The sequence below is a fragment of the Tenrec ecaudatus genome, chromosome 2 (assembly GCF_050624435.1).
Source record: "Tenrec ecaudatus isolate mTenEca1 chromosome 2, mTenEca1.hap1, whole genome shotgun sequence".
NCBI classification, from domain to species: Eukaryota; Metazoa; Chordata; class Mammalia; order Afrosoricida; family Tenrecidae; genus Tenrec; species Tenrec ecaudatus.
Genome location: NC_134531.1, coordinates 48,261,055 through 48,517,080, shown reverse-complemented (window position 1 = coordinate 48,517,080; position 256,026 = coordinate 48,261,055). Strand labels below are relative to the sequence as shown.

The 256,026-nt window shown below is 41.9% G+C and overlaps 2 protein-coding genes across 3 annotated transcripts; both read right to left on the bottom strand.

Moving 5' to 3' along the window:
- Positions 1 to 27,396: 27,396 nt before the first annotated feature.
- On the bottom strand, positions 27,397 to 230,498 carry ITGA1 (integrin subunit alpha 1). 2 transcript variants are annotated; one of them, XM_075541021.1, is made up of 29 exons: positions 230,364 to 230,498; positions 156,854 to 156,974; positions 137,523 to 137,635; positions 134,750 to 134,838; positions 134,516 to 134,627; positions 133,353 to 133,480; positions 114,445 to 114,593; positions 110,387 to 110,537; positions 99,169 to 99,334; positions 95,204 to 95,277; positions 94,220 to 94,364; positions 86,874 to 87,016; positions 79,718 to 79,867; positions 78,853 to 79,110; positions 75,920 to 76,050; positions 74,262 to 74,428; positions 70,696 to 70,832; positions 67,158 to 67,268; positions 64,656 to 64,865; positions 62,766 to 62,846; positions 57,927 to 58,003; positions 52,630 to 52,719; positions 51,369 to 51,471; positions 47,552 to 47,665; positions 42,860 to 42,964; positions 42,611 to 42,715; positions 41,412 to 41,504; positions 38,077 to 38,193; positions 27,397 to 32,799 (listed from the first exon to the last, which is right to left on the bottom strand). In XM_075541021.1, exons 1-29 carry the CDS (start codon positions 230,422 to 230,424, stop codon positions 32,755 to 32,757), a joined length of 3,546 nt encoding a protein of 1,181 aa, XP_075397136.1. In that variant the 5' UTR covers positions 230,425 to 230,498; the 3' UTR covers positions 27,397 to 32,754. The 2 variants fall into 2 exon arrangements, with proteins under 2 accessions (XP_075397136.1, XP_075397137.1); XM_075541022.1 differs by lacking the exon at positions 230,364 to 230,498 and adding an exon at positions 214,926 to 215,026.
- PELO (pelota mRNA surveillance and ribosome rescue factor) lies at positions 211,701 to 215,027 on the bottom strand. The gene is made up of 3 exons (XM_075541023.1): positions 214,926 to 215,027; positions 212,675 to 214,020; positions 211,701 to 212,345 (listed from the first exon to the last, which is right to left on the bottom strand). The coding sequence occupies exons 2-3, from the start codon at positions 213,398 to 213,400 to the stop codon at positions 211,914 to 211,916; spliced, it is 1,158 nt and encodes a 385-aa protein (XP_075397138.1). The 5' UTR covers positions 213,401 to 214,020; positions 214,926 to 215,027; the 3' UTR covers positions 211,701 to 211,913.
- Positions 230,499 to 256,026: the final 25,528 nt, after the last annotated feature.

Sequence of the window (256,026 nt, the reverse complement as noted above, 5' to 3'; positions counted from 1 at the left end):
AAACTAGGACCCTGCCTTTGACCACAACGAGAACTAGAGCCTTGTATTTTTTATTATTATTATTATTTTAAATTGCTATTTGTCAGACGCGACACTACAACTAGGAATGTAGAGCCTCGGGGTCTTTCCGGTTTCCTTATCAATTATTTACGCTACTTATTAATCATGGCAAACACTTGGCATAATGAGAGCTAGCTCACTAATGTTGATTTACAACCTGACTCTCCTCACAAACATCTTGCAGGAAGCCAAGCAGGTTTCAGGGAGATGAGTTAACTGTCTGCTCGCTTCTGATTCACTGAAATGTGAGTAACCGTGTGAAACCGACCTTGAGGCAGGCTACTTCCCTAACAGGAGGCAGGAATGTGTGCTTTGTCTTTACCCCTTTTTTCTTTTGTGCTCAGAACTGGACACATTAATAGGATGTTGGGCTAGGGTGTAGAATACAGAAGGAGCTATAGCTTCCAAAGCAGGCAGACATTCCTAGGAACAGAGCACAAACCCCTGCCTCCTGTTTATTTTAAGAGGGCAAAGGGTTCCTGGCAAAATGTTTGAGAACCCTAGCTGTCATTTCACAATCCTGCTTACATGTGGTTGTACTAGACACAACAATCTGTGCAGGGAATGAGGAAGACTATGGCAGTGACTCTCAAATGCATCATTCTCTTAAAAACATTTTCTTAAATCACTTTGTTGGCTCGTACAACTCTTATCGCAGCAATCCATCCATCCATCCATCCATTGTGTCAAGCACATTGGTACATTTGTTGCCCTCATCATTTTCACATTTTCTTTCCACTTGAGCCCTTGGAATCAGCTTCTCGTTTTCTCCTCCCTCCCTCATGAACCCTTGACAATTTATCAATTATTATTATTTTTCCATGCCTTATACTGACCAATGTCTCCCTTGACCCACTTTTCTGTCGAGGATCCCAAATAACCCTTGTTTATGTACCTACTTATGGTCACCACACAAGAAGACATTTTTCAAATATTTGTGTATGAATTCATTCTCATATAACAACGATAAACATGCTCACCTAAGTTTATTTTAGAAAAACAACTATATTTCCTAAAGAAAGGAGTTAATGAGAAGAAAGTTGTTTTCTTACATATTTGAAAATCTCTTGAATATTTGATTTAATGGTATTCTGTGATCTACCTTCAATCAGCTTTGATGAGCAGTTTCAGAAACAATATATAAAGGAATCGGGAAAATCGGGAAATAACTGCAGGCACTCCTCCTTGATGCTCTTTCAAAGGGCCGCTGGCCGTAGTATCTTCAACACGAACTTATTAGGTGGAACCCGAAACCATAACAAGGAACTTTTCCTCTCTGCTGCATTAAAATGTGGCGCTCTATTGTGCACTTCGGAGAGTTCTTATGCTCATGGATCATCATGTTCCATCATTCTGAAAACACGGTTCACTGAGCCATGCAGCTCTCCTGAAGGTTGACACTTTTTAATGCACAGTCTTGAAGATTTAGATTTGCTGAAATCACCACATAGCCCATCAGAAAGGTCTTTCAGCATTGGGAAGTAGTCAAGCTTACACTGGAGGATATACATTTTAATTTCACCAGAAAATATGACCGGTTTGCTTGAAATGGCAAATACACAGTGTCCATTTTCGGGGAATGTCAACCCAAGTCTGAATAACCATTGTCTCCCAGTCCATCTGTCAAGAAAATTGGTGTTTCATGAAGAAAAGTGGCTAGTTCTGCTTAGTGTTCTCTAGATGGGGATGGGTGTGTGGGGGGGCACAACTGCAGGTAGCCAGCCGTATGTGGCTCTTGGGATATGCACCTGTGGCTCTGAAGTAAAATCGAAAAAAATGGAAGGATAGGAAAAATGTAAAGGATCATGGTGAATTCATTGGTTTGTAACTATTTATGGCTCTGGAATCATTTTTACATTATTGCCAGAGATAGATAGGATTGACTTTTCCATCTCGAAAGGTTGCTGACCCCTACTCTGGACAACCAAGTTACTTTAGAGTCAAAGGTTTTTCTGTGTACTTCCTAGATTTGCCATGAGTATACTCCACAGATTCAAGGATCAAAATTCACCCAAACCAATCCTTTTCAATGATTCATCAAGGGCATTCTTAAGTGGAACTGGCTGGCTTCCTTTTTTTTTCTTCCTTCCTTCCTTTCTATCTTAGAGACTGAAAGCGGGTTACAAGAAGGAATAGGCTATCCACATCTGAGCGACTAGCCACTAGAAACTTTATGAATAGCCGCAGGACATTGTCTGATGCAGTGCCACAGGCGAGGCTCTCAGGATGGAAGGCACCCAAAATACAACTGGGAAGAAGTTGCCTTTTCAAAGAAGAGTCAACCTGAATGAACAGGATCAAGCAAAGCTTCCTGGACTTTCATTTACTTATGATGCATGAATCAAAATGAGAATAAATACCTACAAATGTCCAGTAATAATCACAGTATGAAAAGTACACAATATAAATTTAGGAAACTTAGAAGCTACTAAAAAATTGAAGTGAAACACACAAAGGTAAACAGTCTAAGCATTAGCGAGTTGAAATGGACTGGTATTGAATCTGACAATCCTATGGTTTCTTATACCGACAAAGATAGTTTCAAGAGGAATAGCATCACATTTGTTGTTACAAAGAACCTTTCGAGGTGTATCTCAAAGTACCATACTATCTAGGATAGGATAACAGCTATATGCCAAGAGGGAAAACCAATCAATATAACTATTATTCTTCAAGCACCCGTCACTAAAAGCATTTCAACCAAACCTACTTCCATCCAGTCAATTCCACTTCGTGAAGGCCCTACAGGACAAAGAACTGTCCCTGTGCGTTTCCAAGTCTGTTCATCTTTATGGGAGGTAGAAAGCCTCATCTTTCTCCCTCGGAGTGAACAGTGATTTCAAACTGCTAACCTTGCTAACTGTCAACAGTCTGTGCCTACCCTATCATACCACCAGTGTTTCTCATCAAACACTGAAGGCAGTGGTAAAAAGACTGAAGAATTCTGTCAACTTCTTCCATCAGAAATTGATGAGACGTGGCATCAAGATCCCTTTATCATTACGGGGGATTGCAATTCAAAAGTTGGAAACAAAGAGGAAGGACCAGTAGTTGGAAAATGTGGCCTTGAGGATAGAAATAAGGTGATCACATGTCAACTTTACAAACAATGGCTTCTTCATTGCACATACCTTTTTTTTGAGCAACCTAAATGACAACTATACACATGTACCTCACCAGCTGGGATACATAGAAATCAAATGAACTGTATCTGTGAGGTAAAACAATGGAAAAACTCCATAGCACCAGTCAAAATGAAGCTCGTGGTCAACTCTGGAAAAAGACCATCCATTATTCAGATCCAAGTTTTGGTTGAAATTGAATAAAATTCAAATATGTGCACAAGAACCAAGATACAACTTGGGTATATCCCACCTGAATCTTGAGACCATCTCAAGAACAAACTTGACACATTGAAGACTAATGACAGATGACCTGATGACATGAAGACCCAAATATATAAAGAAAATAAAATTTTATTAAAAAGAAAGAAAAGGGCCAGGTCAATGTCAATGACTGAAATTTTCTTGTGACCATGGAGCTACAGTAAATGGAAGAAAAGATGAAGTAAAGGAAATCAACAGAAAATGTGTAAGGGCAGCTTAAGAAGAGAAAATCGAGTGTTGAAAGGCAGTCACAAACCTCTGGAATAAGGAATCAAAAGTGAGGACATGCTCAGCATATCTCAAGCTAAAAGACAAGAAGTACAATCCAACCCGTGGGTTGAAATATTGAGGGATTTGCTGGGGAAAATATTGAACGATATGTTGTTGCTAGCTGACTTTGAGTCAGTTTTACTCCTAGCGACCATATGAACGACAGAATGAAACTCTGCCCGGTGCTGGGCCACCCTCACAATTGTTCGTGTGCTTGAGCCCCGTGTTGCAGCCACTGTGTTAATTCATTTCATCAGGGGATTCTCTTGTTCGATGCCTCTCCACTGATGTCTTTCTTCAGGGACTGATCGCTCCTGGTAACATGTCCAAAGTGCTTGACACGCAGTGTCAGCATCCTTACCCCGAAATAGCATTCCGGCCGTAGTTCTTCCCAGACAGATCTGTCTGTTCTTCTGGCAGTCCGTAGTGCTTTCGATATCCCTCACCAGTCCCGTAATTCAAATGCATCTGGTTTTCTTTTGTCTTTTCATGATCTTTGCTTCTCAGAACTAGTCTGGCTGGGCGTCCAAGGCAGATTTATTTGCTCAGTTGGCAGTTCATGGAACTTTTCCCACATTCTTCCCCCACATCACAGTTCAAATGCATAGACTTTTCTTCTGTCTTTCTTATTCAGTGTCCAACTCTCACAGGCATATGTGGAAATGGAAAATAGCATGGTTTGGATCGGGCACACCTTAGTCCTCAAAGCAACACACCCTGGTTTTGCAGCATTTTAAAGTCATCTTGTGCGGTTGATATATCTAATGCAATGCATTATTTGATTTCTTAATTGCTGCTTCCATGAGCATTGATTGTGGATCCGGTGAAATGAAATCCTTAACATTTCCCCCGTTCATCATGCTGTTATCTATTGGTCCAGTTGCGAGGTTTTCCGTTTTCCTTACATGGAGTCGTCATCCACACTGAAGGCTGCAGTCGTTGGTCTTCATCAGCAAGTGCTTCAAATGCTCCTCACTCTCAGCGAGCAAAGTTATTTCATCTGCTTATCAAAGCTTGTTAATAAGCCTTCCTCCGATCCTGATGCCACATTCTCGTCATATTATCCAGCTTCTCTAATTATTTGCTCAGCATGCAAATTGAATAAGTCAGATGAGAGGATACAGCCCCTCTTGCACACCTTTGCAATTTCCAAGCATGCAGTATTTTCGGTTTCTGTTTGCACAACTCCTTCTTGCTCCGTGTACAGCCTTTTTCTCCTGCATAGTCTGTTCTTAGTCCGGAAGCTCTGCGAAAACCTGTTCACTGTGGGTGACCCTGCCAGAGTTTGAAATACTGCTGATGTTACCTTCAACATCACAGCAACAAACACGCCATCACAGTCTGACAACCTGACAGGCAAGTGGTGGTTGAATGATGTAGGAAGCATCAAATAAGATGGAATGAATACTCAGTCACTGTACCAACAGGAATTGGTCAATATTCAACCATTTCTAAGGTCTCATTTGATCAAGAACTGATAGTATTTAAGCAAGAGGTCCAACCTACACTGAAGACATTAGGGAAACACAAGACCCTGGGAATTGATGGAAAACCAATTGAAATGTTTCAACAAACTGATGCGGTACTGGAGTTGCTCACTCATCTAACACACACACACACACAAACACACACAGCTACCTAGCCAGCAACTGAGAGGCATCCTTACCTGTGCTCCTTCCACAGAAAGGTAAGCCTACAGAATGTGGAAATTATCCGGCAATATTGTTAATAGCACATGTTTGTGAATTTGTGCTGAAGACAATTTAAAACTGGTTTCATCAACAGGGAAAAAGAGCAAAACCAACCCATTGCCATCGGATGGTAGTTTTTCAGGTTAAGAAGGCAGATTGCCAGGCTTGTCTGGCAGGCTCTGGCGAATAGGCTCAAATCTTGACCTTTGGAGCTAGCAGTCCAGTACTTCACGTTTTGCCACCCAACGTTTCATTAGGACATTTAAGGTGTAGGCAGAGTTGACAGGTTGAAGGCAATTAAATCTCAAAAGAATCCATTAGCTAAGGTATTTTTAAGTATACGACTCAAAAACAAATTTACTGCCATCAAGCCGATGCAGGTTCATCGGTACGCAATAGAACAGGGCAGAAATGCCTCTGTAAGTTTTCAAGGTTGGAATTCTTTATGGGATTTGAAAGCCTAGGGTGCTGCCATAAATTCCAGCTGGATTAAAAAGAGGACAGGGAACAAGGAACATCATTACTAATCTCCGATGGATCTGGGATGGGAAAAGAAGATATGAGAAAGCTATTTACTTGTTTTATTGATAATGCATAAGCATGTGACTACATAGATGATAGCAAGTAGTGGATAATATTATGAAGCATGGGAAACCATGCACCATTGATTATGCTCATATTGAACCTGTGCATAGACCTAGAGGCAATTGTTTAAATAGAACAAGTGGATACTGCATGGTTTAAATTAAAATCAAGAAAAAAAGTAGTATTTTTCATAGATTTCACTGGAGTGCCAGAAGAACAATCTAATCTGTCGTGGAAGAAGTCCAGCCAGAATGTACCTTGGAACAAGGATGGTGGTACTTTGTCTCAGGCATGCTATCAAGAGACTACTCTCTGGAAAAGGATAACATGCTTAGTTGGGGTTTTCAAAAGAGAGGAAGATTCTTAAGGAGATGCCCTGACACTGGCTGATACAGTGGGCTCAAACGTAACAATTGTGAAGAGGGAACAGGACAGGACAGTGTTTTCTTTTGTTGTACATAGGGTCACAGTGAGGCAGAAACCACTGGATCACACTCAACAGTAACACTGTTTGCTCTGAGTGCTTCATGGTGAAAATAGAATGATCAATAGTACCCAACATTGCTTTTGAACCATGATAGAAAATATTACCAAGTTGATCAAACAGATAATGTTTCTTTGCTATTATGAAAATGGTTTTGTTTTTTCTTTTTTTGTTGGTGGTGGTTTTGTTGTTGTTGTTTTATTTTCTTTTGTTGCTTTGTTTTGCTCTGTCTTGTTTTTGTGCATATTATTGTCTCTCTAGATAAGATAGGTGGGCAAATAATCTGGAAGAGAAAACAGCAGGACGGACTGTTCCGGGGGGGACATGAGAGATGGGGAGATGGGGGAAAGGAAGTGAGTGTTAACAAACCCAGGGACAAAGGAACAACAAGTGATCTAAAATCAATGGTGAGGACGGTGTAGGAGGCCTGGTAGGGCTTGATCAAGGGCAATGTAACTGAGAGGAATTACTGAAACCCAAATGAAGGCTGAGCATGATAGTGGTACAAAAGGAAAGTACAAGGAAATAAAGAAAAGGACTAGGAGGCAAAGGGCATTTATAGAGGTCTAAATACAGGCATGTATGTACATATGTAAATATATTTATATATGATTATGGGGAAATAGAACTATGTACATATATTTATAGGTTGAGTATTAAGATAGTAGATGGACAGTGGGCCTCCTTGCAAATACTCCCTCAATGCAAGAACATTTTGTTCTATTAGCCTGGCATTCCATGATGCTCACCTTCTGGGCACACTCACTGAAAACAACAGTGCAGAATCAAATGTAGTGAAGAAAGCTGATGGTGCCTGACTATCAAAAGATATCGCATCTGGGGTATTAAAAGCTTGAAGATAAACAAGTGGTCATCTAGCTGAGAAGCAACAAAGTCCAAATGGAAGAAGCACACCAGCTTGTGAGATCATGAGCATTCGATAAGATAGGTAACAAATATCAAAGACCCAGAACCAAAAATGTTATCATTGTGAATGAGGGGGAGCGCGGATTGGAAACCCAAAGCCCATCTGTAGGCAACTGGACATCACCTAACAGAAGGGTCATGGGGAGGAGATGAGCCAGCAGGGGCAGTATAGCACAGATGAAACATACAACTTTCCTCTAGTCCTTTAATGCTTCCTCCCCGGCCCCCCCACTGTCATGACCCCATTTCTACCTTATAAATATGGCTAGACCAGGGCATGTACACAGGTCCAAATAAGAGCTGAAACACAGGGAATCCAGGACAGATAAATCCCTCAGGACCATTATTGAGAGTAGCCATACCAGGAGGGGAAGGTGAAGGTGGGGGGAGATAGGGGGAACTGATCACAATGATCTACCTATAACTCCCTACCAGGGGGGTGGACAACAGGAATGTGGGTAAAGGGAGATAGTGTAAGGCATGACAAAATAATAATGCTTTATAAATGATCAATTCTCCCATGATATTATAAATTATTGAGGAGGGGGGTGGGGAAGGGTGAGAAAAATGAGGAGCTGATACCAAGGGCTCAAGTAGAAAGAAAATGTTTTGAGAATGATGGTGGCAACAAATGTACAAATGTGCTTGACACAATGGATGGATGGATGGATTATGATAAGCGTTGTATGAACCCCCTCCCCCCACATACAAAAAATGATTAAACAAACACAAAAAAGATCCCTGTGAGTTGAAATCAACTCTACTTCAATGGATTCATTTGTCTTTTATTTCTTTGTACTCTACTTTCTCTTGTACATGTCAGACCACTGAAATACTGTGTCTATTTAATATTTACATCACAATAGTTTAGTCTTGTGCCTAGCAAATAATTAATGCCCAATAAATAGTTACTAAATTGAACTGAATTTCTTAAATTTTCTACTTTCTTCTCGCTATATTTACAAGCAGCAGCAAATGTAAAATTCTGTATACGTTATAGAAAAATTGAAGTACTACCTAATGAATCCATGACAAGACCTAGTGAGGCTCAGACCCCATTGGGTCTGATTCAGCCAGTGGTCTCCATGAATTACCTGGTGTACAAAATAAGAATCAGTTGCAATCAGAGAACAGACAACACAAAGACAAAACTGGAAAAGTATTCTGTATCCCCAATACACAGAATTGGTCTTTTTCTCATTGATAGATCTGCAACGTTTTTCCTCTATTCTATTACCCCTGTTTTCATGACTATAGAAGATATGTAAAGTAATCTATCTTCTTTGCATAAGGGTATTCTCCATAAGATGCCACGACTCCCCTCTAGAAATCATTGAGTCCCATTTTATTGCCCGGCCATAGAATGGATAAGTTCTTGACCCAAGATGAACCGATCAATGCTTTCTCTACTTCTCTTTTCCAGGATTTTGAATTTAAGATGTAGAGACTCTAAGAAGTCTGGGTTAACTCTATGGACTGGGAATTCATATTGATTTTATGCAGTCACTTTTTTTTCTGTGAGCATAAAAATTTTCTTCTGAAGCTATTTATAGAAAATAGACACAAGAAATCAGGAAATGTGGCAGAGGTGGGAGGAGGGAGGGAAGAAACAGAACAAGAGAGAGATCGAGATTATTTCAATTCTTTATCCCTTTCTCTGTTCAACTCCCAGTCACTTGTGAAACCTGACTGCTCTTACTACCGTCAATTGCCAAAAGTGCCCCACAGCATTCTATTAATTCCTAGTTTTCCCTGAGGCTCTGTTGAATGGGTTGCAACCTCTTGAACTTTTAAGATCTATAAAGGGGCTTCAAAAAGTTTGTGGGAAAATTCTACTATCTTTCAATCCATTTTCTTCCCATGAACTATTTGAAGCCCCTTCTCTTATGGACTATCCTAAATGACACTATTGTTAGATGCCATCAAGTCAGTTCAGACCCCTAGCAATCCTAGATACAACAGAATGAGACACTGTCCAGTCCAGCAGCATCCTCACAACTGTTGTGTTATAATATATCCAAAGTGCATGAATGAATGTCTTGCCATCCTTCATTTGAAGGCTGCACTTCTAGGGTTGATTTGTTTGTTTGTTTTTTGTCAGTCCATGATACTTTCAATAGTCTTCCCCAGTACCAGAGTTCAAATGCATCCATTCTTCTGCTGTCTTCTCAGGATCCTTGCTTCTAAGGAATTTTCTGGCGGAACTTCTAAAGCAGATTGGTTTGCTTTTTTTGTCAGCCTGTGGTACTTTCCACATTTTCCACCACCATAGTTCAAATGCATAGATCTCTTATTCAATGTTCAACTTTCAGCAGATGAGGCTTTCTTATTCAATGTCCAACTTTCTTCAGGCTTTCTGACTCAATATCCAACCTTCAGCAGAAGAGGCTATTGAAAACACTCTGGCTTAAGTCAGGCACACTTTAGCCCTCAACTTCCCGTCCTGATGAACCCAGTGCATTGTGTTATTTGATATCTTGATTGTTGCTTCATGAGCAGTGAATGTGGATCCAATCAAAACAAAGCCCTTGACATCTTCAATCTTTTCTCCATTTGTCATGATATCACCTACTGGTCTAGTTGTGAGGATTTGGGTTTTCTTTATATGGAGTTGTAATCCATACTTCAGGCTGAAATCCCTCATCTTCATTAGCAAGTGTTTCAAGTCCTCTTTGTTTTCAGCAAGCAAGGTTGCGTCAGCTGCATCTCACAGGTTGTTAATAGTTACATTCAACATATCTAAATAACTTGTTTAACAGAGAGTAATGCTCCACTGATTAATCAAATGTTCCACTAATTAGTACACAAATTTGACAGAGAAGTTAAGAAATTTATCTCTTAATTTACAGCGTGGAAAAGATAATGAAAATGAAATGTTGTTCAAATGTACTTGAGATTTATTTTTCTTTTTAAAGAAATGTAGCCCATGATGAATCAAGGCAACTGTACTGCTACTTTTCTCTCTATGAACAATCTTAATGTTTCAGATCGATATCAGTTATCTGCAAGAGAGGGCATAAAACAAAACAAAACAAAACAAAAAAGCCCTCACCTTCATTTAAAACACTCTCAGTTAAAATGAGTGAAAAATAAAGATATTTCAGAGTCCCAAAACATGAAGTACAGTTTGGTCTTCACAACCCGAAAGTGGGGACTGGAAATACAAAACCATTCACATCTACAGCAATTGCATGGCTTTCTGCGTCTGCCTTTCTGTGAGCTCGTGCTTGGAAAGTATCTGTTCCTCTATTTAACTACTCAGCATTTCCATCGCCTAGGGACTTGAACTTGAAAATGCCTTTGTTTTCCATGGCCGTGCTCCACCCCTGATTCCAGAAGACTTAATTGTAACTCATTAATGGGTCTTCAGTTTGATAATACACTCCTAAGACCATTCAATAACGTATCGTTTTCTTTAAATCCACAGTCAGGAATACACACTTTTTGATAATTGATGTAACTTGTGATCTTTCTCTCAGCCGGGAATCCTTATTTCATAGACATTTGCCATTTAATGTTTAGTACATCTCAGGGGTCACACTAACTCCTATTTTCTGTGAAGTAATGTTGATTGTACCATTTAGATATGAGTCTGTCTTTTTACATGTTAAAACATTTCAAATGTTTAACATCAAAAGCTCAAACAGAGCCAATTCAGCCATTAGCCTTTATTTGACTGGCAGGCCTTGTAAGCTTTGCTTACACATCAAGAGAATGAAATCGGTGAGCATGAGAGAGACTCAAAAGGTTTTTAACTTTAGTTTTGCCAGGAATCTCAATCACTGCCAATCTTTGGGCTCTGTATCCTTTTATTAAGCTGCGTGATGGAAGCAGCGGCTACTCTTCTTGGCTTCCAAACTGTGTTGTCTTTATGATCTCTCGATTTCTGGCACAATTCTCTTACAAACTTACGACTCCTCTGCCCAAGTTATTCTTATGCATGCTTATATATTCCTCTATAGTACTTCAGTCAAGTTGTGGTTCTTTCAGTAACTCCACGTTTTATCCATCCTTTTAGCAGAATGTTTATTTGGCAGCTACAAGGCTCAAAGCAACGGAATGCAGACTTTTGCTGTAGCTGAAGACAATAAGGAGCGCGTGATCAGAGAACATGGAGTTTAGCTTGGTTTGAGTCTCTACTTGGAGCCAATTAGCAAGGAGATGTTTGTAGTTGAAGCATTGGTTGCTCAAGCAAATGTCACCTCAGAAAACCGGTCTGATGATGTGTTTCTGAAAAACGATCAACTTGAAAAACCATCGAAACATCGATCTTCTCAGACGCACCTGGGCTTCCATGAGTCACATTGTGGCCTCTAGGGACAAGTGTGATGCATGGTATTCATTCAGTGGAATTAATGGCAATTACTATTTTTTAAGAACTCAGAACGAACGTTTCTAAGAGTACAATTACATTGATTGTATCACCCTCTCCAAAACCTATATTTATAAATAAGTGGGGCTATATTAAAGCTTAAATTTTGAGGAAACGAACTAAGGTCTGTCAAGTGAATCCTGTTTCACGGTAGATAAGCTTTTATTTGCTCATCGGAAGTCAGCAGTTCAAACCCACCCAGCTACTCTGCTGGAAAAAGCTCTGGAATCCTGCTTGAACGCCCTGTGGGAAGGTTCTATTCTCTTTAATGAGTCAGCTGCAACTTGGTGACCACGAGTTAACATCTGTCTGCTTGCTATCGTATGAGGGCTTTCATGTTGCTATGGAAATGAAAACTGTATCACTGGAGTCTCAAACACTAGCAAGGCTAGCTCTGGTGGACAGGTCTCTACAGGCCTTCCAGACTAAAAGAGATTTGGAAGAAAGGCCTGATGATTTACTTCCAAAACTCAGTCAGTGAGAATCCTATTAATCACACCAGAACATTGCCCAATGTAGTGCTCAAAGAGGAACCATCTGGGTTAGAAAGAGTTGAAAGGAAACAAGGGCTGCAATAATGGATTGAAACATCCAAATGATGATGGATAGGATGCAAGACTGGGCAATGTTACATTCTGTTGAACATGAATGCCCATGAGTCAGAGCCAATTTGACGACAACTAGTTGGAACAATGTCAATATTATATAAATCATAAATTTGCATGTGGTTTACTAGTGTAAGGATGCCTGAGGACTTAGTGATTATTCATTGGGCCGCTAGCCACAGGTCAACAGTTCAACTCCACAAGCTGCTCCATGGGAGAAAGATGAGACTGTCTGCTCCCATAAAGATTTATAGCTTCATAAACCTAAAGGGGCAGCTCTACTCTTTCCTGTCGGGTCGCTATGAGCTGAATCAACTAAATGACAGTTGGGTTTTGGTTTGTCCTGTGGTAATAGTGTTCATTTTCTTATATGCCTTCTATACTATTACATGAAATCAGGCTTTTCACATATACATAAACTGGAACTTAACAACGTTGATAGACTCTGATTACAAAGGACTTTCCTTTCATACAATTTACCAAATGTCCTTCTTCCACTCGTTCCATTTGTATATGTGAGATCCTGAACCCTGGAGAGATTACTTGAGTCCCTGGACTATGACTTACAGACATGTCCAGGCTGTTCTTCCCCTTGGTTTCAGGAGGTAAAAATATAAAGACCCCTCCAAGCTTATTGACATAGAGTCAATGTGCATTCATAGTGACCCTATAGGACAGGGTAGAACTTCCTTGGTGGGTTTCTGAGACTGCAATGCTTATAGGAATAGAAAGTCCCATATTTCTTCCTTGGAGTGGGTGGTGGTTTTGACTGTTCTTCCAAGACAGATTTGCATGCTCTTTTAGAAGTCCATGGAATTTTCAATATTCTTTGCCAGGACTATCACTCATCCAAATGCACTGATTCTTCTTTGATCTTCCTTATTCAATACCCAACTTTCACATGCCTATGTTGTGAATGAAAATATTGTTGTTTGGTTCCGGTGCACCTTATTCCTCAAAGTTATATCCTTGCTTTTCAATACTTTAAAGAGAACACGTGCCACTGATTTGCCCAATGAAATGCATCCTTTGGGGTGGGGAGGGAGGGGAAAAAGAGGGGCCAATACCAAGGGCTTAAGCAGAAATAAAATGTTTTGAAAACAATGATGGAAACATATGTACAAATCTATTTGATGCAATTGATGTGTGCATTGTTACAAGAGCTATAAGAGTCCCCAATAAAATGATTTATAAATTTAAAAAATGAAAGAAACGGATGTTTCCATGTGTGTTGTCAGTGGATCCAAAAACGACAAAATCCTTAACAACTTCAATCTTTTCTCCATGTGTCATGATGTTACCAATTGGTCCAATTGTGATTCACATTGATTCATAATCCATACTAAAGTCTGCGATCTTTTATCTTCATTGACAAGTGCTCCAAATCCTCTTCTCTTTTGGCAGGTAAGGTCGTGTCATCTGCATATGCAGGTTGTTAATAAGGCTTCCTCCAAACCTCCAACTTCTTCTTCATATAACCTATATTCATGGGTGATTTGCTGAGCATACACTTGAGTAAATATATGGAGAGGATGCAACCCTGTCACACACCTTTGCTGATCCTAAACCACGCGGTATTCCTTGTTTTTGTCCAGCTGCTTCTTGATTTACGTACAAGTTCTGCACAGACTCATTCATTGCCACTGACTGCGTCAATTCTGACTCATAATGACTATGAGGCAGAGTAGACACTTGTAGATTTCTGAAACTGTGAATTTTTACTGGAGTAGAAAGTTTCTCCTTTCTTTTTAAGAGCGGCTGGTGGTTTTGAACTGCTGATCTTGTGTTTTGCAACTCTGTGCATAACCCATTGCTCCACCAGGCTCCTGATGATTGTATATGTGTGTAGGTACTGGTTTCCCTTATCTAGAGAACCCAGACTAAGAACAGCGAAGGAGGAAGAGGGACGCAGAGTAGGAAAGCTAGTGGAGCGTCCAGAAAGTGCCCATCATGTCCAAAGGTCTAACTTGAAAGGTCTATAATTGTATTTGCATAGTGAGGCATAGAGAGATAGAACTGTCCAAGAGAGTATCCTCAAAGTAAGAAATATTGATCCAAGGGACATGGGATTTTCAGGGACAAAATTATTTTAAGTAAAGCAAGGTATCAACTTGTTTTTTCCAGGACAAAAGACCAGAGTAAAAGAAAGGTTAGCCCCAAATAGCAATATTACCCAAGGATAATGTGAAAAATCATGTGACATTTGGGGTGAATGGTAATGCAAATTGGCTACTGATAGTTTTCTTAGTTAAGCAGATATTATATCTGATTCTGAACCAGAAGAGGTATTGACCACAAGTTGGATGTGACCAAGCACATGTATATGATCGATATCAAGTAAAGGAAAAGATGACAATAACCTGAGCAACAAGTCATTCAAAATCGGGACCTCCATGACAGCCAGAGAAGCGGAAGAAAAGCATGCCTGGAGCCCAGCGCCTGAGCTCATTTCTGTATGTACCAGGGCACTCTAAGAATGGAGGAAACTCTGGTAAAATTGTTGATAGGAATATTTTGCATCTTTATTGAAGTGATAGCTACATGATTGTATACAGCTCTCAAAATCCATACAACTTTGTCTTAAAGAGGGAAGCCTTTACTGTATATACATTATACCTTAAAATGATAACGTGAATTTTTCAAAAGGCAATGTAAGTCTGCAGAATAGTACGCAGACTACAATCTGGGCTACAGCAGCACCAGCTGTGCAGAGAGACTTAGTGGAAGTGGGCCCTCGGATGGAATTTAAGGAGCCAAATGCCAATATTTATGCCACTAAGCCGAGGAAAGGAAAGAGCGCCTAATTCTTCATCTTTTGTCATTGTTTAAAAGGCATTTTCAATATATCTGAGCACATTTGGCTGTCTTGATGAGAAATTGATTAAAGAGAAAGGATGTTTCCTTTTTTAATCAGTAGAAAAAATATACTTAAATATAAAACGAATGCTCACTGGAGAGCTAATTTCCCCCCAGGGTGTCTGAGCAGCTTCCTCTTCCTCTATTATTTCTATCAGTCCAAGGATGTCTACCTACCTGACATCACACACAAATGAATCAACATTTGCTGGAAAAATCTGGTGTCTACTTTCATTTTTGCCTTCAGTTAACTTCTACAGGCCTGAACTTGGAGTATTGGTCCTCTTTCCAAGCTAAAATAAAATCTGTTGCATTCAATCCTGCATACCTGGGTGATCTAGGCAGTTAATGATCTCTGCTGCTCATGGAAACGTTTGAGGTGCAAGGCCACCCAACCGTGCTACAGAAGGAAGGTGTGGCAGTAGGCTCCTGAAAAATCAGCCCTTGTAAACTTAGTGCAACCCAGTTCTCCTTACACACACACACACACACGAGGTCTCCATGACTCAGATTCTTATAAGTGTCCTCGATTACATTCTGTCCAACATGTGTTTGTTGAGAACCTATTGTGCTCATAGTACAGAAAGTTCTTCAGAAACTTAGAGTCAACAGTGGAATTAGACACAACAATTCAGTAAGGTCTCTGCTTGAATTTTGTCTGTACGTGTCTGGAGGACTGCGGGGAGAATGTACAGGGAGTGAAGTCCTATTAAGGATCGAGAGGTCTCCAAAAGGAACTTACCTTAAATGAAACAAGGTGATAGCACCTGAAAGGAGGGATTGTTCTGAGGACAGAATAGTGTCGATTTCTCTCCCATTAGTAGAGTAAAACAGAAAAAAAAATATTTCAGGAGTGAGAGCACCAGAGTAATTGAGGGTAATATGGAGGCAGAAGAAAGATATTCTCATACCCTTTTTGGAAAAGAAGACATCACATTTTAATATTGAGTATACTAGCAGTAAAAACTAGATATAAAAAATGAAAACTACCACTTGAAAACAAATAATCAGCATGCATAAGCAGAAGACAGCCTTATGGGGATTTACAAAAATAATTGATGGTGGTGATATATATATATATATATATATATATATATATATATATATACTTGAAGTTGTTTCTTTTTTATCATTTGATTAGGGGCCCATACAACTCTTACTACAATCCATACATACATCAATGTGTAAAGCACATCTGTACATTCATTGCCCTCATCATTCTCCAAATATTTGTTCTCCACTTAAGCCCCTGGCATCAGCTCCTCATTTTCCCCTCCCTCCCCCTCCCTCATGAACCTTTGATAATTTACAAATTATTATTTTGTCATATCTTGACCTGTCCAAAGTCTCCCTTCACCCCTTTTCTGTTGTCCATCCCCCAGGGAGGAGGTCACATGTAGATCCTTGTAATCAGTTCCCTCTTTCCAACACACTCGCCCTCTACCCTTCCAGTATCACCACTCACACCACTGGTCCTGAAGGGCTCATCCACCCTGGATTCCCTGTGTTTCCAGTTCCTATCTGTACCTTCCTCTGGTTTAGCCAGACTTGCAAGGTAGAATTCAGATCATGATAGTAGGGGGGTGAGGGTGGGAAGAATTTAGGAACTAGAGGAAAGTTGTATTTTTCATCGTTGCTATATCGCACCTTGACTGCCTCGTCTCCTCCCCTAGACCCCTCTGCGAGGGTATCTCCAGTGTCCCACAAATGGGCTTTGGGTCTCCACTCTGCACTCCCCACCTCACTCACTATGATAAGATTTTTTATCCTGATGATGCCTGATACCTGATCCCTTTGACACTTCGTGATCTCACAGGCTGGTATGCTTCTTCCATGTAGGCTTTGTTGCTTCTGAGCTAGATGGTCACTTGTTTACCTTCAAGCCTTTAAGATCCCAGACGCTATACCTTTTGATGGCTGGGCACCATCCACTTTCTTCACCACACTTGCTTATGCAACCATTTGTCTTCAGTGATCGTATCATGGAGGTGTGCACCCAATGATGTGATTTTCTGTTCTTTGATGCCTGATAACTGATCTCTTCGGCACCTCGTGATCACACAGGCTGGTGTGCTTCTTCCATGTGGGCTTTGTTGGTACTGAACTAGATGGCCGCTTGTTTACCCTCAAGCTTTTAAGACCCCAGACGCTATATCTTTTGATAGCTGGGCAACATCAGCTTTCTTCACCACATTTTCTTTTTCACGCGCTTTGTCTTCAGCGTTGTGTCGGGAAGGTGAGTAACATAGAATGCCAATTTAACAGAAGAAAGTATTCTTGCATTGAGGGAGTGCTTGAGTGGAGCCCTAATGTCCTTCTGCTACCTTAATAGTAAACCTTTAAATATAGGCACATAGATCTATTTCCCCATCCTCATATATAAATATCTTTGCATATGTACATGTCTTTATCTAGACCTCTATAAATACCCTTTGCCTCCAGCTCTTTCCTCGATTACCCTTGACTTTCCTCCTGTCCCACTATCATCTCAGTCCCCTCCTGGGTTTCAGCAATATTTAAGGACTAGTTGTAGATAGACTGATGATCCAAAAATGAATAGTGCCAAACCCTACAGATTATGTCAAGTAGACACTTCTCGGTAAGGGTAAGAAATCTGCCTATTTAACTCAGTTTTTGAAATAATGTTTTGTAGAATTCTTTGAAAAGAATCTTCCTTTGGTAAAGGGTGGATTGGGTAACTTTTCAAAAACAATGGTGATGATTGCGTCTGAGTTTTCAGAAGTAAGTGAGTACGTACAGTGGATACTTACTATCTCTTTTTTGAGGGGGTGTCAATATCTTAATGAGTGAATATCTGTGTTAAGGTAACAAACATCCTATTTTAAGCTATCCTTTTATTAAGCAAACTACCAACTTCCTGCTGAATTAAGAAAAGCAAGTGACTGAGCGAACCCAGAGCCGGCCCACCTAACGTGCAGTAATTGCCAACATGCTCGCACCAAGACTCTGCATGTTATGAAACTAAGAGGATGCCTCAGTCAACCCTCTGGGCGCGGACTAAATGCCATCTTTGTGATGCCCCCACGTCCTGACTGAAGCTGTGCATACTTATGCTACTTACTGCCCAAGACCGTGCTCATGAAAGACTCCTGGCCTAGGACTTCTAGGGTGATCTTGGTGACATGAGTCCCAGTGCATTCTTTTGCCTGACCAACCAAATAAGACTGTTCTTTCACTTTCACCATTTTGCATCTCTGTGGCTGTGCCAGGTGAGATTGGGAGACCATGTAACACGTTATCAAAGCTTGTTCCATTGCTTTGGGTCCTGTTTCTGGTTTGCTTCCATTTGGTTATTGCGACTTGAGCCAGACACCTCTCAGCTGATCTGATGTGCCATCTTCCGCCACCACACAAACTGTGCCCTTGATGCTTTGTGATTTGTGAGACAGTTCAACAAATTATAGGCCTCTACTACATATGAGAGGGTACCGATGATCATTTGTTTTTTGATGTGAAGGGCATAGTGCATTTGGAGTTCATTCCATCGGGTCAGACTATTAACCAAGCTTTCTATTTAGAGGTTCTGAAAAGATAGTTCAACAGAGTGTGACAAAAAAGGCCTGATTTTTTAAAAAGGTATAGCATCTGGGGTCTTAAAGCCTTGAAGATAAACAAGCAGCCATCTAGCTGAGAAGCAACCAACCCTACATGGAAGAAGCACACAAGCCTTTCTGATCATGAGGTGTGGATAGAATCAGGTATTAGGCATCATAGACCCAGGACAAAAAATCATATCATTGTAAATGAGGGGTGTGAGGAGTTGAGATGCATAGCCCATCTGTAGGCAATTGGACATCCCCTTACAGAAGGGTCATGAGGAGGAGATGAGCCAGTCAGGGTGCCGTGTAGCACCAATGAAACTTACAACTTTCCTCTAGTTCTTTAATGCTTCCTCCCTGCCCACGCCCCCAATATCATGACCCCAGTTCTACCTTACAAGTCTAGTTATACCAGAGCATGTACACATGTACAGATAAGAGCTAGAAACAGGGAATCCAGGGCAAATAAACCCCTCAGGACCAATATTGAGAGTAGCCATACTAGGAGGGGAAGGGAAAGGTGAGGGGAGAAAGAAGGAACCAATCACAATTATCTACATATAAACCCCTCCCAAGGGGATGGACAAGAGGAAAGTGGGTGAAGGGAGACATTGGTCAGTGTAAGACATGAAAAAAAAAGATTATAAATTATCAAGGGTTCATGAGGGAGGGTGGAACAGGGAGGGGTAAAATGAGATGCTGATACCAAGGGCTCAAATAGAAAGAAAATATTTTGAAAATGATGATAGCAACAAATGTACAAATGTGCTTGACACAATGTATGTATGTATGGACTGTGATAAAAGTTGTACAAACCCCCAATAAAATGATTTTTAAAAAGAAGGTCTGATTTGTGGCAGACAGGGACTGCTTGTGACACCACAACAGTGAAGCTACTCATGTAGCCATCTCAGTGCACCAGTTTTTTGCCAAAAATTACAGCATGCCTCTCTTGCCTCATGTGCCTTACTCACCTGACCTTGCTCTGGGGAACTTCTTTTTGTTTCCACTAATGAAGAAGAACATGAAAGGACAGCGATTTAATAACTACAAGAGGCGAAGAAAAAAACGAGGGACGTGCTGTCAGCCCTCCAAACAGATGACTTTGTTCCCAAGAATGGAATCTCATATTTGACAAATGTATTAAGTATAACAGAGAATACTTTGAAGGTGATAAGGTTGCTTTGTAATAAAATGTATATACATAATTTGGGGAGAAATTCAGGGTTTTTTTGGCCGCATCGTAAGTGGTTACACATTGTGCTGCTATTCTCAAGGTTAGCAGTTCGAAATCACCAGCCCACTCCACAATAGTAAGATGGAGCTTTCTACTCCCATAAAGTGCTAGTCTCAGTGACCCACAGGGACGGTTCTACCCTGTCCATTGAGTAGACATTGACGTGCTGGCAGTGCCTTGGGTTTCTGGTTTGGGACATTAGGTAGACTACTGAAAGAGAAATAGTAATTGAAACCAGAGATGATGGAGTGATATTGTATTGCCCAAGTTTAACATTTGGGACATCTTTAACCTCTACCTTATAGAAACTAGCCCTCTACTGAACCTTCTAAAAGAACTTATTTGGGCAATTTTCATCAACTTATTTTTGCAAGTAAGGATGATCATGACACCCTGGTGTAGTCAGCTAGGTAACCCCACAGAAAGAAAGGAACTCGGGGGGGGGGGTAATTAAGGAAAAAGAAAAATTTAGACAAAATGATCTGCTAACTATTTTTGCTCAGCTTGCAACACAGGTGTGATTCCTGGAGGGACAACAAACTGGATATGACCACAATCAATTAAAATTAGAAGGGATTAAATTATTTCTTAGAAATTGCTACATCATCGAGCCTCAAAAACAGCACCTCCTGTGGACTTCCATTTCAAGAGCACCTTCCATATCACCCATCAGTAGCCCATTGCTTTATTGCCACTCCCTTCCCCTCCTCTGCGTAGCAGTTGTCGGTCTGCTTCCTTTGGTATGAAGATCTTTATCTTTCCCCCCATGCCTCATATCAGTGGTATCATATAATATTTGTCCTGTTGTGCTTGGATAATTTCACTAAGCATAATGTTCTTAAGATCTATACATGAGATGAGATGTTTGTGGTTTCATCACTGTTCCTTAACAATAAATAGTATACCATTTCTTTCTCCATTCTTCTACTGATGGACATTTAGATTGTTCCCATGTTTTTATTATATGAACAGTGCTGTGATGATCTTGGATGAGCACATGTCTGCTTGTTATGACTCTTATTACTTTACGATATATACTTAGCAGCAAGATTGCTAGATTATGGCATTTCTATTCCCAGTTGTTTGAAGCAGTACCATATCATGTCCACAGTGGCTGTGCATGTATATTGTCCCACCAGTAGTCTATGTGGGTCCCAGTCTCTCTGCAGTCTCTCCAGTATCTGTCGTTTCTGTTTTATTGAACTTTGTTTTCAATATCAGTATAAGGTGGTATTTCATTGTTGTTTTGCATCTCCTGGGTGACTAGTGACGATGAGTATTTCTTCACAGATGTGTTGGGCAAATCTATCCATTCAAGTCATTTGCCCACTTTTTAATTAGGTTATCTATTTTTGTCTTATTAAGTGCTTAAAGTTTTCTATAGCTTTTAGCTTCTTGTCCACTGGGTTAGTGTCAATTTCAAGATCCCTCAACCCCAATCCCTACCTCACTGTGTGGGTTCTCTTTTCATTCTTTTGATGAAGTTTTTGATGCACACAAGTGTCTTATTTTTAGTAGGTCCCAGTTATCTATTTCATCATCTACTGTGTGTATTTCCTTATCTATGCTTAATAGTGTGTCTGTGTGCTACAATCGAGTCCTTACGCTTGTCCCTAATCTGAGTCTGTAAATATTTATGGGAGCAGACAGCCTCATCTTTCTCCTGTAGTCATGTGCACAGACAGGGATATATTCTTAAAGTTGTCCTTAGAGACAACTTTAGCACACAAGCGTCAACCTTAACTTCTGAATAATTTTCTGCAGATGCTGGTAATACAAGGCTACTTTCTTTATAGCATTCATTTAGTGGTTCATCTTAGAAGGTGGAAAACTAGCCTACAGTCAAACAAAACTAATCTGCAGTCAACTAACATGGAGTCTTTGGAGGCTGAACTGCCTTGCAATGGTGAAGTATGCAAAACAGTCAAGAAGAAAAGAATGGTCTGGATAGTGTCTGTAAAGGAGCAACCAATGGCATTTGAGTGCAAATAGAGTAGAAATCTCTGAGGATAAAGGCAAGAAGAAAGGGAGAGGCACAGTATGCAAAACTAAAGAGTCTGGGCATTTCATCAAGGATAGCTAGAGCCCCAGCTCCACTATTTAACGTCTTTTGGCAACATTAGGAGCTACTCTTTATTTGCCAGATGAAGGCACTTCCATTGTTGCCTTTGCAATGCCATTTGAGGTTATGATATCTAAGTGACATCATGCCAGACATCCTTGGTTGAGAGATACTACACAAACAATAATGGGTTTAAGCTGAGACAAGTGGAAGATAAAGACCAAACCTGCAGTTCTTTATTGCTGCTTTTATTAACTCAAGACATTTCTTGCTTTTAAACTATAAAGGAGAGCGTTAGCATTTGGCTTATCTGTATATGTCTATTGAGCGATTGGCAGCCTGGACAACCACCCTTTATACTCTTATTCCTGACACTGAGCTTGAAATTGAATCAGCCTCACTACAACTTGAATAGATGCTTTGTTGAGTTTTCATAAGAGGAACTTTTAGGCAGGCAACCTGATGCCTAGAGGATCTAGATTTCATCCATCTTTCAACCTGATAAGACTCCCAACTCGTTAATCTTGCAATTTTTCACTATTTCTCATCTGCATGACTTCCCTTCTCCTTACGAAGCACAAATTCTCAAAATGATGTTTGTCACATTACTCTTAATATTGGAGCAGAACTGTATCTATCCATCCAGAACATGTGTCTATTAATACTTTCTGGCTTTCTATGAATTTCAGAGTTGAATTATTCATGCCTCTATCTCAACCTGCTTAGAATGAGACACTCTCAAGGTTATCACATCTTTCCTGACACATCAATATTCTAATGTCTACTAGCTCATTGTTCCACTGCTATTCATAAGGTTTTCAGTAGCTATTAGCTCAGAAGTGAATCTCGAACCCTGTCTTATCAGTTCTTAGTTCGGAAGCTCCATTGAAATTGGTCCACCATATGTGATCCTGCTATTATTTGAAATGCCAATGCAAAACAAAATTCCTTACGGCGAAGCAATAGACAATGATAATGGAGGACAATTTGAAGTTGTAAAGGATTTCATTTTCTTGGCTCCATACACACATTGATGGAATTAGCAGCCATCTAATGAGGCATCCATTAAGTCCACATTGAAGTCACCAGTCTGTGTGATCCAAGGATTGTAAATCACAAAATCCAAATCTGAAGGAAGGAAAGGTACCAGAACTTAAATTCTGAGCATCTGATGTGCAGAAGGTTCGAGATCACAGTGGAAGCCCTAAATCCATTTACAGTGAATCACCTCCAACCATAATCCAAGCATGTGGCAAGCCTTACCATCGAACAGAGAACATTGCAAAGTTTATTCCAGGTGTCCTCGAACTTTTTAAACAGGGGGCAAGTTCACTGTCCCGCAGATCCGTTGGAGGGCTCGACTAGTTTTTTTTAAAAAAACTATGAACAAATTCCTGTGAACACTGTACATATCTTATTTTGAAGTAAAAAAACAAGCGGGGCAAAAACACCCGGCAGGCCGGATAAATGTCTTCGAAGGGCCGCATGTGGCTCGCGGGCCATAGTTTGAGGACGCCTGGCTTATTGTGACAGATATAAAGTTAAAACATAACACCATATCATTTGATCTCCCTTTGACTTCTTTTAAAGTAATTTCGGTTTTTAATGTTTTTCTTTTTTATTAAGGTTTTTTGACGTTTTGTTTTTCTCATTGTTTCTGGTTTATTTTTGTCTGCTTCTTGTTTATATATTGTATGATATTTTTGCATATAAAATCGAGGACAAGTAAATCTATAGAGAACGAAACACTGCCTGGTCCTGCGTCATCCTCATAATTGTTCCTATGCTTGATCCCAATATTGCTGCCTTTGTGTCAATCCTTCCCCTTGAAGGTATTCCCTCAATTATAGTGTGCGGAAAAATATTCAAAGCAGTATGGATTACATAAAGAATGAACTCATGTTTTTGGAAAGATTAATTTCCTTGTTACGTTAGTCAAATCAAATGTGACCTAAGGAGTTCTAGGGGCACAATGGTAAGTACTTTGACCGCTAGCCTAAAGGTTGGAAGCTGACAAAGTCTTGCCATCCTTGCTTATCAGGAGCATTCAGAAAATCAGTTCATCCTTGCACTGTTCTGTGCGCACTGGAAAAGAATGTATGCTGGGCTACTGTTGGGTGGAGTTCTCTGGCTTTGTCTTGGTGGTCGAGTTAGTTGATTGTGTTGTTTAGTTCTTGGTCTTTATTGAGTTTATTTCCTGATGATTTGTCTTTCTAGAGTGATGGATTGACGTCTCCAATTATATTGCTGCATTGCCTATGTCTCCCGTTATTCCTGTAGGAATTTGATTTACCTATTTCTTTGGTTTTGATTAGATGTACAAAAGTTTATTATGGTTAGGTCTTGTTCTATTGTTCCCTTAGTGATTATGAAGCATCTGTTTTAGTTTCTCGTGATTTTTTTTTGCTAGCATTAGAAAGCGTTCTTTTTTTCCGGTTTCTGAAAGACTTGGAAAAAAATAATATCATTTTCTCCTTAAGTATTGATATTATTTACCAAATTTTCTGGGTCTGGTTTTCTATTTAAGTGCAGATAGTAAGTGACTAATGTATTCTCTTTTCTTATTATAAATCTATTTAGATTTTGTTTCCTTTTGAGTCAGTTATCAAATATATATTTTTATTTAATCATTTTATTGGGGGCTTGTACAACAATCCATCCATCCATCCATTGTGTCAAGCACATTTGTACATTTGTTTCCATCATCTTTCTCAAAACATTTGCTTTCTAATTGAGCCCTTGGTATCAGCTCCTCATGTTCCCCCTTTCTCCTTGTTCCCCACTCTTTCATGAACCCTTGATAATTTATAAATTATTATTATTTTGTCATATCTTACACTGTCTGATGACTCCCTTCACCCACTTTTCTGTTATTCACCCACGGAGGAGGTTATAAGTAGATCATTCAAATTGGCTTCCAACTTCCACTCCACCCTCCCTCAACCCTCCAAGTATTGGTAATTTGTTTTTTGTTTTGGTAGAAATGTGTTCATTTGATCAAGTTGTCCAATTTGTTGACAAAAATTTATTTATAATGTTTTCTTATAACCCTATTTTTCATAGTTTTAGTAATTTACACCTTCTTTCTTTACTCAGTAGCTAAATATTTGTCAGTTTATTTTGTTTTTATATTTTTAATAAATCATCTTTTGGAATTATTAATTTTATTTATATTTGAATTTATACTGTAATGCCTTCTGCTTTTCTCTTTATTCTCTCTGCTGTTCAGGTTTAACCAGCTCTTTATTACCTAGTTTTTACAAGTTAGGGTTGTTGAATTTAAACTTTTATTCTTTTCTTATCTTGGTATTTAAAGCAATGGATTTTTTGGTAATTCTTGCTCTAGCTATATTTCATAAATTTTAATTCATTGTACTTTTATTTTTACTGAGATCTAAATATTTTTCTAATTTTCTTTTTGCTCTGTGGATTATTTTAAAAATCCAAATATTTGAAGAATTCCTAGATATATTTCTATGGTTGATTCATAATTTAATTATTTTGCCCAAGAACAAATTATAAATGATTGAAATCATTTAAAATGTATTTAAATATGTTTTATTGCCTAGCATACCATTAATAGAGTATGAAAATGCTAAGTGTGTGCTTAGAAAATGGGTTTGAGTGGGATGAAAATTTTTTAGGAAAATTTTTTTATCTTTAAGTTCTATTTTTCCCAAACATTTTGAAGTCCCCTTAGATTTTTGTGATTGTGAGTAAAGTATTTTATATATATGTCAGTTATATAAATTGACATATTATAATTACAAATTGTCAGTTGGTTGAAAATAATATTCCATCTTCTTTATTTTCTATCTAATTTTATCAACTACTATGTCTTGAAATTTTTCTATTCTTATTGCTATAACATACTGCCATTTTCTTCCTCATTGTCAACTCAAGTTATGTTCTATATTTGAAGGAAAATATCATCCATTTAATAGTAGAGAAAAATTAAGAAAAATTTGTGAGAAGTGCAGAGTACAAACCATATTCTTTCTGTGTGATTTTAAGGGCACTTATGATTAGTGCCTATCTCTCAACAGGGGCTTCAAAAATTTTGAGGAAAAGTGGAATTGGAAGAAAAATGGATTTTGCCACAGACTTTTTGAAGCACCTTTATTATTTATCACACATAAGCCTAGAAAAAACCTCAGAGAAAACGCATTTCAATTTATTATTGGTGATTTACAACAGTAACTGTTTCTCAATTATTTTTTTACATTTTTCATTTTCTCACATGTATTTCATGTATATTGCCCATTCTTCCTCAGATGAAACTTTTTCTGACTCAAAATTGAATACTTATTTTTAAAGAAGCAAATAATATAGATATTATCAAGAAGTAAATGGAAATCATCACCAACAACTTCAATTTGATGAGGTTTTTCTTTATTTCTGCTTGTCATTACCATAGTTTCATAATTAGAGAAAACAAAGATGTCATAAGGAGTAAGCAAAATATGTGTTGTGTGCATGCTCTTGACTAACAAAAATAAATCCCAAAGTATGCCATCAAGTGTTTAGTAAATCTATGTTGAGTATTAGCATCTCTACCACATACTTGTCCTGGTGCAGGAGAGAGAGCACCAGGTTGGCTTACATGACATACTTGAGAACTTACTTCTTTGAAAAGTAGTTTTGACCTAGGCATTAATAAATCACAAGGGGTAATATAACTACTTAATCTCATGGGAAAAGTTAGGGCATAAAAGACATGGTCTATTACAAATTAGCTATACAAAATGTCACAAATTGCTTCTCCTTAGCTTAATACCCTGTACTATAAAAATTGTCTCACTCTCTGTACTGCGTATTTTTGTGCGCCCAACCCCCACTACAGCATAGTTGAAGGTGAACATTTTTATAAGACTATTGACTATGTATCATAACTATTAAGGCTTATTTCTGCATTTTCTTTTGGTCCTTATGATATTAAATAAGTTTCTTTTTTTAAAGTATGGCTTGAATAAAAAATAAACCCTAACCAATTTTGTTTGTCTCCCACAATGTGACCCCATCTATTATTTTACAGCAGGTAATTTATTATTAAAATATCTCATTAAGAAAAAGAATATGGTATTATAGATTCTGTGGTTTTCATCTCAACTTTTCAAAACACTAATCACATCGCTATAGTTTGTACAGGAAGCACCACAGACAGATTCATGTTTTGTTTTTTCCTTTTAGATTATTAAAAGTGAAACACTTGCATGGAAGCTAAAAAAAGAGTTGAAGATTCGAAAGAAGTCATATAAATGTTGGGTAAAAGTTCATGTTCTTAAAACCACAGCAGTAATATTCTTCTTTGAAAGAGCCAGGTTTTATTTAATACATAAGTCAGAATTTTCATTTATTTTGACAGAAACATAAAATACTGATGCACATGATAAGACAGAATTATACCAAAATAAAATAATAACGTGTTACCTCCAACCAGTGTGCAGGATGAGCCCACATATGCAACACTCAGAACATTCTTATCACCTCAGCTGTTTCCAATTACAGTCGCTTCCTTGACTTATACTTGATAACTTCTTTGAAAAATAGTTTTGATTTAGGCACGAATAAATTACACAAAACCATGGTATGTTGCCCTTGAATGTAATAAAAATGTTTTCTTCTAAGGAGCTTATCTAAAACAAGTCTCACAGACAAGCAGGTAACCATTATTTTACTGAGTCTAATAAGCCTTTTCCCAAAACAAATAAAAAAGAATGCAACAAGCTTTCTTTTCGGTTAGACCGAGCAGAAAGGCTTATTGTGGTGAATGTGACCGATGTTCTTTCAGCACCAAAGCCTTTATTTACAATATTTCCCTCTTTGATAAACTGGATACAGTTCTTTATACTGTCCATTCATAATTTTACAATCTCACAGTAGTAATACATAGCACATAACATTCTCCTGATAGGCTAACGTTTCCTAATAAGGAATGTCAAGTTGCCGCTGCATCCTGAGTAAGGACAGGGGTATCTCTGAATGAAATGCTGGAATCTCCCGCGTGATCTTTGAAATTGTTCTAGTGTGAAGAGGCACTGGGCTGGTGCTACTGCTGGTGACCGTGTTTACTTGGGTCCATGTGATGTCCAACTCCAGGAGGTTTGCCTTGTCAATGGACAGGTAAATATTTGCTTTGTTCTAATTTAATCAACAATTCCCTTGGGCAAAGAACATGTGGATGGAGTCTATTTGGGGGATGAGGATCCATGTATGTAAAGAGAAGCAGCTTTGTCACCCCTCTTTTTCATTTTTCAATTTCTCTCTCCAGGTGCAAGATGCTACGGGGTAGAAGATGGAGGACGTCTCCTGGCACCGGAGAGATGATGCTACAGTGTGCTAGAAAGACGGCTTCTATGTGGCTGCAGTCTGCTGTTTGACAGCTAAGGGGAAAAGAGAAGCAATTCTTTCCCATGCAAGCTTTTTCTCTCTCTTCAAATATAAGGAGGAGGATAAGAGAGTATCAACAACAGGTTGTTCAAGAGGACACCGGGTTTTCATTTTGTGTTCTTTGGACAATTTCTTCTGTTTAAATGGTCATTATTATTTATATGGAAATAAAACTAGGTCTAAATAAAACACTATACATTCTCATTCTGTTGTAGAACATCCAAAACTCCAGGTTTAGTTCTTTCTCTGACCAGTTGGACTTAAAAGATGCTAGCATTAAATAATCTTAAAAAGTGAAAAAAAAAAGTTTTTAGTTTCTAGTTGGTTGGGGTGATTTCCATGCTTTACCAGATAATTTAGGGATTGCAGAGGTTCAGCTCCCCAACAGTGGTTACCTATCACCACCCAAGGCCTAGCAGGAGGCACAGGCCACAGCAGGGCCTTGCTTAGGAAGCTCCAAATCAAAAGAAAATATTTCTCACTGTGCATCTCCCCGCAAAAAAGCAAACAAAGCGATCCTGGAAACCTCCGCTGAGGCTTGCGATCAAAGCTTCTGATTGGACCTAATTCACCGAGGTGCATCCATCCCTGTCTGCTAAGAAGTGAATATTTCGGAGCCAGTGGGAAAGGGCAACAGGAAGGATGTAAGAGCCCAGGCTGATACCCTGTATATGTCCTCAAGGTTGATAGTGAAAGGTTGTGACTGAAACTTGGAAATTTGAGGTTACATTTTAATAAGATGAGAAAAGACACTAAATTGCTCTTCAAATGAAAACATAAAGTTTGAACTTCAGGTATGTGATCTACCTAACAATGCTGCACAACATGGCTTTCATTTGGGGAACGGCACCGCTTAGCCCTGTTTATGGGAGCCCCGGTGACGCTGTCAGGTAAGCAGTGAGTTGCTAACTGCAAAGCAGGCAGCTTCTAGCCACCAAGTGCTCTTCGGAAGAAACATGAGGCTGTCTGCTCCCTTACGGAGCCCCAGAGAGGAGTTGGTGTGTGTCACCATCAAGTCAAGGGTTTTTGCGGCTTATTGTATTTCAGAATCTCTAGGTCGTACAGTTACTCTCAGTTTCTAACTGGAAGGTAGGAGATTAGAGATTTAAGTCCAATCAGAGGAACCTTGGAAGAAATTTCTGGTGATATTTCTAAAAGAATCAGCCATTAATATTTAGAAATTTTGTTGCCCAAAGATGATTCTGGTGCTCACAGAAAGCTGGCTTAATAAATTGCATTGTTAAAGCTGAAGTTCAAGTTGGACCTTTCTCAATGTTGAGAAAGTGAAGTCACTCCTCTGAGTCTGTGCAAATCGGAAATTTTTCCTATGTCAACCTTCATATATGTTTTTTGCTTCCTCGTCCTACAAGCTCATAGCATTTTCTTCACATTAAAGGAAGGTTAAAATTCGAGACATTTAAGTTGAAGAATGAGAAACTATGTTGCATGATACCTACTAGGTTTGATACAATCAGCATGATCTGGAAATGATTATATCATGTGTGCGTGTGTATGTATATTCCATGTGCATCAATAAATTAGTCTGTTCATTTCTATATTTATTCTCCTACCCACCCCTTGCTCAGTGGTGTGATAAAGCTAACTCATCCTGCTTCTATAGAACTGACTGATGGGTTTTCAGAAATTTTGTGAGCTAGTCACATTAGTAGCCGATCAAAGATGACGAGAGTATTTAGACACTGAAATGAGCAAATAATACGAATAAAGACTCTTTTTCTTGCTAGTGAGCTGATTGTTAGCCACTTACCAATATAGTGTACTAAATTTGGTCAATTAAGAGACTATATACATACTTCATTTAGAATTAAAACAATAATTATTTTAAAACTAGCAATGGCAAAGCAAAACAAAATTCTTAGGCAATTTAGTTGGTAAGTTTATAAATAGTCTTAAGGCCCCCATTTTTCTTAATCCATATTTGAAAGTAAAATGATAGAGTTGGATGTATGTCTTAGTCATCAAATGCGCTTTAGCATATTGGTCCAAAGGTGATTTCGGACATTTGTTGACTTATTTCCTGATCTGAGTGTCTGCATATATGATTCACAGATAATTACAGAGCTGTGGGATGCACCCATACAAATTTATGAAAATAATAACTATATGAAAAGTGGCTAAATCAAACTTGTCCTGTCCTGTTGGTATAGCTTTTGTGTGTTTTTCTTTTCTAACCAACTTTGACATTTGATGTTGTTTTGTATCTCATCTGTGTGTATGGGTGTGCACATACACATGCCAAACCCACACATGTATGTATGAATCTCAGCAAATTATTAGAGGCATAGAATCTCTAGTCCCTTAAATAGTCTAGTCTCCTTAATAATTAGGAGAGACTTATATTAAAAATTGTGCCGGGCTTAAAAGTAACTATTGGTATGGGCTGAACAATTCTTTCTCTCCTTGCTAAAATATGTGAAAAGTTCATAGTTTCTATTTTCCTCTTTGGATTAGCAATGTCTTCAGTTCATTTGGTCTAAGTGAACACATCCTGGTTCAGTGAGTGCTTTGGCCAGCTACCATCGATGCCTAGTGGGCACTTAATTTTATGCAATGTGCACAACTGATTGTGAGAGACCCTGAGTTGTGTTGGACAAAGAAGACCGGATGGAAAGAATAATTTCTGAATTTGGAACTAGCTGGAATAAAGGAAATCCCCCCAAGTGGACATTTCTGAGCAACTGGCAGACCAGCAGGAAGACACCAAGTCTCAGAAAGCATTGAGCCTTTCTTTGAATTACAGGTGAACTGATGCCGCGCAGAGACATCACTTTGACCCTCTGGAGGTTAGGTATGGAGACAGAAAACCAGGAGGTGGGCTGGCTCTGAGTCCTCAGAGAATTCCGTAGAAATTAGTGCTTAAAAAATCCAACCACGATACCCATTTTCTCCCTGGAGTTGCTGTTTTGGTGTTTGCTTGTTTGTTTTGAGAGAGCAAGTTTTTCCTGGATAATTGCAGCTTCTGCTTTGGGGGTGGTCATTCAGGTGGAGAGACGGCATTGTTGCAGAAGCATCAGCAAACGTTACAGCAGTAGTTCACACATACAGCTTTTACATTCATTCTTCGCTATTTTCTTATGAAAAATGGAGGAACCCAGAGCTTGGGCTACAGTAGAATCCAAGGCAACATATTGATGACTTCAAGAACAAAGAGGCACCTACTTCTGGGGTTCTATTTACATAGGGATACTCAAAAATACTGACTTCTTGGTAAAATTCCATCTTGAAATAGAATACTTCTTCTTTATAAAAATAGGAACTGTGTTTGGAAAATTAAATAGCTTCTTAAAAAAGGCAAAAGAAACACACCATCACACTGAGGGATCCCAGTGAACCATGTACCAAGGAGCTGTGAAGACTCCTACTCTGGGTTACATCCTGGGACCCGCTGCCTTTCAAAATGTGCTCAGCAGAAAACGACCTCAGGGTCTCAGCGTCACCTTTCTTCTATCCACGCAGCCGCTGCCCTTCCCGAGACCATTTCAGCAAACCCCCATGCAATGCGGCCTTTCACGGCAGGTTATTGTGAAGTCACGCAAAATAAAAACGGCGTTGATTGTGTTTTCAATATAAAAGCGTTTACAGTTCTAGAGCTCAGTATCCAAAGGAAGCGTGTTCTGTAACAGCTTAAATTAATCCATTCAGTGCACATGTTTTTAAACAACGAGTCTTTCTCTATGTTTCATCCTCGCTAGGATTTCAGCTCAATGTCATTGTTTTCTAAATACCTTGGGGGAATCCCAGGTATAGAACCCAGCACAAAGATGCTGAATGTATTCCCTGTGTTTTCATTCTAATCTCAGTCCATATTGCATAGGGATTTGACCACGGAAAAGTTTCTCATTTGAGCTGAGCAAGGGTTGTTTGTCAGGTAATTCCTCTCATGATATTTACAAATACTGTCATGTAAATTACAAAAATCCGTTAATGCAGTCTTGAAATATTTCAATTGGCTATTTGATATATGAACATTTGTACAAGGTAGTAACTCTCTGAAAACATTGTAATTTTGCTTAAATGCTAAAAAACTGAATAAATCTATAAAACTAACTCATCATTTTATAAAATATATCTCTATGTTATTGTTTTTTGGATCATGCCTGATCTGTTATTTTCCAAGTGATTAATCCATGATGGATTACAGAAAGTAATGTGACTGTGTTTTCACTTATATACTTCTTGTCACATATTTGAGGCAAACCTGAGGAGAGATCATTGAAAAATTGTTGGTTTTGTCTCTTGTAAATTACTTCATTTTTCCATTTTCTTTTTCAGAGGTCTCTTGAAGAATCCAATCTGTTAAGAAAATATAAAGCATAACAGAGTTAATTATATAAATTTAGGTAGTAAATTCTAATCTACTTGGGTAACATTTAATTCAATAGTATTTTGGCAATTCTGGGTATTTTTTTATAGGCCTAAGTAATAGGGAAGGTCAAGAAAATGACATTTAATAAACGACTATTTTACTTTAACTTCTTTGTAAGCTATACCAAGTCTCCAAGTAAAAGATTAAGTAATTTTGAAATTTTAAAGTAATTTTAAGTGTTCTTGTACAATATTTTGGGAACTATCAAAACTGCAGTTAGCTGGTATTGATTCTATTTTGTCTTAAATTTTTTTAAGGAAGGGGCAGAAAAACTCCCACCAAATAATAAATGGCCATAATTTGAGAAAATTAGAGCCGATAGGGAATCTGGCCTATACACCAGTGTCCAGGTGATAGAGAGATTTCTGGGGGGCCCAGTTTAACATTGCATGCACCAGGACAGATGTCTACATTGACTTTACATAAAGAATCCCATTCAAAGACTCTATCATTGAATATATTACAAATCTGTACATAGTAGCGAATGTGAGTCATAATTTATTATGATTTGTGACTTTGGGCATGTATTCATTTCGTTCCTACGAAAGGAGCCTGGTGGCATAGTGGTTACCTATTAGGCTGCTAACGGCAAGGTCAGCAGTTTGAGATTACCAGCTCCGCTGTGGGAGAAAGGCAGGGCTTTCTAGAGTTACAGTGAACACTCCCAAGGGCAGTCCTGCCCTGCTCTACAGGGTCGCTATGAGTTGGCATCAACTCAATGGCAGTGTTTGGTTTGGTTTATACACAAAATGAAATAATAAAACCATGAGGGGGTGTGTTTAGAAGGGGTTTTGAAATTAGTTTAGCAAATATTTTCTCTCAATGAAAAAAGAAATATTAGAAAATAAAAGAGAAGTGGGGTTTCTCTCTTTTAATTCTGTGTATTTTTTTCCCACCTGGAGTCTAGGTTGACATAATTCTAGCAAAGACCATAATCAAATCCTTTAAGAGTATGGTAACTCCCTATCATTCAGTCATTACACTATGGTGAATTATGTAAGGAATTTACATGGAAAATAACAGTGATTTAACAATTGAAGGCTCAGAAGGAGTAGACAAAAGTACAGAGATTTAGATTCGAGAAGGTTGACTTTCCTCAGGCCAGCTCTAGTTGGCAGGGGATGAGGAAAAAGTATGGGCGTCCTCCTGGTGACAAGAGGACAAATGAACATGAGAATCATCAACAGCTTGTCTTACCCAGAATGTCAGTTCTCCTACATGTCTCCAGGGCTTCTCTGAGCTAACTGGAAAAGTCCCAGATTCACAACGAGACCTCTTCGACTTGTGCCTACCTGTCCAGAATCTAAAATAAATCGGCCACAACTTTCGCACAGCCATCTGGTGATGCAGATGGATCATTCGTTCCTGCCCCACCCAGGATCCGACCTCACCGAAATAGGCGGCTTCTTTTCCACTTTCCTTGCCTTCACAAAGTAAATGCTCTATTTAAAAACTGGACTTCTGCTAACTAAATTGGTCAACCCACTCCACTCTATCAACATTGAGATCTTAAGGGAAGTTGGGTGATTGGAGTGTATGTTGAAACATGTTGAAAGAATGAATTCCTATGAATAAAGGGTCCTAAAAAGTTAAGTGCTATTCCCCACCTCATGGTGCCATTGTGGCATAGTGGTTCTGTGTTGCACTGCTAACTACAAGGTCAGAAGTTTGAAACAACCAGACCCTCTTCGGGGGAAAAAGAAGGCCTTCAACTCCCATAAAGAACTACAGTCTCAGAAACCCACAGGAGAAGCTCTGCCCCATCCTATAGGGCTGCTTTGAGTCAGCATAGACATGGTGACTGGGAGATTCTCTTCCTGCCCCTCCCCATTTCCTATGGACAGATAGATTTGATGAGAAATAAAGTTTCCTGATTACATACTGGAGAGAGGAACTTTCTGCCGTCCCAGGATTCCTTAAATGGGTGAAGCCACACTGGTAACACTGGCAGAGGGGCTTCGTGCTCAATGTTGCAATAAAGTGGTACTAAGTTTCAGGACATGCTTCACTACCTATTTGAACATGTGTTTCCTACAGGGTTTCCATCCTCAATCACTGAGGATGTTCAATCCTCAGCGACTAAGGCGTCATCAAGCTTTAAGTTCTATCATGTGTTTTATGAAGAGGGGGCCTGGTGGAACCATGGTTAGCTTGGCTGCTAACTGAAAGGTCTATGGTTTGAACCCACCAGTTGTTTTCAGCCTCGGCAACCTTCAAAGGTAAGTCCTACTCTGTCCACTAGCATTCACTGATTGAATGGGAAAGGGGCTGGTGTTTGGGGGTCTTCTGAAGAGGAAACTACAAAGGCTGTGCTTTGTGAATGCAGATCTGTGCTCCAAAGCAAGTCTTTGGCCTGTCCTTCAGTGGAGCTGAGCTTCTGAGTAGGGAAGGGAGATGAACTCTGGAGGGCCAGAGTTTGAAAAAATGGGAAAAGAAGGGAGATCCTGGGGAGTCTGCTCCAAACCTAGTTGGTATATGAAGATGCTTAAAGATGAGCACAGCTCACCTGTCTACTGCAGGCTGAGTGCCCATTTCAGAGAAAGCCCAGCATAGAGCAGGTGTGTGGGTAAGTTTTTCAGTACAACTGACCTGCCGAAAGTCTAGTCCAATCGGGGACTTTCATTATAAAATCAAATATTTTGTCTAGTTCAGAGAGTCCTTGGCCCTCTTGAACAAAGCCCAATTCTTATAAGTCCCTGGTAAAGAGCTCATTCACATAACCTGCAGTTGAGGGCTATATGGGAAAGGTACAGGTGGATCATTCACAGGTAGCTCATTGCTTCCAGTCATTTATTAGCTGTCAGTCTTGGAAGAGATATTTAATTTCTCCTTGTTTCTATATCTGTAAGTATAAAATGTAGTTGAAAGACTCAGTTGAGAAGACAGTTGTTAGGATCAGAGTGAATGAAGATGAGAGGGACTATAGATTTCATGTTCCCATGAACTCATAAAGGTGTGAATGCCGGAGTAAAATGACACAGGTCCAGATCCTTGTTTGGAACTTTACTGGCCATAAGAAACCCCAATACACTGCCATCAAGTCCATTCTAACTCAGTGGCCCCAGGCTAGACTGGAATTGCTCAATGAGGTTCCTGAGGCTGCAGATCTTTACGGACAGGATGACGAAGCGCTTAATACGGTTTTGGAACCCGGGAAGCACTCAGGGTGGGCGCTCCCTTGCTTCCTTCTACAGTGGAATCTGAGTTCAGCTTGCTGTCTCTCCAGGGGACGTAACCGAACTAAACACTGATTGGTCAGGTCAGTCCAAACAATGATTTCATAACCTTGTTTGGAGCCTGGGAAGGAGAGGTCAGACTCCATAACGATATACCAATATACTTACTGGATGGAAGATGAAGATTTTTTCTTTATCGGACTGACTCTAAGGATCATTGAGTCATTTCTGACACATGTTGACCTTCTAGGACGTGTTAGGACCGCCCCAGGGGCTTCCTGAGGCTGTAACTCCTTATGGAAGTAGAAAGCCTCCTCTTTCTCTCTGGTATTTTCAAATCGCTAACTTTGTGATGAGCAGCCCAATGCCTACTATGCCATGAGAGCACCCCCCTTTTTTTCCCAGACTAGTGCCCCCTCCAATTAAAAAAATGACTAACGTGTTGTATTTGTTTGTTTCTAAGAAAGGTATGAAGTCAGGCTTTGTTTCTGTTTGTTTGTTAGGAGCCACCATGGAGTCCGTTCCAACCCATAGAAACACTGTGCTCAGCAGAGCCAAACAGTGCCTAGTCCTTGTGACACCCTGTGCTCTGGCCCAACCACTGTCAATCCATCTCATTGTGGGCCTTTCTCTCTTTTCGCTGACCCTCTACTTTACCGGCCAGAGCTATCCAAAACTCAACTCTGCAACCTCCTATTGTCGGGAATGTGCTGAAGCAAAAGAGGTAAGTTTGGTGCTAGAATGAAAGGGACACAGATCTTGAAAATGGCTTGTAGCACAACTTGAGCCGACAAAATGAGCCTTGGGTACCACAGTGTGGCAAAGGCAGGTACTACAGAGAAAACGGTGGCGGCCGATGAATGAGGAGAATCCAGGAGACTTCACTGTGTGGAGACTTCACTGCAGAAAAATGATGGATTCTAGCTACTGAACTGAATACCACTAATCGGAACCTTTAATAAAGGTTTTCCCATTTTTTCCTGAGAAAATGCCACCCAAACAAGAGGTTAAATACTATCATAGCGTTAGAAAGGAGAGACACAGATAGGCTACTGTAGGAGGGACATTGCTAGCTAAATGATTTGATTTAGAGGCAAGTCTGTTGCTCAGGTGAGTCCCAAATAGGTAGCCACAATCTCCATCTGAAACATAGGTCAGCTATTTAATAAAATAAGAGCCAAAATAATCCAGCAAATGTAGATAGTATGCCAGAATAAATACCAACTTGATGTTTAATTGGGAAGACATTCATTTTTTTTAAAAAAAGACTTTTATTCCCTATTACATTTATCCAAAAAGTGATCATCTCTGTTCTGCGGACATTGAAAACGACTCAGTCAGGAGTTATAAAAACTCACATACCTCTAGCAAAATATCCACATAAAAACCCTGGTTCACCCCAGAGAATAGATAGTTATTTAATTTGACAAATTGATTTGATATAGGACTTGCAAATTATAAATTCTTCTTTATATCAACTAACTAGTAACCTCTTTGCACCCTACTTCCAAAGGGCAGTTATTGCAGTAAAAGTGACATTTGTATAATTGTTAGCATTTCATTGTTAAGCTACACAAACTCAGTTTTTTAAAGGTATGTTGTTTGGGCACAACTCATTTTAACCATGACTCGACTGATCACATGCCCGTCCGTTTACATAGGCATCCACTGTTTTCTTTTTCTCCAAGATATATTGTTCATACTTTCTACTTATATAAGTAACACACAATTATAGTAAAATTTCACACATTACAGACACACAGGAGTCCTCTCTACTAACCTTTGGTCATGCATGTAGTCCCATGTTAACATGCATTGTTTTCTTTTTACAAAAAAGGGATGCTTGAAATATATTTTTTTTCTTTCCTTTGCAGTCTTGTCATTATTTCAGTTCGTGTCATTCTGGCCATCATTTCCATTTCAATTAGTGTGGCAATACAATGTTGTATCCCACAGCATGGATGCATCATAATTTATTTCAATTTGCTATTGATTGCAATAGATAGTCAAAGGAACATTGGCGCTTACCTTCCACAGGGCTAATATGAGCAGCATTAACAGTAATAATCCAGCAAATGCACTCAACAGGATAACCCATAATGGCACTCTGCCTGGTAGAGCATCTTTGGATATCTGTATAGCAAGCTGGAAATTAGGAAGCAAAATTGTTAATGCTAATAAGCATCTATTAGCTCTCCTAGGACACTGAGTTCTAGTAGGCTATAATTTTCTACCCAAAAGTGCACTTAATCTCATTACTCCATAGAGGGAAAACATTGTGTTTACATTTTAAAATGTGCTCCATCCATTCCCAACCTCTCACCATGTCAAATCTACTATGAGTGGAAATGTTTATCATCGTGTCCTTCAGAGATTTAGACATGCAGGGAAAAAAGTTAATCAATCACCATGCTCCAGGGTAGGGAAATTTCTGCTTAAAACACCAAGAGAACCCAAAATCGTATGTGGTTTAAAGATATCATTAATATATTTTACCACATGATACAAAAAAGGGTTAGCTTAGGGTTGGAAGGCCATAGGTTAAGACGAGGGTGGAAGGCACAGGTCATATTGACATGAAAACTTGAGCGGATCTCCTTCTAATTCTAATGTGCTTTTTAAAAGGAGGTATAGTTTCATACAGCAAAATGTACAGATTTCAAGTGCACAGATAAATGATTTTTGCTTTTAAGGCTCTCTGGTAGCATTGTGGGGAAGGTATTGAGCTGCTAATTGCAAGAGCATCAGTTGGAACCCACGAGCGGCTCCGTGGCAGAAAGATGAAGCTGTCTGCTCCTGTAAACATAGACAGACACACTGTCTCAGACCCCTATGGACCATCAATATGCACGGCAATCAACTGGAGGACAGTGGGTTGGAGGGGAGTTTTGGTCGCTGACACTCTGGTTAAGAAGTCGGACTGTTAATTACAAGCTAGCAGTTCAAGCCATCGGATTTCTGTGGGAGAAAGAGGCGCCTGTCTGCTCCCCTGAGGGTTGACCACCTCAGAAACTGACGTAGGGTCTCTGTGAGTTAAGATGGGCTCGATGGCAGTAAGTAATATTCTTTATCGTACATCGCCTTGTGTAGGTTGACTGCTTTTAGTCAGCATCTAAAGTCAGATCGGCTGAAATGAAATGGTGCCGTGCATAGTTCATTGTGCTTCCGCCCCTTAGAGACTTTTATTGTGGAACTCAACCCTCAATAAAACTTTATGCTCTGGATTGTGATAAGAGTTGTACGAGCCCCCAATAAAATGATTTCATAAAAGATAACAACTGTAATAGATTAAAACCACAATGAATACACTTAAAAAACCAAAACTTTATGCTCTGTGTCCCTTCTTTCAGTTTCTTGAGAAAACAATTGGGTGGGAGCTCAATGCCTAACAATGGCTCCAGCTTCTGTATTTGGATTAACAGGGACCATCTCAACCTCCAATCTCGGGGGAAGATCAAGGGTAAAAAAAGAAACTAACAGGGCAGATAGGTGAACATAATAGATACCAATCAATCACCCCAGATAAGTCACTACTGGGGCCCCAAGCAGCACAAATGTTAAAGTGCCTGGCTACTAATCAATAGGTTGGAGGTTTGATCCCACCCAGAGCACCTGGAAAGGAAATGGTTGCCATCTACCTCAAAACCATGAGTCACTGAACGCCCTGTAGAGTACAGGTCTACTTCTACACACATAGGACCGCCAGGAATCAGAGTTGACTCAACAGAGACTCGCTATTAGGTCACTGCTGATGCACACATCACTAACACAGGGATGATGACCACAGGCATAGAGGTTAGGGTTTAGAAGATCTACCTTTGGGGGGAGATGGGGAGACAGGGCATAAGTGGATCCCTACCAAGATCTACAACCTTCCTTTGAACTTTCAGACACAGAAACTAAAATGTGATCAGCAGCCCAAGATCATAGGGTTACAAAGCGATCACTTCTAGGAACTATTCATTGAGGTATGCTTTTCTTTTAGGATGAAAACTAGAGTAGGTATCTCCATAGGGGGATTTAAAAATAAGATTTAGGGAGAATAAAGCTAATTATCAAGTTAGTTATTTAAGAATAATATTTAAGAATCAAATGATATTTAAAAATCAAGTATACTCTTTACAAGATGAAACATACTCTATCAGAACAAAGAATAATTTGGATTTTCTTGTGGGGAACAATTCTACATTTTTCAGGCTAAGTACTCACCATATGTAAACATTATATACATATGTGTGTTATTTTACAATATATACTCTGGGAAGTCATTGGCATGGAAATAATCTGAAATATGCAATTGAAAAGGACATCTGATAGGGTGCTTCCAGGTAGAACTTTTTGACTTATTCAGTGCTGTGTAACTACATAGGATATGTGAGGCCTGGTCGTGTAGTGGGTTATGCATTGGACTGCTAACTGCAAGACCAGCAGTTCAAACCCACCAGCTGGTCCATAGGAGAAAGACGAGGCTTTCTGCTCCTGTAAAGCGTTATGGTCTCAGAACCCCATGTGGGCAGTGTTTTACTCTGCCCTATAGGATTGCTATGAGTCTGAATCCACTTGATGGCCGTGTGTTTGTTTTGGGAGATAAGGAGAATATTCCTGAAGCCTTAATTTACCACATTGATTTTATTATAGTTTATAAATGAGCAAGAATAAAAAACACATAGCACTTTATTTTGACCAAGGACTCAAGCTTAAATTTGTGTTCCCTTTCACTGTCCTTGAGTCAATGCTGACTCGAAACCCCTGTGGGTTTCCAAGACGATAGCGGTGTACAGAAGTAGACAGCCCCGTCTTTCTCCCAAGGAGCTGCTGGTGGTTTCAAACCGCTGGCCATGGGGATCACACCCCAACACATATCTGTGACACCACCAGGACTCCTAAATCTGTATTAGGAAAGAGCATTTCATTTCTCTTTCATATTTCCTAATGGCTAAATGAAGAATGCAGCTGGCTTCTGCATAGCATGAGATCACTTCCTCTAAAGGAAATGGAGTTCAAGTCTGCTCTTTGGGTGACAACTGCATTCCATAGTGCCACTTTTTAAGGAGGAAAATGACAAGTGCATCATTTGTTATCAAGGTGAAGTACACGCACCAGTTGACTGTGGTAGTTAAAAGCGAGAGAGCCAAGTATGGGATGCCGATTGTAAATATCCTGGCTTTTCCTATTTCTTACAAGAAAGAATTGGAGTGAAATCCTGCTTCAAGACAATGAAGTTTAATTTGAATTAAGAAGTCTCTATCATGTATTGAGAGTCGATCTAGTCACTTTAGGATCTATAAGCAATTATAAAACCATATGTCAGAAAAATCCAGAATGAAATGTCTAATGTTTTCAAAAGTTAGCATTGCACTTACCTCTCTCATTTTATTGCTATTACTTAAAACCAGCAGTGAGCTTTCACTCTGAAGTTCCGCCTTAACAGTAAGGTTTAAGCTGGAAAAGCGTGCCTGAAAAGTAAACAAGTTTTGTTTTGTTTTGTCTTTAATGTCATAGTACTCACAAACCCCTCAAGGCCTGACACGGGGCTCACAATGATTGGGAGGGTGACCCGAGGGTTCACAGGGCTGCTGTGAGTCAGAAACGACTTGTCAGCACCTAACCCACCTAACCGTAGGAAGCACCACCACCACCACCAATGTACTTGCCATGCTTGAATAGGACCATTTGAAGCTAGGATTTTTCTGAGGTTAAATCCATCAGTTTTCCCAAACAAAACTAGTGGTATCAAATGATGAATGTGTGCCCGCCCCCAACTCTCAGTCCATTAGGAAAACCCACATATTCAGATTTACCCTTTGGGGAAAAGCAAGCATCAAAACCTCTCTGCCTGCTTCCTGGGGTAGTTACATTCTGGTAATGAGATGTATGCAGGTACTTATTTGGAACTTATCACATTATTAATAGTCAACAATTCCTGGCTTACAGAATAGCAACTTAGTAAAATCAAGGCTAAAAATGGAAATATCATATGCTCAACTACATACTCCCCCAAGAGGGAAACAAACAATACAAAATACAATGGACTAAGTTTGAAAAGAGCTCATTGCCATACAGATTTGAATATACTGTGGGTTACATGTCTGTCTGTATATACATATATATAAATGCAATAAAATCCTGCTATTATAAAAGAAATTCATATATATGGAAGAAGAGCCTGGTAGAATACAATAAATCCATAGGACATGCAGGCTCTATCCTTTGTTCCTGGAGTCAAAGATTTTCACTCTATAAAATCCACTACCTTTAACCTGACCTGAGTTCTGAACCTTTAAGGTAAGTATATGCTTTGGTACTGCCAAAGTATTTATTTCTGAGAGTGTAAGTACAAAGTAACACAGTATTACTGACCAGGAATCCTGGAGATAACTTACTAAAGATAAGAAAGAATGTGTCCACATAGCTGCTGGAGTAGAGCGGGGCCTTGGACCCTACCATCCTGCTTTCCCGTCTTGTGTTCTTTCTGAACACATGCTGCTTTGCACACACCAAAGAGAGTACTGATATTTTCTGATTTGATGCAGTATTTGCATAAAACAATGCAATCACTTACTTTGATAAAGGTTGGTTTCCATAAGGTAAGTGACACATTCACCTGGCTCGTGTCGGAAGGAATCAAGTTGCATGTGATTGTAGCAATTTTACAGGTACTGCAGTCCTGTTTAAATGTTCAGAAATACATATTGGTATTGTTGCTATTTGATCAAAGAGACTATATTAAAATATTCAACATAACTATTTCTAAGTCTATATTGAAGGTATTAACAAGAAAGACAGAAAAATCAGCGTTTTCTGAATTTACCAGAATCGTGCCTCGTTTGAGATCTTCAGATTTGGAGATACTGGTTTTCTTTCCAGAGTTGACCCCAAGAGGATCCTGAAGGCTACTGGGACTGCAGAGTGCATTCTAAGAAGTGAAAATATTTCATTCATCAGATAATGTCAGAAGAAAAAATTGGGTTCATACAACATGTAAAATCTGCAAATGACAGTCATCACCACATATTAAATATTAAAATCTTGAGTGTGTACTATGGAGGGGGGTTTTATGCCCCAGAAGATATTAAAATATGTTTATTAGATGGTTGATTCTTGGACTGTTTCTCTAAATTTAATCTAACACAACTTCTTCCGGGATTCTCCACATCCTCAATTTAAGGTACTCATACTACTGGCACATCAAGTGTAGGAAAAGTACAGTTTTGTCGTCATATTGGGCGCTCATAAACCTAATGTCTTTGGATTAGAGAGAAATGCTACGAAGTGTAGTTTTTCATCATCTTTAGGAAAATACAGAAAATATTTATATAATTATAAGCTAACTAACACTGATCTTATTTCTTGATTTCAGAGGATAGCACTCTTTGGAAAGATGATCAAATGATGTAACCATCCTTGCTTTACTTTAGTACTTAATGTGCTTTTTAATGTTTCAGAAAACTAGACAAAGACTAACTACCATACAGACTCATTGATGCTTTGGGTGAATAAATAATAGTGTACCCTCTTATTTTGGGCAGGGGAGGTCCTTGACATGCTTTGAGCTCAGAAGTACAGAGGAATGATCTCTGTGGTTTTGTTAAAGCATTTTTTTTTTCCTGTGAGAGGAGATGGTTGGAACAGGAAGAGCACAGAATGAAGAAAGTATTGAAAGATAGGATACCATTCTTATGAACTTCTGGGTATCTACTGCAAAACAGTACTTATTTAGGAACTATGCACAAGCTATGGTGCAATAAGTGAATGAACAAACATTGTTTCTCTAAGACAGATTTAGAACCAGTGGATAAAGTAATAGGTCTTCTCAGTTAATATCTATAGGAAGTCTTCACTTTGATCATCGTTCTAACATCTACACCAGAGGGCACATACAGTCATTAAAATGGTTTAAACTATTTCTTGAGGGTTGGCCAAGATGGTGACCAGATAGGTACCTCACACCTGGAGCTCCGTGCAGATCAGTGAGTGGGGAGATCTGGGGGTCAAGTGGAGGTATCAAGTCTGTGTGTCCATTCCCAAGACAGCTCAGAGCACTTCTCTGAACCAGATATGCTGACTTCGACTCCACCTCCTGAACTTCCTGCAGGCACCTGTGGTCTCAGGCCCAACAACTGCCTCTTTTGCAGGGCTCAGGGTGCCCGCTCTGCCTCAACTCTGCCAACATACAATAACGAAGAAAGCCAACTTCTACTGAGGAGGTGGGCAAAGGACCTGAGCAGGAGTTTCTCAAGGACAGAAATCCAAATGGCCAATAAACTTATGAGAAAATGTTCCAGATCCCTACACATAAGTTTAATGCAAATTAAAGCAACTATTAGCTACCACCTAACACCCTCAACAGTAGCCCACTTTAAAAAACCAGAAAGTAACAAGTGTTGGAGTGGCTGTGGTGAGATAGGAACTGTTGTCCATTGCTGGCAGACCTGTAGGTGTGTACAGCCATTATGGAAATTGATTTAATGATATCTAAAACAGATAGAAATTGAACTACCATATGATCCAGTAACTCACCCCCCCCCTTCTGGACATATACCCAGAAGAGACAAGAAACAAACCATGGCCAGACATCTGTGCTCCAATGTTCATTGAGGCACAGTTCACAATTGTAAGGAGTTGGAAACAACCGAAATTTCCATCAACAGATGAATGGAGCAAAAACTGTGGTACATACATACAATGGAGTATTACGCATCCCTAAAAGCAGTGAACACAAGAAGCACATCGCCGCAAGGGAAGAACTGGAGGAAATTATGCTAAGTGAAGTAAGCCAAGCACAAAAGGACAAGTACAACATGATTCTGCTGAGGTAAGCTCAAAAAGTCCAAAAGGGGAATAGGTTAAGAAGCTACTGTATACATACGTCCCTGGGGTGAGGTCCAGGTAATATGGCAGGGGCCAGACTAAACCCAGGGATACATATGGTAGCCAACTAAAAATGAGGGGGTAAAAAAAAAGGACATGGGTAGCCAGGTGAACAGGGCAGTAATCCACCCAAGGGGAGGGTATTGTTTATATCTCCACAGGGAAAGAGAGACCAGGCTTAAACTCGGAGCTCCAAGACAAGAACACAGATATCGCATGAAGCAGGGAACCAATAGAGAGGCCTGAGGGGCCGGCCCATCACCAACTAAGTAGACAACCCCACTCCCCCCAGAAGAATTCATTTCAGAGGACAGCACTGAAGCTACAGTTCAAGGAGAGGATGTGTCTGATCAGAGCGCACAAGAGCAAACAAGGGGGGAGGTAAAAAGAGTGAAGCACATCCTGGCCCACCAAACCCTGAGGACAGTATTTCTGCCCAGAGCAGCCAATGTAGAGGGAGGACCATAGGGCCAGCCCCACCATGAGACACAATGGTCCTCACTGACCCTTAGCACCACGAGGGACAGCACTGGAGACACATGGCGGGAACTGTGCCCACCCTGACCCCACCACATCGAGGTGAGGCACTGGGGATGTGCAAGAGAGCAGCAAGGGGAACAGAGCAATGAAGTCCCCAGGGAACACCAAAAATAGACTGTGAGGCCAGGCGTGGCACCCCACCAGACTCCACTGGAAAATACTTGTAAAGGACAGCAAATAGACCTTGAACGATCTGTAGGCTTTTCTCTTTTCTTGTGCTTGGGTTTTTTGTTGTTGTTGATGTTGTTGTAGCAATTGCTTTATTTTCTATTGTTGCTTTGTTTTGCTCGGTCTTGTGTTTGTGCATATTGTTGTCTCTAAATGTCTATCTGGGTAGGTTAGGTGGGATAAACAATCCGGAAGAGAGAACAATAGGACAACAGTTCTGCGGGGACATGGGGAAGCAGGGGAAAGGAAGTGGGTGTTAACAAACCCCGGGACAAGAGACCAACAAGTAACCGAAAATCGATGACAAGGAGGGTGTAGGAAGTCTGGTAGGGCTTGATCAAGGGCAACGTAACTGAGAGGAATTACTGAAACCCAAATGAAGGCTGAACATGATAGTGGGACAAGAGGAAAGTAAAAGGACATAGAAGAAAGAACTAGGAGGCAAAGGGCATTTATAGAGATCTAAATACAGTCATGTACATATATAAATATATTTATATATAATGATGGAGAAATAGATCTATGTACATAAGGTAGCAGATTGACATTGGGTCTCAACACAAAAACACTTTATTCTAATAATTTGGCACTCGGAGATACTCACCTTCCAAACACGTTTGCTGAAGACAAATGGGTGCATAAGCAAATGTGGTAAAGAAAGCTGATGGTGCCCGGCTATCAAAAGATATAGTGTCTGGTATCTTAAAGGCTTGAAGATAAACAAGCTGCCATCTAGCTGAGAAGCAACCAAGCCCACATGGAAGAAGCACACCAGCCTGTGTGGTCATGAGGTATCAATGGGATCAGGTATCAAAGACCCAGTGCTAAAAAATCATAATGTGAATGAGGGGGGCAGTGTGGAATGGAGGCTCAAAGCCAATCTGTAAGCAATTAGACATCCCTTACAGAAGGGTCATGGGGAGAAGACAGGCCATTCAGCATGCAGTGTAGCACAGAAGAGACATACAGCTTTCTCTGGCTCTTAAATGCTTCGTCCCCACTCCCCCTACTATCATTACCCTAATTCTACCTTACAAATCTGGCTAGCACAGAGCATGTACATGGGTACAGATAAGAGCTGGAAACACAGAGATTACAGGACAAATAAACTCCTTGGGACTGATATTGAGAGTAGCCATACCAGGAAGGGAAGGGGAAGGTAGGGGGAGAAAGGAGGAGCTGATCAGGATGACCTACCTATAACTCCCTCCCAGGGGGATGGACGACAGACAAGAGGGTAAAGGGAGACATCAGAGAGTGTAAGATATGACAAACTAATAATAATTTATAAATTATCAAGGGTTCATGAGGGAGGGAGGGAGGGGGGAAAATGAGGAGCTGATACCAAGGGCTTACGTAGAAAGAAAGTGCTTTGAAACGATGATGGCAACATATGTACCAATGTGTTTGACACAACAGATGTATACATGGATTGTGAGAAGAGTTGTATGAGGTCCCAATAAAATGATTTTAGAACACCACCAACTCTTTCTCTAGTGTTCCCTCAAAGATCTACATGTTTCAAAATTCTGTGAGGAAGGAGAACATATGCTGTTTCTCTACGCTATTTGTCTGCAGGAAAACTTCTTAATCTTTGTGGTTGTAAACCAGGCACCAGTCTTCCCAATTAGCAACTAATTTATGCTCAGCTTTGTGATTAGGATCAATTAAGAAATTCCTTTACAGCTGTTTCAACAAGCCAACCAAATTAAAATTGTAACAACCAGGTGCACAAAAAAGTCTAGAGCCTAAAACCTACTAATTTACCACTGGAAATTAATATTATGACTCTTCTGCTAAATGTCTCCCCATGTTATTTGGGGAAAGCTCTTGAGTGCAGTTTGGAGTCAGAAGAGCTAAGCTTTAAGCACAATGGGAAAGGAGACAACTTTTATGATATATCTTTAAGGCAGAGGTAACTTACATCTGAAGAGGACCATCCGGTTGGGTACAGCACAGGATAACCATCTGATGTCAAGTTGGGGAAGGAAATGGACAGCTTCAGTTCTGGCATTGGGAAAAGTCCAATTTTTCTAATCTACCGAGAAAAAAATAGAAACAAAATTGATTAGTCATGCAATAATATTATTTTGGTCCTTTGTAGCGCTTTGCTTCTTATTTGAAACACTAAGTTGTATAACTTGAGCCCTGGTGGCACAGCAGTTCAGCTCTCCACTGCTGACTGGAAGGTCAGTTGCTGGGCCTCACCAGCATTTCCACAGCAGAGAGATGTGACGGTCTGCTTCCTTAAAGATCACAGGTTTAGAAATGCTATGGAGTAGTTCTACTCTTTCCTATAGGACCACTATTAGTTGGAATCAACTCGGCAGACATAAATCTTTGCTTTTAAACTGATTAGTAATCTGAATAAAAAATGCATGCAGACAAGTTATGGCACAGTTCAGAGCTTTGGAAAGGCCTCTGGTAAAGCAGGAGTCCAGCACTCAGGTGCTGACTGGAGGGTAAGCAGTTCGAAGCCACCAGCTACTCTATAGGAGAAAACTGTGGCATTCTGCTTCCTTAAAGATGATGGCCTTAGAAATATTTGCATTGTTGGAAAACATTCATAATCTTGTACCATTTGCACAATATACATCATGCCATTAGATCAGTCTGACTTACAATTATTCCACAGAGCTGAGAAGAACTACCCCGTAAGTTTTCCAAAGCTGTCAATCTTCACCTGTTCAGAAAGCCTCATCTTTCTCCTTTGGAGCAACTGATGGGCTTGAACTCCAACCATGCAGTTAGACACTCAAGGTTTACCCACTATACCATCAACTATATGCATTTATTGTTGTTAGGTACCATCAAGTCAGTTCTGATTCATAGTAATCATTTGTATAACAGAAGGTAAGAGGGTACAACCCTGTATCACCCTTCCAATCATCTGTGTGAGCCCAATGTTGTAACCAGTGTGTATCTGGAGAACAATTGGAAACCACCGGCTGCTCCATGGGAGAAAGATGGCGCTATCTACACCTGTGAACAGCTAGTCATGGAAACTCTCAGGGCTGCTGCTACCCTGTTCTACAGGGTTGCCATGAGTCTGCATCAACTCAATGCCAGTGAGTTTTTCTGAGTCTTTTTTCTCTGCCCTCCCACTTGACCAAGCATGGTGTCCTTTTGTAAGGATCAATCTCTCCTAATAATATGTCCAAAATACATGATAGGATGTTCTCCCACTGAGGAGTGTTCTGACCATACTTCTTGCAAGACAGATTTGTTTATTCTTTTGACAGTCCAAGGTAATTTTAGTATTTTCCACAAGTGCTGCTTGTCTGTCAATTTGCCATACCATGTGATGACTTACATGTGGTTTTGAATTGGAAGCTATGTCACTAGTATTTCAAATACTAGCAGGATCACAAGGTGAACAAGATTCAGCTGAGCTTTCAGATGAAGAGCAGACTATGAAGAAGGAATAGGCTGTCTACTTCTGAGGAAGTACCCACTGAAAACCCTATGATTAGAAGTACATGTATATCTTCCCATCACACTTATTCAAGATGAATAAGGATCAGAGGAAGGCTTAATAACTACTCACACTAAAATCAATGGCAAGAAGGGCATAGAATGCCTGGTGGGGTTCAATCAAATGCAATGTAACCCAGAGGAAGTATAGAGAGCCAAATGAAGGTTGAACATTACAGTGGGACAGGAGGCGAGTAAAAGGAAAGAGAGGAAAGAACTAGGAGGCAAAAGACATTGTAAAGTTATAACCATGGTACATACATATGTAAATATATTACTATATAATAATAGGCCAATATACATATATTTATAGGTTTAGTATTAAGGTAGCTGATGGACATTGGGCCTGTACTCAAGATCTCCCTCAATCAAAGAACGCTTTGTTCTAATATCCTGGCATCCTGTGATGTTCACCTTCCTGATATGATCGCTGAAGACAAATGTGGTGAAGAAAGCTGATGGTTCCTGGCTATCAAAAGATATAGCATCTAATGTTTTAAAGCCTTGAATATAAACAAGTGTTCATCTAGCTGAGAAGCAACAAAGCCCACATGGAAGAAGAACACCAGTCTGTGTGATCATGAGGTGTTGATAAGATCAGGTATTGGCATCATAGACCCAGAATAAAAAATTATATCGTTGTGAATTGGGGGGAGCGTGGAGTGGAGACCCAAAGCCCATCTGTAGACAATTGAACAAGCCCTCACAGAAGGGTCACAAGGAAGGAACAAGCCTTCCAGAGTACAGTATAGCAAGGATAAACACACAACATTTCTCTAGTTTGTTAATTCTTCCTCCCCCCATGCTTCCCACCCCCACCCCACTATCATGACCCCAGTTCTACTTCAAAAACCTGGCTAGACCAGAGCATGTACACTACTACAGATAAGAGCTCTCAACACACAGAATCCAGTACAGATAAACCCCTCAGAACCAATATTGAGAGCAGTGTACCAATATTGAGAGCAATCATGAGAGTAAGAGGAAAGGTGGGGAGAGAAGGGGGAGAAAGCAGGGACCTATCACAATGATCGACCTATAACTTCCAACTCCCCCTCCCCATGGGGGACAAATAACAGAAACATGGGTGAAGGGAGAGAGTGGGTGGTGTAAAATATGAAAATAAAAATTTCTAATTTATCAAGGGTTCATTAGGGTGGGATGGTGGAGGAGGGAGAAAAAGAGGAGCTGATACCAAGGACTGAAGTAGAAAGAAAATGTTTTGGAAACGATGATGACAAACTATGCACAAATGTGCTTGATACAATTGATATATGGATTGTCATAAGAGCTGTAAGAGCCCCAATAAAATTATTTATTTAAAAAAAAGAGAAAGAAGCTTGCAGTGCGAAGATGACCCAACCAACCTTGCCTTCTGAAGTGAGGCGGACATGCCGCACTTGTCGATGAACATCAAAGATCACAGCTTTCAACTGGATCAAACCCCCTGCTCCCCACAAAAAACCCAATATACTCTCACCTAGACCAAGATATAAAACCATGATTAGCGGAGAAAGATATGTTCATGTAGCGGCAGTCAAGAGAGCAGAGGATGCATTGCACTGAGTAAATCTGCTGCCCAAGACCTCCGTGAGGTGTTGAAGAGCAAGGGGTTCCTTTTGAAGACTAAGGTGAGCCTGACCCAAACCTCGTGAGCACGTGAAAGTAGGAAAACGAATAAACAAGATCGGAGGAGAACTGATTCCTGCGAATTACGATGCGGGGAAAGAATACATAAGAATATTGAAAATATTTAATGTGCTGCCGAAAGAACAGACACATCTATCTTGGAGGACGTGCAAGGAGATGGCTCCTTAGGAGGTAGAATGGTGAAACATCTCATCTACTTTGACCCTTCAGGAAGAAGACCATCCCCTAGAGAAGAATGGGATGGTTGATAAATCAGAGGGTCAGTGAAGAGAGGCAAGATCCTCACGGAGTTGATCCAGCTCAGTGGCTACAACACTGGGCTCGAAACTACCAACAATCGTGAGGCTGATGCAGGACTGGGCAGTGCTTTGTTCTGTTGTACTGAGTCATAGCTGACTGCATGGCACCACCAAGTTCTTTGGAGGGAATTTGAAGTATAATTATCAACATATATACATAATTATTTGAAAATAGTGAAATTATAAACAAATGTGTTAGTGATAATAGATTAAATGTTAAAATGTGACTTTTAATACTTTATCACATTGAAATTTTTATCAAATTAATAAATGTACAAATAACCCTTTTACAATATTAAAACAGAGGGAATTCCTTACCAAGTAGTAGATGTTAATTTCATTTCCAATATCTTCAGTAGAATTAATAAATTCGGGAACTGTTTCATTGGTCCCAATGGAAATGTGGTACTCACTTGCGGAGCTTAAAAAGAATTAATTGGAGGAAGAACAATAAAATGTAACAAAACCTAATTTTTATTTCATTCTGTTTGCTTTTCTTTTCTTCATAGCATGTGATTCCCCTGTCCCCGACTTCCCCACCTATCAAATTACTCATAAAGATTCCAAATCAAGAGGAGGTTCATTTACCTTGAAACCTAAAACAAAATCTTTGAAGAGGGTGAAAAAAGTTATCCTAGATGTGGATGCTTACTTGTTCCTAATGTGTTTAGATATGTGCATTTAAACAATTTTCTGTTATGAAAACCAAAGGTATCTATGAATTGACTCATAATATATAGCAAGTGAAGCATCATGCAAACAGTATCTGACGTAGTGAATTTTAGGTACATTTAAAAAATACTGTACCCCGTTACAATTTAACAGAAGAGCCCTGATGCTGTAGTGATTATATTTTGGGCTGCTAACCTCAAGGTCAGCAGTTCAAAATCACCAGCCACTCTAAGGAAGATAGATGGGGCTTTCTATGCCTGTAAAGAGTTTCAGTCTCAGAAACTCACAGGGGAAGTTCGACATTATTCCGTAAGGCAGCTATGAGTCAGCATCGACTTGATGCTCATGGATTTGTTTGTTTGGATTTTGTTTACAACTTAAAAATCTATATTTGCTGCTAAACTTAAAATATTCAACTTTCCCCAGGAAATTGATTGGATTTAATAGGATATAAACATCTTAAACAGCACTTCAGGCAAGAGAATCTAAATATATATATATATTTAGAAGTTATTTGCCAACATTTGATTTTAAGTCAATGGAAAATGCATGGGGAAACACAATGCACAACAGAGGTGCTCGGCAAATGAGAAAACAGAGGACTGAACTTAACACCTGAGAAAGAGAAGTACAGTCTATGAATGTATCTTATCCTCTCATTTCTGTTCTGTTAGCAGCAACATATCACAAGCTCCTCACGTGTTGAATTACTTCGTGTGCTACTTTTCACACGATAGGGCATGGAAGAATTGCCAGGAAGAACTGTTAACATGGACTGGTGGGCCCCACTCCCAACGTTTCTGAGAAGGTGCACCTGTAACAATGGAATGCTGGCGACACTTTGAGGACCCGTGAATTCGTAGCAAAGATAAAATCACATCACAATAAAATTGCTCTCTCCTCTTACCTGTGAAACTGTAGTGGAGCTTCATATTTCACTGGGATCGAGATGTTGACCTCATTGTCAGAAAGGGCTTCCGGAGGCTCTTCACTGTCACTAGAAAAGAATCAGTGCATTCGTGACAGATGGTCACACCACTGGCTACCTAGAGACACACCTGTAAGCACTGGGACAAGAAGCCAGTCTATGTCACTGAAAAATAGAGTTTCTGCTTTGTCGAGCACAGTGGTGGAGCTGGGGAGGGCAGAGATGGTCCTTGTTAAGGATTCCCAAAGGCCCAGGGATGTGCTGCGAAAGCTGTGAAAGTTGACAGCCACACTGAGTTAGTTCTGCATTTCTCACCCATCTGCAACCACATGGTAAGAATCGCTGGAGCACTTGTTACAATATACAGATTGTGGGCTGTATCGCCTAGAAGGGAGGACGTAGGAGACCTGTACTCAGTTCTGGGGATTTCTCTTAACAGTCACCATCCCGAGGTGGTCAACCAAAGTTAGTGTGCTTTAGGTGAAAGCGCACTTAGTAAATGAGATTCCCTTCCCCAACTCCTCCTCACACAGATCTGTGACATATACACTCCAGAACGCTCAGACGTCCCCACTGACCCCTCTGGGTTCCCTGCATTCCACTTTCTTACCACCACCACCAACCCTCCCCCCGTCACCCCCCCACCCGGCCTTTTCATCCTTGCATTTGGGTAAATGTTGACCATTGGTCTCATATTGTCGATTATTTAAAGGAGAACATTCCCCACTTGTGTTTTTTTTATATAGTCTAATGCATTCGTTTGCTGGAAAGTGCCCCCTGGGAGAGGCTTCGGCCCTGTGTTTAAAGAATATCTTGAAATATCTCAGGGGCCCCCCTCGTCTCCACCATTTCAGTACGTCTGGTCCTTTTGATGACCGAGCTCTGTGTGACATGCTTCTTGCTGTTACCTGGGTCCTGTTCTGTGTCCGGATCAAATTGGCAAGTGGGGGCAGCTGAGAACCATCTAGCTCTTCTGGTCTCAGGGTCAAAGAGCCTAGGCTTATCTTGAATCTGAATTCTATGGACTAATTTCTCCTTTGAGTTTGGTTTCCTTCACTCTCTTTGACATTCATCAAATAAGATATGCCACTTAAACTAGTTGCCCCTTTATGGAGGTCTAGACAAAGACATGTACATGCAAATATATATGTGAGGATGGGGAAATAGATCTATGTGCCTATATTTATAGGTTTAGTATTAAGGTGGCGGAAGGACCTTGGGCCTCTACTCAAGCACTCCCTCAATGCACGAATACTTTCTTTTATTAAATTGGCATTCTATGATGCTCACTCTCCCGACACAACTGCTGAAGCCAAAGCAGGTGAACAAGCAAATGTGGTGAAGAAAGCTGATGGTGCCCGGCTATCAAAAGAGATAGTGTCTGGGGTCTTAAAGGCTTGAAGATAAACAAGCGGCCATCTAGCTCAAAAGCAACAAAGCCCACATAGAAGAAAACACCAACCTGTGTGATCGTGTGGTCCCGAAGGGATCAGTTATCAGGCATCAAAGAACAAAAAATCATATAATTGGCTGCACACCTCCATGATACGATCGTCGAAGACAAACGGGTGCATAAGCAAATGTGGCGAAGAAAGCTGATAGTGCTCAGCTATTGAAAGAGATAGTGTCTGAGGTCTTAAAGGCTTGAAGGTGAACAAGCGGCCATCTAGCTCAGAAGCAATAATGCCCACATGCAAGAAGCACACCAGCCGGTGCGATCACGAGGTGCCAAAGGGACCAGGTATAAGGCATCATGCAAAAAAAAAAAAAAGAATATATATACCATAGTGAATGAAGGGGGAAGTGCAGAGTGGAGACCCAAGGCCCATTTGTCGGCCACTGGAGATCCCCTCATAGAGGGGTTTAGGAGAGGAGATGGGTCAGTCAGGGTGCGATGTAGTACCGATGAAGAACACAGCTTTCCACCAGATCCTGGATGCTTCCTCCCCCCAACTACCATGATCCGAATTCTACCTTGCAGGACTGGATAGGGCAGAGGTTGTATACTGGTACATATAGGAGCTGGAGGTACAGAGAATCCAGGGTGGATGATACCTTCAGGACCAGGGGTGCGAGGGGCGATGCTGGGAGAGTGGAGGGTGGGAGACTCCGGAAATAGGGCAAGATATGCCAAAATAACAATCTATAAATTATCAAGGGCTCATGAGGGAGTGAGGAGCGGGGAGGGAAGGGGAAAAAAAGAGGACCTGATGCAAAGGGCTTAAGTGGAGAGCAAATGCTTTGAAAATGATTAGGGCAAAGAATGTACGGATGTGCTTTATACAATTGATGTATGTATATGTGTGGATTGTGATAAGAGTTGTATGAGCCCCTAATAAAGTGTAAAACAAAAGCAAAAACAAAAAACAAACAAACAAACAAAAAATAAACTAGTTGCCCCATTAGGCTATGCTCCTGAGTCTTCAAGCCCATTCCATGCCACAATCTTTTTGGGTATAACATGTAAATACCTTCAAATGCATTAAATATTTTTTGTTGTTTTCTTTGTTAGGTACCATTGAGTTGGTGCTAACTTATATGTGCATCATATATGTTTTGTTGTTGCTGTGTTGGGTACTATTGAGTTGGTTCTGACCGATAGTGACCTCAGGCACAACAGAATGTGTTTTATTGTATATATGTATAAATATGCAGCACATATAAGGATGCATACATGTATTTGCATAAATATAGATATATATATATGTGCATATACTCCCATATGCCTTTGCACATGATGGCTTACAAATATCCCTATGTAGCAATCATATATTAGTATTCTAATACACAACCATACATAATTACTATTGTTGCAAACTTGTATCTTACACACACACACACACACACACACACACACACACACACATACACACCTGTTGAATCCGTTCTGACACAGTAACTCAATACAGCATTTCTGAGGTTGTACTATTTAAGGGAGAGGAAATCTTCATTTTTCTCCTGCATGGCTACTCAAGGGTTAAAATGGGCGACTTTACAGTTAGTAGCCCAGCAAGTTCTGCTGTGTGCTGGGTCGCTCTGGGTCGGAACCGACCGGACATCACCTAACGGCAACAACAACCTAACAAGAATCCCGTTCTGCCACCAAGTCTCCTGATCGAATCTACCGTTCTTGTGGTTGTCAGGTGCCTGCCAGTCAGTCTGACTCATAGCAGCCCGTGCACAGGAGAACGAAACACTGAGCAGGCATCAGCCATCTTCATGATGTTTGCTAGCTTACTGGTGCAACCACTGTGCCACTTCCATCTTATTGGCGCAGGGGCGTCGTGGTGGTGGTTCCTCCTGTTTGCATTCTGCTATTGACTGAACATGGCGTCCTTCCACGGGAACTGGACTTCCCAATAGTATGTCTCAAGTACATGACACAAAGTTTCACCATCCTCACTCCTAAGGAACTCGGGCTGAACTTCATGGCACATTTCATTCTCATGGTAGTCTAGGGTACGGTCAATATTTCTCAACACCGCAGGCTCATCTGAGTCCTTATCAACACTTAGTTGCTTTTTAATATGTCACAGGGATGATGATTTGTACAATGCCACACACCATTTGATTTCTTGACTGTTGCTTACATGGATATTAAATGTGACGTAAAATGAAATCTTTGACGTCAATCTTTTCTCTGTTTACTACGGTGTTTCTTTTTGATCCAATTGTGAAGATTCATTTCTTTATGTGGAGGTATAATTCACACTGGGCGTTGTACACTTTGATCTGCATACTTTCACATGTTAAACAGAGTACAAAATTTAAAGCCACACTTGTTTTCCCTTTAAATGTTAACAGTGCTCTTGACATATAATACAGCTCAATAGTTTATACTAGTTAAAATAAACTGTTATATCATTTAAACATTTTCTTCTTTCTTGTATTCATTATTAGCTTCCCATTGTACCTCAACCTCCTCCATCGTAACTCCAAGAAACTATCAATCCAGTTACTATCTCCATAGATTAACCTATGCTAGATTTCACCTGAGGAAAAAGAGATAAAATCACAAAGCAAACTAATAATAATAATGCAGCTGGACCAATAGGTTCCATTATGATAAACAGAAAAAAAGATTGAAGTTGTCAAGGATTTTGTCTTGCTCAGATACTCAATCAATGTTCATGGAAGCAGCAATCAAGAGATCAGATGATGCCTTGCATTGGGCAAATCTGCTGTATAAGACCTCTTTAAAGTGTTGAAAATCAAGGATGTTACTTTGAGGAGTAAGGTGTGCCTGACGCAAGCCAGGTTATCTTCAATGCCTCATAGGTATATGAAAGTTGGACACTAAATAAAGAATTGATGCATTTGAATTATGGTGAATTATGGTGAATTATGGTGCTGATGGAGGATATTGAAAGTTATATGGAATGCCAAAAGAACAAACAAATCTGTGTCAGGAGAATGTTCTTTAGAAGCAAGGTCGGTGAGACTTCTCTTGTGCATTTGGACATGCCGTCAGGAAAGAGCAGCCCAATGTGTACCTGCTCTGCCATCAGCACTCCAATGAAGGTTTAGTTAGGTTAAAATTTAACATTATCATTTATTTTCCCTTTTAACTCAATTTACATTTGTTCTAATTCTTATTATTTTCTCTTGGATTGATGTTTTCATGCTTTGCTGTTGTTTGTTTAATTTTTTTTGCATTATTTGCTTTCTATAAAATCCAGAACAGGTAAATCTATAGAGAAAGTCACTACATTAATAATTTCTTAGGCTTGTGAGAGGATGGAGTAGGATGCTAATAGTAATGGGTACAAGAATGAATAAAATGTTCTAAAATTGGTTGTGGTGTTGATTGTACAACTCTTTTAAGTATATCTAAACCAATGAATTATACAACATATAAATTATTCATCAACCAAAGGGTTCCAGATTCATAGAAAGGGCATCATAAAACTTATAGGCCATCTCATGACTCAGTTGACCACGTGGTGAGCCAGTAGAAGTTTTTAATGAATAGAGCCCATGAAGCTGGAAATGAAATGTGACAAATGTTAAGTTATATGTGATCTGTAGCACATAGAATCTATAATTGAATCTATTTAGATGTATTATTTCTGTGAAGTGTAAATTATTTTGCTAATTTCTCAGAGGTGTTCTTGTGAGACAGTGGTCCACTGCCTTCCATTTCTGTTGACTCCATATAATCTGTATGGAGTTTCCAATAAGTCTAGAAAATAGCACATCTAGATAAATGAAAGGAATTATCTGTGAATAAAATAAAATATGTGCAGACATAAATTAATACACTTATATCTACCAACCTTGTTGCACTTAAATTGATGATCACATTTTCCATGAGGTTAGATGTGTTAAACTGAAATACTATTTTGAAAGTCACCTTTGAAATAAAAACACATATCTTTAGGTTAGTAATAGGATAAAGGAAACATTAATTTATATTACAATACTTAATTTATATACATGATATTTCCTATCCTCAAATTGTAAAGTTGTTTAATAACTTACTACACCTCAAAGTAGACAAAACAGAAAAAAGATGCACACAAGTGTTTTCTAAGTGCAAATATGTTATAAGCATATTAATATTTCCATTTCATTTTAATGTTGAATTTAAGTGCTTTATCTAATAATTAAAACAATTATTTATACTAATCATACACTAGTATCAAATTACTAGGATTATCATCACAACATATATGGTGGCATATTGTTAACATTACTGCAACCACGATCAAAAGCAATGTGACTGATTATGAGTTGCTGTAGTTGGTTGCTGTCAAGTTGATTCTGACTCCTGGTGACATCAAGTTTGCAGAGTTCTGACTTTCTGGAGGCAGAACACCAGGCCCGCTTCTGGCCAACCATTCTGCTGGCTGAGAGCTTAACTCTTTGCACCACCAGAGAGAAGTCATAAGTATCGTCTCTCTAATTTAGGGTTGTCAAGTATACTTTCTCCACATCTATTTTGAGTTACAGTAAAATAAACACATAAAAAGTAAAAAGATTTCTTGTAAGAGTCTTCAGTCTTTGCAGCTCTCTTCTTGCTTTGGAACAGTAACTGTGACTTCAGTGGGAATTTTACTGGATGGGATTTAGCCGCATAAAAGGGCAGTTCCTTGGGGTGGTCTTTCACTACCTCCTGATGCCCCCGATCAACCCAGCTCAGCTCAACTCATGGCCATGGTGTCAGTTCTGATTACAGCTACCCTGTAAGTCTTTGCGTGTCTGTTGAGCCAAGGGCAGACACTAGCAGGAATGTGGGGCTGAATAAACGGCCTTTTCCACATGACACTGACCCTGGCACTGAAATTTGAAGCTGAAAATCTAACTATTGAAAACAAAGAATTCTCTAAATGTAAAGCTTCTGTTAAAATTATTTGCAAATTTTCTTCCCATTTCCATACCAGAACACATTGTCTAATGTAGATTCTGACTCGTCTCAACACTGTAGGACAGAATAGAATTGCCCTATAGGATTTCCAAGACTGTAAATCTTTACAGACAAGTCAGCTGGGGGCTGGGCTCAACCCAATGACCTTTTGGTTAGCAGCTGAACACTTTAACCACTACACCAAAGGCTCTTTCCCCATTTTCACTATCTCTTCTGGTTCAAATATAGCTTGGAGTATGTCACTATTAATTAAGAAATGGGCATACTTCTTTAATAAATTCAAGAGATTAATGGAATGTGCAGATGTGAATACAGATGACTTATTTATAAAAGAGAGTGTGTGCTTCAAAGATCTGGGAAAGAAACCGGCTCAAACTTAGTCACAATTGTTGGGGGTGGGGTGTGGCTTCGGGACCAGGAAGAGATCGTTTCTGCTGAATCAAAACTGACTCAAGGTCACTCAATCGAACTCCAGGAAGAAATTCAATTCCACAGGGAATCTGACTTCAAAAGCAAACAATAGAGTGACCCGTGAAAAGTAAACTTGCACCTAGGGTTATTTCCACACTGCTAATATATACACGAGGAAGACTTCCGGAGCTGACTCAGAACGGCTGGGAAGGGTGTGCACAGTAACAGGCCTTTTAGCAAGTTCCCATTTGCTGAAAGGTTGCATTGCACATACATCTATCTGCCTTGCCTGGATTGCACAAACTTGTTTTTTATCCCACTATTTTCATCTGTAGTAAAGATGTCAGAAATCTGTTCTGAAATCTTATGAAACATCATGTGATCAGGTGAAAATGAATATGTGGAATAGTGTTTTGCTCTGTGACATCTACATCAATAGATAAAATGTCTTCTTAATTGTTGTGACTAGTTATGTCTTTCCCTCGACTTGATAGCAAATAGAGATGCAAATAGTCACACTGAAAAGCAAACTTCTGTGATATGCATGCAGATATGTTGTCATCGTGAAGTGAGATCACTATTCCCTATTCCTTCTGGAACCATATGTTATCATTAAAAAGGCCTGGGGAGGGAAGTCTGGTACAGCCAGGCGGAGGGTGTTTGTGCGTGCGCTGAAGGATGGTGTGCAAAATGCGAAAGGAAACTAGTTGCTGTCTTCACCCCAGATACATGGAAAGACAGCGCAAGGGCCACCACAGCAAGTGGCGGAGAAAGCCGAAGGAAAAGAAAGCGTTGCCTTAAAAAAAAAAAAAAAAGCAAGGTTGAATCCTGTGGAATGAATAAGTTCTCCACCTGCGGGATTTGCAAAAATTCTGTGCACCAGCCGGTTTCTCATTACTGCCAGAGCTGTGACTGCAGAAAGGGCATCGGTGTGAAGTGTGGGGAATGGTTTTGGAGCCAAAAACCACCAGCAAATCCCCATCTGTCCAGCTTCCTGATGCAGTTTCTGGATTTCTATGATTTTACTTTCTGCTTTGATCTGTGGAGTCAGAAAAGGGGTCCTCAAACTTTTTAAACAGGGGACCGGTTCACTGCCCCTTAGACCTGTTGGAGAGCCGGACTATAGTTTTAAAAAAACTATGAACAAATTCCTATGCACACTGCACATATCTTATTCTGAAGTAAAAAGCAAACTGGGCAAAAACACCTGGCGGATTGGATAAATGTCCTCGGCGGGCCGCATGTGGCCCGCGGGTCATAGTCTGAGGACCCCTCAGTCAGAGCATAGAAATACAAGTTACAAAATAACTTGTTTTGAAAACAAACAATTAAGTTTGAGGGAAACTGATTGATATTCATTCCTTTGCTCTCAAGAAGGAATAGTGAAATTAGGAGTAGTTTTCTGTCTTAAGTTGTTATTTTGCTAGCAAACATTGTATTCAATCAGAGTAAGTAGCTAATCTAATGGAAAAGAAAAAAAAACTCCCAGTTCTATATGCATTTTTTTCTCCTACATTATTTGTGTCGTTCCTATCGCTTTTCCTTACTCCATTTGTAAGTGGATTATGGATGTTTTGCTCTGGGCCTGGAACCTAAGCTTTTAATTCTTCCCTTCTTTTCGGTTGCCTGTCCATTCCCTTCCTGGCTGTCCGGTTCCCTTACTGCCCTTTCTCAGGGTATTTAAGTGTCTGGAAGCGGTGTTGCTGAATGCCCCCTTTGTAAGGACCCAGCGTCAAATCAACGACCAGTTAGATTTTGGAGCTGGGTTGTTGTTCTTGATGCTAGATGTCCAGTTCCTTTGATAAAAGAACAAGGAGCGCTCAACATGTCCAAGTTCATATACCAGGCTTGAGAAATACATCCTTGAATTCAACGGTCATGAAAAAGTCTGTGTCCGTTCATGAAACATTTTGGTTTTTTTTTTAAAGTGTGTGTGAGAGAGAGATATGAAAGAACTCTCCTAACTTGGACTGGGCATCTTGGAAGTTCTTGCCAGCGCAATTAGTCAAGCGTTAAGAAATAAAAAGTGCTTGCATCGGAAAGGATGACAGGCCTTTGTGTAGTAAGAGCCTAAACCAGTCAAGCAAGGTAGCAGATTACAAGATCAATATACATTCACAATAAAAAAAGTTGAAAATGGATGTTAGAAAAGTATTCTATGTGCCAGTACAGTCCAAATAGATCTACAGTTTCAAGCCAATCTCTTTCAGGAGACCAGTTAGCAGAGGTGGATTACAAGTTTTAAAGTTTATACAGCAATGAAAAAACCTAAACCAAAGCAAAACAAAATAGAAAACCAAATGCATTGCTATCGAGCTGACTCATAGTGACCTTCAGGGTCTCTGTGACTGTGTGTCTAAATGAGAGCAAACAGTCTCGTCTTTTTTCCACAGAAAGGCTGGTTAGTTTTGAATCTCTGTCCTTGGGCCACTGCCACTGAGTCAATTCTGGCTCATAGCAACCCTGTAAAGCCTGATAGAACTGCTCTATTGGGTTTCTGAGACTGTAAATCTCTCTGCCTCATTTTTCTCCTGTTCAGTGGCTAGTGGATTTTGAACCACTAACTTTGTGGTAAGCAGCCCAACGTTCCGCCCACCACATCACCTTTTGCATATAGCACAAGGAAACGATTGAACGACATTCTTTGCATGTGACTATCCAGTTGTCCCAGCACCATATTGTGAAAACGCTATTCTTAGCACACTTATTGAAAATCAATTAACTGTAAATGTGAGGTTTTATTCCAGGACGTTTGCTTCTATTCCTTTGATGTACATATCAGTTCTCATGTCAGTCCCACAGTGTCTTGATTATTACCGTGTTAGCAATCGCTCTGGAAAGGTGAGGTCTATAACTTTGCTCTTTTCAAAATTGTCTTGCCTATTTTGGTTCCTCTGCATTGGTATGACCCAGCACTTCTATGATTAGATGAACACCCGCTGAACTGGAAATGTTTAATGGGTGAATTTTATGGTATGTGAATTATACCCTAATGAAGCTGCAGAAAAAAAAACAACAAAAGAAAATATACTCTAAACCAAGCAATTTTATTTCTAGTACAGTCCAGATAATTCTGCTACACAAGAGAATCTCTACTATTAGTAATTTCAGTTCTCTTTATTCATATTTATCCAGTATAAGTTTTTATTTTTGCCTTGGTGATTGAATTTGCCTCATAAGACAATGGTCATTTGATTCCAAGATGGCAAAACTTTGAATTCACCTTTCCTCTTCATCACCCTAAATGTCTATGAGGAATAGTTATATATTTTCCTGGGAGAATATTATATTTCGTATCCCCATTTCCACAAGCATTTCACGTAGGCAATCTGCTTACCTCTTCTCCTCTTCTCAGGAAAGGGTAACCAACTTTACATGTGATATTGCGATTAGATTCACAACTGTCTTTTTGAATACCCTGGAAAGAACAGTAGAGAGAATCAGAGGAAGCAAGAGGCTGCCTGTTTTTCTGGGTTCCGGAGAAGTTTGTCAGCTGCGTTTTGGTGACTGCCAAAATTAGTGCTTATTAAATTGGGAGAATCACAGTATCCTGGAGTCACATTGCCTAGACCCCAGGGAAAACCAAATCCATCCTTTAGGTTAAGGATGGCTCAAGGACAAAGTACATGGCACTCTCCTGCCTACTCCTTTGTGCTAGGGAAGTGGTCGCTTTGCAGGGACATAGCTGGAGCTGGAGGGGAGAATCTCATTTTACTGGATGCCACATAGACGCGCGCCCTGCATGCCAGTCAGGAGAGGAGCTGTGCTCAGTGGGTAAGAGGCTGGGCTCTGGACTGGAATCCCCCTTGGTGTTGGAACTGGCTGAGACTCCTAATGACCTGAGAGGGCAGAGTCGAATAGCCCCATCGGGTGTCCAAGACTGTAAACTTTACAGAACAGCTGGTTTGAACTGTCAACCTTATACTTAACCCACTGTATCACCAAGGCTCTTGGACCTTGACCTACAAGACTTTAAATCCTGGTGTAGTAATATACAAGGTCATGTTCTCTTCCCTCTTCAGGCCCTTTTTTGTTTTGTCAAGTGGGGTGAGTTATACTCTATTTCATCAACTTTAAGATGAAACACGTTGTTTTGTGTATTAACAAGAAAGAGAAACATCATAGTACTGCTAGGTAAATAAAGTATACCGATGGTTTTAAAAAGCAATGACAGACATGTGGGCAAAAAATGGTTTCCATAGAACTCTGCATTCAAGTAGTGCTTACTTACAAAAGGATTCTTGAGAATAAGGGAGCCTTAGAGTCCTGGCCGGCATGCACTGCCACTTCAGAGACCTCCTTATCAGCATCACAATTATTATTAATCATGACACCAGAGGAGACGCCCTCTCAGCTTCATGGCTCTGTCTCTGCAAAGGCTATCTAGTCTCCTGAAGAGAAATGCAGGCATGCTTTCCAAGATAGATGTTTTCCAGGGAAAATTCAGTAGCGGTACTCTCTCAACAATACTGTGTACATTTTCATTTTATAACTAGTAGTCTTGGTTAAATAAAAAAGTCAGGTGGTAGTAATATAGAGCTTTTTTTTTCAAATCTACTTCTGCTAGCTTATCTCTGAGTAGTATCCTACTAAATGGAAAAAAGATTAGTGAAAACTCAGAATTTACAGTAACCGAGGAATAGATTTCTAACCTTATGTTCAACAGGTTTCTTGATGCTTACTATTAACCGTGCATATAATTAATGCAGATAAACACATTTGGAATTTTACCTGGAGGGGTGCCACCTGAATAGCAGAATAAAGGCAGAGTTCAAATGTAGAAATGTTTTTTCCCTTACATCATAGTTCATATAAATATATGCTATTGCCCTTATGACAGAAAGCTTCTTTTATGAATAAGTGAAACACAATCATTTGAGACAAATAGGGTGAATGTGTTTTGTAAAGAAAGGGGTAAATTTGTATTTTGATTTGTACATGTAAATTTTGTTCAACACTTGCCTTGCTTTCTCTGTACCTACACATGTGATAAATCATCGATCTCCTTTCTCAGAGTCTGAGAAAAGAAGAAGAAAAATGAAATGAAAAAGATGTGATACTGAGGCAAAAGCATAAAGGAAAAGCTTGGTGCTTTCACCGTTAACCTTGCACACAATACTTTCTTTTCTAGAATCAAGATAATAAAAAACATTCAGTGAAGCAGCATGAAAAATGACTTTAAAATGATTACAAGGAAAAATAAATGTCTGAACAATGAAGAGCTCACCTCTATCCCCGAGAAGATTAAGTTTGGAGAGTAGTGTGAGATGGTCCTGGTGTTGTAGGCACTGTCCTTTTTGTTTCTGACCGTGAGGCTCACATTGAACTTATCGCTGTGGGACTTAACAATCAACAGGTCCTTCGCGGTTATGGAGACACCCAAGCTAAGGTCTGAGATGCATTTTTCCTTGTTTCCACAATCTTTGGCAAAAGGAATCTGAAATTGTCGCAGAAAATTATTTTTAGCAATTTATTGTAGCATCCTTGAAAAATAATTCATTATTTTTAGAAGCACAAGTGCCATATTGCCAAAGCAAGGCAAGCAGCTTGTGGGAACACTAGATCTCACTATAGAAATCTTCTATATTTCTGTGTTAGTTTCTGTAACATCAAAAAACAAAATCACAACTCACTGCCATTGAGTCAATGCCAACTCATAGCAGCCCTGTGCAATAGAGTAGAACTGCCATGTGGGTTTCCAAGACTCTCCTGATAAGAGTAGAAAGCCCTGTTTTTCTCCCACTGAGCAGCTGGTGGGTTTGAACTGCTGACCTTGCAGTTACCAGCCCAATATGTAACCACTATTCTACTGGTGGTGGTGGTGGTGGTGGGTGTTTCTTTAATATTGAGAGGAGAAAAAGAAAAGTTTTACTTATGTACATATATTCTCCTAGACTTTTAATGATTGCATAATTTTTATAAACGTTTCCCCACTGGCCTTAATTTACCACCATAGAACAACTTCTAACAATAGAAAATCAAGTGCTCTATGTTCTACTAGATCAGATAACACTTAACTCTCATTATAAACTTTTCTATTAAAAACAATCAAAATCTAAATAGCTACGAATGCAATGAAATTCAGTTGAAAGGTTCAACTTCAGCCAACCCGGTGAGCTTATTTGGGTTTCGTTTCTATAATAGAATGCCTTAGGAAGTTCACAGACATTGCTCCCTTATCTGTGTACTTCCACCTGCACATTGTGGCATTTTGGTTTCAAGCAGACGATTTTCCCACCTTGGCCTCATGGCTGACTCGGCAGGTATTTGAAATCCCAGTGACATAGCTTCCAGCATCTTTGCAATACACAAGGCACCACAGTAAGACAAGAGGATAGATGGGCTAGAAAGCTATGTCTGGCTCGTACTCTTTGGACTTGCCAGCTGGAATGATCCATTTCTGGAGAAGGACATCGTGTTTGCTGAAATGGGAGCTAAACTAGGGAGTGTGAGATCTTTGGTGAGATGGACTCAGATATGTTGGTCCTTGTGAGAATGACACTGAACTCAGCAGCATTTTGTCTGCTATTCATTCATGAAGTTGCTGTGAATTAGTCAATTAAACGGCAGCTAACAATGATATTCCAGCCTCTGTTGGTGTTCACGCAATTCTCAATAAATATTTTTGGAGGGTAAGAGGGAAGGCAGAGAAGGAGAGAAGGTGCATGGGATATTGATTTTCACTCTGATTCCCTCGTTGGTGCCAAACTTGTGCTCTACCCCGTTTTCTACTTTCTCATTCACTCCTTCTATGAGATGGCGCAGGGGATTCGAGGAGCACAGCTCAGCTCTGGGCATCTCTCTTTTCCTAGAGTGAGCAGATTCTACACAGGCTTTCCCTGACCCCTATCTCAGTGCGTGGAATTGTGACCACTTCCTGCATGACTCAGAGGCAAACCCCAAGGAAAGCTAACATCCTGCTACCCTGTGAGTCAAGAAAGACATCCTGGGAGTGGCCTAAGGCTTACAGAAACTTAGCCTTCTGTCTGTCTGCTCAGGGTCACAAATGATCCCACAGCTACCCTGAAACCCGTTAATGTAGAACATCTGTATGGGACTCCCCAAGGGTGTGAATACCAAAGCCAAAAATTAGATTCTGTCTCCATCAGGATAGGCTCTGATGCGGTTGGATTTCCTGGTGGTGACCTCTTTGAATACACTTTTCTTTTCCCCTCTCACTGAGAGTGAGTGAACTGGCTCTGCTCCTCCCTGGCACACCCTCATGGGTGGTAACTCCAGTCTCCTGCTGTTGGGGTAGCAGGGTGCCCACGGGAGGAACACATTCTCCTCTGTTCTTCACTCTGAGAGCCTGACAAGTTGGGTTCCTGTGAAAAAGGGCTGAGACTGATGCGCACTACTGGTGGTCACCCTGGTCATCAGTGGCCGCTTACTATGAGGCTGCTCAGCATGGACAGCCGCTTGCGCCGTGTGCGACAACCTAATCTATTAGTAATAACACAGGGATTTTAAGTCTCTGGCTAGTGGCCTTTTATGCCTTTCTTTCCCCTCATCCTGAATTTAAGCAAAGTGAAAATAGATGTCATTGATTAAACTTCTCTTGAACTTCAACATCAGGAAGTCAAAAGGATTAGGAAAAGTGTAACATAATCGAATTATTTTCCTGGAGGAGTTGTTTAAATGTAATTGGTTGAGGGCTCTATTTTTCTTTTTCTGATTTGAATAAACACAAATAGGTAATCCAAAGTTGAAAGCTAAAGACCTGACTTACGGATTCATGGACTGAGTTTGGTAGGGAATCATCCAGTACGGGTCCATTTTCGGGATCAGTAAGATTAAAATCCAAAGTTATCCTCACAGAGTCCCGGAAGTCATGCTTGTCCTAAATATGGAAACACAAAGTGTATTATGCAGATCGTTCTTACGGCATGCTCTGGCCTAATCCCGGTTTCCTTCATTTGCCTGTAGGGCAGTCTCGCGTATCTAAGCTGGCACGTGACCTCATCAGGTTTGCACCACGGGGGAGGGGCCGGCAATTGGCTCTGACAAGAGCAGCTCAGTGACACCAGCAGTACTGCGGGGTCCTCCGGTTCTGACCAGGTGACTCACTGGCAGCTCCTCAGGAGGGATGCATCGCACTAGTCCTTGCCCGCTCAGGGCCGGACACTCAGAGATACAACCATAATATCATGTCTCTTGAGAACAGATGCTACAATTCCTTCGGTAGTTTTGACCAGAAGAAAGAAAAATCTGTGCTGGGAGGGGCATAGCCAGAATGCTTCCTAGAAGAGGGGCTGAGGAGGCTTTGGCTCTCAGACATCAGGAGGTGCCCGTCTCTGGAGCAGGATAGCAGGCTTGCTAAAAGAGGCTCAGAGAAAAAGAGGCGCACCCTCCAAAGAGAGGGCTGCCAGAGTTGACTGCAACAATGCGCTCAACCATAAAAATTGTGAAGATGGCATGGGACTTAACAGTATTTCATTCCGTTTTACATAAAGTCGTTATGAGGAGGAATCAATATCATGACATTAACAACAACAACACCATTAAAAAGTCCCTCCCAACTCCAGGTGGGTAAGCTTTCTTTATCCGGAGCTCCATTGCAGTCATGTAACACCCAGGTAGGGCTATAAGAAGTGTGCTTGTGAAAGCTGGACATTGATAAGGAAGAGCGAAGAAGAATCAATGCATTGCAATTATGGGGCTGGGGAAGAAGATCGAAAGAACCGTGGACAAAAAACTCTGTCTTGGAAGGGACAGCGAGATGCTCCTGAGAGCAAAGGCGCTAAGACTCTGCCTCACACGCTTTGCACACGTTGTCAGGAGAGAGCAGTCCCTGGAGAAGGACAGCGTACTTGGTGAAGGGCAGGGGCAGCAAAGAAGAGGAAGCTCAACGAGACGGATTGGCACATTGGCTGAATAATGGGCTCAAGCACAGGACCAATTATGAGGGGGGCAGGGCAGGGCAGTGTTCCTTATATCACACTCAGGGTTGCGGTGCGTCGGAACTGACTCAATGGTACCTAACAACAAAGTAACAAGTGTATAATGTGAAATCATATATGTAAATTATGTCAATATAATTAATCCTGTTCACACAATCATCAATAGCAGCTCTCGTTTATGGAGTGTCCAGTATTTTGAGCTTTATCTCCTACAAGGCGAATAACCATTATGGCTTTTAATTTGCAGATGAAAAATAAGAGCTTTGATGTCACTCGGACTATAAAACAGCAAGGATATAAATCAGAGCTTGACCCACTCCAGAAAAATGATGAAAGATCCCGCCATTATCATTCAAAATAACTGTGAAAGTCTCAGAGTGACTCCTTGCTGTGAGATCTGGCATAGGTCCTGAGGGTGGCTGTAATTACAAAGCACACTGAGCGCAGGCCGGTTGTCGACTGAGCTGCGTCTACTTCACGGTGCTTCAAATTGTCTCCCAGTGCTAACTCCTTAATGGACAATTATTATTTACAGAAGTGGCAGGGAAACCCCAACTTTATATTTTCCGATCTTGGACTGATCACGGGGTTGAGAGAATGAATGATGTGGGTGTACCCGCTGGAAGGCTGAGATAAAAAAGCATCATAGGGGAATAAATAGATGCACCCACCAGGATGCACATTTTTGACCACTTCCTGTTCCTGACCACATGTTTCCAAATACAGAACATGAATACATTTGGAATTTAGAAAGAAACCAGAGATGGGAAACCAGAATGTTTCCCCGAAAGCTCACGATCGTGTTCACGTCTCTAAGTCTCGATCACATTCATTATACCTTGTTACTTCATTACGGTCAGGCTGCTTTCCCTTTCATTAGTATCAGATACATTTTAAGAAAGTTTTACAATGGAAGAAACACTTGGCCTTGATAGAGGACCTTCTTTATATAAGAAATGTCCTAACACAATACACTCAAAATTGTTCAATCTAATTTACCATTCACCTCTAAACTAAACAAACAGAAACTCTCACTGCCAGAGAACAGATGTGCACTCACAGTGACCCTCTGGGACACAGTAGAAGTGTCCCGGGGAGGAGACGCACCAGTCAGGGTGCAGGGTAGCAACGATGAAACACACAACTTTCCTCTAGTTCCTAAAAGCTTCCTCCCCCTCTCTGCCCCCATGACTATCATGACCCCAATTCTCCCTTACAAATCTGCCTAGACCAGAGGATGTACACTGGTACAGATAGCAACTGGAAACATAGGGAATCCAAGACAGATGATCCCGTCAGGACCAGTGATGAGAGTGGTGATACCGGGAGGGTGGAGGGAAGGTAGGGTAGAAAGGGGAACTGATTACAAGGATCTACATATAACCTCCTCTGTGGGGGACAGTCAACAGAAAGGCGGATGAAGGGAGACATCAGACAGTATAAGATATGACAAAATAATAGTAATTTGTAAATTATCAAGGGCTCATGAGGGAGGGGGTGACAGAGAGGGAGGGGAAAAATGAGTTGATACCAAGGGCTCAAGTAGAAAGCAAATGGTTTGAGAGTGATGATGGCACAAATATACAAATGTGCTTGACACAATGGATGGATGTATGGATTGTGATGAGTTGTACGAGCCCCCAATAAAATGATTTTTTTTAAAGCGCCCCTGTGAGTTTATGAGACAGCAACTCTTTACAGAAGTAGAAAGCACTGTCTCTCTCCTGTAGATCTGCTGGTGGTTTTGAACTGTGAACCTCGAAGTTAAGCAGCCCAATTCATAACCACTACGCCACCAGGCCTCCTCTGTAATGAATAATTAGCTTTCCAAGGCTCACTTAACCACTGAAATTGAGCGAAATGAAAGAAGCACGAAGCCAAGAGAGAATGGAAAACAACAGATATGCTTTTGTTTTGCTTATATAAACAAGCAAACACAATGTCAAACAGAAAGATTTAGGAAACAAGACATCCCACAAAGCATATAGCCCGATAGTCTGTCTTTAGGGCAAAGAACTATTTATCCACCGAGTTTTGCAAAGGAGGCTCACAAAAGTTAAGTGATGTTTTCCAACTGGAAGGATGAATGAATGAACCCAAGCCTCATGTTAACTGTGCCTTTTACTATTTAATCATAGCTGGATGTTGGAAGCACAAGAGGAGAAACTAGAAATAATTTTATGAAATGTGTTTGGAAATGAAAACCTCAAACCTGTGATTTTTTGAAAGAAGTGAACCGACACAATGAAGTTTACTCTGCGGTATGTTTTTTGGAGTGCAACTGCCAGCGTTGGGTCGACTTGAAATCAGAGCGCTATGTTGACAGTTGGCGTGGAATAAAGTGGCAATGACATATGCTTTACTTGCCAGCATGTAGAAGGAGTGCTTAGTGCATTCAGAGTCTCGAACTCTGATGTTTCTTTGAATCCTTCGCTCTTGAGTTCCAGAGAAGAAACTTCTAGAAATCTGCCTCAGTGAATCCAGTGTGACTCGGAACTGCAAGTCTGAAAGCAGTGAAAAAAATCGATAGATGTATCTATTTGGAATGACTTTTATAAGGCACATATCATTAAATTAGCACCAATTGATCGCTATGTTGTACACCATGGTAGTACAAGGATCCGGAGCAATTTGACAGCTATGTTGAGGGACTCTACAGCATTGCCTTCTGCGTTCAATACGGTTTTGATATGAACTTATACTTATTTTATACATGAACACACATAGATATTGCCTCATTTCTTGACCGTGTTAGATTCTGGTTACAGAGGTTATTTTGCTGGGTTTTCACTTGATGCCTTTATATATACGTATATATATAAATATAAAATGGTTCCATACTGTTTGAGATTTTGATTCTATTTCAGTAGAAACAGAAAATACTTTGATGATATTTTAATTTACGTCTGTGAGAATACATAATTTTTTAAAATTAAAAGATCATTTTATTGAGGGCTCTTACAACTTTTTTTCTCTCTCTTACAACTCTTATAACAATCCATACATCAATTGTGTCAAGCATATTTGTACATATGTTGCCATCATTCTTTTCTAGACATTTACTTTCTTTTGAGACCTTGGTATCAGCTCCTCTCCCCCACTCCTCATGACCCCTTGATAAAATATAAATTTTTATTATTCTCATATCTTATACCGACCACTGTCTCCCTTCCCCCCATGGTTTCTGTTGTTCATCCTCCTAGAGGGGTTGTGTGTGGTTATGTGTTCGATCATTGTGATCGGTTCCCCCTTCCTCCCCTCTCTACCTGCCCCCTACCTTTCTGGTATTGCTATTCCCATTCCTGTTCCTGGATTTCGAATGTCATGAGTTCTTATCTCTTATCTGTACCTGTGTACATGCTCTGGTCTAATCCGAAGTGAAAGGCAATACTGGGGTCATGATAATGGGGTGGGGTGGGATGAGGAAGTCTCAAGGGACCAGAGAAATATTGTGTGTTTTATTGGTGCTTTACTGCCCCCTGGTGGATTCATCCCTTCGCTGTGACAATGTCCCATTGTTTATAGAAGGGCTTTCTTTGGGTTTCTGCTCCAACGCCCCTCCTTCTCAACAATATATTTTTTGTTTGTTATGGGTCTTCTGATGCCTGTTACCCAGTCCCGATGACACTTCATGATGTGCAATTCTTCCATGTGGGCTTGTTGCTTCACTGTTGGATGCCCGCTTATTTAACTTCAAGCCTTTAAGACCCCAGATGCTCAAAGCCCACATGGAAGAAGCACACTAGCCTATGTGACCACGAGGTGTAGACGGGACCAGGTTTCAGACATAAAAGAAAAAAAATCATATCATTGTAAATGAGGGTGAGTGCAGAGCGGAGACCCAAAGCCCATCTGTAGGCAGCTGGACATCCCCTTACTGAAGGGTTGTGGGGAGGAGTTGAACCAGTCAGGGTGCAGGGTAGCAATGATGAAACATACAACTTTCCTCTAGTTCTTAAATGCTTCCTCCCCCGACTATCATGATCCCAATTCTACCCTACAAATCTGGCTACACCAAAGGATGTACATTGGTATAGATAGCAACTGGAAACACAGGGAATACAGGACAGATAACCCCTTCAGGATCAGTGGTGAGAGTGGTGATACCTGGAGGGTGGAGGGAAGGTGGAGTAGAAAGGGGGAACCAATTACAAGGATCTACATATAACTTCCTCCCTGGGGTATGGACAACAGAAGGGAAATGTCGGACAGTGTAAGATATGACAAAATAATAATTTATGAATTATGAGGGAGGGGGCGATGGGGAGGGCTGGGGGAAATGAGTTGATATTAAGGGCTCATGTAGAAAGCAAATGTGTTGAGAATGATGATGGTAACAAATGTACAAATGTGCTTGACATAATGGATGTATGTATGGATTGTGATAAGAGTGTACGAGCCTGCAATAAAATGATTTTAAAAAAAAAGACCCCAGATGCTATATCTTTTGATAGCCAGGCACTATCTGCCTTCTTTACCACATTTGCATATGCACCCATTTTGTCTTCAGTGATTGTGCCGGGAGGGTGAGCCTCGCACAATGCCAGTTTGTTAGCACAAAGTGTTCTTGCATTGAGGGAGGGTATGAGTAGAGGCCCAAAGTCTGTCCAGTACCTCAGTGTATTGCCATATAAATATATGTACATAGGCCAATACCTCTGTTTTTATGAATTAATGAGAATATATAATTTTAGGATATGTTTAGAGTGCTAAGAAGTTAAATGATATAAACATACCACAACAAGGAAAATAAATTATAAACTATATCTACTTTCTATGAAGGCAATCATGTTCATTAGTTCATGCTTAATAACTATAAAAATTAAGGTAATGAAACAATGCTGCATATAAAACATTAATAATTATTTTCATCATATGACTCATGCATCTATTTATCTGGGCAGAAGGAGGCTTCTAAATACTCATGGAAAAATTTCCTATTATTTCAATTTTTTCATGAACTTTTTGAAGCCAGCTTGTGCATTTATACATATGCACATAAATATATACATACAGAGGAAATGAAGGAAAAAGATCGCAAAGAATTATGATCTTTCTCTTTCCATTCATATGCATCTCTTCTGTATCGATGAGCTTCATACCCTCCTTCCATCATGTTTCCACATTATTAGACAATTTTCTCAGAAAGTATAGTGTGTAGCAAGGAGAGATGGCACCCAGGCTGGTGTTCCTCAGAGCACACATGGACTATGTCTGACTCTCAAAGCACAGACTCTCACTCTGGGAACAGAGTAAAGAGAATCAGAATGGGGCAAGTGAGGTCGTTGGAGGGGGGGGGGGCATGTAAAATATTCAATTCTGGTGCAATACCAGTGTACCCCAGCAGGGGACAGGGCAGAAAAAATTCTTCATGAAAATAATAATTTATAAATTATCCAGAGTTCATGAGGGAGGGAGGGAAAAAAGGAGGTGCTGATCCCAAGGGCTCAAGTAGAAAGAAAATGTTTTGAAAATGACGATGGCAACAAATGTACAAATGTGTTGGACACAATGGATGGATGGATTGTGATAAGAGTTGTATCAGCCCCCAATAAAATGATTTGGAAAATGAACAAAGAAAAGAATAAGGGAAAGAAATGGGATCATTTGGAGTGCAGTGTCTAAATTGCACTGCGGAATTGGTATCTTCTCCCTCCCGGCCTCTGGCCCCCGGCCCCCCAGCACCCAGGGGTTGGTGGCAAATGGGAAAGCCTGAAAGGAACGACAGCGCATTGAGTCCATCATGTATGAACCTTTTGCTTCCACTCCAGAATTGACTGACTGGCACGACGAATCCCTTGAGCACCAGAACCGTTTCCGGGCTCACCAAGTTTGCAGAGTCGGTGTGCTGCCCCCCACGATGGTGGAGGAGCGAGCTTGAGGGAACAAACGATTGTCCTCTCGCGAATATCCTCCCTCAACGCGTTACTTACCAGCTTCATACATCATGTCTTCCTTGGACTTCAATTTCACATGGAAACACAGGGTAGCCTCGATACACACCGTTTCCTTTCCTTCCATCTGGCAGTTTTTCTTCTGAATGTTTACTTTATTGGGTTCAAAGTTCATGGTCACTTTCACTACAGCCACATCTCGGGACCTACAAACACAGGCACACCGTGACATGCATTTTTGCATGAAGTGACGATCACTTATGTGGGAGGCTAATGTGCTTCCTGCAGGGGTCTGCTTTGGGTGGTCACTCTCTGATACAGAAGAGATCACAGCTGACATTCTGCGGTATCACGCTGTTTAGAAGTCAGCTTGGACTTGTGGTTAATAGCCTGCCCATCAAGTCAGATGCAATATATCTGTTTGTTTGCTTTTTTCTTTTTGCTAAGTCATTCCTTTATATATCTTTTTTTGTTGTAATTTTATAAACTTTGTAACTTTCTTTAAAATGGTCACACACATTTACCTTTAAAATTATTCCTGAGTATTCTTTTTTTTTAGCTAACATTTTCTTTTCAAATAGAACCTTTGTTTTAGAATTGTATTTTCTAAATCTTAAAGCTCAGTCACCACCACTGGGCAGATTCTGACTCAGAGCAATCCCTATAGGACAGGGTAGAATTTCCCCTGTGGGTCTCTGAAGCTGTAACTCTTTACAGGAGTAGAAGGCCTCATCTTTCTCCTGAAAGTGGCTGCTGGTTTCAAACTGCTGATCTTGTAAGGATAGCAGCCCACTGACTAACTGAATGAGCTAAATAAATATGGAGGATACATGCATTTTAAAGACTGAGCTAAAATATTTCTGAAGATGGCTCTGTGCTTGAGCAGTAACAAGAATATAGTCAGTCATTCAATGCTGTACAAGGATTTAATTCTTTAACTAATTCTATTCAGTAAAATAAATGAATGATAAATTACCTGTGAAAAGTTATAAGTAATTTCAGGTCAGTGACAGCTTAAAGCCAGCTGCATCTTCTGTTAGACCTCTCCATAATGCACACACACAATAATAAATAATAATAATAAAACAATAATGACAATATCATTGCCACTGAGTTGATTCTGACTCATAGTGACAGAGTGCAACAGCAGCTGTGGATTTCAGAGACGGTAACTCTTTTACAGTAACATCTTTCTCCCGCACAGCGATTGGTGATTTCAACTTGCTGACCTTGCAGTTAGTAGCACAATATATAACCCACTATGCCATCAGGGCACCTATAATTTGGGCCCCGGAAGACCCTAGGAAAAGGCCCCTGGCGAGGACACAGAGAACTCTTTTAGCAAAGCGAGTCCTGGTGAGCTCCTTGGCTTCGAGCTGCTTCTTTTACTTTTAGCAAATTTGCAACTCTGTATTTTTGTGGAGTGAGATCTTAAGACTTGAGAGATAATCTATACCAGAGAGGATAGACTTTTGAAAAGTTGGAGATTCGGGACATCTTTAACTGCTACCTGAGAGAGTTCAGACTTATGCTGATCCTGCTCAAAGTAATCATTCTTTCACGGTATAGCTGTGCCTTCAGAATAAAGCACAGAAGGAAATAGGTATTTGGTAAGGCACGTGAGCTCACCCTACTCTGAATCCTGGAACTAGGTGCAATAAATTATCAGATAAACTGGATGCTTCAAAAATACACACCAGAAGAGGGCAGCACCACCAAGGCCGCCAATAGTCACATCAGTCAGACCGTCACCATTCAAGTCCATTTCTCCATGTATAGACTGCCCGAAAAACTTCAGGGTCTTGCCATCGCCACCAGATGGAATGCGCTGCGAAAATGACAGCAGAGGCTGAAAGAGTCTGTTCACAATATATTAAATAACTCTGGAAAATTGAACTGGCTAACAAAAATTAAAATGCAAGATCTTTTGGAAACTTGCCCAAGAAATCCCTCATGTGGAAACAAGACAAAATATGCAGATATTCCTAAAGGATAACCTTTTTAAAGGATAGACAAAGTCATTTTAGGTTTTCTGAAACCAGAGAAAAAGGTGTATGCGGGGAACAAGAACAATTCTATAATATCATCTTATCTAATCATTCATCCAGGAGGATCTGAGTAATTGGCTTTGCTTTCCACAGCCTGCTTAGTTCCTTTGACATGTCATTGTTAGGTGTCATTGAATTGGTTCCAGCCCATAGCAACCCTGTGCACAACAGGATGAAATGAAACACTTTCGCCATCCTCACAATTGTTCCTATGCTTGAGCCTGCTGTGTCAGTCACTGTGTGAATTCACCTCCTGGCGGGCCTTCCTCCTTTTCACCGCCCCTCCACTTTACCAGTCATGATGCCCTTCTCCAGGGACTGGTCTTGCCTGATAATATGTCCAAAGTGTGTGAGAGGGGAGAAAGTCTTTCCATCCTGGCCTGTCTTATTCTAGTCTTATTCTTCCAAGAGAGATTCATTTGTCCTTTGGCAGTCCATGGTACTTTCAATATTCTTTGACACCACCACAATTCAAATGCATCGAATCTTCTTTGGTCTTTCTTGTTCCATGCCCAACATTCAGAGCATCCGAGGGATGGAAACTACCATGGCTCGGGTCAGGCACGCCTTAGTAACATCCTTGACTTTCCTGACTCTAAGGGGTTTTGTGCACCATTAGCAGGGAGATATTTAAAGATAATTGGAAATTTGAAGACCTACACAAACAACAGGGAAAGTAGGAGATAGTCTTAAGTGGTCAATTCACTGTTCCTTGACCTTTGGACCTGGGTTTGAACAACACATATCTTTCCGTTATGCATATGGTTGCTATGATTAGGAACGGTATCAATTGTTCCTAACACCAACAACGTACACAACATGCACAATCAAACATATTTTTCAATACTTTATGTTCTTTTGTAAAAAGTTGTCTTGAAAGTCAAGAACACAATAGATTTAATTCCACTGATCTGTAACTGCCACGTTAGAATGGCACAAATGAGCATGGGATTCTTGAGTACTGGTCAGTGCACAGACAGAACACCGAACAGACATGGTATTTGATCGGTTTCCTTCCTGGACACGTTTTGTTCAAGCTGATAAGAATAGAACCAGATGGCAGCCAGGAAAGAGGACTGACAGACCCACACTTGGGTTCTCTTCATCCTCCTACCAATTAGATGATAAAATAAGAAACGAAATATGGCAAACTGAGTGGAAATGTTATCGATGTCGAATTTTCTGGTGTGCAAAATGGAGCAAACAAATCATGAGATGCTTGCTCTCTTGGATTTGAAGAAGTTGATTCAGTTTGATTCTGGATCAAACCTTTCCGTAGTAGCATCTCTGAATCACCATGGAGGCAAATAGCAGCATCTCTGATCAACAAAGAAGGTACATCTTTACTAAGAGTCGAGAGAGCATTTTGCTTATAATTAACATAGTCCTATATTTCTTAAAGTTGTATCTTAACATACTACAATTTTACAAATAAATTGCTTACAATAGTCTATCACATTTACCAATAATTAAAATCACTCGCTCTTCTCTCCTTAAATCCTATAAACTTGCAGGATCAATAGTGAAGCAATCAAGTAGCAGAACACAAGAAAGAAACCCTATCCTGTCTTGATTCTATCATGGCCCAATGGTTAACTCTGTTGATTTCAGAGTCAAAGAGAAGAAGCGAAATGTAAAAGGTAGTAATTGATGTTTTGATCTTTTTAGATTATATAAACTGGAGAATAGTGAGCTCTACTTTATAAGTGATTGTTCAATACCTAAACAATTATGCTCTTACAAAAGCAGATAACGATATTCGAAGGATCCTTTTAAGCTCTCCTATTTTATGGTGGCTTAAATATTTCTATACATTGGTATTTTTCTTATATAGGAAAATAACTTTTATGGATTAGCTCATTGATATTTATACATATGTGTCCCTGAAAGCAGGGATATTTCTTGGAAATATTCACTCTCAAAATAACAATGAATGAGGCATAACTGACACTGGATTTGGGGGAATTTCTATATTAATAGTTATATGATATAGTTATAATTAATACTTATATAAAATATAAATAAGTTTGTATAAAATATAGATGTAATAAACTGAATTTATATACAAACATAACTGATATAAAACCACAAAGTTATATTTATATTACATGTAATACAATATATTATATAAATTATGAAATTATATGTAAATATAAATTTGATCTATTATTACTTTAACAACTTTAATCTAAAAACAATCATCTCATCTCCTGTGTTGTTTAAATCTTATCTTTGTTGTTTGTTTGTTTGTTTTTTGTCTTAATCTTCTCCATAAAGTAGCATCTGCTACTTAGGATCAGACGCTGCAGATGCTGAGTGCTATTGCTAATAAAAAGAAAAGAATTCTCCTCAAAAGACCAGAGCCTGTGGAGACGGCAAAGAGTAGCAGAAAAGAAATAAATACAAGGGAAGGTGTAAAACAAAACAATCCCTCCATAAAGAAACTTTAGGAGAATATTAAATCTAGTTTCCCAAAGAAGAGGCAGGAGAAAGGAATTAGCTGTCACATTGAAGGCCAGAGAGGCTTGGCCCTGAATGGACGGGTCGCTTAAGGGCAAGAATCCATGGACGGCACTTCTTACTTGCGCATACTGTGTCCTGATAGAGCGCCCGCTCCCGTGATAAATGTACACGGCCCCGCCGTGATCGTCTTCCAGAGGGGCCCCGATCACGACGTCATTAAGCCCATCCAGGTTGAGGTCGTTCACGGCCGCAATGGCCGTCCCAAAGCGAGCCCCGCACGGCTCGTTTCTGTTCTCCTTTGTGCATGACTCGTGCTTCAGCGACGAACAACAAGTCTGCTTTAGAGGTTCCAGGCTCATTTGATATTCAAACCTTGTCTGTAAGAAAAATAAACCAGATGCTTACGGATTTCTATCATTCCTACAGCAGAGTAGATTGTTTTTAAGTGCATTCTAAATCAGAGCTATTAAAAAAACACTTGCTACCTGACTCAATGGGAAAAGTTGCACGAAGGCTTCAAAGAATGCCTGAGAGGGAAGTTCGGGTTTCGAGGACCAGAGAGTAGAGGGGAGGGACAGAAGACAGTCGGTGGAATTCGAGAGCATCGTGATTAATGCGATTGAGGTGCTTATAGAATTCACAGCATCTTGTTAAAACCGAAGAACTGAACATGCTGATCCTTAACCCATGAAGCTGTCTTTTCTTCATTCAGTTTTGTGCTGTGTTGAAACATCTCTGCTACCGACAGATATTCTCCAAGATAGGCTTTGGGGAATCCACTCTGCTATGAAAAGCAGACTCTCTGAAGCTATCTGCAGTGTAGTTGAAGTGGAAAGTCAAAGAGATAAAGTACAGGGGGATTTCAAACGGTTCATCAAAAAGAGAATTAAAATAATTCCCCACACACTTTTGAAGTTCCCTTGTACTTGTGAACATATTTTCATGAAAAAAGAAAGAAAGAAAATAGCTACCAAGTTGACCCACCTTTACCCGATTCAGGGCGTACACATACACCTTTCCTTGTTCCTCTTTCTCGGTTCCCATGTACATGGGTGCGCCCACCAGGAGGATGTCAGTATTGGAATCTTTATCAACATCAACAGTGGTCAAAACACTTCCAAAGTAAGAACCAATCTAGGACAAAACAAAACAGCCAATCAACATTGCCAAGGGAGCAAAAATCTGCATCTCTCTTCTTTATGCCAATCTAGAAGAATCGTTGAGGTACAATTAGTAAAGAAAAGAATTTCTAGAAATGGATATGACCCCCGAGTTCTTTATTGGCTTTTGCAGGAGGTGGATTCGCATTAGTTAGTGTCTTCTTGCAGAAGAATCGCTGCGCTGTCTCATTCTAGCCTGGCCTTCTTTTCCACAAAGGCAACCTCCCCCTCAAAAAAAACAACAACCACAAAACAATGTTTCATTGTAACAATAAAAAAATAAAATTAACAATAGGAATGACATTTTGTATGTTTAAATACAATCATAAAAATGTGGAAAAAATGTATCAGGAGATGAATTGTCCTGGATTACTGGTGTGAAAGTTTTCACTTTATAACCTTAGAAGGTTGTCTGCTCAAGAAGATGGTAAGCCCCGTCCCAGCATTTATGGGTGATCGATATACATAAAAAGATAGCACTATGTATAGAAGGTTGGGGTAGGAAGTGGGAGGGCCATCTCCTTGAAGCCATGTTTGGTCTTTTAACACAGGAATATGCTTTAGGGAAATGTAGAGATATATTTCATTATGTAAATGTGACAATTTTTTCAATTGTTGACCTCTAATTGATATTTGATACTCTTAACGGAACCTCCTGTGTGTGGCTCCGTGATTCTATTTCTGTTTCCCTGATTCTGCCCTGTAGTAGTAGTGAGATGATTTTATGTCAACTTGAAGACGGATGAAAGTGGAGGGGTGAAATCCAACCTGTGAAGCAGGTCACAGTCTGAGGATGCCTCCTTGGGGGGGGGGGGTAGCTTCTTATGACTGGGAAAAACTGGGAACTTCTTTCTCTCTCACTTCCTGCTTTTTGGAACTCTGCCAATGACTCTGTCCCTGACCTTGGATCCACAAGACTTTGCACTCACCAGCCTGTGATCTTCCTGCATTCTGTGTTATTGCATAGACTACGTGAGTATGAAGAGGGACTTATGGGCTATTATCAGAATTTTGGACTTGAGTTGGACCGGGCTTAGATGCCTTCTTGAAATAGAATTATTTCTTGATGTAAAGCTCTTTCTTATATATAGATGAATATCACTGGATTTGTTTCTCTTGGCCACTCTGACTCTCCATCTTGGCTGGCCTCTTTTCCTTTGCCTGCTTCCCCAGTATCGGCCTCGGCCAAGGCTCAGACCCACACTGTGCTTCCATTCTTTCACTCTAGGTGGCCGATTCTTGCTAAGCATTTCTTCTCACTGAAATTGCATATTTCATTCTATGTTCATTCTCAGCATGTCAGCTCTACACTTCGAACCAATTATTTTATGTTGATATTTAAAAGTAGATTTTATTGTTTAGAGAGGTTTTAGGTTTATAGAAATATACAAGTATACAGAGTGTTCCATAGTTCCCTGCCCTATTGTACATTGCCTCTATGCTTTTTATGGCACATTTATTAAGATTGACAAACTAATATTGATGCATAATTATTCACTAACCACCACATGTCTGTCAGTTTGTCACACCGCGATGACGTGTGTGTTGCGGTGATGCTGAAAACCATGTCACTGGTATTTCGAATTACCAGTGGAATCACACAACATGGACAGGTTTCACCAGAGCTTCCAGACTAAGAACGGAATACAAAGACGGAAGAGTCTGTTTACAGCAAAGGCAGTTTATCAACAACAGAAAAAGTGTCCATGTACATGGACTTCTCCAGATGGAATACACAAACATAAATTGACTTCATTTGTGGGAAGAGATGATGGAGAAGCTGAATATCAGCAGTTAACACAAGACAGGGGGCTGACTTTGGAACATACAATCAACATTGCTTATCCGTAAGCTCAGGTTAAAGTTGAAGAAATTTGAAACAAGTCCTTGAGAGTCAAACATGACCTAGACTTTATCGCATCTGAATTTTGAAACTATCTCAAAAACAGGGTTGCTGCACGGAACACTAGTGACAGAGATCTGATAAGCTGTGGGATGAAATTTAAAAAAATCATAGAGAAAAAATTCATCAAAAAGGTCGTTAAAAAGACAGGAAGGAGAGAAAAGGTCAAAGTGGATGTCAGAAGAGACCCTGAACTTGCTATTAATCATACAGTAACGAAGGCAAATGGACAAAGTATTGAAGTCAAAGAGCTGAACAAAAAGTTTCAAAAGGCAGTCCAAGGAGACAAAGTTACATATTATAAAAAATGTGCAAAGATCCAGGGTAAGAAAAACAAAAAAGAACACACTCAGTTTATTTAAAATGGAAAGAACTGAAGAAAAATGCAAACCTTCAGTTGCAATATTGAAAGATTCTATGGGTAAAATATTGAACAATGTAGGAAGCATGCAAAAAAGATGGAAAAAGTATATAGTCAGTGTGCCAAAAAGAACTAGTTGAGATATCAAGAGGCAGTATATGAGCAAGAATAAATGGTACTTAACTGAAAGAAGTTCAAGCTGCACTGAAAGAATTAGCCACAAAAAAATTTCTATTGAAACATACAACTTACTTCTAGTTATTTAATGCTTCCCCCCTCCCTCCACTATCATGACCCCAATTCTACCTTACAAATCTGGCTAGACCATAGCATGTACATGGGTACAGATGAGAGCTGGAAACACAGAGAATCCAGGACAGATAAACCCTTCAGGACCAATAATGAAAGTAGTGATACTAGGAGGATAAGGGGGAAATGTGGGAAGTAAAGGGGAACTGATCACAATGATCTAAATATAATTCCCTCCCTGGGGGACGGACAACAGAAAAGTGGGTGAAGGAAGACACTGGTCACTGTAAAATATGAAATAATAATAATTTATAATTATCAAGGATTTATGAGGGAGAGAGAACAGGGGAGGGAGGGAAAAATGAGGAGCTGATCCCAAGGGCTCAAGCAGAAAGAAAATGTTTTGAAAATGATGGTGACAACAAATGTACAGATGTGCTTGATACAATGGATGTATATAAGAACTGTGATATGAGTTGTATGAGCCCCCAATAAAGTGATTTTTAAAAGTTCTAGGAATTGAGGGAATACCAATTGAAATGTTTCAAGGGATAATGTAGAACAAGTAATGTCAATGCTAATATAAGATAGATCTTAACTGAAATAAGAGAACACCAGAAAGCTGTTTACTTGTGTTTTATTGACAATGCATGAGTCCTAATGAACTCTGGACAACCTTTAGAAGAAGAGGCATGCCAGAACACTTCACTGTGTCACTGAGAACCTGTCTACGGATCAAGATGCTGTGTGAACAGAACAAGGGGCTATGGCATGGATAAAATCAGGAAAGGTGTGTGTCAGGGTTGTATTCTTTCACCATACTTATCCACTCTGTACGTTGAGCAAATCATCAGAGAAGCTGCATTATATGACGAAGAATGTGGCATCAGGATCGGAACAAAGCTTATTAATAGCCTGCAGTATGCAGATGACGCAACTTTTCTTGCTTACAGTGTGGAGGACTTGAAGCATTTGCTGATAAAAGGGTTTAAGTTTTCAAGGATTTTGTCTTGCTTGAATCCACAATCAATGCTCATGGTAGCAGCAGTCAAGCGATCAAAAGATGTATTGCATTAGGCAAATCTGCTGCAAAAGACCTCATTAGAGGATTGAAGAGCAAGGATGTTACTTTGAGAACTAAGGCGTGCCTGACCAATTCCGTGGTGTTCTCCATTGCTTCATATGCATGTGAGAGTTGGATATTGGATAAGGAAGACCATAGAAGAATTGAATCATTTGGATTGTGGTGCTGGAGAAGAGTATTGACACTATCATGGGCAAATAAATTTGTCTTGGAAGAAGTAAGACCAGACTCCTTCTTTGGAGGCAATGGTGGCAAGACTTTGTCTTACATCCTTTGGACATGTTTGCAGGAGAGAGCAGTCCCTGGAGAAGGACATCACGTTTGGTAAAGTGGAGGGGCGGAGACAAAGAGGAAGCCCTCAAGGATAAGGCCTGACCCAGTGGCTACAGCAAAGGGCGCAGGCAGAGGAACCATTGTGAGGTCAGCGCAGGACCGGGCAGTGTGCGTCCCATTGCACATCAAGTCACTGTAGGTTGGAGTACACTCGATGGCACCTAACAACGACAACAACAACACGGTGCTCGTGTGGATGTATCCAGGGATCAAGAGGCAGTTGCGCGAACAGAACATGAGACTATTGGATGGTTTAAAATCAGGAAAGGATTGATGAACCTATAGAGATAGCAAGTAGAATAAGGGTTTTGGGGGTGGGGGCTCAGGGGTGGAGAGGAGTGAAGGTGGGGGCTCAGGGGTGGAGAGGAGTGAAGGGGAGATGATGCCAAAGGGTCCATATAGAAAAAGAATGTTTGGAACTAACTGTAGTAGCAAATGCACAATTCTGCTTGACGTGATTGAACTGTGGAATGATATCATATGTGTATATGTATGTATATATATATTTAAAAATAAAATGAAAGCAGGAAAGGTATGTGTTGGGGTTGAATACTCACATCATATTGACTCAACTTGTATGCCAAGTGAATAACCCGAGAAGCTGAAGAGGAAGGCATCATCAGAATTGGAGGGGGGCTTATTAACAACCTGCCATGTGCAGACAGTGCAGCCTTGCTTGCTGAAATTGAGGACTTGACTCACATGCTCTTGCAAGGATTGCAAACCGCAGTGTAGATTACAGCTCAATGTAAATATCAAAAGTCTAAACTTAGTTTCAAATTCTGAATTAATCACAAGCACTGACAAAATGTCCAAAGCTCTGCCAACAGTGGCCCCTCATTCCCACATGACAGTAATCGCCTGCAGATGAGAGCAAGCGGCGCTTTTAGAAAGCTCATGAATTTCCCATGTCCTTGGTCCCTACTTCTTAATGACTTATTCTCATAAACATTATTACCTAACATCTGCAGTTATCGGAATTTATGCTTGCTGTTACAGGAACCACGACTAAAACCCCAAATCATTGTTTTTAGCTTAAATCACTTGAATTGCTGACATTCCAATCAGGGTGTCACAATTCTCCCAGATTCCCGGGCAGAAATTTATATCATTTATGCCTCTTTTTCTTCTCAAGAATTCATCATGGCCTTTCACAACATTCAAAATGCTTCGCTTTGCACACCTCAATTCCCGCTTATTCATGTTATACTCTTCAGGTTGCATTTTTATTGCTGAGCTATCTCATTTTAGGCTCTTCTAAGGACATCACTTGGCTGAAATAAGAGCTTGTTGTTCTTGCTGAAACCATGTTTGAGTACATATAGGGCTCAAGGACTGATAAAGTCCTTTCCCTGATGACATGATGAATTGGCTTTTGGCTTACTCTCTGTCCCAGGGGAACTAGGGGGTGGAGAGGATTTCAACAACCGTATTGCTAAGCCTTGGTCATTGTGTTCAAAATAATCGGTGACTGGCTCATTGCACTTAGGCTCTTAGAACTCTGAAACACCTCTAGGCAGCAGATGCTGGTTTCATAGTGAGCGCTTCTCAGATGCACGCCCTCGGCAGAGAGCCTGGGGGCTGTGTGCGTGGCACTGCTTTACAGGACACTGCTCGGGTCGAGCTGGTCTTTCAGAACAGGGTAGCTTCTGCACCTGCCTGCTCTGAGTCACCTTCCCTTCTCTCCCTGCACCGGAGCTGGACCGTTGTGTCGAGCTATCAGATGTCTGAGACTGGGGATGCCTGATGTTGCCCGGTCTTTCTGAGGAGTCGAGGTACCAGGAGGAAGAGAAGGCAGCCCCAGGGTGCCCTGTGGTTGTCCAGTGAGTTGGAATCTAATGTGGTGAAGTCTGAGGAAACAGTGCCTGGCGAGAGTAGCAGAATCAAGTTACTAAATTCTCATTGCAGAACACCCTCAGTAGTGTGCTCAAAGAGATTCAAAGATACAAATGATCACTATTCAATAATAAACCCAAGGCTAGCATAATTTAGTATATTTCTTTCTATTTCATAAGCCTATATATATTTATTTCCATTCTTACACATAAATATGCAGGACACCTGGGATTGACTTCTGACCAATGCACTTTATGTGCAGTTACCAACCGTGTGTCAGTGGAAGCTGTGTGTTGCTAAAATGCATTGCAGATTTCCTAAAGACACCATGACAGACAAGGAAGAAAGGCCTGGAAATCTGCTTCTCACCCAATGGAAGTCCTACAAAGCACAAAATCCAGGAAATAAGCAAGGATGGTGCAGGACTGGGCAGCATTTCGTTCCATCCTGGGTGGGGCCACCGTGAGTCACTGGCTTACTCCACCTGCTGACTATTGAAGTAGACTCGTGGTTGCATATTGCATTTATATTCTGTATAGTTTCTTAAATGTCTCTTACTTTTTAATACTCCTCAATGAAGATGTTCCCATCTTAAGTGCTGAAAACAATCTCTCATTGCTGTTGTTCATGGCCCTGAGTTGTTTTCAATCCACAGTGGCCTGACACAGAGGAGAACGAAACACGGCCCAGTCCTGAAACGTCCTCACAATTGCTCCCCTGGCTGCAGCCACTGTGCCCATCAATGTCCTTGAGGAACTTTCCATCAGCTTCCAGAAAAATCCAAACTCTTCAGTTTGCTATTCAAGAGCTCCCTCAACGAAGGTCTAATGATCTTTTTCACTGCCTTCGCTACCTTCTGCCTTCTGTCTCCTAGACTCGGTCCCAATTTTATCTCTAACTGGAACTTCCTACATTTGCCCTGGGTTAAAACCACATTTCCATCTTCTGAATGAACTATTTATTCACACCAACATGTTTCCGAGTCATGAGATTTTAGATCTCTTTCCTATATTTGTATTTCTACATTGAAATGTTTCTATGTTTGTATGTAGAAATGTTTGAAATGTTTCTACATTTGTTTCTGCATGTGTATACAGTGTCATTACAAACATCTTACCACCCTCCCCAGCAAGCTCCGGTGTCCTGTGGCCCTCCCCAGGGTAGAAATGGCGTGGAGGAAGGAAAGGTGTGAAAAGCATGATTTCTTGGCTTACCTGTTCTCCATTGAGTGTCTGGAGAATCTGGACTTTCCCACCTTCCATCCGGTAGACAATGACCTGGCCGGTGTGATTGTACCTCGGCTGTCCAGCGACATAGAGGACATCTCCGGACACAGTAGCAGAGTTCACGGTATAACCTACCAAAGAGAGAGTCCAGATGAACTGCCTGGTCCCATGCACTTGGTACATAGTAAATGAAGATGAATTTTAAATGGTGTGAAGAATCATTGCTATACTGAATTTCCCCCTAAATAAGACATGCCTTTTCAATGCACAGGGGAGTCGGTCCTGGTAGAAGATTTTACCTTGTTCTTGGATTTTCTACCATAACTGCTTTTACTTGAATAGATGTCTTTCTCCCAACCTCAGTTTTTCATTAATTACAGGCGCATTTTTACAGAAAGGATGACACAAATAGACACGTGCACACACACCCTACCACCACTGTGTACTGCATACAGTGTAGTGTATTTTAGATGCCTGTGTTGTCACTGACAGAGTGGTTATGCGTCAGCAGCTTGAAGCCACTAGCAGTTGCCTGGAGAGAGATGGGCTTTCAACGTCGGCCGCAGTTCCAGCCTCAGAAACCCACAGGCCTGTTCGACCTGTCTGTCCTTTGGGGTGCCTGGGCTCCGAATCTCCTCCGCGGCAGCGTTCAGTCTGGGCGTGGTGTCGTCACTACAGAACGGCTCCGTCTGACTTCGTTGGAGGCAGCAAATGCAAAGCCTTTTCCTGGATTGCTTGCGAGCGAGCCTTGTGGATTTCCATTTTCATGGCTGAAGCGACTTCTGGGGTAAGGCCGTGCTTTCCTCCATGCACGACCATTGCCGGATAAGTGCATACTGGTGACTTTAACCTTGTGTTAATACATTTAAACATTCAGAGACATCTTTAGGCATTCAAATTTTTTCCCCTTTGGGGGCTTTTTTGGAAGATAAATATCAGGAAGTGATTAGTGGATCGAATTTTTAATGGTTCTGTGGTGTCTGAGGAATTGCTTCCAGAACATTTATACTGATTTATTAAATCCACACAAGGGTGGACTGTTCTCATGGAAGTCTCCCTAGCAGTGCATGTCTTGACTACTTTCAAATCTGTGGACATTTGAGGTGCTAAACATAGTCCAACAATTGTGATTCAAAGTGATTTTAATTGGTGTTTGTTTGATTACTAGTCAGCTCTGCTATATTGTTATATGTTTGACCACATCTCTGTAATTGGCCTTCCATGGAAGTTTAAGTTGCATCTTTAATTCAGATTTTATGAGCAAAGACTTAGATTTATTCTTTGGGTTTCTGTTCTAGAGAATATAAACAACTCAACAGATGAAAATTGCTGCATATAGATTTTAATTCAGCAGCAAAAAAAGGTATTCTAGTATTCAGACTTGTCTAAACAGAATGCAGGCTGTTTTTAAAGGTCATGAAATAGCACACAAGAAGAACATACTGATTTTACTATAATGTAGTCAGTATTCTTCTAATGTTTTTGAATAAAAGGAACAGAGTTTATTTTTTAACTGAAACATGTTTCCTTTTGCTAGTGTTAAAGGAAGAAAAGTAGGCTTACTTTATTTTTGTGAATATTTTCTCTCGCATTCTTATTTCTCCAAATTTATTTAATCAACATTTCTAAAAGATTATACAGACTGGAATGTAACATGGTCACTTTCAAATGTGTTCTATTTTTATTTTTTCTAACTACACTATTGCTTACAAATAAATCCTTCGGGTGCAGTTTATATATAAATACAACAGAAAGGAAGAGTGTGCAAAATGAACGCTGATTTCCATTTCATGTTGCTCTCTTAAGAAATACAGAGACGGAGTAGCATGAAAATGTTAACAACAACAACGATAAAAACCCAAACTCACTGCCTTTAAGTCGATACCAACACAGAGCAACCCTAAAGGACAGGATAGACCTGCCCCTGGCATTTCTGAGGTGGGGACTCTTTAGAGACATGGAAAGCCCCATCTTTCTCCTGCTGGTGGTTTCAAACAGCTGATCTTCCCGTTAGCAGCCCAAGGAGTAGCCAGGACGTGACCAGGGATTCATGAGAGTGTTGTTAGGTTGCATTGAGTTGGTTATGGACCTGTAGCAATATCATGCACAAAGTCTTTACTGGGCTCCCATTAAATTCTCCAAACCAAACCCCTGAGTTAGTTTCTGACTCATATCAACCCTGTAGGCCAGAGTAGAACCTCCTCTTTGGGTTTCTAAGGCTGTAACTCTGTATGCTAGGAGACAGCCTGATCTTTTCCCACAGAGCAAATAGTGGCTTGAGCTGCTGACACATAGCCCAACACATAGCCACGATACCATGAAGACTCTTTCAATTCATCTAATTGACGGTCTTCCTTTTTTTGCTGCCCCTCTACTTTACCAAGCAGGGTGCTCTTTTCCAGGGACGAGTTGCTCCTGACACCATGCCCCCAGTCCACGGGACAAAGTCTCCCTATCCTGGCTTCTAAGGCGCATTCCGGTTGTGCTGCTCCCAAGACAGGCTAGTTTGTTCTTTTGGGAGCCCATGCTATTTTCAATATTCTTCTCCAGCATCTTAATTCAAATGCATCGATTCTTCTTCAGCCTTCCTTTCAGTGTCCAACGTTCACATGCATATGAGACCATTTAAAATGCCATGACTTGCGTCAGGAACACCTTATTGCTCAAAGTAATGTCCTTGCTTTGCAATTCTCTAAGGAGGTACTCTCCAGCAGGTTTACCTAAGGAAACCCGTCTTTGGATTTCCTGACTGCTACTTTGCTGTGCATTGACTATGGATCTAAGAAAGAAGAATTCCCAACTTCAATCTTTTCTTCATTTTTCTTGATGTTACCCAGTTGTGAGCATTTTGGTCTTTTTTACCTTCGCTTGCAATCTGTAACAAAGGCTGCAATCCCTGATCTTCATCACCAAGTTCTTCAAGTCCTCCTCCCTTTCAGCATGCAAGATTGTGTCTTCTGCATATTACAGGTTGTTGATACACCTTTTTCTAATCCCGATGATGCATTCTTCATCATATAATTCAGTTTCTCTGATTATCCGATCAGCACACGGGTTGTTGAGTGAGTATGGTGAGAATATTCAATCCTGACACACACTTTCCTGATTTTAAACCATGCAGTATTCCCTTGTTTTGTTGGTCCAACTGCCTCTTGACCCCATGTGTACAGGTCCTCCCACATGAGCACAATGAAGCGCTCGGCAGTTCCCATTCCTCTCCAGGCTACATATAGTTTGTTATGAGGTCAAATGCCTTGGCATCATCAACATAACACGAATAAACATTTTTTCTGGGGTTCTCTGATTTTAGCCAAGATTTATCTGACATCAGCAATGATATCCATTGTTCCACATTCTCTTCTGAATCTCACCTGTACTTCTGGGAGCTCCCTGTCAATGCACTGCTGCACCAGTTGTTGGGTCATCTTCGAAAATTATCATGCGGCTGTGATAACAATGATATTGTCCTATAATTTGTACATTTTGTTGGATAAGTACCTTTCTTTAGAATGTATACAAATATGGATCTCTTTCTGTTAGTTGGCCAAGTAGTTCTCTTCCTAATCTCTTGGTGCAGATGAGTGGCTGCTTTCCATACTTCATCAGCTATTTGAAGCAATCCAGTTGGTATCCTATCAATTCCTGAAACTTTATTTATGGCTAATGCTTTCAGTGAAACTTAAACTTCCTTCAACACCATTGGTTTTTGATCATTTGCTGCCTCTAGAAGGGTTGATTTTATTTTTACCCTATTTTAGAAATTAGCAAATTGAAGCTATAAATGTGGAATATATTTGACCAGCAGGAGAGCAGAATCAGAAAAGAAATTCAAGTCTTGGTTGCCTCAGAGCCCACTCTGAGTGTGCACCAATTTCATACCTAATCACTGTGCCGTTAGTATCGGAAGCTCTAAGATTATTATATGTACGGCCCAAGAGCTCTTCAAAGTGCTGAAGAGCATTGATGTCACTTTGAGCATTGATCCAAGCAATGCCATTTTCAACTGCAGCATAAATGTTAAAGTTGGACAAAAAATAAGGAAGACTGAAGAAGAAATGATGCACTTGACTCATGGCGTTGGCAAAGAATACTGTAAGCATCATGGACTGCCAGGAGAACAAACACACCTGTGTTGGACAAACTGTAGTCAGAATGCCTCTTAGACATACGGTAGCAGGACTTTGTCTCCCTCAAGTTGGAGAGATGAGACATGAGGACAGGACTTCATGCTTGGCAGAATGTCAGTGAAAGCGGAGCCCCTCAATGAGATGGGTTGACAACAGTGTCTCAATCATGGGCTCAGACATAACAATGGTGAGTGTGGTGCAGGATCAGGCAGTGCCTTGTTTGGCTGTGCATAGTGTCACTGTGAGTCGAAACTGACTTGACAGCACCTAACAATGCTACACTAAGTAGATTTACCATTTATTCAATTTTCTCATACCGCTAGGCATTTGCAATCATGTGAATGTCCCATCAGAAATAAAAGTTTGCTTCCTTGGCATTCTTCTGTATCTGAATTTTTCATTGGCCATATCTTCCAGAAGTAGAATGTCTAAGGCAGCAGTTCTCAACCTGTGGTTCGTGACCCTTTGGAGGGCAAACAATCCTTTCACAGGGGTCGCCCAATTCATAACAGTAGCAAAATTACGGTTATGGAGTAGCAACCAAAATAATTTTATGGTTGGGGTGGTCACTACAACATGAGAAACTGTATTAAAGGGTCGCAGCATGAGGAAGGTTGAGAACCACTGTTCCAAGGCAATGTGCACTGGGCACTTTCGTTGTTTTACATGTAAATTGTCAAATGAATTCCCTAAAAAGTTCTAATTTACTTATATACCACCAGTTACATATGAGGGCAAACACTATAAAACTGGGTTAGAAACCCGCGGGACACATTGGTTCTTGATTTCAAGATATATCACATAGGCAGGCTCAAGGAATGTTTAGAAGTTATCTAATTTAACCTCTTTTTTTCAGTTTTAGGTATTCTTTAGTGAATGTTTGTTCAATTATCTGTCTCATTAAAAATCGCACACTCCATCAAAGCAAAGTTGATCTGCTTTATAGATGCCATCCTCAAGTTACAATTCAATGTCAGCTATATCATAGGTACTCAGAGTTTGAGAGGTACATTCCAAATCAACCCAGAATCAGCCGCTTAGGGGTGGTGACATGAACACTGGACTGAGTCAAGAGCCCAAGATTAAAATGTCAGACTTGCCCTAAGTAGTGGTGACATCATTGTTCAATTGCTCAGATACTTAATTTGAAAAATTGGATGTTTGGCTCTATGCTCTCTAAGGTCTAATGATAAAACTCTCCATGAATTTCAAGCCCCACCCTTGCATTTCACATTACCACCACAGTCTTCCAAGTAAGACATGGGACATACACTTTATCTTGAAGGTCAGATTGTTAAAGCTCTGGCTCCTCCCCCAAACATTATGTGGTGTGTCGAAGGGAACCGGTCCAGATCCAGCTCCTCTGTGTTATCATTTATTGGAAAATCTTGTCACTTTCTCTTTGTAATGTGTGGTGTTTATAACAATGCTTATGATAAGCCTAGCTATTGTCTGCCTGAGGCAGAACAGATAGGTGTTTTGTGGGAAAGAGATCAAACTTTGATTTATGCAGTTCCGTGACATTATGTTTTCCTCTCACTGCCATGTTCACTCATAGCGACCCCCTGTGGGTTTCCAAGACTAACTGTTCACGGGAGTAGAAAGCTCAATCTCTCTCCCACGGAGCTGCTGGCGGTTTCGGACTGGCAATCATGTGGCTCGCAGGCCAGTGCCTATTTTACTCATCTGAAACACACAGGACTTTTATTCTAAAGCCGTGTGGCCTCTGCAGCATTCATATGGAGGTGGATGATATAGAGGTAGTAGCATAGGGCCTGCCAGACAGCATCTTATCACCTTCCTCTCAAGATAGACAGGAACTGGGATGGGGTGGGGGGGAGACTTGCCTCCAGGACAGGAAGCAGGAGGCCAAAGTGTTACAGTGTGGACGTCACATAGTCACAGCATTTGTCTGCATGTTCATGGCCTCATCTGCTAAGCCAAGAACAATGGCCAGGGAGAGGAGGCGGCATCTCAACAACACTCATTGAGTGAATAAAGAGCTGGGAAAAGACCAGAGGGTCTTTTCCATCCTAACTCTCTTTCCCTCTTACACTCCTCACCTATTTGTTGTTGTTGTTAGGTGCCGTCGACTACATGGATTCTAGCAAACCATGGCTCACTCTTTACTGAGATCTTACTGAAGCCACGGGAGCCCTGGTCCTGCGGCGGTTACACAGGGTGCTGCAAAATGGAAGGCCCGCAGTTCTGTGGGAGATAGAAGAGACTTTCGACTCCCCTAAAGAGTTATAGTCTTAGAAACTCACAGGGCCAGTTCTACTCTATTCCATAGGGTTTCTAGGAGTCGGATTTGACTCAATGGCAGTGAGGTATTTTTTTTTTTCATATGATGGAGAGACCCCAGAATGCCTTATGTAGCTCCCAGGCTGATATAGATCCATGCTCCCCAGACCAAAGCAGTTCTTAGAAGATAAGATGACCGTATAGCCCTGGGTTTCAGTTCAGTATTTCTCTGATTGTGAACAAAGCTACTCAAGGTGAACCAGCAGATCAGAAAGAACTCAAACATTGGCTTTCCAAGATTAGGACTCAGACAAGCAATCCATTTTGGTGATTGATTTTTAGAGGCATTGAGGCACCTAGTCAGCAGGATATAAGCAGAGTCAAGCTTTCTTTTTCTTCTCTTATTTCCTAACTACCTGGTCCAGTGCTTTTCTCAAGATCAAAGGGAATATGAGGCTCAGAGAGAGATCCGAAAGTGCATGGATCAGCCTCCATCATCTCCTGAGCGACATAACCCCTCTTAGCGGAAATAACCTCCACACCCTAAAACCTTGACCAGCTAAGGCTGCTCAAATTCCCGAAAACAGTCCTATCAAATCCTGAGCACTGAGAAGTTTCCTCTCTATCAGGGACCTTCCACGTGGTTGGGTCCCTGTGTCAGTAATGCAAGTATTTCTAAAGATCAGCACAGCAGCAATAATAAACAAAACACACAACCACTTCCTACGGAGCTTTGTGGGTCTAGTGGGTCACATGTTGGGCTGCAAACTGCAAGGTCAGCTGTTCAAAACCACCAGACTCTTCATGGGCCACAGATGAAGCTTTTACCCTCATGGAGATTGAGAGTCTCAGAAACCCACAGGAACAGTTCGAACCTGCCCAACAGGATGGCTCTGAGTCGGCATCCACTCGATGGCAGTGAGCTTGGTGGTCTGGGAGTTTGTCATCATACTCAAGCCTTACCTAAGTAAGAAGCAAGTGGCTCATTCTTTTTGGTCGCCTTAACATTGAAGGTCATGTTCTGGGGAATGATGAATTGATTATCCTTCTGCATGACGACTGTCCCATTCCAATCATAGGCTCCTACTGCTCCAAGCATGACCCAATCCTGACAATCAAATAGAGAAAGCATATCTCCTAAGCAACAGTCAGAGCAGGCATTTCTATACCATGAAGTATGGAGTAAGTACTGTTCAAAGTGGTTTTCATATAATACATCAGACAGTCATTATGATAATCCTATAGGCTTCCAAAGACCATTACAGTCACCTCCTCCCCCCACTTCTTTTTTAACAAAAAGCAATGCTCTTGCTACTCAGGCAATGGCAGAGGGAAATATTCCTAGTCCCCTGCAAGAACCGACCTCTCCTCTCTCCCATCTTCACGTTCATATTAATTGCCTGGAGTTGTGTGCAGAATAGAGATCCTCCTCCATAGGGTTTCCACGCTTGGACCTTTTAGAAGCAGGTCCCCAGTTCTGGGTGGGCTCGAACGGCTCCCCTTTTGTCCCCTAGTGGAGCACTTCACCATGTATGTCACCCATGTGCCCCATCAATGACACAGGATAAATTTCTTAAATTTGTATTTCAGCTTTACTCTGGGTACCAAGGACCGCAGGTCCTATGCATCCAGATCATGGATTTTAGCATGACCCTCGAATAGCTGGTAACTAAGAAAACCAAATATTTCACACCTTTATGCAGAACTTTGGGAGGACATAATGCCCATAAATCCATAAATCCTCACACTTATTAGTGCAATAGGTGCGATGGCATGTTTCCCTCACAAAGAGCTCTCGAAATGCCATTTTCCTATTTATATTAGAAAACATCATTCACTGCTCAAGCCATGTGTTGCCCAGCTGCGTTTGTAATACTGACACCTGGTGGTAGGAGAGAACACCTAGCCCAAAGCCATTTCACTTCCACCAAGTCCTGGTGAACGTACCTGTGAATAATGAGCACTGAAGCCAGTCTGAGACATTTCCATTTCGAATGAGGCTGCTGATTGATCAGCGGTAGCTACAAAACAGGAAAATCATCATGAGCCACAAGCCAGGTTCTTGAGCACATTGCTGACGTCTAGTAGACAGGGACTTGGCCTGGTGTACAGTCTTAATCCACCCAAACTTCTAATGTCCCTAAGGGCTCACATGTTTCCCTACAAAGTCCCTATGAGGGGCTGGGGCGAGGTCAGAGAGGGGAATGGAAGGCCACGGCCACGTGCATATCAGAGTTCTGCTTGCTCTTGTCTTCACATTTGCTGGAAGGACTCCGAGGTCTCCATGCAGGTTGTTTTTCTTATATTGTGGCAGGCTTGTGGATCCTATGGTGCTTTGCATGCAAGAGGTTAGAGGTTCAGTGCTGTATAAAACCACTGGACCACCCTGGAGACCCAGCTGAGACTTTGGACTAAACTTATCTAATAGGTTATGAGGCTGAAAACATTCCACCCACAGATTGATGAGCTTATTTGGCCTCTCCCAACCCCATTCCATTTCAGGCTTGGTTGGGATCCTCGAGGAATTCCATTAGGTGGTAAAAAGGTTAGAGAGTTGGGTTGTAGTTGCCCTGGTAGCTCTCTGTGGGACTGTGTTTTATATCAGAGGAAGCTTTTAGACCGGGGCTATATGTACATGTATGTACACATGGATGCTCAATTTAAATATTTGCCACCCATTTTAAAACTACTGACATGTAGAGATGACCTGAAGTTTTCAATGGAAGTCTTCTCTCTAGAATGACTTTCAAAATATGCACAACTACAAAGCCACAAACTCATCGGGGAATTGAAAAGAATGTTAATTTATTTGAATCCGGTAAGGCATTGCTGATTTCTTTGGCCTTGCAGATAAGTTAAAAATAGTGCATGATTTTAAGAATGCAAGTCTGACTTCTCACTGAGGTCTGAGAATCATCTGTCCCTGTGGGGTGAGGCAAGTGAAGACAGTTTGTCCTGAGCTACTAATCAAGGGGTTTAGAGTTTGGACCCAACCAGAGGTGCCACAGGAGAAAGGCCTGGTGATCTGCTTCTATAAAGATTAAATTCAAGAAGACTACACAGGACTGCCATGAGTCATGGTCAACTCAATGGCAATGGGTTGAGTTTTGTGTGTGTGTGTGTGTGTGTGTTTACTAGCATGCTTTTATTGAAAAATACTTTGGAAATGCCATTTTATAGAATGAGATTAAACAGGTTAAATGCTCTTTAAGTTAAATGACCAAGCTATGCTTTAATTTAGACATATGTAAATCTAAAATGCTTGTGGGCGATTTTTCAGGCATCTTTCAAGGCTAGCAATAAAGATGCTAACAGCTGTCACCAAGAAGCTACAGGAAGCACCTCATCCACTCAGACTCAGGTGCTGCTACATTCTGCTGAGAGCAGAGAGGAGGCAGTCTGTCTGCTGAGTCAGTATGACGGTAAGGTAAGAGCCCCTCCTCAACACCTCCCCCAACTGTTCCTGGTTTCTGGGACAATGGCAGACCCTTGTTTAGGATTCTGAGCACCACTCCCAATGCATGGTAAGCCAGGGAGACCATTTCTGGAGTAGAACTGAGCCCCCGGGGGTTCTTAGCAGTCACCCCAGTTTCTTAGCATCCAGGGCCACTCGACAGGGTACGGTGCCACCCTGCTGCACATGGGGTTGCCATGAATCAGAATCAACTCCACAGAAGTCAGTACAAACATGCCATATGTTTCCATTCCATTTTTCCATGAATCCTTGAAGCTCCCTCATATATACTAATTGGAGGTAGAGGTGTGTCCAGTAGTAAGGAAGTGAACCCTTTTCTGAGCTGAAAAAACATCAGATGGAATCTCCTCCAAAAGTGTTCTCAGTTAACCCTGGAAAGGTGGCAACAAAATCACGAAGACATTTTTCCACTGTGGCATTTCTAATGAAAAAAAAACCAACAAAACATTTATTTTAAAACATAGACGCACCTGAGAGTGTCTGGGCACTACAGTGGGCTAACTGTAAGGCATGTTATAGCGAGGCTGGGAAAAGTGTGAAAATGTTATTTAAGGCAAGTTGATCTCCTCTCCCCCCACGGCGGGGAGGGGATTTCCTTCCGTCACTCACCTGAGGTTTTGAAAGGAGGCTGTACAATATGGAGCTATCCAATATTATTAGGTAATCTTTGTTCTTTTGAAGGGTCTTTACAGGCTGTTTCTATCATCTGTTGGCTCATGCTATTAAAAATTTAAAATGCACTGTGTTTTGGAAGATCTCATATGTATTTTCCTTAAACCCAGCCAAGTTCATTATCTAGTAAACTATCGAGAGACGAAAGCCACTTAAAAGTGACTTGTCCACAGATCACAGGACAGCTGGGTTCTTCAGGAGCAGCTGCAACTTCACATGGCTCAACAATTTGAGTGCTGTGTTTCCAAAGGCAGAGGGAAAAGGCACCAGAGCCAAGGGAGCCAGCCAATTCAGTGTGGTCCTCAGCATCTCTAAATCAAACTTTATATTCTCCAGGTGCAACTTAGCCATGAAATCCACAGGCTAAGCCAAAGCCAGCTCTTTGGAACTGGAAGAGAAAAATGAGGACTGGAAGCGACGATAAACGATGAGAATGTACTGCATGTACCAGTCCCAAACCTAACCTACTGCATGCAAGTGGATCCCCGCTCCTGCAGACCCCGCAGCTGCAGCGAAGAACTGCTCCCCGGGATTTCCTCGGCTAGCGTCTCCACAGAAGGAAATCTCCAGGCTTTTCTTCAACAGAACTACTGGGTGCAGTAGCTCTACCGCCCTCTCGGTTAGTCATCTACTGTGAATGGTTTCTGCCCCATGAAAAGGGTATCTCACAAAACGTAGATTTCATTTTTAGATTGTGTGTGTGTTTGTGTGTGAAAAAGAAAAAATTATTCTCATGGATCACTGTCAAAAAAACGCTGAAAGCCATTCTTCTGTGTCGCTTTCTTTCATTTCTATACTTCACATTTTAGTAGTCTGTGCCTGGGAACCACTTTTTTCCCCTGGCAACTCCAGGACAATGAGCCATCTTTTCCGCCAGCTTTGCCTCCTTCTGTTTTACATCTTTGCTTCTTACTATTGGGTCCGATCAGAGAGACTGTGAGAAGCTGGTTTGCATTTCTATCTTTAAGTTGCGAAACCCAGCATTGGTCAGTGCATCTCCACCAGGTCAAAGCGTGAACTGGATTCAAAAGGAGCACAAAGTCGATGCATCTCTCTGGCCAGTTCTCCCGACAGGATGGGAAAGGGGGCGTGGCCCATGAGATTCCAGCACTCAAAAACTACAAGGAGACTGTGCCAGCTTGTCTGGAATACCAGCTCCAAAGAATCGTTGTCAGGAAAAGTCCAGTCCCAAAGCCATTTGTTCCTAGAAATCCCTCCCTAAGGAAATGGGAGGCTGCCAGGTTTCATCACCCTGAATAGCTAGTTGTCATTTAAAAATCAAAGGGAAAAGTCTGTAAAGCAGTAGAATGGTTAAAAAAAACACACACAGAATGAACTGCAAAATGTGGAGAAAATAAAATGACTCAGATGCTCTTTCCTAAAGACACTGCCACAGAAGCCAAGAAAGAAACAAAGCAACAAACACCATCAGGGACCTAGCACTAGGGTCTTCGATTTCGAAGCCTGGTTCATGGAAAAGGAACACAACACAGGAGGGCATTTTTTGTCCTTGCACTTCAACATGGACCATTGTCAGCTCGCACATCAGCGCTGCTGTGGCCTTACAGAGAGAGCTTCCAGGGAGCACAGTGTTATATGAAATAGCCATCTCCATGACAGATTTGTATAAAGGGCCATTGTTCCGTGCTGGCTGTGGTTCAGGGTGAAAATGCATTAGCGATGTGATCAGAATAAATACTGAGAACCCGTTACATCGAGTTTGAATTATAGAGCGGACATACAGGACGAAGAGAAATAGTCATACCTTCCAGGGCAAATATTCTTTCTCCCAGAGCTTCAACAATAGTGACTAGGGCCAATTCATCAGACACGTTGAAGAAATGCTTTTCTGTGGGATCGCTTGCAATTGATTTTATTTCCTCCACAAGTTTCTCGGTGCTTCGATTTCCTCGGTTATAGCTGCCAAGAATCTAAGACACAGCAAAAATGGCAAGGATATATTTTAAATTCTCAGTGCTAAATAAGGACCTTAGTCCAATAAGAGAGTGTATAGTACTCTAGTATAATGCAATTTTTATGTACTCCCACGATCTTGGAAAAGCACCAGTAGACTCCCTGGTATTAACTGCTGCATAAACACTGCAATTGGTTTAGGAAAATAAGAAGAGTAATTTTGTACATGTGCAAAAGTTCTCCTCTTGCATTCCTGAACTCCTGTTTATTAACAGCTGTTCCTGTAAAATCTGACAGTTCAGAAATAACATTGAATGTCTTTGATATTATTCCAGGAGGTGACATCACCCTTTGTTGGCATAAGCAGTTAGGAAGGGAGACACTTACTCTTTCAGAGGGCAGTTCTTCCAGCAAACCTCAGCAATGGGGAGTTCCAGGCAAACATTTGAAAAACCGATATTGGGCTCAGTAGTAACTAATCTAGAAAATGCATAATTGGGACATTCCTCTTGGAAAGAAAAAGCTAAAGACACTCTTTGGAAAGCTTTTCAATATTTAGAATTGATTTTCCAGTAGGATGTCCTGACTTTAGGTAAAAGGGGCTACAGAAGGACTTTAAAAGTCCCAGCAGACTACAATAATTCAATTTCTGGCTAATTTGCTGAAAACCAAATGCTGATAGCTGCTAGGGATCATACTGGATCAGAGACCACTGGCACTTCTCCCACTGAGCTGAGTGAGGTGGGAAGGAATGAGTGCAAAAGACAGAGGAGGAGTGTGCAGAGAGGCAGTGAAAACCCAAGGGCCACTTGCTGTTATTATATTTCACAAATACTTTGTCATATTTTTAAAATATTTTTTAAAAGTTCTTCTTAAACTGGAACATCTCATCGCATCTGGAATGTCCACAACCAGAGTAAACATGGAAAAAGCTGGAGCGATTCCAAGCACTTGTGGCTTCGTCAACCTTTTGCTCTCGACGTGGGGTTCCTCTCAGAACACACTGCACTGCTGGGCTCTCTGTCTACCGCAGCTTTGATATATATGATTTCCTTGTAGATTGTCACCTATTCTGCTTTTGAGTGCAGCCTTCAGCTCCTCAATGAATTTTCAAATTTATCCTATAGTTCACAGAACACCCTGAACTGAAAAATCACCATCTTCCTTTCCGTTTCCTCCTTACCATATTCTAGATTCATTATCAGGTTGACAGAGTACCTTCCACTTCGTTAAAATTCAGATAAGAAAGAGCTGTAAAGTCTTTGGACCATGCATAATGCTTATTTAGGATGTGACTATTTTCAGACACAGTGCAATGTATAAGAGGACATAGACAGATGGATATCGTTCAATGGAGAAAATGCCCGTGGCATTTTTCATTTTATTTTTTTAAGTTTTATCGGCATATAATTCACATAACATACAATTCAATTACATTAAAAAGAGTTGTAGAATCATCATTACAATCAATTTTAGAACATCTTTCTCCTTCCTCAACTTACAGTTATTAGCTCCCCATTTCTCCCCAACCTACCTTGCCTTAACCCCAAGAAACCATTAATCCAGTCACTATGTCTATAGATGTACAATCCTCGGTTTCATATACCGAAAAAGAAAAGAAAGATAAACAGACAATGGGAGTTTTGTTGGGTTGGAGGTCATGAAGTTGATTCTGACTTATAGTAAGTCTGTGTCACAGAGTAGAAGTGTTTCATGGGATTTTCTTAACTGTAATGTTTACAGAAACAAATCATCAGGTCTTTTCTTCTGTGGGACCTTTGAGTGGGTTGAATTGTCAGTCTTTAGATAGCAACTGAGCACTTCAAGTCCCCAGAAGCCCCCCAGGGAGAAAGGGAAGGCTAACTGCTCCCACGAAGATTTAAAGCCTCAGAAAGGCTCTACAAGGTCACCAGAGTTCTATTCTATAATTACCCACCAAACCACTCATTCACTCACTCGCTGCCATCAGGGCAATGCCAACTCAAAGTGCTCCTTTAGGACAAGGTAGAACTGCTCCTGTGAGTTTCTGAAACTGCAGCTCGCTAAAGACTGTTTACAAAAGTAGAAACGCCCCTCCTTTCCCCAAGAGTGGTTGGTGACATGCGATAACAGCCCTATGCGTCATGGTTAAGCTTCCAGGGCTCACAGTAAGCCAGACCAGATGTCCTCAAATCAATCATTACTCTTCTTTACCCTTTGAGTTTCAGGGTAGAACTGCACCCAATAGCATTTTCAATGACAGTGGGCTTTGAGATGTAGATTGCTAGGCTTTTTTTTTTTGCTAAGGTGTCCCTGGGTCTGTAAGAAAATATGAAACAAAAGACATCCCAGGAGTTGCTGAGACCCACATAGTTTTCAACTATGTTGTGTTATCAATGAAAATACCTATAGGAAATAATGCATTTTGTGGCTTCATTCAAGAGTTTGATAGCTTGTAGAAACATTAATTTCTAGAAGATAGAAAAGACACAAAATAAGACTTCTAAATTGTTCCCAATCCCATTCAATATAAAGAAGTTTCATTAAATACAAATACACCAGGCCTGGACATTTGGTATTTTAAAATAGTTACCAGAAGTGTACATTTATAATTGATGATCCCATTGAGACAATGGTCAAAAGTAAAGTCTATAATTTACTTACAGATAGGACAGTATCTTTTGTGTCTAAATAAATGAAATTTTTACTCCTCTTATTTTTATTTGAGCAGTACACCTGTCACATACTTCCCAGCCATTACACGCGAATATTAGATTCTGCATTCATCATGTCAGACCAGACTCTAGCATCATGTCTAATACCCTAAGTGATGGAAGCAGAGGCCCCGTGAAAGCCTCAGAACAGCTCAGCACCTTCATCCGATCTGAAGCTGGTGCAGGGCTACTCTTAAATACCGTGCCTGCCCCCCACCAAATGCATCTTCTTCTGTTCAAGACCAAATGTTGGGCAAACAGGATGGAATAGAAGGACTACTTTGTGAGAAACGAACACTAAGGGAAACAGAACTGGGACTTCTTCCCTGACTGGTACGGAGGGAATCTGGAGACTAGTATTCCATGGCAGGAAGACCACCACTCTGGTAGCTGGAGATATAATCCAAGTACATGTTCCTGCGGTAGTCTCTCATTTCCCAGCTTCTCCCCTTAAAGTGGTGCTGCGGGAGCACATGGTCGATTCTGTCTCTGTATAGAAGCAGTTGTTCCTATTTGCTCTATTTCCACCCGCAGCAGCATCCAATCCCTCTCCTACCTTCCTCCAATAGCAGATGGGCTTAGAGGGACTTTATTCCCCATGCCTGGATTTGTTAGGTAGCTCACATAGGGACTGGGGCATCCATTGCACATGCTCAGAGGTTCAAGCTTCTGGCCAGAAAGGGATGATACACCTAGGTGGGCGTGACACCTGGATTGGCCCATCTAAGCCAGGTGAATTTCATTCAGTATTGTCAACCACACCTCCCAACAGGGTCCATGAAAAGGCCAGAGGTTTTGCTCTGGCGCTCTCTTTCCTAGTGGCTGCTACAAAATGCACCACAGCCAGTCTGTGGTCAGGAGCGGCCAGGCTGCAGTCCCACAACTGTGCTGCGGACTCTGTCTGGCTCATGTTCCATTTACTGTAGAACCTGAAACTGGGATCACAAACCAGGCTTTGGTATGAATTCTTTCTTGCACACAGCCAAGGACCAAGGTATATCTCTCGCCCAAGAGATCTAACAGGTTCAATATGTTTACCATAAGCCTGAATTTTTTGGCTATATTAATTTGGTCATTAAATTTGCCTTGACAGCTTTCAATGTATAGAAAATGACCACTTTGCCCCTGTGGCTCTTTTTGAATTTTATCTATAAAACAAAAGGAGAAATTGTGGGATAAAAAAGACTTTCCCCCAGCTTTGTCTCCCCCCAAAGATATGCCAAACATTAGCGACTGCTTAGAGATATTCTCCCTGAAGGCATTCAGACTGCTGTCTGGTTCATTGTCGGTAGAGTTCACACCCTACTGATAATGGTTTCCGTGGAGAGCCAGAAAACAGGTCAAATCTGCTAGGTGACATCCAAAGTTAGTCTGCCATCCTATATCTAGGATCTGCCCAACTTGTCACACATCTACCTTAATCCTCCCTCTGCCTATGGCATGTGTACCCTTAGGTTGTCCCCCTCCCATTACCGATAGTGCCGCCCCTTCCTGCCACATATGTCTTTACCTGTAATTAGGGGGCTTACATGCCCCAAGATATATAAGCCTTGGTTACTAATGAAAAGCACTCTCCCTCGCCCTGGCTTTCCCCGTTCTTGCTCCCCTGTGCCCTTTCCCCTTTCCCTTCCTCCCTCTCTCCTGCCCTCCAGTCTCTCTCTCCACGTGGACCACTAAGTGAGGCTGAGGTGAGCATGCTACCATGAAATGTGTCTGACTCCATTATTTCAATCTCTCCTCTATCTCCCATGCTCTCCATGACTTTACCATAATCTTCACTTATTATCACTGTACAATTGTGCCTATTGAACCCATGATTAGCTGTAGGGGGGTGGCCTTCCCCGACAGATACTGGATCATGTCCAGCATGAAGGGACCTCCAGAAATACCTAAAATTAGTCTTCATTTGCGGAAGAACAAAGAGGGAATGATTTTCAACAAAAAAAACCGTATTTCCTAGTGCCACAAAGTAAAAATAATTGCTTCACTGGTAAAACGGAATCTGAATTGGAAAAAAGAAAACAAAACAAGATTTCCTAAGTAAAACATCTCTACACATGTTTATTTACTCCACATCAAAGAAGAACTTGATAATAAGTCACTGTTACGACCAAGAAAGAAATTTAGGATTTTATAAAGATTGATGCAGCAATAGACTTGGACTTCTTTTGGAGCAGAGAGTAGGAAAAGGGTGGGGTATCACCTAAGAGCCCAACGGAAGCAAGCATAATGATAGAAAGGCAGTGCTTCTTGAATAGGTAGCCACCTATAATGCACAACACAGAAGTCACCCAAAAGGAAGAAGTCACGAGTAGATACATCCTTTCCAATGGGGTTGCCTAACCTTGTTAAAGTTGATGATGACTCATCTGATTCACAGTCTTTGTCTACAGTGCCCTGCTGTCCGTCTGTACACTGGCTGGGAAAGGGGACAATTACAGAATATCTGACCTCTACTTGTCTGAGACAAACTGGGAATGCATGGTTTTGTATATGGAAGAGGCTAGCCATACATTCAAATGTTGTGACTATCATTTGGACAGTATCTCTGATTTAAAGTGGGACCATCCCATATCCTTCTCAACAACATGGGGGATCAAATTAGATGGTAGAGAGGTAATACAATAAATGTAATGACAAATACTTGACAAAAATAGAAGAAACAGCAAGAGGAAGGCGAGAACTCCCTCACCCCAAAACAAAAAAGAAAATACCGCAGCCAGAAGCCATCCTGTTAGGGCCAAGTTACCTTGGTTAGGACACGCGGTGGGCGGTCAGACATTGTTCCAGGACACTCCTAGCGGAATCTCTTTTTCTTTCCTTTCCTTGATATAAAGCGCCCTTTACTGTGCACGCGTTTAACAAGGAAGCCACACTGGCGGACTGCTGGAAAACCACTCTATGTAATAGCTGCTCATTACTTAATACGAACAATACTACTGGTCGAGCAACGGGTTCCGTGCCGGCTGCTAACTGCAAGGTTGGCAGTTCAATCCGATCAGTCATCTGGGAGACAAAATTCAAGCTACCTGTTCCTGTAAAAATTTAGTCTCAGGAACTCAAAGGAGCAGTTTTTCCTTGTTCCATAGGGTCGTTGTGTGTCAGAATCTATTAGGTGGCCATGGGTAGGGGTTTTGTAAAATAAAAAGATTGCATTGAAACATTTTTGGCTGAAGTCTTGAAGTTCTGAATGTTTTGCTCCGTCACTTAATGAAAAAAATTAATAGGACAGAGAAGGCTCCTCTTGCCCCACATTGAAGATACAAACTATGGGATTCATAGAATTGAGGGATTTGCAAGAGAAGGCTGGATACAGATGGGGTTGAGAAACGGAGGTTCGAATTTACACTAAGGAGGGAATCACTGAGCATTTCTGAGTGAAAGGACAGCCCAATTTGTCTCTAGCACCCGTTTTAGGTCTGAAATACTATAATTTTATGATCGGAAGAGTGCAAACTCCTTGCGTTAAGGATACTTGAAGAATACTTACTGAATGCCTAGTCTGCATGGTCCTAGGCGTTTTCACCGCCAGTATCTCATTGATCCTTCATCACTCACTCTCACACATGGATACACAACAAAGGCTACCGCCTTTTCCAGATGAAGATGCTCGAGTTCACGGAATTAAAAACTGTTCCGTGGACACAGTTAGCCAAACACCAAACCAAATTCACAACCACTGAGACAATGCGGACTCATAGCGGCCCCCTCTGGGTTCGGAGACTGTTAACAGCAGTAGAAATCCCACACTTGCTGCCGAGGAGCGGCCAGTAGATTTGAAGTACTGACCAAGTGGATTGCAGCCCAAGGCGTAACCACTGCACCGCCAGCGCTCCTTACGGTCAGAGTTAGTACCTGGCAAAAGCAGAATTGAGCACCAATCCTTCTGGCTCTAAAAGACAGCCGCCTTCTCTACCTTACCCTCCTCTTACTACTTCTCTCTTCTGGGTGCTGTGCAGACTATTACACATACAGAAACCTTGGTTGTGTCTTGGTGCTGGTGTCTCTTGACTGCAACTGAGAAGGGCGGGGCGGGAGGATTGCGGAACTCTCGAAGGAACATGTGGAGACCCGTGGTGACAGCCAGTCAGCACCGTCGAACTAACTGTCGCCGAAGGGAGGAGTGGGAGCCCAGGAAGGAGCAGCCCAGGGGAGCTGTCGCATGTTGAGCTAAGGTGTGGAGTCTGAAGACCTGGCCACCAGAAATGAACAGAACCAGTTTAGACCAACCCAGGTGTTACCATCTATAGCTACACTTAGTAATATGTTGTGAATGAAGGGACATGTGGCCCCATCACAACTTGTCCCCATTTAAATGGCAACTAGTTAGATATGAATCCTTTTACCCCTAACTTTTTTATCACCTCTTCTAAATGGAGGTTTTAATCTTTCTCAAACCAGCTTTTGCATTTCCTCTTGGGTATCAGGCTTCCATGCTGCCGCAATCTGGTTACTCCCAGGTAATTTTCCTTAGCGTGTGTCTAACTCAGTTGCAGACTCGCAATGAGCCGAGCCATGTAGCTTTGCTGTGCCTCGGCGATCCCCCTCTTAAGACAGAGAACTACGAGCTTCCCTACTCTCTCTAAATGCCAGAAGGAACCAAAAAAAGTACGCAGACATGTTGTTGTTGCTAGATGCTATCGGGTTGGTTCTGACCGATAGAGACAACAGAAGGAACCGCTGCCTGGTGCTGTGTCGTCCACACAATTGTCCCCGTGTTGAGTCCCTGATTGCAGCCGCTGGGCCAGTCCACCTCCTGGAGGTCCCTCCTTGTTGATGCTGCTAACACTGTCCTTCTCTTAGGACTGGCAGTTCCTGACGATATGTCCAAACAATGTAAGGCAAAACCTTGCCTGTCAGGAGCACTCTGCTCATAATTCTTCCAAGAGAGATTTGTTTGTCTGTTTAGAAGTCCCTGGTACTTTCAATATTCTTCGGCTGCACCACAATTCAAACACATCAATGCTTCCTTGGTCTTCTTTATTCAGTATTCAATGCCCAACGTTCACATGCATAGGAAGCAATGGAGAATACCATGGCTTGGGTCAGGAGCACCTTAGTCCTCAAAGTAACACCCTTGATCATCAATACTCTAAAAATGTGGTTGCAATTATAAAACTCTACTTCATATGATTGAAATATGGAATGATATGGTTTTTTATTTTGTTTTTAATCATTTTATTGGGGGCTCTTACAACTCTTATCACAATCCATGCATACATCCATTGTGTCAAGCATTTTGTACATTTGTTGCCCTCATCATTCTCAAAACATGATAGGATATGTTATATGTATTAAATTCCAGATAATAAAAAGAAAAGAAAAAGAGAAGCAGAGGAAAAAAGGGGAAACAATACTCTAGAGAGGTCTTATGCATCAGATTTGCCCATTGCAATGTGTCTTTTGATCTCTTGACTGCTGCTTCCATGAGCATTAATTGTGGAGCCAAGTAAGATGAGATATTGACAATTTCTACCTTTTCTCCATTCATTATGATGTTACCTACTGGCCCCGTTGTGAGGGTTTTGGTCTTCTTTATATTGAGTTTTAATCCATACTGAAGGCTGCTCTCCTTGATCTTCATCAGCAAGTGCCTCAAGCCCTCCTCACTTGCAGCAAGCAAGGTTGTGTCATCTGTCTATCACAGGTTGATAATAAACCTTTTCCCAATCCTGATGTTTCCTTTGTCTACATCTAATCCAGATTCTCGGGTGATCTTCTCAGCATACATATTGAGTAAGTAGAGTGAGAGGATATGACCCTAAAGCATACTTTTCCTTATTGTAAACTATGCAGTATACCCTTGTTCTGTTTGAACCGCCACTATATTTGGCCAAGGATTTCATTAACTCCCCCCTTAACTCACCCCCCCATGTGATGCTCCTCCTCTCAGGTGAGCGTGTGATGTTAGCTGGTCTTGATGATTTTGTGGTTCCTAGGAAGTCTGTAAGCTGGGTAGCCCACCCCTCTTCAGGGCAACAACTCCACCCTCCAGACTCTGGGTATTTGTCGTGCACTCTGGATTCTGCCCCTTTCGGAACACTGGCATGGTGATTCTCCTCCTTTGGCTTTGAGAGCTCCATTTTCATAGTCTAGCAGAATGGTAGACTTAAATATTGTTCTTGTCCTTTAAAACCCGTTCAACACTTTGCCTCTGGAATACTGCCCCCTCACCTTTGGGCAGTGGGTCTCCCCAGCTCCTTTAGTACTTGTAAATGGCAAAACTGAGTAGGTGAAGACCTGATTTTTTGAAACATAGAGGGCTGTGGTGCTAATCTTTGAATGCCCAGAGGATACAGCTCCCACACCTTGAGACCTCGGAGTCTGTGGCCTATCTTTTCTGACTAAGGCAACTCTGTTTTCTGCAGAGGTTTTAGCTTCTGCTTCCTGTTTTTATCTTCTGCTTCCTCATTCCTTGCTGTGCTAGGCTGAGTTGACTAGAGAAACACATTCAGAGACACTCATCTATGTGTAAGAAAGAACTTTTTATTAAGAAGCAATTGTATATTAGCAAAACATCCCAGCCCAGTACCTATCAAGTCCATAAGTCCAATACTAGTCCCTACGTCTAATATTAGTCCATAAACCCCTCTTCGGACTCATGCAACCACAAGCAATGATGCAAAATGGGGGAAGATCACTGGTCAGCAGGTGATAATTCTTGTGGATCTAGTGATGGCAGAGGCATTTCCAGGTCTCCAAGTGATTCGATGACAGGAAGAGAGAGGAAGTTCCCAGGATCCTCTTTATGAGGAGACCATGCCCACAAGGAGGCAACATCCGGCTGTGACCTGATAGGCTGGACTCTCACGGGTGTCGTGCTGGCACACAAGAAGCTATCACATGTGTCATGTCAGGCCCTCGGGCCTCGGCCCTCTTAGGCCAGCCTAGTCTCTTGCCTACTATGGCAAGTGCTATCAAGCTCTTTAGCCTTCTGATGAGTTCTCCAAGGGCCACCTGACTCCACCAGTAAGCAGCAGTTAAAAGGGCTCAACGTTCTTGCTTTGTGGATTGGCCACTGCACTACTTTGCACTGGTCTCCTGGTTCTATTGTCACTGCTCCTCGCTGTCTGTGTCATTTCTACTATTACAGCTCTCTGTCCTTCTAGGTTCTCACTCAAAGTGGCTCTGACATCCATAGTTTCATCAACAATTTATTCCAGGCAATTAGCGTTCGCTATTGAAAACAACAACAAACTTATCCCCTGCCATTGATCAATTCTGACTCAGTGACCCTCCCGAGAGTTTCAGAAGCTGTAAATCTTTACTGATGCAAATAGCTTCATTTTTCTCCCACAAAGTGGTTTCTGGGTTTGAACCACTAACCTTGTGACTAGCAGCCCAACACCTAACTCACAGTATCACCTCTGCCCATTACCCATTTCCAAAAGTGCTTCCCCATTTTAGGTTATCTATTAGAGCATCATCCCATCCCAGTACTAAATTCTCTCTTAGCTATCTGGTGCTACTATTATAGAAATACCAAAGTGCATGACTTTTGACGAACATCATTATCTCACACAATTTAGAAAGCTAGAAATCTAAATGCAGGACATTAGGTTAGGGAAAGAGGATTTATTTTCTCTGTTGGCTCTGGAATAAGGTCCTGGTCTCCTTTCAACATCTCTGGACCCAGCATTTCTTGTAGATGGCCATGTGTCTGGGTATCAATCTTCCCCTGGGTATAGGGGGCTCTCAGCATAGGGACCCTGGGCCCAAAGGAAACACTCTACTTGTAACTCTTCTTCCTTGGTGGTGGTCAGACTCCTCCTTTTCTTAGTTCTCTCCATTTTTATCTCTTGTAAAAGAAAAGGTGGCAGAAACCACATACCAAGGAAATTCCCCTCACATCAGATCAGTGCAGGAAACTGAGGTAAAGGTACTGCATCTCAACCTAATCCCCAAGATTGGTTGATCATATCAGATCGCATAAAGGAAGATGATTACATCCTTACATGACTGCCAGTTTACCTTATTACATAACAGCCAAACAATGGAGAATATGGCCCAGGCAAGTTGACAAAAAATTTTTTGGAGGGTGGGATATGATTCGATCCATGACATCTTCCAAATTCCAGGCAATGTAGTTATTGTCCAAGAGACCTCGATGGTGGTGAGTTTTGCATCTTGGGCATTTACAATCTAGAATGTCTTTTATTTTCCTCCCTTCCATTCCATCTTCTTCTCTCTCTCTTTCTCTATCTTCTCTTTCTTCTTTCCTTCCATCCTTTCCCCCCCCAATCCTGCCTTCCTTACACGGAAGTGGAGCATCTCTCCCTTACACCCATGTGTGTGTCTAACTTTCATAAAATTATCAGGATACATATACAGTTCTTTCCTTTACTTTTGAGATCGAAAACCACCACAATTACTTACAGCTATGGAGAATCTCTGAATATTTTCATCTTCACAGTCTTGGATGACCTTACTCAGGTTGTGGTTGTCATGGGACTCTCCATCCGTCACGATAACCATGACCTTTTTAACCCCTCTTCGTGCACCCCGGGCTTCAGTGAATGCCTCTTGCCTGGAACAATCACAGACAGAAGAAGGACAAATGAAATATCACCTAAGATGAGGCAAAGCAATAAACAAACACAAAACACTGATAACTGTAGGTAGCCCAGTGTTCTCGCTCCAAGACCAGCACCCACACCCATTGTTGAAGCTGGAAGGCCTAAGGATCACTATTTGTACTACTTGCAGATTTATTCCAGATGAAGGGGAGGTCACCACTCTGCTAATGGCCACACACATTCATCAGACAAAGGGCTGACGAAAGGATTTGTTTTTGTGGACCGCTCAAAGGACGGGCGTGACGGGTGGACATATCAGAGCAGAGACCATGAGTTCTGTAACGAGGCTCCCAGTCCGTTCTTTCCGTATAAATAGTAACTTGCTTGTTTGACAGGCCTCTTTTCTTTTTTTTTTTCTTTCAGAAGCTTTCTCCTAGTCTTCCCTTGCTTCCACACCTACTCTGACATTCATGGAAGACATTAGGAATTCTTTGAGCTGAGGAGAGAGGAGAGTGAACAGAATTTGTATGTGGTTTGAATGTTTGAGCTAGGGGGAAAATATCAGTTATTGAAATAAAAGGCAATGGTTGAAGTCAGTGGCCTGGCAGCTGAGCAGAGTTAAATGCATCAAGGATGGCGTGGGCATCTCTAAGGGATTTAGGTAGAATTCGGTTGTAGAACACAGAATAATAAGCGTGCGAAGGTGGAGAAATGGAGCAGAAGGAACATGACTAGAACCTGACTGCAAACAAAGTAATTGAAATTTTATCCAGTAGGAATGGATACAGGGAGAGATGGAGAAAAGGGAGCAGTGGACAATTTTTCTTTGCTTCATGTGTTGTATATACATATAGATGTTCACTCTCCTCTAATATGTCCTTGGATCGACTCACCCTGCTTTCTCTCTCGAGTCTTGGATGAGAAGAGTACACCTAACTTCGCACTGAAATAACGAAAGGCTTTCCCAACAATAATTTAGAGTTTATGTAAAGTGAAGCGGCCGTGTGTTAAATAATCCCTTTACTACTTTACTTTGGCCGTGAGGACAAAGATTTGCAGGTTTGAACAGGCCAGCAAAACACTTAAGCTAACATTCCACCATCGGGGCCGAGCATGCTAGCTAGGCCGTAGCTGCACAGTGAATCCACAGCAGCAGGCACCGTGGGAGCAGTGGCATGGACTCTGGCGGCCCCGTGGACAGAGGGCATCGTTACTGTGAGGCAAGTTGGGGCTTGTGTATCAGATCATCAAGTTTGCATTCACCGCTTTAAACCACCTGTCACACCTCTCAATGGTTTGCTGTTTCTCTCCCCACACCCCCTTTGGTCCTATCTCCTTAGAGTACGCTATCTTTCCCTTCACCAAAGTGAACACCTATTTGAGGACAAAGGGTATTTTATCTGTGATTATTTTTTTTCCTTTAAAAGGACTTGAAGTAAGCCTGACGAGATGTTAAAAAATCTCCATCCTGTTCCGTAGATGTGCAGGATTTTACATGTACCTGCCTGAAGGGCCACAATGTGTACAATTTTACTGTAGTACTCTTTATATGTTTCTATTTTTCTTAAAATTTTCAAAATTAAAAAGCATTTTTTTCTTTAAAAAAATACAACATGGATCATGGAGGGAGGGACAGGGCATGTGTGTGCTCTTAACACCACACAGAGCGATGTTCTCGTAGAGTAGTCTTTCAAACAATGGAAATTGGTATCATATGAGAGTCAACCCTAATTCCTTACTTCTAATTCCTTAGACGATCATCAAAATGCCTCATTCTCTGAAAGATCAAGGCCATAATTGAATGAACATCAGCAGACGGAGATGATTAAAAGCACTTTCTTGTACAAAAGCTGAAAGCTGGAACCAGGGCTGGCTTTAGATGATGTCAGAGCAGCTACTGGCTGAACTCTGTAGCACATTCTTGTTTTTAAAATATATTCCTCATCACATTGCTCATGTCTCCAAAACACTAGCATCCAATGCCCTTTCTTAGAACTAAGCAGTGACCTCTCTGCCAGTAATTTAAACTTCAAATGTTCCAGAAAGTTCCCTTTTCTAGGGGCAAGAAAAATTCAGTCTTAGAATTAAATACTATAAGCCTATTTATCAAAAGGGAAGAAAATGTGGTGTATGGAGAAGAACACCAAATGTTTCATGAATTGAAATACACTGCAATGAGGTAAACAATCCTAAAACATTTAAAATAGTGTTTGCAACCAGGCCTGCTTGCAAGAGACTCTGCATCAACTGAAAACATGCTTAAAGTGTTAAAAAAAAAAAAAAAAACCCCGACCGGGTTTGGGTCCGGCAGAGTCGCCAAAAACAACAAAATAAAACAAAACAAAAAAACCCCAAATGTACAAGAAGAAAACTTATTAACAGCATAAGTTTTTCATTTATATTCAAAATTCCCTAATCTCTGTACCCCACAGCTAGACACTTTGTGAAACGCTTAGGCGCAAACCATACAGGGACGTGGTGTTTAGCGCAGTATTTATGCATGAGCAAAAGCAGCCAGAATAGTTCTCCAGTTCGTTTTCAAAGATGAATATTCATTCCTAAGTGGCTGCTTTTGGAAAATGCACAGCTCCCTACAGACTCAGACCTTTCAAAGAAGGCTTCGATTTACTTTGAATGTGCAGTCACCTTTAGTCAATTATTTCAGAGGGTGCTTGCAGTGCACCTAGATTTGTGCAGCTTGTGCATGCAAACTGTGACCCTGCAGGCAGGTATGTGTAACCGGACCCCAGCTGCTTGCGGTGATTTTCTCCTGGGGACCATGTAACTAGAACCGCATGCTTTTCTAACATGCAAGAGTCTAAAGCTGCACATGAAATGTTTAAATGTTGGACTATCTGACCTTGTCTTCAGTGTATCCATACTGATGATTTTAACACCCTTAAAGCACTGACCTTTGAAGGTGGGAAAAGTGAGAGCATGGATATTAAGCTCTTCAGAAACTACAGAGAAAGAGAGATAGAGAGAGAGAGAGAGAGAGAGAGAGAGAGAGAGAGAGAGAGAGAGAGAGAGAAAAGAGAGAGAGAGCAGAAACTGAAGACATGCAGCAGATTTCTTAATATCAGCTAAGCTATTTTTTTGATTCCCATGATTTGGGGTATTGTTTTTTGTTTGTTTGTTTTTTCATGCAAGAGGCTAGAAGCTTTCATTGTGACGCAGGGAGAGACAGGTGGCGAGAAGAGCTGAAGATGGGCTACGAGAAGGGAGGGATAGTACCACGCTCCATATTGGGAGAGAAGAACAGATCTGGTGAGATGTGTGAAATGTCATCCAACCACAGTGTACGTTATGTGCTTTCCGTGAGAACTGTTTGAGAGGAAGAAGAAAGGATGTCAAGGGGAAGGAATTTAGAGAAAATATGGGAAAGGAAAGAGATCATTCTGGATGTCCAGATCCTTGCAACTTCTTTCAATCTGGGAACCAAACAAAAACCAGCCGGAATAAGGCAATATTTTATTTGGCTTCTCCAACGACATTTTTTGACATCTTCAACAATGTCAAGTAGACTCTGAAAAAATATATCGACTTCATGTTAATCTTTTTTTTCTATAACTGAGACTCTTAGAGTCTAAAAACAAAGAATAAAGGGAAAATATAGTCACTAATACAAAGACTTGGTACTCAAGAATCAGATCCAGTAGACTGAAGTAAGTGTACACCTGAATCTCCACCAATTAAAACTCTTGGGCTAATAGGCAAAGAAGAGAAGACTGATGAGATAGTACCCTAAGTAAACTTGATCGGGTTTCTACTTACTAGTTAATTGATGAGCTAGATCTGATTTTTTAAATGGCTTGAATGTATTACCAAGGTAAATTTTCAGTCAACACATCAAGGGGCTAAACGATGAACAGTTACTTTTGCAGTCTTGTACTTGGGTTTATTTTTTCATACATATACCTTGCTGTGTCTATTCCCAGGGCTGTCATAGTCTGGAGGCCACCTCTCTGGATTATTTTCTTTGCTGCAACAAGTACTTCTTCCGTTGATGAATATTTGTTGAGGCTGAACTCATGGGTTACGTGTTCTCCATATTGTAAAATTCCAACCTGAAATACCAAGTCACTGAGAGTCATCCATCTGGTACAGCTGCCTGTTTTAATTTTCTTTAGTTTTAGCACATAGATCAGATGTAATGCATCTTAGTCTTTCAGAGGACCTGAAAAACCTGTCGGTTCACAAAGGCTTCTACTTTGACAGTAATAATCATTGCCATCCTGTGCATATTCATAACCAAAGAGCAAAAAACAAAGTATAGTTATAAAACTTTGGAAATGACTGGCTTATGCCTTCAACAGTTTTTACTGACTGACTCTGGTAGGTCCTGGGCAGACACGATGAACTAGATCAATCATGCTTTCCTGGAGTTTCTACGCAGGATAAAAGAGATTAAAGCTATGACCATTCAAATAATTTTATAATTGCAAACTGTGCAAAAATCTGTAAAAGAAAAGCTGTAGTCTGTTGACTAATTTAAAAAGAGAGGCTCAGAGAAGACTCTCAGAAATAATATTTAAGTTGAGATTGCAGGGTTGTTAATGTGCAGAGGACAGTGGGCTGTTCTGGCTGAAACCTGAGCTTAGGGACAGTACGCTACACAAAGGTGGGAAGAGGTGGAGAAGGGAAAGAGATAGGTTTATCCTAGGGATGGAAAGAGAGGCAGAGATCCTGTCCCAAGGCTAATGACAGTGGAGCAGAAGGGAGATGAGGCTATAGAAGTAAGCAAGGTGAGTGATGTGCAGAGGAATTTGGGGGGCATAAGTGGGTTGACCTCAATTGCTAACAGTTCTCCATTTGAATTCACCATGGAAGGGAGACCTGCAGAGTTGCCATCACAAAGAGGTCAGCCAAGGAAACCCTCTGGGGACTTTTACTCTGCCACACAGGGAGGAGCCACGAGTTGGAATCAACTCCATAGCAGTGGATTTTTATTTAGTTTTGGTGTCTCGGGGGAATACTTAAGGATTCCTGGTTATGATCCTGTGCTAGTCTGGGTAGACTAGAGAAACAAATTCATAGACTCTATACACAAGTGCAATTGAATATTGAGAAAACATCCCACCCAGCCCAGTCCAGATCAAGTCCATAAGTCCAATATTAGCCTATATGCCCGATACCAATCTATAAATTCCTCTCCAGACTCACACAACACATGCATTGACTCCAAACGCAGGCAGATCACAGACGAGTGGGTGGGAAGTCTTGTGGATCCAGTGGCAGTGGGAGCATCTCAGTGCTGACATGTGTCTCCAGGTGCCCCCATCCTCCCCGCCCCTCCCCAGCTCCAGAGCTCTGACTGCACCCGCGTCGCTTTATCAGGCTCCAGTGAGCCGTTTATCTCCTCAGCGACTCCAAATGAGGTCATCGAGCTGCAACCTGGTTGCTAGGCTAAACTCCACCCCTTCATTCTCAAGTCTCAAATTGACAACAGATTATGCAACTACCACAAATTGTCAGTTTGAAACCACCAGCTACTCTGTGGAGAACGAAGGGTCTTACTGCTGCTGTAAAGAGTTGCAGTCTCGGAAACGCACAGGGGAAGTTCTACCCTGATCCATGGGGCCACCCTGATTCAGAATCGACTCCATGACAGTGAGCTTTCTTTTCTTTCTTTGGAGGAACACTTAATTCTTTCAGGCTTTGTCACATTAGCCTTGTCTTCCTTTTTTCAAATCAGCGCTTCTCCCACCCAATCCCCCTTCTTTATTTGCTCTTTCCTTCCCCTCCTTTCTCCATTCCTTCTCTCTCCACAGATGAATTCTGCAAGCAGCATGCTGCAGAGACAGGCGGAAGCCAAGGAACTCGTGTCCTCCAGACTTGATAGCCCTTCTCCATACTTCTCCTCCCGTTTCTTTTACAGATATGCTCTCTTCCTTTCCCTTTAAAAATCCCTCCTTTAAAGGTTAAGTCCAAGCAAATAATGATAACAATCGGCATCAAGATAGTGAACCTGCCTCCAGATGACTGGGGATAGTGCTCAGCTTAACCATTTGATGCCATTTGATTCCAAACTAAGGACTTGCAGAATTCTTTACCTAAAGGAAGGTCTTTGTTATAAGAATTCCGGCCCTTCATTCTTTGAGTAGGGGAAATACACATGATAGCTAATTGCATCCCTGCCAGTTGGCAAAGTTGGCTCTGACTCCTGCCTGATCACCAACCTTGTTTCCAGTCTAAGTCTTCTTTCCTAGCATCTAGAAAGGGCCAGCATCTATCATCTTTCTGTCTTCCACTGCCAATGTTAGTCTGTTCACAACTCTTTAGGGTTAATTATATGCCTGTTTATCCATGCATTTTCACAGCTCAGTTTTCTTAAAATCCAGAAGCATTTTCTTCTATGTGCAGTAACAAATAAGAGCACTCTATAGTTGAAATAATCTTTGAAATATACAACATCTTGGAGCAATTCTTCTGTTGTTAAATAAAAATAGTATGCTTTGTTTTTAGTTTATAGTACATTTTAATTTTTAAAATGATTATGGCAAAATATTACTATCACATTTCACAAATGAAGAAACAGTGGATTAAAAATCCACTCTACAGTTGGTTGAAGGGATGTCTGTTTAATCCACAGCCTGTATCCTTTATCCCAGGGATCTTTGCGCCACTATACTCCCTCTCTACCAGACAGCTCCCTATGATCCTCTGATGGCCTCTCTCACTTAATACTAGTGTTATTTCAATGAATTTGTTTAGCTGTTTGTAGAGTGGAATGCATTTGAAGTGCACCATTGAGTCAAGCCTGACTCCTGGTAACCGTGTAGGACAGAGTAGAGTGGCCCTGCGGGGTGTCCTCCGCTATGCTCTTCATGTAGCCTGGTGAACAAGAGGTCGCCAGGTCTTTTGTTTCTCAAAGTGGAGCGTGGGGTCCAACTACCAGCCTTTGCTTAGCAGCTGAGCACCAAGTAGGGCTCCTTGAATACACCAAAGACTATGTTTCAATAAATACGTAAACAACAAACAAATAAATTGAGCATATTTCAAAATAAGAAAATGAACTTGTGAACCCTTCCCTAGTTCCCTTAGTTGAGTGTAAGACAACTCAGATATAGCAAAAGAAGCGACGCAAGTATAAAGTAAGGTATCTATGATACGGATTATACACAGAATGAGCATATGATTTGTCCCGTTCTTGTACATGTATCCCTGCTGATGAGAGCAAAGCCATCACTGCCCTGCAGGCTATTTCCTTGGATTTCAGTTAAACGTGATGACTGGTTGTCTCTTTATTACCCCTGCATATACTTAAAATTCTTTCTCCCAATGGTCCTATAGCTTTTGATCAGTGATCCAGAGAGACGTTGGATAATTATTAAGGGAAATCACACAGACTTGACATTGACTTTGCATACGTAAGCACTCAGTGTAAATGAAAGTGAAGAGATTTTATGTTACTTGGATAATCATTATCCTAACTCTAGGTGCCAAGATGAATAAATAACAGTGTGGAAGTTAATTGCTCATCCATTCGGGACACCGTAAAGAGTTTCCGTTTTGCTTTCTGTTGGTTTTGTTTGCTTAGGTAGGAGCTAATTAATTGGGAAATTTTTACTCCGATTTCTGTCATAACTCTTGAAAATTGTAGCACCTACTGGGACACTGTACCGAATGTTCTCGTCTCTCATTTCTCAATTCCTCAGTTTGGGTGATCTATCCCTCTACCTCACCTGTATCATCCATCCCAAAGGTTGTATCCTTAACTTTGGCCCCTGGAGAGACGGCAGCACTCATCTCAAGCTGAAGCATTCTCTCTGACCATGACATGTGGCTTTGGGTCCCAAAGTGCTACTGAATTGAGCCAGTCACTGACCACCTAAGACCTCTAATAAATCCACTGACCATCCCCTTGATTCCCTCTTCTTTCTGTAGGCCCCATGGTCCATCAGCATAATCATTAACTTGCAGACATTTAACTCTCCTCACCTTCCCCCTTCCATTAGACTGCCTTGGCTAACTCCCAGCTCTGCTTCGGTGAGGCTAAAAATTGCAAACAAAAAGCCACATAACTTTTAGGCCGGTCTCACTTCAAAGTTATGACCCCGAATCTGAAAGGTGGTGTGCGCAGCACTGCCCAACCATCCTGCTCCCATTTCCCTAGTGAGTGCGCTCCACGTCTCTTTATTGAGTTACATCACGTTCTAGACAGAAATCCTCAAGCGCATTGAACGTGTCTCACTTTTGCATGAAGCTGAGTTCGTCCCCAGGATACAAAGCTGCTGTGTGCCAGCAGGGTGCACCACTTGATATTCACAACACACAGTACATATCCTGGAGGACCTACTGGGGAGCTTTTGGATTATTTGCATAGCATGTATAGGAAGTGATTTAACATCTGGATGAGTCAGAGAGACATTTAATAATATGTTATCTCTTTCCTCTCGCTCTGCCTTCCTCAGTGTGTAATCTATCTCACATCTACAAGCTCATTCTTTGAAATTTTTAAGGTTTTATGAGAACATTTTCACTGCTGAGTTTCTCATCCCTTTGTATACTTTTTTTCGAATCACTTCCCATGAGATTCCCTTCAGATGCCTGCCCTTGGGATATTAGAACTGCTCTGTCTCAAAGGTTTAAAAAACAAAATAAAAGTACTTGGGGGGTTACAACTCCCCCCGCCCCCCACCTCCTTATGCTCCTCAACCATCTTCAAGTGCAGATGGAAAGACCAGACTTTGGATTCAAGTTGACACCATCAGAGTCCCTTCCATGAGATCAGGCTGAAGGTGGAAGTTGGGTGGAAATCACATCCTTATTTGTCCTCTGTTGCTCTTCTGCTGCATTCTCCGAGATCCCTTATTGTTTTCTGATGGAAAACATAAAATAAATACAAATCCAAGGTGCCACTTGAAATGCTGGGTCTCTAGATTAAAACTCAGTTCTTCCTCAACTCTCAGATCTTGGTCCGACCTTCTCCATTCACCAATCGACCCAGTATCCTTTCATATGAACTCTGGCCCATCTAATACCCTCTCTGCTCCTTCCAATGCTGTTAAATTCTACATTTTCTCTAAGAGTCAATTCAAGTCCACTTTCTCTGTACAACGTCTCCTACTGAGCTGCCAATGTAGCGGGCACGAATCTTTCCCTTCTATGGACTGAAGCAAACTTGTCTGTACTGCTCTTGGGAGGACTGCATTCTTCCCCACTGTTGTGTATGCGTGCTTTATCTCCCGACGACAGCTGTGAAGTTCGAGCAGGGCTGACAGGGTAAAGAGCACGGGCTATGTCACAGCTTTGGGTCTTCTCTTATCCCGTGTTACCACTGCTTTGCTTTGCTCAGAGTTGACCCCCATGCATTCTTATTAGATGACGAGTACATTTCACATAACCAAGTGGAAAAACTGAGATAGCAGACAAATAATGATAAGCAGGAAAAGAGTGATACATGTGGGAAATGAGAAGAGTGGGCAGTGGAAATTCAAGTCTCAGGGAAATGACATTCTGTGTAAGTCCTGGACTGGAAACTGGAGATCTTGTTTTCTTAGGAACCACACAGAATAAGATATGCTGTGAGTCTCCTCCCAGAAAAGGGTGCTATTTGTTAAATTTTAATTCAGAGAAGGGCAATATGAAAACACAAAAGTCACATAATAACACATTTCACTACCTCCATATATAGGGCTTTGCTGAGCATTTGGGAGACCTAGTTCAATAGAAATTATGTGCAAGCATAGCATAATGTGCAGGAATTGGGTGCAGGATTTTCCAGAATCTCTTTCTATATCTTAAGGAAGGTGGGAAGAACCCTAAGTTGCCCAAGCACCATAAGAGCATCAAATGGTGCAAAAGGGCAAGCGGTCCAGCTTCCTCCACTGCAATTGTCAGAAACACGCTCCTTTGAAGCTGTCCTCGAGATTCACCGGAGGACCAGGATTCGAGCACCCAGCCTGGGGTGCTTCTCCTTCCTGGGCTTAGCTGATGCCTCATTTACATGACTGCTTGTTAGAAGAAAAGCCTTTAAGACCCCCAGAAGGGATCCTTTCTGTTGGCTGGGCACCATCTAGTTTCTTCGCCACACATAGCTCCCACAGCGTCAGTGTGTGGGCGTCAAGGAGGGCTGTGCCATAAGAAGGAATTGTTCACATCAATTATTACTGCCCACAAGACTCCAACAATCACACATGCCACCAATATCCGCTAAATTAAAGTCAATGAATTACCCAAATGGCTGCGTTTGAAGTGAGCAAAGAATGAATGAAGAACATGAAACGTGACTCTTTAGAATTACTGAACGAAGCCCTTTCTGACTTAAACAATGCAATTCAGGGGGAAAAACTACTAGGAAGAAGAAAAAGAAGAGACTAACAATGCCAATTAATGGCTCCTTGGGGCTTGGCATGGAGGGTGGGCGACATGGACGCTAATAATGATGAATACAAGAATGAAGGAAATGTTCTAAAAATTGATTGTGAGGATGATTGTGCAGCCCTTCTTGGTGTGATTGAACTATTGAATTGCATGGTACGCGACTCGTATGCCAACAAAACTGTTAGAAAGAGTAAAAATGAAAGTGATGTGTCTCAAATACCCACTACATGTACTGGATCAAAGAGTTATGAATGAATGGAATGACTTCTTCCATTGTTGTGGTTGTTAGGTGCTGCAGAGTTGCTTCTGACCCACAGTGACCCTATGTTCAACAGAACGACACTCTGCCCCATCCGGCATCATGCACCCATTGTTCTTATGTTTGAATCCATTGCTGAAGCCACTTTGTGTCAACCCATCCTGTGAAGAGTCTTCCTCTTTGTTAAGTTATAGTAATTCCATCAGCACTTAAATATTAATTCACAACACAATTTATGTTTCTGGGATTTCATGAAATAATTAATATAATCAAGCCATGGCTTTTTTAGTAAAGTAATATCCTGACTTTTATGAGCCTTGGTGGTGTAGTGGTTACAAGTTAGGCTGTGATCCACATGGTCGGCAGTTCAAAACCACCACAGAAGAAAGACTGAGCTTCCTACTCTGTAAACAGTTAGTATCAGACACCCACGAGGGGTCGCTATGTGTCAGCATTGACTCGATGGCAGTGAGTTTATGATGACAACTTACTTACTTCTCTTTATAAATTTTACTTTATATAGTTTATTCTCGCCTACAATTAAACTTTATAGAAATGAAAAACAAAAGTGAATGAGATTTTTCTTTATTTCTGTGAGATGCACTATTGGTTGACGGGACAACAGCTCAGGATTTGTGTCTATCCAATGCATATTTCTGTTTATCAAACTGGGGTACAGAAGGAGCTCTGGTGGCAGTGTCGTGTATTGGACTGCCCACTGCACTTGCAAACTACCAGCTAGCTCCTTGGGAGAAAGATGAGGCTTTCTACTCCTGTAAAGCATTACAGTCTAGGACACTCACAAAGGCAGTTCTACCCTGTCCTGTAGGGTCACTAGGAGTCAGAATTGACTAAATGGCATTGTGTTTGGTTTGAGTTAGCTAAAGACGGGCTTAATATTTTATTACTATGCAGTTATATGTGATACATGGATTCACAAGAAGATTATCATGGCATAAAGAAATGAACACTCAAAGTCATAAATAATAGACATCCGTGCCAGGAAAAGGGTACCTGCTGCTTGATAGGATACACTGCAGTGAAAATGATCCAGGTTCAAAATGTCAAGCCTATGAGATGCTAAGTAATATTCCATTCATTTTACTTGTGGAGAATGTGGGTGATGGGAAAAACCAGGATTGGGGGGAACGTGACTCAGTGTGTGAACATCTGCGAATAGACTGTAATACACACATAAGCAAGTGCTTCGATCTGGCTTTATGCAACAGAGTAAGAGAAAGCGGTCACTACAATGTGATTTTTTATTACAAAGGAAGTGAAAACTCCCAGGAATTTTAGCTTTCCATTTCCAATAAGTTGCTTCCTTCTGTGCTCAGAAACACGTGGAACTCTGGACTGCATCCCATCCATAAGAAAAAGCCTCATAATCCTGCCACAGTGGAGTTCAGAGGCTACCAGGACAGAGAGATGAAGGGAACAAAGAAGGCAGCTGAGTAAGCTGAGCAGTAGGTGAAGGACATGTAGCCCACTTCAAGGCCATGGGAGGGGATGGAAGCTCCCTTGGTCATGGTGGGCAGGATAAACATAGAAAACTGCAGAGAAATAACACTTTGACTGAATCTAAGCTGTTCAAGGAGCACATCGGCCCGGGATGGAGAAGGGTATTCCAGGCAGAGGAAATGGTAGGCGCCAAATCCAATGTGTGCAGGGAAGACCCAGGGCAAGGAGCCACTGAAAGGCAGGAAGTGTCGGCATGAAGCGAGGCAGGATGTGGTGGAATGACTGGGGACGGGTTGTCAGATGCCTGTAGTCCCACTGACCAATACTGCAGGTCATAGGTTTGCCGTTTAGTATATGCAAGCAATACAAGGCTATTTCAAAGCTAGGAAACATTCCTAGAAGTAAGGGTTTACTCAGAAAGGCAGGGGTGGGCGGGGAGTGGGGCAGATGAGATAAGTTAAAAACAGCCATGTGTGAATGAATGTTCTGTATGACAATTAACACACATTCTCGCTCACTGCCATCAAGTCAATTCTGAATCATGACACATTAGGGGTAGGCAAGACAGATGATTGAAAATATTAGAAATGGAAAAGCATGTATATTATTCACCAGGCAACAATAGAATATTTTCAGTTTCAGGCTGAAGTCTTAATATACATTTTATTTTCAAAGAAATTTGGATAAGTAATTGATGGGAGGCGGGGGTGGAGATAATGGGCAGCAAAGATGTGAATAGCAAGAAGCTGCATCTCATACCCAGCACAACACTCAAACTACAGCCCGATGGACAAGGGTATGACTGCCTGGCCCAGTCAGGCTTCTTTTCCAACCTAGGAACAATGAAGCAGACTCATATTTAAGACTTCCAGGGAGGTGGCTCTAAAATGTGCAGTAAAAGGAAGATAAATAATATTCCTAAAATGTAATTAATTTCTCTCTTTCGTTTTGTCAGTTTAATGTTATGGTACACTTGTGATGTGAACAATCTAGACATTGTTCCATTAGTATATTTCATTTTTATATCAAGCCTCACAATTTACTAGTTTTATTTAGGGTAATGCACTTGTATTTGGCATATTTATATCATGCTCATTTATTATTAAAAGCAATGTTATGTTTAGGTATTGCAGATCAATAAGACCTCCATAATGTTTATACCGTCATATCTTTTATGGGAAGCTCAGAGTGTTTCAGGTTTGTTTTTATAGGTGGAGTTTTAAAAGGCAATTTTATAGCTTTTACTCTGTCTTGGGGAAAAGAAATTGGTTTGCAAAAACTCCTTAACTGTTTGCAAAAGTCTAAATGGAGCCACACAGAAACAGGGGTTCTCCTGTTTTATATAACAGGATAAATAAATAAAACTTATTTAATTAGATTTAAAATATTTAAAATTCAGACTTGGTGATGTTTTCATCACTTGTGTTGCATCTATTACCCTAATATGCTTACCAATTGTCATATGGAATACTTCTGTTTGTCCATCCAGTTCCCATATTATTTTTAGGTGGCAATTACTTTCTGGAATGTTCTAAACCTTTTTGAGACCATCCTTCAATCATAGCAATTACAAACTGACAAACGTGTGGTCTACAGAGAAGAGGTCACCATATGGGATCTTTACCACAGCACCCAGGGTTTCACAAGCACTCAGAGTCCAATCAGAATGCAGCCCTGTGGGTGCACATAACACCCACTATCTCTCCCCATTTTATTTACAGTGTAGCTCGTCATCTGCTGACAAATGGGAGAACAGATGTTTTATGGCATTTCTGATCATCCTTACTTTTAGAATGTTCCACACACAAAATGTCTTCAAACATCCAGTCAGCTGAAAGTCTGTCATTTAGCCTGAACCACACACGAATGCTCTGCTCGTACGCTAAAAAAACCAAACTATCTATGAGCAACAACTGCGAATAATCCTATCTAAAGTGAAGCAAAGCCAATAAAAGAAACATCAAAGCTTACTTACAGTTAAATCCTTTCCCCTGCTAAGGGTTCACACAGTCTGGGAGAAGGCTATTGCTGAGGAGGGGCATGCCTGGTCTTTTCTGCTCCGATTTTCCTAGTTATGCCCTTCAATTGCTAACTGTACTTTCTGACCTTTCAGGAATACGAAGAGGTAAGAGAAATAGGAGGAGACTTCAAAAAGTTCGTAGAAAAGTAGTATGAAAAGATGATGGAGTTTTTCCACGAACGTTTTGAAGCTTCCTCATGTGGGTACATACATTTTTATTTCACTGGGACTATCTCAAGGTGGATTTTCTTGTTATTAGGTCCTACCAGGTATCTTTTTGGTGGGTTCTTTGGACAGCTCCCTTTGCTGCGACATCTCATCTACAGCCTTGACCGGAGTGTGCCCTCATTGCTGTCTTCTTTAGGAACCAGGGAACTCTGCTTTTCTCGGCTGGGGCTCTCGCTCATTGCTGGAGATTCATCGGACTGGATGTAATTGGACCCCCTGCTGCCTCTTGGGTTTGAGTAGCCCGAGCTGATCCATGGCAAACACACAGTGTGCGTGCTGACAAACTGATCGGACAGGGTCAGTGTCTCTCCCTGACTCATCTACCAGCAACTAGAAAGCTGGCCTCAACTATGTGTACTAACTGTTCTAGAATCCTCTCAAGTCCTTTGTGTGACTCCACTGAAGTCTTTCTCACTAATTTTTTTCTAGAAAGAAATCTTCATCACAAATCTTATCAATTCCACTCTTAATACTCTATCCTGCAGGGGTGAGGAAAGGAGGCTAATTTATTGAGCTGCTAACCTCCAGGTTAGTGGTTCAAACCTACCAGCTGCCCCAGGGGACACGATTGAAGCTGTCTGCTGTGATAAAGATTTTCATTTCAGAAAAGTGAAGGGGAGGGTCTACTCTGCCCTCTGGAGCTGCTTGCTCTGCATTAGAATGGGTCCTATGGAAGTGAGGTTGGTTTGGGTTTGGTAGGGCTTGGGCGGGGGAGGAGGGGAGTGTAAGGGTTCTCTCTCCAGCCCTCAGCATTTAGTCTTGATGCCTCTTTGGAGGAATCTCTCTTGGGTTTCGTTTTCCATCTTGCTCCTTCAAAGACAGGCATAGGGGGGAATAACATAGCAGGAAGAAACATTTTCACAGTCCTGCCATTAGGGCAAAATTGGTTAGTTTTATTTAAAAATACACAAAAACAAATTTACTTGAATTATGTGAGCAACCAGTAAGAAACAGAAAATGTTTGTCAAAATAAACAAGTTGTCTTTACAAATAAAAAATTATATATACATATATAGTACTATAATAAGGTCACATGAAACCTATGTTTCTCAGTACACATTTCTTTGAAGAACAAATATCTTTTTCTTTCTTTTTTTCCCAAATATCTTTTCCTATGATTGAATTTTATTTGTAAAATAGCTGAAGAAGGGATCATCTTTAAAGGTAGTGTAAAGTGCTATCCTCAGTCCTATTAAACACAGCTTAATAACTATGTCTTGGTCAATTCCTTTTTTTCTAGAGAATTGCTTATGAAGCTAGTCATTGATATAACTTAAACCAGAATAGAAAATTTAAGTAGACTAAAATGCCAGTTATGGAAAGTCTCATTAAATATCCACTCATCAGAGAAAAACAGAAAAAGGTATTCATTTTGCATGTATTCATTTTAGGAATACATTATGTGTGCGTTTTAAACAAGTGTTCCTTCAAGTTCTGCTGTGAACTTGAACTGCAAAGAATGGTGCTGGCCCCAGAGGAAGACAGAAAAAGACAACATCAAAACCTTTTTGCTCTGGAGGATGCAAGACAGACGCACACACAGATGCCCCTCTACTCAAATCCAATCCAATACTTCACAAAATTTAACCTAAGGAATCCTGTGGGATATTTGCCTAAAATGCAGGCTCTATAGCCTCTTCCGCAACAATTGAAATCCTAAAGTCTGTAGACTCCAAGCACATCAGATATACAGAAGCAGAAAATCCTGGGCTGCAGTTGGACAACTACCGCATCCGTAAAAAGGGCAGAATGTAGGTTTCTTATGATTCGCTGCTGATCTAAGTCCAGCACAGTGACTGGGACCCAGTCAGCACTCAGCAAGTGCATTTGGGCAAATGCATAAAGGGTTATGTGCCATAATGAATGCCACAGGCAAAAGGTGGCATAAAGTTAATAAATAACATCAGCCCCCTCTCTGTAGGACGCAGGTTCCCGCGTGGAGGCAGATCCAGATGACTGATCCTGTGCCGCGTGGCATTCAGAACTCTTCCTCTCTGTGGAGTGGGTTCTTATACTGAGCTAATCTTGCCTAAGGAGAAGTTCACTTCCTCCCCCCACCCTCCCTTTACTGGTAGCATCTGGCCCCTGAGGGCTAACCCCATTCTTGTGAATATAAGCACTGTTCCCTCCAAGAGGGATATACTTCTCCATGAAGCCCAGCAGGCTGGGAGTCCTCTGGTGGACCAACAGAATAAGACCTCTTTTAGGATTTTCCTCACAGAAATACAAAATTAATTACAGTTCTAACAGCAAAAGACATCAAAACTGCAGGGTTGAGCATATAAGTGAATCATTGTTCACTATTTACTTATAAGATTGAGGCCTGGCACAGATCCTATGGGACAAACATGCAATCCTTCTTCAAAGACACCTTTCTGCAGCTACAGCCTAAACTGTGGATCAACATCAGGCATGCCACAGCTGCTCTGATATCTCAAAACATCCATAAAAATCAATGACTTATTTACAGTAAGCTTGAGAAATGTGTGGATTTTAAAGTGCCACCAAATATTATGAAATGCTAGAAATATAAAAATAGTCCACGAGTATTTCTAGTTCAGGAAAGGAAGAACTGTAACAGAAAGTTACTTGGGAAGGATAAAATAATTAGGCGGGAGGAGAACACATCAATGGAGCCAAGTGGTAAGGACAAGCATGATGGATTGAATTTTGGTGCTCCAAAATAGATGTTGGAATCTTGACCCTTATACCTATGAATGAAATCCTGTTTGGGAGTAGTATTTTCTTTGTTATGTTGATAAGGCTATGATAAACATAGGGTATATCCAAACCCAATTACTTTTGAGTTGTAAAAGAAGCGGATTAAACAGAAAAGGAAGCACAAAGAGAAGTTGCATGCCTGGTGAAGATCGCTGTGGCAGTTACATCATCTCCTGCCAACTTGCAAAGGGGTGGAGTCTAGCCTGTCAATCAGGTCACAGCTTGATGACCTCATTTCGAGGTACAACAGAGCTAAATAGCTCACTGGAGGCCAGATACACTCACTCCCTGCAAGACATTTCTGTTGAGAAGCCACATGGAGCTATGCTGATAGAGCCAGAGCCCTGGAGCAGGAGGAGCCATGTGGAGACCCACGCCAGTGCTGAGACGCTTCCACCACCACTGGATCCACAAGACTTTCCACCCACTGGCCTGTGATCTTCCTGTACTCAGTATCATTCCTACACTCTTGTTTTGGATGAGTCTGAAGAATGTACACACTGGTATCAGACGTACGGGCTACTATCGGACTTATGGACTTGATCTAGACTGGGCTGGGATGTTTTCTTAATGTACAATTACTCTTTTATATAAAGCTCTTTCTTATACACATACGCATGCCTATGAATTTGTCTTTCTAGTCCACCCGGACTAACACAATCACCGAGGAACGGAGGAGCATCAGGAGACAGCGACTTTATCCCAGAGCCCACAGAGATGCCTCCCGTATCGGAAGTGCTCTGAATTTGAACCTGTAGACAGACTCCTGCAGTGTGAAAAATCAATATTTGTTCGTTTAAGTCACCCACTTCTGGTATGTTTTCTACAGATGGAGATTCACTGTTATCGAGGCAGTTCTGACACCCAGTGACCCTGTAACACCTGGAAGAACTCGGTCTCTGTGGGTTTCGAAGACTGCAAGTGTTGAGGGAAGTAGAAAGCCTCGCCTTTCTCCCTCAGAGGGGACTGGTGGTTTCAACTGCAGACCTTGAGTTAGCAGCACAGTGTGAAAGTGCTATGAGGCACGGCTCCCTCAGGCAGAGGGGGAAGAGCTCTCATCAGCGATTTCATTGCAGGGACACCCAGGCCGATTAGGGATGCCAGCAAGAGTGCCGGGGCGCTGGGTGAGGGGCTTCCAAGGAAGAAAGAGGACAGCCTTGGAACAAAGGACACGGTCACAGATCTGCTACTACTCAGGCACATTGATGAAATCAGCTCTGCGACCTCTTGTTTTACTAACCCACCCAAGGGGAGGGTATTGTTTATATCTCCCCAGGGAAAGTGAGACCAGACTTCAACCCAGTGCTGCAGGGTGTGAATGCAACATCTCGGTGTGGAGTAGGGAACCAGTGGAGAGGTCTGGGAGGCTGGCCCCAGCACCAAAAATTAAGTGGATTCCTGCCCCTCCCCTGAGAAGAATTTGTTTCAAAGGACAACATTGATTCTGCAGCTCCGGAGAGGGATATATCTGATCAGAGCACACGGGAGCAGACGAAGGGGGAGGAGGAGAGAGTGTAACACAGCCTGGTCCACCAGGCCGTGAGGATGATGTTCCTCATTAGAGCAGCCAGTCCACAGAGAGAATAACATGGCTGGCCCCACTATGAGATATGATGCCCCTCAGTGACCAAAGGTGATACAGGGGACAGCACCGGAGACACAGTGTGGGAATTGCACCTGAACTGATCCCACCACACCGAGGCAAAGCACTGGGGGAGTGCAGCGGAACAACAAGGGAATGGAGTGGCAAGGTCCCCAGGATATGCTGAAAGTGGACTTTGGGACCAGGGCGTGGTGCCCCAACAGACTGCACTGGAAAACACTCCTAAGGGCCAACAAATGATCCTTGAACTAACTACAAACTTTTCTTTCTTGATGTGTTTTGTTCTTTGTCAGTGGTTTGTTGTTGTTTTGTTGTCTGGTTGTATACTGTTACTTTGTCGTCCTCTGTCTTGTTTTCGTGCATGTTATTGTCTCCACAGGTCTGTCTAAATAAGACAGGCTGGATGAACTATCTGGAGGAAAAACAACGGGATCGACAGTTCCGGGGGGACTTGGGATAAGGGGAAGGGGGGGGGTTAGGAAGTGGTGTTAACAAACACAGGGACAAGGGAACAACATGGGACCCAAAATGGTAGTGAGGGGGGAGTGGCAGACCTGGTAGGGAGTGATCAAGGGTAAGGTTAGGTAAAGAAGAGGTATAGCTGTAACCCAGGTGGGGACGGAGCATGGTAGTAGGGCAGGAGGAAAGTCAAGGGAGATGGAGGAAAGAGCTAGGAGTCAAAGGGCATTTATGGAGGTCTAGACAAAGACACATACATGCAAATATATATATGAGGATGGGGAAATAGATCTATGTGTCTATATTTATAGGTTAAGTATTAAGGTGGCGGAAGGACCTTGGGCCTCTACTCAAGCACTCCCACAATGCATAAATACTTTCTTTTATTAAATTGGCACTCTATGATGCTCACCCTCCCGATACAACTGCTGAAGCCAAAGCGGGTGAACAAGTAAATGTGGTGAAGAAAGCTGATGATGCCCAGCTATCAAAATAGATAGTGTCTGGGGTCTTAAAGGCTTGAAGATAAACAAGCGGCCATCTAGCTCAGAAGAAACAAAGCCCACATGGAAGAACACACCAGCCTGTGTGATCACGTGGTCCCGAAGGGATCAGTTATCAGGCATCAAAGAACAAAAAATCGTATCAGTGGCTGCACACCTCCATGATACAATCGTGGAAAACAAACGGGTGCATAAGCAAATGTGGTAAAGAAAGCTGATGGTGCCCAGCTATCAAAAGAGATAGTGCCTGGGGTCTTAAAGGCTTGAAGGTGAACAAGCAGCCATCTAGCTCAGAAGCAATAAAGTCCACATGGAAGAAGCGCACCAGCCTGTGCAATCATGAGGTGCCAAAGGGACCAGGTATAAGGCATCATATGGTATAAGGCATCACTATGGTATATATATATATATATATATATATATATACCATAGTGAGATATATATATATATATATACCATACTGAATGAAGTGGGAAGTGCAGAGTGGAGACCCAAAGGACATTTGTCAGCCACTGGAGATCCCCTCACAGAGGGGTTTAGGAGAGGAGATGGGTCAGTCAGGGTGAGATGTAGTACCGATGAAGAATACAGCTTTCCCCCAGATCCTGGATGCTTCCTCCCCCCAACTAACATGATCCAAATTCTACCTTGCAGGACTGGATAGGGCACAGGTTGTACACTGGTGCATATGGGAGCTGGAGTCACAGGGAATCCAGGGTAGATGATACCTTCAGGACCAGGAGTGTGAGGAGCGATGCTGGGAGAGTGGAGGGTGAGTGGGTTGGAAAGGGGGAACTGATTACAAGGATCCACATGTGACCTCCTCCCTGGGAGATGGACAGCAGAGAAGGTGGGAAAGGGAGACTCCGGATAGGGCAAGATATGACAAAATAACAATGTATAAATTACCAAGGGCACATGAGGGAGAGGGGAGCAGGGAGGGAGGGGCAAAAAGAGAGGACCTGATGCACAAGGCTTAAGTAGAGAGCAAATGCTTTGAGAATGATTAGGGCAGGGGATGTGCAGATGTGCTTTATACAATTGATGTATGTATATGCATGGATTGTGATAAGAGTTGTATGAGCCCCTAATATAATTTTAAAAAAGAAGACCATCCCACAAGCTGTGCAGAGACTCTGAAGTGTCTTGTGCTATCTGAGCTTTCCTCGCTGCGATCAATAGTGTGCGTGCGTAAAAGGGACAGAGGTTAAACCATCAATCCACCATTCCCTTTCCACACAGCGTCTTAGTGGAGATGCCTCACACAAGAGGGACTCCGCTGAACTCCCAAAGGCAGGAGTCACACTCCCCAGTCTCATAAGCAAATACGAAGCGAAAAACTCAGTGTTACTAGTGTGGAGTAGAAGCTGTATGAGCACCCGGAGGGGAAGGTGGACATCTTTCCAGAAAGGTCATTGACTCTGAGGGTGGTGGTCAGCGGCACGTCTTTCAGTGCGGGAAGGCTGCTAGTACACCTTGTGGTCTGGTAACTCCATGGCCAACAAGTGCAGAGAAAAACAAGTCCTGACCACCTCACCTCAAGGAGCCAGGGAAGTGCAGCAGTCTTCTTCTGCGGGGTATAAATCCGTTGTAGTAGCAAGTCACTTCCAACACACGTGTCTGTATGTTGTGAGCGTTTCCCCTTACACCTGGTGTCTGTTACACCTGGGTTGTGATTTATCTGTTCTTTTCAGGCTCATAGGCTGTGGCTGATACTGTTTGTAGATGCCATCGAGTTGGCACCAACCCACAGTCGACCCTCTGCACAACACAACGAAACACTGCACGGACCTGTGTCATTGTCACGATTACGCCCATGCGTGAGCCCAATGGCAGCAGCAGTGCCCCCCGTCTTGTTGGGGTCCTTCCTCTTTTTCGCCAGGGACTGGTCTCTCCTGACAGCATGTCCAGACTATGTACGGCGATGCATGGCCACCCTTGCCTCTAAGGAGCACTCTGTCCTTCTTCCAAGACAGATGGGTTTGTCCTTTGAGTAGTCCATTGCAGTTTCAATGTTCTTCTCCAGCAGCACAATTCAAGTGCAACTCACAGTCAAGTCTTCTATTTTTAATTTCCAAAGAACCTCTCAAAAAATAGACCTCTCAAGGGCAAAAGAACATTGGATTTGAGCAGAAAGCCACGTGCCCCAACTTGCCATCAACAAGCAAGGCAGCCTTGAAGAAGTCACTTAATTCTAGTGTCCCCTCCACAAATAAAAGTTTGGAGCTAAATTAACTCCAAGGCTTCCTTACTGCTTTGATTTTATGGATCGATGAAAGTTTATTTTAAAGGGGAAGGGGAAGAAGCCATCTACAGAGGACTATCCACTGTGGGAGCACAGCACCACGACATTTTTCTGTGAGGTTAAAAAATCCACTGCCATCAAGCTGGCTCTGACCCACAGCAGCCTTACTGGGCAGAAGAGAACTTCTCCGTAGAGTTTCTGAGACTATAAATCTCTAGAGACGCAGACTGACCTAACTTATGGGTTTACTGCTGCCATTTGAATAAGCAGCCTAAGACTGACCCCCGGTGCCACTAGGGCTGGTCACTCCCATCTCATCTGCAGTAGCAGTCTGCACTGACCACACTCTCTAGTCTGTACACCAACAAATGGCACAGAGCCAACTTCTCAGGAAAGAGGAGGGCCCGTCCTCTAAAGCACTACAGTCTCAGGAACGGGGAGGGGTCCTTCTGTCCTGCTCCATGGGGTCACTGCAGGGAAGAGTCAACTCAGTGGAGATGAGCACAATCTAGCCCGTGACTTTCCCTTCCTCTGGGAAACCCTCCCACCTCTGGCAACCATCGACGTCTGTGTCTTTTAGCGTGAAATCCTTTGCGTGTTTGCGTGGGGTGTTTTGCTTGCTTGCTTGTTTGTTTGTTTTAATAACAGTGTTCTCACGCAACATTTGTCCTTATGTGTTTGATGAATTTCACTCAGCACAATAATATCCTGCAGGTCCATGCATGTCATGAGATGCTTCACGGACTCATCATGACTGCTTAACGTTGGACAGTAGTCCGTTGTGTGGCTAGACTTCTTCTTCTCTTCAGAATTAAGCTATGTGTCTGTAAAAATGGATACTTTCTGTTCAGAGAACTACAGAAATAAACAGAGAAGTGAAATATAAACTGTATCCTGAGTGTCAGCATTAGCGATCCATTTACTTTCATAGAATTTTTTTTTACAAATCTGATCATTTTTAATCTTCATAACAGCAGGGATTCAAAGGCACAGTCCCTTACCTGTGTCTGTTTAGGCCCAATATCCATTCTTTTAAGGAGGTCGTTTAAAAACGCCGTAACACTGTCCCAAGGGTAAATGCTGTTGGAGCCGTCTAGCACGATGACAATGTCCAGCAGAGTGCTGCATGCTGTAACGAAAGGAGCCCGTTGAGCCAGTTGGAGTCTATGATTTTAGAGGTGTGTGCAGTATTTGCATGGCTGGCAGAGACTAATTTTCAGAGATGAACTGCTATGATGCAAAGGAGGGGGCTTATCTTTCATGAATAGTTGGAGAAAACCTGAAGTAGCGCTTAGAAGGCTCAAACACACACATCAATTAAAAACCATCTCTATTTCATTTTCACTAATGTATGTCAAGTGGAGCTCTGGTGACACGGTGGGTTAGGAGTTGCACTGCAAACCCTCAGGTCAGCAGTTTAAAACCACCAGCTACTTCAGGGGAGAAAGATGAGGCTCCCTGCCCTCATAAAAAGTTACATTATCAAGGGTTCATGAGGGAGGGAGGGTGGGGGAGGGAGGGGAAAAATGAGCTCACACCAGTGGCTCAAGTAGAAAGAAAATATTTTGGAAATGATGATGACAACAAATGTACAAATATGCTTGACACAATGGATGGATGAATGGATTGTGATAAGAGTTGTATGAGCCCCCAATAAAATGATTTATTTTTTTAAAAAGTTACAGTCCTGGAAAACCCCAGGGGCAGTCTAGTTTGTCCTGTAGTGTCCCTGTGAGTGAGTTTGGGCTCTAGGGCAGTAAGTGTGGGTTTGGGGGAAGTATATGAATAACTCTATTATATAAAAGCTGTCTTTGGAAACCTCAACCTGGGCCTCATGTCCCAGTGTTAATTCTGTGTTTATTTCAACCGTGACGACTTTCCACCAAGGGCCACAACCTCTAAACAAAGGTGCTGTGACAGTTCTAGCTCTGATTTTTTAAATATGATTTTGTAAAGGCTATTTACACTAAGATCAATTCCCCAGATAGCACCGAGGTTGGCTTATATATTGAATTGGCAAAGCACAAGTTACCTAATTTGGTAATGCTGGTAGCTGAGGAATTACTTTAAGCTTTCTGGTATGCTTCTGTGCAAACTACCAGTATGTCTCATTCATTGCTGAACGCTTTTGCAAACATACAAAGACATGACATGAAATCGGTACCTTGAACGGGGGCAATTGAATTCAAGACTTGAAATGAGGGGCTGACGTCAGAACAGATCCCAGTAGTGTAATGTTGATGTCCACATTTATATGCATATAAGGGCCCACATGCCTGTGAAAAAGTGACAAGAACAACAACAATATCGGATTAGCAATCTGATAACAGATTCTCCAAAGACGTATAATGATAGAATTCCCGGCATCGTTGAATATTATTACTCATTCCTTCCTTACCAGAAACCCTCCATTTGGGTTGGTGACTAAAGTTGATCCAAATGTCATGTTCTCCTTTACTTCTGTGACATTGGGAATTGATGTTTGAACTAAAAATAGAACACATTTATGAGGATGGAAAACAAAGTGTCTTCTCATTAACACATTCTATTTGCTTTGCTCAGACTTTGCACATTTTTCTTTTGGTTCCACCAAATAGCCTTCAAAGTATTATTAAGGAATATAATGATCAAGTTAAGGCCAAAAGGCTGGCTTATGTCCCAGACTCTGTGTTGGGATCAGAGTCTCAAATAGTTTTGTTGAACTGTAAAAGAATGCAGAACTAGCAGAGCAATGAGACTGTGAGATTGTTTTTTCACACATTTTTGCTAATTAAAATAAATAGAACACTTGGTCTCACAAGTTTGTCACGATAATATCATCTTCCAGACTTCATTAGAAATGGCCAACAATTTCTATGCAGGAGGCGCAGGGAGGGGAGGAGGACACCAGAAAGAAAAACTCAAGTGAAAGTGGTTTGACCTTTCCTTTTAACATCGTGGGGACATCGAATGATGTCCTAATAATGGGTTACAAAGAAAACTAAAGCTAGGTCAGAACAGTGGGTAGTAAGTTTAGATAAAAGAAATACATGAAGGCAGCATATTTGACATCTCAAATAGGAATGTGAGGTTCCGAAATATGCTAACTGACGAAAATTAGCAAGAGGTTTTTCATCTACTCCCATTAATAATGTTAAAAAAATAAATTAGACCACAATAGCAAAGGCTCCCAAACCCTATATATCAACTGAAGGAATAGAAAGTGGTACAATTCTGGTTCAAGACAGATTTATCTATTTTTTATGTCAAGGATTTATTCTTACGATAATAATATATAGAGATTAGAAGGAGAGATTCCTGAAGGGTCAGCTTGACTTCGTAATCTGAATGTTGGTCTTTGCCCAAGAATTTAGTCTGGCTTGATTAGAATGCATGTAGACTGGGGCTACTATCTAGGCAACTCTCAAATCATCGGGGTGCATCTTTTATGTCCAGACTGACCCAGAGTCAGCACCACTGAGACTACTAGAAACTGCATTCAAATTGTTCTCGATATAGCTAAACCTTGAGATCGGTTTCATTCTCCATTCAAGCTTCCAGGCAGGGAGACGGAGCTGCCATCAGAACAACCCTCTTGCAAATCACACCCAAAAACCAGGGAAAAAGAGCAGCAGCAGACGGAAAAACTCCCTGAGGACATTGGAAAGGAGTCAAAACCAAGCAGAAACATGATGGCAGTCTAGACGTGGAATAAGAGATTGGCACTCCAAATTAAAATATAGTCTCACTACCATTGCGTTGATTCTGACTCACAGCAATGCTACAGGACAGGGTAAAACTGCCTCTGAGGGTCTCTCACACTGGAACTGTTTAGGAAACAGAAAGTCTCATCTTTCTCCCAAGGAGCAGGTGATGGTTTGGAACTGCTGACCTTGCGATTAGCAGCTCATCTTATAGCCACTGTGCAGCCAGGATCCCTACAGACATTGGAACAAGGCGAGTTTATTGTCTTTGTAGGTTTTTGATACATTTTTCTCCCCTGAGATAAGAGTACACACAGTCTTACAAATAGAGGACAAAGATAGGCAGCAAGGGTAAACGGAGAGGGGGTACACTCCAGAAGGGAGGGCCATGGAAGGAGAGTTCTAATGTATGCATCTCTAGTCTGTCTAAATATCTGGAGAAGCTGAAGTGGTGAGTGCTCAGGAAAGTATTCAAACAATCTGGCTAAAATTCAAAGAACCAAATATAGATTTCAACTGCCCTCTGTTATAGGAAAGTCAATTTGAAAACTGGGTTTGGTCAAGTAAACTACATGTTAAATCAAAACAAAATAAACAAATAAATAAGACAATTGAAGGACAAAAAACGAAGTCTGAAGTCTTTTTGCTTACAGTTCAAAAACTTAATCTAAGATTCAAAGCCAAACTAGTAGATTTATGGAAAAATGAGACCCAAACTGAAAGGAAAGGTAATAAACGAAAAGTGACAGATAGTCTTGATATTAGTTACAAGACAAGAATGCTACCGTGGTCATGATAACTACGCTCGTGGATTTAAAAGGAAAAAATTCAGAATGAATATATCAGAAATTTCAGCTGAAAAAGAGGAGGTATGAAAATTATAGGACCAAAAAAATGAAAAAGAGAAAATAAGCTTGTTAGGCCTAAATGTCATTTCCAGGGTACATAACATTTTGTTTGTTTGTTTGTTTGTTTGTTTGTTTGGGTACATAATATTTTATAGAACATTGTTAGGATTTTAATTTCTAGGTTGTTCTAATAGTATTTGTAGTTTTCTAATTATAGTGTTGTTTGCATTAAACCTATTCTAAGGTTTTGTCTTCTGTTTTCTGTTATCCTCCTTTCAAAGGTATATTTGCCTATTACAAGGCTTCTTGTACTGTTTCCTTTTAGAATTTAAATACTCATATACATTTTGTGGAGGGCCTGTGAAGAAAAAGCCAGCGTGGTTCACAAAAAGCGCCTGAGAAGTAAGGGAGTTAAAAGTGATAAAACCAGTAAGAGCTGGTACAAGTGTGAGTCCTCGACGGTGAGTTTCTAAATCCAGGGGAGAGGGGTGCAAAGACTGATTCCATGTGAATCGAATGACAAGATGTGAAGAAGGGTTACAAGAGTGCTTCTAAAGTTATCTGTGTTGCTTGATTTTTTTTTCCACTTAGAAAACTGGGCAGGATTTGACCCCATATTTCCCTGTTTGACTTTACCTACCTGGTAGATCCAATTTTATACAAGGTAGTGATTCACCTCTCCCCACTGGACACTTATACACATCTCCAGTTCTGTTCTTGGGTTGGCCCACTAGAGGAGAACCAATCAGCACCCTGGAAAATAAATCACTCCATTAACATCTTGAACTATTAGAAATGTTTTATTTTACCAGCAGTTATCCCAGTAATGCCCAGAGGCATAATCAGACATTCATCCTCCCTTGAGAATTCAGATCAGATGGAGACTTTGACTGCTCCCCACCATAGGAAAGTCCACGTGGAAATCGAGCGTCGTCAAGTAAGCTACATGTTAGAACAGAAAGTTGGGATTAGGCAAGGATACAAAACAGAATCTGAAGTCTGTATAATTATGACTCAAAAACATAGCCTAAGATATTATCACAAACTATGAAAAAAAGGAACAAAAACGTGACCCAATCTCAAAGGAAAGGGAACATGGAGGCAGTCTTGATATTAGAATGACAAGACACGGGTGTTGAAGTGGCTATGATAGCTACGCTTGTGATTTTTAAAAGTGGGGGGAAAAGGCAGTCTGCTTTTTCCTAAAGCAGAATGGTTGGGATTTTAAAGCCGAAAAAGAAAATAAATATGAGGGAAATCTCAGAGTAGCAGTCATATTTCTGCTTTGTTAGTTTATATCACTGATATTGGGGGGGGGAGCTAAAATGATCATTTGCTGTTGTTTCGGTGCGCCCCTATGGTAGTTGACATCGTACATGTGGCTGTGTACAGGACATTTCCCACGGGGAGATGCTAAGTTCATAAAGAAGTCAACAAGTACAAACATTTGCCTGACATCATTTGCCAACTTAGAGAAGGCGGAGCATTCACAGGCTACTCAGTCATTTGCCTGCGGGCTGCCTTTGCGGGGGCCTCAGTAGCAGCCATTGCTGCCTTTTGAGGGGCTGGCTTTTTGTATCTGCTTCCTCGGCAGCCCTGAGAGCCTGTTCTCATGGGCTCTTTCTGACTCCAGGCTTCTGATTCCGCTTGGCCATTCTATCAGCAAGAGATGCACCAGTGATGGCCCTCTGGAATTTGACTGCAAGGGGGGTTCATTTCTTTTTTCATTTCTTCTGATTGTCCCTTCTGTAGAGAACAGTCCAGTTTATCTGCGGAGGGTTCCTCTTGAAAAAGGAATGCCGATTTGCATCTTGCTTTAAGAAATCAGAAAACCTTTTCATTGGTCCTGGCATAGCACCTCCTGGGTCTGGGGGAAATCTTGTACCTGCTAAAATTGCACAACTTGACCTTTATGGCTGCGGCAGCAGAGCAACAGGAATGATGGAAAAGAGTCTGATGCATAATTTCATATTAGCATGTGACAGTTGAAGCAAAGATGTCACCTTGAGGACTACGGCGTGCCCGAGCAAACAGGGAATTTTTAATCACCTCCTATGAATGCAAACAACGGACGATGAGTAAGAAATAACCAAAAAGAGAAGATGGATTGGCATGATGGCATTGGCAAAGATTATGAATATACCATGGACTGCCAGAAGATGGAACAAATCTGACATAGAAGTTGTGAAAAAAGAAATGTTCTGAAAAGCAAGGATGGCAAGACTTTGTCTTACATATTTTGGACATACACGTTACCAGGAAGTAACAGTCCCTGGAGGAGACATCATGCTTGGTGAGGTAGAGGGTCAATGATAAAGGGATGGATGGATACAAGAGCTGCAGCAATGAGCTCAAACATGGCAATGACTGTGAGGACGGCACAGGACTCAGTAGTGTTGTAAATGGGATCGCTATGAGCCACCATTGACTTCTTGACAGCACCTAACAACTACAGTTAGTTAACATTTAAGAAATAGGGCAGCTATGCAGTGCAGTTTGAATTCACCGTTTGTTTGCACAACTCCTTTCAATATATTTAAACCATTGCAACAATGGGCTCCAACGTGAAATAATTGGGAGGATGGTGGGAGACCAGATGGTGTTGCATTCTGTTGTGAATAGATAGGGCTGCCATGGATTTGAACCTACCTCTAACAATAACATGTCTGTGTCACCATTCTAATGCTAATGAATTGAGATGGTTCATTTAGCTCCAACGAGCCATTAAACAAGGTTTCCTGTAATAGCTTCAGAAACAGAATGTAGTTAAGTGTTAAGGTTTTTGGGTAGACACACACTGTTGATTCACTGATGGTGAAACGGTGCCATTCAATGGTTCTCATTGGTAGCAACCAAAGACTGACTCTAAGGATGTGTCATCGACATTGTACTTGAAATTGTCTACAATTGTATGAATTATTTCACTGAAGATATAGACAGCATAAAGGTATTTCTTAAGTCATCAGATGTACCAATTGAGAATTCAGAGGTATTGCAACATTCTGGAACAATATGCTTAACCCAACTAAAGTTTAATAATAAGCTATGTAAATGACTTCATTTAACTGTAAGATTATATACTTAAGTACAGAATGTAGGAAATCTCAATAAAAATCCATGTGAAAAAAGACATGGGGGATTCGGGTAACAGCAAATTAACACAACTCAACAGGATACTTGAGTGTCAAAAATGCTAATGTGACCTCAATCTGCATTGCTGGAAATAGATGCCTTGAAAATGCCCCTCTGTGCTCTGCACTGGTCAGACTATGCCGAGAATGTCCAAAAACTATGAGATACCTAGGCACATGAAATGTATTTAGGAGACCATGTCTTAGATAGTTAAGAGCCTGGTAATTTTGCCAGATGAAATGCTTAAGGAAAAGTGGAGATGCTCAACATAAAGAATAAATATCTGAGGAAGAGTTGAGAAGTTGAAAGTACAGAGGTGCAGATGACATTGCATAACTTCCTTTTAAATTCAAATATTTGAAAGTCGGTCATGTTGAAAGGAGATGGGATTTACTTTCTCTGTGTGATAGTTATATAATCTAGTGTCAATCTGAAGATTCAGAATGAAGGGGTGGAGTCTAGCCTTCCAATCAGATAGTAGCTTGATTACCTCATTTGGAGGTGCTAAGGAGATAAACAGCTTTTTGGAGGCAGGACACATGTTCACTCCATGTGAGACATCCCTGTGGAGAAGATACATGGAGAGAAGCTGACGGAGCCAGACCTCTGGAATCAGAGAAGCCACGTGGAAGCCCCTGCCAGCACTGAGATGCTTATAATGCCACTGGATCCACAAGACTTCCCACCCACTGTCCTGTGATTTTCCTGCATTTGGTGTCATTGCATGTGTTTCATGAGTCAGAAGAGGATTTTATACATTGGCATCAGAGATCTGGTTTAATATCAGGCTTATGGACTTGATCTGGACTGGGCTGGGATGTTTCCTCAATATTCAGTTGTTCTTGTATACCTGGATTTGTTTTTCTAGTCTACCTGGACTAACACACTGTGGGTCCTTTGAGCAATGTTTATATTAACAGAAATAAATTTTATAACAGTTGTATGAGCCTCCAATAAAATGATTCAAAAGAATGAGAGAGTATAGGGGTGGAGTCTAGCCTGTCAATCAGGAGATAGCCAATGAAGCCTCTGTGTGGGCATGGCCTTCCCCTGAGGATTCTGGGAACGCCTATATTTCCTTCGTGGAGGCAGAGAGGCTCTCTCTCTCTTTCTCTCCCTGAGCTCACTCCCTGGGAGACATTGTAGTTGACAAGATACATGGAACTACACTAGTGCCCTGAGCTGGAGAAGCCACATGGAGACCTCTGCCAGCGCTGTTGTTTACAACACCACTGGCTCCACATAACTTCCCACTTACTGGTCTGTGATCGTCCTGCATTCAGCATCAGTGCATGTGTTGCGTGAGTCTGAAGAGGATATTATAGATTGGTATCGGATGTATGGGTTAATATTGGACTTATGGACTTGATCTAGACTGAGCTGGGATATTTTCTCAACTGCTCTTGTATATAAAGCTCTTTCTTATACACACACACACATACACACACAACAATTGTAAATACTTGTTGAACTGACTTTCAGAACCAAGTTTTGATATAATTTCTTTGAAAAGTAATATATAAAAGTGATATAATAAAGGAACCATAATAAGGTTCATTCCCATAGCTCATAATTCATATGTAAGAAACTCTTTCCTAAACATCCTTCTTTTAAAAATAACCTAACATAAGAGGGGAAACATCTTGTATAATAATTCTCATTTGGTTGTTATTAGGTCCCATTCCTTTGGTTCTGACTCATAGCGACCCTATGTCCAATAGAAAGAGATGCTGCCCGGTGTCCCGTGCCATCCTCACACTAGTTCTGTTTGAACCCATTCTTGAGCCACTGTGTCAACCCATCTCATTGAGGGGCTCGCTCGTGTGTTCGGACCTTCTGCTCTACCATTCATGATGTCCTCTCTCAGGGACTCATTATACTCAGTGTTAAATATAATAAGGAAAGATTAAAAGTCATATGTTCAACAGCATGATATTTCTACTGATGCTTTTCAGTTAAAGAAAATTTGGTAGTTAAGACTGTGTGATATAATGGAAAATGGTTGTTACCTAATCTAAGGTGAAAATCAAAATACCGAATTACATTCAATATACTCATTATACTAGATGACAAATACTGGTTTACTGCCATGTATTACGTCACTAATCCTCTATATGAGTGTTGCAAACAAACATGCTGAAGTAACATCCTGGCCTTACCACTTTCTTACCTGTATGGTTTATGACAAGTCAATTACTCTCTGTGTATCTTGGTTTCCTCATCTGTAAAATGGCACATAGAGATGGATAAGAGCACCTTTTAGATTTTGCTTAAAGCTTAGTGCGAGGAATGAACAAATAAATGTGCCATTAGATGCAGAACAGATCTGAACTTGGTGCAGCAAAAGCCAAATTCCAGAAGCAAGAAAGCATCCCATGCCTTTGATGAGTACAAATAGTTCAGGAAAGCTGGAGAAAAATTTGAGGTTGGCCAAGTAAACAGGGTCCAGATAAGGAATGCTCATTAGCCTTCTCCAATAACTGGATTTATCATCCAGAGGAAGAAGTAGAGGACCATTGCCATTTTTACCATTGGATGTAGCATGATCAACTCTGACTTATAAAGTGTATTTTCTTTCCATTCCCTGAATAAAGGTTAAAAACCTGCCATCATATGGCTACGGACTCATGGAGATCCTATGGGACAGAGTAGAACTGCTTCCTGTGAGTTTCTGAGACTGTAACTTTTTACAGGAGAAGAAGTTCCGTCTTCTTCTGTGGAGCAGCTGGTGGTTTCAAACTGCTGACTTTTGGGATCGCACCCAATGCATAACCACTCCACAGGCAGGTCTCCTTATGAAGAAACTACAGAGAAGCAAAATTACATCAGAGACAAGGCTTCCCAAAGTAATGGAAATGAGATAAGAAGATGTGAAATAAGATTGTGGAGTGGAAGGATAACTCATTCTGGAAATGCATAGGACACGGGGCAATCTTAGTTCGAGTTCTCCCACAAGCAGATTCTGAGACATTGATTTGGTACAGAAAATCCCTTTGGAGGTCATCCCAAGAAGACATATGAGAAATTGGGGAAATTTTAGACGTAAGGAAGATCAATTTAAGATATATTCATAAATAGTTCACTTACATAGGCCATTGGGCTTAATCTTGCTCAGGAAGCTCTCAGAAATGATGCCGACATGTGAGCATGTCATGATCATGGAATAATGGTCGCGAGCCTAAATTAACATTAAGCATTTCGAGGAATACGGAGTAGGAAGCAAGCTGAGGGATGACCTTTGGGGAAAACAGCACTTAAAGGAGGAGTGAGGTGATAGTGATTAGTGAGGAAGAAGGAGAGCCAAAGACAAAGGTGTCATAGGAACCAGAGGAAGGAAAATTAAGAGTGGGGGTGGGGAGGGTACCGTGATTGTAAACATGTACAGCAGACTTCAAGTAGTATGGCTAAAACCCAGGGGAATCTCTCTCTCTCTCAGTCACAGAGGCTTTGGAAAATGTTTATACCATGGATAGATGATATGCCTTCCAACAGAAGAAAAATGCCAACAAATCAAACCCATGCCATCTAGGCAAGTCCAACTCCTCGTGACCCCAAAGAACATAGTGAGCCGCGCTATAGTGTTTCTCAGGCTGAACATCTTTATTGTCTCATCTTTTTCCTTCAGAGTGACTGGCAAGTTTGAATCATCAACCATTCCATTTATAACCCAATGATGAACACACAGTACCACCAGGGATTTAATTTCTAAGAATCTATCATCTGAGTCAAGTAAATATATATGCATAGGGAGAACGGGCAAGTTGGAAACATGTCACATTAACTGGAAAAATCTAGTACAATTGGTGAAAAGACACAGGTAGCCTTAGTTTGAGTTCTCCCACAAGCAGATTCTGAGCCCCAGGGAGCATGTTAATAGCTCAGTTATTGGGGATCGTAGGGAAGGAGCAAAGGGAGAGCTTGCATAATTCAGGCAAAAGAGTGACAAACAGAAAGGACTGCAGGAGGAGGACAGGAAGCTCAAGCGGCTGAAACACTGGCTCAAACTTCCCTTCACAGTGGAGCAGGGCCAGTGGGATGGGTCAACAGTTGACTCCATAGGAATGATCAGGAGCTTAGATTTGACCTCTAGGGCAACAGAAAGCCCCCGAAGCATGGTGATATTCTGGAGCTTCCTCTTACAAAAAACAAAACAAGCCTGAATTGGGGTCTGTGGTGTCCTTTGACTTAAGTAAAGGCTGACGTGTGAGACTTCAGAGCGTGATAAGTAGTCCAGGATGCAGACAGGGGTGTGGTGGTGGGGACAAACTTTAAAGAATGGATGACTATGGCGTATGACATGAAACATTTCTGTATACTTCTCCAGGAGCTGACTGACAGCTCTGGCAGCAAGCATGGAGAGATCTTGAAAGTACATGTATTTCACCACCGTCATCTTGAGAAGGGTTTACTTTTCCCAGGCTGCGTAAATGTGACAAGATCCTAAAACAGTATCAACCAAGGGTTTATGGAATTTCAGGAACCTTCAGTATTCTAAATCTCCATGAATTTTCTCTCTCATTTTTCCCCCATAACAGTTTTGACACGTGTTAAAATCTAACAGTTTATTACACTTGTTTCTTTATTTTCTAGTTCCTGCCCATAGATTATAAACTCCACAATGTTTGTCTCTGTTCACTCATATATCTACAAAGGGGCTTCAAAAAGCTTACGGTAATATTTCATAATCTCTTAATTCCATTCGTTCCACCTACTTTCTGAAGAGCCCCGTGTCATTCCTAGGACCGCAAGCTTGCTGCCATCGCGTTCATTCAAACTCATGGCCACGCTGACGGGTAGAGAAACACTGCCCTGTAGGTTTCCAGGAGTGGAACTCTTTCTGGGACAAGAAAGCTGCTTCTTCCTCCATGGTGTGACTAGTAGTTTTGAACTACTGACCCTGTGGTCAGCAGCCCAATTTGTGACCCACTATTCCCTCAGGGTTCCTTCTTAGGAGAATACCAGAAACATTCTAGGCATTCAATAAGCATTTATTGAAATGAATGAATGAATGAGTCAAATACTCTAAGAATGTGTTGACAGGCCTGGGAATTTGAGGCTCATATATCACATGCTGAAATCTTTTTTCTCCCCCTCCTGTAGAAGCCGGCTGTTTTGCATATGCAAATGCTATCCATGCCTTTGCATGATATGAGTAATTTTCCACAGATCAAGTTTTGGGGGGTGAAAGAGAGAGAACTAGGTGTGAAGTCAGAAGGCTGATATTTTATGACCTGGTCCTGGCACGTACTTGCTACATAAAAACTTTGTTGATTCATTCTGCATGTCTCAATTTTCTGTCCAGACTGAAGACAATAACAATAGCTGCCCAAACTCAAAAGATCAATGTCAGATGCAAGGCACATTGCTTTAGGAATTAATGATATTGGTACTTTAAAGTTTAGTGCAAGTTGTTTATAACTCATTGTGTTTTATTTCCAGGAGAACTTGCTGAGTGTGCGTGGTATCTTATGGTGCTTTGTCTGCTGATAGAGAGGACTGAAGGATTTACTCAATCACTTTACAGATGTCCAGAGAAACACCTAATGAATGCAAGCTCATCAAAGTCAGAGACCTGCTCATTCTCACACGCAAAAAAAGTGCCAATTATCATAATATTTTGTCAGCTGGGAGATTGCTGATATCCATAACAGTTATCCTCTCTTTATGGACATTATTAGATTTATTGGAAGAGTAGCTGTTCTTAGACTTCTCGGTTAAGTATTTATATTTTATTTCCTCCATCCTATCTACCCACATCCCTCTTTGAAAAAAGAACAAAGACAGGGGTATCTTCTCTTTGCCGTATTTGATTCATCGTCTTTTCCCTTCTCTCTAAATGTGTAGTACATGTTGTTTTCATGTGCCACTGGGTCCGTTTCAACTCACAGTGACCCCGTGTACAACAGAAGGAAACACTGCCTGGCCCTGGGCTGTCCTCACAACTGCTCTTCTGTCTGAGCCTATCCATGCAGGCTCTGTGTCCGTCCGTCTTGTCAAAGATCTGCCTCTTTCCACTGTCTGGCTGCTTTGTCAAGCATGATGTCCTTCTCCAGGAATTTGTCTCTCCTGACAGCAGATATTGAATACAGAGATCAAATCATATCAACATGCTAAGCACTTCTGCCAGTCACTTAAAAAATTACATAGATGGAGTGTTTGGCTGTGGGAGGTTTATACAGTTATCTCATCGGCATCCGTGCATTTGGTCATGTGGGGTAGATGCGGGGAGAATGAGGTGAGCCAAAGAAATGACAAGTTTAGCAAAGAGAAAATGTCAATTCCTAAAATCATTCTAAACAATGTTAAACACTGTGTAACAATTTACCGGAAACAAAAAAGGATATTCCTTTTAAAAAATCATGTTTCCCTTCAAGCTCAATTAGATTTTATTTCAAATACATTCATGGGGTTCTGATAATGGTGGCTGCCCCAAGGGAAAATCCCCCTTTCTTCAAGAGATTTCATCTCCACATCTTCTCCTTTGGGACCTTAAAATGCTATAGAACAACATGGATGGAAAATTCAGCTCTGGTGCAAAAACAAAGGATAAAATATATTACTATTTAATGAAATTTGGGTGTATTAGAAAGGAGCTGGGTGGGCCTAGTGAGTTTTGTGTTGGGCTACTAACCTCAATGTAGGCAGTCCCGACTCTGCAGCCACTGTGCAGAAGAAAGATGGGGCTCTGTACTCCTGCAAAGATCAACAGCCTCAGGCACCCACAGGGGTAGTTCTACCTTGTATTCTACAGGGCTGCTACGAGCCAGAATCAATTCAGTGGCAGTGAACTTGGAGTAATGGGAATATAGATAATCTAAACTACTTGCCTCTTTTCTAATTTTTTCTATTATCAGAAATATCTGACCACTTCTTGTTTTACAAATAAACTATGAGGATCTCAGATGATGTGAGTCAGTGGGCAAGACTATTTTGATACATAGGCAGTGCCCATGGCTGGGAGTGCCTTTGCTGGGGTCTCAGAAGTCGCTTCCATTGACCATTCTATCTCCTCAAGCTGTCTTCTCTAGTGCTAGCCACTGTAATCCCTGTGGACTTTTACTAGGCACCGTGGAGTTCCGGGATGACACAAATGTATATGTATAGCGGGTAACCTAAAGGTGGGCAATGCGAGTCCTCCCAAAAGGGCCTCAAAAGAAAAGCCTGGTGCTCGGCCGTGGAAGGAATCAGCCACTGAAAATCCTAGGGAGCATAGTTCGACTCGGACATGCATGGAGTGGTCGTGAGGTGAAGATGATGGAAGGGCCAATTAATTTTAATGGCTACACAGAAAAATGCTGGTGACACAGTGGCTAAGTACGTGGCCACTGACCCCAAGGTCAGAGGTTTGAATTCACCAGCTGCTCCTTGGGAATCAGGTGTGAGAAGTCTGCTTCTGTACATATGTCTGCCTGGGGGAAGTTCTACTCAGTGTTCTGCGGATGGTCCACTCTGGATCCAATAGGGCAGTTCTACTTCGCATTATTAGGCCATTCTGAGTCCCAGTGGACTCAACAGCCACGGGCTTGGTCTATAACAATCTGTCCTTGGGTGCAAAATTGAATAAGATACGTTCTCTGCCCTCAAAACGATGGCATGAAAGTAGAAGGGTGCACCTAGGCAGAACGAGATTCAGTCATTGGTGGAAACAACCTGAACATAAGATACACAAAAGGAGAAACTATGTCTGTGTCATTCATTGCTGTGGCCTCGAAGCTTAGATTAGTGTCTGGCACACAAGAGACACTCAATAAATGTGTAAGTAAAGAGTAAGCACATAACTCAATAGATGGCAGACAAATGTAAATTCTAAGGGAAATATATTGAAGAATGCTGGGATGCATCTGATGCTGTAATCTATTCCAAAGAGATCTAGGAAGGATTCATCAAGGAATGGTGTAAGAATGATGTGGCAGTCACATCTGACCACCTCTGACTTCACAAGGGGGAAAAAGAATCAAACGCATCAGCCCAAGGTCAATTCCTTTGAGGTTGAGGTCAGATATGCCTCCATCCTTCAATCTTCTTTACCAAGTCTTTTTTTTTCCCTTTACCAAGTCTTACATGACACCAGACATCCCTCCCCTAGCACTCTGCTTCCCTGGTGGACTCAAAAATTCATTTCAATGGTCACAACAAACAATACTCACAATTACAGGGCCTATTAGGGAAGTTGATAAGTTATAATTCATGATCAGAAATGCCTGGAATACAGTTGTGCCCTCACAAGCACCTCACAAGCCGTGCAGAAGGGCTGGCCTTGTGCTTCTTTGTCTCCTAAGCACACAATCCCTTAGCCTTTGCTCTGCTTGGACGAGTGTTAGGAAGCTCTTTTAAAGCTGTCTATAACTGCCCAAGGGCATGACACTCTTCTACCGCCCCATCTCATCTAGAAAGAATTGGACTCTCGCTCCTGGGATCAGCAAAGTTAGCTTCCCTACTTAAGTGCCTGGAAGCCCCCTCACTCCACAAGCAAGCCTTCTGTCTGAAAACACTCAGAATTCCTGCTGCGTGGCCTGGGAAGCCCACTGGCATCACACATGCTGTGGCGTTTGATGCTGCTGCTTCTGCTGCCGCCGCTCTTCTACCATATCTCCGGTGACACAGCCTTTGGTCTCCAGACTAGAGGCGTTCAGTTTGCAGTGCAAGCGTGCATACTCCGCACCTGGCTCCTGATGGCAGTGGGAGCCTGTGTTTCGGCTTTCGGGTTGACTCATTTAAAACCCTGCAGGATGGCACATTGACTTATCAGCTCATTAGAGTGTAACATGGCGAAGTACTTTGGGCTGCAATCCACAAGGCCAGCAGGACTTTCCACTCCCATAAAGAGCTACAGTGCTCAGGCAAAGTTCTACCCTGTCCTATAGGGTCACTATGAGTTGGCACCAACTCAATGGCAATGAGTTGTGAGTTTCTGATACCGTATTTGCATGTACCCACCAGCTCATTTAGTAGGATTTAAGATAGAAGATCTGTATTAAATAATTCAGTAGACCATCTAATCAAAACCAAACTTGTTGCTACAGAGTTGATTATGATGCATAAAGACCCTATAAGTCAGAGTAGAACTTCCCCTTTGGGTTGCTGAGGCTGTAAATCTTTATGGGAGCAGAAAGCCTCATCTTTCTCCCATAAAGCCACTGGGGGAGTTGAAATGATGACCTGTGGTTAGCAGCCAAACAGGTAACCCATTATAGCACCAGGGCTCCCTCTTACTTTAATACAGAGTAATCAAGTGAGTGTATTAGGGCAGAATGTCTAGAGAAACAAATAACACTCATCTATATACAAGAAATAACTTTATATGAAGAAGCAACTTTTCATCAAGAAGGTACCCTACCCCATTCTAATTCATGTGCATTCATGCAATGCTAGCCAGACCCATGGTACAGAAAGGTACAGCAGGAGGCAGGGGTGTCACAGGCTGATGTGTGCAGTCCCGTGGATCCAAGGTGTTGGAAGCATGGCAGGGCCCCGTCAGCTCTCAGGGTTGGGTGTCTCAGATGGGTCCACCTCTGGGGGCCGACACAGAGTCCCAGTGAAATCCCAGTAAGGAGGAAGTCAAAATGTCAGAGAGAGAGGAAGTTCTCAGAGTCCCTCACTCTCCTATAAAAAGCCACACCACAAAGATGGTATCATTAACTTACCACTTGATTGATAGGTCTGACTCGACACCCAGCCAGAAGTGTCAAGTTGACATAAAATCATCCAGCGACTGTAGCGAGTATAAGTTTTCCCAAGGGAGATCAGGAAGGAAAAGAAGACAAGGGACAGGACACCTTGTGGTGAGCTGGAGTGTGCATGTTGGGAAGGGAAGCAGTGAGCATCACAGCACAAAAGTTAGGCTTTTCTATGGTATCTTGGGCGTTAGGACAGTGAACTTGAGGCTAGTTTCATTGTAAACATGGCATCAATAAAACCTATGGATAACATGAGCCAACTATTCCCAATACTTGGCATAAATCAAATCCTAGATAAAAACGGTCAGTATAATTTGATATATATGACACTGTACATTGTCTAGAAAAGTATACGCATCATGGAAATCTTAGAGATAGTCATCAGATCCACTGAAGTTTTCAAGAAATATTGTTTGAACTTCAATTAATGAACTTTTCAAAACAGAATTATTCCCTGCTTTAAATATTTCGATTAAAATCGTGTATTTTCAGCTATGGGAGCTAGTTTGAAGGTAATGGGGCAAAATATTTTTGATACAATTAATCCCAATGGCTCTCTCATACCGGATTTATGAGAAGAGATGCTCCCTTCCCCAGATTAACACAGTTCTATAGAGCATCACCAGGTGACAGAACTCACTAAAAGTGGGATAGCTGCTTCCCACTAAATGTCCAAATATGTAAGTGAGCACTTGTGTTAGTCTGGTTGACTAAAGAAACAAATTCAGAGACAGTCATATGTGTACAAGAATGAGCTTTATATAAAAAAGTAATTGTATATTAAGAAAACATCCCAGCCCAGTCTAGATCCATAAATCTGATAGTAGCCCATATGTCTGATAGTAGCCCATATGTCCGATACTAGTCCGAAAATTCCTCTTCAGACTCCTGCAACACATGCAATGATGTAAAATGCAGGAGGATCGCAGGCCAGTGGGTGGAAAGTCTCGTGGATCCAGTGGCGGTGGAAGCATCTCAGTGCTAGTGTGGGTCTCCATGTGGCTCCTCCAGCTCCAAGGTTCTGGCTTCATCAGCCTAATTCCATGTAGCTTGTCAGCAGGAATGTCAAGCAGAGAGTCTGTGTCCCACTTCCTGGGAGGAAGACCAGAGTTCCCAGAATCCTTTGGAGAAGGCCATGCCCACACAGAGGCCCCATTGGCTATGACCGGAGTGACAAAGTAGACTCCACCCCTTCAAAAGTTCACAGATTATGTAATCACCACAGCACTGTAAGTCCCTCAGGTCATGGCAAGGTAAAAATGTAGACAGATACACTGGGAGAAATGAAGCAAAGTAACCACTGAATATGAAAAGTTTTAAACAACATCTTGTATTTCCCTCGCTAACTAAGACCTTGCCAAGCTAATGATTAGCAGGAAATCCAGAAGGCTTGTGAAATGCTGACCATGTTTAAGTTTCTTCTCTTCAAAGCAAAATTATTGAACCAATTATGCTCTCTCAGTACTTCTGGACCACTGCAATTACTTGGATGCTCCAGCTCATGTGCTTCCTAATGAACCACAGCTGGCCTTAATCATAGATATAATGTGTTCTGCTACTGAGAAGCTATGTGGCTTCTTAGCCAGAGTTATAATTTAAAATGTACTTCACAGGGAACTCTTCAGAAGACACGAAGCTACTTCTTCTATTAACTTTTCATTCTTTCAATAAGTATTAAAGAAGTTCCTCAAATATACAGACTGTACTTGTCATGGATCAATGGGCACTCCTTTGGGGTTGTAGAATAGCCAAAATAGTAAATGGGTCAGGATGATATATTTTAATTTGATGTTGATGAGCTTCCCAAATATAAGCAGTAAATATGATTCCACCTGTGGAAAAGTTAAAGAATGAAGCTCAAATCCCATCAAACGTGTCAGTTATTCCACGTCCATTTCTTTGAGTATGTCAGCATTCTATCAGCTTCTGTAGACACTTACAGAACACCCACATGTTTCTACACTTTCCTTTGTATTCCCAGTGCCTGTGTTTCGTTCGTGCCATATGCTGCTACCATGCAATCCTTAAAACAAAATTTGAAAATTTTGTTTTTCATTTTATTAAAAAATATTCTGCATGCTATTATTTAAGAGACGGTTTATATAGAGAATTGGGCTCCAATTCAGCAATTTTATACTGATTGTTCAGTGACCTTGTTTATAATTTTCACATTGTGTCAGTATCCTGTTTCCTTGTACACTCCCCCGCCTTCTTTTCTTTTTTTGAGCAAACGTTGACTCACCTAGTTAATTGCTATATTATACTCACATTACTTACACATTATTTGTAAATGATATTGCTTATTTTATAATGTAATCTATTGTTTGACTGAAAGTTTAACTCCAGGATGGCTTTAAGATTAGGCTAAAAGGCACCTTAGGGTGTTAGTCTTGGGGTCCTCCAGTTAGTATCAGTCCAGTAGGTCTTGTCTTTCTAAAAATTTTCATCTACATTTTTTTCCCGCTCTAATTGGGACCTTCTGTTGTGTCCCTTGTCAAAATATTTACGTGCTTCTGAGCTTCTGGTCTCAGGTGAGAAGAGTATGATAATTGAGGTGTTGTGTCAACTTGGCTAGGCCATGGCCAAGTCGTCAGTCTGTTGGCCTTTAAGGCATAGTAGTCACCCGTGATGGGATTTCTTTCAGGGTGTGGCCTACTGCTATATAACCTCCAGTTCTTTGGACTGGAGCCAGAGGCTCACTGTGTTGCCTATTGATTCGGTGAATGTTCCGCAGCCTGGCATCTTACCTGCACTTCCGCAGCCCGGCATCCGTTATCTGACCTGCAGATCTTAGATTAATCGGCCCAAGCAGCTGTGTAAGTCAGGAGAAGCCTCAAGTCTATCTTACCCACAGACTTGGAACTTGCCTCCTCTACCAATGTGTGAGTTATTTCCTTGAAATACACATGCCTCTGTATACAAGCTTCACTAGCTTTGTTTCTCTAGAGAGCCTGGCTAACGCAGAGACTGTGGTTCAGAGGGCTGTGAATCTTGTAATCAGGAGTCATTTACTTTGGGGAAGTCGTATGAACTTCATTTTTATTTCGTATTATCTTTCTCATCACCAAAAATAACTAGTGTCTACTATCTGGAGAGAGTGATTTTCCTTCCCTCCCTGATGACCAACAAAGACTGTTCTTTCTATTTCTAGCTTGTTATAATAGTGGCACCATAAAATCCCTGTCCTTTTGTCAAGGCATTATTTCACTAAGCGTGATGTCCTCCAGATTCATTGCTGTTACTAGAGGTTTCTCACATTCCTACTTACTATGTATAGTTACCTGATGTATTGCTCAGGAGCCCAGTTGGAGCAGTGGTCACAAGTTAGACTGCGATCCAAAAGTTCTGCAATGCGAAACCACCAGACACTCCTCCAGAGAAAGATAGGGCTTTCTTTCTCCATGAAAAGTTACATTCTTAGAAATCCACAGGGGACAGACAGTTCTACCCTGTCCTAGAGGGTTGCTATGAGTCAGAATTGACTCAATGGCTTCAGTGTGGTTTTTCATAAGTTTGCTTATTTTTAAATTTAGTTGGCCACAATGTTTTGATTTCCCTTTTAATACCTTTTGCATAAGAAAAAAAATGTTAGACTGGTAGTAAAAAAAAAAAAAAGAAAGAAAACTGTTCTGTTTTCAGTCCTGACTCCAAGTAGCTTTATTTCCCTGGGAGAGTTGCTTTTGGCTTTGTGTTTTGTGTACCCGTAGCCTTGTCAGTAGGAGTAGTAAGTTAAACTAGACCAGTGTTCATCCAAAAAAGTAATCAAAGCTGGACAGGGCACTGGGTTGAGACTAGGCATTAAAAATAGTTTTGCTCTTCGGGTACTTCTGATATGCTAAATTCTACCTCTTTTCTGTCAAAATCGTCATTTAAAAAGGACCACTAGGTAGCATCCTGATGCATGGAGAAAAGATTGTAATTGTCAAGGATTTTGTTTTGCTTGGATCCACATGGAAGCAGCCGCAAGCTATCAAAAGATATATTGCATTAGGTCAGTCTGCTGCACAAGACCTCGTTAGGGTATAGAGTGTATGCATGTGGAAGTTGGACACTGAATAAGCAAGACTGAAGTAGCATCTGTGCATTTGAATTGCGGTGCTGGCAAAGAATATTGAGAGTACCACAGGCTGCTAAAAGGACCAACAAATCTATCTAGGAGGAAGGAAAGTTAGAGTTCTCCTTAGAGCCAAAGGCGAGATTTTATCTTACATAGTTTGGACATGTTATCAGGAGACAACCAATCCTTGGAGAAGGACACCATGTTTGGTAAAGTAGAAGGGTATCCCAAAACAGGAAGGCCCTTCCTTCGAGAGCTGGATTGGCACTCTGGCTGCAACAATGGACGCAAACACAGGAACTATTATGAGGATGTGCAGTATTTCATTCATTCTGTTGTGCAGAAGTTCCCTATGGGTGGAACCAACTCAACGGCACCTAACAACAAACAAGCAGTTCCTTTCTGTATTCCAGTTTGAAATTTCTAACTACTACACATCACCTTAAAGTCCAGCTGTTTAAAACCAGATCTATTAAGATAAAATGAAAATCAAGTTCTTAATAAAATTTATCTAGTTCTTGATACAATTTCAGATCCCAATATATGTCAACCCATTTCCCAATAATCCAGTCCAGAAAATTTGGAATTTACTAGTTTGAAACTCTCATCAAAACTGAATGATTCATATAAATATATTCATTTTTTAGTTCAATTGCCCCAATCCAGCCTAGGACCTCTTTCCTTTAGTATAGCAGTCTTCTTGCTTGCTTGTAGACTTCCCAACCTTTAGACACTTCTATGTATATTTTTGTAAAATATAAGCTTAAGAATGTTAATGATGTTATCTATTGGTCTAGTAGTGAGGATTTTGGTCTTCCTTACATTGAGTTGTCATCCATACTGAAGGTTGCAATCCTTGGTCTTTATCTGTAAATGCTTCATATCCTCTTCACTTTAAGCAAGCAAGGTTATGTCATACGCATATTGCAGTTTGTTAATAAGCCTTTCTCCAATCTCCAATCTTGATGCCACATTCTTCTTCATTTAAGCCAGGTTGTCTGATTATTTGCTCAGCACACAGATTGAACGAGTGAGAGGCTATACAACACTGATTTATACTTTTCCTGATTTTAAACCATGCAGTAGCCCCGATTAGCACAACTGCCTCATGAATACAGTGAAATGTTTTGGCATACCCATTCTTTTCAAGTGTATCCATATTTTATCATAGCCCACCCAGTCCAGTGCCTTTGCAAAGTCTATAAAACACAAGGAAACATCTTTCTGGTGTTCTCTGCTTTGAGCCAAGATGCATCTGACATCAGCAATGATAAGTCTTGTCCCATGTCCTCTTCTGAATCTGGTGTGAACTGCTGGCAGTTCCCTGTCAATGTACTGCTGCAATCTTTGTTAGATGATCTTCGGCAAAATTTTACTTACAAGCAATAGGGATGATATTGTTCTATAATTTGAGCAGTCTTGTGAGTTACCTTTCTTTGGAATGGGCACAAGTATTAATTTCTTCCACTCAGTTGGCCAAGTAGCTGTATTCCAAATTTCTTGGCATAAGCAAGTGAGTTCTAGCTTCTTCAGCTTGTTGAAATGGGATCACTCATAGTCAGAATAGACTCAATAGCAGTAGTTAGTATATATAGTTTAGTTTAAGATGACAGCATATAAAAAGATTACATTATTTTTATTTGTGAAATAATAAAATGGTAGCTCACTGTTATCCAGGTTAATATAAATCTGCCTCTGTTTATTGTCATTATTAGAAAATTTTTCATATTTCATTTAAGTTTTTAAAATGACCTAAAGCTAAACTGTGTTAGGCTGGGGTGACTAGAGAAACAAATCCAGGGACACTCATATATGTATAAGAAAGAGCTTTATGTCAAGGAGTAAATTATAAGTCAAACAAACATCCCAGCCCAGTCCAGATCAAGTCCATATGTCTTATATTACTCCATAAGTCTAACACTAGTGCATAAATTCCTCTTCAGACTCATGAAGCCACAGGCAATGATGCAAAATGCAGGAACATCATTGGTGGGTTCAGAGTCCCATGGATTCAATGGTGGTGGCTCTCCAAGTGATTCCACAGCAGGAACGCGAAGGCTGAGAGAAGGGGAAGTTCCCAGGACCCTTCTTATGAGAAGGTCACACCCACCAGGAAGTACCTACCATCCAGCTGTAACCTGATTGACAGGCTAGACTCCACCCCTACAGTTTTATATCTTCAAGTTGACATGAAATTATGTAACTACCACAAAAACCCACTGCCATCGAGTAGATTCCAACCACAAAGATCCAAAGGACAGAGTAGAGCCGCTTCCTAAGGTTTCTAGAATTCAGTCCTTACGGGAGCAGTCAACCTCATGTTGGGTCCGTGGAGCCACTAAAGACAAGTTTAACTAAGTCTTGGTTTTTTTGTTTGTTCATTTGTTTTTTCCTGTTTTCTTTACTCTAAGGTACAATTACAAAAAAATCAAAACCACACATGAAAAATATTGCTAAATATAAACCAAGTGTTCTAATATTCTAATATTCATTTTGTATGATAAAAACTTAGATAAACATAAACATCCATCCCTAAAATAGGTGAAGCTAGTATCAGCATTTAAAAATGTATAACAATAAACCTAATGAAGGTCATAATAAACTGTAGTCCAAATCCAATAGATCAATAAAAGAGCAAAACGTAATCCCAATGTAATATTATTAAAATGTATACAGTATTTTATAATAGTATAATATCTTAAGTCTATATTATCTCTTTAAGGCAGCCTCCTCTCATCTGCCTCTTCACCCCTCCTGCTGAATTTAGATCCAGGACATTCGAGCTGCCCTACTACGGGAGCAATGGTAGAGCTCTTGTCGGAGTTCTGCAATTCAGAAAGAATAGCTCTTTTGGATAAAGAGCTTCCTTTAGGCCAGTCAAGGCTTCAGGAGAAATTACTAACCAATTTCTTTAAGCAATAATGCCAATAAAAGTTTCTGATTTTACTTTAAGTCAGCTTCCACTACCAAATGTTTAGCCTGTCTTTTACACCATACCTGATTCATTCTGCCGAAGAGGTTTCACTCATAAACCAAACAGGATCCTAATGACCTTTTCCATTATTGTATAACTGAAGAACAACAACAGAAAACTCCCTGACTTACCATTTCCCTTCTTCATTCTCATACTGTTGAACGGTATATCCAAACATATCCTCCACAGGACCACTGAAAGTCATTGAGTTCTTCACATCGACGTTGAATGATACACAGAAGCCTAAAAGAGCTTTAAAAGAGGCGAGAGAGAAAAAAAATCCAGTTACACAGAGTAAAGCAAGGTTCCATCACATATTGAATTAGAGAAGGTTATCCTTAAAAGTTGCAAGCTTATTTAAAGGAGCAACGATGCTCCAAACAAAACAACCGTAAGAAAGGCCTATGATATTAAGCTTATTCCAGAAAGAATTATCAACACAAAAGCTTCAAAGCATGCAAATATTCATGTTCAAACAAAATGCCATGGTAATTTAGTGTCTGTGTCATCCTCAGAACTAAAGACTTCAGAATGTTCAAGAAAGAATTGGCAGAGGCTGTGCTCACAGATGACTCCTACAGTTGCAGATAGCGTTGTAGTGACCCCACAAAAAAACACGGTCACTGGCTCAATAGAAACGGGCTCATTGTCCATTTGGGCTATACAAAACATCACCTTTAACGTCTCCAGAGGGGATACTTTTCCCTCTGCTTCAGACAGATGGGCAAACCAATTGTCTCCACCCAGACAGAGATTTGGATGGCAGCCTGAGATCTGCTCTGCTACCCTCACTCAAGTCAGCAGTGGGTGGATGCTCACCCTAAATCTCCTTACAGTGTTGCTAACCGCATAGCTTGCTTTTGAGACTAAACCAGAAGACCTATCTACAGGGCGCATTCAACACCTGCCACATACTCGAGATTCAATGAGGGTTAAGGGTCCTTTGTTCAAGTAACAGAAGGCCATTATAAGTAGACTTTCTCCTAACTGAGTTCTGGAATCATTTACTATAAATGCATGGTTCCAAATTTCATCTTTGCTACTGCTTTTTGAAGTCTACTTGTGAAGTTCCAAAATAGCTCCTCCTAAAAAATCTTTCCAAGACCACTTCTTCAGAAAAATCACGGAACACTATAAGGTCCACTCACCAATAATTGAGTTATATTTCCTTTGTTATAGCCACATGGATGTAGAAAAACTCTCTTTGGTTACCATCAAGAAATTAATTAACTCTTACCTCTTAACATCACCTACTGCAACGGAATCAAACCAAATCACGCTGGTTGCCATTGGCTTGATTCTGACTTTTGGTAGCCCTATCTGTTTCAGATTAGACCTCTTCCACAACTCTGTTCAGACAGTTATAACTAATAATCTTTAAAATTAGATAACATTAAGTGCTATTTTGTGCACAGGGTTGTACCTAATTGGGAGAACGTATATTCTTTTTTCACATATTCAGTTTCATTTGGCATATAATTCACATATCATACAATTCATTAGTACAATCACATCAAAAAGAATTGTGCAATTATCACTACCTTTATCTTTGTGCTCATCATTATTAGCCCCACTTCACCCCCCTACCTCCTGCCATACCACCAGGGAACTGTCCAGTTCCTGTCTCTGAAGATTTATCCTAGATTTCATATACAGAAAAATCACTGAAAAACAAAATTTAACAAGAATAACAGAGCAAACAGATAAAAACCTCAATGGAAAAGAAAGCAGAAACTATTAAAAACTAGAGTGAATTGAAATGAACCATAAGGGAGATCAAATGATAGGGTGGTAAATTTTAACTTCACTGCCTCTGCAATAATTCACTTTCCAATGCGTTCTGCATGTTAAGCGAGGCTGCTTGCATCCCTGGTCTATGATCAAGGGGATAAACCAGGGGCTTAATCCATGTGTATTTCGCCTTCACTTAAAAAAAAAAACCCAAAAAACTCAAACAGCTTTACAATGGACAAAAGGGAGATCAAATGTTAAGATGTTACATTTTGACCTAACTACATCTGCCATAATCAAGTTGACAATGCTCTCTCTGATAAGAAGGCTATGTACATCACTCAACTATGATCAGAGGGGATTTACCAGAAGCTTATTCCATTTGTGGACCCTGCAAATGGATGTTAGGCTTTTGCTGTCACCTATAGCTTTTTGCAAACCAGGTATTCACAATTTAAGCTCTGACGCTGCTCCCTCTTTTAGATTTGGAGTATATTGTTTACAGTCCTTCCATGTGGAATTAGTTACACCTCACTTAGATGACTGCTTGTTGGAAAACAAGCCTTGAAGACCCCAGATGCTATTCTTTCTGATAGCCAGACACCATCTAGTTTTTTCCCCATACTTTGCTATAGCATTCATAGCTTTGGTGATCTCTTCATGAGGCTGAACATCAAGCAGGGTCAATCCATAAGAACGAATTGGTCTTAGATTGGGGCTAAAATTAAGTGCAAGCCCCAAATCCATTCAATCATCCATCTATGGCTTATATGTGTCTCTGGTTCACCTTAGATACATCATTGTCATTTAATGTGAGAGAACATTATAAATCATCCCCCTGGGGCATCACTTCCACTGCCCTCAAACCAATGTTGACTCAGGGTGACCCTACAGGGCAAAGAAGAACTGTCCCTGGGAGTATCTGAGCCTGTGTAGATCTTTTTTTCCCCCAGTTTTATTGGAACATATATCGCATATAATACAATTCAATAGTTAGTTCAATCATATTATGAAGAATTATACAATCATGACCCCAATCAATTTTAGAATGTTTTTTCTCTTTTTTATGGTTAAATTGATTTTAATATGAGTGTGTGATAAAAATCAGTTCTTTCCCTTCAGCATGGTTTGCTCCCCCAACAAGTAGGTTTGAGGTGAAGCTCAATTCACTGAGTAGGGTTTCCACATTGAGTCTTTCTGGTGTGGCCACTGAAGGATGTCATATGCCTTAAAAGAACAGTCTAATGTCCCAGTAGTCTATAACACACGGACAGGGTCACCAGAGGCTTTATAAAAACTAAATATAAAATGTCTAATTGGGAATCGAGTACCAAGTGTATTCTCCCCCTGGGTTCCACGTAAGTATTGTGAAGCATCTTTCTTCCGTTGGGAGGCTGCTCGTCCCCGATTTCCTGCCAACAGAGATTGCCCTTGCCTTCTCGGAGGCCTACATGCCCCCTCCCTCATCTTGACTTGAATTTCCAGTAAGGTTTCCTTGTCACTCTGGTGGGAATGTCTGTGGAAGTGAGGTGACCGTAGCACAATTGTGTAAGGCAGCTACTGAACAATCTTCTCCCTCGCCTCCCATCTTGAGAAAGCGACCCAAGCTGAGCTGCGGTCTCCTCTGTTTAGTGGGGTCGATATATGTGTTATGGACGCTAGGCAGGCTCTCTGCCTTGTTGGGTAGAGGACTGGATTCGAAGAATACGTGTCCTGGGAACAGAGTCTTCATCTTGGCATTTACCTTACAGCCGTGGGCTCATACAATATCTGTCCTTTGCTGAACACCTATTCTCAAGGAAACAAACCAAAAAGGGGTATTTTTATTCATTTATAAAGCCTTTCTTGATCTCCCCTATTTTCAAATAATGTTCTCACTGAATTTTAAAACTTACCCCTTTTCATTTTAGACCACTCACAAAGATAATTATCATATCTTGTCGGCCTTTTAGTTATCTGTGCCAGATTTTCCCCTAGATTGGGAATTTCTGAAAGTCAGGGGCACAGTGATTCATCTTTCTTATCTCTTGTCAAAATTTCATCCAGTTCCCTGACTACACATGGGCAATGATCCACTTATAGAAGGAAAGATAAGACATTAAAGGAAGAAGTATCTTAATAGTAAATAGAGATGAAACTGGAAAATACTCCATTGAAGTTAAAGAGTACTTTTGGGGGGATGTATGTGAAGATTTTAAAGTTAGTTTAGCTTGGGGGGAGTTGTTTGTTCTTATTTTAAGGGGAAAGGAGAAATTCAGCTTGGCAGGGGGAAGAAAATGTGTCCAAAAGACGTGGGAAGGTCCCGGCACACAGCAAGCCACAAGATGGGAGAGACACCATTGTGAGGGCACAGGGATCCACCTGACTGTGGAGGACACAGGAGAAGAGCTGGGTGGCTCAGGGACACTGATTACATTCCACGTTCCTTCTGCAAGCGTGCAGGCGAGCAGCTGGCCACCGTCTTGTGCGTTATTATTCTCATGTACTCGAAGGCAGGGCTGCTATCTACTCATCACTAAATTGTGCCCGGGCCAACTCTTTCATCATAGGTTTGCTTCTCTTTTGAGTCACTTGAAGAGACTACTTCTGATCGTGAGAAATGCAGAAACTGGAACGTCTACAGTAGGCTGCCCAACATTTGGGATGAGGAAACTTGTTGTCACTCAGGATGGTCTTGTGGATGACGGCTACTTAACCAGATGCCCCTGACCACATTGATGTCGCAGCTACTACTTCAGTTGTGACCATTACAATGTCTCCAGATATCACTGGATCTCTCCTAGGGTCAGAAATACTCAGTGAAAACAATTATTATTCCTACAGATAAGGACCAGAACAAAAACACTAATTATCTTCCTTATTGATGAAGGTGACTGGAAATCAACTATGGCCCCAAGTCCGGAAGGATCCACGTCACTTGGGAGCTTATGATAATTACAGATTCTCCAGCATCACCTATCTACTGAATATCTACTGAATACAGCCTAAAAAGATGCCCAGAGTGTGTGGGGGCATTCTCAGAAACCTGGTTGTCAAGAAGTCAGTTCTAACTCATGGCAACCCCCTGTGTTACAGACCAGAACCGAGGCCGATACGGCTTTCCTTCTCGGTAACAGACAACAAAAACTGATCACTAAGCCTTTCTTCGACGGCACCACCCAGAGACTAGAGCAACAGGCTACACAAAACCAAGCCCACTGCCACGGGATGGATTCTGACTGGCAACCTACCCAGCAGAGCGGTGTTCCTGCTGACGTTTGAGACGTGCAGGCCTGTAGCAAGAGTCCCTCATTTTCAGTGTGGGTGCCGAACCCCAATCAAACTCATTGCCCTCCAGTTACTTCTGACTCACAGTGACACTATCGGTCAAAATAGAAATGCCCCTTTGGGTTTCTAAGATTGCAACTCTTTACAGGAGTAGAAAGCCTTGCCTCTCTCCCAAGATTGTTCCCAACTATTGGCCTTTTGGTGAGTGGTATGGTGTGTAAACACCGTGTCCCCAGCCCCCCTCTAGCGTGAGCACGTCTCATAGAGAGTACTCAGGTTGAAAGCAGTCTCATTCAAATGAAGGCTTCTTTTCACTAAGGACTGATTGCACCCCCTTTGAAGGGTTTTTTCCAGCACTTGTACACCTCAGCTGTGTGTGGCCCCTTTCAACAGAGGACCAAGAGCTTTTGGTTTCCATTTGGGGCCTGTTTGTTTATTTGACATGTTGGGTGGAGTGTCCGGGGGTAAGGGATTTGCTACACTTTTCCCCCCAAGTTCCCGTCCTTAGAATTCAACAGGAAATTTGCCCAAAGAGATTGTAACTCCGCTGTTTTCATGTTCTCTGTGGCACCAAGGAGCCTGAAGCACAGGAGATGCCATATAAAAATAGCTATATCTCACTCTTTTCACTTAAAGGGGTGCATAAACAGTCAAGCAGCTTCTCATAACTCTTAGTTCAATGTTCATTTTGTATTAAATTGTCCCGGAACTGTATATACCAGGAGTGTAACACAATCGTATTTATTCCCAACCAGAAGCCAAAAGTTAAAAGAGATGAATGGGGATGAAGGGGCAAGATTGTTAGAAATATTGAAGAGGACTTAATAAAATACAAAAGATATCAAATGTTCATTCTAATTCCTCATGCACCATAAAAGGGGTCGCTAACTGGTGCGGGTGATTAAGAGCTGGTCTATTAACAAGCGATTGGTGGCTCTGGAGTCGAAGGCATGTGGTACTGTGTGCTATTTCTTACATCTCTTACCTCATGGAATCGGTCCATAGCCCTAAAATCAATACCATTATCATTCCCATTGTGCAGCTGAGGCTCAAGATCTCCTTACGGCCATTGGCTCACGTTTTCAAAGGATCCTCAACTCCCAAGTATTAAACACCATTCACACCATTTCTGGTTTTTACATATCACCCCTAAAACTGGGAAGGGTCAGAGAATATTCCTGAGAGATAGCCACTGTGGGGGACTCTTGTACCATGGAGATAGTCATGATGGGGAGCGGGACTGAACACAGAGCTCCACATTACTCTGCATCAAGAGCTTCCGCTGAAACAGGGGAGTCTACGCAGAAATGATAAGAAATGCTCCCCTTCAGATCTGGTTATATATGCTCCGTGTCTAAAATCTTATCACAGAAGAAGAAAATCCCTTGAAAAACAGACCATCTTGTGCAATCATCTTTTTCTTGGAAAGGAATCTGCTACATAAGATATAGAGAGCAGAAATAGGGAACTGACCGATAGCTCTGTAGCACTTTGTTGTCCAACACATTTCCTTGAAATATGTGATCCCACGGAGCTCTCTGATCCATTCCAGGAGGCTTGGCAGGCCCACAGTCCTTGTCTCCTTTTAAGTGCTCAGGGAAGCTGAAGCTCAGATGGTTTCAGTGACTTGTCCAAGGTTAGAGTGTGTTAGTGGCAGAGGCACTGAGGTCTCCTGAGGTCAAACCGTGACCTTGCTGAGACTTTCAGTGCTTTTGAGCTGGGCAGATGAATTAAAACTCCGTTGAACACACCCTCAATTGTCCATGAGAACCCTTGGTCATCACATGGCCTTGGAGCGGTTAACGGGTGGAATCATGCAGGAATGATGACAGAAACGTCTGGCCATCTCCCAAGGACATGGCTATGCTGGCTGAAGGAAAGCCTCCTTTCTCCACACTCCTGAGTTCTAACAAAGGCCATTGTAGCCTGCTGATTGCTTAGCTCCTTAATGAAGAGAGTTTGTCTATGGCAGGGTGAGGCCAAACGTCTGATCTAGTAACATCTGGGTCAAGCATCTATGTTTAATTACCAAACAAATGCTCAATAGGCTTTAAGTTCAAGCTCAAGGCAAAAAGGTTTGAATAGATGTTAACAAGGAGAGATGTGTTAAAATGCTACTGACTTTCCTTTCAATACATTCCTACATAGGTTTACTGACTCTATGGAATTTGAGGAAGAAAGGAAAATTACTTTTATTATTTTTAATATAAAAATGAAATGACACACAACTAAGGATATAATACATGTGTTTTTATAGTAAAAATCAAACCAAACCACACTCGCCATCATTGAGTCAATGCTGAGTCACACATAACAACCTCCCTGTGAGGTTCAGAGACTGTAACTGTTTATAGGAGTAGAAAGCCCAGTCTTTATCCCCCAAGAGCTGCTGAGAGTTTTGAACTGTTAACCAGGAAGTTTTCAGCCCAACTTGTAACCACGACACCACTGGGCTCCTTTTACCATAAAATATGGGTCCTTTCAAACAAATGCCTTGGTGATACGGAAATATAGTGGACTGGGGAGCGAGACCTCGCCCTTTACGTGCACTATTTCTCCAGTCATTCACAGCTGTCTGTTCCTTTAGTATCAACCAAGTCTTTGTGTCTGAAGTATGCTAGGCACTATTGATAGATTTGATTTTTTTTTTAAATAGTGCTCTGGTGAAAGTTCCATACATGATGGAAGACTTAAATCATGGACCTGTCTGTGTGAAGAATGGGGAGAATCCTGGTGACACAGCACACCGCATACCGAGGGGCAAGGCCATCAGTCAGAACCCACCACCACTCTGCAAGAGAAAGAGAAAGCTGTCTGCTCCCAGGAGTATTTAAAGTCTTGGCAACCCAAATGGGGCAGTACTACTCTCTCTGGAATAGATTCAATGACTGTGGGGTTATTTAAAAAAAGAAGAAGAAGAAGAAAGAAAGAAAAATAATGCTCTGTGCTTACAGAGCTTACAGCCTCTATAGATCTCAGTCTATCATATTTGACCTGCACTTAAAATGATCTTCTAGATGTTGTTTGTATGTACCGTGTGGTGGTGGAATTCTAGTCAGTTCGCCATCTGGCAGTTGAGTTTTCTTTCAAAAGAGGATTTTAGCTTGAACAGTAAAGCAGATGTGTTACATCAGCAAGGGAGGCAGGTGCATTTTCTCACTTCCATAAAAAATTTCCTGTTTCTAAATCTGGCTGCAATGGCCTGTAGAGACAATATGAGGCAAGAGCATTCGTTCTTCCCAGTGGAAGAGCTGGCCAAAGGGAAGGAATACAGGTAACACCTGTCCTTGCAAAATATAACCGTAACAATGTCAATATGGCCTTTGCATTCTCATCTCAGTTCCTCTAGAGACGGTATGGCCTTCCCCTTAGGATTCTGGGAATAACTGTATTTCCTCCTTGGAGGAGGGAGACACTCTTTCTCTGCTGCTCACACCTTGGGAGACATAGCAGCTGACAAGACACATGCAATTATGCTAGTACCCTGAGCTGGAGAAGCCACATGGAGACCCCTGCCAGCACTGAGATGCTTACAACACCACTGGATCCACAAGACTGGCCTGTGCTCTTCCTGCATTTGGCGTCATTGCATGTGTTTTGTGAGTCTGAAGAGGACTTTATAGATTGGTATCGAACATATGGACTAACATTGGATGTATGGGCTTGATCAGGCTGGGATGTTTTCTCAATATTCAACTGTTTTTGTATAAAAAGCTCTTTCCTATACACATTTGCGTCTCCCTGGATTTGTTTCTCTAGGCACCCAGACTAACAGAAGGGGAACCTTCATTCACTCTCATGACCATCTAGGGTCCTCTAACCTACTTCAAGGATTACAAGCCTATTTATTCCAAGGACAGACTACATATCGGCAGTGGTTCTTTCTAGTATATTCTGGCCATATCCATGGAGTCATGGATTCACTGAGACTCATAGAGCCACCACAGGCAGGGTTGACTTCTATGGTACAGGCTACGCAGCCCCAGATACTGTATAAAGCGGAATGCTGACACATCCTGACGGCTCTGATCTCTTTATGTGTCAAATGACCCAATGCAAAGAGCTCATCCCCCACAGCTGGAATGAACGTAAACTCCTAAAGTAATATATACTCACTATAACGTAATAATGACACCTCTTTAAATTCAGATTATACATGTTCAACTTGGAAGCATTCTAAGGAGCCAGGAGAAAACCATTTTAACGCAAAATATTAGTGAAAGTAGAAGCCTTTTTCCCACCTTGTAATATATGTAATCAGGCATTTAAAAAAATAATCCCACTGCTTTGAATCTGAAATCTTAATTAGGTTCATTACTCTTAATGGGCGAAACAAATTGGATCTCAACTGTCATGTACATGGTTGCCTTAAAGGATACATTTTGACTGATAGTATAATGGAATCTGTCTAAAGCATGTTCTATAGTACTGCATCAGTAGAGTTGACTTGAAACCGGATAGAACTAATTTTACAGTGTAATAAGCAGGATGAGCCAAAGAATTTCGGTGGTAGAGAGAAGCATGGCAAATAAAGGTAGAAGGCAAACAAGAAAAAATGACCAAAGAACTATGATCAAATTGCACAGACTCGCTTCACACTTAGGAACTGACATACTAATCGCAAGTAGAGGAAATATGAATTTGCTGGAAAAGTTATTATATCCAACTCAGTGACTCCTTCAATCAGTGGCACTATCCTATATAGCCATGTAAGAAGAAAATCCGGCCCAGTAAATCTCACCACTCTTATCAGGAAATGATGTAATATGTCAGCAAGATAGCCACTTCCATCAACAAGTTCAAAAAGCCAATCCAAATAAATACCTCGATAGCCAAGAATTTTCCAAGTTTCATCCTGGGAAGCTGCTTAGTGAGTAAACGATCTGGGCTCTCAGTGCTGAGGTCTATGAGCCTCTAGTTATGACAGATGACATTTGAATTTCAAAGGAAGTGCATGTACGCATGCGTGTGTGTGTGTGTAGATGGCAGGTGGGCAGGAGGCAAGGAGGCAGAATTCTTGGCTCACAGTAGGTGTTTAATACATGCTTGTTAAGTAGCACACAATAGGGTAAACTGAGAAATGCGGTTGGGTAGTATGCAGGTGATTCTGCTGAGATAATGGGTTTCCTTTCATAAATGCTACCCAGAGTACTATGCTCCCGTAGAGAGTTTCCCAAACATCCTTAGTTTAAAAAAATCTCCCTTTAACTTTTTTCTACATAAGTTTGCTCTTCTACAGTGATTGTTTTTCTTTGTAGTATCTACAGACAACTGTGCGTTCCCATATCCTCCCACCACACACAATTGCCTTCTTTGCCAGCTCCTCTCAGATGGCGCCTGACTCTGAGATTCTAAAACAGTCTCAGAGCCCAACTCCCTCCGCCTTATCAGCGTCATCTTCTGGCTCTGTATTTCACAGGATAAAAAAGCTGCCCAGCATCAGGGGGTCCCAGCATCCCACTGTGGGAAACACAACTCTTGTTTGTGCAGGCAACTTGAGCTCAGGACTCTGTTCTCCAGCTGCGTGGGGTCCCGAGGGCTGAGCTCATCTGCAAGAGCAAGGAGGCGCTGTGTGTGGAAGGCCACATTAAACTACAAGACATAACAGAGCTGACATTCTAATACAAGTATTCACCTGAAAGTCCGAGACATAAAGTGTTCAAGCAGAAAGAGTTTTGAAAATTATGATGACAGCATATGTACAAACCTGTTCGATACAATTAATGTATGGGTTGTTCTAAGAGCCCCCCAATAAAATGATTTATTAATGAAAAAAAGAACCTGAATAAAAGATGTGGCTTTTTAAATGGATCCTTTTCAGTGAATTTTATCAACTTACATACAATTTCTTCTCAGTGTGGTATATGAGCCAATATTTGTATATTCTCAGGTTATTTTTGTGAGTATGTGTAACTAGCAATTTTGAGGGATGGGAAAACAGAGGTAGTATACATTGTGAAATAATTAATTTTCAATTTAGCTTGTCGCTTGAACTAGTAATTTCATAATTATCGGTATTAAGAGACTCCACTGCTGATTTCCCTATACTATTTAATGGGCTGTTTTAATGGGGGATGAGTTATTACTTCAGCTATTTTGTTGCCTACTGGTGATAGTGAGTTATCCCACTTGTTTTCTTTTTTTCTTTATGTTTAATAACTCCACTACAAATTAGGAAATTTTGAATCCTGAAGTTCACCATGTATATGATCTCTTTTTTTCTCCTGACTCTCAAAAGTACTAATGAAAACTAATCTTAACAATTGCAAGATCTACCTCGCTCATAATTGTCACTGTGAAGGTCATAAGTATCACACGTTTTTACATATAAGTTTTGAAAACGAGCTGTTGTTAACAATGGTACAAGTCTTTATTCAGGATCTTTCTTTTAAGACATCAATGGGTAGGTAGGGTGCTTATGGTAGTTGGATAAGGTTTGACATGAACATAGACTCAATGAAATCTCAAATCTGTGGGAAAATATTATTCAATTTTCTAATGTCCAAATACTTCCAAAGGACCTTCAAGCTATTTTCTCATTCACAAATTGAACAGTTTTCTGTTTAGAGTTCAAGTTGTAGGGAAATCGCATGCAAGGGCATTGAAAGTAAAATCAAAATGACTGAAAGAGGACTAACTTTAGCTTTTCAAATGTACTTATTACCTCAAGGCTTAACTCAGATTATTCAACTTTGAGGAAAGAGTTTAAAGCTCTGGGAGCAAGGTGATCTGTCATGCTGCCATCTGATAGGTGATAAAATGCTATAGGTGTTCCTCACCTGCTTGCATTTCACTAAATGCAGTTTCATTAAAATGTCACTTGGAGGAGTTGATAATAACAGAAACGTCACAGTATTTGCTGGCCCCTTTTTAGTGGGCCAAAACTTTCTTTTAAGGAAGGAATACAATTAGGATTTTGTTTTCTTGTTAATATACTAATTTTTAAGCAGCTTTTAAGAAAATAATCAGCAACCAGCATATAGAATAAGGCCTACATTCATTTTACTTTTCTATGAACCCCAAAGGGAAATTAGATTTAGCTTGCATTGAATTATCATTTTTCCTTGCCAGATTGTTCAAAAGTAGGAGTCAAAGTATATAGACTTAGAAAATTCTTGATGGGCTATAGTTATTAAAATACCTTCTGGTTTAACACATTAATTAACTAACTATTAACACTAAAAAATTAATGACTTCATGAAACAGACAAACTAAATGAGATGTGGGCAAACTGCATTAATAGATTGCAACCAAAATAAAATGTGTAAAATAATGCTTGCTCACCCTAGATCTACTAGTAGCTTTAATGAACAGTTTCAATGCCAGGCATCAACCCACTGTCGCCATTGCTGACCCTCCTATACCTAAACTGGGCACCCAGCCATGGTGTCATAGTGGGTTATGCTTAGGGCTGCTTCTCAGAAAGTCAGCATGTGAACTCACAAGTTATTCTGCAGAAGATAGGGCGTTCTCCTCTCATAGTATTTACAACCTAGAAAACTCACAGGGACAGTTTGATTCTGGCCTCTAGGTTCTCTAAAAGTCAAAATTGACTCATATGGATTGTGATAAGAACTGTAAGAGCCCCCAATAAAACTCCAATTTTAAAAAAGTGACTTGATAGCAATGAGTTGGGTTTTGCTTATGTACCTAAGCTAATTTTTTGAATGTATAAGTACTACCCCAATCGTACATCACCACTTCAATGGAAAGGCTGTTATGCGACTTCCTATTTCCATTATATCATTATATCATTCACTACCAAGGCTTCAAAAGACTTTCTGGTTCCTATGCTCAATGTGAAAACCATCTTTTTGTTGTTGTTGTTGTTGAGAGGAAACAATGTAAGGCAAAAGAGTAGAATTTGTTATTTACTGAAATAAATCAGAAAGGATTTTTGAGGACATTGGAAATTATTTCTGGACAAAAATCTCAGTAGCCTGGAATGTACAACGACCTCAGAAGGCAAGGGTCAATAGCAAGCTTGTTTTCTTTTTCAGGGAAAGAGATAACCTTATGATGCTTTTCTGTTTTGAGAAAGTGCTAAATATTTATTTTCTTAACTATACTGGTTTTTGCTGAACCATGATGATCTGTTAGCACTTAGAGCACAAACTGAGCAGGAACATACAGGAAAATAAACTCTATTCCCCTCAGTTAGCATCACCTTTAGAGTCCTCTGATTAGCTTACTATTGTCTTGAAAATGAAGTAAATATAAATTGAAATTGATATCCCCAATGACCGGCAGGAAGTATTTCCTTAAAAAAGATATCTTCTGATACTTGAAAATCATAACCCTATTGACTAAGTGCTTGTCATTATAAAAAGTCAAGCCGGTTTCCTTGGAGTGGATTGTGATTCATGGTAGGCTGTGCTCATTGGCTTTTCAATGGCTGTACTCGTTGGAAAGTGTTCGCCAGACCTTTCTTTTGAAGAGCTTTTGTGTGAGATACAGAAGGATTTCTCCCAAGCTGTCTCCCCCAAATATATGCCAGACAGCTGCTTGGGAATGACTACACTTGGAGGTCATCAGAAGTAGGTCAGGGGTTATTTTTCCCGAGAGCTATCAACCATCTAGAGCAAGTAGTCACCACTATTTATCCCACAAGTAGGGCCCACTCCCTTCTGATAAGGATAGTAGCAGTCTGTTTCCTTGAAGGAGACCCCAGAGAGGTCAAATCCGCCCAAGGATGACCAAGGTTAGGCTGCCATCTTGAATCTAGGGTCTGCCCATCTTGTCACATGTATACCCCCAATCCCTCTTCCTATTGCATGTATGTCCCTAGACCACCCCTTCTGATTACTGTATTACCTATAGTACAGTCCCTTCCTGTGACGTATGTCCTCACCTGTAATTAGGGGGCTTGCATGTCCCCAGAGATGATAAAAAGCCTGGGCTAACATTAAAGATCTCTCTCTCTCCCTCCACGTGGACCATCGAGTGGAGCTAAGGTGAGCAGGCTACTATGAATCGTGTCTGACTCCATTTATTTCAATACTTCACTTCTATCTCTCATGCTCTCTGTAACTTTACTATGATCTTTACTTATTATCGCTGTACAATTGTGTCTATTGGACCCATAATGATGTGCTGAGGGCTGGCTTCCCCTGACACTTCTGGGCATATTTGAATTGACAACCTTCTGGGTAGTGGTTGAGTGCTTCACCATTTGCACCACCGAACCCAAATCCAAACTCATTACTGTTGAGTTAATTCTGATTTATAGCATGACCCTATAGGAAAGGAGCCCTGTCTAGTGTAGTGGTTATGTGTTGGATGCTAGCCGCAAGGAAAGCAGTTTGAAACCAACATTGGTTCTATGGCAGAAACATGAGACTTTCTACTCCTGTGAAGAGTTAAGTCTCAGAAACCCACAGGGGCAGTGCTACCCTGTCCTATCGTGTCACTGTGAGTTGGCATCGACTTGATGGTAGTGAGACAGGAAAGGAACAAATAAATAATCTGTCTCATACAACCAGAAAGCTCCGTAGAAGCAAGGATGGAAAATTTTTGTCTCACATACTTAAGGCATATTGACAGGAGAGACTGGTCCCTAGAGAAGGGCATCATGTTTGGTAAACTTGTAGGGCAGCAAAAAAGAGGAAGGTCCTTGATGAGCTGGATTGACCCAGTGGATGCAGCAATGGGTTAAACGCAAGAAGGCTTGTGAGGATGGTGAGGACCGGGCAGCATGTCAGTGTATTGCACAAAGGGTCGCTGAAAGGTGGAAGTGACTTGATGCCCCCTAACATGGGAAAGACTAGAACTGTTGCATAGGGTTTCTAAAGGTGTAAACTTTATGGAAGCAGACTGCCTCATCTTTCTCTGGTAGATTCTAATGCCAGTTTGCAGCCTACCACTTAAACCACTGCTCTATTAAGGTGCTTTCATTATGTACAATGATCTTAAACTTTGGACTCGTGGTTACTTCTGGAGTGGAGATAAGGGGGACAAAAAGAATCATAAAGGAGATAAAAATGGGTATACAGGGCTTCAATTTTATATGTTTTTACAGAACATGTTTGCTCCCTACTTTTGTGCCATGAAGTTCCCTAGTTATAATATCCCAGCCTGTTTCAGCCTCCTCTTACACCAATCTGATTGGTGAGTCTGGAAAGGGAAGCTACACACGGATAGTCTTGCCTCCTCTTCAGTCTCTTAAAGGAGACTTCCTGCAGAATGAAGAGCTGTGTTTTAAGGGCGATTGGACTTTTCAAAGGGATCTGAATGAGAATAACTGAATCAACAGTAAGAACAATTATCATCTGCTGTTACATCAGTGGAATCCGATATTCCATTTCCTCAGGGAGGTTTCTTGTATTAAAACACACACACTCAGGATTGTCTGTCAATAATCACACTGTTTTACAAAAAGTGTTGATTTTAAATATATGCCGGGTGGTCATACTGTCCTATTATTGAATATCTCTCCAGAGTCTAGTGAATGCTACCTCATTCCCTAAAATCAAATTTTAGATCTCTTAAAAGGAGACAACATGGCATCTTTTCAAGTTCAACACCACTTCAAGTGAAAGCACTCAATTACAGTGGCCCTTCAATGTTTGCAGTTCCTTGGAACATCTTGTTTTCTCATCTAGACCTCAGTTCAAAGTATTGTCTCTTTCTGAAATTCCTTCCTTTCCCTCTTTGTCTGAGGAATTCTTACTCATCTTCCAAAAGCTACCTACCACGGCCTACTTAACTCCTCCCTTTGATAAGAATTCTTCCTCTGTGATCTGATAAAGCCTGGATATTTTTACCCTGTTGGCTGAATGATGGCATATTACAGGCAACTAGCTAATATGTTCTATTCCCCTATTGCTACTTGATAATATTGCAGAAAGGTCAGAAAACTCTTAACTCTAGCCAAGAGCAGGGTAGTAAAATCAGATGGAATAATTTAAATGGATGGTAAAATATCTGGAATATGAATGTTCACGAAGAAACCCTTCTGCAGAAAATATATCCTCATGCACTTTATGGAACGACTAATGCATCACATAAGGTTATGATGGGGGCTGAAACAAGGTAGAATTCTGGGGAGAGTGCATCTTCTAATAACGTGCAGCTAATTAAGTGGCATTAGACAAAATGCACATTTTTATGAGGCGACAGTGAAGATCCTGCGGATCCTATATAGCTACTTACTTCCTCTAGTAAAATGATGTACTTTCACTTTTCAAAGATGGACTTATCCTTCCATCGATGCTACAGAAACAGCAGTTCCATTTCAAAGCTATCGACAGTTTATCGAAAAGAAACCAGAGTCAAAACAAAACACAAACTTTCTTATAAAACCATACTAGCTTTTTAAAGAAATGTCATCAGAAAAAAAACCCACAAAAATATTTATATATTTCTGTCTCAACTATTGTTGGGTGCTGATGAGTCAGCTCAAACTCATACCATACCAATTCTGTGAACGACAGATGAAACGCTACCAGGTCCTATGACAGCCTCTCATTGTTACACCTGAGCCCATTGTTGAAGCCACTGTGTCAATCCATATTCTTGAGGGTTTTCCTCTGTTTTGCTAACCCTCTATGCCACCTTCTTCCAGGGACTGGTTGCTCACAATAACATGCCAAAGTATAAGACAAAGCATCTCCATCTAACTTTTCAACATGGACAAACATAATGAGGTTGTGAGTCCCTGGGCCTGGAGGACGAGGACTGCAGTTTGGGGAAACACCAAGGAGGGTAACTGGCAGAATACAGTTCACAAAGTCCTATTTTAGTAAGTAGTGACTGGAGGCCTTAAAGCTCAGGAGCAGCCATCTAAGGTGCAACCATTGGTCTCTCCCCATTCAGAGGACAGAGGCGTGATGAAAATAGGAAAACACCGAAACAATTAGTCCATTGGAGTCACAAGCCGCACAAATATCAGTCTCCACAGCCCTGAGTCCCGAAGAACGGATAGTGCCTGCCTACCACTCCCAACTGCTCTGAAAAAGAGCACAGTAGAAGATTCTGCAGCGAGTGGGAGAAAATATGGTACAAACCTTAAAAATTATTCAGGAGGCCAGTGTCACTGGCTAGATAGAGACCTCCCCCTCCTCCCCAAGACCATCGTCTAGTCGCTCTGCAGGTTGAGAACTGAACTTACCCCGTGTTAGAATAATCAACAATTTGAGTTCAAAAGGGCAGCCTTGATGGAGGGACAAAGTTCAGAGATTAAAGAAAGGAGGAAGCATGCAAACAGGAAGCACGGGGAGGAAGTGGAATACATGATGGCACGTTGAGGGGGATACAACGGATGAGTTTAAAACCATCTGAATTGTTGACAGTAAGACTGATGATCTCCTCCGTAAGCTTTTATGTAATTCACAAAAACAATAAATAAAATATCCATGTGGAAACGTTCAAGTGAGATTTTGAGATGTATGAACACCCTGTGTTCTTATACGGGAGTAAGTTAATATGATAAAGAATCCAAGAATTAATTAATCTAACAGCAATGAAGGAAATGTTTTGCTGTCACTGCCTCTGCGGAGCATTCTGGCTGTAACTCCTCGAGGACAGATGTGTTTTTTTCTTCTGGCAGTCCATGGCACTTTCAATATTCTTCACCAATAATATCATTAAAATGCATCAATTCTTAGCTTGCTTATTCATTGTCCAGCTTTCACATATATATGACATGATTGAAAATGCTAGGGCTTGGGTCAGGTATACCTTAGTCTTCAGAGTCTCTCTCTCTCTCTCTCTCATCACTCCCTGAGAGACACTCTACTGACAAGACACATGACGCTACAGCCTGGAACCTGGAGAAGCCACAGGGACCTACCCTGATGCAACCAGATCTCTGAAGCCAGAGAATCCACGTGGATAAGCTTACAACTCCACTGAATCCACAAGACTTCCAACCACTGACCTGTGATTTTTCCCACATTCGACACCATTGCATGTATTTTGTGAGTCTGAAGAGGATGTTATAGATTGGTATGTCAGTCTAGGTTAACTAGGGAAACAAATCCACAGAACCTCCCAAGCCCATAAGTCCAACATTAGCCCATATGTCCGACAGCAATCTACAAAGCTCTCCTCCATCTCATAAAACACATACAATGAAGCCAACTGCAGGAGGAAAGCCGAATCAGTGAACGTGTAACCATCTCAGCACTGGCAGGGGTCTCCACACGGCTTCTCCAGCACCCAGGGCTGCATCGGGGTAGGTCCATGTGGCTTCTCCTCAGAGATATCTCGAAGGAAGTGAGCCTTACCAGCTGAAGCAGGACACTGGCTAAGGCAGCTGCACCCTTGTAGGACCATCAGAAAGCAAGAGACGTGAGACCTAGAAAGGTGAGGCTCACTGAGCCATTTATTTCGCCACCCTTCAATTATTCCCAAATGTGTTAATTGGCCAGGTCGGCACAATAAATCTTAACTATCTCAGTTGGTATTAGACATATGGGCTAATATCGGACTTATGGACTTGATCTGGACTGAGTTGAAACGTTTTCTCAATATTCAATTGCTCTTGTATACAAAGCTCTTTCTTATATACAGATGAGTGTCTATGGATTTGTTTCTCTAGTCACCCAGGCTAACCCAGCTGTCATCCACACTGAAGGCTGCAATCCTTGATCTTCCTCAGCAAGTGCTTTGCGTCCTTCTCACTTTCAGCGAGCGAGGTTGTGTCACCTGTGCAGGTGTACATAGATGGTTGAAACCCTTCCTCCGATCCCCCTGTTGCATTCTTAGTCATAGAATACAGCTTCTCTGATTATTTGCTCATCAGACAGAATTAACAGTATGACGAAAGGCTACAGCCCTGACACATACTTTTCCTCATTTTAAACCGTGCAGTATTTCCTTGCTCTGTCTGTCCGTCTCTTGGTCCACGTACAGGTTTTGCAGGAGCACAATGAAGTGTTCTAGAATTCCCATTCTTGTGGCAGTCTGCAGTACTTCCAAGATTTCACCAATAATATCATTAAAATGCATCAGTCTCTGTTGGACTTCTTTCCACACCGCCCGGCTTTCCCACACACGGCTTGCATCGGGCACACCCCAGTCCATAAAGTGGCATCTTTACTTTCTGACACTTTAAAGAGGGCGTGAGTGGCCAATTTGTCTCCTCCAATACATCCTTCCAGGCCTTGTCGTCTGCTTCCATAGTAGAGAATTGGGGCGGCCTGCCCGACTTGAAGGAGCCCTCGTCATGCAGTCAGTTAAGCACTGAGCCACTAATTAAAGGGTCAGTGGCTCAAATCCACTAGCTGCTTCGAAGGAGAAAAGATGAGCCTGGTTGTTCCCCTAGAGATTTTCTCCAAAACCAAAGGGAACGGGTTTTCTGGCTCCTGTAGGGTCAACATGAGTAGGAATCTACTTGATGGTGGTGAGTTTGGTTTATTTAAGTTATAACCGCAAATGAACACTATCACCATAACCTGTAACCAGATTGAAATAACCCACTACCACTGGGTAGATCCCTGCTCATATCTACTCTATAAGACAGAACGTATGTCTCTCTATGGGTTTCCAAGACTGCAGATCTTTACAGGTGCAGAAAGCCTCATCTGTCTCTCATGAAGTAGCTGGTGGGTTTGCACTGCCCACCTTGCAGGTAAGCAGCCCAATGTAAAATTCATGCCACTCGTGATCTAATATTCGATTATTTATTATAATTACTTCAAAAGAAATCCATTTGTCTTTGACCTAATAACTTCTGAAATATAGGGAAACCTTGATAGAATAAATATTTCAAATATGTGATTGCATTGGTGGTAAATCACAGAATCTGTGTTGAAAGGTTTAGGAGACACCTTTCTATGGTTGGACTTGGTGAATTTTAAGGGATGAAATACCCAAGCCATGGACTGGTGAGCCAAGGAAAGAGCATCAGCTATAAACCGAGCCACCTAGCGCCTCACTGTCCTAAGCCCAGGGGATTAATTTTGTAGGCAGTAATCAGAGCACCCAACTCCGTAGTCCCGTGCTGATGTCTTGGTATAGACTTCTCTCCTCGCAGAGAAGGCCATGGAGCAGGAGGTTTAGAAACTGACAGGGTTTTGTTTTCTCACAGGGTGTGGGTTTACAACATGAGAAGCGAAACCTCAGGAAGAAGAAAGTCCCCACATAGATCCAGGAACTGTGAGATGATTTAGTCCAATAAGGGCTTCCTTGAAGAAAAAATAAAGCAAAATAGCTAAGGAAAAGGGAGGATACGATGGCTTGACTCGGTGTTTCCTTCTTATGCCTCTCCAAACCAAACTCACTGCCCTAAAGTCAGTTCCAACTCAGAGCAACATTACAGGATAGGGCAGAACTGCCCCTGCATGTTTCTGAGATGGTCACTCTTTACAGGAGTAGAAAGCCTCAGCTTTCTCCCTTCGTGCAAGTGGTGGCTTTCAACTGTTGCCGTTTATGATCCCTATACATGACCACTATTCTAAAGAGGCTCCTCTTATATCTCTACTCCTCTGCTACTCCCCGCCCCCACCAAAACAAAACCAAAATTTCAAATGGAAGACATTAAGAAAGGAGATTGTACATAGATAACAAATACCAACCAATCAACCCCTTGCCATTGAGTCAATGCTGACCCACAATGACAAAATAGAACTGCCCCTAGGGTTTCCAAGGCTGTAATATTTATGGAAGTAGACTGCCATATCTTTCTCCCATCAAATAATGGACAGTTTCAAACTCCGGACATTTTTATTAGCAGCTGAATGCTTCACCACCATATCCGCAGAGCTACTTGGATAGCGGAAAGCCAAACCAAACTCTGCTATCAAGTTGATACCAACTTATAGGGACACTAGAGGGCAGGGTAGAATTGCCCCTGTGGGTTTCTGAGAGTAACTTTTAAGGGACTAGAAAGCTCTCTTTCTCTCAAGGAGCAGCTGGTGGTTTTGAACAACTGACCTTGGAGTTCCCAGCCCAACACGCAACCACTATGCACCAGGGTATGTAAATAAGGACACGCATATGATCACGTTTGTTACTGATGCTGTGGGGAGGCGCCATCAAGTCCCCTGAGACTCATGGGGACGCAATATCGCAGAGTAGCACTGCCTTGTGGGGTGTTCTAGGCTGTAATCTCCATGAAAGCGAATCAGCAGATCTTTCTCCAGCAGTGATTGGTTGGGGGCAAACCACCCATGTCTTGATAACAGCCAAGTGCTTAATCGATGTGCCATTGGCGCTCTTCATGAAAACTTCATTAGGATATACTATATTCATTAGGATATGCTATATTCATTAAGTGAATGTTAATACACGTCTACTACGTGGAAGGAAGTATATTTACCTGTGCTGCGTATGTTATGTTAACATCTCAGATGTAACAACACTGTGAGAGAATGAAATGCTGGGCCCAGGAACTCAGGATCAGAGTCTTGAGGGACACCAACACCCACTGGCATGATAATCCACAAAGAAAATGCTCTACATCCTACTTAAGTGAATCACGGTTGGGCTTTGAAAAGCTTGTGAGCTTCCACCTAAGATTCCGCTATGATGTTCACTACAGCCAGAGCAACCAAAAGTGAAGAAAATCAAAGATACTTTGAAACCATCCGAACATCAGACTCCATGATCTTGAGACCAAAAGTAGATCGTGCCTGGCTACCCCTGGAAAAGGGCTCTGAATAGGATCACATTGGAAAGTCCTGGGCAGAGTGGGAGAATTGACCAAGGGGTCAATTTCGGCTGAGAACAGCCCTATAGAAGGTTTCCGATGCTCTATATCATTGTGAGAGCAGACATCCTCAGACTTTGTTTGGGGAGGGGTGTGGGCTACAGCTAGTAAGTTTGAGCAGCTGGTCTTTCGGTTAGCAGTCCAATGCTAACCTGATAGTGCCTACAGGGCTTTTTTGAGTTGATGAGGCAGGTGATCAAATATGCAAAGCACTGGCGGAGAGAGAGGGCATTCCTTTGAAAGTTGTATATTTCTTTTATAATTGTTTATCTCTCCCTAGGTCGTGCCAGGAAGTGAAAATAAAGGATGAAATGTGACCCAGAATTCACACTGACATTCACTGCTAGGTCAAACTGAACATTAAAGTCCTGCCTTATACAACATAATAATTCACTGCAATACAAATGAAAGGGCAGGACAGAGTTGATGTCATCCCAGAACAATCACAGCTTTGTTCAGGCTGGTCTTATTTGGTAGACAGAGAAGAAATGAATGCAAGCTTAGTTAGTCCTCCACAAACTGACACCCCTGACAGCTGCTTAAGGTGAATAGCTTGCTCCTCAAACGAAACTCAAACTCACCGCCACCGAGTCAGCCCTAACTCGTAGCAGCCCTAAAGGGTAGGGGAGGTGTGCCCCCTTTGAGTTTCTGAGACTGTAACTCTTTACAGGAGCAGAAAGCCTCCTCTTTCCCCATGGAGCAGCTAGTGGTTTCGAACTGCTGATCTTGTGCTTAGCAGGGTAATACATAACCCATTGTGCCACTGGGGCTACAGAATAACTTCTAGGGTGAGTGATTTTGCTGTATTTCAGTTACTTCTCAACCAAAACCTTTGTCATTTTCTTCCTTTTCATCTTGAGTGTAAGCACTTTCCCATAGTCTGATCAAAGATCAGTAACATCATTTGTGCCAACAGTTTATAAAATACTTGGCCTGTGACCACCCTAAAAGTCTAAAAAGAGCTCTGTATTTTTTTAAAAAGTTACTTCAAAAATTGTCCCCCTAATTTTCTAAACTTTTACCAACAAGTAACAACTTTGTTCAGGATGAACTCCAGTCCGCTTAAAATGGCTGAATTCTTTCTTTTTTTAAAATATACCTGTGAAGTAAAATAAGGAAAACATTGTTTTTTATTTTTCAAGTAGACTCTGGTGAAATAATCAGGATTTTTCCAAACCTTCATAGAGTCCTGCATAGGAAAGCTTTCTAAATTTATCTTTGAGAACATGTTCTATAGTGGGGAGCAACTGGAAAGTGTAGTGAATTGCAGCCTTTGTCACACATGTCCTAACAGGGCTGTCCAAAAAAAGGAGAAGGGGAAAAAAATCCCAAATGGCACGAGAGTCCAAATCTGGGACCTAACGCTGTTCATTTTCTGAATCAGGGCATTGTTAGACTCCTTAAATCTCTGTGTTTCCATATTGGAATGGCTTTTCACAGAGCTACTCTATTCTAACTGCGTTTTTGTGTTTAGGAACTCAAACAACATGTTAATAAATGTAATCAAATCTTATTCTTGGGAAGTAAGGATAAATTGATTTACCTGCTTCTTTAATTGATTCAACCAGGCTGGGCGTTTCCTGGGGGGCTAAGACACAAAGGGGCTGGGTGTCATGTTCTCAAATTGGGCTACCTGAGTCACCACAGTCACAGCACCTTCCTCCCAATATTCTCCCTGATTTAAAGATGAACTCAGAGTTGATGCAGAAACCCTAATGGCCACATTTTACAAACGCAGACCACGTTGCTTTTCATTTCTCTTCTGCAAATCTTCTTTTGGGTTGAAGCACATGTGGGGCATGCTAGGAAGGGGCGCACAGGATCACAGCTGAGAAATCGCTCCAGTGCCATGAAGTTCGTTCCCGGAGACCCCAGGTGCCAGCGTGGCGCCGTGGGTGGCTCAATCCCACACGTGGCTTTTCAGGGGAAAGACCCAGCGATCTGCTGTCAGCAATGACCACCACCAAGAAAACCCTGTGATTAATTATTTTCTGTAACATTCCGGGTCGCCGTGACTCGGAATCTGCGTGATGATCATAGACCAAATCCTGTTGTATGAGGATCTTTGTGGAAGCTGACTTCCACGGCTTCCTGGTGTGAAGACTCAACTCGGAGGTTATTAGTGGAGCACAAACCTTGTGTACCGGGACCTTGAGGGATATACCGAATGTCACGGACGTCACGGAGGGAGCACATCCATGGAGCCACCTCCAAGGCCTAGGCAACGACTCAGACTGTCACACCCGAAGCCCCTACGGTCTATTTATTTTTAATATAAAAAATAGCCCAATTGGTTACTCTAAGCTTACATCAATTTGCATTTTTAAAACTTAAACTTTTTGAGGTGTTTGTAGCGTCACATGTCATTGTCATAAATCACAACCCAGAGAGCTCCCGTGTTCCTTTAAAAACAAAATAAAACGTCTGTCCTGATTCCTGTCATATAAAAAAATTGTTTAAAGTAGTTCAACAACTACCCTTCTGCTCAGTGTCTAATTCGGGATTGTGTAACTGGGCATTCTGCAGCCTGGGCCTCCTGCCACAAACACTGGTAAAAGTACAGTATGCTTTACTTGGTTACTTATCAGCCCAGTTAGAACAGCTTCCTAGATGTTTTATCTTTTAATGGGAGACAAAAAGAAACACAAAAGAGAAAAAATATTGGTATTGTTATGAATCATGGACATATCCAGATATAGTTTCCATATTTAATTCCTTCCAGGACTTCTATAATCACTCTTCAAAAAGTGTACACCTTTTTTTTTCTTGTTTTTTGTTTTTTTTTAACCAGGGAACAAAGCATGGCTTGGGGCAGAAATAAATTAGGTCACAGACCATTAAGAATGAGACTGTAAGAGAAATACAGCACTCTCAAAGCACAGCACTTTCCATCAAACTATCGTCCTTCAAACACCTGACTTGCAATGTATGGCAGACATGCAGAAATTGCACATGGTATTTTGTCTGCTTGTGACACAATGGGGAAGAGCTAATCGCAGCTGTAACCTATGTGTAAGGTTAACACTAAAGCACAGACACCTATTGCACTCATGTCAGGGGGAGGCTATCAAGGAATTGAAAATGGGCTCTTTTCACTCTTTCCCCTTAGTTTTCATTTATTTTTTTCCCAGTTTCCAATCGTCTCTCCTCCTTTCCTTGCACTTCACTACTGCCTGCATGCCTCTCTCAGTCTTCACTGGGATTTCTCCATGCCCAACCACAGGCTAAACGTTGGCCAAGTCAATCAACACTGAGCTCGTTGGCAGCTCGGCCTTCAGCAGAATCGTGGGATCCAAAGTATAACTAGAAGAGGTTTCTGGAGTTAGATGACGTTTTATTTCCCTAAGGCAGAAAAGAACCTTCAATTCCACTGACCCTAAATATACATTTCAATGTTTACTTGAGATTTAAATATTTGTAATCAAGTAACTACATGAGTAGTAATATGAAAGTCATATATACTTCCAAATTAATATTCAAATCCTAGTCTTTTCAAATAGTTTATCCATCAATCATTTGAATCAGCCCCAAACATCTCTCTCTCTCTCCTCTTCTTAAATTTCCTTACAAATTGTTTCTAAAATAGCACCATCTTTGTTCTAAATCATTTTACTGGGGGCTCATACAACTCTTATCACAATCCACACATACATCCATTGTGTCAAGCACATTTGCACATTCATTGCCATCGTCATTCTCAAAACATTTGCTTTCTACTTGAGCCCTTGGTATCAGCTCCTCATTTTTCCCCTCTCTATGCTCCTCCTCCCTCAGGAACCCTTGATAATTTATAAATTATTATTATTTTGTCATATGTTACACTGTCCAATGTCTCCCTTCACCCACTTTTGTGTTGTCCGTCCCCCAGGGAGGTAGATCCTTGCAATTGGTTTTCCTTTTGTCCCCGACTTTCCCTCTGCCTTCCAGATATTGCTACTCTCACCACTGGTCCTGAAGGGATCATCTGTCCTGGATTCCCTGTGTCTCCAGTTCCTATCTGTACCAGTGTACATCCTCTGGTCTAGCCAGATTTTCAAGGTAGAATTGGGATCATGATAGTGGGGGGCCGGGGGGAGGAGGAAGCATTTAGGAACTAGAGGAAAGTTGTATGTTTCTTTGTTGCTACTGCACCCTGACTGGCTCATCTCTTCCCCGCGACCCTTCTGTAAAGGGTGTCCCATCAGCAGCATCTTCTAAAATGCTTAAACGCTTCAGTACAGTTCAGGTGCCGCCATTTTGATCATTCGGGTGTCTGCTTCTTCTGAGGCTGAATGATGCTCAGGAGAATCTTGGGGAATTCAGGACCCCATTAAGAAGAGACCCACTTGCCATAAAGCACTCTGGATTGGCTCATTGGAGACCCAAACTTGAGCAATCCCAAGCATGCCATTAATGTACCTCAGAAGGCTATAGCTGAAAAGACCTTGCTTAGACCATCTACTAAGACTGTATCCTTACATGAAGAGGACCCTGAAGTAATAGCTTTCCAATATCCAAGTTTACTGACAGGGCCAGACCAGGAAATGGCTTCCTTGCTGTTACCTCACTCTCACCAAGCACTATCATATGAATCAGTTATGAGTCATCATTGCTATGTACCCTTCAGATAGCATACAGCTCATACATGGCAGATGGAGTAGCCACTCTTAATTGAGCTAATATTCATGGTAGAAGCTAAACTAGGGACTGATGCAGGAACAGAATCAAGCAACAGGCTCCAGTCTACAGCAGGCTGTGGTCACGTGGAGTCACAGTCAGGAGTCGCCCAAATGATCTACTGCCCCATGCAAAGCAGTACAGGTACTCAACAGCCAGTCATTTTAGAAATCACCAATGCTGGTACTTCTCTGGGTTTGAGGACATTGCTAAGTCCTACTCCATCCTGGCTGAAAAGGGTCTCCAGCACCACGATAGGGAAAAGGTGGGTGATTCTTATTTATCTCTGTATGTTAGTGCCGTGTAGAGAACAGATGCTCCAAATATGGTAATGTGATTAGAAATGACCAATTATAAACAGGAATGCACCGCTAATGACTTTTCTCCTCTCTGAGCCTCAGTGCTCAAGCCAGGGAAGTAGACATGCAGAATGATATCCTCCGTGGTGGTGTTCTGAGGCTGAAAAGAGATTCTACATGTGAACACCATCTGAAAGGATGAACTCTGAAAGGATGCTACAAACATAAAGATAAAGGTCAGAAAACTGCCTCCCCATGGAAACTTCTCATATAAGCCCGGGGCCAATTTCAAAGCGAGCCTTCTTATTTCCAAATCTTTCATTAAAATTCATTGAACTGAGCTCCAAAATAGTCCAGATAACTTCCTCATCTTTTCAATGGTCCATTGTTGGTGTCCAAGCACAAGTGCATGCATTTTGTCAACGTGTTCGTACATTTGGGAAGTTGACAGATATCTAGAACAAGGTTTGTCATCAATTGACATTTCACATTTTTTGAAATGAGAAAAACCACCCGTACACTTGAGTTTTCCCATAGTGCTGTCCTCGTAAGCTGTGTTCCACATCACAACAGTTTCTGCATCATTTTTCTGGAACAGGAGACAAAATTTCACAGCCACACACTTTTCTCTGAAATTGGCCATCACAAAAAAATGAGGTTCGAGCAAATCTTTTTTTTAAGAAAAAATTCACTGTGACAGCGAGAACCTTCCCAGGTGACACCACTAAGTGCACTGAGTCTGAGCTTGTTGCTGGGTGATCATCTAGTTGGAAACATGTGTACTAGGAAAGCTTCCCTGGGTGGAGTTTTTTTCTGGTTCTTTTTGGGTACCCCCTCGTAAGATTTCAATGAAAATGAGTAGGAAAGTGTTGAAGTCGCAGGGGTTATGGAGACAATGACAAGATGAACACCATTTGGGACCAGCCACATAAGTCAACTTTTCCAAGAAATCTCACCTGGCAAATGAAGCCAAGAGAAAGAATTTGAGGAGGATGAGCATGATGTACAATCCTGTATTGGTCCACACTTGCTACGTTCACTTTTAAGAGTACTTGGAATCACGTGCTGTCACGTGGTGGCATCCAAGGTGAGATGTTAGACAAAGCCACATTACAGTGATTTGTGTATTATAGTGACATCATTTCATTATTTACCAGTTATGCCTGAACGAATTCCACCCCCTATCCGTCCATTTATTGTATAACGGACGCCGGTGTGCTGCTATGATACTGGAAGCTATGCCACCTCTATGTCAAACAGCAGCAGGATCACGTTAGTAAACAGGTTTCAGTAGTTATAAGACTAAGACTAGTAAGAAAGGCCTGGTGATCCTTTCCCAGCAATGGTTGTTGTTAGGTGTCACTGAGCCAGTTCTAATCCATAGTAAGCCTATGTGCCACAGAAGGACGCACTGCCCAGCCCCGCATCCTCCTTCACCTGCTGCTCAGTTTGAGCACATTGTTGCTGTCGGGCTCCATGTCCTTGAGAGTATTCCTCTTTTTCCTGACCTTTACCTTTTGTCTCTACTTCACCAAGCGTAATGTTCTTTTCCAGGGACTAGTCTCTCCGACATGGCCAAAGTACATGAGACCAAGCCTTGCCGTTCCGGCTTCTGAGAAGCTTTCTGTTGTAATTCTGAGATAGACGTGTTTGCTCTTCTGAAAGTCAATGTTACCTTCGACATTCCAACTCATAGCAACCCTATGTACAACAGGATGAAACCCTGCTTTCAGTTCCTTCCCACCTGCAGGGTTCATCTCCTGGCTCCTGTGTCTGCCAGTGCTCTATGGTTATTCATAAGCTAGGCTCTGGCTAATCCTTCAGAAGCTTAGTCTTGGATAGCTTCATCCTTCTTCACATCTGTTCCTAGTTTGGAAGCTCTGCCGAAACCTATCCACCACAGGTGATGCTGCTGGCATTGTGAAATCCCACAAGCACAGTTTCTTACATTCCAACAACATGCCAGCCACCACCATAAGACAAACTGACAGATGAGACAAACATATTACTGAGGGAACTTGTCTTCAGTTCTCTCATGGATCACAGAGACATGTTTAAACAGGTTTTTTTGGGTGGGGGCGGTTAGTAGGGAGGAGGGGAATAAGCCAGTATATGCATGGACTAGATCCAAGTCATAATACCCTTAGACTGACCGTCACATTGCTGTCTATAATTGCTGCGACCTCAGTGACTGTGCTCCCAAGGGCAGAGTACAGGCAGAGCACGTGTTACCAACCCACATTGGGTTGAGGCACAAGGGAAAAATACACCCCTGTGGTACTAACAACAACAACCAAAAACAGCCCCAAACATCAACAGCAAATTCACTGCCATTGAGTTAATGAGTTAATTCGGACGCATAGTGACCCCATAGGACAGGGCAGAAGTGTCCTCTGCATTTCCTACGGTATAAATCTTGATAGGAGCACAAAGCCTCATCTTTCTTCCAAGGAGTGGCTGGTGGCTTCAAACTACTGACCTTGCAGTTAGCAGCCCAACATGTTACCCCTAAGCCGCTTGGCATTAAGAGCCTGGAATTTGGGAGATTTTGTCTTTTGAAGTAGGTAAAAATGTTTGCTTTGATTAATATATTTACTAGTATGTTGCATGAAGTTTCTGGTTACTAGATAATCTCAAATACATTATAGTTAGATTTCCTAAAATTAGAAGTAGAATCTCAAACACTAGAGATTCTGTCCCAAGGAAATGCCTTCTAAAGTCAAGACTGGATGCTGGCACTGAAGAGAGAGCTCGCTGCCAGAAGGATTATGTAAAAAAGGATGGTTCCCAACATTTCTTTCTCTCTTCTTTTTAAAAAAAGAAGTCATCCTGCAGAAAGGAATCCCATGACAACATTCTTTTAAGAGGGATTGTTTAAGGTGGATGTGGAAATAGTAAAATACTGAGGTCAAAGCCTAAGGGGCTTCGTCTCTGCAGGAAATTCCTACCAGTACAATGGTGCTGTCAGGTAAGCCAGTCTTGAATGGGCTTCCCAGGAAATTCAGAAAACATGCTGTGCTCCAAAAGGAAATCCTGCCCTGGACATTCGTGGACTGGGGCAGAGTCAGAGTTCGAAATCTGTCCGCCACAGAAAACAGTAGAAGCCTTTGTGCAAATGAGCATGGCTCTATGTTAGGGCAGAGGGGGGGAAATCCCGGGTGAAAAGCCATATTTACAATCTGTGCTGCACACACTGGCATCTCCGCTGACCGCACTTTGAGACCCACACATTTTCCTTTTTTAACTTGGCAGGCCAGGGTACTGAAGAAGTAGATGTATAGACTACGGTTCTTTTATACAATTTCTGAGCTATTCATTTAAGAATTATGTGCATATGTGTGGACTTCCTCAGCTGAATTAACTTAAGTAAGTATGAAGTACCTTGAGCAGTTGTCAGTGTAATTGTTCTCATGTTTTAGGCGAAGGGCCAAGAAATTGCAACCTGTGTCCTGTGTCCATATGTTTGGGTAAATAAACTTTCACTGGAATACATCCAGACCCCTTTATGTATGCTTAGCCAGGGCTGCTTTAAGGAGTTCTGGTGGCATGGTGGGTTCAGTACTAGGGTGCTAAGCAAGGAGGGCAGCCCAAACTCACCAGCCACTCTAAGGAGGACAGAGGAGGCTCTCTGTCCCCATGAAGTCCTAAAAACCCCACTGAGCCATTCTGCTCTGTTCTTCGAGCCACAGCTTTTTCCTGAAGTCGCCTATTCAATACTTATTGAATACCTATTGTATATGCAATAGGGGCCCTGGTGGCTTAGTAGTTACACATTGGCTTGATAACTGCAAGGTCAACAGTTCAAAACCACCACATTCCAAGGATGAAAACTGAGACGATCTTTTCCAAAAAATAATTAGTTTTAGAAACTTACAGGGGCAATTCTGTCCTGTTCTACAGGGTCGCTGTGAGTGGGCATCAACTCAGTGGCAGTGAGCTTGTTGTTTTGTGTTGTTTTATAGGGTCGCGATGGGGCGGCATGGACTCAATGGCAGTGTCATTATGTGTATGCGAAAAGCCCTGGCAGTGTAGCGAGTTCGGAGTTGGGCTGCTGGCAGCAAAGCGGGCAGTTAAAACCCATCGGCCATGCTGCAGGGGACAAATGAGGCGTTCTTCTCTAGTGAAGATGTGCAGCCTCGGAAATCGAGAAGTGCAGTTCTACGCTGTCCTGTGGGGTTATCCTGGATCAAAATGGACTCAATAGCAGTGCTTATAAAATAATTTCAAAATGTTTTTCAAGAAATAATGCTGGCACAAATGGATTTCCATATGTAGAAGGAAGTCGTTGAACCTGGATCTCACACCACAGAGAGAGAGAGAGAGAGAGAGAGAGAGAGAGAGAGAGAGAGAGAGAGCTCAACATGAAGCAACAACCTAAATATAAGAGCTAAGTATAGCACGCCGAGAAGAAAGCATAGAGATGCATCTTCAGGACTTCAGCTCTAACAGTAGATTCTTAGCTACAACATTAAAGCATGAAGAATAGGAAAAAAACAAAACCTGAATTTCATCAAAATCTAATTTCTGTGTATCAAAGAAAAATACCAAGAAAGTGAACGGAGAACTACAGCATGCTACAGAATGAGAGGAAATATTTGGATCATATTTCTAATTAAGGTTCATCCTCCAGGGTGTTAAGGACATATAGAGTTTCTATAGCTCAAAAGGAGGAGCCCTGGTTAGTTTAGTGGTTACGAGCTGGGCTGGGATTCAAATGATCAGCAGTTCAAACCAACCACCAGCAGCTCTTCGGGAGAAAGACTGGGCTTTCTACTCCCACAGTTTACAATCTTGGAAACCCACAGGGGTCACCATGAGTCAGCATTGACTTGATGGCAGTGAGTTTGGCTTTTACAGCTCAAAAACTAAAGGGCAAATTACCCACTAACACTGGGATAAAAGAACATTTCTCCAAAGAGACAATACCTAGTAACCCTAGAAAAATTACTTCACATCATTAGTCACTAGTGATGCTTGCCAAAGGTAATTCTGAAGACAGTGAATGCCACCTAATCTTACACCTGAGTAATCTGAAAAATCTTTTGCCAGGATAAACATTTTTAAAATAAAAATCCATAATTTAATCATTTCTAGGTGGTTTTAGTCCCACCTTCTAGATGAGGTTCCCAGTGGCTGAGGGATGCCCAAGGCTATGGACCTACTTAATTATGGACTCTGGGTTGGAGCTAAGTTTCCTGAAAGCAAGGCCAGGGCATTTTCTTCTCCATGCCTTGGTGCAGCGATTCTGCTATATTAAACTCTGGCTCACTGGTACAGAGACAGAACTCCAAATATGGGAGAATAGGGTTTGAAAAGATTAGCATCTTATTAGGCTTAAACCAGCCTAAGTGTTTAATGGGAAAACATTCCTCCGATGTGATTTCATAGTGGATAGCGCCTAACACTTGACTCTTTCTACGTTGAGCGGTTTAAAATGGTTCTATATAGGTACTATGCGGATGCAAATTTATCACTCCAATTGCTTTCATGTTCTTCTTATTGTACCCTATATCATGTATCTCCTTTGCTTTGGGGTGCTAATTCTGTCTAAAAGAAGGAATCCGGCTGCTAGGTAATGCTACTTAAAAGCAGTTTTACAAAGAAAATCCTTGTATCCCGTGTTCAGTCATAATACAGGCAGGCTTTTACTGCCGTTATTTTTCTTATGATTCTGAATAAAAGTGCAAAGATCTGGGAGGGAATGAAGACGCCAAAAATGCAGTGTTTTGTTAATGAGCTTTGCTGTAGTTGAACCACTTCCCAGCAGGCTATACTTTAGGAGTTCTGGGAGGCGAATGAGCTCCCTCTACGCAGGGCCGTGTGGTTTTCCCTTGGCCATCAAGAAGCTGGCCTCCAAGAAAACAAATGAAAACCAATGTTGAGTCTACTCAACACTCTTTCAGTCTAATTCAAAAATAGTTCATTCCAATGCCACTCACCCTAACAACCCTGCCCAAGCACTGAAGTTCTCCATGTCTTTAAGAACAATTGTTTATAAAGATGAAAAGAAATAAACACTAGCTTCTTGAAGCCTCCAAATCTGAGTGACTGATATATCCAATAGTTCATAGTACACCACTCATCTTCATCCTTGCCTATCCCAAGTTAAACACACATAGATGTCTCTTTCTAGCCAACCACGGCCAGTGGCGTTAAAGAGCAATGGGTGATTGTATGGTTGCCAGCCAGTCAGTTAAACCTGGCTTCCAGATTTTAAATAAATAAATAAATATATTTTAAAAATAGGTATGCCCCACTTACTGTTTTTCTTCTTTTTCAAAAGTATGACAATCCTATGAGAGGGGTAGAGAAACATTTGCTCTAGGTTTCTGTTTCACCTTTTATTTCATTTTGATCTAATTTATATTTTTAAACTTGGCCTACCTCCAAATCCTGCCTTAATTTTAGAAGAGAAGAAGCGTTGGTGGAACCTGTTCTTTTGGGTTGAACACACGTGGCTCACCTTTTAGCTTCCGTTTGAGCCCAACAGGAAATCTGAGTCTGCGTGCTAGCTGATTCTTCTCTCCTATGCCGACAGTGAGACAGCTGAATTAGAAAACAATGTCAAGGCTAAGGTCAAGTGTGTGTTGGAAGGTGGGGAGGTGCATCATCTTCCTTTTTCCTAGCTTCCATTTCCTTCCAGCCACAAATGTCAGCTGCGCAAAGACAGAGATAAGAAACCTATGTGTCCTGACGTGACCCTCCAAAGAGAGCCGAGAGGGTAGAAGCCAAGAATTCTCAGAGCACCTGCGTTTTCCTGGTGCTGATGCTTTGCGACTGGTGAGGAATCTCCTCGCCTTGAGGGTTTCGCAGGCTAAGAAGGAAGAGGTCAACTGACTTTTAGCCTTTAACGTAACCTCTATTTTCAAGAAAACAATAGGACTGCTTCCTAAATTCTTGCACGTGAGCGGGGTCTCGTTCCAAAATCAAGAGTAGGTTTATCCCACCTGAGCCTAGGGGAGGGCCCTGAGCCCTTGATGCCAGGTGCAAATTGGAATCACAAATTAAAGGAACTATCGAGGGGGTGTTGGGTCAAGTCAGAGGAAAACATCGCTATCAGTAATTAAAATAATTCATATGATGAGAGTTTGGGGTACCACCCCCCAAGCACAGGTGCTTGCATTTTGGTGTGGTGGAGAATATTAAAAGTACCATGGATTGCTAAAAGGAACAACTGATCTGTTTTGAAAGAAGTACAGCCAGAGTGCTCCTTAGAGGCAAAAGCAAGACTTCATCTTACATACTCCGGACATATTGTCAAAAATGACTAGTGCCTGGAGAAGGACATCCTTCTGGGAAAAGTGGAGGGGCAGTGTGGCATAATCTTCTGTCAACTTGAGGGAAGGGGTGGAGTCTAGCCTGTCAATCAGGCCATAGCCAATGAGGCCTCTGCATGGGTATGGCCTTCTCCTAAGGAGTCTGGGAACCCCTGCCTTCCTCCATGGAGGCGAAATACACACTCTCCCTGTGAAACATTCCTGTTGACAAGCTACATGGAGCTATGCTGATGGAGCCAGAGCCCTGGAACTGAAAGGAGCCACGTGGAGACCCACCACCATCGCTGAGATGCTTCTGTCACCACTGGATCCACAAGACTTTCCACCCCCTGGCCTGTGAGCTTCCTGCATTTGGTGTCATCGCATATGTTGGGTGAGTCTGAAGAGGAATTTATAGTCTGTTATCAGACATATGGCCTAATATCAAACTTATGGACTTGATCTGGACTGGTGTGGTAGTCACCTAATCTGTTGTCAATTTAAGGAACAAGAGTATAGGAATGGAGTCTAAGCTGTCAATCTGGAGATAGCCAATGAGACTTCTGTGTGGGCATGGCCTTCTCCTGAGAATTCTGGGAAATCTGGTCCTTCCTCCTTGGAGGTGGAAGACACCTCTCTCTCTCTCTAGTACTTCCTGGGAGACATTGCAGAAGACAAGTCACATGGGTGCAAAACAGACTTCGGAAGCCAGAGAATCCATAGAGAGACCCCTGCTAGCACTGAGATGCTGACCACACCACTGGACCCAAAGACTTCCTACCCACTAGCTTGTGATCATCCTGCAGTTGGCTTCATTGAATGTGTTTCATGAGTCTGAAGAGGACTATATAGATTGGTATTGGACATATGGGCTAATATCAGACTTACGGACTTGGTCTGGACTGGGCTGGGATGTTTTCTTTTAAACATTTTATTAGGGGCTCATACAACTCTTATCACAATGCATACATATACATACATCAATTGTATAAAGCACATCTGTACATTCTTTGCCCTAATCATTTTCTTTTCATTTTTTACATTTTATTAGGGGCTCATACAACTCTTATCACAATCCACACATATACATACATCAATTGTATAAAGCACATCCATACATTCTTTGCCCTAATCACTCTCAAAGCATTTGCTCTCCACTTAAGCCCTCTGCATCAGGTCCTCTTTTTTTCCACCTCCCTCCCCGCTCCTCCCATCCCTCATGAGCCCTTGATAATCCACAGATTGTTATTTTGTCATATCTTGCCCTATCTGGAGTCTCCCTTCCCCCCCTTCTCTGCCGTCCATCTCCCAGGGAGGAGGTCACATGTGGATCCTTGTAATCAGTTCCCCCTTTCCAACTCACTCACCCTCCACTCTCCCAGCATCTCCCCTCACACCCTTGGTCCTGAAGGTATCGTCCACCCTGGATTCCCTGTGCCTCCAGCTCCCATATGCCCCAGTGTACAACCTCTGCCCTATCCAGTCCTACAAGGTAGAATTCGGATCATGGTAGTTGGGGGGAGGTAGCACCCAGGATCTGGGGGAAAGCTGTGTTCTTCATTGGTACTACATCGCACCCTGACTGACCCATCTCCTCTCCTAAACCCCTCTATGAGGGGATCTCCAGTTAATATACAATTACATCTTTGCTTTCAAGAAACATTCTGGCTGTCCTTTCAGGACAGGAAAAGAGTACAGAGAGCACTGAATCCTATCTCCAGGTACCAGTGTAGTTACACATTTTTAAATGCAGAGAAAGACTGCATTTATGAGTTAGAATAAGGAAGCATTATTTTCAAAAAACTGAAGATTAAATGATGAATTGTGTCTGATATGGAAGCAACCTGAGCACACTGGAGCCACACCCATTTGCATAGTTCCCACACTCAAAGTCACAACCTTCTGGGAGGGCGGTTAGGATGGTCTGTGTGCACACAGTAATGTCCGTGAATATGAGCTTCACAATTGGTACATACTTCTCTGCACCAGGCTTTTGGGCTCACATATGGAGTAAAGCTGGGTGCCTTTGGACAGGAGCCTGGCTCCTCGAGTAGGATGCCCTCTGGAAATTTATCGGCGCTGTGTAGGGAAGGAACCAAAGGGTCATGGTGCTGATGGGTCAGAGACTGGAGACAGCCATGCCTGTTGGCATCACTGAGAAGTGTTGCAGACCAGAGGACTGTATCCTTGTCTTGTTTTATGATCCTGACTTATACTAATCTGTTTACTTCTCTTATAAGCTCCCATTGGTAATCTATTGTCTGTGAATGGTGTGTGGCCAATGTAACGGATTATCAAAATCCAGCAGAGAAACAGAGCTGTGAGAGGGACAGTGTCAGAATAAGAGAGAGGATGGATGGTGGAGGTCCATCTGACCTTGACACATCCTTCTTGGGAAGATATAGAGTTCAAGATTCTCCCTCTTGCGTAGCCAGAGGAGGTGCAATGTGGCCCCCATTTCTTCAACATCCCATTGGAATGTGGCAAATTACTAAAAATCATCATCAACATCAAGATTTTTCATTAACTATGGACAAAGCCATTTAAACAGCTGTTTTCTCCCAAATGCCCAATGTTAGAGGCCCTAAGAAGGTAGAAAGATATAATTCTCCGATGAAGCCCTGCAAATAAATGGCCATCAGCTACAACATTTGTAGTTTTTGGAACATGGTGCAAAATAAGACTCTTAAAAATTGAGAATAATTCCTAAAGACTAATTTTTCTGCAAAGATCTGAGTTTTTAGGATACCAAGAAATTATTGCTACTGTAGAAGTAGGATCAGGGATATGCCCGAGATTAATAAATTAAAGGCTATGTTTCTTCCTTCACACGCAGATGAAGAAACCTGAGCTCAAAAAGATTTCCTCTACTCACACAATTGTAATTGTAAGGCTTCGGCATATTTTGATCCCCAGGCCAAGGATAATGTTTGCCCTACCACATCCCACAATGTCCTCTGACAATGATACAGACATTGATTCATGGCGATATTCCACTGTCGCCAAGCTGTTCCCCACCAATAGTGACCCTCGTAAGATGGAGAAGACCTGCTCCAAAGAGTTTCCAAGGCTGACATCTTTATGGAAGCAGCGTGTCATCTATGTCTCCACAAGCAGCTATTGAGTTCGAACTTCCAATCTTTTGGTTCGCAGGCAAGGGATAAGCACAGCATTTACTCAGGAAGGGCTTGTTTTGATGAATTCTCAAATCCCAATTCCCCAATTCCTGCCACCAGTAGTTATCAATGCATCTTGATCACATACTTGACCAGTGCCAGATGGCAGGTGGTAAAAATCATCCACATCTTCATATTTAATATGATTGCCTGGTTCAAAGTCGGAGCAATGGTTGCATTAGCTAGTTTTGCTCATAGGCAGCTGGGTATTACGTTACCACGGACCACATTGCACTGCAGGCTTTGAGGGTAACGGAGAGCTTGGTGTTAAGAGCTCTGTACTTTGAAGACGAAGGAGTGCCTGACCCATGCCAAGGTAGGTTCAATACCCGCCTATGCATGCAAAAGTAGAACAATGAATAAAGAAGCCCGGAGAGGAACTGCTGCATCTGCATTATGGTATTGGAAAAGCATATTTAATGCCATAGACAGCCAGGAAGAAAGAAAAAATCTGTCTTAGAAAAAGTCCAGTCAGAATTCTCTTTGCAAGTGAGGACGGTGAGCTTTTGTCTCGTGTACCTTGGAGAGAATAGCAGGAGGGACCATCCCTGGGGAAGGATAGCACAGAAGATTAATTTTTAAAAAAAGAAAGATTGTAAAAGAGAGGATTGAGACAGCGGCTGCAACAATGGGATCAAGCATAGTGATAATTGTCAGGTTGGCGCATGATGAGACATCTTCATCTGGTGCGCACAGGATCATCATGAGTGAAACCAGCTCCACTGCACTTAACAACAACAACAGAATCTTGTCAAGAAGTGAAGTTCAGAGCGAGAAGTTAACTGTGGTGATGACAGGGTTATTTTCTTTTTTAAAGAAAAGTGACTACACTTACTGAGACAGATGGTTGATTTTGTCGCGATTCTCCGTACCTCTCTGCATTCCACTTTTAATTCTGTTTTCTTTGTTTACTCTAAGGCACCATTGAGGTACAAAGGGTCAGACAACTAGTCCCATAGTTCATTCCTTCTCATAAAACATTATGTTTTTCTCTCCCTTCTGCAGAAAATGTCCTTTCCGCACCCCCCCCCACCCACCCAGTCTGTGTTTGCCTTCACGACATGTACTATTCAAGGCAAAAGTTGTAATTTTGGGTTGAGGGAGTTTTGTCAGAATTTCACAACCCTGGGTAGAATTGTGGATTCTAGATAAGGAAGATTCCCTGTGGGGATTTCTCCTGTCCACGCTCAGGTCTCTCCAGAGCTGCCTGCTGCCCTTTCCCTCAGAGCAGCCCTACGAAGCGGAGAAGAATGATCCTTTGGGTTTCTGAGGTTGTAAGTCTGCTTTACTCGTATACTCACTGCTTTTGAGTCAATTCCAACTTATAGCAATCTTATAGGACATAGTAAAACTGCCCCTGTGAGTTTCCAAGACTAACTTTAAAAAAAATCATTTTATTAGGGGCTCATACATCTCTTATCACAATCCAAACATCCATTCGTTGTGTCAAGCACATTTTCACATGTGTTGCCATCATCATCTTCAAAACATTTTCTTTCTACTTGAGCCCTTGATCAGCTCATTTTCCCTCCTTCTCTACTCTCACTACCTCCTGAACCCTTCATAATTTATAAATTATTATTTTTTTTCATGCTTACACCAACTACTCCCTTCACCCACTTTTCTGTTGTTCATCCCCCTGGGGGAGATTATATGTCAATCATTGTGATCAGTTCCCCCTATCCCCTCTACCCTTCTGGTATTGCTACTCTCATTATTGGTCATGAAGGGTTTATCTGTCTTGGATTCCCTGTGTTGCAAGTTCTTATATACTCTGATCAAGCTGGATTTTTAAGGTAGAACTGGGGTCATGATAGTGGGGAGGAAAGAAGCATTAAAGAACTAGAGGAAAGTTGTATGTTTCATCAGTGCTATACTGCACCCTGACTGGCTGGTCTCTTCCATAAGATCTTTCTGTAAGGGGATGTCCAACTGTCTACAGATGGGCTTTGGGTCAACACTCCACCATCCCCCTCATTCACATCCATATGATTTTTTTGTTCTGGGTCTTTGTTGCCAGGGACCTGATCCCATCAACACCTGATTGCTTCTCAGCTAGATGGCCGCTGGTTTATCTTCAAGCCAGCATCATCAGCTTCCCAAGAGACTGATTCTTTATGGGAGTAGAAAGCCTCATTTTTCTCCCAGGGAATGACTGATGGTTTCAAAATGCTGGTTTTGTGGTTAGCAGCCAAAGCTGTATCCACTACGCCCCCAGCCTCACCTCTTGCCTTTGGAGTGACTGGTCACACTTCTGACTTTTTAATGGGTTTCCCGTGCATAACCAACCATGCCATCAGGGCTCCTACACATCTGAATTGACTCAGTGACGGTGGTTGGTTTTCCGTCTCCCTGAGTCGGCCTTCACCCACCACCCCAAGCTGGACATTCACTCTGCCAAGAATGGCTATGAAGTTAGGCAAGACTTCCCAATGCCCCCACTGCCTATCTTTCCTGAAAACAAGCCCCCTTTTCTGGTTTGACTGTTAGTCATCACAGAGAAACGGGAAGTAACAAAAAGCAGGGAATTCTAGGCCCTTTCAAAGTCCTTTCAGTCATGGCCCCAAAGCCATGTCTGATTCCACTAATACCTTTATCCCTTGTTCCTGACAGTAGTGGGTCATGTAATCTTTTTTCCATGATGTCTCTTCTTCTCAAATATGTTGACTCTTTACTGTAAATATTTACTATCTTCTAGAGAGCTGAGGGATTACAGGGGCTACGTAGAAGCAAAACCGTTAGCAGAGTCAAGCTCTGAGGGCTCTCTGGAGAGTAATGGGAGGTCAGTGTGGCTTCTGGAATGATCTGAAGGCATCTCTTCATTGGAGTCAGGCTCAGAGTGTCCTCCTGAGCTCTCCATTCCTGCCTCTGTCACATTACTGAGATCACTGGTTCCTCATCTGCTTCTCCTATGAAATGGGTTTAATTAGCATTCAGGAAATGTGATCTCTTATTTTCTTCCTACCTTCAGGACTAGCAGAGTGGCTGTTACATAGTGGGAACTTGGTACAAGTTGGTCAGAAGAATGGAATGTGTCTCAGAAGAATAAAAGCAGGCTTAGCCTATCTCCAGAGATATTCCAGAGAATGTCCATACTCCCCCCCCCCCACCGCCCCTCCTTTCCTTTGGGAGCTCTGTGACACTCCTTTGAATACTGCCGTGTCCTGGGCAGAGGAGTCATAACATGCATGGTTTCGAGAAATTGTTGGGGGGCCCTGGGTGTCATAAAATGGGTGAGCACCTAGTCAAAAGACTTGGCTACATGGAAGCATCCCAGAAAACAGTCTGGCAATCTGCTTCCAAATGGCCACATCCTTGACCCTCCTAAGGAGCAGCTCTGCTCTGGCCCAGAGGGATTCCAGGAGTGAGACCCCACGGGAAGACGGCCTATAACAACCGCAACAAGGCACTAGAAGTCTACCTGCTGCCAATATGCATGGTGATAAGAAAATAGGTAAAAAGTTGGTACAGGTTGTATTTTAAAGTAATAAGAACCCCATGAAAAAGCTTGTTTGTGTGACTTATAAAGCAAGTTACCCCCATGAAAAAGCTTGTTTGTGTGACTCAAAGCAAGTTGCCAGCTTTCCCTAAGTCTTAGTTCACATCTGTAACCTGAAGGAAGCAGGTAAAATGGTACAGAAGTTTCCATCCAGCTTTAACCAGTGTGATTCTACATGAGTGAGAGCCATATGCTGGAATGCAGTTTCTATGTTCTCCTCCTCCACCTCATCGCGAGAGCAACTTCAACCATTACCGCGAGACAGAATGAACTATGAATTACGGCTGCAGGATCAGATACGCTAGGGAACAAGATTAAAACTCTTGTTTTATAGCCACAGAACAATTTTTCACGGCGCTGTCAAACAAAAAGTTCTGGTCAATGTTTACTCTAAGAGTTGATGAAAATTTCCAGACATAAAACTTCTGGAACTTGGGCTTGAACTCAAAGGACCTCTCACCTCTGAATACATTTTACAAAACTAGAATCTTGTGGTTTATCCCCCAGCCCCCACCCCTATAACAAGAACTCCCCCTTTTACAACGATCTGAGATTTCTTCGCGGGATGATTGACATCTATTAAAGTTCTTGTTGCCCAGAGCTGTCGTTCTATGGATGGCAGGTAGCTAAAGATGGATTTTGTTACGGCCCATTCTCTTCAGACATTTTGGGTGAGCATCATTTGACAGACATTACATTCCCTGGATTCTGTAACAGAATACACTGAGGAGAGTTTAATCTGCTTCACACCATCAACACCAGCTCCTCTGACACAGTAGTACCTTTGGGGCCAAGTGAGATAGTCAAAGCCTCAGACGCTCTTCTGATAATGCTTTAGAATACTCATTGCCCTGTCGGTCATCTCTGGCTGTCAACTTGACTGTCCCCTCTCTGTCAGCTTGATACCTGTGGCAATTTCCCCCTAAGGTCTAGTTTTCTTAAAAGGACAGGGAAGTGCTTCTGAATTCATATTTCAACCAAAGGTTCATATAGTTTCTGCAACTTAGGATGCTCAGTACATATATATGCTTATCAAAACACGAAAAAAAAATCACTATGTTGCCGTTACGTCATTGTCGGGATAGTCTAATTCATAGCAATTCTATGGACAACAGAACACTGCCTAATCCTGTTCCGGTCACCGTGTTGCTTGCGACGATTTTGGGGACTATTGTATTAATCCGTCTCTTGGAGGGTTCTCCTCTTTTCTGCTCAACATCTACTTTACTTAGCATGCTAGCCTGTTCCAGGATTTGGTCTCTCCTGATAACATGGCCAAACAAACGAGACAAAGTCTTATTACTCTTGATGTTAAGGAATCATCGGGCAGTACTTCTTCCACGACACTTATTCATTCTTCTGGTAGTCCACCCTGCTTTCAATGTCCTTAATTTGCCAACTCCATAATTCAAATGCACCGCTGCGTCCCTAGCCTTCCTTACTCACTCCACAGCTCTCACAGCCACTGGCGGTGATGGAAAAGACCGTGGCTTGGGTCACGTACACCTCAGTCCTTAAAGTGACATCTTTGCTTTTTAACACAAAAGGGCCAGGGGAGCAAATTTGCCCAATGCAATGCTGAAGAAACAACGTGGAGGCCACACCTGACCTCCTCTTGCTACAGAAGGCAAAAGGAGAATTGCTCTCCATACCAGCCAGGGGCTAGTTGCCCGAAGACAGAGAGGTCAGACCTGCCTCCACTACCCATTTTTTACCCCATTCTGGCATTAACTAGAACTCCCAATGACACTGCTTTTCAGCTGCATTGAATAATTCTCTGTAGTAGTCACACAGAACTCACATGCCACACTCACTCACGATGATGAAGATTTATTAGGAAAGTTAACAGGTTCACACGAGCCAGGAGCAGAAAACATTAAAGATGCTCAAGCAGCAGCCTAGATTCTCTCTTTGGTCCTTAACCTCTCAGCCCACATGGCCCCTTGGCCTTGAAACTCACCCACTGCTCTGCCTCTTCATCTCACAGTCCTGGTACTGTTCCTCTGCTCAGTCTCATGGTCTCCTTGCTTCAGCCTCTGATCTCCATAAGACATGGCTTTGGTGGCCTCTGCCACTTCAAACAGGGATCTTCAATGTGTTCTTCCAGAAGCTTTTCTTGACGATTTCAGGAATTGTCTGATTCTGCCTCTGAGATGGCTCTTTCATATACAGGGAATAGCAATTGGAGCTGATCAAGCCCCAGTATTAGTGTGTCACACATCCGATTTGCACATTCCAAGCCAATCATTTGGTGGGAGTTGCAGAGGCACGGATAGAAGAGCCATATTAAAATGCTTCACATTACCACAAATATGTTGTCTGACAACGGTTGTGGATCCAATTAAAATAGCAGCCTTGACCACTTCCATCTTGCCTCTATTTATCATGATTTTGCTTATTGGTCCAGTTTGAGGATTTCTGTTTTCTTTATATTGAAGTGTAATCCATAACTTTTATAACTGATTTTGTAAAAAGTGAAGCTTGCAAAAGCTAGGTATGAATGTATAAAAGGACTTTGAGAAAAGACATGAGAGAATTTCTTCAATACATAAATTTGTAGCATTTTCTATAAAGTCTCTAATTCCCAACTATATTTCAGATAGACTAGTGTGTCATGAGACTGAGTTTCTGGTTTTTCATGAGTTATACATAAATGAAAAACTTATTTTAAAACATAGAAAGCCATTGCATAAACTCTGGTTAATTCTGTAAAATGTATTGACATCGGCTGCTGGAGAGTGGCAAGATAGAGACCAGGTAGATTTTTCACACTCGGAGCTCCATTGAGGTCGGTGAGTGAGTAGATTTGAGGGCCAGCTAGGGGTGTCAAGGCTGTCGGTTGATCCCTGAGACAACAGAGCATTTCTCTGAACCAGAAGCTGACTTCAATCCCATTGCCTGCACTCCCTGTGGATTCTCCAGGAACCAGGCCTACCAGAAGCCTCTTTTGCGGTCCTCCAGGTGCCGCCCTACCTTGACCAGCACCACAGGCCAGCCAGCATAGGCAGAGGCTTCCACCCACCCTCGGTGCTCTGTGAAAAAACCCCAGCCAGTTACCCTCCAGCCCCTGCTCCTGCCCCACCTTGCCACTCCTCACAGACCCACCAGCCAGCAACCCCTCACCCCCACGCCCCCAAGGTTCCTGTTCCACCTCAATGCTCCAGGCCTTCCAGGCATCCAGCACTAGTCTGGCAGAAGCTTGTGCAGCTGTGGGTTAGTGACACAAGAGGCTCTCCAACTGCATTCTCCCTTCTCCCTTCTCCCTCTGCAACGTCCTTGTCCTCTGTGCGCCCAGCAGTGGAACTGTGTGCTAACAGAAGTAGCTTGCCCCTGCTTCCTACCCTGCTTCCTGACCCAAGTGCTCCTAGCCAGGAATAGACCACCAAATCCTCACCCCATCCCCACCCCCGAACCACACACCCCCACACTTGGACCAACACGTTCCTTCAGACCACAGTGTGCACAGCTGCAAACAGCCTCTACAGAGGCCCAAGGGTGGCTGGAACAAGCATAGGCTAAGGGGAGAAGGAAGCCCCAGTGGGACAAAGGTGAAACACAACCCCTCAAGGCAGGTGGCCATAGGCAGCCTGTAGAAACACCAAGACCAACTTCCCAAAGAGAGAATCCAGGGAAAACAGCACCGAGATCCAATAAATTGACAAAAAAGCAGCAAGCTGCTTCCACGGTTTCAACAAGAAAAGAGAAACGACATCCAGTGTCAGAAGATGCCCTGGACTTAATAGCAGTCATAGAAAAGGTAGACATTGACCTCCCACAGAAAGAAATGTTCAGAATGCTGCTTAGAGTCATATAGGACATGAGGGAAGCAATACAGAGAAAGGATGAAATGATAGAGGAAATAAAGGCCATGCACCAAAGGGAAATACAAAGGGGCGAGATAACAAAAATAACAAACTCAGACTTCACCCACTGAATGGAGGTGGCAAATAACTGCATCAGTGACCTAACAGACTGCCAAGCAGAAATTAATAAATGTGAAAAAAAAAAAAAAGTCAAACAAGTCCATCAGAGAAGCTGAAGAAAATCGCAGAGTTATGTATGATGCTATGAGGAGGAACAACTTCAGAATAATTGGGTTACCGGAGGAAACCACATCAAAGAAATCAATGTCAAAAATAGTGATGGAATTCTTGGAGGAAAACGTCCACAGCTTAATAAATGAAAACCAGGCAACCATCCAGGAGGCCTAAAGAACACCAGCTAGATTGAATCCCAGGAAGTGACCAATACATATAATTGTTAAACTATGATGATAGGTAAATATATATGTTAAGTATTAAGGCAGCAGATGGACACTGAGCCTCCACTCAAGTGCTCCCTCAATGCAAGAACACTGTTCTAAAAACCTGGCATCCTATGATGTTCACCTGTCCAACATGATCACTTATAGGCAAAATAGGTGCATAAGCAAATGTGGTGAAGAAAGCTGATGGTGCCAGCTATCAAAAGATATAGCGTCTGGGGTCTTAAAGAATTGAAGATAAATAAGCACCTATCTGGGAAGCAACAAAGCCCACATGGAAGAAGCACACCAGCCTATGTGATCATGAGGTGTTGATGGGATCAGGTATCAGGCATCAAAGACCCAAAACAAAACAAATAAAAAGCACATCAATGGGATTGAGGGGGAGGGCAGAGTGCAGATCCAAAGCCCATCAGTAATCAATTGGACACCCCCTGTCAGAATGGCCACAAGGAAGAGAAGAGCCAGTCAGGGTGTAGTATAGCACCAATAAAACATACCACCTTCCTCTGGTTCTTTAATGTTTCCTTGTCTCCCCCGTCCCCTCACTACCATGACCCCAATACTAACTTACAAATCTGGCTAGGCCAGAACATATATACTAGTACAGATAAGAGCTTGCAACACGGAGAATCTAGAAGAGATAAACCCCTCAGGACCAATAAGGGGAGCAGCCATACTAGAAGGGTAATGGTTGGGGTAGGAGGACAAGGGGGAAACCAATAAGTACAATCAACATATGGCTCCATCTCAGGGGGACGAACAGCAGTAAAGTGGGTGAAATGAGATAGCAGTTGGTGTGAAAAATGAGGGGGGAAAAAGAATAATTTTATAAATTATCCAGGGGGCATGGGAAGGGAGGGTGGGGTAGGGAGAGGTTAAAATGAGAAGCTGAGGCCAGGGGCTCAAGTAAAAAGAAAAGGTTTTGAAAAAGATGATGACAACATATGTACAGATGTGTGTGACAAAATGGGTATGTGTATGGGTTGTGCTAAGAGGTGTAAGAGCCCCCAATAAAATGATTTTACAAAAACTATTGACATCAAATGTATTTTTCAATTCCTAGATTCACATACACCAAAAGGCGAACTGGGTGGACACAATTTAAGTTCTGATACTATTCCCTCCTTCAGATTTGGTTTTATTATTTACGTTCCTTGGCTCCCATTGTTGCAGCCATGGTGCCATTCGATCTCGATGAAGACCTTCCTCTTTCTCTGTTTCATTGTCCCTCCACTTTACCAAGTATGATGCCTTCTGCAGGCGCTGGTCTCTCCTGGCAACATGTTCAAAGTACATGAGGTGTGAACACCCAGTTTGCAGAAGGCTGTATGGATAACACCGGAAGCCAAAAATCCAACTGCAGGGTCTCCACCTGGATTAAGTTTCTGGTGAATCGCCTCTGACCATGGTTGAGAGATATGAATAATCAGAGAACATAGGGAATATAATAAAGTGGATTATGACAGATGTAGTTACATTAAAATGTGATACCCAACCATTTGATCTCCTTTTTAACCCATTTTGACCCATTTTAAAGTTGTTTGAGTTTTGAATATATTGTTTTCTTTCAGGTTTATCATTGCTTTGTTTCTATTCATCGTTATTGGGGTTTTGAGGGGTGGTGTTTACTTGTTTGCTTTGTATGATTTTTTTATATTTGCATTTTGTTTTGTATGATTTTCTGTATATGAAATTCAAGATAGGTTGATCTCTGCACATAGTAACTGGATTGGGGCATAGCAGGCAGGGATGAGAACAAATGGGGAGCTAACAATGAGTATGAAAAGAAAATGCTCTGACATTAATTGTGGTGAGGATTGCACAAATCTTAATATGATTGAACAATCAAATATTATAATATGTGAAGTATATGCCAATGAAAGTATTTTACAAAAAAAACAAACAAAACCCAAACAAATAAGAAGACCTTTGGGAATCATCTCATAATAAAGCATAGTTTCCGGTAATGAAAAAAAAGAGTCACTTTGGAGTCCTTCAATTATATGAAACACGATCTCAGAATTGCTTCTTCCTACTAACGAGATGCCAAGCTAACGGTTTTAAAAACAAAACAACAAAAACAATAAAACATATTTTGTTGGGGAAAAAACAATTGTGGGGATGGCGCAGAACCAAGTGGCATTTCCTTCGGCTGTACACAGAATAACCCGTGTTATTGTTGCTGTTAGGTGCTATCCAGACGGTTCCAGGAAAGACAGATTCAAGGTGAACGGCACTGCATTCTTCTCATAAAGCACAATTCAAGCTCGGCCATGACACACAATGCTGTCTGTGACAGGATAACATTGACCAGCATACAAGGAAATACAGTCAGCATAACTATTTATTCAAATTCATGCACCTACTACTGAAACTAATGATGCAGAAATTGAAGAATTCTACCAGTGTCTTCAGTCTGAAATTGACCGAAGAGGCAACCAAGTTTCATTAATAATTATCGGTGATTGGAAAGCCAAAGTTGGAAATAAAGAGAAAGGGAGAGTAGTTGGAAAATATGGTTTGCATGCTAAAAACGAAGCTGGAGATTGCATGGTAGAATTTTGCAAGGCCAAAGACTTCCTCATCCTAAATACCGTTTTCCAACCGCACAAAAGGCAACTATGCACATGGACTTCTCCAGATGGAAACCATGAGTCAACTTGACTGCATCTGTGGATGGAAATGCTGAAGAAGCTCAATACCAGCAGGCCAGGGTTCACCTGTGGAATAGACCTTCAGATGCTCATATGAGTTCAGGTTGAAGCTGGAGAAAATTCAAACAAGTCATGAGAGCCAATAGATGACCTTGAATCTATCACACCTGAATTCTGAGTCCATCTTAAGAACAGATTTGAGATATTGAATCCTAATGACAGAAGACCTGATGAGCCGTGTGAAAACATCAGGAGCATCATACATGAAAAGCAGTAAAGAAAAAAAAAGATCAAAGTGAATGTCAGAAGACATTTTCAAATCCTGAAAAATTGTACATAAAACTTTGCACACCTCATGTGACCTTTCTGATCCTGGTGCTGGTGGATTTCAACGGAGAAGTCAAAGTGAGCTCTGTGGTGGGGGAAGTCGGAGGGAAGTCCCATCCCTTTTAGCACGGAAACACAGGGCTGCGAATCCAATAGCAGTAACCTGTTGGCCTAAGTGAGATATAACTTGCTACTTCCTTCACTACGGGAGTACTGAAAAGAATACCATTAGTAAATTCAGTCACTGCAACCTGATGGGAGCTTCAAAAGTATTTTTTCATTTATGAAATTTCTTTATATATACAAAGACCCACCTAAAAACCATGTATAAGCCGAACATCTTTTTTGTTTTTAAAACGATACTCAACAACCCCTTTGGGTTCATACTTTACTCTGTGGAACTACGAGGTGGTTTCAAACCTGTGTGGAAAAATGGAATTCAAATGGAATTTTGCCACGAAAATTTTTAAGACACCCTAGTGGACTTCAATGTTCTACTGGGAACTGGAATATGGGTGGTTGGGAGCTAGTCAAGGGCTAAGAAAAAAGTCTTGCAATTTATTTCTGTGCAGATTCCAGCCAAGAAACTATGGTGGCAGTTCTACTCTGGTACATGGGTCACAGTGAGGGCAAATTAATTCAATGCCACCTAACAAGACAACCTAAGGAGCTCTGTTCTGGAAATCAGACTAATATCCGACCATGGTGGTTAAAAGATATAAACATCTCTGCTTTGAATGATTATAATCAGGTAATTGAGTCATGTGGCATTTAAGAGATGAAGAATTGCTTGTTTCATTTTGGGCCGTTGTTTCTGGTTTTACTAGTTCTTGCACGGTCAGTTTTTCAATGATTTGAAGTCTGCCTATAGGCTGACAGCTCTTGGGTCATTATTTCCAGGAAACCACTAGACTCCAGACTTGTAGGTACAATTGCCTCCTGGACCTTCTTACTTAGATTCATTCATTTGAGCAATGACTTTTCAAGCACCTACTCGGAATCAGGTTGTTTTCAGTGTTGGAAGCAAAGCAATGAATAATACAGACATTAATCTCACGTAATTTACATTCAACAAACAAAATTAACCAAAATGTTCTAGAGAAAAAAATAGGACAAGGGAAGGGGATCTTGGAGAAGCTTGTTTTCCCCTAAAGGTTGATTAGGGAGGCCTTGCTGAGCAAAAACCGCAAGGGGGTGAAGGAATATATCGGCATATGGTTGAAAAGCATTCCGAATGTTTCATGGGCACTTGAAACTCTGACTCAAACCTGAATTTCCCTTTCCCTTCCAAACCAGCTCCTCTTCCCGTTGGTTCCATTTCTTTGAATTGCACCATCAGCTCTTGCGCCATTTAAGAAAAATCTTTACCTTTATTCTAGATGCTACTGTTCAGTAAGGAGTCATAGTAGCATTGTGTTAAATACTCAGCTGTTAACCGAAAGATTGGAAGTTCAAATCCATCAGTTGCTCTGTGTATGCAAGATGTTACAGTTGATTTTCCTAACAGTTCAAAAAAAAAAAGCTCAAACTCACTGCCATCGAGTATATAGTTGATTCTGACTCATAGTGCCCTTGCAAGACAGGGCAGAACTTGCCCTGTGGTTTTCCAAGCTTGTAACTCTTTACGGGAGTAGAAAGCCTCATCTGTCTCCAACGGAGCTGCTGGTGGTTTCAAACTGCTGACCTTGTAGAAAGCAGCCCAAAGCATAACTACTATGCCAGCAGGGCCCTTGGGAAACTCCATGGGGCAATTCTATTCTGTCCTCTATTAGAGTTGCTCTGGATTGGAATCAACTCAATAACAGTGGATTTGGACCCTTTCAGTCATCCTCATGATCTACAATTCAAGTTCTTTTCATCTTATCTCTTAGTTTCTACTGACTTTCCATTCCCATTTCAAAGAATATTACTTCCAGGTCTCCATCATTTTCCCTTCGAATTGTTTGTGCATTCTCCTAATTTGTCTTGCTGCATCCTATATTGCTACCTTTAATCCATCATTGGTGCGGCCAAACCCTGTGAAATGCAAAATGCCTCATGTCATTCCCGTCTCTCAACTATATAGGGCTTTCTGGGGTCAAATCCTCACCCTTCCTTGTGGCATGGAGGACATTATGTCATCAACACAAGCTCCTCCCTCAAATCCCTCCTCCCTTACTGCCTTGCCCCCACCCGGCCCCAATCCCCATTTATCTTTGCAGGTTTCTGTGGGATTAGGTTTTTTTTTTTTTTTTTTTATCATTTTAAGTAAATGTATTGGTTATTGGTCCTTCTCTACAAAGTTATTTCTAAAAGTCACACTTCCCGCACGTTAGTCCTCGTATGCATCTCTAAGTGACATTCAAGAGTAAGGAAAAGTGCATTGCTATGAGTGAAACTTCTTGTTCATACACACAGTGATTTCTTTACATGCACACGCCCCTCCTCCCAAATCTAGACCACTGTGTTGTTCAAAGTTGGGACTAAGCAACTGAATAAATAAAATAGAATTTTCTTAATGATGGGAATACTAACATTATAGACACCCACCCCACCCCACTCTACTTCTAAATTCTAGTCTCAGGCAATTGGGTTCCTAAAACCTAAAAAGGTTCCTAAAATCCTCTGAATCACTCTAAGAACCCGAATGTTGAGGCTGTATACAATTAGTTAATCTTATTCTCTTGGGAAACTATCCGATTTAAAAACATAATAATCCCAATCACATAACTTCTCTTATAAGGAATTTGTGTATATAACAAGTTTCATCCCTACTACACTTTTTGTAGCAACCAAGAGAATTCCTGTTCCAGGACATTTGAATTGCAAGAATTATGAGTCCCTTTTTGCTAAAGCCAAAGATCCGTGGTGGTGCTGAGGTTAGGCGTTGGGCTGCCAGTCTCGAGGAGGGCAGTTCAAACTGACTAGCTGCTCTGCGGAAGAAAGCTGAGGCTGTCTGCTCCCACCAAGGTTTATAGTTGCAGAAACTCTATGTAGCGTCAATATGAATCAGTTAGGACTTCCTGTGTTTGCTGAAGTCAATTTGAGGTTCAGAGAACCGGTTGTGGGAACAAAAGGAGGAAAACAGAATGAAGTGCAGAAACCAAACAGTTAAGAAAATGAGCTTTACAAATCTAGTCCAGAGGCACCTGGGAGGAGTTAACATGCAATTTGCAAAATACAGGATAATGAACATAAAATCTAGGACCAACAATCCAAGCATAATGAGGTAGTTTATTGTGCCAACCTGGAGGATAAACGCATGTGGGGTAAACTGAAGGGTGGAGGGATAAATGGCTCAGTAAATCTCACCTTTCTAGTTCTCGGGTCTCTTGCTTTCTGATTGGACCACGGTGCAGCTGCCTTAGCCAGTTCCCTGCTTCAGCTGACAATGCTCACTTCCTGCAAGACATCCCTGAGAAGCCCTATTGACCTACCCCAATGCAGCCCTGGGCGCTGGAGCAGCCGTGTGGAGACCCCTGCCAGCGCTGAAATGTTTACACATTCACTGACTTGGCTTTCCTCCTGCAGTCGGCATCATTGTGTCTGTTTTGTGAGATGGAGGAGGACTTTGTGGATTGGTGTTGGAAATATGGGTTAATGTTGGACTTGTGGGCTTGGGCAGAACTGGGTCGGGATGTTTTCATGATGCGCACTTAAACTTTAAATAAAACTCTCTTATACATGAGTTTCTGTGGATTTGTTTCTCTAAAGTACCCAGACTTACACACATAATATTAACAAGGTATTGACCATATAAATCTTGGTGGTGGTGGGGGTGGTTAGGTATATCATGTAATTTGATATATATGCAAAGAAAAATGAAGCAATCATTTCTAATCTTAAACACGGAGCTGTGGTGGAAGCACATCTTTTACAAAAAGCAGATCAATGGTCAATAGAAAATGCATAATCCATTATATTGATTCTAGATATGTTACTGATGTTTTCATTTATTACCATAGAATCATTTTTGAATGAATAGTCATTGGAACTAGATATTTAATGATTTCCAGACTTTTGATTCATTTTACTACGGAATAATCAGAAATTATTATTTTTTTAACTTGATATGCTACTATCACTTGACAGTACCTAACAACATACCTATTTTGGAATCCGTGGGCTGTTAAAGATTCAGTGGTTCAAAGACACCTAGTAATGTTCTTTAGAAAGAACACAGCCATGGAAAATCCCGTGAACTGATTTTGCTCAAAAACACCTGGGTTGCCATTGGTTAGAATGGACAACAGCTAATGGCCTTTGAGTACCGATTTCAATAATCCCACTTATGCAACCTTGGTGCAACAGCGTTTATGCATTGGGCTGTGATTTGCATGGTTGGCTGTTCAAAATCACCAGCAGCTCTATGGGAGAGACTGAACTTTTTACTCCAGTAAACAGTGACAGTCTCAGAAACCCACAGGAGTCACTAGGAGCTAGCACTGACTAGATGGCAGTGAGTTTTGTTTTTTTTTATGTATCTAGGAAGAATTATCCTCTTGCTAATTGTATAGGTGATTTTTTAGAAATAGGGATTCTAAAGTCCTTTAAGTTTTTAAAACCTTTTATAGATGTAAATATTTGAGAAATGTTGGATAAAACGAATTGAATACTGGCCAGTTAACCCCCTTGAAAGACCTTCTCTTCTTCTGCCTGAGAATGATAGACTAGCAAAGGAAGAAATAACCCTTTCATGACCCAGTGTGCAGAGCACCTCTCTGCCTCATGTTCCTCCTCTGGGATTTATGGGCAGTTGCTTTCTCACTGACGGCATGCAGGAGTTGCCTTGCATAGCTTGGTGAAACAGAACAGGGATGTGCTACAAATAATTGTTTTTACAGCTATGTGTCCCACCAACTTGTGACAGTTCTGAGAAATATGTCCCACAAGCAATGGGACATATGCATCCCACCAACCCTATTCCCCAAGTGCAGGCAGCTAGAGGGGTAAATGGGTCCAACAACACTACCCCCACAGTTCAGAGGGACACAATTACTCAGCATTCATTCTATTAATGAAAAGCCATTTTATCAACAAAGAATTTACAGGGAAAAATAAATAATGAAAGTGATCCACTCTTGCCTGTGATTTCACAGTCTTAAGTAATCACCTCAGGTGTTAAAATGTAGATTCTGATGCAATAGGTCTGGGGTAGGACCATGTCATCTAGAGTCTAACTAGCTCTTGGGGTGTGCTGCTGGACCATGGGTCTGACTTAGAATGGCAAGGCCTCGGGCAGACTCAACTTTGGGCACATATTGCAATTGCCCAGGACAGTTATAAGGACTAGTTCTTGGGGTGAAATGTTATTCTGAAGTCCAGTCTGGACCTTGAGTTGTAATAGTTCCTCAGGTAAAGCTAACAGGCAGCTAAATCTGAGACACTAAAATAAAGACCCATAGTGGGTAAGTGGGTTTTGAATTGGGATGCTAACCACAGATCAACAGTTTGAACCCACCAGCTGCTCCGCAGGAGAAAGGTGAGGTTAAATAGTCCCATGAAGAGGTGCAGCCTCACAAATCCAGAGACAGTTCTACCCCAAGAAGGCTGACAGAGCAGACTGGATTATAGTTGGTTATAACCCAAAAGTATTAGGTTCCCCTTAGTTTCTATTATACCAAACAAGAGGACTAGAAATAACTAGTAATGCACTGATTAAGATTAACATGCATCAAATCCCCAAATTCTGAGTATGATTATCAGTCAAGTTCTAAATTTAGGACTATCAAGAGGTTTCTGTTTTGCCATTGAGTCAATTCCGATTCAGAGATTCTATGTGTATCAAAATGGAATAAAGATCCGTTTTCAATGGCTGATTTTTCAGTTAGATAGCCAAGCCTTGCTTCCACACTGCCTATGGGTAGATGTGAGCCTTCAAATTGCCTTTAGTCAGCCAGCAGTTAACTGCACCACTCAGGGACTCTTGCGATTGTATATGCCTCCTAAATTATAATTATGCCTCCATAATCATTTTATAAGCCTATATATATTATATAATCCTTTAAACTTAAATATTCTTAGAATTTTGATGAAATGATCTGAATTATTTTTCAGATTGGGGTAATTATCAAAAATATATGATTTTTATAACAAATGTGTCTGTTCCCAACTCTAGATAAGGGTCATATTAGTTGAATAAGCTCATTAAGAAAGCTCTTTTAACGCTAACCCAATTATAGCAGTGTACTAGCGTGCAAAGGACCCTGGATAGCACAATCGTTTGCTATGGGTTACTAATCTGAAGGTTAGTGGTTCAAATCCACTCAACATCAAATGGAAAAGGCATGGCAAACCACTTCCATGAAGATGACACCCACGAAAGCCTACCAACACAAAGTCACTATGCAGGTCAGTTCTGACTCAGGGTGACTCTATAGGACGGGGTAGAATTGACCCAGAGTTTCCAAGAATTTAATTTCTTTGCAGGAATTGAGTCTTTTATCCTGCTGCAATTAGCAGCCCAACACATATCCACTATAGCTACAAAGAAGTTCTGCTCTTAACACATCATTGCATGAATTGAAATCCACTTGATGATGAGCTGGATTTATTTTTTTTAAACTTACTGGCATTCAAGTGCTACATACTAATGATTTGGCTGTTAAGTCACACTTTCTGATCATTTTTTTCAACCCTAAAATTGGATATGGTGAAAGTCCACCAAGAATTGAGAAGCACAAAGATTAAACAGAATGAAATACTTTCCCAAATCTCTACCCTACACAAAAAAAGTCTTTCAATGGAGTCTGGACTTAGGGCTACTTCCAGTTTTGCCCCCCATGTAAACACAAGCCAGCAGGTCATACTAGGCCAACAAAATGGAAATATCTAGTTTACTTTGAACACCATTCATCAAACAAATCTCTTAAGAAAAATCCCATGTTAAGTATCTTCCAGAAAAGTCTCCTAATAGTTCGTCTATTATCAAACTGGCAAATAAATTTAACCCTAAGAAGAAATAGAATATATAGGGTGTTGGGGGCAGAAAGGATCATTATATAGAACACCCTGCAAAATTAAACACAATGTAACCTGAGAATCATGAGGGATTAACTTTTCCTATAGAAAACTGTATCTCAAAGCACATGGTATTGTGCTTTGTCCCCAATACATAAGTATTTATTGTTAGATACACATAGCATTTCTAGTCCTACAAGTAACTGATCATTCCCATATAAAATGATCGTAATTAAGAGGTGGCATTACAGGCAGATTTATTCTTTTTTTAGTTTATTTTTAAGGTTGAGTAAATGTCCTGCCAACCAAAAAACTGTGGTTGTGATTTAGTGTGACCACTACATTAGAAAGCCCTGGATGGATCAGTTAGTGTCACTCTTGCAACGCTGTCACAAGGACACCTGGATACCTATTATTTTAACAGTGAAGTAGTGAGGCGTCAGCCTGCCTCAATTATGCGCTCCAGTCATTAATCGTCCTCAGAACTGGAGTCATCCTCTTGGTCGGAGAGTTCAGGGACAGGGAAGCGGAGAATGGCAGCCACTCCAGTCAGCTGGCTGAGCTGTTCCCCAGATACATGAAGACTTGAAAAGATCCTAACTGTGCCTGCGTTCTCTTTCACGCTGTCCACCAGCCTCACGTAGCGACTCCGCGTGGCAACGTCCTGGTGCCTGAAAAGCTCATCACTGATGAGCAAGGTGTCAATCGCCATGGCCTCATTGGCCTTTTCCACCTGCTTGAGTCCGTAAAAAGCACGGTCAGGTTCATGCTGTAACATTTTATAGAAGTCATCCAAGGCTTTCACTTCCCCGGCAGCTTTAGTGTCTGAAAGGCGACTGGCGACAGCAGGGTCACAGAGCGCCTCTTTCAGGGAGTACTTGTGTCCAGAGGAGGCATGTACCTGCAATCACAATGAGAAGAGTTAGAGAATCCATTAATCAGCCCAGAATGACCTATGACCAAAAGTACTCATTCTTTCAGCAAAGATTTCTCGATACGTTTGCTGGTGTTAACAATTCTCTTCTGTAAAATAAAAGCAAACCAAACCTTGTGCTCTATTTCCCCCATTTCACTAATTCACTTATAAGTGCACTCCCGGCCAAGGAAAACCTTGTACTCCCTTGACTAACCCTGCCCTCCCCCCTGTATAAAACTTAACTGGGGAGACTGATTTGAACCAATTCCCTCTGCCCATTCTCCACGATCCCTGCGTGTCAGCCTGCTCTTTACCTGAAGGAATTTGGACCGGTTTTCCAGCAGCAACTTGTTGTCAGTCTTCACTGCTTGCTGAAACATGTAGTCGCAGAACTGCTCCCTCACAAAGCCCGGACTGGCCACCAGGATGCACTTGACAACATCGAAGTGTATGTGGCGCTGGATGGCCTGGACCACCTGTTCATAGAAGCGCTCCAAGGCGCGGTCATGCTGGGAGCAGTTGCCTCTCCGCTTCCTCGGGATGGTCACCTCCACTTTGGCCCGAGTTAGGGTCATGCTGGGAGTGACTAAGCAGATATGGGCGAGGCCTTCCTGCATGACCACAGCGGCCACATCAGCGCTCCACGCAGGGTCACAGGCCTGCTCGATGCGCTCCAGGACCACACTGTCCCACTGCTTCTTGGCCAGGGTGAACTGGCGGTTGGGCTCCAGCTCGATGGTGTGGTACGCCCCCATCTTGACATACTCGTTCTCCTGGATGTTGGTGCCCTTGACGCGCAGCTGGCAGGCTTGCGAGTCGAAGTCGATGGCCTCCACGCAGAGGGTGAGGGTCGTGCGGACCCGGTTGCTGCCCACGCTGCCCGTGGAGGACTCGGTCTGCACCTTGCGGATGGTGGAGGCGCGCAGGCTGTCGCCCACCTGCACTAGGTTGTAAGTGTGCCACATGTCCTCGGGCTCCTCGGGGACCAGGGTCACCTGGCCCGCGTTGTCCTTCTCAATGTCCTTCCTCACGAGCTTCATGATCGCCAAAGGGGCTCCGGCACGGAAAAAGCGCGCGTCCAGGACCCGGAAAGGGGCAGCGAGAGCGGAAGGGGGCGGGGCGGGATCCGACGGGCGCCTGCCTACCGGGAAAGGACTATCCTGAGTCTGACTCGAGCGGCCTGGCGGAGCACTTACGTTAACAGCTCTCTTCTCCCGGTCAGTCTCGGCGCGCGGCGCGCCACGGCGTGAGAAGCCATAGGGACGAAGGCGCCACGGAAGGCGCCGCGGCCGGCAAGGACCAGGCGGCTGATGCAATGTCGGCGCATGCGCAGCCCGCACTCGCCCCGCCTCCCGCGCTCTCGGCGCACGGCTGACGTCAGCAGCGGGGGCGTGGCCGCGGTTCGCGCCCTACAGGCACAGGAGCTCCCGGCCAGCAAACTTTAAGCAAGCTACCTATCCACTCTGGCGTTGCTGGTGTGGATGGGGGGCTTGATCTTAATGCGAAACTCGGATTTCCTACATTTCCGCTTCCTGCATGGTTTGCGAAGAACCTGAGGATGATGTTTAACCAAACATCATTTTCAACGGGCTGCAATTGACATAGGACACTCTCCTTCCTCGGGCTGAATCCGTTTTGTTTTTTTTTTAAACCAAAATATCTGAAAGTAAAGAGAACACTGGAAAGCGCACACTTCACTCCCTCCACCCCCACAGATCCACGCTTTTTTGCTCCTGCTTTCTCCACACACAGACGCCACAGGCCTGTTGGGGCTGGCGATTTATAGTGTCGTTTGGGAAGCACCACCTGCCTTAGCGCAGCGTGTCCAGCTGTTTTGTAAGCTTCCGTGTCACTGTTATTATCTGATTAAACCAGATGTCAAAGCACTGCTCCCTGATAGAGAGGAAACCATTTGTGGAATTTACCCCTCGGTGGACTCAGCTGCTTGACCTGATATCCTGGGAATCCCAGAATCTCAAGTAGTGCTTAGTGGCCTGTGAAATGTCTACGGTGAGGGTTGGTTTGGGGTAGGTGGAGCGTTACAGGCTTAAACCAAGAGCCAGTGAGTGTGGGCCGAGGGAAACACAGTTAATAGACTGTGACCTCCCCCAGTGTAAGAGCTACAGAACAGATTTCTAAAAACCCTCAAGTAGAAGGAGGAACCCAGCAGGCATTGGGCTGCTAAAAACAAGCTCAAGAGTTCAAAACTACCAGCCAACTACACAAGAGAAAGGCGAGGCTTTCCTTAGCTGTGAAGAGTTCCAATCTCTGAAACCCTACAAGGTCCTACAAGGTCGCTATGGATGGGACTGACTTGACAGCAGTGAGTTTGGTTAAGTGAGATGATGACTCCTTTCTAAGTCACACTTCGTAGGAAGAGAATGGGTAACCCATGTGTGTGTAGGGCACCTCAACCTCCCACTTCTTCACCTTTACTGTCTAGAAGTTAAATTGTGATGCTGCTACTGTTACTCTGCTTGCTAACCTCAAGGTGGGAGGTTCAACCCCCACCCCCAGCCACTCCCAGTGAGAACGCTGAGGCCATCTGCTCCTGTGAGGACTTACAGCCACTGTGAGTCATGTGGTCCCCATGGCGATGGCTTGAGTTGGGTTTCTGATTTCCTATTCACCAGTATTTCGAGGAAGCACTTCCCAATACTCCGGCTTCTGTCCACCTCAAGGCAAAACCCAGCAACAACATTAACGTCTCAGAATCACCTGGGAAGCACATCAAACAAAGAAAAAGCAAATCCATTGCTGAGGTGGCGCTGAGTGTAGAACAGAAGTGTGTGTTGCTGTTTTCCTGGCTGATTGCCAGGCCTTTCTCCCCCTTCTCTCAAGGTACCTCTGGGTGGGGATTAAGGGCTTACACTTCCCAGAAACTCCCAATGGGATGTTAAGAAATGCTAGATTTTGAATGAACAGTTATCATTGATTGAATATCCTCCAGGTGTGAAATTTCCCAGGTTTTTTTCTAACCCTCACTCACAGATAAATATTTGTAATCCTATATTTAAATGAAAAGAATGAGTTAAAATGACAAGATGACATAGCCAGCATCCAAACTCAGGACTTCTTCATTGTAACTCCACAACCCCTCCCCTTTCTGCCACTGTATTATAGTATATCGTATACACTAGCTAATAAATTATGAATGCTGTTGTCCACTGCCAATCCTCCCTGGCATTTACTTTAACTCGGTAAACAAAGACCTATAGCATGAAGGCCCACGTATATTATTTGAAAAGGAATGGTCTCCGGCGTGGAGTAGGGAACCAGTGGAGAGGTCTGGGAGGCTGGCCCCAGTAGCAAAAATTAAGTGGATTCCTGCCCCTCCCCCCAGAAGAATTTGTTACAAAGGACGACATTGATTCTGCAGCTCCGGGAGAGGGACATATCTGATCAGAGCACACGGGAGCAGATGAAGGCGGAGGAGGAGACAGTGGAGCACAGCCTGGCCCATCAGGCCATGAGGATGATGTTCCTGATTAGAGCAGCCAGTCCACAGAGAGGACAACATGGCTGGCCCCACTATGAGACATGATGCCCCTCACTGGCCCATGGCGCTACAGGGGACAGCACCGGAGACACAGTGTGGGAATTGCGCCTGACCTGATCCCACCACACCAAGGCAAAGCACTGGGGGAGTGCAGCGGAATAGCAAGGGAATGGAGCAGCAAGGTCCCCAGGGAATACTGAAAGTGGACTTTGGGGCCAGGGTGGGGTACCCCAACAGACTGGACTAGAAAACACTCCTAAAGGCCAACAAAGGATCCTTGAACTAACTACAAGCTTTTCTTTCTTGATGTGTTTTGTTTTGTTCTTTGACAATGGTTTGTTGTTGTTTTGTTGTATACTATTGCTCTGTTTTCCTCTGTCTTGTTTTTGTGCATGTTATTATCTCCACAGGTCTGTCTAAATAAGATAGGCCGGATGAACTATCTGGAGGAAAAACAATGGGACCGACAGTTCCGGGGGGACTTGGGATAGGGGGAGGTGGGGGGTAAGGAAGTGGTGTTAACTAACCCAGAGACAAGGGAACAACATGGGATACAAATTGATGGTGAGGGGGCAGTGGCAGGCCTGGTAGGGAATGATCAAGGGTAAGGTAACGTAAAGAAGAGGGGACGGAGCATGATAGTGGGGTAGGAGGAAAGTCAAGGGAAATAAAGGAAAGAGCTAGGAGGCAAAGGGTATTTATAGAGGTCTAGACAAAGACATATACATGCAAATATATATATGAGGATGGGGAAATAGATCTATATGTCTATATTTATAGGTTTAGTATTAAGGTGGTGGAAGGACATTGGGCCTCTACTCAAGCACTCCCTCAATACATGAATACTTTCTTCTATTAAATGGCATTCTATGATGCTCACCCTCCGGACACAACTGCTGAAGCCAAAGCAGGTGAACAAGTAAATGTGGTGAAGAAATCTGATGGTGCCCGGCTATCAAAAGAGATAGCATCTGGGGTCTTAAAGGCTTGAAGATAAACAAGCGGCCATCTAGCTCAGAAGCAACAAAGCCCACATGGAAGAACACACCAGCCTGTGTGATCACGTGGTTCTAAAGGGATCAGTTATCAGGCATCAAAGAACAAAATGTCATATCACTGGCTGCACACCTCCATGATATGATCGCCGAGGACAAACGGGTGCATACGCAAATGTGGCGAAGAAAGTTGATGGTGCCCGGCTATCAAAAGAGATAGTGTCTCGGGTCTTAAAGGCTTGAAGGTGAACAAGCGGCCATCTAGCTCAGAAGCAACAAAGCCCACATGGAAGAAGCACATCAGCCTGTGAGATCATGAGGTGTCAAAGGGATCAGGTATAAGGCATCATCAAAAAAAAAAATCTTACCATAGTGAATAAAGGGGGATATCCAGAGTGGAGACCCAAAGCCCATTTGTCGGCCACTGGAGATCCCCTCACAGAGGGGTCTAGAGGAGGAGATTGGTCAGTCAGGGTGCAACATAGCACCGATGAAGAATACAGCTTTCCTCCAGGTCCTAAATGCTTCCTTCCACCTCCCCCACTACCATGATCTGAATTCTACCTTGCAAGTCTAGATAGAGCCGAGGTTGTACACTGGTGCATATATGAGCTGGGGGCACAGGGAATCCAGGGTGGATGATACCTTCAGGACCAGGGGTGTGAGGGGTGATAGTGGAAGAGTAAAGGGTGAGTGGGTTGGAAAGGGGGAACCGATTACAGGGATCTACATGGGACCTCCTCCCTGGGGGATGGACAACAGAAAAGAGGGTGAAGGGAGACGCTGGATAGGGCAAGATATGACAAAATAATAATTTATAAATTATCATGGGCTCATGAGGGAGAGGGGAGCAGGGAGGGAGGGGGAAAAACAGGACCTGATGCAAAGGGCTTAAGTGGAGAGCAAATGCTTTGAAAATGATTAGGGCAAAGAATGTAAACATGTGCTTTATATAATTGATGTATGTATATGTATGGATTGTGATAAGAGTTGTATGCACCCCTAATAAAATGTTAAAAAAAAAAAAAAAGCAAAGGTCACTTCTCTGCTCTCTTGTTTCTCTTAACATTGTTTTTTTTCTACATAGTCTTCCTTCTATCCGGTCTCGACATAGTTCTTGAAAAAAAAATCATATATTTAGAGAAATATAAATAATTATTTAGAGAAATATACATATATTTCTACAGTTTAGACTTGTGAAAGCATCACACAGTGGTGTCACCTCTCTCACCCCTGCTTCCATTCATCCTCTTTTTAAGGAGCTTGACATGAAGTAAAAAAACAAACAAGGAAGAATCAAAGCATTTGAATTTTGGTGCTTGTGAAGAATATTGAAAATATTATGGAGTACCAAAATACACACAAATCAGCCTTGGGAGAAGTACAGTCAGAATTCTCCAAAGAGGCAAAGATGACTAAACTCTGTCTGGTTACTTTGTACATGTCAGGAGAGATAGTTCTTGGAGAAAGGCATCATGCTTGGTCAAGTAGAAAAAGGTCAACAGAAAAGAGGAAGACCCTTGATGAAATGGATTGATCCAGTGGCTGCAACAATGAGCTCAAACTTAAGAACAATTGTGAGGACACAGGGCCCGACAGTATTTCTCTCTGTTGTCCAAAGGGTCGCTAAGCATTGGAACGCACTCAATGGTACCTAACAGCAGCAACGTCTTTAAGGAGACCTGTTGGGAGAGAAGATTTGTATTGAACTTCTAATTGTAAGGTCAGCAATTCTAACCTGCCAGTTGCTCATCTGCAGAAAGATAAGGCTTCCGGCCAATCAAGTTTATTACAATTCGTACAAACCTACGTAGAGTTGCTGAGACTAGAAATCTTTACGGGAACAGAAAGCCTCATGTTTCTCCCACCAAGCATGCCAACCTTGGGGTTAGCAATCTGACTCAAGGGTCTTGCCAAGAGCACTAACAGAGCTCCCTGGGTTTCCACTTGAGTTAATTAAGATTCATAGTGACCCAATAGGACCTGGCTCTTAAGGGTTCTAAGGCTGTAAAGATTCATGGGAGCAGAAAGCCTCATCTTTCTCCCTTGGGACTGTTAGCAGCCCAGCACCTAACCCACGAAAGGATCAGTGCTCCCTGTCTGTAGTACAGCACCAAACCAAGCCAAACTCCCTGCCATCAAGTTGATTCAGACTCATAGCAATCCCATAGGGTAAGTCGCACTGATTCAGCCTATGCCACTGGGGCTTCCTACCTGTAACACAACCCAGTGACTTTTACGCAGTTAAAGCTATAAACATTTTCACATTTCCATCTTCTGTTTTGTTAAGACTTATTTCCCTGTAATACAAACGTAAACTTTCCAGCCCTCCACTTGCAGCATCTTCCTGTGTCAACACTTCTTTGCATGCTGGTTGCCTCGTCCAGACCAGATTGTGACTCTCGTAAGAGCAGAGACCCCTTTCCTTTGATTTCTCCTGGTGTTTCTGGCACCGACCCAGTGCGCAGGCATGTGTGGCATCTGCAGGAATGAGTGGTGGCTCATTTTCTTGTAGTTCAGTGTTTCGCTTTGCTATCACTCACTTCCTACAATTTGGAAATCCTCTTCGAGAGACTACTCTTACGGTATGTTTTTGTCAATCTGCTTTACATTTCAAGACACCCACACTTGGATAAGAAAAAAATTATTTGACCATATCTCCCTGAGGAAAAGGTTTTTGAAAAAATGTCGTGTTAGATATATACTGGAAATAAATAGCCATGTTACTGAATAAATCGCCAGCGCTCTGATGAGGACTATCTAGTGCTGCATGTAATCATCTATTTAGAGAAAAAGAAAGAAAAAATGTACTAGCTTCAGAGTGTACAAGGACTCTCACATGACCTCCACAAGCAAAGCTAAGGACAACTGGGACAATTCAGCTTACTCAGGCAAAGGGTAAAAGGGAAAGCTGTGTTTGTGTGTGTGTGTGTGTGTGCGTGCGTGCGTGTTAAATGAGAAACTTGCTGTTCTCACGTACTGTCTAGATTTCCTGTGACTGAAAATACTTACTTGTATTTGTCATAAACCAATGCAAAACCACCTATCAAATAAGCACAATCCTCTCTACAAAGGAATGTGGGTGTGTATGCACGTCTGCGTGTACTTACTCACTCTACAAATCAGCATCGTTTTGAGAATGCATTACCAGAAAATATATTAGGGCTCTATAAAATTTTGTGCGTCGTATTTATTTATGTATACACGCACACATACACCTCTATTGTTTTATTTGTAAAGAGCTACTGCTCAAATGCAAATCTTTACATAGAGTAAACTCTAACACCAACCAGTGTAGGAATGTTAATCTCATTCAATGTGAGGACACAATTCACTTTTAATCTTTCTTCTTTTAAATGATAACAGGTGAGAGAAAAAACAATTAGTCTCCTCCTACAAAGTGCTTGCCCAGTGCCTATCACCAATTTGATAGGAACTTTCGGGCTTGCCCAAGTGTGGCCATTGGTCCTGCATGAACAGAACAGTTCTGGTGCCTTTAAGGTCACCTTTCGCTGGAGGCTTCCTTTTAAAGACAGGCTAATTGGAGGAAGCTCTGTTCTTGGGATCTGATGTGGCAGTGTGACCAGTGGAACAATTCTTCCCTGAATCAGGTATAAACAAGTTTCTGAAACAGAACCAAAAGGAGAAGCGATGTTCATATGATTGTACTCAGAAGGTATATCATATATCTGCCTGTTTGAAATTGTGATATATACATATATTAATTTTTTAAATAATAGAAAATTAACCATTTAGATATGATGCATGATATTTAGTCTACATTTCTTATGCCCGTTTTCTACATTTCACCATCTCTGAAAGTTGAATGCCTCTCTCAGTTACAGTTGGCAGCATTTTTTTCTGAGTAGGACATAAAATAATAGTGAACCCTTCAATTGATGATGCCATCCACTCAATGAATTACAAGTAAGAATACTTCTACTGAAGTATTTCAGGTAGGGATCTCATCGAAGGGGCACTTTTTCAAGAAACCTAGGCATTTATAGCTTGCTTGTTCACGACTCCTTCCCAGTTTTGGAAACCATGGGGCAATTCTACCATGTCATAGAGGTTATTGTGAGTCAGAATTGAGGTTAGCTTTTTGATTGTTTTATTTCTTGTGATTCCTATGTTCGATGGCTGAGTAACTGTTTCCAGTGCTTCGTCAGCTTGCTGAGACATTTCGATTGGTATTCTGTCAATCCCTGGGCCTTGTTTTTGGCTAATGCCTTGCATGCAGCTGGAAGAGATCTGTATTTGTACCCATTTAAAATAAAGGTGACCTAACAGGATGTACAAATTATAGAATAATATCATTAAAAGCACATGTAGGCAAAATTTTACTGGAGAACACCCAACAATGGCTGAAGCAGTACATTGACAGCGAGCAGCCAGAGATCCAAGCTGGATTCAAAGGAGGACATGGAACAAGGAAGGACATCACTGCTGATGTCAAATTGATCTTGGCTGAAAACGGCGTATACTAGAAAGTTGTTTACTTGTGTTTTATTAATTATGCAAAGGCATTTGGCTGTATGGATCATAACAAATTCTAGACAGCCAAGAGAAGAAGGGAAATTCCAGAACATTTCATACTGATACAAAACTTGTACGTGGATCAAGAGGCAGTTAGTTGTGTGTCTAGAACTATTAGGTAGTATTGCATGGTTTAAAATTAAGTAAGTTATGCATCGAGGTTGTATCCTTTCACCATATTTATTCAATCTGTATGCTGAGCAAATAATCAGAGATGTTGGCTTATATGAAGAAGAATGCCTTATCAGTATTGAAGGAAGGCTTATTAACAATATGTGATATGCAGACGACACAACCATATTTGCTGAAAACGAGGTGGGCTTAATGCCCTTAGTGATGAAATCAAGGGTTCCAGTCTCCAGTCCTCATTGAATATAACACAAATGCAAACAAAAACCAAATCCTCACAACTGGACTGAGAGGTAACATCATGATAAAGGGACAAAAGACTGAAAATATTCAAAGATTTCATTGTTTTTCGGATCCACAATCAATGCTCATAGAAGCAGCCATCAAAAAGATCGAAGGATACAGTGCATTGGGGACACATTGCACTGGTTAAATCTGCTACAGAAGATCTCTTTAAACTCTTGAAAAGCAAGGATGTTACCTTGAGGACCAGCCCAAAACTTAAGCCATGAACTTCTCAATTGCCTCATATGCATGTGAAAGTAGGACATTGAATAAGAAGGACTGAAGAAGAATTGATGCATTTGGATTAGGGTGCTCACAAAGAATATTGAAAGCATCATGGGTTAATTAAACAACAAACAGATCTGTCTTGGAAGAAGTACAGTCTGAATGCTCCTTAGAATCATGATGGCAAGACTTTATCTCACATACTTTGATCATGCTATCACAAGAGAGAGACCAGTCCATACAAAGGACATTATGCTTGGTAAAGTAGTTGGGAAGAGGAAAAGAGGGAGCCAATTGACAAGATGGATTGACACAGTGGTTGTAACAATGGGCTCAAACATAAAGACAATTGTGAGAGAAAAAAACTGTGGGGATGGTGCAGGACCACATGGCCTTTCATGCTGTTGTATTTCCGGGAGCTATGATTTGGAACACTAGACAGCACCTAGGAACAACAACAACAGGTGCTAGTCGAATAGATCCTACCCTCATGGCAAGTTGAAAAGACAGTAATTAGACAGTTAATTATGAACAAAGAAAGGATATTAAATAACTACAGGTCCAGTGGGGGTTAGGGCCCAGTATACTCCAGGAGGTTACTCAGAAATCACACTCATGGGGGAGCTTGAAGGATTGTAACCATGCAAGTAGGCACTTAGGCAAAGGCCCAGAGGAGACTTCAGAGCAACTGGCACAATGGGGGAGTTGAAAGAAACCCAGGAAGCTCAAGGACAGGAATATATTCCGCTCATTTACATCTCTCAAAACTTTACTGTGCTTGCTTTGAGGGAGACTACAACCCTCCAGGCAGATTCCTCTGCATAGGCCATCTACTCTGACTTCAGCACTGCAGCCAGAATTCCCAAATTGCTTTCATCTCAGGCTTCTTGGCCCAAAGTCATGTCACGCTATTTTGTATTTCATACAAGAGAGTAGAGTGTAGGTAAAGAAGAGCAATTTGATCTCCAATTCTGAGAAGTGTGTTTTGAGCATGAGCTGTTTTAGGAAGTCTTTTGTTAATATCATCCAAACTCAGGGAAATTTGAATCTCAGAGTTATTCTGAGCCATTATTTTCCATGCGTGTGAGAAGACCATTCAGATTCCAGAGAAGGCACAGGTGCAATGAGGCTTACAAAGACCAAGTGTGGGGCTAAGCTTAGTGTGACTGAACTCGCCTTCCTCATTTACAGAGAGCAACTGGCCATCAGGTTACTTCTGACCAGGCTACTGCTCACCTGCAGCCATGACACCGTGTTTAAGATTCCAATTCAGAGGTAAGGACGTGCCAGCTGTTCTTTTCCACCTTCCCATTAGAACAGTTTCCACCTTCCCATTAGAGCAGTTTCTGAGAGGCTTCTGCAGTTTCCAGGCTTTTTGTAGTTAATGTTTGGTGGGATGGATAAGAAAAACCTCAAGTTCAAAGTAAGATACGTGCTCTTCCTTGTTCCTACTCAACAGGTTTCAGAGGCATACAAAACGCATCAAGTTCTCATCCTGATGGGCATTTTGTTGGGTTCTTGATGAAGGAACAAGGCACATGGCAGGGGAGTATTCATAGACAGCAGGAGGATGAACTCATTTATCAAAAATAACTCGATGGCCTCATGAAAACGGGTGGAAGGAGGAGATCAGTAAGTTTAGCAGACACATTTCATTGCTATTACCCTTGCCTATTTACTAAAAATAAACAAGCAACACTGTGAATTATTGCTGCGTTTAGACACTAGGATAGGTGATTTTCACCTTCTTCCATAATTCCTGCCAATACATTGTCTGTCGTTGAAGGCCATTCATTGTTGTGGGTAAGTAGCTGACTTCCTTCCCATATTCAGCTATCTCCCTACTAGACGTCATTGTTAGTAGGAAATCTTGTGTGTGCAAAAAATATTAAAAAGACAGAGAAGTTGATTCTAGTTGTTCTATGAAAAAGAATCCTCAGTGCAAATGCTTTAATAAAAGCAAACAAGAAAACCCACTGCCGGAGAGTCAATTCCAATTCTTAAGGACCCTCCACAGTGTTTTGAAACCCTGGTGGTAAAGTGGGTGGAAGTTTGAGGTGGTAAAGTGGGTGGAAGTTTGAATCCTCAGGAGAAAGAGGAGGCTTTCTGCTCCTTTAAGGAGTTACAGTCTTAGAAACTCACAGAAACAGTTCTACTCTGTCCTATAAGGTCGCTATGAGCTGGAATTGACTCAACGGCAGTGTTTTTTGTTTGTTTGACAGCTTCATCTCTCCACAGAAGCTGGTGAGTTCGAACCATGCATAGTCACTACACCACTAGTACCCCTTCTTACTGCCATTGTGTCAGAGAAGAATTGACCCTGTGGGTTTTGAAAGTGTTACACTTTATGGACAAAAAGCCTCATCTTTCCCCCGAGGAGTGACTGGTAGTTTTGAACTGCTGACCTTGCAGTTAGCAACCCAACATATATTGCACGCCACCACCAGGGCTTCTTGGGGGAGTGGTAATCTTTCAGAGGCACTTTGCTAGCGGACAACGCTTTTCACATTGCGGGTTCAAGCCAGAGTAAACTCAAATGGAAGTTGAATTCAAGATTCAAAAGGGAGTTAGGGCCCTCACCGTAAACACCCGTCTTCCAGAAACCAACTGCTTTAGAATTTAAGCTCTGAATACACAGGGAAGCTAAAATGTTTCTGGGGAGAAGATACAATTTAACTTAGAGATCGTTCTATATTTATTGTCTTAATAACTAGAGATAGTGACCTTATTTGACTTATGACAAATATGGAAACAAAACAAAAAGCCAAACCTACTGCTATCGAGGTGGTTCGGACTCAAAGCACCCCTACGCAGCGTTTCCAAAGTTATAAATCTCTAAGGGAGCAGATACCTCCCTCTCTCTCGCAGCGAAGTGGCTGGCGGGTTTGAACTACTGACCCTGGGTTTAGCAATTCAACGCTTGCCTGACAGCTCCAGCCAGGCTACTTACGGCTAACTAATGTATGAGAAATATAGGATGGGATATCATCTAATCTGTTAGCATAACTAAATATCATGAAAACAGCACTGTTTCATTAATTATCAAAATCTTTTAGATAATTATGCTTAGCAGTCATTTACAGTAACTAAGCCACAAAACAAACTCACCGCCATTGGGTCGAGTTTGATTCACAGCAAACCCTGTCGGCTAGAGTAGAACTGCCCGCGGGGGTTTCTAAGGCTGTATGTCTTCATGGGAGCAGAGGGCCTCATCTTTGACCCCTGCCCCCCAGAAGCTGATGGATTTTAACTCCCCACCTTGTGATTGGCAGTCCAGCGTATGACCCAGTATACCAGCAGAACTCCTTTGGAGCAGGTAAGACGAGGGAAGTGGACTTGCATTTGAGCAACCTCTATGGTATTTTATTTCAATGCACGCAAATTGGGGTCAGAGATCTGAACTGAGCACCAACTCAAAAAAGAAAACAAAAACTCACAACGATCAAGTCCATTTCTACTCGTAGCACAAGGAAGAACTGCCCCTGTGGATTTCGGAGACTTACTCTCTATTCATCTTTCTCCCTCATAGCTACGAGTGGCTTTGAACTGCTGACCTTGCAATTAGTAGCCCAAGGCTAAACCAATAGGCACCGGGGCTCCAAATCTAACACAGGCTGACTCTACCATTACTCGTGGTGTGACTTGGGACAACTGAACTTAACTTCCTAGTACTTCAGTTGCCTCATCTCTACTGTACGAGGAGCGGTGACACACATCCAGGGTTTGCTTTTATTTTGACAATAAAAGCAAGACATTAGATAAGTCTGCTGCACAAGACCTCTCTAGAGTTTTGGAGCTCCAGGATGTTACTTTGAGGACTACGGTGCTCCTGACCCAAGCCAGGGTATTCCCATTGCCTCATGTGCTTGTGAAAGTTGGACAGTGAGTGAAGAAGATCAAAGCAGAATTGATACATTGGAATTATGGTTCTAGAGAAGAATACTGAAAATACTGTGGGCTGCTTAAAGGACAACCCCTTCTCTACTAGAAGTATGGCCACAGTGTTCCTTAGAGGCAAGGATGGCAAGGCTTTATCTTACAAACATTGGCCATATTGTCAGGAGGTATCAGTTCCTGGAGGACATCATGCTTAGTAATGGGGAGGAAGACCCTCAATTAGATGGATTGACACAGTGGCTGCAATGATGGGCTCTGACATAGGAAGAACTGTGAGCATGGCGCAGGACCAGGCAGTGTTTTGTTGTCGTTATTGTTGTTCTGTTATGCATAGGTTCTCAACCAACTGGATGGCACCTAACAGTGATTCTCTGTCATTATCTGTCTTGCCCTGGTCTGGGTGGCTAAAGCCTGTGATTAGGTCTGGCCAATGGAAAGACTGGGCAGGATCCCAGAGGGTAGGAGGAGGGCTTTTGTAGTTATAGGTGCCACGGAGTCTATTTTGACTCACGGTGACCCGATGTGCAAGGAACCCTCTTGTATCCAAGCAAGTCTTCTTCGTAGGGACCCTGTCCTCCAAAGTGGAATTGCCTGCAGGGTTTCAAACGCCGTGCGCTTTACAGAACCAGACTTCCACAGCTGTCTCCTGCAAACCTTCTTTCAGCAGCCAAGCAGCACACCCTGTACCACCAGGGCTCCTTTTAGGTAGAGATTGTTAGGTATCACGAAACTAACCCTGACTCATAGCAACCCTGTGTAGCTAACACTGCCTGGAGAAGGCATTTCTTTCTTCTGCTGTCTCCTGTCTGCAGTCTCTACCACAGGCACAGATCCTTTCCAAAGGCCCCTGCTCCACAGCTACAGTTTAAAGTCAGGTTAACATGGCTGTGCCCTCTGGCCTAGAAATAAACCACTGCCATCAAGTCGGTTCTGATTCATAGTGACCCTAACTACTCCTTAGGGGTTCTGAAAGCATCCTCGCCCCTTAGGGGACCAGAAAGTCTCATCATTCTCTCTGGGACGGGCTGGTGGGTTTGAACCGTCATCTGTGCAGTTAGCAGCCCAACACTTCGTTCTTAAGGACGGCGATGGCACTTTTGTTTTTAGTTCTTTCTTGCCACTCTTGCTCCTCCTCTGGGCCCCAGCTTCTTCAGTCAGCCCCTTCAACACCTCTGCAAGCAGTCCTTTGACTACCCCTTCTTCAATGAAATCCTTTAGGTATGCTGTCCGTTTGTGCTTGGGTGCTTGTTTGGCTAGGACTCTGACATGCATACATAACATTGAAGAATGTATTTGGACTTAAGGGAGATCATCTTCCTTCACAGATCGTTATGCTAAAGGCTTTTGGGAATCGGAATCCAATGGGAAGTTTATTGAGGTTGTGGTGATTTGTTGTATCTGTGATGCAAACTCAGCTTTTAAAACTGGAGTTTGTTTAGATGGTGGCGTGGGGGGAGGTGGGGACTCTGGGAAGGAAGGGTGGAGTTCACTTCTAGATGCAAAGAACGAGATCCTATCCCCAGTGGCAAAATGAGCCTGAGAGTTCGAGATTAAAAGATATGAGTGACTAGAATCGGCTATGCTTATGTTTATGGGTTGTGAAAGTCAAAATAATGTCTCTCAAAAACAGTCATATCCTGGTCCCTGGAACCTGTGAATATGTCACCCGACATGGCCCACAAGACTTGGCCAAAGCAAATCAACAAAAATCAAAACAATACAAAATGAATTGCCATCGAATAGATGCTGAATCATAATGACCCTATATGGTAGGGTAGGACTGCCCTTGTGAATTTCTGAGACTGTAACTCTTGCTGGGAGTAGAAAGCCCAATCTTTATTCCATGGACCTGCTGGAGGTTTTGAACTCTGGACCTTGTGGTTCGCAGCCTGATGTGTAACCATTAAAGACCTTGGTATGGGGAGATCATCTTGGATTACCTAGGCGGGGTCGGGCCTTATGTAATCACAAGGGCCCTTATAACAAGTAGGCAAGAGAAGCAGAATCACAGGTGTGAGGATAAAGCAGAGCCAGAGGAGCAAGCCATGCTGCTGATTTTGAAGGCAGTCAGCAGCCACAAACTAAGGAACACAGCCCGGAACAGGCAAGGGAGTAACCTTTCCCCTAGAGTTTTCCCAACACAAGGCTGAGGACACCTTCATTTCAGCCCAGTGAGGTTTCTGACATGGAGAACTGTAAAATAGTAAACATGTGCTATTTTAAGCCAGTAACTCTGGACAAATTTTTACAGCAGCAAAAGGACTCTGGTCAGTAGGAGATGGAAGATTGCTCAAGTAGGCCAGACCATGAGTGGTCAGTGGAGAATTTGGGATTGCATGGGAAAGGCTGCAAAAATTCACCAGAGAACTAGAACGATGTGCTATGATATCGTGGAAAGGACAGATGAGGAGGGAGCGTTTCCGACGGGGTTTCAGATGGGTGTGTACAGGTGCGTACGGAAGGTGGGCTCTACGAACTGATGAGACGTTTCCACATTTACGAGGGAACCAACAGAACAGGGTGACCGATAGGGAAAGCAGCATATTTCAGAACTCTTCCTTATGTCATAAAATGAGTCTTACTACAGTGCACATGAGGAACCTGTATATATGACCAGAGGAACCCTGGGGCCGAATGCGTTCAGAATAGGTTCTAACCCTAAGTCCAGTACTTCGAAACCACCGGCTCCTCTGAGGGAGAAAGATGGTGCTTTCTACTCCCATAAGGCTCTGAAACCCACAGAGGCAGGTTTACGCTGTTCTACAGTCACTATGAATTGGAATAGGCTCAAAGACAGTGAGCTGATATATGATTAAATATTATAATTTAGAAATATATCTACAATTTCTTTGATGTTCCTTCCTGCCTTCAGCAGGGTATTTTACCTTAACATTTATAGGAAACACACACTAGACAACACATGTTTCCTTTACAAATGAAAAACAAAGTAGTCAAACCTAAAAAAAAGAAACCTCAGTTAAGTGTCTATATAACTAATTAACTTTTCTCTCGTGTGTTGTTTCATGCTTACTTTTCTTTTTCCTCATTTCTACATTAGCAACTTCTTATTTGGCCAAATGAAAAAGTACAGGCTGTGTAATTAGTAAATTGTTCAGTTTGTACAAGAACAACAGCAAAGTCGAAAGAAACTCCAAAAGTCTGAGTCAGAGAAAACTCCTGGGTGAAATCTGTGTGCAGGGCAGAGGCAGTAGCTGGTGAGTGAGACGCCCCTCCCTGGCTGCAGGGCTGCTCTGAAGTTACCACTGTTTAGATTACTAGGCATTTCCTGGGTAGTGGAAAATATTTGGATAAAGAATCAGTAGCTCATTATTATACTTTTTAAGGAAATGGCATAAATAATCTAATACTTCACTGTTAAGTGATATCATGAAAGTTAGCAGTGCTTGGCCATCTATGGCAAGACTGAATTGGCTGCCTTGCCCCCCTTTTTAAGGGGAAAACGCTAAATTTGCTAGTTGTACTAAGCACTCCAACAGTAAAAAGCATTAGCCAGATGAGTATCTATGATCTGCCAAAGCCAACTTTTAATAGATACGTTAATAAGGTGATTTTCCTTCACAGAAAATTTCCAACAATTTACCTCTACCCATCCGACTTATTTCTTTCACCCTTTCAAGCGCCAAAAACCACCCCCACCCCCCATCAATCTGTAACTGGTAAAAAAAAAAAGATTATTAATCATTTAGAAAATCAGGAAAGACTCTAATTCAACTTGGAACATAACTGTACCTCAACTGTGTTTTGCAGGTCTCCCTCTTTAAAGTGTGTATTTACACGAACGTAACAATACCATGTTTTGCTTTAAATGGGGCACAGGGGAGTCTGCTCTGTGATCTTTGCGGAGTATACTTTCACTAGTCCCTTCTCGGTTCCCAAACCTTCCTCTTTCCGGACACGACATTAAAAAGCCATCATCGAGGGACAAGGGATACTCGCTTCGACTTGCGTCGCTCCCCTCAGGTAACAGAAAAGATTCTGAATATCCAGCCTGAAATGCCCACCTTCAGCATGAGCGTTTACCCCTACCCCGCCTGAGGGAGGAACTTTATACGAAAATCAAACGCCCTCTCGTCACTCCCACCCCATCCCCGCAAAATAGAAAGGAAAAAGAAAAAAAAAAGACCCATTCATCCAAGACCTAAATTAAAAGTACAAACACCAGTATAAACCGATTTTTAACTCGCAAAATCAAACGAATCCAGGCAGCCAGGAACGCGGTCAGCACCGCCTCCCTCCTGCCACAGGGGTGGACGCTTGGGACGCCCCGCGGCCGCCCCACCGAGCTGCCCGGCCGTGCTTTGGGGGCGCTGACCCCGCCACCCTACCTGGAGCGCCCAAGTGACTGGGGCGCCCCTGCCCGCTCCCCGCCGGGAGCCCTGCGCGCGGGGGCTGCTCGGGGGACAGCGGGGTGCTCACCGGTGAGGAGCCAGCAGCAGACGGCAGCGACTCCTGGGCTGGCGCGGCGCCGGGGAGCCATGGTCGCCTGTCCGGGAAGGAGGTTGCAGGAGGAGCCGGCGCCGAGCCGCGAACTCAGGTCGCGAGCGGAGGAGGAGTGGTGTCCTGTGCGGTGGCGGCGTCTGTGGTTTTCCTTTTTTGGACGAATGCCTCCAAGGCCGCTCCGCACTTCTCACATCCCAGCCCGCTTGCCACCCCGCCCGCCCCTTCGCGCGCGGCGTCTCCCAAACGCCGCTGGCAGCCGCCCAGCCGCGGTCCGAGACGCGGACAAACAGAGCCAGCGCAGGGTCCGGCCGGGTTTGGGCTAAAGTCCGCGGGCTGAATGGCCCGGCTTAAAGGGACATCGGCCTTTCATTGGGGGCGGGGGGTTCCCCTTCTTCAGCCAGCTCCCTAAGGTGTTGGGGAGGGCGAGAGGGCTGGGGCGCGGGGAGGTGTGGCCAAACCCGGGGCTTCGCCTTCGCACGCTTGGCTTCTCCGGGTTTGGACCTGGGCAAGTTTAGGGACTCCCGGGCCCTTTGCCGGATTCGCTGGCGCCGGAGCTGCCGGGAGGCCGGTGAGAGCGGTGAGCGGAACGGGCTCAGCCTGGGCTCGCCAGGGGACACTGAACTTCGCAGTGACAGGGTCTCCGCCTCAGAGGGCTGTCCTCAGCGCCCGACACGCCCCCGACTCGCTTAGGGCGGTGCTGAGTGGCACCTGGATGGGTGGTGGATAAACTTTTGTCGGGCGGGGGCTTGGAACGATTTTGGTAAAGGAGGGGGGCGTGTGTGCAAAGGAGAAATTAGCCTGGGGGAGATTTAAAGTAAGGGTAGAAAGACCCGCCAAGACAGAAGGAGGCGGGCAAGGAAGAGAGGAAAAACAGCCTCCTTATAAGTGGGATGTGTGTGGGATATTTTGTTTTAGATGCGTTAGAATGTTTGTACGCTGGGAATTTAACCCAATTAAAGATTCGGGGCACTGGTTGGCTTCTCCTTCCTACAGACGTTCATAGATAAGAGCGCCATAGCCGCCATCCTCCTCCGCCTTCCCAGAGGGACTGAGAGTTGAAATTTAGATTGGTGGTCAAAAGGCTAGGACTTGGTTCCTGTCCCTGGGAAACAGGAGTCATCGGGGTTTGGAAGACATTTTTGCCTGGTGACTTGTCACGCCTTCCCTGAGCCAAGAACCACGTGTAAATGTTAGCTGCGTAGAATACTTGCTATTTTCGAAGCAATTGTGCCCTCATGGTTTTGAAAATATCAAAGGGAGGGAAGGAATGGATGGATGGATTAGTTAGAGGTGATGGGGGAATCAATGGATTTCAATCCAATCCAAAGCAATTCAATTCAATGCAATCCAGTTAAATTCCCTGTGGGTAATTGATTGTCATTAACTGGCAGGGTAAGGTTAGATAGAAGGGTATCCTTTTCATTGCTCTTAGGTCCGACCAAGTCAATTCTCACTCACAGTGCACCCCTGAAAGAGATGCTGCCCATCCTCATGATTGTTCCTGTGCTTGACCTTACTGTTGCAGCCATTGTGTGAATCCATCTCCTAGAGGGCCTTCCTCTTTTTCACTGTCCCTCCGTTTTACCACGCATGCTGTCCTTCTCCAGAGAAAGGGCTCTCCTAAAAACATATCCCAAGTTAAGTGCGATGAAATCGGTTCTAAGGGAGAAAGCCTATGTGTCAAGAACCGGAGCACTGTGAAGTCCTGTGACATCGTCATACTTATCGCGCTGTCTGAGATGATCGTTGCAGCCGCTGTACCAATCCATCTCTTCGAGGGTCTTTCTTTTCCCTCGCTGACCCTCTAATTTACCAAGCATGATGGCCTTCTCCAGGAACTCGCCCCTCCTGGTAACGTATTCAAATACATGAGCCAGAGTCTGGCCATCCTTCCTTTTGTCTGTACATCTTCAAGCGATAATTTTGTTCATTCTTCTGGCAGCCCATATACACACTGAGTATTAAATATGCATTCAATATTCTTCACCAAACCCATAATTCAAATGCATCAACTGTTCCATCTTCGTTCATTGTCCAACTTTCACATGTATATGAGGTGATTAAAAATATATTAAATACCATGACGTGGGTCAGGCTCACCTTAGTCCCCTACGTGGCATCTTTGCTTCTTAACACTTTAAAGAGGACTTTACCCAGGGGGGTCACTAGTAGGTTCAAAGGGTTCAGAACCCATCCCTGAAACTGTGACACCAGGGTTCCCAGTGGCAAATGGTCTGACATGACATGGAGAAGACTTCCAAGAGATAATGACATCACTAGGGTTGGTGTTAGCTGTGATCTGACTTAGTACAACAACTCATCTTCCCACCCCAGCACCCATCAATCAAGGTGTGGAGTGGCTGGGGAGATGCAGGGAGCAACCAAGCTTGGGACAGCGTACAGCAGCACTTGGCCCTGGTGGGAAGAATAGTGTAAGATCCGTCCTCCATCCACTGGAGAAGGTTCACCCACTGACCCAAAGGATAGGAGTGTGAAAACGTGAGTGATCTTGCTGCGTGACTCTAAGCCTCCTGATGCCATTGCTTTTGCAGCAGAATGATCCCATGTAACACAGTGTTGAGTTTCTTGACACCTGCTTCTATGAATGTTGATTGTGAACCCAAATAAAATCAACTCCTAGGAAAGTTCAACATCTTCATTTATCATGATGTGGCTTCCTGGTCCAGTTGTGAGAATGTTGCTTTTCTTTACATTAAGGATATAATTCAAATTGTAGTCTGTAGTCTTTGATCTTCATCAGTTTGTCCTTTGAGTCCTCTTCACTCTCATCAAGCATTACCCCTTACCCAGAGTAATTGATCTGTGCTGTACTCAGGGTAAAGAGGGAGATGGGAGGGGCTGCAGGGAGCACTCAGTCTAGGGCCACCAGGGTAGCCACACTTGGTCCTGGGCTGGGGTTCTGGGCTGGGGTTGGGGGAGATGAACTAACATTATGTTATGTCAGAGTATGGTGGATTCAAAATTTAAATACACTGACATCGAGTCAATTCCAACTCATGGTGACCCTGGAAGATGAGGTAGAAGTACCCTTGTGGGTTTTGAGACTGTAACTTTTACAGAAATGTAAAGCTTCCTCTTTCTTCCTCAGAGTACCTGGTTGTTCAGAATTACTGACCTTGTGTTTAGCAGCCCAATGCATAAGTACTATCCCATCAGGGCTCTTTCATGGGCAATTACTAGACCTTAACTGCCAAACCACTGAAATTCTGGCCTAGCTAAGTTGACACAAAACCTATGACATGGTATAGACAACACAAGGGAATGAAAGAGAAGGGGTAGAAAGCCTCACAAGGATGATTGAATAAACTGACAAATGTGTGATACAAAAAGACTTTTCCCCAGCTTCTCTTCCCCAAATATGTCAGACCTAGGGCACTGCTGGCAACTAATGGTAAATGATTGTCAAAGTTATCTCCCTGAAGGCATCGGCCATCAGAAGCAAACAGTCCCTACTGCCTGTCCCGCCATGGGTGGGGCTCACTCCCTATTGTTAAGGATAGGAGATTGCTCTCCCTGGGAAGCTGAGAGTAAATCAAGTCTCCAGCTCAAGGACAATCAAGATTAGGCCACTATCATGAATCTAGGATCCACCCATCTTGTCACATGCATACCCTTACTCCCTCCTCTTCCTATAGTATGTGTAACCCTAGATTATCCCCCTCCCATCACTGTATTACCTGTAGTACAACCCCTTCCTGTGACGTATATCTTTACCTGTAATTAGGGGCCTTGCACGCCCCAAACATATAAGCTTTGGTTAGATATAAATCACCCTCTCTCCTGCCCTCCTCCTCCTGCATCCCTACGTGGACCCCCAAGAAGGGCTGAGGTGAGCATACCACCATGAAATGTGTCTGACTTCTTTATTTACTCTCTCTCCTATACTCTATGACTTTACTATAATTTTTATATGTCATAACTGTACAATTGGATTTACAGAACCCATGATAGTCTCAGGGGCTGGTTTCCCCTGACATATGGCACCGATCACATAGGGTCCGGTAGGAAAAGAATTCTTTTGAGTTATACCCCATGTAACAATTGTACGGTCCTACTGGACAGTAGAGTGAATCCTGGAAATTGTGTGAAGTGAGGGTCTGGTATGGGGATTAGCAAATAAGTAAGAATAAAAATAGTATATGTGTGTGTGTATTAAAAGACAATGGGGTAAGATGGAAGTAAACCCAAGACTTATGCTGTTACTGTCACACATATACTGAAAGAAAATGAATAAAACGATGCAAAGTTTTCTACAAGTGGTGAAAAGGCATGATCCATGGTTCCCAGAGAAAGGAACCTTAGATCTAGAAACTTGGGAGGAAATATATACAAACTAAAAGAAAGCATACCCTATGGGGAGAATATCCCCATGGAGACATGGTCTCTATGGGCTCAAGTTAAGATGATTTTAGAATCTTTGCAGGAGGAAGAGAAAGAGGATTATCAGTCCAGTGAGAAGTCTTGTGTGATCTATCCAAATCTAGAAGAGCAAGCTAAAATCTCTTTAAATGAATTAGGTGTGATGAGTTAGGTGTGATGAGTATGAATTAGGTGATGAAATTTTAGAAAAAAAAACTGAAGAAGCAGGGACTGATTGGTTATCTAAAGCCTCTGATTCTAAACCAACCTCATGGCCAAAGCCTCTATGCCTTTCGGGGCATTGCAGCCTCCCGAGGTTCAAAGGTGAGAAAGCACTACAGGAAGTGAATTCTAAGATCCAAAGTGAGGCTATTAAACAATGCCAGGAAGCTCCCTTTCTTTCAAAGGCAGAGAAAGCAAAGAAACAAAACCAGCAGAGTAGTGAGACGCCTATAAACTACCCCGACTTAAATTGGGTGAAAGGCAGGCAGAACAAGTAGCAGACCGATGAAGTGATTTTAGACAGAGCTGAGAAAACTAAGCCTGAATCAGAAGGCGATATTAGATTAGAATCATCCGTCCCATAACCAGAATATAGTGTAGAGAAGCCTAGGAATCACAAAACAATTAAGCAAGTCAGTGCTGGAGGGAGAGAGATTAGCTTCAAAGAAGTGCAAATTAAGAGAGCTAACACAGAAGAAGTTCGGGAAGTGCCGTTTCAAGATATACAGGTTAAGAAGACCAGAGCAGAAAATAGAAGCAAAGAGGCAAAGAATAGTAAAGCACCTTTACTTTCAAGGGTAGAAAGAGGGATTGCAGAAGGAGACAGAGATTAGAATGTTTTATCCTGTCCAAGTTATTAACAGACCAGGAAACACCCACAGGAATTCACAGTACTTTCCCCTTTGAGTTGCTAAAATATCTCAAGCACAAGGTCACTAACTATGGCCCAGACTCTCATTTTGTAAATAGCATGATAAAATCTCTGGCAGTCTGAGAGCTGAATCCCTACTGACTGGAAAGCTTTGGCAAATGTGTGTATTTATCCTTCAGAATTTTTACAATATCATATCTGATGGGATGAAACAGCACATGGACAGCTCGTGAAAATACTGAGAATGGGATAGATATAGGAATACATCAGTTGCTAGAGGATGAGAGTTATAGTACAGGTGAGTCACAACTACAGTTTGCTGAACAAGCAATAGCACAGGTTAACAAGGTTTGCCTAATGGCGGCGAGGGGGGGGCATCGGGGTGGGGGGGTGAGGGTGGGAGGTGGGATACCATCAGGAGAGAGAAGGCCAAGTTACACAGCTATAAGACAGCAGAATGATGAATCCTATGTTGACGTTGCGTCCCAATTAGAAAATTCTGTGCGCAAATGTTTAAGAAATGCACAGGTAGTGGAATATCTAGTTCACAACTATCTTATGATTTCTCTAATAAACACTGTAAAAATGCCTTGCGTCCCTACAGGGAACAAGACATGCTGTTAGATTATCTCAGAATACGTAAGAATGTAGGAACAGATGAATACAGGGTGAACTTGCTAACCTCCACTTTAGCAAATCAGACCAGGCATAAAGGAAAATGCTTTAGTTGTGGGAAAATAAGTCATCTTTGAAGAGAGTGCAGACAGCACAGGCCAATCAGCCTGGCCGTAAAAATCAAGTTGTGGTTTGCACCAGAGCATGGGCCAGGACCTCCAAGCTCAGGTTTAAAAGTACCTGGATTTTACTCCCACTGCAGAAAAAGGAACTCATTGGGCAAGTCAATTTTGGTCAAGATTCAACAGTAAGGGATTTCCATTAGCAAATGCTTCCAGGCAGGGAAATAGAGTAAGGAGCTTGATCTAAGCCCCGCCCAACAGAGCATGGAAGGCATGGTCTCTACCTAACCCAGCAAAAGAATCTTTGAAGGACAATCACAGGTATCCCCCTAGCCTTACAGCAGGAGACCCGACCTGGCCAAACTTGCAAGAGCCCAACCTATATTGATATAACGTGAACTAGCCAAGAAAAGGTTAAAGATTTCCCCCCATAGCTTGTTAAAACTGAAGTTCAAGAGGCTCTGCTTGAAACAGTAATACAGGTTTTATCAGGAAGATTTAACCTAAGTACTCAAGAATTTCAAATTGATACTGGAGTTATTCAGAGGTGTGAAGGAAAGCCAGAAATTGAATTTAAATCAGAAATTATTAAGAGTGGTAATTGGGGTCTTCTACCTAAAAGAACTATGGGATGTCTATTAGGGAGGTCCAATCTAAATTCTCAAAGTGTTCAGATTGTTGCTGGAGTTATTGATCAGGAAAATGAAGAAGAAATTAAGGCAGTGATTAAATCTGATATACTAGGGTTTATAAAGAAAGAAAAATGCTTAAGCCAATTTTTTCCTTGCATTTCTAGAGTTAAAATTTATACCTATCAGGAAAGAGTACTTGAGAAGTATGACCACTCTATAAATCAAATGGTCTTTGGGAATGCTATTGTGGGGAAACAACAGTGCCCCCACATGGAATTAGAAATTGGAGGAAAAAGGTTTTTCAAATCTGAACATGGGGTCATTTCCTTAGGGCATTCAAATCTGGACATGGGGGCATTTCCTTAGGGCCTAAGACCCGCCCACTAACTTCCCCTAAAAAAATCATGGAAGGAAAGAGAGAAGTTAACCAAGACAGCACATCGCAAGATGGTAAAATCCTACAGTGTAAAAGACTGAGGGGCTATATGACTTAATTGAACCTGTAACCTTACTGGTAAACTTTGAGAAAAAATGTCCAATGCCTTAGTTCAAAAACAGCTGAACAAATTTTTTTTGGAACAAATTTATTATGAATTTTTTTCAGTCTATCAAATCATCCTGAATGTGGTAAGAATTTCTCACAATTAGTCAGTGTTGGGTCAGGGACAGGCAGCAGGACCTTAATCCTCCCCTCCCCCACCTCTCCCCACTCCTGCCATGTACCAGGAAATGAAACTGATGATAGCCCCAAAGAAAACAACATGCAGACCAGGTTTAGTGCCTCCTTTGGTGCCTACCACCCAGGGCTGGATGTTAGACTGATGACAGGCAGGGAGGGACCTCCAAACATCTACCTCAGCTGAGCAGATACTTTCCTTCTTTAGCTTTGCGGGTTATTTTGGACATTGGATCCCCAATTTTTCCCTCATAGCTAAGCCACTGTATGATATAGAAAAAGCTACTCCCATTGGATCCATGGGCTCCCTGTGGGTGGTCGAGGTGGCTTTTAAAAAGCTACAGGAAATGATTTTATAATCCCCCCACTTTGTGTTTGCCAATCCTGACAAACCCTTTATTCTTGTCACCAACGAAAAGCAGGGCATGGCAGTTCGAGTCCTCACCCAGCCTCTGGGACCCATCCACTCTCCAATTGTATACTTATCCAAACAGCTAGACACAACAGTCCGGGGATGGCAGCCGTGTCTCCAGGCCCTGGAAACTGCCGCTGCCCTCACCAAGGAAGCTCTCAAGATAATTCTGGGACAGCACTATCAAACCTTTTCTCCCCACAGACTCCAAAATCTATTGTCACACCATTTCCTCTCCTTACTTCCCCTGGGTAGGATGCAAGAAATTCATCTATTTTTTCTCAAAAATCGTGACTTAAGCTTGCATCATTCCCCCTTGCTTAAGCCACCCACTCTCCTCCCAAATATTTCTGCTGTCCCCTGTAACCGTTTGTGCCCACAGGTCATCAAGGAGCTTACCGGACCCCTACCTGACCTCCAAGACCAGCCCTTACCTAACCCTGACCACATTTTTATGTGGATGGAAGCTCCTACATAGACCCCAGGGACACAGGTAGGCAGCATATGCGGTTGTTTCACTTAACAAAACATGGGAAGCAATGCATGTCCCCGAGGGCACCGCTTCTCAGAAGGCTGAACTTAGCACCCTCACTGGGGCACTTCATCTGACCACAGGGAAATCGCTAACATCTACATGGATTCAGAATATTCCTTCTTAAACGCCCTTTGTCACGCTGCAGTTTGAAAATAAAGGGGATTCCTTTCCACCAAAGGATCCCTATAATCAGTAGCAAACTAAAATTTCATCTTCTAGACCCCTCCAATTACCTGCTCAAGTGGCTACTATCCACAGTCACACAAGATGATGATTCCACAGTCTCGCAAGTGAACAATAGGGCAGCTGCCATAGCCAGGAGCCTTACTAAAGACTCCAAGCAGCCAGGCCCCATCATGTTCTTAGCTTGTCCAATCTCAAACCCTCACGCATGTCTCACAAGCAGGCCTCCCTAATCATCGAGGGTGGAAATGTCACACCAGAAGGGTGGATTGTTATTAACAATTAATTGGCCACCATCTTCTGGAAAGGTGGAAAGCATGAATGGCATCATAAAAGTCACCTATCAAAGTTCCACAAACACTGGGGGAACTTACTACCCATAGCACTAGCACACATCTGCGCAGCTCCCTGTTCCCCCTCCTTTTTAAGTCCCTTTGAGCTAATGCATGGCAGAACTTTCCTAATTAATCACAACTTGACAACACAACTTCTTTCTTTAGCCACCTACCTTTCTTACCTTTCTGTTCTAAGACAGCTTCTTCAGGAACACACAGATCAGTGCCTGCTCAGCCCAGACATGACTTGCCAGCTATCAGCACAATTCTCCTAAAGGAACTACAACCCAAAGTCTTCCAGCCAAAGTGGAAAGGACCTTACACTGTAACCCTCACCACCCATAGAGTGGTTAAGTACTTGTCGACCCCAACTGGCACCATCTCAGCTGGGTCAAGCAAGCAGCTCCAAGTAATGGGCCCCTGTTATTCTACCCACGTTGTGGGACCCACTCACATTTGCTTTACTAAGGTGCCTTCTGCAAGCCACCCTAAGCCAAGGTAAAACTCCACAGTCCAGAGCAAACCCTTTTGTGTGGGAATTCATTGTCCATGAGACTTACTGGGCTAACGATGCCACCCACACGCTTGTTTCCGGAAGAGATATTGCACCACAGCAGGGTGCGAGTCACCAGTCTCAATTGAATTTCCTTTTGATTCTTTCAAATAAGTACCGAATCATATTCCTGCTGGCCATGCTGGCCCCATTCTGTGTTTCCTTTAAGACCAGACAAAATATTATTGTCGCCGATGGCCAGAAACGTATGGTGGGTGCCCATATTGTTCTTGTAACATACATGAAGCTTTACCCTGGAAGGAAGAATGGAGACTAAAACGAAAAGGTGTTTTTTAGGGAATATGCACAGAACCTATTGCCGCAACATTGCAGACCCCTGGCACAGCAGATGGCTGTCAGTGGTAGAAGGCGCTCTGGGCGTGCACTGGTAAACCCTCTGACACCATTAGAATCTATCGGCTGTATGTAAGAGCTCTTTCTGAGAGATTTGAGCACATCCTGGACCACAAAGCCTCATGGATGATATCCCTGTTCAGAGCAGCCAATGCACAGAGAAGACCATATGGCCAGCCCCACTACGAGACACGACATACCTCACTGACCCTTTAGGAGACTCTTCATATCCCTTCAGGGAACAACACTGAAGACACTGTGGGAATTGTGCCCCATCTGATCCCACCACACCGAGGCAAAACATTAAGGGCGTGCAACAGAACAGCAAAGGGAACAGAGCAAGGAAGTCCCGAGGGAGTACCAAAATTAGACTTTGGGTCCAGGACATGACACTCCATCAGACTCGACAGGAAAACACTCCTAAAGTTCAACAAACAGACTTTGAACAATTTACAGGATTTTCTTTTTTTGTCATTGGATTTTTGTTGTTGTTGCTTTGTTTTGCTCGCTCTTGTTTTTGTGCAAATTATTACCTCTGCAGGTCTATCTAGATAAGGTAGACTGGATAAATAATCTGGAGGAGAAAACAGCGGGATAGATGGTTCCAGATGGACATGGGAGAGGGGGAGGATAGGAAGTGGTGTTAACAAACCCAGGGACAAGGGAACAACAAGTGATCCAAAATCAGTGGTGAGGAGGGTGTAAGCAGACTGGTGAGGCTTGATGAAGGGTGATGTAACTGAGAGGAATTACTGAAACCCAAATGAAAATTGAGCATGATAGTGGGATAAGAAGAAAGTAAAAGGAAATAGAGGAAAGAACTAGGAGGCAAAGGGCACTTATAGAGGTCGAAATACAGGCATGTACATATGTATACATATAATGGGGAATAGTTCTATGCACATATATTAATAGGTTTAATATTAAGGTCGCAGATGGACAGATGGGCCTCCACTCAATTACTCCCTCAATGCAAGAACACTTTGTTCTATTAAACTGGCCTTCCATGATGTTTACCTTCCTGATAGGATCACTGAAGACAAAGTGGGTGCATAAGCTAATGTGGTGAAGAAAGCTGATGGTACCCGGCTATATATAGCATCTGGGGTCTTAAAAGTTTGAAGATAAACAAGTGGCCTTCTAGCTCAGAAGCAACAAAACCCACATGGAAAAAGCACACCAGTCTGTGTGATCATGAGGTGTCAAAGAAATCAGGTATCAGGCTTCAATAAACAACAACAAAAAATTATGTCATTGAGAATCAGGGGCAGTGCAAAGTGGGGACCCAAAGCCCATCTGTAGAAAACTGTATATCCCCTTACAGAAGGTCTCAGGGAGGAGAAGAGCCAGTCAGGGTATAGTGTAGCAACAATGAATTTTGCATTTGTCCTCTAGTCCTTAAATGCTTCCTCCCTCCACTATCATGATCCCAATTCTACCTTACAAATCTGTGTAGACCAAAGGATGTACATTGGTACAGATAGGAAGTAGAAACACAGGGAATCCAGAACAGATGAACCCTTCAGAAGCAGTGGTGAAAGTGGTGATACCGCGAGGGCGGAGGGAAAGTGGGGAAGAAATGGGAAATCAATTATAAGGATCTACATATAGCCTCCTCCCTAGGGGCCAGATAATAGAAAAGTGGATGAAGGGAGATGTTGGACAGTGTAATACATGACAAAATAATAATTTATAAATTATCAAGGGTTCATGAGGGAGTGGGGGCAGGAAGGGAGGGAAAAATGAGGAGCTGATACCAAGGGCTCAAGTAGGAAGCAAATGTTTTGAGAATGATGATGGCAACAAGTGTACAAATGTGCTTGACACAATGGATGGATGTATGGATTGTGATAAGAGTTGTATGAGCCCTCAATAACATGATTTTTTTTTTAAAAAAAGAGTTCTTACTAAGAGTTTTGATAAATTAGACCAAGTGGCACAGGAGATCTAGGAGTTTAAAATCCTTGGTCAACTGGCAGTAGAGGACTCATCACAGATAAAAGCGGGCTTGTCACAAACAAAACTATAACAAACAACAGACCCCAACAGCCCATTTACCTGGTTAAAAGTGATCCAAGAGGCTGCTGCCCTCCTCGATGTCTTAGCAGTTATCAATATGATCACTGGCTCTCTTTGTGCCACTCTACAGTGCCCTCTATTAGCTGCTGTGCCCCTGTTAACTTTTTATCCTTCAAATAAGTCTGAGGAGTGCCCTGTCCCCTTGAAGGGAATTCCCCTGTATAACCCCTCAAACACCAGCCAGAATAAAACTTATCCCATTTGTTATAAAAAATCTCTGCCCTTACGCCACCAGTGCAGCAGCACCCACAGTATATCTGGGGTTATCAAAGCTCCCCTGGGCATGTTCCTTTGGTGCAATGACACCCTTACTAAATGTATCAGATTCCATAGCAGGTCCTTGCTTCCCAAACATTGTACTTCCCCAAATTAGTATGTACGGGACTGATGAATTTGAATGGCAAGGGGTCCCCAAACCAACCCACACAACAAAAGGGCTGTTTTACTACCTGTATTGGTTGGACTTAGTTTCGCCTCCTCACTTGTGGAAGCTGGGCCCTCTAGTAGGACCCTAGGCCATAGTGTGCCCAAGGCACATTTTGAGAAAAGACTCCACTTGGTCATGGATTCCCCCTCAGAATTCCTTACCTGCTCACAGAGACTGCTCATTTCCCTTGCATAGGTAACCCTCCCAAACCTAGGGGATTTAGATCTCCTAACTGCAGAAAAAGGCAGCATCTGTATGTTTTTAGGAGTCCTGGTATTACATTAATGAATCAGGAATAGTAGAACAAAATGTAAAAGTTCTCAGCAAATGGTGGATGAAATTAGAAACTGCAAGAGAGACAGCACTTCATCAATGTTTCAAAACCCCTTTGTCTCTTGGCTTTCCCTCCTTGTTGGCCGTTGGTAATTATACGCTTTTTGTTGTTAATCGCCTTGTTTTTTCAAGTTCATCCAAAAGAAGGATAAGGGATATAACCAATTTAACTGTTAATCAGCATCTTCTGTACCTTTACAGCCCCCTGCCTATGGAACCTGTCCCAGCACATACTGGTCTTTACCCCCACAATGTCCTCTGGTCAGCAGGAAGTAGCTAGAATGACGTACGTCACCTGCAATCACCAAAAAGTATGGGATGTTGGGTCAGGGACAGGTCGCAGGGCCTCTACCCTTCCCCCATGCGTACCAGGAAATGAAACTGACAGAAAATTCTCAGAACTAGCCCCAAGCAAAATTGACCTCGCCCCACCTGCAACACCCAGGCAGATAAGCAACACCTAACAGCAGTTGAAAATCACCAGCAGATGCAGCCTCCCTCACCAAACCCCTGGGCTACTTGCTAGACCACGGAACTCGCCCAGGAGTTTCTTTTGCTATAAAGAACTGTTACAGCCTCTTAACTTTTTCTCTCCTTGTTTGTCCTTATGCCTCAATTTACCTCACAGTCAGCTCGCTGGATTCTCTGAAAACTAAGAGCCAAAGTTTACATAACAATGCAGCCAATCTAACAAGTTGTACTAGTTTGAAACCAGGCAAGCTCCCTGTGATTGGTTATAATGTTTTAAAGTCTCCACTGTTAAAACAGAAGGAGGGTGGGGGAAAGAGAGATGCTATGTGTGACAAACTTCACTCAGTCATTTTATCTAAAACCTTTTTCTCCTTACTAAAAGCTTGTAACAGAATTAAAACAGATAAACACATTTTCACTTGTGCAGGAAAAGCTGATCCTAAGAAGTCCCAGGAAAACGGCAATCGTCTTTGGGATCCAGGCCAATTTGTCACCTGGAGAAAGGGCTATACATTTATGCTTTTGCAGAATAAAGTCAGTGGACTCCCTTTAGAAGGATGCAACCACGTTTGGAGAAAGATGGACAAGGAAGAGATGAATAAATAACCTAATCTTAATTGTGATTCTGTTTCCAGGTTGCTGACACCCCAAAGAGAGGGGGTATTTGCTTATGTTTTCACAGGCAAAAAGGTGGCTTTCTCTTCAGCCAGCAAGGCCCAGAAGAAAGGAGGGAAGTTGACGCTACGACCTGACCCTGTCCTGTTATTGAAGTTATCCAAAATGTCAAGAAGACCTCACAGATTCCTGAGAATGGCGATCACTGCCTGCTGAGATATTTCTTCCATTGCTGATGCTGTCTATGGGACACTCTGGAACTCTTATCATTGTAAAGGTGAAACTGAGGTACAGGGAGACAGACAGACATAACTGACAGGACAAGGTAGAGCAGAAATAGAAATAACTTTATTAGGGGAACTCCCAGAGGAGGTTCTGTGACTTAGGCCAACAGGTCAAGGAAGTCGTGCTCAGAAGCCTGGGTGCTTGGGTTTTTAAGGGGGTGGTGAGGAATGTATGGTAATTATTGCAATTATCATATGGGGTCTGGAAACTCCGAGAATTGCTTGTTGACTCCTGGCTGGTTTCTTCAAACCTGGAACATCTGGTTACACCGGTTATCTTATCTGACGTTGTCTGCTGCTGATCTCTGGGGACGTGCAGGGAAACACATGCAGGGCCCTGACCTGCTTCAGCTTAGTCCAAACAATCATAACTGAACATTTTATACAATAGTTACTGGATTATTACAACAGACTATTCTTTTGCTAAAAGATCAAGATTTTGGACTTATTAATTAATGCTAAAATGTGATTGGAATGTAACTGATTTCTGTGTAACCCCTTATGTATATAATGTAATCTTACTTAATTGGGATTTGATTAGAAAACATTTGCAAGGGTTTAAGGGGAACATTTCGTTAGATGTTGATTCAGCCAAAAAAGGATATTTTCTATGCGTTCAAAGATAGGCTAAAGGCTTCCACTGGCGCTGAGGTGATTAAACAAATGGTGATGGCATAGAAAGAGGCCAGATTCCACGTGCTTGGGTTAAAAGTATTTCACACAGCTTAAGTTCTAGTCTGACTATGTTGTTCATCATCATTTTGATGCTTGCCATCTTGTGCTGCTTCTATAGGAAGCTGAGAGATATGAAGAGAGATCATGTTGTCTCTGTGATGCTATTAAATATTAACCATAATACAGAAGGGAGAAATATGTGAAAGTAACTCTGAGGTAAATATGACTGGGACTTATTCCCTGACTATTACAGAGGGAATCTGGAAAGCTAGTATTCCACGGTAGGAAAGCCACCACTTTGGAAAGTTAGAGATATAGTCCAAGTACCTTTTCTTGCGTTAACTATCATTTCCACAGTTTCTCCCCTTACAGCTGTGTTGCCTTATAATGAGCACATGGTGGATTCTGTCTCCTTGTAGAAGCAGACATTCTTATTTCCTCCATTTGTTCCCGCTGAGGCATCCAAGCCCTCTCACACCTTCCCCCAATAGTATTGGACAAAAGGGGACTTTATCCCCTGAATTTGGATTCAAAATGTTTGCCATAAGCCTGGCTTTTGGCTTGGCTACATTACTTTTGTCATTAAATTTTCCTTGACAGCTTTCAATGTATAGAAAATAACCATGTCACACCTGTGGCTCTGTTGAATTATATATATAAAACAAAAGGGGGAATTGTTGGATACTAAAAGACTTTTCCCAAGCTTCTCTCCCCAAATATGTCAGACCTAGGGCACTGCTTGCAACTAATGGCAAATGATTGTCAAAGTTATTAGCCATCTGGAGCAAGAAGACCCTATTGTCTGTCCATCATAGGTGGAGCTCACTCCCTACTGTTAAGGATAATAGATTGCTCTCCCTGAGAAGTTTATAGTAAATCAAATCTCCAGCTCAAAAACAATCGAGTTTAGGCCACCATCATGAATCTAGGATCCATCCATCTTGTCACATGCATACCCTTAACCCCTCCTCTTCCCATAGCACGTGTCCCCATCGTGTCCCTAGATTGTCCCCCTCCCATCACTGTATTACCTATAGTACAACCCCTTCCTGTGATGTATGTCTTTACTGTAATTAGGGGGCTTCATTAGAAATAAATGGCCCTCTCTCCTGCCCCTCTGTCCTCCTGCATCCCCACGTGGACCACCAAGAAGGGCTGGAGTGGTCATGCTACCATGAAATGTGTCTGACTTCTTTATTTTCCTCTCTCTCCTATATTTCCTACAAGTGTGTCAAACTCAATTAAAATGTTGGCTGTTTGGTGCAACAGGCAAGATTCATGTGGGCCACATCACATTTACAAATTTTGTTAAATTTATATTTTGAAGTGAGGATTCAGAAATATGGATAGGATAATTAAAAATATATATAATTGCTTTTATGCAAACATTTATTTTATTTAGTACATTTATAAAACTGAATTATTCTTTTTTACCTTAAACTTGCCAGTGCTTTCCTTCTACTAGTTTTTACTTACCTCTTATGTAGTGACCAGAAAATATAACAAAGTAACTAATAAAAAACACAAACTGTTGGACAGCTGACAAACGTGATGCACAATCATAATGGCTTCCCTCTAAAAATGTTAACTAGCGCTGCTGCCAGGTATAATTCATAACAGCACAACCCAGAGCGCTCTTTTTAACCTTTTCGTTATTGGGATCTGTTTACATGATGTGACACTGAGAGTGGCAGACATAACGCTTCCAAACATCGCTGGAACCGAGTCCGCGCGTTTATACATGGCCACAGGCCCCCAGGAAAGGCACTGGGCTACGTGTATACTTGCCTGCAGTATTTAAAGGGTTAATGAGGGAATTGTGTGTACAGTATTGCCTTGGTCTCCCTGAAGTGCTATTTTCTTCATAACATTTTTTTTCTATTTTAGTTTTATTTCAGTGCATCACTGGCCACAAAAAATTACCTCGGGGGCTGTATGTGGCCTGCAGGCTACCGGTTTGACACCCTGTTTTACTATAATCTTTGTATATTATAGCAGCTGGTTTCCCCTGACAGACAAGTAAGAGATTTCAGCAGCCTAACATTGGAGAAAATAATTACAAGTCTATTTTAGTAGCTGCTGTGGAGTCAGGCTCAACTCATGGCTGTCAAGAATTTGGGAGTGTTGCCACTGAGGAAATTCCACTCATGGTAACTGCAGGCGTGCAGAATAGAATTATGCTCTCTGAGGTTTTTAAGCTTATGGAAGCAGATTGCCAGGCTTATCCTCTGTGGCTCTTATCATTTGGGCTCGTAATGTTTGCACCACCCTGAAGTTCATTGAGAAGTTTAATGCAGTGGGTCTCAACCTTCCTAATGCTGCGACCTTTTAATCCGGTTCCTCAAGTTGTGGTGACCCCCCAACCATAAAATTGTTTTTGTTGCTACTTCATAACTGTAAATTTGCTACTGTTATGAATCAGGTGACCCCTGTGAAAGGGTCATTTGACCCCCAAAGGGGTCGAAACCCACAGGTTGAGAACCGCCAAGTTTGACGACTGAGCAGAGCTGACAAATTTAAGTCAACATAATCCATTAGCTATGGAATTTTGATATACCTGGAGTGAATCATTAGGGAATATCCCGAATATCTCATTTTCTCATTCTCAGTATTTATATTTTCATTTCCTAGTTCTGACTTCAAAATTGCAGAAATTATTCTCCAGAAAAAAATTGCATCATGTTGGATCATAGTCCTGTCCCATTAATTATTACTTAGACGCCTTTGTAGACATTCATTGCTCTAATCTCCCAACTTGGCTCTCAAAATCTTGATTAACCTGATATCGTCATCCTGCTTCCTGCTGTTTTCTCACCTTGGAAAGCCTTGCCAATGAAAGCCTTTTCCATTGTGTTTCTCATCTCCCTGTCCAGAGCCCCTTCTATGTCTCTGACCTTACACTGAGGCCCATAGAACCTTGCACAGCAGTAGAACAATCAATATGGACTAATTAGTTGATCAATTCTTGAACATTTAACAATGACAAAAGTATTTTTCCCCAGAATATTTCCTTAAATTGCTTAGAGCTATAAAAAATAGAACAAAACAAAAACAAACCAGAACCACAACTTTTCCAGCTAGCAGTCAAGCAGTTAACTGACCCCCACCACGGCTCTTACTCTCCCTACTTCTTTAGTGGATATTTAGACCCACATTGACTGACTATGTATACACGTCCACATGGAGTCAATCCTCATTATTTGCAGTTTCATCTTTCTTATCTTACTTACTTGCAAAAATGTATTTGTAACCCCAAACCAATACCTGAAGAACTCCCAGAGTCATTTGTGGACAAGTGCAGAGCTGAAAATAATTATGCATGTGCTCCCAGCTGAGGCCACATAAAATATGCTGTCTTTTCACTTCAGTTCTCCACGGTAGACACCTGGGTCTGTTTCATAGTCTATTTAGTGCTATTGTTTATTGCATTTTGGGGTATTTGCTGATGATTTTGCTGTTTAAAATGGCCCCAAGTGCAGGGCTGAATTATTGCCTAGTGGTCTTAGTCCCAGAAGGCTGTGATGTGCCTGCAAAGAAACTTGCGTGTTAATTACTCTTTGTCAGGCACGGGCTATAGTGCTGATGGTTGTAAGTTCAATGCTCATAAAGTCAACTAACACCAAGAACTCACTTCAATTAAGTTGTTCCCAATTCCTCGTGACCCTATGAAGGATATTCAAGACCGCACGTCTTTCTGAGAGGAGACAGCCTTCGTCTTTCTCCCCACAAATGGCTGGTGGTTTCAAACCACTGACCTAGCAGTTAGTACCCCAAGGTCTATCCCATAGTGTCACTGTGACTCTTTAGGGAATCAACAGTATATATTAAAGAAGGTGTCTTAAAAAACACACAGAAAAAAAGTTGTTTTGGTTATTTGATGAAATTGTTGTTATCAGAGGCTTGCAGGAAAAAACCTAACGATATTTTATTTAGTTGCAATGGTTCGGTATGGGCTAATTCATTATACATGGTAACTTTACAGAAATGAATAAACACAAATTATGAAAATCAACTGAATATATATATATGTATGTATATAAAGTGGCTTCAAAAACTCTTAGAAAAACTCTTTTAATTTCATTTACCAGGCACTTTTTGAAGCCCCCTAATGTGTGCGTGCGCATGTGTTTATGTATGTATATATAAATATATGTGTGTTTGTGTGTGTGTGTATATATATATATGTGTGTGTTTGTATATATATATATATACAGAGCTAGGTGCATGTGTTTCTAGTGATATCATCATCCAGCTTACTGCTGTTTTCCCACTTGGGAAAGTCTAAATACACACACACACACACGGGGATTTCAAAGAGTTCATGGGAAATGCAATTAAAAGAGTTTTTCCAAGAGTATATGGGAGGTTGTTAATAAGTCTTCCCCCAATTCTTTATAAATACCTATACATACGCATAGGAACATATAAAACTCACTACCATTGAGTCAATACCCACTCAGCGCATTAGTATAGGGTGGGGTGGAACCATACCTGAAGGTTTCTAGAACTGTAAGTCTTTTTCTTTTTGAAGTAAATAACTTTATTGCGACTTTCTCATTTTTCACAAGAACTGCGCAGACTAGTGGCTAATATGTCAAGTTAAAATGGAGATACACACTCTGTATTTTACTCATCACTCCCCCAACCCTAGCCAAGCTCATTCACAGATCTTCCAGACTACTAAAGGGTTCCAGAAAGATTGTAACTCTTTACAGGAACAGAAAGTCTCCTTTTTCTCTTGAATTACTAGCAATTTCAAATTGCTGACCTTGCATTTAGCAGCCATAACCAGTGCACCCCAGAACTCTCTCGCACCAAACTCACTGTCATAAAATCAATGAGACTCATAGCCACCTTCCCTGTGGGCTAAAGACATTGTAACATTTTCTAGGAGTGGATAGTGTAGTCTAGACTTTCTCCAACTGAGATGCTGGTGGTTTCGAACTACAAACCATGCAGTTCCCAGTACTCCTGGTTTAGTGGTTATGCTTTGGTCTGCTAAATGCATGGTAAGCAGTTCAAAACCACCAGTCCCTCTTTGGGAGAAAGAAGAAGCTTTCAATACTGTAAAAAGCATAGTCCGTGAAGCTCACAGGAGTGGTTCCAGTCTCTTTTATAGGGTTGCTATGAGTTGGAATAAACTTGAGAGCAGGGAGTTAGTTACCATATATAAGTAAAAGATCCTAAAAAACTGACAATATACTTAATTAGGGAAAGATAAATAGAGAAATTATAAAATGATATGTTAATAAAATAAAATCTGGTTAAGACACAGCTATAATATGATCAAAACTATAATTATTGCAGAATTTATTTTTATATGTTGGGCTGATAAATATTTTATTTATTAAAAATCATACAACTATTATCATAATCCATACATATATCAATTGTGTAAAGCACATTTGTACATTCATTGCCCTCATCATTTTCAAAACATTTGCTCTCCATTTAAACCCCTGGCATCAGCTCCTCATTGCCGCCCCCCACCTTATAAACGTTTGATAATTTATAAATTATTATCTTGTCCTATCTTACACTGTCCAATGTCTCCCTTCCTCCACTTTTCTGTTGTCCGTCCCCCAGGGAGGAGGTTATCTGTAGATCCTTGTAATCGGTCCCCCCTTTCCACCTCACCCTCCCTCCACCCTCCTGGTATCGCCATTCTCACTACTGGTCCTGAAGGGATCATCTGCCCTGGGTTCCCTGTGTTTCCAGTTCCTATCTGTACCAGTGTACATCCTCTGGTCAAGCCAGATTTGTAAGGCAGAATTGAGATCATGATAGTGGGGGAAGGGAGGGAAGCATTGAGGAACTAGAGGAAAGTTGTATGTTTCATCGTTACTACACTACACCCTGACTGATTCTTCTCCTCCCCTCGGCCCTTCCATAAGGGGATGTCCAATTGCCTATAGATGGGCTTTGGGTCTTCACTCTGCACTCCCCCTCATTCACAATGATATGATTTTTTGTTCTGATGATGTCTGATCCCTAATCCCTTCAACACCTCGTGATCGCACAGGCTGGTGTGCTTCTTCCATGTGGCCTCTGTTGTTTCTGAGCTAGATAGCTGCTTGTTTACCTTTAAGCATTTAAGACCCCAGACGTTATATCTTTTGATAGCCGGGAACCATCAGCTTTCTTCACCACATTTGCTTATGCACCCATTTGTCTTCAGCGATTGTATCGGGGAGGTGTGTACCCAATGATATGAATTTTTGTCCTTTGATGCCTGATAACTGATCCCTTTGGAACCTCGTGATTACACGAGGTGGTGTGTTCTTCCATGTGGGCTTTGTTGCTTCTGAGCTAGATGGCCGCTTCTGTATCAAGCCTTTAAGACCCCAGATGGTATGTCTTTTGATAGGAGCTGATAGTTAATTTAAATTTAATTTTTTATCCTCTCCTCTATGATTTACAAAATTCAGTCATAATCACTATTACTAGAACTTTAGTTAAGATATCTTTTTATATATCTTTATATATATGTTATAGAAGTATTAGGTAGCAAATGAGCAAGAACCAATGGTGCTAAAGGGAGACATTCAAACTGCACTGACAGCATTTTTCATAAACAAGGATCCAGGAATTTATGGGCCACTGACTGAAATGTTTCCACAAGCTGATGAAGCACTGGAAGCATTTCCTCATCTATGCCAGGAAATTTGGAAGATAGCTCATTGACTAGAAAAGATCCATATTTGTATCCATTCCAAAGAAAGATGACCTAACAAAATGCTGATATTAGAGAGCAAGATCATTGATATCACATGCAAGTAACTTTTTGTTGAAGATCATCCAACAATAGTTGCAGAAGTACAGTTGACAGGGGTTCAGGCCAGATTCAGACGATGGCTTGGAACAAGGAATACCATTGCCTGAAAGCAGAGAAGACCTGAAAAATGTTTACTTGTGCTTCATTGACAATGACAAGGCATGAGACTGTGTGGAGCATAACAAACTATGTGTAACCTTGAGAAAAATGGGTATTCTGGAACACTTGATTGTGCTCATACAGAACGTGTACATGGGTCAAGATGCAGTTGTGAAAACAGAACAAGGGAATACTGCATGATTTAAAATCAGGAAAGGTATGTGTCAGCGCTGTAATATAAACATTGCACCATATGAATTCTATGCTAAGGAAATTATCAGAGAAGCTGGATGATAAGAAGAAGAGTGTGGCCTCAGTACTGAAGGAAGCCTATTAACCTGCAATGTGTATATGACACAACCTTGGTTGCTGACAGTGAGGAACGCCTGAAGCACTCATGGATGAAGATGAAGAGTTGCAGCCTTCTGTACGGATTACAGCGGAATGTCCAGAAGACCCAGATCTGCACAACTGGACCAATAGGTCACATCATGATACATGGAGAAAAAGTTAAAGTTGTCAATGATACATGGAGAAAAAGTTAAAGTTGTCCTGCTTGGCTCCACAATCAATGCTCATGGAAGCAACAGTCAAGAAATCAAGACCAGCTGCATTCGGTAAAGGTGCTTCCCCCGACCTCTTTAGAGTTTGGAAAAGCAAGGATGTTACTTTGAAGACTAGGATGCAGCTAACCCAAGCCGTGGTTATTTCACTTGTCTCATATGCATGTGAAAGTTGGACATCATTCAACGAGGAAGACCAAAGAGGAATTGATGCATTTGAAGTGTGGTGTTGGAGAAGACTATACAAGAATCATGGAGTGTCGAAAGGACAAACCCATCTGTTTTGGAAGAATTAAGGGCAGAGTGTTCTTTGGAGGCAAGGGTGGTGAGACTTTACCTTCTGTGGACATGTTGTCAGGAGATACCTGCCCTACAGAAAGACATTCTATTTGGTACAGTAGAGGGGACGTGAAAGAGAACAGCCTTGAATGGATTGGTACAGTGCCTGCAGCGATGGGCTCAGGCCTAGGAAAAATTGTGAAGAGGGTGCAGGCCAGGGCAGTGTTTCCTTCTGTTGAGCATAGCGTAGGATTTGGTTGGAACTGAGCTGAACACTTCAGCCTGGGAAAGGGAGGGTGGAGAGCGTGTGTGAACGTACACTTTGAAGTGACCTTAAAGTTTATTTCAAATCTCAAATCTTTACTTTTCAAAAAACACAATTAAAAAATCTGTTTATTTTAGCATGCAACAGCTTTTGAATTATTTATTGTGGCATAAAATAGACACTACCCCTCCTCACCATGAGGTTTTGGAAAACTGTGAGCTTACCACCAAAGAATCCTGGCGTACACCAGAAGCAACCCTCTAAATCCTCTCCACTCTCCATCCCTTAATAAAATATTCATATTAAAAGAAAATCCCCTTAGGACAGCTAGCTAATTTGAATGGAAAACCTACGATCAGATCATTATGTTTTGTGTGCCTATTTTATAGGTTTATCATCTAAGTAATTCCCTCGTCTAATGTAAATAATCTAAAAGTTGATCAAGCATAGGAGTTGATGGTGTTGGTTTTAGCTAAATACTCGTTTTCTTTTGTTTCTCATCACACTGCACCACTTCCTAAAGAGGCCATCCTACCCAGGGACTATGCTCATTTCCAAGGCTTATTGGTCTCTCTCATCACCCACAGCTCCTAGTGGAAAAAAGGGCGAGCACTGTGTTTAATCCTTTGCAGCCTGGTCTTAGAGAAACTGGACAGCTTTTCCACGTGACGGTCCCAGGACTTGAATCAAAACACTTCACTCCAGGACTTATGATTTTACTTACATCAGTGGGTAGCAGCCCTTTTGGTGGTCGAACAACCCTTTTGCAGGGGTTGCCCAATCCATATCAGTAGCAAAATTACAGTGATGAAGTAGTAACAAAAATAATTTTATGCTTGTGGGGGGGGGGTGCTCACCACAACATAAGGAACTGTATTAAAGGGTTACGGCATTAGGAAGGTTGAGAACTACTGACTTAGATTATTATATCGCCTCCAAGGAGAATACTTTGTAAATGGTAATTTTCTCCTTTTCAGATTATTACCAGTATTAACCATTACTTTTGCTGCAGTTTAAAAATCTGGCTAGACCAGAAGATGTCCATTGGTACAGATAGCAACTGGAAACACAGGGAATCCAGGACAGATGACTCCTTCAGGACCAGTGGTTAGAGTGGCGATGCCTGGAGGGTGGAGGGAATGTGGGGTAGAAAGGGGGAACTGATTACAAGAATCTACATATAGCCTCCTCCCTTGGGGATGGACAGCAGAGAAGAGGGCGGGGGGAGACGTTGGACAGTGTAACATATGACAAAATAATAATAATTTATGAATTATGATGGGTTCATGAGGTATGGGGTAGTGGGGAGGGAGGGGGAAAATGAGCAGCTGATATTAAAGGCTCAAGTAGAAGGCAAATGTTTTGAGAATGATGATGGCAACAAATGTACATATGTGCATTTTGACACAATGGATGTATGTATGGATTTTGATAAGAATTGTATGAGCCCCCAATAAAATGATTTAAAAAATCATTAAAAATACCAGATAATGTTTTTTTGAAGGATACATTTGTGTTATGTATCCAAAGGGATTGGGAACATAAATAAAATCTAACATAGGTTGGTATAAAAAATAAAAACTATTGAGAATTTGGAAAATTCTCAATAAATTCAGTCTCTAGACTCTCAGGGGAGTCCTTATGGCACTCTTGGATAAGTGTTGGACTGTTAACCACAAGGTTGGCCATTCAAACCCACCAGCCATTCCCTAGGAAAGAGATGAGGCTAGCTCATCCTGTATACACCCTATATAAGGTCACCATGGGTTGGGATCAATCGACTCAATTGCAGTGGACTTTTGGTTTGTGACATCTTCCCAAACCCACTGTCATCAAATGGATTTCAAGTCATAGGGATCTTACAGGACAAAGTAGAACTGTACCCATGATTCTCTGTGACTGTAACTATGGGATGGGAGCTTGGACTTTCCCTTTTGGGGTAGCTATTGGTTTCGAAACGTGGACCTTACTGTAACACAATGCATAACCAACTCAGATGCTACCAGGGCACCTGCTGAACCTCTCAGTGGACTCAGAAGTTGTGTCCATATTTTCAAATCCTAAAAGAAAATAAAAACACCAAAGCAATGCCATTGAGTCAATTCCAACTCATAACAACTCTACAGGACATATTTAAATAATATAGCAATTTATTTTATTTTTATAAAATTAGTTCCCCCCCAATAACCTTAATTTTTAGGAACAGTAATCCAGTATTATATTTACTTTATTTAAACTTGAAAATCTCATGATTCATGGGAATCATTACTTAATGATGGATAATAAAGTTAGTGGATGATCAAAACAGAAAATATTTTGTAAGATTTAATAGAGTCTGCTAAGAACCAAAGCTCCTCCACGTTTGCCCCTGAGCCCACCCTATAAAGTTATGTCCCAAGGTTGACCTGGTAAAAAGCTCTGCACAAACAGGAAACAATGTGCCTTTGTCAGAATCCAGCAAACCAAGGACAGTAACACCACGAAGGAATCAGCAAATCACAAACAATGACAACTGAAAATGACTATCTCATGAGGCTAATTGATCATTTCTGTCTGGGATATAGGGGCACTACTCCCTGAGCTCCGTTTGCAGTGGTTCTCAACTTGTGGGTCGCGACCCCTCGGGGGTGTTGTCGAACGACCCATTCACAGGGGTCACAAACAGTAGTAAAATTATGGTTATGAAGTAGCAATGAAAATCATTTTATGGTTGGGGGAGGCGTCACCACAACATTAGGAACTGTATTAAAGGATCGTGGCATTGAGAAGGTTGAAAACCACCACATTAAAGCCTCAGGCCAGGATGCCCTCTTCTGCCTTAGTTTGTCTGCACCCAGGGGAGAAATAAACTTTGCTGACTGAAACCCACCTGGGTTTGTGACTGAATTGAATCTCTTCTCTTGACCTTGCATATTTTATAGTACACCTGAAATTGAAGTTGTTCTCAATTCTAGAATCGCATATATAAAATAATTCAGTAACATATTTTCATATCATAATATGCATCACTAAAAGTTACTGGGACACAGATTTATGTTTAGGTTTATTGAGATTTAAGTTCAGAAATAAGCATTTATTTTAAATTTAATTCTCCAACAAGAGC

Excerpts from the sequence above, each read along its gene's own strand:
- ITGA1 (XM_075541021.1), bottom strand. The coding sequence starts at position 230,424 with ATGGCTCCCCGGCGCCGCGCCAGCCCAGGAGTCGCTGCCGTCTGCTGC. Across the intron at positions 52,720-57,926 it reads ATCAATTTAAGTGCAACAAG|TGACAGTGAAGAGCCTCCGG; the intron begins GTTGGTAGATAT and ends ATTCTTTTCTAG. Across the intron at positions 41,505-42,610 it reads GGAAACCAACCTTTATCAAA|GCACGCTTTTCCAGCTTAAA; the intron begins GTAAGTGATTGC and ends TTTACTTTTCAG.
- PELO (XM_075541023.1), bottom strand. The coding sequence starts at position 213,400 with ATGAAGCTCGTGAGGAAGGACATTGAGAAGGACAACGCGGGCCAGGTG. Across the intron at positions 212,346-212,674 it reads ACCGGTCCAAATTCCTTCAG|GTACATGCCTCCTCTGGACA; the intron begins GTAAAGAGCAGG and ends TTGTGATTGCAG.